This window comes from Prionailurus viverrinus, chromosome B1 (assembly GCF_022837055.1).
Source record: "Prionailurus viverrinus isolate Anna chromosome B1, UM_Priviv_1.0, whole genome shotgun sequence".
In the NCBI taxonomy this organism is placed as follows: Eukaryota; Metazoa; Chordata; class Mammalia; order Carnivora; family Felidae; genus Prionailurus; species Prionailurus viverrinus.
In genome coordinates, this window is record NC_062564.1 from 160,241,822 (window position 1) to 160,530,179 (window position 288,358).

Here is a 288,358-nt window from a genome sequence, read left to right on the forward strand (position 1 = left end):
GACTGACCCTTTAACCTGTGGAATCTGATGCTATCTCCAGGTAGATAGTGTCAGAATTAAGGAAACCAGGAGGGTGTCTGAGAATTTCTTGGTGTTCGGTGGGAGGCTTCCCTCCCCCTTCCCACCCCTCCCCCCATACACACACACACTGGAATTGGGTCCAGGAACCCAAAACAGAACACCTGTCAACAAAAGCTGAAATCCCTTTTCCCTCTATTGTTCTAATATCAATGAAGTGTGTGTGTGTGCATTTCTCAATAATTTTTAAATACTTTGTGCAGAGGTGGACTCTAGATTCTAAATAGATCATCCCTCTGAGTAACATCCAGAAAGTGATTACCTTTTGGTAATTCTGGCTAATAACTCTCTTTGATGGAGTACCTGTTCCATGCACACACATTATGTAATGTGAGTTTTACAACACCCCTCTGTGCATTATTCTCCCAGTTGAAAAATGAAGAAACTGAGCCTCTGGTTGTTAAATAAATCGCCCAAGGTTACCACTGTGGATTAAATGTTTGTGTCCTCCCAAAATTCATATGTTGAAGCCCTTTACCCCCAGTGTGATAATAGTAGGAGGTGAGGTCTTTAGAAGGGAATTAGTATGAGGGTGGAGCCCTCATGAAGGGAATTGGTACCTTTACCAGAAGAGATAGGAGAGAGATGATCTCTCTTAGCCACATGAGGCTGTGAGGACACAGCAAGAAGGCAGCCCCCTACAGAACAAGAAGAGAGCTCTCACTAGGAACTAAATCAGTCTAATACCTTGATCTTGGATCGCCCAGCCTCTAGAATTATAAGATATAAATGTCTATTGTTTAAGCTACGTAGTCTTTAATAGCATTTTAAGCCGACTTAGATAGTTACACACCTAGTAAATACTGGAGCAAGGACTTGTACAAAGTCAGCACTCTTTCTACTACACCAGACTGCGTCTCAGCAGAATCCTAGCTCAACCCAACTCCGCTGGGCATGACAACCACAGTGACATCTTTATACTTGTATGACTCGTCGAGTTAACAAAGCACTTTCATATCTAGCACTTAATTTAGAGTGTGCTGTAAAAAGTAGGGTCTAGAATCTTTAGACCTCAAGTCCTAGATCCTAATACCCAGTGCACAGACCCATCATTGTATGTTATTTCTTTTTTTTTTATTTTTTTAAATGTTTATTTACTTTGAAGAGAGAGAGACACACAGTGAGAGTGGGGGTGGGGCAGAGAGAGAGGGAGACACAGAATCCGAAGCAGGCTGCAGGCTCTGAGCTGTCAGCACAGAGCCCTACGTAGGACTTGAACTCACGAACCGTGAGATCATGACCTGAGCTGAAGTCAGACACTTAATGGACTGAGCCACCCAGGTGTCCTGCATGTTATCTCTAACAGAAACAAACTGGTCAAACAGACTTTAATAATATACAGTTTTGGAGCACCTGGGTGGTTCAGTCAGTTGAGCATCGAACTTCAGCTCAGGTCATGATCTCACAGTTCATGGGTTTAAGCCCCACGTTCGGCTCTGTGCTGGCAGCTCAGAGCCTGGAGCCTGCTTCAGATTCTGTGTCTCCCTCTCTCTGCCCCTCCCCTGCTCACGCTCTGTCTCTCTCTTTCTCTCTCTCAAAAATAAATAAACATTTAAAAAATTTTTAAATAATATGCAGTGTTCCTGAGGATGCAAGGACATTGGCATTCTCTTACACCTGGCTGAATATGCCATGTGGTATAAACTTTCTGGAAAATAACTTAAGTAATAAACGTTTTTAAAAATGACATTGTTTGGGGCGCCTGTGTGGCTCAGTTGGTTAAGCATCCATCTTCAGCTCAGGTTATGATCTCCCAGTTCGTGAGTTCGAGCCCCACATCGGGCTCTGTGTTGACAGCTTGGAGCCTGGAGCTTGTTTCATATTCTGTTTCCCCCTCTGTCTGCCCCCCCACACACCTGCTCTCTCTCTCTCTCTCTCTCTCTCTCTCTCAAAAATAAATAAACACTAAAAAATTTTTTTTGAAAATGACAGTCTTTGATCCAATAACTCTAATCCTAGTACTATGTCTTAAAAAAAGGATGAGAAATGCACAGAAAGAGTAATAAAAAGGATATTCATCACAAGGTAATAAATAATAGTAAAAACTTTCAAATAGCCTGAAAGTCAAAAAAATCATTAATTGACCAAATAGATTATAATATATATAATATAGATTATAATATAAATTATATATTTATAACAGAGTACCATATATCCACTACATATCATGTCATCAAAGAACCTGCTAATGTATGTGGAATGCTCCTGATACAGTCTAAGTGAAAAAGCAAGTCAAAAAACAGTAACATATATGGTTCCCAATTTTGTTTGTAAAACCTATCTACACATAAGTGTGACCAAACATAATTGCATTTCCTGTTAACCATGGTTGCCTCTGGATGAAAGTTGCAGGTAACCTTTAGTTTCCTTTACATTTTTCTAAATCATCTATACTGAACATGTATCTTTTCTAATCAGAGAAAAGGAAAATAGAATGTCATTTTTTTATTTATAGTATCTGTACAGTGAAGCCTCCCCACTAATCATTTCTTTGCCAAGAGACCCCCAAACCCACATTCATACCCATACTCTGCCTCAGGTCCCAGGGGGACCTCAGGCCCATCTGTACTGTCAGTATCCCTCCCATCGTTCTTGCATCCACACAGGAGGCTTGCTCCTAGCATCCCTCCAGCACAGTTCCTTGTTTCTATACAGACAGTCCCTAGTAATTTTCTTCCTTAAAAAGTGAATTTTCAGTTGAGAATTTGGAAGCTTGGCAAATGCCAGGTCACAGATCCTATGATAACTAGCCTCAGGTGTGATGTTTTCCACAGCCTGACTTGGAGCAAGCAGAGAGACCATCACCTCACTTCTAAATAGCCTCTAACCAAGCAAACTAAACATTTCTTTTTTTTTTTTTAATTTTTTTTCAACGTTTTTTTTATTTATTTTTGGGACAGAGAGAGACAGAGCATGAACAGGGGAAGGGCAGAGAGAGAGGGAGACACAGAATCAGAAACAGGCTCCAGGCTCCGAGCCATCAGCCCAGAGCCTGACGCGGGGCTCGAACTCACAGACCGCGAGATCGTGACCTGGCTGAAGTCGGACGCTTAACCGACTGCACCACCCAGGCGCCCCTAAACATTTCAATTGAAAAGGTTACTTGAGGTTTTGTTTTGTTTCTTTTATTGAGCACGCGCACACATGCACGCACATGCACACATATACACACAGACAGATGTACCTGCCATTTCTTTTTTGGGGGAAGGAATGCAGGGAAAAATAATTAGGAGGCAATGTGATCAAGAATTTTACTTCTCCTGTCTCATTTCTTATTCTACCACCTCGTACTCTCTGACCAGCCAATCTAAAATGGGTTTCCACACTGACATGCTGTCCACACCTTGGGACTTGTACACTTTACCATCTCCTCAAGTTGACCTGTTAACTCCTACACATCCACAGGATCTCAGTTTGAACACCCATGCTCCCACAAGCCTTTTCAGACCCTCCAAGACTGGGTCAAGCAACCTGTATCACTCTGACTGCTTTGCATTAAAATTGCCTCTTTCGCTTGTCAGTACCTCCACCTGGACTAGAAGCATGTGTAAGGTAGGGACTGCGTCTTACCCACCTCTATATCTCTGGCATATAGTGTGGTGTCTGGCACAAAGTAGACACTCAGTAAATATTGGCTGACTAAATAAAGGTTCGTGTCCCCCATAACCCCCTAAAGTCCCTGGCAGTTCTTGCTCCACACAGAGAGAGTAGCCACTGATAGGACCACACAGTGCCTCCTACTGTGTCCACAAATGATGTCTTTTAGTTGCTCATGGAGATCTGGCTCCAGGCGTGGAAGCTTTGGAAACTGCCGGTTATGACTCTCAGGATCAGAACAACTTGCACGACTGGATTGAATGATCCTATATCTACCTCTGTCGGTTAGAATACTTAAAAAGGCATTTATTGGGGCACCTGGGTGGCGCAGTCGGTTAAGCGTCCGACTTCAGCCAGGTCACGATCTCGCGGTCCGAGAGTTCCAGCCCCGCGTCAGGCTCTGGGCTGATGGCTCAGAGCCTGGAGCCTGTTTCCGATTCTGTGTCTCCCTCTCTCTCTGCCCCTCCCCCGTTCATGCTCTGTCTCTCTCTGTCCCAAAAATAAAATAAACGTTGAAAAAAAAATTTAAAAAAAAGGCATTTATTACCTTTACAGCAAAGCTCATCCCACTACTGTTCTAGTAGTAGTGGACTAGCAGGGTAGTGGCCCTGTTAGAGATTTACCCTGACATGTTCAAGCATCATGCTGTAGTTCTTGCTGACTGTGTTGCAACTGAATGCTGATAGTTGGGCATTTTTAACAAGAACTGATTCAGTGGGTGTGAGTTTGCAAATGTGCTACTTTAATGGCTATTCATATTAGCTCTGTGTAAAAAGGTCCCAGGTTATGTCTCCATCTAGTCTGCTGTTTATTTAGTGTTCAGTGTTAGAATGAGTAATAAGCCCCTTAGCTTTGTGACAGATTGTTCTTTAAACACCAGACCCATCAGCATGCTGCCCTTGAGTTCCTGCTAAGCAGAGAAGATTCCAAGGGAGTAACTCCTCGGCCCCCTGGGAGTTTGTGAAATGTGAAATTGGAGGTCGATGACAGCATAAACAATCTGAAAATAGCTCTTGTGAAAAATATGCTCTGCAGTGTAGAACCCATTTTTGCTAGAGCTGGTTGAGACCTTCCATGGGTCCCAGATCCCTCCCACTGAGACTAGCAGGAGGTAGGAAGAAATGTGGATTTAGCTCTCGCAGCTGACTTGGAGACACCAAATTTGGATACAAGTAATTTTTTGTTTTTTTTTTAAATCCCAGGATGTTTTTCTATGCCTCTGAGAGGACAGAAATAGATAAGATACTCTTACTTTTGTTTTATTGATGGAGAAAGCAAAGCATAGCAAAACTGTTGGCTTGACCCATGTGGAAGGTGCTACTTGATAAGTCAGTAACAGCACTTAGGATTCTGGAGCCTACAGTATGTCCCAACTACTTGCTTATGTGCCTGACACAGTGCCTGGCACATAACACATAGTCATACAATAAATGTTGAATGAATGAATGAATGAATGAATGAATGAATGAATGAAATCAACTAAACCAATGTCCTTCAAACTTGAGTAATATAAGGACTTCTTTTGGAGAAATAATAGTCTCTTGACCCAAGATGTTATCTACAAAACCTCAATTTAAATAATAGAGTCTTGGGGCACCTGGGTGGCTCAGTCAGTTAAGCATCAGACTTCGGCTCAGGTCATGATCTCACAGTCTGTGAATTTGAGCCCTGCATCAGGCTCTGTGCTGACAGCTCAGAGCCTGGAGCCTGCTTTGGGTTCTGTGTCTCCCTCGCTCTCTGCCCCTCCCCCACTCAATGCTCTGTCTCTCTCTCTCTCTCTCAAAAATAAACATTAAAAACATTTTAAATAAATAAATAATAGTCTTAAGAAACTTCATTCTTATTCTTTAAAATATATATCATAGCAAATTATCATGCAAAATATAATTTCAATCCTCATATATGATAAAAATACTTTATTATTATTGAAAGAAAAACACAACCTTTTAAAGTTCTCATAGAATTCATAGATCTCAGTTAATACCAGCCAAATTCATTTGCAGAGAAACTGTACTGGATTGTAAGCCCTTGAAGGAGGGCCAGTCTGAATGTTGTCCTGTATGATAACCTTAGCACCTTCACCCGGTAGTTTTTCTCCCACTACTTGAGAGTGATGATGGTGACATGACCATGGCCAACCTCTGCCATAAACAGAAAAGGCCAGCTTGCAATGCCAGCCTGTGGGTGCCAAGCACAACAGCAGAGCTCTGGAGAGTGATGGCTGAACACACTGCAGCTGAGCAGAGCTCACGTCCAGCTGGAAGTTCAGAGAAGGTGTGCTAGGGCGGGTGGAATGTGGACTGGGCATGGGAACATGAAAAAGACTTGGTGACAGAGAGAAGGAGGAGGGCTTTAGCCATGAAGAAAGAGGAGTCTTTTCCTTTCCTGCTGATTTGCTGCCTCCTCGTAAATTGGATTTGCCAACAAAGGCCCTAAGGACATCAGAAGTCCTGCCCAAACCTCAAACGATTACATGGGTTTTGAGTAATGCCCAATCAGACAGGACATAATAGAAAGGTAATTAAAATTCTCTAGAAACTGTTATTCCTCGATGAAAAAAATCATCTGAGAGAGATGGAATAAAATTACTCTTTTCTACCACTTTGTCTTCGTTTCCCCACTTCTGAGTATAAAAACGACTTTAGCCGCCCAGATCCTATTCTTCTCAAAACCTGAAGTTTGCCTTCTAAGCTCTGAAACTTCTTTATGTTTTCTTATGTGTCTTAATGTACAGCCCACATCCCTGCACAAGGGGGTCCCTAAAGTCAACTAGTGTGTCTTTTTGGTGTGTGCTTCCATATCCTACTGCCAATTCATATACAGGCATTCCATAAACGTTTCCGAAAAGAATACTGCTTGGCCAAATATGTACCCAGAGTTATCCCAGTGCGCTGTCTCTTTTCCCACATCAAAATTTACTCCTACCAAAGCAGCTAAACAATTCAGCCACATTAAGACCTAACTAATACCACTTAGTAGGCTGCCCTGCGCAGTGGCATTTTAAGTCTCATATAAGTAGCATTTTTTTCACAAACAGAATTGCAAGATAGTTCAAGGCTAAATAGGAGTGTTCTTTGTTTCTAACAAATACGTATATCTTCTTTTTTAAGGTTTATTTTTAAGGGAAAGAGAGAGAGAGCACAAGCGTGGGATGGGCAGAGAGCAAGGGTGAGACATAGAATGCAAAGCAGGCTCCAGTTTGATGTGGGGCTCAAACTCACAAACCACAAGATCATGACTTGAGCCAAAGTCAGACATTTAACCAACTTAGCCACCTAGGCACCCCAAATGAGTATATCTTCTTAAGGCTGACTTTGAAGCCAACTCTTACCAAAAAGATGAGGTGAAATTTTGGCATACTTAGAGAAGGACAATAAAGTTGGTCCTGTGAAAACAGATATGAGCTGCAAAGAACAGCCTTAAAAAAAAAAAAATCTACACTCTACAGCCTAGCAGTACTTATTAAGATGAGATTTAACCAAAGACTATAAAATCTTAAATGGTAGATAATAAGGTCAAGCCAAGTTACTATTTTCAGCTCGGAACAGATGACAAGACAGGAGGACATAAATGGAAATTAAAAGAAAAGGGATTCAGAACAGATCAGAAGGTCACCAAAAATAATCAATGGCTGAAATGACTTTCTGGACTCATTCACTTGTACAGAAAATATTGGGTCATTGAAAAAGTAATGAGATGATATTCTTGGGAAATGGAATAGTTAAAATGAATGAGTCCAGATAGGCCCAGAGACTTTAATCATTCTGAAAAGAAACACTTGCTGGGACACTCTCTCCTAAACCAAGTTGAAATTCCATTCTAGGGAGACAAGTAGGTGTAAGGTAGGAAGACTTCACTTTTCACATTCCATGAGTATTCGCCGCTCCTTGAAAATTATAATGGTATTTAATATCAAGGGGCCTTTTATGAGTGGTGCCTCCTGCAGGATCTTAACAAGAAAAATGAGCAAGACAGCCACTGAAGACATGGGGCCTTGGCGTTCATTCTCAACCAGGCTCCTGTCCAAAGTTGAAATCTCTGTGTATACACAAATCATACATTTGCCAATGCATAATTCCAGGGCCGGGACAACACAGAGGCGGTCTACTCTGCTATTGGGCAGCTCTAATTATTAGAGAGCCAACACTGTTTCTTGCAGAGTCTGGCCTTCCTAGAGTTTACCCATTGGACAGATCCTTTGGATCTACAGCACATGTGACTACTTCTGCTTCAAAGGGTAACCAGCAAATATTTAAAGGCAGCGCAAGCTAGGCTTTCTCTTTTCCAAGATAAATATCCCCATCTCCTTCAGATGATGTTTTCCAGACTCTTTGCCTTCCTGACCACCATCTTTAGAAAGACTATAAATGTTCAATCAATCATGCACACTCACATGAACACACACACATACACACAACACACAGATCTTAGAGTGGAGTGCCCCAAATTGAACATGTGTCCCCAGGTGAAACTGAGCAGTGTGTCAACTACTTTCATTGATCTAGAGACACTCTGTTAACATAGCCAAATTATATTAGTAGTAGCTACTATTCATTGTAGCCTTCCATATGCCAGATACTGGGCTAGCCACTTAGCATCCTTTATTTTTAATCAGAACCACAATGTTACTATTCCCATTTTATAGATGAAAAGAAACTAAAATTCAGGAAGCAAATAACTTGCTCAAGTTCATAGAACTAGGAAATGGCTAAGCAAGATTTAAATTCAGTCCTGTTTGACTGCAAAACTGTCATTCTTCCCATAATGCTATACTGCCCAATACTTTCTAAATGACTACCTCTCAGTTCTTGCATTAAAGCTTATGATCAACCACAGACCTCTTACACTTTCATATATGTTATAGATTTGCACCCATCAGGGAGTAAGTTACCTTGCAAGGCAGTGGCATTCATCACAAGGCACATGAGGAGAAAGGAGCTGGACCCAGGTTGGGAGGGGTACAGGGCTATGTGGGTAGAGCTGTGGCACCAATACAGGCTATCAATTGTCCAAGTCCTAATCCAAGCAGACACATAGCCAATGCAGCCCATTTGCAGGGGTCTCACAGAGACCTGTGGGAAGATAGGAGCAGGGACACAGTTTCAGAGATATAAAATATTGACCATGAGAATGTCAACCTAGCCCAAGGTCCTACAAAGAATTCTGCCTCCACCAGGTCCTCAGAGAACAGTGTTTAAAGCCATGAGGAAAATAAAATAGGCCTTTGCCCACCTGGCTCAGGCCCCATAATCTAGAAAGGGGTGAAAAAGAGGAAAACTCTAAGTACCCAAGAGATCTAGACAAAAGAGAGCTAGGCCCAAGCTTGTAGAGCCTGGTGTCCTGTGCAGTAAAAGATTGGGCTACTCAAATTCTAAACATTTCAAAGAAAGGACTTGCCCTTAACCAGCTACTAAGAGGTAACCTGTAAGCCCTTGGATTATCCTATGTGTGAAAAGAATCTTTGTATACCTGGGGCCGGGGCCATGACAGATAGCTAATGTTAACAATGTGATATATGGTAAATACCCCTTTTTGTTTGCCTGGAGCCCTGGGCCCTATTCTGGGGATGCTGGAGACTGAGTAGCTAAGGTCAGTTACCTGAGCACTCCATGCCTACATGACTGACCCCTCAAACCCTGGACACCAAGGCTCAAGTTAGCAATACTTCATGTGTGTTGTCATGCATCATTGCTGGGGGAATTGAGTGGTTGCCATGCCACACCACTGGATAAGGACAGCTGGAAGCTTGTGCCTAGTTTCTCCTGGACTCCACCCTATACACCTTTTTCCTTTGTTGGTTTTAATCTGTATCCTGGGGCATCTGGGTGGCTCAGTCAGTTGGGCAGCCAACTTCAATTGAGGTCATTATAGCACAGTTCGTGAGTTCAAGCCCCACATAGGGCTCTCTGCTGTCATCATGGATCCCGCTTCAGATCCTCTGTCCCCCTCTCTCTCTGCCCCTCCCCTATGTGTGCACACTCTCTCAAAAGTAAATAATCATTAAAAAAAAATCTGTCTCCTTACATTGTAATAAACTGTACCTGTGAGTATAACAGCTTTTCTTTTTTTTTTAAATTTTTTTTCAACATTTTTTATTTTATTTTTGGGACAGAGAGAGACAGAGCATGAACGGGGGAGGGGCAGAGAGAGAGGGAGACACAGAATCGGAAACAGGCTCCAGGCTCCAAGCCATCAGCCCAGAGCCTGACGCGGGACTCGAACTCACGGACCGCGAGATCGTGACCTGGCTGAAGTCGGACGCTCAACCGACTGCGCCACCCAGGCGCCCCTATAACAGCTTTTCTTAATTCTGTGAGTCCTGCAAGCAAATTGTCAAACCTGACAGTAGTCTTGGGGACCCCATACATACCTCCCAATGGCAGAATATGTAGAGGGGTGGTTAAGGGGCTCAGAACTCAGAGGTAGAGCCCAACACAAAGGCTAATTCGTAACCTCCCTCTTTGTTGCCATACACAACTTTTATATAACAGACCCACTGACCTCTCAGTGGTACTAGGGGACAGCAGGATCCCTGCAAAAAATGGGATTGTCTTTTGGAATAACTGGGATGGATCTAGGACAGGGGTAAAAAGTCACACAGATGTCCTCATCTGGTATCCATTCAAATGACTATGTTTGTTTTTGTCTTTTTTTAATAAATGTATTGGCAGAATCTATGACTCTAATTGTGAAAGTAATACATATTCATTGTCAAAAATCTGGAAAATATAACAAAATATATTAAAAAGAAAACAGTTCATTGGAATCCCACCACCCAGAGGTAAGCACGATTAATACTGTGGTATAGCTCTTTCCAGTCAATTTCTTTTCATGAATATGCAGCAGTATCCCTGATGAGACAGAATTTAAAATTTTTTGTTAGCAAGAAAATCTGCAAGTTAAAAGTTGCCAGCCACTTCTATGTCTAACAAGTCATCTTGGGACACGTTTTTGTTCTGGAAACAATCACATGAGCAGTTTCTTTTAGTTTTGCAAATGTAAGGCAGAGACACCCATCATAAGGCAACAATGTTTTTTTGTCATGGAATATGTTTCTTGACAAAGGCTGCCCATCTCACCCCACTGGTACTAAAGCCAAATTGTCGCAGGCTTTCAGTGTGGATTTCTCTCTTGTCCAGCAAGAGAATGGACACAGCATTAAATACAAGAGAGGCTAATGTCTGGGAGGAGACCATATTCTTTTCCTTCCAAGTGGAAATTCATGCACTTCCAAGTGGAAATTCCAGTCATTAAATTATCTGATTAGTAGCTGTCTCCCTCATTCAACAAAAGATTCTATGACAGCAACAGCCATACCTACTTTCTCAGAATGATAGCTAGTGCTGTACTTGGTCTGGAGTGATATTCAATGAATATTTGCTGAATGAATGAATGTATGCCTAAATGAATGAATATAGTACCCCACGGCACAGCAATAAAACCACTGACCTTCTGTGTTGATAGTAGCATGCCTGGATTCATCAACTTTCTTTGATTATAGTGCTCAAGTCAATTACAATTTATGACCTACCCACATACTATCTTAGCCCCAAAATATTGCTAGAGGGTGTCCAATACAGCTGAGATCCAGCCATACTGTGATTGACTTCCTCTCCTCTCTCCAGACATCCTCTATACAGCCTCCAGTTGACCTTCCAAAGGCAGCTCTAATTACACAACTCCCTGATTAAAAACTTTTTTGGGTCCACAGTTTCCTCAGGATGAAGTCCAAGCTCTTAATCATGACATTCAAGGCCCTTCACATTTTGGCCCTCACCTGCCTTTTCCTATCTTCTGCTGCCTCTACCACCACCCCAACGCCCCCACTTCACCTAGTGTAATACCACAGGTCTTCCTATATATGATGTGTTCCTCTATCTCTGAGCCTTAGCTCTCTGTCCCCAGAATGCAAACCCCTCTACTCTGACAAACACCTACTTATCATTCAAGGTCCAGGTCAAAGTCACCTCCCATTTCAAGTTCTCCCTATCTCCTTCCCACCCCCATCAAAGGCAAAACTAATGATTCCATTCTTAAATTATTGTAGCATTTTGTACATAATTCTACTTTAGCGTTTTTAACCTGTTATATTTAGATGTTTGCATTCTCTGAAGGATTTTCAGCTCCTGGAAGGCAGGGACCATTATCTCATTCACCTCTATTTCCCCCCCCAAACACACAATAGGCAATAAATGTTCCTGCTGCTATGTCTTTTGGTATTACCCATTCCACGAGTCTTGTGGCACTTTCAGAAAACAGACTTTTGGAGCCATTGCTGACCAACTCGCTGAGATCCAGTGGTAGTGGGATGTGGAGATTCTCGGGAACAGAAGTGGTAAATTCCACATGGGGGCCATGAGTCTGCTTCCTCCATCACCACTGCCAGTCACTAATCTCCGCAACTTCTGTCAGTCCAGTGGGGGTGCCTGCTCAATCCTGCTAGTCCCTTCTGCTGCCCGTCTTTTCTTTCTTTGCTTTTCTGCCCTCTACCTCTTCATGAATTAGCTATAATTCTGGGCTGGCTCAAGGTGAAGAGTCTACTGAAAGAATATAGAAGAACCTTCAGTGGATGCCTGGGTGGCTCAGTAGGTTAAGCGTCAGACTCTTGGTTTTAGCTCAGGTCATGATCTCACCTTGATTTCGAGCCCCATATCAGGCTCTGTGCTGACAGCATGGAGTCTACTTGGGATTCTTTCTCTCCACCTCTCTCTGCCCCTCCCCTGATTGTTTTCTTTCTCTGTCTCTCCAAATAATTAAACTTAAAAAAATTTTTTTAAACAAAAGAAAAACCTTCAGAAGCCAAAGGCAGAAAAGACTGCTAGGTTATCAAAAAATTGAAATGGAGACATTGTGGGACTCTAACCCTCATCTCTTTCTTCCTGCTTCTACTCAGCTGGCTGCCTCAGTTTGCTCATCCTTCACATGTCCCCTACCCCCATTTATGTGACTTTTCAGCTCAGCTCTCCATATTCTAACTAGATGATTCCTTTCAGTGTTCTGGTCCCAAAAATCTCAAAAGAAGGCTCTGATCATCACATAGCCACTCCTATTTTTGTAGCTTTGGGTCAGGTGTCCTGTCCCAGTCCAACAAGCCAGGGCTAAGACAGAGATTCAGATCATGTGGCCAGGTTCCCTGAACAGGAGGTGCAAGGAGATGGTTTGGTTAGATTAACTGCATCTTTAGTTAAGCACTAGGTAAGGACATTTTTCAATCTCAGACAAGCTGTGAAAGAGAAGTACCAGCTGTGTGGAGGTGAAGCATTGTTATTCAAAGCATTGCTATACAGGAGACATCCTTTCCCACTATCCTCAGTGTAATAGCACAGAGATGGCTTTCTAAGCATATTTCCAAACAGCCGCTGTCAGTCTGGCAAAATGAAGAAATGGATCTGTAGCTCAAAAGATAAATTTTGGCTGGAGATGAAAATGTGGTCGTCATCAGGATTACTGAGCAATAAATGGTGGTAGTGGAGAAAGTGGTGGTGAGTTTTGTGTCTGTGCACATAAACGGGTTCTCACATAGGTAGAGGAAAGTGAGAAGGGACCAAAGACATAATGCTGGGACCAGGGACATTGAAAGAGTTGGCAAAGGAAGAAAATTCCTGAAGAATAGAAAGGAACAGCCAGGGCAGTGGAAGTCTTAAAACCAAGATCTAGCCAAGGTGGGATAGAGTTTGGAGGAAGGGAGAGGATGCCAAATCTAGGGAGATCAAATAAGATAAGGATGAGCTTCTGAAAGAAGCTGAAAGATACCCTGAAAGATAGAGGTGGGCCGCAGAGAGGAACTTAGCGTCATAGAGATTTTTTTTTCCTCCAAGGTAAGGTTTACTTGAAGATGTTTAAAAGCTGATGGGAAAGAGCCAATCGATTCTGAAAGGTTGAGAAACAAACGAGGAGGAGGAGGATGGGTAGAATGACATTTCTGAGGGTATGGGATTCAGAGCACTCCCTGAAGGATTCCACACAGTCAGGAAGAGGGAATGCCTCCTCCACCAGCAGTTGCGGGTTCCAAGGTCAAGTCTAGGACAGCACGGGACTAGCCCGCCACCTTCCCAGCCGGGATCCTGCGCACCGCGTGACTATGGTGTCCTCTAGTGGCCATTGTTGGCATCGCATGGGTACACGGAGCCTCTGTTGGCGGAAGAACTTGAAAGAGAAGCAGCGACCCAGCACCGAGAGCGTCGGCAGGGGTGGAGGGGTGGTCGAAGACTCGGTGGTCTGTAAGGATAAAGCTCACGACCCAAAAGGATTGGGGGAGGAAACCATATAGATGGGGACATTTATCAGCCTTCCTTATGTTTCTCCTAGATGGGGGGGGGGGGGGGGGGGGGGGGGGGGGGGGGGGAATAACTATCTGGGCTAATTAGCCAGAGCAACGGTTGTGCCCGGAGCCACTAAAATACCCAAGTCTAAGTAAGCCGCGTGCTGTGGATTCGGACTTGTTGTGACCTGCCAGGCGCAGACCATCTGTAGATGGTGCAGCACAAGACAACGGGGGAGTCAGAGAGGCGCTGCTACCTACGCCTCGAAGCCAAGCACCGGGAATGGGGGGAGGGGAAAAGTGGGGCTCTCGCGGGGAGAGAACGCATCGGCTGCACAATGCTGCCATCTACCGGGCAGGTCCAGGAATGCTCTGGCCCAGGTGGTGGCCCGGCACTTAAATGCATAGCTGCTCTATAGTAGCACCAGGATCTGTTATCAGGATCTGTTATCTGTTTTCAGGCTTAGCGACTGACACTCACCTGGGTCACACAGCAACTCAAAAAAATATGCAGGTGTTTTATGTTTTGCGGTCACCCGTCTTGTATTTTCCATCTTAAAACAACAAAGAAATACCCTACACCTAAAACTAATATAACACTGTATGTTAACCAACTGGAATTAAATTTAAAAAAATAATAAAACAACAAAGAAGCTGCTAGAAACAGAAACACTGGTCTGGCAAAATAAAATCTCCAATGAAGTGTATACAACAAAGAGCAGATCAGTCTCTGGGGTCTGGAATGGTGTGGGTGGCAGTCTTAGGGTCCAAGGTCATTCTCATCCTTATAGATCCATGGAGTGCATGGAAAGAGTATTTGGGTCTTAAGTCTGTTAGCTTTTGTGAGCTCAGTTTCTTCATCACTGACATGGCAATAGTGATGGCCTCAAAGGAATGCCCTGAGGAAAGCTACATGTTATCGCTAATGTGATCAAGTGCAAACTCTTGTTCCCCATCAGAGGTGACTGAGCAAAATGTCACACATCCAGAAGCTGTTGGTGTTGAGGGAAGAATTTAAGATTCTCCATTCCATTTTTCCAGATACTGTTGTTGTTGTTGTTGTTGTTGTTGTTGTTTAATTTTATTTTTTAGAGAGAACGCACCAGCAAGGGAGAAGGGCAGAGGGGGAGGTGGGGAGGGAAAGAGAGAATCTCAAGCAGGCTCCACACGGAACACAGGGCTCAATCCCATGATTGTGGGATCATGAGCTGAACCGAAATCAGCAGTCAGACACTCAACCGAGCTACCCCTTCCCAGATACTGTTTTTAATAAAATCTGTCTTTCCTAAATGGTTCTCCCATACCACCACTAGGGATGTTGTAAGAAAGAAATTAAATCATTTTAATAAAAAGCTTACCTCTCCCTGAAGAGAGAATGACAAGGGCATTTGTTTTGGGGGGTGGTCAACTTGACATGTGTGTCAGTCTTATTTTGGGTAGCAAAACAGACCAAATGCTAGACATTTTTGCAGCAAGGATGATTTTCCCCATATTACTTAAGAGAAAACTGAAGTTCATAGAGGTTAATTTTCCAAAGTCAACGAGCAAGTAAGTGATGGGAATAAAACTCACAATTGGGGGAGAGAAAATCAGTAAACTTTAGGTAAAGCCAGTCTTGAGCATAGAAGCATACCAGCACATCCATAATGTCATTTCAGATGCAATATGAGAACTTCTCTGCCTGATAACAAGCACTTTTCTCTACCTGCTTATAAAGAAAATGTTACCAATTAGAGAATAATTCTTCAGGTTTAAGACATTTTTGTTCCCCTTTTTTGAAAAGCAAATTCTCCTGAGAACGCTAATAACTTTAAGCTTTAGTCACTTATACCTGCATAAGGAAAAGTTTATTGTATTCTTCCCCCAGAGAGAAGCTTTTGATGAAGAAAGAGATGGAAGAAAAGCATGTGGAGGGTCTGAATACTCACAGGAATTTTTTTTTTTAAAAAGGAACACAAAAAGGGAGGCAGTCAGCCCAAAATTGCCTATTTCACTGTTTTACCCAGAATTTCAGCTTTGATGATAGGATGTGTTTTTGGTGCCAAAACATCATATACTGAAAACAACGAAGTTGGAAGACTCACATTTCCTCATTTCAACACTTAGTGCAAAGCTACAGTAATCATGGTATAAGTGTGGCACTGGCATAAGGATTGACATAGAGATAAATAGAATAAAACTGAGAATAAGAAATAGACCTTAACATTTATGGTCAATTGACTTTTGACCAGATTTCCAAGAAATTTAATGGGGGGAAATAGCCTTTTCAACAAATGGTGCTGGGAAAACTGAATATCCAAATATAAAGAATAAAGTTGGACCTTTTAGTCACACTAAATGCAAAAATTAACCCAATATGGCTTATACACTTAAACATCACAGCAAAAATTATAAAACTCATAAAAGAAAACATAGGAGTAAACCAGACTTCTTAAATATGACATCAAAGCACAAGCAACAAAAGTAAAAACAGATAAACTGGACTTAATTTTAAGACTTGTACTTCAAGGGCCACTCCCACAAAAGTGTAAAGACCCCCTGCAGAATAGGAAAAATAAAATTTGCAAATCAAATATCCAAAAAGTGTGTCTATAATACATAAAGAATGCGTATAAGTCAATGATATAAAAGACAACCCAATTTGAAAATGGGCAAAGAATTTACCCAGACATTTCTCCAAAAAAAATATACAAATGGCCAAGAAGAACATTAAAAGACCTTCAGCATCATTAACCTTCAGGGAATTGCTAATCAAAACCACAATAAGACACCACTTCACACCTAACCAGATGCCTGTGAAATAGCCTCTAGGATCCTAGCCCGCAGGCAATCAAGTTTTCCCACTGAGGCCCCAGACAAGGTGGAGCACAGACAAGTCAGTCTTGTGTGCACTGTCCAAATCTCTGACCCATGTGATCCATGTGCACAAAATGGCTATTGTTTTACACCAAGTTTGGGGTAGTGTGTTATGCTGTCATAGATAACCAGAAAATGGTTTAACTCTGTTGCTCAGACTCTCTTGCTCTGTGAACCTGACCAACATAGGACCAAGAAACAAGAAGAACACAGGGGTCTTCCTATGAAAATCACTAGAGATAGTTAATTGGGCATCTGCTATATGCTAGAGTGGTGTTAGGTACTTTCCAGGCTTTATCTTTAATCTTCCTGGCAACCCACCCAAGTTGTTGTAGGAGCCCCATTTTACAGGTAAGGAAGCTTGGATCAGGCAAATTTGAATGACTTGCCCAGGGTCACATAGACAGTAAACAGCCAGGATTGACATCCACACTAATCCGACTATATTCCACCACATCCAAAACCTACGTGCTGCCCCCCCACAGTGTAGCACCCACCCTCCCACCATCCCAAACTGTCCACTGTGAATGCAAGACTATTCCTAAAACTACAAGCAAGGTATTGAGGTATGTAAAGAATGGTGACATTTTTAGTTCCATTGTCAAAACTACATGAAACATGCAGAACACCAAGTGGCAGAGGTGTTCAAGGTGTTTGTTTTCCTTAATTCATCTTATCAAAAGAATTTTAAGTATTAAAAAGGAAATGAGGGGAACTGAAAAATAGGTATCTCATTTTTCTGGCCTCCCCTCCCTGGAATCAAGACTGGTCAAGGGATAGGGAGAGCCTTTTCTCATTTTGGACCAGACTTAGGGGTATAGACCTGGCTAGGTCATTTCTTACCGTGAACAAAAGAGATGACCAAATTGTGGTAGATGATCCAGTGGTCCATAACTCTTTGGGGAAAGGCCAGAATCTAGAATAACCCTGAGATGTTAGAATAGAGTTAGCCCCTAGGTATTTCCATATTAACATACCACATGCCATACCCCCAAGCAGTTCTATAAGTATTCAGTATGTAAATCATTTGTTTAATGTCTGTATTAGGGTTCTCCAGGGAAATAGAACTGTCAAGATAGATAGATACATAGGTATCTCCATAGCCAGAGAGAGAGAGTTATTATAAGGAATTGGCTCATTGCATATGGATGCTGAAAAATCCCAAAATCTGCAGCTGGCAAGCTGGAGACCCAGGAAAGCTAATGACGTAAGTTCCAGTACACATCTGAAGGCAGGTAAAGGCCAATGTCCACTTTAAGAGGTCAAGTCACTGAACTCCTCTCTTTTCTTTTTTAAGTTTATTTATTTTTGAGAGGGAGAGGGGGCAGAGAGAGAGGGAGAAGAGAAATCCCAAGCAGGATCTTAGGATCCATGAGATCATGAGCTGAGGTGAAATGAAAAGTTGGACACTTAACTGAGCCACCCAGGCAACCCTGAACTCCTGTCTTAGGCAGCCTCTTTGTTCCCTTCAGGCCTTCGGTGGATTGGATGAGGCCACCCACATTGGGAAGGGCAATCTGCTTTACTCAGTCTTCCAATTCAAATGCTGATCTCACCCAAAAGTACCCTCACAGACACACCCAGAATAATGTTAAACTAAATATCTGGACACCCCAGTGGTCCAATCAAGTTGACAAATAAAATGAACCATCAAAATGTCCAGTGCCCCTATCAGACTGTAAGTTCTTCGAGATCATGACTCGGTTCCGGTTCTCAGACACAGTGTCAGAACCTGGTATAATAGTCTGTCATCAATAAATGTTTGTTGAATGAATGAAGCATGACCCTAGGAACCTTCTTCACTGACATTAAGCTGCTGACTCCCCTAGGAGCACTAGATTATGACCACGCTTACCTGAGTACGAAATAACACTCATGCTGTGAACTACTTGTTAAATGTCAAGGTCCAAAGCAGATGACCTGCCCAGTCACCACCATAACAGTGCTATCAAATGAAGAAGCAGAAGCTGAAAATAGAGTAAAGGCATTTAGGGATGCAGGTGACTCTAGAGTAATCCAATAGAAATGTAACATGAACCACGTGGGTATTTTTAATGTTCTAGTAGCAACAATTTTAAAAATTAAGAAGCAGTGGATCAAATTAATTTTAATAATATAAATTATGGTTTTTAAATATAATTATTTTACCCAACATATGCAAAATATCATTTCAGCATATAATCCATATAAAAATTATGAGTGTAGTGGTTTACCTTCTTTCATACTAAGCTTTTGACACTCACACTTACTGCTCATCTCAGTGGGGACTAGCCACATTTCCAGGGCTCAGCAGCCACAGGTGGCTCAAGCCAGCGCAGTCTAGAGGCAGCAGCGAGATGTCTGACCACTTTCAAGTAAGGATGAGTAGCATCCTCTGAAGCCCTGCTTATTCAGTGAGCCTGGCGTGAGTCTCCATGGGATTAAATGTCCACGTCCCCATGTCTTCTCTGATTTGAGAAAAATTGGAACAAGGATCACTATGTACCTAGAGTCTATGGAGCCAGATGGGGCCAGGACTCAGGACCCACTGTTCACAATTGGTAAAACCGGGGAAAGTCGCTCAATGTCTCTGGGTGCCAATATGCTGGCAAATGAAAGGTAGTGCAGCTGGAAGAGTCCAGTCTGAGGACTGTGGAACCCTGCACAAAGATGTTCAGGACTCCAGCCTGAAATCCCTGAATGTGGAACTAGTTTGGGCTCCTACTATTGGCTTCTTCTGCAGAATGGCTGAGGCTTGACCTTAAAAAAGAAGGAAATTTGGGACACTTGGGTGGCTCAGTCAGTTAAGCATCTGACTTTAGCTTAGGTCATAATCTCGTGGTTCCTGAGTTCGAGCCCCACATCAAGCTCTGTGCTATCAGCACAGAGCCTGCTTCAGATCCTCTGCTCCCTCTCTCTCTGCCCCTCACCCATGTTTTCTCCCTCTCTCTCTCTCTCTCTCTCTCTCTCAAAAATAAACATTAAAAAAAAGAAGGAAATTTTACAATATGTGACAATATGGATGGACCTTAAGGATATTATGCTAAGTGACATAAGCCAGATACAGAAAGACAAGTACTGCATGATTCCATTTATATGAAGTCCCCAAAATTGTCAGAGTCATAAAATCCAAGACTGGAATGGTGGTTGCCAGGAGCTAAAGGGGTGGGGGGGGGGGAGGCGGGGAATGGATCATTATTAATCAACAGGCATAAAGTTTCAGTTAATGAATAAGTTTAACTTTTCATCAAAATAAGTTTTTTTTTCTTAAATGGCTGAATCTTGAAAGGGAGTTCCCACTTCCTTAGGATTTCATGGGGCCCCTGAAGGAAGCTTGCCCACAAGAGGCCATTGTCAAGTGAATTTCAGAGTTGCAGACCCTGGAGGGAGCTGCTGGTCTTTTCCAGTCCAGATGCGGGAGATTTCACAAAGAGCCAATCAACTGCCAGAACACAGAATCAGAGGCATGCTCTACAATGTGGCCAAGCAATATACATGCTCTCGCTCTGTCTGCCATTTTTGCATCATCCCAGAAGCTCAGAGACATGTGGACTGGAACACTTAAGGATGCTGACATCTCCAGGGAATGATGCCAGGATCAGTCATATTAGGAAGACCATCCCAGACTCATCTGGGGCCCTCACAGCTGCTTCCAATCTTCTGCCTGTGGTCTGGTTTCCCACTGCCTGCACACCTTCAAATTTCTGTAAGAGCAGCTTCTAAATGTCATAGCCATTTAGGAATCTAAATGGTCTCCTATTCTCTAATTTATACATTGGTTTCCTAGAGCCCTTGACATTAACCTCCTCCCCAATGTTGCCAAATTCATATCCCCATTCATGATCTGTCAGGCTTTTTATCTCTTAGAAAGGTAACAGAGGAACAAGGAACAGGCCCAAATGGCTTTTTTGGCTGTCCATAGCATTCTTGGAAATCTGTTAGCGAGGCATCTAATCCCTTCTCCCCTATTGTTAGTACCAGCTGGCGGGCCACAGGCTGACAGTGCACTTGCCAGCATCTGGGTCGTTCTATACTGCAGAATAAAGCCTGGCTGTTTTCTTAATCTCTACCAAAGTAAATGAGGAGTCATGAGCAACTGGTAAATTATATGAATGAGATAAAACAATGTTTACGATACTTCCTGTTTAAATGGAGCCATACAGGAGGGCCGCTGAAGTATGTACCATTTCTAGGTCCCCTACTAGGTAGCCACAAGCTCTCAGGACTGCTGGGGAGGGTGGGATCTGAGGAAGCAGGTACAAGAGAAGCAGACAGATGGGGAATGGAAAGAAAGTGGAGAAAAGGTTTAAAAAAAAAAAAAAAGGATGGTTCTGGTGGCAGGGAGGAGACATGTTTGTTGAATGCCTATGTGGAAGACTTGAAGATAACCAGCTGTCAGGAACATGCTTGCTGCTTCACTGCAGGAATATGGCCAGCAGACAGCCTCCAGATGTCAGGGCAGGGCCTGCCTCTGCTGGAGGAGCTCCCTCACATGAGAGTGTGCCCTCCCAGGTCAGCCACATCTGGTGGCTGAGTGAGGCAGGGATATGAAAGGCCTGCCATCATTGCCCCTTGTAGGGCACCTTATATGGGCAGTACTCCCTGCAGCGCTCATGGGTTGGCTGAGGCTTTGTGGGGCTTGCGTTGCCTCTCAGCTTCTGCCTGGTCCTGCTTCTTCCTCTTGTCATGCACAGGAGCTGACCCCTCATAAATGCCATCAAATGCCATCAAATGCCATCTTGCGCATCAAATGCCATCTCAGCATCTGCTTCCAAAAACCCAAACTGCAATGGTCTGGATTTGATTATACTGGATATTTTACATACGTTGGCCCTCTTTATGTGCACTATTGTATAGTGTGTGTGTGTGTGTGTGTGTGTGTGTGTGGTGTGTACAGTATATTGTATATAGTATATATATAGTATAGTGTACATATAGCATACTATATATACGATATTATATATGGTATGTATTGTATATTGTATATGTTTCAGTGCCCTTTTACAACTGAGGAAACCAAAGTTCTGAGAGGTTTAGTAACCCACCCTTGGCTCATGCAGTGGCAGAAGGGCGTTTCAGAAGACCTTCCAAGGGGCACCTGGGTGGTGCTGTGGGTTAAGCTTCGGACTCTTTATCTTAGCTCAGGTCGTGATCTCAGTTTGTGAGTCCGAGCCCCACATCAGGCTCTGTGCTGATGGTGCAGAGCCTGCTTGGGGTTCTGTCTTTCCTTCTTTCTGCCCCTCCCCTGCCTGTGTGCTCCCTGTCTCCCCCTCTCTCTCCCTCTCAAAATAAATAAACTTAAAAAAAAAAAAAAAGACCCACCAAGTACCAAGTATATTGCTGATGACCTGAAGTGTACCAGAAGGTCAGGGAAAGAGTGGGCCCTTTTAAGGAAAGAACAGAGATGGGTGAAAAATTGCAGTCACGTTTCAGTGACTTTTGGAATCTACCCGGCACCCAAAATATTCCTCCCACCTGGCCAAGTGCTAACTACAATCCCTTTCTTTCCAAAATTGGAGAGGAAAATTAACATAGAAATCCTGAGAAGAGAATTGTATCCACTTAATATATTCACACGGTTAAGTCAGCAAGCCCCCCCCCCGCCACCCCCTCTGCCACCCCCTCTCTCTGCTCCTTTCTATCATCCCCTGCTTTGCTTCCCGTTCCTATGTTGTCCTAGACCCTGCCATCATGAGAGAAGCGATCTGATAAACTCACTCCTTCAGAGTGACATGCAAATGACAATGTGTGTACATTTTGCAAGATAATTCGGGAAGCTGCTAATGTTTAACCTGAGCAATGGGGTGCCAGATTGGAAAGATATTTTAAGGCAGGAGGATCATGACATTTGCTGTCACTTTGTAGATTTGTGTTTGGAAGTCCAATACTCCCAAAGCTGTTTATCTCTTCCTGGCTATGTTGCCCATAATTGAGATAAGGTAGACAATGGTCCTCTAGCAATTATCTACTGGTTAAAAAACAAACAAACAAAAACTGTTTTTTACACAGACACAGTTAACATAGATATTTTCTAAAAGCTGAAGTAGAATTCTTCGTTAAGCAACATCATTAAATACCAGTCACTAAATATAACAACAATTAAGGGAAGTCTTTTCAATAAAAATAAATAAAATCACTTGAAATCCAATCTTACTAGTCCTTTCAATAAATGCTTAATCTAAGCAGAGCTACCCTCAGCCTGGACTGTCACTCTGACTCTTTCACCCTCTGACACTGCTCTATCACACATCTGAGTTTCTTCAGCCCTCATGTTGGCAAGTCTCTGGATCCTCTATCCTGTGAGAGGGTCCAAAATGTGCCACCCCAAAATATGCCACTTTGGCACAGGATTATTTTGAGCTAAAGGCAGTTGAGAGCCAAAAGATGTAAGAATAGTTTTCTGCCCTCCCTCTACCTGCTTAAAAGGAGGGAAAAAATTTCTCCTTGTGATCTTATCTACCACCCCCTTCCTTCGCCCCCTCCCAACCCCAACCAGGAAGAAAAGAGCATTCTCTTTATTTTTTATGGAAGTGTAGTTGACATACGATGTTTAAGAAGGGTATTCTTATCGCACTGAGACAAGTTTGCATCAACATATCTTACTAAAATAATTTTTATGTTCCATCAGTTCCTCCATATATTTCCTAGCCACTTCCCCACAATTCGTCATGCCTTGAAACCTGTTGGGGAAGGTCATTGAAAAGATGTGACTGCCAGGTGACCCATGAGCTGGACCCAAGCACTTGGAAGCTCCTCATCCTCTCCCCTATCCCTGGAATGTAGGTTCTGCTTGCATTTCCCACTCCCAGAGGCTGCTCCAAGGACACAACCTTGGGATAGTGATGTGTTGAGAACACCTGCTTTAGAATACATGACTAAACCACTTACAGTCTCTTTATAACTTTTAAGATTTGGTGGGCGGGTGTGGGGATCTATCCATCTTACTGCCACCCAAGAGCAGCCTTTGCTTGTTAAAACCTACCACCTACCAAGCTGGAGTGGTCTGTTGCTTTCTTCCATCTCTATGGGGGCCAGTTTCAGATTACACCTTGGGAGAGAAGCTGCCAAGAGGGTTGTCTAACCACTTCTTTGAGTTTCATTTCTTTTCTGTGAACTTCTGTGCTCATAAAATTTGGTAAAATGTTGTGCTCTTTTCTCTTGTCAATCTGTCTCTTGTTAGTTTAATTCACAGACCCTCAGATAAAGAACTTAAGAGGGTAGGGAAACTTTCCCCTCCCCCCCTCCCAATATCAGCTATAGGCATCTTTTTACTCAAGCCAGAGAGCCCTTTTGAGTACTATTGAGCTTCCCTCTCTCTGGGCTCAAGACTTATTCTACCTAACAATGCAGGCTCTCCTTGTTCTCTATTTTAAGGGAAAACACTTTCTGAATCATCTGTCTACTGAAAGGTAAAGTTCACCATCTCCTGGGCTTTCTCTAGAAGAGGAAAGCTTGAGACATAAGGATAAAGTGCCACCTGGAAGTCAGGAGGTTTGGGTTCTTTCCTAACTCTGTTTTATGGTCTTTGCAATATCCAGTCTGGGGACAGCTTCCTTACAGAGGAAAGGGAAGGGAAAGGAAGGGAAGCAGAAGAATTGACTCTGACTTCAGTCCTCTGCTCACTCTCAGAGTCACCTTGACCCAGCCCCTCATCTGTCTAAGTTTCAATTTCCCTATCTATAAACTGAGAGGAAGAGAAGTTCACTAGATCAGTGTTTCTCCAGGTGTGGTGCTCCTCCACCACTACAACCCACACCCCACCCCAGCAGCCCAGCAACATTTGGGAATTTAGTAGAAATGCAAATATATGAGCCTCATCAAGACCTACTGAATCAAAATCTCTGGGATGCAGCCCAGAAATCTTTTAGTAAACTTTCAGGTGATTCTTACTCAAATTTGAGAACCACTGGCAGAAATGATCCTTACAGGCCTCTTCCAGATTAGAAACCTTTAAACTCTTTTCACCCCAACTTTAAGATATCTCTCTCTCTCCCTCCCTCTTTCTCATAAAAACAAAACAAACAAACAACAACAACAACAACAACAAAAACCTGCTCCAAACATCTCTCTACAGACTACTAACTCCAAAGGACTTAAAATAAAATTTGCATTCAGTGATTTCCATAGCAACCTTAACAAAACCACTAAGATGCTTTTGTTCTTTAATATACCTGCTACTTCTTTTAAAGGGACTGTGTTTCTTTTTCAGTTATAAATCCAATCTTAAGTAAGGATAGCTCTTAAAAATATTTCAGTAGTACCTAATTACAGTCCCAACCAGCAGAACAAAGAATGTCATTTAAATCATACCACTTAATTGATCCTATATGCCAACTCTTCTAAAGGCCAACTCTCAAGATGGAACACAATCTAAGCTCCTAAATCCACATGAAAGAATCTGTCTCCGTAATAGTATTCCACACACCATTATTGATTTCACATTCTATCCATTGACCCAGAAATAGCTACCAACTCTAATTGGTGAGCCACCCTGTCCCACTCTCAGACCATGAATTTCTGGTGCAGGTAATTCCACACCCAGTTCCTGGGTTGGCCAGTGAAAGCCCTGGGCATATGACCTATGTGACTCAAATGTAAGAACATGAGCCCTCAAAGCCAATGAGATGTTGACTAAATCTTCTGGGATATACACATGTGGTATTTCTCACTGGACAATAACCTGAAGTGATGACACCTAGAATTCCACATGGTTTAATCCCATGACAGGAAACCTGTCTGAGATGGAGCCCCAGAACAAGTAGAACTGAGAGGCCAGGAGAGTGAAGGTGGAGCCAGATATCATTTCTGAGACTGTATCCAACAATGGCTTAAACGAGCACCCCTCTGGACCTTTTGGTACAAGATACATTAAGTTTGCACTATCCACTTTGGGTTGGCTTTTCTATTCCCTGACACTAAAAACATTTTAATGGGCACAGAGTATAAATTAATACATCTTTTGGTAGGCAACTTGTCAGCATCTATAAAAAATTTTTTCATGTGCGTAACTCTTGTCCTAGAAATTCTACTTGCAGAAATAAAGTCTTCAGAAATGCTCTCACAATTTTGGAAATACACACACACACACACACACACACACACACACATTCATGAAGTTCATTGAAGTATTATTTTCGAGCAAAGAGTTGGAAGCAGCCTAGTGTCATTTGATAGAGGAATGGGCCAATAAATCATGTTGCACCTGTATCATGGGATACTGTGATGCCATTAGAATGAATGAGGTAGATCAATATAGTGACAGGAAAAGAAAGTCAGATTTCTATTGATAAGTAAAAATAAACAGTTTCAAGTGATTTTTTATACTATATTGGAGGTGGTAGGGATGAATACATGAAATTAAAAAGGTCTGCAAGGATCAAATGATTACTTCTGTGGAGTGGGATGAGCGGACATTTATTTTAAAGCATTTTATATTGTAAAATGTTTAGCTCAAATGTAAACTACTTTGGTAAATAATAAAACAAAAAAAGAGTAAAAGAAAAGCACTAAAAAGCAATGCATTTAGTTATATTTTGTTTCAGCAAACAATCAGTGCCTACTGTATGCTAGGCTCTATGCCGGGCCCTGGATATCCAAAGATGAGCCTCAATGTAAAGGTAACACCAAGGAGTATATCTGCGCCATAAAGTAACTGTGCCTCACCTACTTTTTTGGAGATTTGGTCATAATGCATCACAGAGTAAATCCATCTCTTAAAAGTAAAGCCATGGGTGGGTACCTGGGTGGCTCAGTGGGTTAAGCATCTGCCTTCTGCTCAGGTTACTCTTCTTCTCACGGTTACTGGGTTCAGGCCCTGCGTTGGGATCTGTGCTGACAGCTAAGGGCCTGGAGCCTGCTTCGGATTCTGTGTCTCCCTCTCTCTCTGCTACTTCCCTGCTCACGCTCTGTCTCTCTTTCAAAAATAAATAAAGATTAAGTAAAAAAAAATTTTTTTTAAGTAAAGCCATGGGTTTTGGTGCATGTAAAGTTATTCCCACCAAGTTACCATTCAGTGCTATCAAGAAATGTGTTGGTTGCATTTTACATCTAACTAGTTTTTCAAGGGCTTCCCCCCCCCCCAAAAAAAAAACCCAGAGCTCATGGCAATGATGATGAGATTGCTGGGAAAACCAATAGTTGTCATAGACTTGACCCCCAGCCGCCCCATAAACAATATTCGCTTTCACTCTGTGAAATAGGCAAATGAGTTTTTGAGACAAAGAACATCTCAAAAACCAAAATCCATAGGGCTTCCTATGTGCGGGGCTCATGCACCCCTGAAAACTTACCTGAGACCATCAACTCATGTCTCAGAGGCCACCAAACACCCGCTGTGAAGGGACAGTATGCAGTGGTTTCCAGAGAGCACTGGATTCATTCAGTGGAGAGGCTTTAGTACCCCGTTCTAGGCCCACTCAGGCAACTCAGTTTCAATGAAGTAATGAACTATTTACACTCTCCTAACTATCTGATCGTGTGTTTACTCACTCTTGCCACTATGCTGTTAACTACATAAGAGTAGGACCATGCCTCTCCTTATAGCCCCATCTCTAGCACAGGGTCTGACACATAACAGAGGCTCAATGGATATTGTTGAATTAATAACCCATTCTTTAAACAAACCATGTTTAAAGATTTTTAATGTGAGGTACAGTATTTTCACCTCCCTTCTCTGAGTGGTACTACAAGAAGACTAAGAATTACAGATTAAGGAAGAAGCAAATGAGATGGTGTATATGGAACCATCTGTAAACTTTAGAGTGCTATGTGAATCTTGGTGATTAGTGCTCAGGAAACTGGTTAGCTTCTTAAAAATGGCTCTATCATCTTCCCAACTTAATAGCTGATTTTGAAAATAAAGATTGGAGAGAAGTAGACACTTCAATACGTGCATTAAAGTATGTTTTTGTTTATGTTTTTTATTTTTATTTTTTTAATTAGAGTTTAATTTATATTTTTTTAAGTTTATTTATTTAATTTGAGAGAGAGAGAGACAACACGTGCATGAGCGAGGGACAGAGAGAGAGAATCCCAAGCAGGCCCTCCACTGCCAGCGTGGAGCCCGATGTGTGGCTCAAACCCACTAACTGTGAGGTCATGACTTGAGCTGAAGTCAGACGCTTAACAGACTGAGCCACCCAGGCACCCCTGCTTTTATGTTTTTTTAGAAACCTGCCTCGTTTTGTGCATTTATGATGTTGATGAAGAGTAAAGCACAACCCCAATCATAGAGTCAAAAACTTTTAGAGCTAGAAGGGACGTAGGTCAAGTATTGCACATCTGTCGACATCTGTCACCTGATAGATGCAAAGTCTAAGTCCACAGAGGCAAAGTGACTTGGCTAGAGTCACCCAGCTAATTCTTCAAAGAGCCAGGACAAGATCCTTTATCTTCTGACTTCCATTCTTCCTCTACATCATGCTGGGTCTGAAATTCTGACTGTGCTGGTCATTGTTAGACAATGGCTGGCATCTGGCTTTTCACTGTAAAATCAATATCCCAAAGCAAAAGTTAAATCAACATTATACTCAGTGTCAATGATAACAAATTAAGCTGCTTTAAGCTTAACAAAAACACCTCTTTTCTGCATACAACTTTTTCTTCCCCTTCTCTTCCCCCCACCAAACTCACACTTGTCCTGGATACCCCAATGCAAGTGGCAATTCAGAAAGCTTCAGCAGCGAAATGCCAGTCAGAGCAAAGCCCTATTCTCAGCCACAGAAATAAAGCAGTTGAAAATGCTGTACATTCAAGTCACAAAAGATATGATTTCTGCCTGAGATTGTCCGATAACAGAAATGAATGATGGTTCTTTGCCTGAAAATACATATTGATTGTTGGCTGTGAGTTTCACCATGTTTAATGCGGGAGTCACCATCCTTCAAATGTGTGGGAATTGAAGTTGCTGTTGCCTATTCCTTGCAGGATGATTTGTAGCAAGAGACAAGACAAAGCAGGAGAAATGTCTACATCCAGGTCAGGCTGGACCTTCTCCAGCCAATTTTCCATCCTGGATTATTTGATCTTCACTTCTAAGGTCCCAGTTTATTGCATGCAAAGAGCAGATTGATTGCCTGCATTTGACTAAGATGGAGGTGCCCTGCTATTCTTTAAAATCTTTTGCAGAACTGAGTTCTTAAAAATCACCCCATATTCCCAGGCCCAGCCACCATTTAACAACTTAAATCTCTGATGGCATGATCTACCCTACTTTCTCCTGGCCTGTGAATGGGACCAAATAGAAACCAGCACAGATACCAGGTAACATCATCTCTCCCTAAGCCAGACTAAACTTCATCCTTGCCGCTCAAATGCAGCAGTAGATGTTTGTATCTATCACTTTCTGATGCTTAAAAAGCATTAGGCTCTTCTGACTAACTTGGCTACCAAAAATGCTCAGAAGGTAGTTGGCTGGTCATTGTTGGTCAACAGAGGGAGAGAACAGTCTGTCTGAGCATTAGCTTCATGCTACATAAAACCCCAAGACACTGGAGGCCAGTGAGCTGGAAATATGGGATAGAATTCAAGGGCTCCTAAAAGTTTCCCCTAACCCAGGACCCTTCCCCAGCAGCCTATACCTAAAATCTCACCATTGCAAATCTGTTTCATGAGAGTTCTATTGAATTAGGGTCTCTAAGTGGCCCTCATAAAAATTCAAGCACCACTAAGAGGATTGTGTATTATCTCCACCTTAGCAGAGATGTCTTCTCAGATGACAGGCACCAAGCAAAAGGCTTTATGAGAATATGAAACACCCAGATGGGGAAAGACATTGGGGACAGCAAGAGAGTCAGAGAAAGGAATTCCAGAAAGACACCCCCGAGTTCCAATTTAACCCAGGATCAGCTCGAGGAAAACACCAGTCCAGTTTATAAGAGAAATTAGTCCCAGTGAAAGGTTCTGAAGATAGAAGTAGCAAAATTCCAGAGGACATTTGGGAACCTGCTCAGTGAGTCCCAGAAGAAGTTTTTCTTGCCTTTCCAGCCCTATAGCTCACATCATTGCTTTCTCCCAGGTGCCTAATGAAGGAAACAGGACCAGCGGGCAGGCACAAGGAGGATTTGAAGAGAAACATACCTTTCAATATAATTGAGTGTCATTAAAAAGGTTTGTAATGCTTTATATAGTCGGCAAGACAAATTAGTTGACTTAACCTTCTTTTTAGAAGTATAGAATACTGCAGTTAGAGCAGCACAAAAAAAAATCCCCCTAGGTACACCAATATTTTATCATTGTTGTCGGCTCTTGCTCTCTAATGAATGACTTAATCATGTTTCTCCTTCCTCTCCGTTAGAACAGAGTCGTTACCCCTACTCAATTGAGACAGGCTGCACATGTAGTCATGGCCTCTTTATCATCTCCTTCCAGGAAAGTCTTTGCTGACTGAAGTTCTCCTACTCTGTATGGATCCTAATATTGCCCAGAGCTGCCATATTCACTAACTTTCTTTTATGGCTTGTTTTAAGTGACTGCTATAGAGGTGGTACGGAACATATTCGCACTCCCATCCCCCCTACTTCATGTGTATCTGTTTCACCCAGATCTCTAATATTAACTAAAACAATGTACTTCTTGCATTTTAGGATAGCCAAACTCATCTGAGATTATCCAATGTAACTATCACAGAACTCACTGGCCTCTGAGGAAACCTGCCCAGGGATAACTCCTCTGAACTCTCTCCTCTCAATCTTTGGATGTGCTTACCTCATTATCTGCCATCCTCCTTCAAACTCATTTCAGGATAAACGCTATACCACCTCCCTTCTGAGGTCTTGTCCTCAACTTTCAATTGGTCTTGTCCATTTTGCCTCCTACTGTATCTTCAAATAGTAACTTTCTACCTCTACCCTCGTCATAATACTTTCTTCCACCTTCTCACTCTCAGACTCTAAATGTGCACCTGGCTCCCCCAATTAAAAGCACATCTTGGGATGTCTGGGTGGCTCAGTTGGTTAAGCATCTGACTTTGCTCAGGTCATGATCTCACAGTTCATGAGTTCAAGCCCCACATCGGGCTCTCTGCTGTCAGCACAGAGCCCCCTTCAGATCCTCTGTTTCCCTCTCTGCCCTTCCCCCCGCCTTGGGCTCGCTTTCTCTTGGAAAAAAAAAAAAATCTCAATTCTCTCTCCACGTAGAAAGTGAAAGACTGGCTCCATGACTAAAATTTATGTCCCTTAAGCCATATTTCTAAAATGTCAGTCACACCGTGGATACTCAAATGTGGTTATTTTTTCACCCAGTTGTGATGGATTTGTTCCTCAGCCTTCCAGCTAAGTCAGAGTGGTGTGGCCTCGTGGAAAGAACATAGACAGATTTTCAGAGTCAGGCAGATCGCCCACCTACCATCATATCTAAATAATGGTGTGGGGTGTTGACAGTTTGGTGGGATTGTGCATAAAGAATCAATGTTTGGAGGTGAGGGACACCTGGGTGGCTCAGTTGGTTAAGTGTCTGACTCTTGATTTCGGCTCAGGTCATGATCTCACAGTTTGTGAGTTCAAGCCCCAAGTCAGGCTCTGTGCTAACAGCTGGGAGCCTGCTTTGGATTCTCTCTCTCCCTCTCTCTTCTTCAAAAATAATAAATAAACATTTTTTAAAAACCTTTTAAAAAGCCCTTCCCTGTTCATGTTCTCCCTCCCTCTCTCTCTCTCTCTCAAAAATAAATAAACATTTTTAAAACCTTTAAAAAAAAGAATCAATGTGGGGTTTTTCCCTCTCCCACCTTCAAAGGTGGGGCCCACGATCTCAGTGACCATTGCATCGATCTCCAGTCTCAAGAGACACACCTGGCAAATAGAAGCCACTTATCACATGTTTGTTGAGCTAACATGCAATGGAGATGAAAACATAACAGATATCAGACACCATGGACATACGGGAGGAAACAAATACAAGATTTTCAGAATTGCCAAGAAATCCCTGGAAATCCAAGAGCAACTGTCCAGAAATGGGCAAGAGGAAAAAGGGCAAGGCAGGGAGTGCCATGATCACCACAGAACAAAAAGTAAGAAACTAAAGATTCCCAGAACAAGGGACTCTGACATTTGGTTCTCTAGTACTCCTTTAAAAAGGAGATTTCTATTAAGAACTTTTTGAATGACTCTACAATATTGATATGGGCATTTTTAGTCATAAAATGTTTTTTATGTCAATCAGCAAGAATTTTAAACTTATTTGGATCGGGTATAGGGAGAAGAGATGGAAGAAATTGGAGGGAGGATTAACTATCTGAATGAACATCTAGGAAACATATTCAGGCATGCACATTCAGAAACTAAAAGGCATCTTAGGTCCAGATTGAAGAAGGATGTAAGTTTCCCTAGGGAAGGTTTCTTCCAACCCTTTTGATGTTTATTTATTTTTGAAAGAGAGAGAAACAAACTGTGAACAGGGGAGGAGCTGAGAGAGAGAGACATAAAATCTGAAGCAGGCTCCAGGCTTTGAGCTGTCAGCACAGAATCCAATGCGGGGCTCGAACTCACGAACTGCAAGATCATGACCTGAGCCAAAGGTCAACACTCAACCAACTGAGCCACCCAGGCACCCCTCTTCCAACCCTTTTGAAAAGACATCCTTGAGCTAGTCTCTGCCCCTGTTTTAGCTTTGGATGTTTCAAAATTGTGTAGCATTTTATACTTCATAATTTTAACCATTTATTTGTTTTGGTGAAAGAGTATATAGAGGGTTGCAGAAGAGAATCCGTATATTATTAGGCACTCGAATCTCCACACAATCATTAAGCAGAAGATGGTTGATCAACAATTCTCCATGTGGAAGAGAATTCTCTGTCACAGAAAGAAAGGAAGGTTTTAGTATCTCAAGGCCTCTGAGATTGCACCTAAAACATTGGTCACACATTCCAACAGCCAGAAGGCTGTTACCAGAAAGAATTCATAGCAGAGACAAAGCTAATGATGACACTAGAGTGCCATTATCAAGAGAAGCCGATGGCTAGCAAGTTTTCACCTGCTTCAAAAGAACATGACATATTTTCTGATGTGCTTGCTCTCCTTGGAGGAATAAAAGATAATAAATGTGAAATACTATCTTTACCATAATTTAAAAACAATAGATTCTGAAGATAGGAATATGAATTTTTAATATTTTCTTCTTTGTTTTTTCTCTTGTGACTCAAATAAAACCAGATACTGTATTTTGTGGTCAGTCTCAATACAGTTTGCACACAAAAGAATCCAAAAGAAGATGCTGAAAAGTAAATCTTTATAGAATTCTCCTGAAGAAAAAAGAAAGGGTATTAGATGGCATGATGCTAGGGAAAGCCTCTTAAGGTCTTTTTTTTTTTTTCTATTTCTCCTTAGCAGCTCCATGCAAAACTCCATCCTTCCTCCTCTCCCTTCCACACTGATCACTTGCCCAGAGATCTGTTCTGTTCTTCCAATAGCTCAGCGCTCTTTCCTCTACAAGTCAGACTTGTCTCTCTTCCTTCCAGCTCTGTGGACTCACAGTTTCTCAACTAGCACAGCAAACACTAGATCCTAGCCTCCTTAGCAAAGGGGCATGGGAAAAACTGTGATTACTTACATATTAATACTTTTTAATGTCACTGGTTCCATCAAACCTGTAATTTCTACATTTTTAAATGAATGTGTATAACTTTGTAATCAGAAAAAAAAAAAGCCACATTTCCCTTTGTCAATAAAACATAGAGTGTCTTTAAAATGTATTTTAAGGGGCACCTGGGTGGCTCAGCCATTAAAGCGGCCAACTTTGGCTCAGGTCATGATCTCACAGTTCACAGGTTCAAACCCCAACTCGGGCTCTGTGCTGATAGCTCAGAGCATGGAACCTACTTCGGATTCTGTGTCTCCCTCTCTCTCTCTCTCTCTTCCCCTCCCCTGCTTGTGCTCTGTCTCTCTCTCAAAGGTGAACAAATGTTTAAAATTTTTTTTTAATGTATCTGAAAACAGTGGTGCTTGGATTTTAGAATTTTATAATTTTTATTAAATCCTGGAGATTAACACAGAGCTAATAACTTTATATTTTGCCCCCCAAGAGGATTATTTTTTAAATCTGCTACCGCATCATTTCATGAAAGAGAGAGCATTTTAATAACTTTAAAAGTAGAGTAGACATAGATTCTCCTGGCTGGCTAATAGTTCGGACCAATTCTTTTTTTGTTTTTTTAATTTTTATTTATTTACTTTGAGAAAGAGAGAGAGCATGAGCAGGGGAGGGGCAGAGAGAGAGAGGGAGAGAGAGAGTCCCAAGCAGGCTCTGTGCTCTCAGTGTGGAGCTTGATGTGGGGCTTGAACCCACAAACCATGAGATCATGACCTGAGCTGAAATCAAGACTTAGAGACTTAACCAACTAAGGCACCCAGGTGGCCCGTGACCAATTCTTTATGTATTAGGTGAGAGTAGAAAGAACTTGACTTCTGTTGGTAAAAATTAGATACCCTTTTATGTTCAGAACAAGATACAATTACATACACTTAATCATCAACATAATTTGAACTTACTTGCAATTGGTTTTCATTTCACTGATTTTTTCATTATTCCTAACTACAAAGCACTATGCGCACATGCCCAGCCCCTCAAACTCACTGGGAATAGAAGCAGCTTACGTAGCTTTTTCAATGGGCTTTTATACTGTTTTGCTTTGTCTTTCTTGTTAACGTAACATTCCCTTTTCTGACTTTAACGTAATGTCTCTTATTTAGGATGTAAATCTAGATGTAGGCAAACCAGATACATTTTAGGAGACATTAAAGGGCTTAAAATTTATATGATAAAATAAATCACTTGTTCTCAGTAAGCAGGACTAAGTAACGCATTGTTGGATTTCAGAATTTCAGCTGATTGCAGCTGCCAACTTCAGGCCGCTGTCGGCTGGCTGGCTAGGGTTGGTTGGGGCTGACTGAACTTCACGCATGCTGGAATCATAAAAACATTCAGACAGAATTGGCCACCCCATCAGAGAGTGCTTTTTTTTTGTTTTTGCTTCCACATGAGGCCCTTTATACTTCATTAGGATTAGGAACAATATGCATTTTAATGCTTTTGCAAATTATGGCAGGTTGAAACCCGAGCTAAAAAGAACCATATTTCTTGTACTCCAGTATCCTGTATAGCTGCCTCCCTAGGAGGTAGCTCAGCTGACCTGCTTCTTAATCCAGCCCTACAAAATTCACTTGAATAATAGGTTTGACTTTTTAAGTAAAGTTTAAAAACCACAAAAGAATAAGCACGCACATCAGGGTACACCAGAGAGTTAGAATGGGTACTTGTAAAATGAAGAGTATTTTTATTTTGTTTTTAAGATTTTAAAAGTATATTCATTTTTGAGAGAGAGAGAGAGAGAGAGAGAGAGAGAGCGCATGAGTAGGGAGGGGCAAAGAGAGAGGGAAACAGAGGATGGGAAGCAGGTTCCGGGCCGTAGAGAGCCGGATGCAGGGCTGGAACTCAGGAACCCTGAGATCATGACCTGAGCAGAAGTTGGACGTTCAACCCAGGCTCCCTTGAAGAATATTTTTAGGGGCGCCTGGGTGGCTCAGTCGGTTGAGCATTCTACTTCGGCTCAGGTCATGATCTCATGGTTCATGAGTTCGAGCCCTACGTCGGGCTCTGGGCTGATGGCTCAGAGCCTGGAGCCTGCTTCGGATTCTGTGTCTCCCTCTCTCTCTGCCCCGTCCCTGCTCATTCTCTGTCTCTCTCTCTCCCTCAAGAATAAATAAAACATTAAAAAAAAATTAAAAAAAAAAAAAGAATATTTTTAAAGTCTCACATGGTTATTGACTACTGCCCTATTTCCCTGATGAGCACCTCATCCGGCCCAAACAGTAACAATCACTTTACCTTTGAAGTAATTAGCTTTGACTACTGCCAGATGTGGGAAGGAAAGGGGAAATGAAAAGAAGACAACCCCCAGTGATGGCTAACAGTGTACCCTCTCTTTTTCCCAGATGAGTGAAGAGAGATGAGTCTATTCTGCCTATGTCCACCTTTTCCCCCTATAATTGGCCAATGTCCCCTGTGGAAAATATATTCAATGGCAGCAATCTCTTCCCTTTCCCCTTACAAATCTGCACCCATTTTTTGTGCTGATACAGACAATTCACTTGATTTCCAGAGAGGACCCCACCCAGAGTGAGAGAATCAAGCCGAGATTCCTCTCCAACATCCTGGGGAGCAGCCCAGCTCCATCGCCCCACTGGCAGTGTACCCACATGGATGGGAGATCAGGGCCGGCAGGACTTGGCACTTGGTGGAGCTGCCCTCTGAAGCTCATCCAATAATCCCCCCCACTGGATGCAGGAGGTATGGAGATAATGATTATTTCCTGAATATCGTGCTGTTTAAACAGCCCTGCTGCGGTGTTTGGAGAGATTCAGGATGTTTTTGCATCCCAGGTGCTGTTGGAGCTGCCGAGCTAAGCTAAACACAATGCACAGGCATTGAGAACAGGTGGTGGCTGGCCAGATTGCTGGCAGTCAGGGTGGTGGTGGCTGTTTTTCTTGTTCCAGAAGTTGGCAGAGGAATGCATGCTTCGGTACAATCAGTAGCTTTCCATCCTCAGAAAAAGAATGTTTTCCCTGACCCCAGAGCGTGAAGACACACGTCTGCACTGCTGAAAAGCCCTTTCTGAGATGGAACAAAGTCTGAAACTGCAGACTGCCATTCAGAATCATCCTGGCTTTATCCCTGATTTTAGCTGAAGCTTTTTGGCTTGTAAAATGAGTGACCCACTCAAGCTGGCTGAAGAGGGTATGTGTGTGTGTGTAGAGGTGGTATTGTAAGGACATGAGGGAAGAAATAGCTCTGGGGCTCAAAGGAGCTAGAAATCCACCAGGAATCAGATGTCTCAGGGACTGTGTAGCCCCTCCCATCTCTAGGTCCATCACAGACCCCTCCCTCGCCAACTGTTTTCCTGTTTGCCATGGCTTCCATGGCCCCTAGCCTCGGCCAACTTCTTGGAAAGTCCTTCCCTGACCCCCATTTGCTGCTGTCTCTCCCAATTCTCTATCAGATAACTGTTTTATCATTCCATTGCCTTTGTCACTGCAACAGATAGAATATTGGTCTCCAAAATGCATATGTTGAAATCTGATCCCCCAATGTGATGTTATTTGGAGGTGAGGGCTTTGGGAGGTAATTAGGTCATGATTAGGTCAAAATTAGGTGGAACCTTCATGAATGGGATTAGTGCCCTTAAGAAGAGGCCAAAGGGCTACCTAGCCCTCTTTCTGCCATGTGAGAATATAACAAAAAGCTGGCTGTCTGCAAACCAGGAAGCAGGACCTCCCCAGAACCCGATCCTGCTGGTGCCCTGATCTTGGACTTCCAGCCTCTAGAACTGTGAGGAATAAATTTCTGTTGTTTATCAAGCACCCAGCTTATGGTACTTTGTTATAGAAGCCTGAACTAATACAACTGCCACCCAAAATTTTTTATTTGCTATTCTTTTCCCCACTTTAACACACCCTCAGTGAGAGCAGGACTTTGACTTGTACATCACCACCATCCTAAAATAGCAGGAGGCAGGTAGCACTCATGAAATGCATGATCTTTCACACCCCCTGCTATGGAATTTCTGTGATTTTTGGTTCAGATTCCCAAGAGAGAACATCTGATTGGTTCTCTAGCCAGCAAATGGACTTGTGCCTTTAGTTCGGGCATCTGTCCTCGGTCATAGGGGAGGGGTCATAGACTGCCCTCTACAAGGGACTGAAAAATGCTTGGTCTCTAAGGGATCTATGGGTGAAGAAGACACTGAAACTTGTCTCAGAGGGGACTTGCCACCTTGTAGAATTACCTCCCACTACACATGTATGTACACAAGTGTGTGTACAATCCATTTGCTACCCTATGCATGTGGGTCAGTCTTCAAGAAGATGCCTAACTCTGATTAGACATTCAAACTTGATGTTAGGTCACCCTGTATCCCCTGCTTCCAGATCTTGCCTGAAGCTATTCCCTCCCTGCCAGAAAGCTTCACCCCCAACTAGCCCAATCTCCATGATCAGTCTACAGATGTTATAACCTTAAGTCAGAAATCAACTCAGATTTTAGCCCTCTCTCAGATTCTGCCATTCTCAGTTAGCCACTCCTTTCCCCAAACTCAGGATCTGCCTTGTTGTGACCTCTATTAGGGACTCACTCCAGGCTTCTTTCAAAGACAAAGGTAAGAATCAGATAGTAAAATGTAAATTTACAGAAGTAAAGCGTGACATCCATGCCGGGTACAAGAGACTGCTAGGAGTGTGTTCATGCAGAGGACACAGGTTCCTGAAGAAGGTTGTTGGACGGTACTGTGGAATGTACAAAATGACATAGAGAAAAGTCGTAAGGCTGATAAGGTTACACTTTGCCTATCTAACAACAAAGACAAGCCCAGTCTTTACCCAATGCAAGCTATCTCTAGATTTACCCCTGAGACCAATGGGCATCAACTTTGGCTGTGTATTAAGGTCACCTGGGGTGCTTTTGAAAAATATCCATGTCCAGACCCTCACTCTAGAGGTGGTGACTTAATTGCTCTGAGGTGGGGCATGGTCACTGAGAACCATTTGAAACAAAACATGTATCATAAGAGAAAGACAAGGGCTTTGGTTCCAAAGTGGACTGAGTATGAATCCCAATCCCATCCTTTACCATCTTCACACATCTTCTGCAAGTCACTTAAAATGTCTTGAGTCTCCCTTTCCATACATACAAGTAAAATGCGGCTAGTAATTCTTACCTCATATGATTATTGTAAGGATGGAGAAAACATGTTTAAAATTCCTAGAACATAATGGGCCCTCAATGGAATGGTGGGTATAATGTCCCACCATTATTAATGTCCCCCCACCCCCAACAACCTGCTGCACAGTGATATTTAACACTATATGGTTTAAATATATAAGGCAGTGCTGCCTACGCAACAAAATATTACTGCTTTAAAGAGGGTTGCTTTGCTTCTACATAGACCCCCTCAGCCGTCATGTGGGAAAGTTGCTTGGCAGCCGGATATACTCTTCTCTGAGAGGTAACATCATCCAGACTCTGACTCTTCATTGAGGCGCTATGCCCTTAATAAGTAACATTTGTGTCAGCAACTCCAGACCAGGAGGCAGCTATTCTGTCACAAAGCAACTGACACAGAAGTCAGTAACTGCTCTTGAATAAGAATGCTGTGCCTACAGAAAGCAGTGGGTAGCAAAGACACTATGGGAATATCACATGAATGTGAGCCAAGCATCTTTCACATTGTTCAGCCACATTTACATATGAGAGAAAAGCCATCACCATACACAAAAAACAAGGAGAAATACATTTCCTGTTTTTTATTAGCAAAATAATAGTATCCAGTTCCCAAATTCCATTAAAGAAATTCTTCCTGGCTTTTTCCTGTACTTGTCCCCCTTCCCACCCAAAACTGGAACTAAATGTATAATGCAATGGTATGAAGTCTGGCTTGACCAAGTTTGTAGGTAAGATAAACATGTCGTTATAGTCTGAACCATTGGAGAAGAGAATATGGCACATTGTAATCAGGATAGTTATTTGTTGACTAAATTTCGATTGTGGAAATGTTGATGAGCCTAGCTTCCCTACTTTAAAATATAAGGGGGAGGCACCTGGGTGGCTCAGCTGGTTAAGTGTCCAACTTCGGCTCAGGTCACGATCTCACGGTTGGTGGGTTCAAGCCCCACATCGGGCTCTGTGCTGACAGCTCAGAGCCTGAAGCCTGCTTCGGATTCTGTGTCTCCTCCTCTCTCTGCCCCTCCCCTGCTCCTGCTCTCTCTCTGTCTCTCAATAAATTAATTAATTTAAAAAGTTAAAAACAAATTAAAAATAAATAAAATATAAAATGTGGTAGGAAATTCCAACATGGAAATTTACAGATTAAATTAAGACAAATGATTGCAAGACAAACAAAAAATACCTATGATAACAAAAGTATCCTGATCAGGAGGATCCTGAATTAACCTATTGATTTTTCTCAGCTGTGAACATTAGCCAGTGCTTTGTTGTTTTCCTTCATCTAGTAGTGGGTCAACAAACTATGGCCCATGGGTCAAACCCAGCACACCACCTGTTTTTTAAAATAAAGTTTTATTGGTACACAGCCACATTCACTTGTTTACATATCTATGTAACATCTATGGCTGTTTTCATGCTACAGTAACAGAGTTGTACAGTTTTGAGATTGGATAGCCTAAAAAGTTTTAAGTATTTCCTATGTGACCCTTTGCCAGAAAAGTTTGCCAAACCCTGCTCTGTTAAAACACAGAATAAGATCATCTCCCCACCAAAAATACTTAGGCTAACCATGATAGCTTCAGTAAAAATATATTAAAATACATGCTTGAAGATTTACACTTTATAAAGAGTACACGGAATAGCAATAATGTGTTTATTATTTGTTACATACCATTTGGGAAAAATTACTAAGTAAAATTACCTTATACCACTAAATATCTATTTTTATATAGATAAGAGTTATGCCAACAGTAAAGATTTCATTTCAGTCTTTATTAATAATTACTAGATGCTTAGTTATTTTCACCTATCAGGGAAACTTGAACAAGAAATACAGTTCATATTATTTCTGTCTTAGTTTTTCCACAGATTAAACGTAAAAGGAAATGGAGCTGGTGTGTTTAATTCAACTCAGCACTTTCTAACAAGGATGAAATAGTGTCAATTATATGCACTGCAGTTGTTTTAAAGCAAACTGAAACATAAAATATACTCAATTTAATTAAAGCATAAAAATAAAATGAGGTATCAATAGTAAAAGAGTGAGAACAGCAGTATTGGTATGGTAATCTTATTTATGCATCTAGATTTACTGCATCCAGAATTGTGTGGGTTTTAAACAGTCATTAATGGGAATCTGGGTAAAATAGAGCAACAAAGGAGGAAAAAAACAATTTAAATAAATGATATTTTTCTTCTTTGCATTTAGCCATCGTCTAAAGAAAGGGCTATTAAAATTTTAAATCAGTTTTTAATCAAACTTTAGTGGTATAATATTTAATTGAAAACACCACCAGATGTTCTTTACCAAAACATCTTTCATAATGGCTAAATCAAGGTCTAAGGAGTTATTTAATGAGATAATTGTTGGTCTGTGAATACAGCAGCAGTTTCTTATTTACTTATAACACTAAAACACATGAGTTTGGAGGCTAGCCGAGGTGCTTTGACTGCTCTCTGCTTCTCATATCTTTCCCTGTGTGGTCCAAAGATGGGTGCTTGAAACACCAAACCTCGAAGTCCAAGCCAACAGATGAGCCCCACGTATCAGAGGCCTGGGAGATTGGCACCCTCTTTGAAACCCAGGAAAAATTCCACTGATAAGATATAGGGCATAGGTAACCAACTGCAAGGTTCACAGGCACCCAAAAGCAAGGAAGGGAAGTCACAGAGCTTGGCTTCAGTGAAGAGTTCATTCCAGAAAACAGTATTTGCCAATTTTGGTAGGCGGAATTCTTAACTGACCACCCAAGATTTCCCCCTCTAATCTCCAGGGCCTTAAATATGATGAGATATCAAGCCCATGATTATGTTACATTACATGGCAAAAGAGATTTTGCAGGTAGAATTAAATTATTACTGCTCAACTGACTAGCAGTTAATCAAAAGGGAGATTATTCAGGTGAGCCTAGTCTAATCACATGAACCGTCTAAAGGCAGACAGTCCTCTTTGGCTGGTGGCAGAAAAGGAAGTCAGAGAGATTTGAAGTTCTAGAAAGATTCGGTAATTCTATTGCTGCTCTGAAGATGGAGGGGGCCACATACAAGTACCAGAGAGCTGTCCAGACAATAGCCAGCAAAAAAAGAAGGACTTCAGCCCTACAACTACAGAAACTAAATTTTGCCAACAATGAAAATGGTCTTGGAAGTGGAGTCTTCCCCCAGACCCTCAAGATAAGAACCCAATCCATCCCACACTCTCATTTCAGCCCAGTCAATCCTGCAAGGTGCTAAACCTGTGTTAATTTGTTAAGCAGCAATAGAAAATTAACACCACCACCCTCTCTGTTATTAAGCCCAGAATGACAGGACATTTCCAAAGCATCTATCGGTTTTTCTTATTCAGACTCTGATCAAATTCCTAAGATCCCCTTGACACTCACCATGAAATTAATAATAGATCCTCTGTCTAAAAGAAAAGATGGAACTGAGAATCTTTAAAATATCATGCAAGTTACACCAAGATCTGCAAGCACCTTTCCCAAAAAGACAAATACTGTAGAAGGTGAAATGTGTAATGCTTTTCTTTTTAAGCTTATTTTCTTTTTATTTATTTATTTTGAGAGGGGGGGAAGAGAGAGCATGAGCAGGAGAGGGGCAGAGAGAGAGGGAAAGAGAGAATCCCAAACAGACTCCATGCTAACAGCAAGGAGCCCAACGTGGGACTTGAGCTCACAAATAGTGAGATCATGACTTGAACCAACACCAAGAGTGGGGCGCTTAACCAACTGAGTCACCCAGGTGCCCCAAAAACCTGTAATGCTTCTGAGGTTCCTGGGAGACACCTGTCTCCAGAAAAGTCGTGTGGGTTTGCCATTCAATGTTACTACCATAGGTTAAGAGAGAGGCAGACTTAACTGTGAACCTACTTTAAATGGGGTGATTAAATTCAGGTTGGATATTAACATTTCAGCTACATGGGAGATAATAAAAAGGGTCCCACCTCAAGCCCTTTGAATCAGCTCCTGTTTGTGAGCAGAACGTTCTGTGTCCACTTTGCCCTTGAAAGTGAAGCACTAGAACTGCTTAGCCTTTTGAAAAAATACATCTCACCAGCAGGGGGCTGAAACCAGAGTGGGGAATATTAAAATGTCATTTACTATTCTTTGAGATAGAGAGTGAAAGAGCAATGGAACACCCTTTGATGCCTTGGAACCTCTGCCTTATTGCTTATCTTAAAAGAATGTGGAATGAAAATCCCCAAACCTTGGCAGGTCCTAAAGCAGCAACCATGTAACTGAAGAACTCCACAGATGCAGGGGATGCTATTCTTTTCAAAACTAAGCACTGTTCTCCCATAGACCGTCCCATCAGCAGATGGCTCAGAGATCCAGCTTGTAAGTCTTGCCAGTTTGGCTAGACAGACCAGCACTATATAAACCAGTTTCCATTTTGTCCCACTCACCATTTTAACTTCATCAGTGTTCACATTGGGTTGTTTAAAACAGGTGGGGGAGGGGGTTGTAAAACGACTGAAAGATTTTCAGACTTAAGGCAAACACTAGATATCTCTAATACCCTAAGTGTGGCCCGCAAAGTCATTTAGCCCCTCAGGGACACCAAAAGATCTACCCACCCACCCCCTCACACCCTGAGTCCCACCAAAAAATATGAGAGGAATCAGAGGAGTAAAGAAAAAGGAAAATAAAGCTGTGTTTATGCAGTTCCCCCCAACCTAGTGAGAGGGGAAGGTCTGACAATGATCTATTTTAGTCTATTCATCAACTTTGATAAACTCACTGGTTTAGTAATCCTGTGAAAACACTGAGGAATACACAGAAAATAATTGAAAAATAATTTATTGAGGGTTAAGTAAGTCCTAAGCACTGTTCCAAGTGCTCTATGTGTATTAGCTCATTTAATGTCCCTACAACCTTGTGATTTTCACCCTTGTGTTACAGATGAGAAACTGAGGCACAGAGAGGTTAAGTTACTTTACTTAAATTCATAGAGCTAGTAAGTGCTGGAAATTGGAATAGGAGAAGAAAGCGATCCCAAAAAAATTATATATTTTGTGCTGAGATGTCTTTTTTTAAAGTTTATTTATTTTTTGAGAGAGAGAGACAGAAAGAGCATACAAGTGGGAAAGGGGCAAAGAGAGAAGGAGAGAGAGAATCCCAAGCAGGTTCCAAGCTGCCAGTGCAGAGCCTGAAGTGGGGCTTGAACCCACCAACCATGATATCATGACCTGAGCCAAAGTCAAGAGCCAGACACTTAACCAACTGAGCCACCCAGGTGCCCTGAGCTGAGATGTCTTAGATGACAGAGGACTAACCAGTGGGAGATGTACAGAAAAATCATTCATTCATTCATTCATGCATGCATGCATGCACGCATCTTTTGGGCTGAGAGCTAAAGATACAGCAATAGTAAATCAGTTTTTAAAGCCACTTATTAACCTTGAGATTGCACAGTCCTGTGGTTAGATCCAGGGCAGTAGAACTAAAATGGAAAATGTGCCCAGGAGGGACCCCACCGCCAGACCTGAGGGTTAGAGAAGGCTCTTCCCACAGAAAGCGATGTATTAACTGAGACCTGAAGTATGAGTGCCTTAGCCCTTTGAGAAGGGGTTTTGCTTCCCCCTCCCCTCTCCAGCGCTAAATGCTTTAAAAACAGACCCAAAAAGAAGAGAGGAAGAGACTATGGCAGCCAAATTCCAAAAGAACCCAGTCATTTCCTCCTATCCAGAAAGCCCCTAGGGAGAAAGAAAGGGCTTGGCAAAGGCAGAACAGGACAGGGTGGATGGACCGGGAAAGGCTGGAGGCCTGGATGTGATGCCCTTACTGAAAGGAAGCTCTTGAGGGCAAATCCAGCTACATATGCCGTGGGGGAGCATCTATAGCTGGATTGGGCATGTGCAGGAAGAATACAACTCGGTTGAGTGAAAGTAGTCCTGACACGCAGCTACCCCAGGAAGGCCCGGCAAGAAGGAGCTGAGCCTCCTGCAGCTCATGACACAGAGGTCTACACCCGCAGGTGGGAGTCAAACAGACCTGGCTCCAGACCGCGGGAGTCCGGGCTTGGCTAGGGTTCAAAAGCACCACCATCAGAAGGGTACTGGGCAAAGGAGGAGGAGTTCAGTCCCAGAGGGAGAGAGTATAGCATCTTGGGAATGTGATAAATGCTCAGCTTCTCTAGAGAATTCCAGAAAGAAGTAACACGTGAGAAGTCTAGAGAGGATGGCACATTCAGGGAACTGGAAGTCTTGTGGTTTGGCAGATCAGCGAGGTCAAAGGGCAAGGGTCAAGCAATGTGCTGGAGGATGCGTTTTAAAATATTAAAAATGTTGTGAGAAGTCTGGCATTTTTATTATCACCTGGGTGGGGGGGGGGGTTAATCAACAGCATTTATTTAGATATAAACCTTCGATTGACCAGAGCTGCCTCAGGAGGCCCAGATTAAAAATGTTATATATTCTAATTGGTTTGATGCAGTTATATCAAAGAATAGCTTTAATTGGGTTCCCAGTGAGCTTGCAAATGCTTGTGGTATAGAATTACATTAAGAACATAACCCAAAAAGATTTATTGGGCTGTCTTCTGAGAGGCACATGAAGCTGGAAGGTGTCGCTTTCCCACATTAAGCCAATTTCTCGGACTTACAAACATCCATCACCACAATGCCATGGCTAAAAAGGTGGAAGGTTTCCCAGACAGGCATCATTGTCACATTGTCATTGTCAAAGCCCCTTCTAATATTACCACTGTGTAGTAACAGGATACCTCAGTTGGGTCTACTTCCCATCCTGGGGGCTGTTCAAGCCTCCAGGAGACTCCCCAGCTATGAGCTAGACTGTCCCATGAATGCCTGAGACCTGGGATCACACACACAACATGGGAGATTTCACCCAAGGCCAAGGAGACACTAGTTCCTTTCTCTTGGAGTTGTATTCCCCTCTCCCCTCTCTTAAATATCTCATCCTCAAATCATTTCTGCTGCAGTAAGAAAATCGCTGGGGGAACTCCCCTGCCCCTGAAGGCCTTGACTGTCAAGCCAACCACCAGGACATCTCATGGGCTTCCAGAACCCAAGATTAAGTGACATGAGAACAAAAATTTCACCTCTCAACCTTGGAGAAAACCTAAAAATGTTACTTCTCAATAAGGCATAGACCCAAAAGAATTCCACTCAACAAGAATCACAAGAAGAGGGACTCAAATTTTTCCAGTTTTCCCACTGTTCTGGCACATCAACACTTCTCTTAAAAAGCAAGCATTTTTATAAAACATGAATGCTATGAGAAGGCAGTAATGAGGGAGGTGCCCTGGCTTTAGGGATTTGGATCTGAAACTTGATAGCTATAGATGGTGACAATACTGGAATTAGCTTGTTATCCACCCAAGAGGCTGACACATCAGCCAGCTAGCTGCATTGTAGGAGTAGATAAAGTAACTATCATGTCATTTGGTTATCAGCTTTTAAAAAAGTGAAAAGAATGTTGTTATCCTACTCCCTTAACAAGCTTTTAAAAAAAGAATAAAGCAGCATCAGTGAAAGAAAATCTGTTAAACTCCACATCTTAACATCCTAGCTGATGATCTGTTCAGAAGGGAAGGGATCAAGCACTCAGGATAAATATCCCCACAAACTTTCAGGCACCCATAGGGCCCCCTCCTAAGCACAAAGTTTTCCTCGAAGTTAAGTTTCTGACTGGACCACTTATTCCCTGAAAACATTTTATTCATCCTGATTTGATATTCTCCCAGGCCTCTTACAACAATGAGGAGACATTCTTTATTTTTTTTTTATTTTTCTACTTTGCCAAGGTGAATTATGGAATCAGGCAACTGGAAGATTAATATGGGGGCACTGCATCATTTACCGCCAAATGATCATATCATTTCCCCCATAACAAAAAAGGATGGAGTCTAATTATGGAATAACCCAAGGAGATTTCTTTCTACTTGTTGTCACAAGAAGCAATGCTTCTCTAATTTATTTTATAGGGGGATGCAAATGTAAAAGTCTGTGTTAATTCAAAGTTAAAGTGTAAAATAATGGATTTTAAGCCAGAAAATGAAGCTCCTAGGGATTTAACAGCTTCAGTGATATATCTGGTATAGTGAGGATTAGAGCATAAACCTACATTTTCTTTGCAACTGTGTGTATTTGGAACTTAGCTTATTACGAGGTGACCTTCTGAAAGGCTGTCATAACAGCATAATATGAGAGAGACCATCTTCCTTGATGATCTCTAAAAGTCCTTCAGGTGTCTCTGTGCCCCTGATGACTTACCGTCAGGGTTAATGGCATGCTCCGACATCACCTAGCTTTAAATGACCTCTAGAGAGTCCTTCAAGTTCTGTGTCTCTAATATTGAATTTTATAGGCTTTTAATGCCTTTTCAATTATATCATTAGCTATTTCCCTGCATAGCTGTAGCTCTTTTAAGAGATCAGATATAGAATGCTGATAAGAAAGTGGTTTCTGTACTTTATTAAACTATGAGATTTTATCATTGAGGGACTTCACATATACAGAGAGAACCAACATCAAGGGCTGGCTCTAAGTCAAATTTCTTGCAATGTCTCTATGACAATGTGATATGATCACTAGGGAGGCTTCCCCCCCACTTCCCTTTCTAGAACGGTCCATGAAGAATAGACCTGGTTTTGGGGCACCTGGGTGGCTCAGTCAGTTGGGCATCGACTTCAGTTCAGGTCATGATCTCACAGTCCGTGAGTTTGAGACCCATGTCAGGCTCTGTGCTGACAGCTCAGAGCCTGAAGCCTGTTTCGGATTCTGTGTCTCCCTCTCTCTATGCTCCTCCCCTGCTCATGCTGTGTCTCTCTCTGTCTCAAAAATAAATAAAAACATTAAAAAAAATTTTTTTAAGGTGAAAAATTAAAAAGAAAAAGAGTAGACCTGGTTTTATAAAGAATCAGCACATCCAGGGGTGGCTCAGTTGGTTAAGTATCCAACTCTTGGTTTCAGCTCAGCTCATGATCTCATGGTTCGTGAGTTTGAGCCCTGCATCTGCTTGAGAATCTCTTCCTCTCTTTCTGCTCCTCCTGTGCTCTCTCTCTCTCAAAATAAATAAATAAACTTTAAAAATTCTACTCTTAAAAAAAATCAGCATGTCCAAAATCAAGATCATTATCTTCCATCAATACAAACCTGCCTCAGCACCAGCTTCCACCAAGTTTTCCATGCAAGAAATTTTGAGGGTCCTCTTGACTTCCTGTCATGGTCACTTTCCAAAACCTGAATGTTCTACATCTTAAAGACCACTCATCCACCCCGTCCCCTCTATCTAGGGTGACCACATGTCCCCGTTGTCCAGGTCGATCTGATTTAGGTCAGTTGTTGCAGCATAATTATGAACAGTGCTCCCTTTTGCTCACAAAAGTGTCCAAGATGGACAACAAATGATACAGTCCATTCCCTTCCTTCCCATCACCACGCCTCACTTCAAGCCCTCATTGATTCCTGCCCGTATGGTGGTTGTCGTGGGCAGTAGTCATTACCCAACTGTCTTCTCTCTCTCATTTACTTCTCTCTCTCATTTACTTTTTCAAAGTGTTAACTGAATGCAAATTCTGTGTCAGACACAATGTTGGCACCAGGTTGGGCTTCGATGTAAGGCTGTGCAGTGTGGACACAAGAGGCGAGCAAGGCTGGAATTCAGCCTTCCCTTCACCTGCTAGGCTATGTATTTTGGTGCAGGCTAGGTCCTCCTCCCAGAAGGAAGAGGTGACTTCCTCTTGGCACAAAGGCACAGTCTGCTTGCCAAGTCATGCACCCTCTGTACTGTATCTGCCCAGTAGGGGAGCTTTTTTTTCTAATTTATTTAAGGACATTACAAAGGCTAAAGGTAGCCCCTACTTTGTGGAAATTTCACTCCTTCTTCAAGTCTGTCCCTATTGGAATTCATTCCTCTCTTCTGTATTAACCTTCCTACACTGCAAACCTGATCTTGCCTCTCCCTTGCCTCCTTCAACAACTCACTGCCATCTATAAGCTCCAGTTCAAAGTCTTGGGCATGATGTGCAAAACCCTCAGTCATCTCATATCTGCCCTCTTTCCAGAGCCTTTTCTCCCCATTTTCCTGCATTTCTCTCCATGCACACCTTGTTTCAGCTATGCTGGACTTCTTTCAGTTGTTGGAATGTGACAAAATGATTTCCACTGGCTTCATCCTTCTCATGTGCTGTTTATCTGGGCTGGGATAATCATCCACACCCCATCCCACCATCTGACAATCTACTTACTGATGGTGATGAAGGGGGAGAGAGAGAGGAGGAGAAAATTAAATGATGTTAAAGATGATGAAGAACTATTGTAACGGACTGTTAAATAGAACAATTTTTCCTGTGCCTGGAAATGGAGCTAGGATCCACAAACTAAAACTACAGATGCTATGTGTCCCCACATTTGAGAAAAGAGCCACCAAGAACTGGTGCAGAATGTTCCTCAGTGCTAAATGGCCATAATCGACCCAACCTGGCTCACGAACCCCTGCTCTCTATAAGCATGTTCGGAATGAATGAGAGCCTAGTGGAGGATGTAGGAGGGTTCCCCTCCCTTCCCATGCCTGCCCCCTACCACCCAAAGAAGCCAAGTGAGGGGGTAAAGACAACATGTCTGTGGTGTTTTCAATAAAGGGAAACAAACATTCCATTTTCCAGTTAGATATCTGCTGAGGAGGCAGGGCCCAGGGGGACACAGCAGGGCAGGCTACGTGGAACCATGAGTTTCCCACAGATGTCATTGAAGTTTGCTGGACTGAGAAGTCTTGGAGATGCCCTACCAAGCAGGGTGCTTGCCAGATACATGAACCCAGTGGCAAAGGGATTTGGAATGTGCTATGGGTTGGGGTGGGGGAATGCTGAACTGAAGGAGAATAGAAGAGAAGGAGTTGGAGGGCAAATCTCTCATGGCCCTTTATCCAAAGGCCACCAAGAATGCACCTGTAGTCAAATAAGTAATAAGTTGGCTTTATTCCTCATTGTAGCAAGACAGAATGGACTCCATATGGAACTGGGTGATGTCTCAGTAAGAAGGTGTTAAAAAGAACCTATTACAGGTTTTGGACTTGGGTAATTTTGGGGAAGGTCTAAGGAAGCAGGAGTTCACTCTGGATGGAACAATTCTATGATTATCTCAATAAATCTTATCTGTAGGAAGGGCAGACACGAGTAATAGAAATAATTGTTAAAGTAGCAATCTTTTTTCTTCTTTTTCAAGTTTTTATTTAGTTAAAGTAACAGTCTTGTTTAGTGAGGCAGGGGGTGCTTACTCTTTTGTGGGTGTCACCTTGTGAGAAGTAGGGAGAGGATCTTGCCCTTATAGCCCTCAGAGGAAACCAACCCTCCCAGCACCTTGATTTTGGACTTCCAGACTCCAGAACTGTAAGAAAATACATTTCTGTTGTGTAAGCCGCCTCATCTGTCCTATTTTATTTATTTATATTTATTGCAGCCCTAACAAACTAATAACTTGTAACAAGTAAAGAGATTGAATTAATAACAAAACACTGTCCATGAAGAAAAGCCTGCTCCCAGATGACTTCACTGGTGAAATCTAAACATTTAAAGAAAAATTAAAATAAATTCTTCAGAAACTCTTGGAAAAAAAACAAAAACAAAAACGGAGGATGCGAGAATACTTCCTAACTCATTCTGAGGCCACTATCACCCTGATACCAAAACCAAAGACAACAAAGAAAACTACAGTCTAATAGTGAATATAAGTGCCAAAATCTGCAACAAAATACTAGCAAACCAAATCCAGAAACATATAAAAAAGGATTATACATCATGACTAATGGGGATTTATCCCAGGAATGCAAGTTTGGTTTAACATTCAAAAAATCAATTAATGTAATATGCCATATCAAGAGAAGAAAATACATCTTGATTGATCATCTCAACAGATGCAAAAAAAAAAAAAAGGCATTTGACAAAATTCAAAATTCTAATTCTTGATGATAAAAGCACTCAACAAAATGGGAATGGAAAAGAATTTCCTCAACCTGATAAGACCATCTGTGAAAAACTCCCAGGTAACATTGTACTTAATGGTGAAAGACTGAAAGCTTTCCCTCTAAGGTTAAGGTCAGGAGCAAGACAAGGATGCTCATTCTCACCACTTTGACTCCACATTATACTGGAGGTTCTAACCAGAGCAATTGGGCAAGAAAAAAAATCATAAAGGGCATCAAGATTAAACAGGAAGAAGTATAAAATTCTCTCTATTTGCAAATGATATAATCCTTTCTCCATACCTAGGCTTTTCATCTCACTAGAACTGAAGCTGAATAGGTGACAGTATCTTCTTTCTTGGAAGCAAGAAGTTGTCAAATTTCTTTGTAAAGGCTCTATTTTCCTGCCTTTTCTCCTTCCTCTGAATAACCACATCTGTTCCTATTTTCAGGTACTCCACATAGGCACTATCACACAACCCAGGTGCCCTCTTCAGTGACAAGAATGCTGTTCACTCTTCTGCTTGCTGGACAGTGAGGGTTCCCATATGCTTGCATCCTTACTGCTGGCTCCAATGCAGGATTTCAAAACACCACAGCATACAGTGGCTGTGAATACCCCTGTGCCCTCCCACCCACCCACAAACTTGTAGAGCCTGAAGGCTTCATCTGGCTGCATAGCCTACCTGGGAGCTAACTTAATAAGCACCTTTATTGTCTGTCTTCCCTTTCTGCCCACTCCCAACACCTCCACCCCCAAACCCCATGCAACTGGTGTTCCTCATGTGGCCTCTCAGGTAAACTATATGCACTGGAATCCTTGTTCTCAGGGTCCGCTTCTAGGCAACCTAAATCTATGATAGATAGTTATAGTGGGTCATCATCAACTTAGTGGACCTTTACCAGTGAGTTCGTAATGTTGCAACATAACAGGAAATATCAGAGCTCACTCCACATTTGTTTCAATTTGGGACTTACACTGGGTCATGTAAACTATATCTCTTATAGTGGGACAAAGGCAAGAATATTTAGGAAAACTCTGCTCCAAAGACTTTTCATCCTTTTATAAACAACGGTCATGTCAGGGTGCCTGAGTGGCTCAGTCGGTTAAGCATCCAGCTTTGGCTCAGGTCATGATCTCGCTGTCCATGAGTTCAAGTCCCAAGTTGGGCCCTGTGCTGACAGCTCAGAGCCTAAAGCCTGCTTCGGATTCTGTGTCTCCCTCTCTCTTTGCTACTCCCCTGCTTACGCTGTCTCTCTCTCTCTCTCTCTCTCTCTCCCTCTCAAAAAAAAAAAGAAAAGAAAAAAAAAGAAAAAAAAAATGGTCATGTCAACATATGACCTTAAAAAAAAAAAAAGTGCCACTTCTCCAGAATATTTCTAAGGAGAGGCCAAAAAGCAGTGCTAGGTTTTCTGGATTGAAAGGTGCTTGTTTCTTTTATCCCCCAAGTAAATTTTATGATTATTTAATTTCCAAAAAAGTTTACAATAATGCTAGTAAGGCTGGTGAGAATGACAGCCATATATTGCTGGTGGCATCATGAATCACACACTTTGAGTTAGCAATCCTACAAATCCTTGAATTTATGCTAAGAAAAAAGAGAACTAAAAGGACATGCAGAATCATGCACATTGCAATGTTGTATGTTCAATAAAAATGTAAAGAATTTAAATGGATAGGAGGGATTTGAAGGGCATACTCTTGGAAAAAGAGGCTTTAAGGTTAAGTTTGCAGAGCATTTTACAGAAAGGCTGAGGAGGAAATGTCAGGTGTTTAATATCAAAAACTTCATGGGTTTACCATTTCTTCAGGTGCCTCAGTGGCACACCCAGCTGTGTCCTGTTGTCTGGAGAAGTTTGATGGAGCTCCAACACAATTTAGTAGGAACCTACGACAATGAAACGGTGAAACAGCTCTCTCCTGGATTCAGTACTCACACTTGAAACTTGATTTGGCATAGAAAAGCACTGGAGGAGGAGTCAATTAATGAGGTTCCCAAAAGAGGAGTGGTTGGCAATGATTTGTCCTCTTAGCCTGGCACCCAAGGCCACACCGGGCCTGTGGCCAACAGGGACACAAATCCCCATGTGGGGTTTTTTGTTTGTTTGTTTGTTTGTTTTAATGTTTATTTATTTTGAGTCGGTGTGGGGGAGGAGCAGAGAGAGAGAGAGAGAGATAGAAAGAGAGGGAGAGAGAGAATCCCAGGCAGGCTCCATGCTCAATGCAGGGCTGGTTCCCAAGGACCAGCAGATCATGACCTGAGCCAAAACCCAGCCAGATGTACAACCTCCTGACCCATCCAGGCGCCCCCTCACCCTGTGGCGTTTTGTTCTTTAAAAAGCTTTCCAAACTTCAGAGTAATTTAGGACTCAGGTCTCCCAGGCCCACGGAGAATTTAATAGATTAAACACAGGGTAATCACAAAGTTGTTGTCGTTAAGAAGTATAACTGTCTGGGCGAGGAACCAGAAGCTGAGGGAGCCGCCGTCCTTGCCGGCGACCTCGAGGGACTGGGGAGCGGTGCACTGGGCTAAGGGGCGGGAACCACTGGAGACCCAGCCTCCCGGGCCCGCGCGGATGCCCTGCCCCACCCCGCCGGCAGGGGCGCGCTGGAGCCCGGCGGTCCCGGGAGGCGCGGCGCGGGCGGGGCGGCCGCGCTCTCGCCGCCCTGGGGTGTGGCTCTCGCGGCCCGGCCGGGCGGGGCGCGGGGTTTAAAACGTCAGCCTGCGGGATCAGGCTTACTCGCGCTCCCGCCGCCTCCGCGCCCAGCCATGGAGTGGCCGCCGCTGCGCGCCCTGCTCCTCAGCGCGGCCGGGCTGCTGCTCCTGCTCCTGCCCCTCTCCTCTTCCTCCTCTTCGGACGTCTGCGGCCCCTGCGAGCCGGCCGCCTGCCCGCCCCTGCCCCCGCGGGGCTGCCCTCTGGGCGAGACCCGCGACGCCTGTGGCTGCTGCCCGGTGTGCGCCCGCGGCGAGGGCGAGCCGTGCGGGGGCGGCGGCGCCGGCAGGGGGCACTGCGCGCCGGGCATGGAGTGCGTGAAGAGCCGCAAGAGGCGGAAGGGTAAAGCCGGGGCAGCAGCCGGCGGCCCGGGGGTGAGCGGCGTGTGCGTGTGCAAGAGCCGCTACCCGGTGTGCGGTAGCGACGGCATCACCTACTCCAGCGGGTGCCAGCTGCGCGCCGCCAGCCTGAGGGCCGAGAGCCGCGGGGAGAAGGCTATCACCCAGGTCAGCAAGGGCACCTGCGAGCAAGGTGGGCACGAGCGCTTTCCCTTCCAACCCTGCCCCATCGGCCGCGCGCCCCCTCGCGGGTCAGACCCGGCGGGGCGTACTCGGCCGTTGTGCCCCGGGATACTTCCCTGGGCATCCGGGAGACGGATCCGAGGGGAGGATTTGGGCGCCTCTGAGAGGCTAGGAGGCATAGGCAACGCCCCCTCTTCTCTCTCTCTCTCTCTCTCTCTCTCTCTCTCTCTCTCTCTCTCGGGGTTTTATTTTGGAAGCTTGTTGCGTGCGCCAAGAAGTGAGGTTTTGCGGGGCGAGTGTATATATAGAAAAGTTTTTCTGGCACCACAAGACTCCCGCGACCCAGCTCATACTGACAGCTGGCAAGTCGATAAGCAAAAGCTGCCCCCATTCTTTTGGAAACCCAGAGATGTCATTTTCTCGTCCTTCTTTCTTGGCTTGTGTGGATATAGAAGTGAAATCAAGAGTGAAGGGGGAAGAGTTTGACGCTGAAATACAAAGTAAAGGACTGTCAGAGAAGTTATTTGTCCCACGTTTAACTGGCTAGATTGTAAGAATTTTAAAAATTGGATTTCATGGTCTCTTAATGTTAGAGAAAGTAATTCACTTACTGGAAATTAAAGATTCTCAAACAATAATCTAACTAGCTAATTATTTGTGGGCAAAAAGTGCAAAGTCTTTGAAGAATGTTTTTATGATGTAGTTTATACTGTGAACCTTATGACCATTTTGTTTTTCTTTCTTGTCCCTTTTTTGTGTGTAATTCGTCCCCAGGATGCACTGTTCGGCAGGAATGCCTTTGAGGTTATGTTTGATCATTTATTTTATTCCAGACAGATCCAAACTTGCCATAAATGAAAGGGGAAAATAAATAAGAGCCCGGACTTGTAAGGGGAAAAAAACCTCGGAGATTTTTAACTCTGTCTGAAATAACATTTTCCATAGGGAAATGTTAGAGAGATCCAACCTTGGCAGTCCCTCTCCTAGCCCCAGCCAACACAGCAAAAGGGAGGGAGGCAGTTCTCCTGAAATGACAGAAGCAGTTGCTTCTTTAAGCACAGCTCAGACTTTCTCCACACTTTCCAAATAGTTCTTTTTTTAGAGTTTTTCCCAGAAGCCCATACTCTAATAGGTCGTATGTCACTCATTTCAGAGTTCACTATTGAAAGCTTTAAATCATGTAACTTACTGTGGACTATTTATATTACCATCATCACCTTGAACTTGGAAAATCACAACCCAAAATAATTCATATACTTTTCCAACAGAAACAGTCATTTGTTTTTATGGATCTCATTTATCAGTCATATCTTGAAAAGAGAAATGTGCATCGTTTAAAAACTCCTTCCAAATACTGAGATTTTCTTATAAACATTCTAAGGGGAATTTTTCCCCACAGTCTTTCCAGATCATTGGGACTTGCTTATCACAGCCAAAGGTTAGCTTGGGGATTGTTTAAGCATTGTTGTCAGTTCTAGCCCGTAGCTAGTTTTATCCCTTTTTCTCTCTTGCTATTTGTGTCTCTAAACGCACAGTGGGATTATAAAATCTTGAGAGTGATAGTTGTAGAGAACTAATCCTATCACCTCATTACCATGTACACCCCGTTCCCCAGTGTCTTTCCAGACTGCAAATCCCTTGAAGATGTGGACCTGGTTTTTCTTTTTGTTTAGGAAGATGTTAAGTGAAATAGCGTCCAAAACTGGAAACCTTGACAAAATTAGCCTTTTCTTCCCAGTCTGAATCTAGAGATGGGGGTGTGGTGCCTGGGACCATTTGTAGGAGAATGTCAGAGAAAGCAGAAAAGAATGTGAGGTCTACCAGTGTGCTTGTCTACAGCAGAGACAAATGGGACTAAAACCGTATCTCCTAATATATTTCTCCTGATGTGGATGTGTTTTGACAGCTACAGAGGCAAATCTGACAGAGTGCCATTTATTTCTGTGCCATTTAGTACTGGGGCTTTGCAAAGAATAGGAAATGTGTTTTCTAGGTTCCTCCAGCCATTTCTACCCTGAGAGGAATTTCAAGTTATGCTTCCTCAAGTGTTGAGAGGAAGGGGACATTCCTGCTGATCTCACTAACCAACATTTATTGAGCAGATAGCTGGTGTCAGCACTGTGCTAGATGTTCTACAGCTGGGGATGCACAGAACAGATCTGGTCCCGCTAATTAATGTATCCACACAGGTTGCAGTCTCCCCTCCCTGTGTGCCTTCCTTGGGGGGCTGGAGACACTCCCAATCATCCTCTTCTTTTCTGAGATTACCACTTACCCACTGTCTGGGGAAAAGATCTTACTTAGTCTGCTTTTTTTCTGTACCTGTGATAAGAGGCAAAGCCACCTTTTTGAAAGTATGTCTGAAAGATAATCTCAAAGGTTGGAACTACCATCATGCATTTAGTGTCATTATTGAAGTCCCTGAAGTCATGAGTAACTGGAAGAGGGGATGTGACAATGCAGTTTAATAAAGGGTTAATATAGGAGCACCTGGGTGGCTCAGTTGGCTAAGCGTCCGACTCTTGATTTCAGCTCAGGTCATGATCTTGAGGTTCGTGAGTTCGAGCCCCATGACAGGCTCTGCACTGACAGTGTGGAACCTGCTTGGGATTCTCTCTCCCTCTCTCTCTGTCTCTTTCTCTGCCTCTCCCCGACTTGTGCATGTGCTCTCTCTCTTTCTCTCCCTCTCTCAAAATAAATAAACTTAAAAAAAAATAAAAAGTTAATATAGAGGTGCTGAGATATATGTATTAAAATCTCATGGTTGGAAGAGAACATGGTGCTCCTTTATTCCAATTCTTGATTAACACCTTTTGTTCCTGGTCCCTTAAATCTGAGCTTCTTGGCAATTCCGTTTCAACCACATTGGTCCCTTTGGGTCCCCTCTCCTCTTCTTCTCCCTCACAGTTTTTAATTGTGGAATCAGAATTCATTGTTTTTTTTGTTATATTTTTTGAGAGAGAGGGCGCAAGTGAGCAAGAGGCAGAGAGAGAGAGAGAGAGAGAGAGAGAGAGAGAGAAGCGGACTCACCCAATGTGGGACACGAACTCATGAACCATCAGATCATGACCTGAGCTGAAGTCAGATGCTTAATGACTGAGCCACCCAGGTGCCCCAGAATTCTTTAAGAGTCTCTGTGTTTAGCATTTCTAGAACTAAATTCAAACCACTTATCAGGACGAATGAGGCTCTTTACCATAACTGTATTCTTTTGGCCTCTTCCCTCCAACCCAGTCATGGTCCAGCCGCAGTTAGTGTTGCTATTTGCTGTTGTTCACAGTCACCCCCTTGCCCTCACTTGTCTTTCCGCCCTTTGAACATTAGGCCTTCAAGATCAGGGCCTGTCCCTTTCTCCAGGAAGCTCCTTGACTCCCCTGGCTCCACCTACCCTCTACCCCCTTAATGATGTCTTTCAGTTCTCTGTAGGCTTCCAGTCCTTTTTCAACAATATTTATTGCACACATGCTGTGTGTATATAAGCAAGAGGCATTCTAGCAGAATAGTTAAGACACTGAGCTCTAGAACCAAACTCGCTGGGTGTGAATTGTAACTGTCACTTACTGATCCTTAAGCAAATTATTTGACCTCTTTGGGCCTGGGTTTCCTCACCCTTAATATAAGGATTATAATCATACCTATCTCAGAGTTGTTGTTAAGGTTCAGTGTTGTGAAATAGATGAATATATGGGAAGGGAAAAAAGGCGGAGGGGAACAAACCAAAGAGACTCTTTTTTTTTTTTTTTAATTTTTTTTTTTTTAATGTTTATTCATTTTTGAGAGATAGAGAGCACAAGCAGGGGAAGGGCAGAGAGAAAGAGGGAGATACAGAATCCAAAGCAGGCTTCAGGCTCTGTCTGAGCTGTCAGCAGAGCCCAATATGGGGCTCAAACTCATGAGCCATGAGATCATGACCCGAGCCGAAGTTGGACACTTAACCAACTGAGCTACCCAGGTGCCCCCCCACCCCACCCCCACCAAAGGGCTCTTTGGATGTCTGTTTTCCTCATAGGAGCATCCTAAAAGAGGGACGCTGTCTTATAATTATTTATAAACACAGTAGCTGGCTATTGGACGCTTTATAAATATTTGTTGATTAAACAAAGAAATCCACGTAAGAAAGGGCCTTCCTGTTTGGAAATGCAGGCTGTGGACTCTCCTGCTTGTCTGTTCTCTTTTCTTCTTGTATATTCTGCCTTTCTGAAGTCTAGGCCCAGGAATACATCTGACGTTTGACTCCTCTTCCTCTCTTACCCTGAACTCTTGACGTTAGTTTTATTTGATGGACTTTAAACATTTGTTCTTTGAGAAGCTCATTTTAGGCTCATTTTATTTTGATAACCTATCATTCAAATGTCCATGTTCTGTTACTGTCCTTCAATGAGTTATGAACTTGTGATATTGTGATTTATAATAATAAATATATATGTGATCTTCCTGCCCGTTTCTGCAGCAAAGCTCCTAAAACCCTTGGAATTTCCGAGGTATGGAGAGTGGTGGGGTGTCTTTTGTATGTTAATGAGTTACTTTGGGACTGTGGTTGGGGGCTGGTTGCCAGTTGAACCAACCACATGACTAAAGGGTTGGAACTTTCAGGCCTACTCTTCACCCCCTGGAAGGGAAGAGGGGCTGGAGATCACCAATGATTGTCATCGAATCATTAAGGCATGCTTATGTAACAAAGCCTCCACAAATACCCAAAAGGATGGGTTCAGAGAACTTCCGTGCTGGTGTACATGTGGAAATGCTGGAAGAATGGCCCTCCTGGAGAGGGCATGGGAACTCTATACCCCCGTCCCCATACCTTGCCCTATATATCTCTCCTGTCTGGCTGTTCCTGAGTTACATCCTTTTATAATAAACTGGTAATTTTGTAAGTAAAGTGTTTCTCTGAATTCTGTGAGCATTCTAGCAATCCATTGAACCAAGGAGAGGGAGTCGTTGGAACCCAGTTTATGGCCAGTCAGAAGCACAGGTGACCAACTGGACTTGGGATAGGCATCTGAAGTGGGAGTGCAGTCTTGTGGGACCGAGCTGTGTGATCTAACACTATCTCTAGGTAGATAGTGTCAGAAAAGAGTTGAACAGTAGGATGCACAGCTGCTATCAAAGAATTGCTTGGTGGCATGAAAAAGACATTGCCACTGGTACCAGAATTGTAGAACTTTACTGAAAGTTGGAATAGGGATTTGAAACTTAAATGAGATTACTAATGGTCTGGTTTATCTCCAGGGATGGGGGAAACGGAAGTCCATGCAATGCTTTGTAAACAGTTATACCATAAAGATGGCCACAGAGCCCAGATGAGGGGGATCCTTAACCCAAACTTGTAGAAAAAGGGCCAGGAATGACTTCCTGGAAGAGTAAGGTCCTGAGATGGGGATGTAAAGGAATTGGCTGGAGAAGAGCTAGCATGGGGGTTGGAACGGACTTAGAATGGAGAGAAGAGCATTAGCAGCAGAAGGAATAGCACATGGTTCCATAGGGCTGCCTCACAGAACAGGAGAGCAGAGGTGACTGCTGAACACTTGACCCCAAGGATGGAGAAGTTTAGATGCATTGAAGTTTAGAGGTGATCACCAGAGCTGAGGGACCTATTCGGTGATAACATTGGATTTATGCTTTTTAAAAATCTGTGTTGGCCACCCTTAGAATGGGATTGGAAGAGGGGCAAGACTGCAGTCAGAGACTGCCATTAGGAGGCTGTTACAATAATCCCAGCAAAAGCTGCCTAGACTTCTTCACAAGACCTTACGTTTCTCAGATCTTAGAAGCATTGTCAAATCCGGGCTCTTAACCTGCCATGGCAAGCTGTGTGTTGCTTGGCAGAGACAAGCCCATTGTACTGCGCTTTTTTCTTATAAATGACTCCTTACAAAGTACCCACACATCCTCTGCTCATTAGCTAGCCCTGCTCCCAAATTATAACCCACTTGCTCATTTCAGGAAGCTCTTCCTCTCTCGCCCACAATTCCCATTCCTCCGTCTGCTTTCAGATCAGAAACAGAAAATGTCACCTCCCAAAAAGTCCACCCCAGACCAACAGAAATGCTTTAAAATTTTTTCTGGCCTCATTTGCCCTTCTTAAGCACAGAAACTTCTAGAAAGTTAAGTGAATCACTGGTTCATTTTTAGTTTACCTAGTTTTAATCATTGCATTTTAGTAAGGATTTGAAAACCTGAAGAAGCTTTAGAAAAGAAAATAGGCAGCCTTGCCAAAGGGGTCTTAAAGGACTTAAGATTCTTTTGGAGGAAAATAATCCAAAGAACAAGTTAATGTTTCTTCATGGTTGGGAATTAGTTATTAAGTGGAAGGTGCCTGACCTACTGTTCTACAGTTCCTCAGGAGATGGAATTAAAAGGCCTGGAATTAAGTAGCCATGAGGCACATTTAGAATACACAGTAGGAAGAACTTGCTGGTAAAAACTGTTGAATACCATAACATGCTCACATGGGAGTCTGGAGAATTCAGTTTCAAAGATTCTCTTTGGGGAGCTGAGAGATCACCTCAGTGAGGAGAGGAAACATGTAGAAGAGGTTGTTATAACTTTATAAATCTTTTATACCCTGGGCCTGTGAGATGGAATGATTGAGCTGATCAGGCATTTGACACCGCTAAATAGGATTTCCATCCTTCCCCACGAGCCTGCTCTCCGGTTTACTGCAGACTTGCCTTCTACAAGAGACTGCCTTATAAGGCTCTCTTTGGGTAGTTTAGCGACAAAACTCTCCTGGATGGAGTCCAAGGCTGGCCAGCCTTCCTTCACTCTAAATTCCTGCCCACAGTGGATAAGATTATAGTGCTTCCTTTACCTCAAGCTACCCCACAAATGATCTCACCTCATCTGTGTTTTTAATTGTAAGACAACATCTTGTTTTTGGCAGCTTTACTAAAAAGGAACCCTGAACTATCGTCAAAAGAACTTTTAAGCTAGGGACCATATGAATGTAACCTTTTTTTGTAATTTAGATCCAGGGCAGCACTGTTAGATTTGAGATGGAAGAAGACGTGTGTGTAAATGAATGTTAGCTTATATTAGGCAATTTTAAAGATTTCGCAGGGAGACCTTTACTCTTTAGGAGGGTGGGTGGGAGGGACTAGAAATAGCTAAGGAAAGCTTTCCCAAGGCTGTTCTGGGTGGGTTTTTCAGGTCCGTTAAGACCAGCACCCCACTACCCCCACAAAGCCTACACAAGAAAGTGAAGAGGTCTGTAGAAGAAAGCCAGGGTTGATAACATGTGGGGGAGGGGGAAAATGTTTATTTATTTATTTTTACTTAAAATTGATGAGTTAAATAATTGAACTCTTTTTCTCAAGTTGGATTAGTGGCAAAATGATCTGGTGCCTTAGAAAAAGCTAATTTGTTGAATCGACTTTACCGTTCTACAAAAGAAAGCTAGGTGAGGTTATTAGAAACAGCTGGAGGGGTGCCTGGACAGCTCAGTCTGTTAAGCATCCTTCAGCTCAGGCCTTGATCTCAGGGTGGTGAGTTCAACCCCCACATTGGGCTCAGCACTGGGCTTGAAGCCCCCAAAATCAAAAAAGAAAAAGCTGGATTGAGCAATAGCCCCACCTCTCTCAATGCCTCCACCAAGCAGTGGGTTACCAGAGAGAGGAACCAACCAGAAATGGACTGCGTCCAAAAGCACGTTGAGGTTGCAGAGCATTTTTGTGTCTGAAAAGAAAGGTTCAGACCAGGGCGCCTGGGTGGCACAGTCCATTAAGCATCTGTCTTCAGTTCAGGTCATGATCTCATTGTTTGTGAGCTTGAGCACTGCTTCTCTGTTTCTCTCTCTGCCCCTTGCTTACTTATGCCCTCTCTCGGAAAAAAAAAAAAAAAAAGAGGAAGGAAGGAAAGTAGGTAGGTAGGTTCAGACCAGATAAAACAAACCTAGTAACCCAGTGTAGACAGTGCCCCATTCCTGTGGTATGATGTTACTTACTTACACCAAGAGGGCCAAGGACAAGCCAACATGTTCAAAATAGAGTTTACTATGAAAAAGCAACACCTTCAAAACTTCAGGGTAATGCATTTAATAAATGAAGGCACAGTTTGGTGTACTCCTTCACAGGATTATTGTGAATGTCAGAGTATAAAACAGATATGAAATCACTATAAAGTGTGCAGCACCAAATGTAAAGAGTCCTTATTAACTAGACTGTAAATTCTTTGGGAGCAAGAACTCTACATAGTGCATTGTAGAATACCTTAATACATTTATCTTACAGTTTCTTTTTGATGAATTGATCGGGGATATATGATACATCCCTGTATAAATAGCTCTAAAAGAGCTCTTTCTTTTAGCATAAAATAGAAATTCTTTATGATAACAAAGTTAATGTCTTAGTTTACTTGGCTTTTTGTGGTTCACCTTATAATAAATGTCCTATTACATGCAGCGCAGAATGATATTTCTTAAAAGAATGTATCGAAGGGGCGCTGCGTACAGATAGCTCAGTCTAGTGGCAGTCCTTCCAGGGCCAGATTGGAAAGTCTCTTCAATTGCAGCCAAGAGGCTTTTGAAGGGCTGGTGTGCTGGGAGCAGCTAGCATGAATATTTTCCCAAGCAGGACCTCTGGGAGCATAACGTTTGTTTCTATGGTGTTTGATCATCTGCCAGGCTTTCTGGTAAGTCCGAGTAAGGTGAGGAAGGTGAAAAGACAGTTAAGATAACTGTCTACACACTCCAGTGTTCCCCTTCACCTGAAATTTTAGTTCTGAGTGCTGACTGAGCCCTGCACACACCCACCCTGGCACCACTCTGGCATCAGTTTTCTCAGCTGGGATAATAATATTTACTGCACATCTGAGCTGGGATTCGTTGTGGGATTACTCCACTTACAGACTGAAGCATATATTTTGTCAGGTGATCACGTGCAAGAGAAGGAAAATCCTTGTGGGGGTTTGAGAACTCCGGCATAATCCATTTTGACTTTTTGAGAGGAAAAAAGAGAGCACTTAAATATTCTAACAGGCAGAAATGCAGCTGACTTCAATCACCCTGTTCTTTCATGTTGTTTTTCTTGAAACAGGGACGTCTCCAGCTTTTTTGGAGGCTTGTCTCCCCACCCCACCCCACCCCCCCAGCAAGAAAGGCTCAAAGACATTTCATTTACATCATGGCAGATTAGCTGGCCAGTGGTCAAGTGGTTGAATTGGGAAAGCTTTAGATCTGACATCTGTTCTCTCTTCTGGCCTGACCCCAAGCAAGGGAGAAAAAATTTATCAAGAAATAGATCTCCGGGAACATTCAGAAGGTTTTGAAAGAGACCACACAGAAATGAGGCTTTAGGAATTTGTCTGGGTAGCCTGAGCCTGCAGGGATGCAAAGCCTGCTCCTTCTCCACGGGCGCTTTCAGAACTTTCTGCTCCGGGAACAGAAATCCAAAAGTGGATTTCAGCAGCAGCTGCAGCAATTACGGGGCAACCCTGGCTTCCGAAGGAATTTCCCCCCCCAGGAAGCCGTAGAGCATGTGACTGAGCTTGAAATGCTTAGGCAGCAGCGCCGCTCTGAGTTACAGGAGGTGAGGTGAGGCGAGGCGATCCATGCAGAGAGGCTGCTTATTAGAGATGCCCAGCCCAGCTGGAGAGGGCAGGCTGGGGCGGAGAGCAAGAAGCTGCCAAGTTTTGATGGGCCAGAGCTTCGGAGCCAGAGGCCCCACTGTGCACAGGTGTGCCTCAGATCAGCGCTGCGGAGCAGGCGGGAGAGGCTGATGCAGCTCAGCTCTTTGTGCCCCACCAAGGCTTTGGTTCACTAGAAGAGAACTGTTGGGGCAGGGGCAGGCCTTTTGGACCTGGTTGTGATATGGGAAAGTGAGCAGCCCCTCCCTCACTCCTGCCTCCTTGGAGGCGTCTTTCTTTTCTCTCTCTCCCTCTCTCCCTCTTCCTCTCCCTCTTCTCTCTCTCTCCTCCCCCTCCCCCCCTCTCTTCCCCCACCTCCCTCCCTGGCCTATCATTGCATGCTGCCCCTTTCTCCTGCCTGAGCACAAAGAAATGAGGTTTTCTCTCCAGTCCCAGCCCTTTGTTAGTTACAGAGCTTGGCCAGCAACTTGATACACGGTGAACACTGCTCAGTGTGCCTCCCCAATTCCATCCCCAGACTTAGGAACCACATGTGGCATTCTCCCATAGATAGCAAATAAGCCAAACGTTGGCATGCTACCTCTGAAAGGTCGGTGTTATCCAGGAGACGGTTGTCCCTTCTTTTCTTGATGCTGCTTTGGGTTGAAGTTTTTTCAGGTACTTTAGGATCCTCACTTATTCCAAACCCAGTAGAGCCCCTCTCCGGCCCAGTCCAGGAGGAAGGGGAGACAGCCATAACCCCATAACCATGGGCTTGATAGGTCTCCAAGGCCGATCCCAGGCCTGACCCTACCAGTTGTCTTCAACTCTTATGATTTCTGGTCACCCAGCAGCCAAAATTTGATACAAGTGAGGAAATACAGCAGAATGGTTAAGGATGTGAACTTGGGAATCAGACCACATGAGTCAAATCCCCCTTTGCCACTTAACTACTTGTGTGACCCAAACCTCCTTGATTCATAGTTTTCTTACTTGCAAAACTGGTGTAATAATAATGTCTGCCACTTAGGGTTGTTGGGAGCTTAAGTGAGGTAATACACGAAAAGCTTCGGTACCTGGCACATAGAAAAGTCTCATTAAATGCTGTTTCATTTCAGTTTTTGTTGTTCCTAGCATTATAAGCCCTGGTACGAGTTAGTTTATAAGCACCTTGACTGTGATGCATTATGTCTTACTTGACCAATCCAAATGTAATACCGCCCTGTGTATCTCCAAGTTAGATCTGAAACCTGTGTTTAGAACTCTGCAAGCAAAATGTCAGGGTAATGTTCTTAGAACCAAATCCCTGGAAACTTTCATCTAGCTCTTGTTATTGTTCTTCGAGGATTCCAGGGCAGAGAGCCGTGCTCCATCTCTGAGACCCCAGAGTCAAATGCAAGTAACCACCCAGGGTGCTGGCCAGAGGGTTCACTTTGCTTTACAACATGGAGTATTTCCATCTTTCATGTCACACCCTTTTTTTTTTTTTCCTAAGAGCACCTTTCAAGTATAGAGGACATTTTAGATTCAAAGGACACTTAAGTAATGATTGGTCTGTTTCTTCCCTGCATACATCGAAAATGTTTTTGTGTTTTATTGTTTGGTTCATATAAAAAGCAAAAAACCCGGAGATAATTGGCTACAAAAAAGAATATGAACCAAAATCACTGAGATTGGCATAGGGAGAGTATGATTAATATTTATTAGGTACATATTGGGTATTATCCTTGACTTTGGAGACTTGTGGAATTTGTGTCTCTTCTTTGCTTGCAATTCATGTGTCTCTTCTTTGGCTTTTACATGTACCTCAGCAGGAACTAGTTTAAAAAAAATCAAAACACTTAACTATAAACGGGAATACTTAGACTCAGGAAGGTACCCACTTAGGTTGGTTCTTTGCATCTACCTGAAAAGTGATGCCATCCACCTCCCAGCATAGGGTGGAGAGCAGAAGATGAGGGTATGGAGAGGAAATTTAAGATGCTGGATAACTTTTCAGATCTACCAGCTTCAGCAATTGTGAGTAAAGTTGACAAAACACTGGGACCACCAACTCTCCATGTACATCGTGTGCTCGATCCCATTCTAAAGCGGTGATTCTTGACCTTGGCAGGACATCAGAATCTCCTGGGGAGTTTTATAAAATTCTGATGCCTGACTTCTACTCCAAGATTCTTATCTAATTGGTTTGCGTGTAACCTGGGCAGCAGGCCTTTTAAAAGCTCCCAGATGATTTAATGTCCAGGCCAGGTTCAGAAGCATTGTTCTAAAAAGACTTCAAGTGACTGGGTGTGCACCATTTCATTAGGATAATTATAATAATGATGAGCCAATTTTTCCTGCACTTATCCAGCATGTAATGTTTCACAGCAGGACAACTTTTCAGAATATCTAGTTCACTGTGGGAAATGGAAGCCCTAGAAAGCATGAACACTCAGGATAACGCAAGCAGCATGGTGGTTTGGCTGCTGCTTATCTCCTTGGCCATTTCAGTGCTGTTATCTGAGTCAGACAGAATGGAAATATTTCTACAACTGTCAGTATTTGTTGGTATTAATAAAAATTGGAGTACCACAGTACTTTAAGAAAAATAGTAATCTAAAGCCACATGACTCAATCTTTTAATTCTGTCACTAGGGGTGCCCGTGTGGCCCAGTTGGTTAAGCGTCAGACTCTTGATTTCAGCTCAGGTCATGATCTCACAGTTTGTGAGTTCAAGCCCTACATCGGGCTCCATGCTGACAGTTCAGGACCTCCTTGGGCTTCTCTCTCCCTCTTTTCCTGCCCCTCCCTCTCCTCCTCTCTCTCAAAATAAAAAAAAAAAAGAAAGAAAGAAAAAATTGTCACTGGAACATAAGTTCCACGAGCCTGGTGCTTTTTATCTGTTTGTTCACTGTTGAATCTCTAGTGTCTAAACAGTCCTTGGGATAAGATAGTAGGTATTCAGTACATACTTCTTGTGTAAATGAAAGAATAAAAGTAGATTATAATGTGCCCTGTGGGGAAGGAGAACCTTTACACTGGGGGAAGCCCATCCCTCTCTCACCCCCCTCAGAATCTCTAACAGGGAGAGGTGGCTGTCCAGCTTCTAGGTCCCCCAACCTAGAGGAGAATCTTTTGTCACTTGGCTGAACTCTTCCTCGTTGTCATCTTCCAAAATTGCCCCTTATACTTATGTCCTACTATTACAAAAACTGAGACTGAAAACAAATGTTCAGTTCAATTTTTCTTTTTTTTTTAATTTTTTTTTCAACGTTTATTCATTTTTGCGACAGAGAGAGACAGAGCATGAATGGGGGAGGGGCAGAGAGAGAGGGAGACACAGAATCGGAAACAGGCTCCAGGCTCTGAGCCATCAGCCCAGAGCCTGACGCGGGGCTCGAACTCCCAGACCGCGAGATCGCGAACTGGCTGAAGTCGGACGCTTAACCGACTGCGCCACCCAGGCGCCCCAATTTTTCAATTTTATCATCTCCCCCAATCATCTCCCAGGCATTATTAGGGAATACTGTTCTACCACTGGCTGTGTGACCTTGGGAAATTTACTTAACCTCTCTGATCATCAGTATTCTCATCTGTAAAATGAAGATATTACCTGCCTCACAAATTGGTTATGAGAGTTACATGAGTTAATGTTTAGCACAGTGTTTGGCCCACAGTTGGCCCTTAATAAAGCTTACTTCTCATCTGCTTTCCCCTTCCGTTAAATAGCAATAGAGGAAGTCACAAATTCAGTTCATTCTCATTATTAATGGTAGTTCTTACAAAGTCCTACAAATGCTGAATTAGTGTACTAAGTACTGAACCATTGCTCTTAGGGGCAACACAGTTAAGTTCCTGATCACATTTTTGTTAACCAATCAGTACATAGCTTTGCTTTATGTTTCTGCTTATAGACACCTCAATATATATTGATTTGTTCACATTGAACTCACGGCCAACAACCTATAACTCCTGCCTGAATGAAGCTTATCTAACACACATTTTTCTCTGTAAGACACATAACCCTTTTTTGCTTAGAACACTAGACAGCACTTTAACACTATACCTGGGGACCATTTTAAATGTTTATTTTTGAGACAGGGAGTGGTAGACAGAGAGAGAGACAGAATCCCAAGCAGGCTCCATGCCGTCAGCAGAGAGCCCAGTGCGGGGCTCTAACTCACAAACCATGAGATCATGACCTGAGCTGAAACCAAGAGTCAGATACTCAACCAACTGATCAACTCAGGCACTATTTTAAACAGCGAGGTCACCAACATAAAACACAAAAATATATTAAAAAAAAAAAAAAGTCTGTGAAGGGGATACTTTTTTACAGTATGAAAGTAGAAACAAAGCAGTTTGGGACCTCAGATTTTGTTTTGTTTTGTTTTTCGCCAGTCTGCACATACAAGAATGATTTGGGGGTTACAAATTTTAGTGAGTAGGTGGCTTCACAAATACGGAATCCATGAATAATAAGGATCAACTGTTGGAAATAGATCAGTGACAAGCATTAGGGAACTGTCAGGTTTCTGAAGGCAGAGCACACTATGGGTCACTCTTCCTTGGTGTGTCCCAAGGCATATAACCATTCTGGGCACAGAGCAGGTACTTAGTAGATAATTGGACTCTGCATCCAAGTTAACAAATACATATGCTATCCCTGTTGTCAACTGTACCCATGACAGGCTTCTGTTTTTGCCCTTCGTGCATCTGCAAGCAGGATTCCCATTCTACAGGTGTTAGTAAGAAGTATAGATTTTACTATGTTTTTATAGGGACAGCAGGAAAGTCCCTCCCATTCCTCTCTCCAGCCCTCCCCCCAGCTAGAGCCTCCTGCATGACCTTTCCCTCACACAGAGCCAGGCTTGCAGGCACGATTCTTCACTTTACCCCAAACCAGCCCTCTCCTCCCTCTCTAGATGTACACTCAGCAATTAGGCTGTGTCCTGGCTCATCTGGGTTCACCCATCACTTAACTCAGGAAGCAAAGGTTACCTGGATCATCACTGTCATTAGAAGTAGAATATTGTAATGATTCCCTATGAGTCATGTCAAGTACCTTTTTGTAAATGCTGTGTGCTAAGTGCCATAATAAGGAAATTTGCAGTGATGAGAAAGATAATGCCCCTTTCCAAAGGAGCCTACAAAGCTGTGGTCTGTCTGGTGGTGTGTGAAGTGTAGCAAGGCAGAAGAGGCAGTTAGACTAAATTAAAATAAAAGGTCAATAAAAATGCATAGGAGCAAAGAACATACACCTACCCCTCATTTCTCTTTCTCTCTTTTTTTTTTTTTTTTAATAATTAGAAGTGCATATTTTCAATGCAATTTCTACTGGAATGGAAAAAATGCACAAAGGTACATTCACATTTGTAGCCTACAAATACATTATAATTTAATTACAGACTTCATGAGCTTATAAATAATGTAACTATGGCTAGATGTGGAGTATATAAATGACTTAGTTATGACTTTGCCCAAAGTGACATTCTGGAGTGGGAGACAAATGAATTTTATGTTTGTTTGCTCAGAATTGAGTTAAGGATAGAATATTGATCCAAAAGAATCTGAAAGATTATTTTACCTTGGTAAAATACTGAGAAATACCAAATTAGTAAATTCTGTTCTACCTAGTTCCCTGGCAAATGTATAAAAGCAAAATTTTAAATAGATGCAAATGACCCATTGAGACCACGAGGATACTGTTTTGCTGTTAGTGATCCATTGTCAGATGTCTAGCTTTTTGGACAAACTACAGTAGGTTTTAAATTCTAGACTTTACTTATCCTTGTTAATTAATTTCAGCTGTTGTGAAGTTTATGTGTGTTCTGGGAATGTGAGCTAATTTAATTTTGTTTTCAATTAAGATCTTTTTTGTTACTCAAGAAAAACAAACATCATGGAAACTTGTAGAACTCATTGAAATAAAGACCATCATTATTAATCTTTTTATTGTACCCATTCCATATTTTACTGTACTTCACTCTAGTGTTTTTCTAGACATATATAATTATTTAAATAGTGTTATCCATGTTTTTTTACATCTTGTTTTTCATTTATAACTATCCTCCATGTGTTTAAAGTATGTTATAAATGTCATTTATAATGCTATATGATCATTAGAATGAATCATAATTCATTTCAGTTTTCCTCTGTCAAAAATAACCTTTAAATTCTCATGTTTGGACATAAAGGTCTTGTTTCTTCATTACATTTTTAGAGTAGACATCACATTGGAATTATGATTCAAAGGTATGAACATTTAAAAAAATTTTGAGGGGTTTTTACACAATTTATAAGAATTTTTGAGGGGTGGCTCAGTTGGTTGAGTGTCCGACTTCAGCTCAGGTCATGGTTTCACTGTTTATGAGTTCGAGCCCGGTGTCAGGCTCTGTGCTGATAGCTCAGAGCCTGGAACCTGCTTCTGATTCTGTGTCTCCCTCTCCCACTCATGCCCTGTGTCTCTTTCTCTCAAAAAAAAAATAAATGTTAAAAAAATTTTTTAAATAAAAAATTTTCAGTGTATATTGACATTGATGATTACATTTTAAAAATTAGCCTCTTCTAAATTGGACACATTTTCTCCAAAAAACAAGAGGCCAAAAGCAAAGCATTTCAATATGCAGTCAAAATTACTTCTGAATTATCTTCAGACTTGGATTTTACTGTGACTGTCTCTCTCCAATGGCATAGAGACCATTGAGAGTAGTACCCTCACCCCAGTCCCTATTTATGAAATGCGTAGTGACTGGCCAACACCCAGGAGCCCTGCCATTCATCTAGTTTGCATCCAAGCTTGCCAGGCATTGGGAATAGATAGAGAACAACTAGATCTCCTCCATCAGGAGTTTGCTGTAATGCCTTTCTTTTGTTAAAGTCCAGTTTGGTCAATCATACATTTCAAAATAATAGTGGCTGGAGAGAATATGCCTTTGTGCATCATTGAGCTGGGATTCGTTAAAATCATGTGTATCTCTGCTAGAGTAGCTTGAAAATGCCTATTGTAGCCACCTGCATGAGATACAAACAATAAACACTTAGTGAAATTTGGAGGTTTTGTCTTTAGTGTTTTTTCATAGAAGAAAAATAATAGCCTTTACAACTCTATTTGACTACAATCAAACACAGTTGATTCTCAGTGTCTCATTAAATAGGAGTTCTGTGCATAATACTGAGCCTGTGGCTTGACCACCTGTTTCATCAGGTTGTGTGAGATGTACTGTTACTCTCCACCTCTTGGGAACAGCCTGTGGCCTGTTCCACTTATTAAAACTGGAAAAGAGGGGCACCTAGGTGGCTTTGTCAAGCATCTGACTTCAGGTTGGGTCATGATCTCACTGTGAGTTTGAGCCCTGCGTGGTCATCACAGAGCCTGCTTGGGATTCTCTCCCTCTCTCTCTGCTCCTCCCCTACTCGAGCATGCACTCACTCGCTCTCAAAATAAATAAATAAACTTAAAAAAAATGGAAAAGAATCTGCTTTCAACATTTTACTGCACATATCCTTGCAGTTTTCCTTAGGTCCTTAGAGATTGCCAAGGCCTTGTTTCCTTTTCCTCAGATCCTTAATCTCCCTCACTTCAGTGAGGGACAATAGTCCTCTGTAAGGCAGTTATTCCTGCTAATCCAGTAGTATCTCAAGAGTGCTGAGGATATACTTATAAAGTGGAGTGGCTGCACATCATTGTTCCAGCAGAATTTTTTCCATATTTTACCAGGAGTTAGGAATAGTAACAATACCCTAAGTCAACATAGAATAGCACAATTTATAAGAATTTTTACATATACACTTTGTATATAATCTTTTTATAAACACTTTTTAAAGTTTATTTATTTTGAGAGAGTGCGTATGCAAGTGGAGGAGGGGCAGAGAGAGGGGGGGAGATTGAGAATCCCAAGCAGGCTCTGCACTGTCCACGCAGAGCCCAATGCAGGTTGGTCCCATGACCGATCGTGAGATCATGACCTGAGCTGAGATCAAGAGTTGGATGCTTAACCAAATGAGCCACCCAGACGTGGCTCACATGTAGTTTCTAAAAATAAAACCTGTATCACTAAAAAGCAGAACTTTGTGAAGAACAAATTAAGTTTTCAGTCAATTTGAATAAAATTGAGTCCTGGGAGACTTTTTTTTTTTTTTTTTTTTGGCATGTGGGTGTGTGCGCGCGCGCTTGCGTGTGTGTGTGTGTGTGTGTGTGTGTGTGTGTGTGTGTGTTTCATCTCTATGGAATGAGAATGTGACCCACTGAAAAGTCCTTGAAACCAACAGCGTGTATCATAACAGCTGGAAAGCCAAACCTTAAAACACTGCCAAAGAGGGGCGCCTGGGTGGCGCAGTCGGTTAAGCGTCCGACTTCAGCCAGGTCACGATCTCGCAGTCCGTGAGTTCGAGCCCCGCGTCGGGCTCTGGGCTGATGGCTCAGAGCCTGGAGCCTGTTTCCGATTCTGTGTCTCCCTCTCTCTCTGCCCCTCCCCTGTTCATGCTCTGTCTCTCTCTGTCCCAAAAAATAAATAAACGTTGAAAAAAAAATTTTTTTTTAAAAACACTGCCAAAGAAAGCAGGAAACAGTAAGTTTCTCATGGAAGTATGACATGTATCTCAGATTCAAGAAGTTCTTAGACAAAGAGGTGAAGGAATATTCCTCAGCAGTTTTCTTAGTCCTGTAATTTAGTTTGTATGTACTTTATATTATTTTTTTTTAGTTTGTAAATACTTTTAGGTTATGTAAGTCTGTGCCTGATTAGAAGGTGCCATTCTGTATGAGTTCCTTCAGCATAGAAAGGGATGCTGGGTGGTTCAGTGGGTTAAGTGTCTGACTTCGGCTCAGGTCATGATCTCACGGCTCATGGGTTCGAGCCCCACGTCAGGCTCTGTGCTGACACCTGGGAGCCTGGAGCCTGCTTCAGATTTGTGTCTCCCTCTCTCACTGCCCCTGCCCTGTTTACTCTTTCTCTCTCAAAAATAAACAAAACAGTAAGAAAAAGAAAAGAAAAAGAAACGGATGGCTGGATTTAGGGAAGAGGAAGAGAAGATTGATCACCAAAAAGGACAACAGCTAGTCTATCAGTAAGGAATGTGTCCAGCTGCAGGTAACAGACCTGTCTACAAGGCTCACCCAAAATGGGGTTTCTTTGCTTGGAGTCCAGATGTAGACCACTTCTGGTGTGGGTTCAACTGCTCAGCAGTGCCACTGAAGGACCCAGGTTCTTTCTGCTCCATTATCCTTTACCTTGTGTTTGCTTTTGTCTTCATGTTTAATAGTTTCAAGAAGGCTACTGTGCCTCTGGCCATTGAGTCTTAATTCAGGGTGGTTAGAAGGAGCAGGGAGAGGAGCGGTGCCAGTTGTATGTCCCATTTTATCAGGTGAGCCAAAGTTTCCCAGAAGCTCTCCTCTCAGCAAATGTCTGCCCAAGCTCATTGGCCATAAATAGGTCACTTGGCTACCCCTAGCAGCGCAAAAGACTGCGAAGAGAGAGGGTAGAGTGGGGCAGAGTCCACCTCCAGTGTCTGCCAGAGCTAGGCAGCAGTTTCTCTTTCCAGAAACCGTTGTGAAGGCAAATTTAAAGAATGACTGGAAGTTTAGTGTTTTGGAGTTCACGGACCCCATCAGACTTCATTGAACAGTGATCAGTCATTTTTGAAAACCAGATGATAAAATAGATCATGTCTGGAAAAAAAAAAAAAAAGAGACCAGCTTTGTAGCAAAATAGGTCATTCCCAAAATTCCATGGGAAGAAGTTCTATTGCAAAGGTACTGGGGCACCAGGGTGGCTCAGTTGGTTAAGCATCCGACTTTGGCTCAGGTCATGATCTCGCAGTTCGTGGGTTCAATCTCTGCATCGGGCTCTGTGCTGACAGCTCAGAGCCTGGAGCCTGCTTTAGATTCTGTGTCTCCCTCCCTCTCTGCTCCTCCCCTGCTCTCCCTCTGTCTCTTTCTCTCTTAAAAGTAAATAAAACATTAAAAAAAAAAAGAGTACTGAAGATCTTCACAAGACCATTCTGAAAGAAATGACATTTCACTCTTTGATGGTTTCCTTTACAGAGGGGGGGGGGCTAAGAGATTTGAGGATCCCTCCCTAATTTGCTTTTATTATGTAGAAAGGGATAAATAAATTGAAGGTAAACAAGAAAAGTCATTTTTTAGTGTCAATATGTTAGAAAACAAGCATACTTGGATTTTCATAAATTGTCTAAAGATAACCTTCAGTTCATCTTCAGGCTAGGTGTGGTGAATTCCTAATTGTTGTGATTTTATGCTTATTTATTTATATTTTTAAATGTTTTATTTTTTTATTTTTTATTAGAGAGCATGTGCTAGGGGCAGGGGGGCGGGGAGTGGGGAGAGGGAGGGAGGGAGAATTTAAGCAGGCTCCATGCCCAACACAGGGTTTGATCCCACAACACTGGGATCACGACCTGAGCTGAAATCAAGAGTTGGATACTCAACTACCCAGGCACCCCTATTTTTATGCTTATTTAAATCATATTGCAGAGGTGTTTGTTTAGGAGAGCAAAGGGTTCAAATCCCTGCTAAATGCATGATTTGGGCAAGTGACTTGACAAAACCAAGGTTCAGAAAAGCTGTCTGTAAACTGTGAATGGTACTGCCTACCCAGCAGGGTTGGTGATTTGAGGCTTCAAACACAGTGCCTGGTGCACAGTAGGGGCTCACAATCTGGTTGTTGCCTTCATCGTTAGTAGTAGTGCTGATGCTTCTGGAACAGCCCCAAACTGTAATGCCATGGTACTTTTACCCTTGTTCTTCCCTCTTTTTCTGTCTTTTTCTGTAAGGGTACCTAGAGATGTGGTGATTGAAGATGGAGGCAGAAACTGAGTGCTAGGAGTGGTTTTAGGGATTGCAGGGAGAAAACTAGGGTTATTCTTGTCCAAACTAGTCCAGAACATCATTGTTTTTATATATGTATAATTTATACCCTGCCTTCTTCCAACATAGGATGTGAGTAGTTTGTGTGCCCACGCTCTTCAGGTGTAACGATAGTGTTGTAAAAAAAAACAAAAAACAAAAAACAAAAAAACACTAAGCTTAGAAGACAGTCCAGACTATACATTGTGTGGTTACAATCATATTACTTAGTCTCTCGGGCTGCTCCATTTCCTCACCCGTAAAGTGGCGCTAGCAGGGCCTGTATTAAAGGGTTAATGTTGTGAGAAAAAGTGAGGTCATGGGTTTGAAAGCCCTTTGTAATGGTAAAGCTTGATATGAACACAACCTCTTATTCCTTTTGGTTTCACCAATTGTTATAGCAACAACTCTCAAATATGCCCACTTAGTTAACCATTTTGTGTACATCTGTGTCAGATGTTTACTTTTTAATAGATTGCCCCACGTACACCTGGACCACCTCCTTCCCTTCAAATCACTACCCACAAATAGTGCCCAGGGACTATTAAGGTTACAATGTTAGCCTGAACCAAGCATAATTAGTAAGGATATCTGCCACAACAAATTCATACATAAAAAAATACATATAAAGTACTCTAAAATCAGCATCAATTTGAGATAGTCTGTTCCTCTCCTGCCCCTCATTAGTCAAGTAATCAAGAGCTGGCAGTGTTCTTTCCAGAAGCTCATGTTGCATATTGACCTGGAAAGGTATTAGTCCAGGTAACGATGGCAACTTTTATGTTAACCATCAATCACTTTAATGAGTACAAGAATGCATCCTATCACCCTGCCAGAAGGTGCAGGAATTCAGAGTGATTCATTCACTGGTTAAATAATGTGAGTGTTTTCTGTGTGTTGGGTGCTGTGCTGGTGCTGTGGGCATAGAATAGACTCCAGTCTCCCGGAGTTATAGTTTAGTAATGGGGCTGTGGTGGCAGACTTTGTTGGTACCCCGAATTCAGTCTCCTCATAAAAATAGAACCCCTTCAGAACCTCATACAAGAATGGTTTCCAGAGGTTGGGAAAGGGTAGAATGGTGAATTGTTTAATGAGTAGTGTTAGTTTCGAAGAGGAAGAAAGTTATGGAGACGCACAACAATGTGAATATACTTGACAATACTGAACTATATACTTAAAAATAGTTAAGATGGTAAATTTTATGTGTGTTTTACCACAATTTTTTAGTATTGAAGGCACTAGAGGGGCATCTGGGTGGCTCAGTCAGTCGGGTGGCCAACTCTTGATTTTGGCTCAGGTCATGATCTCACTGTTCGTGGCTTCAAGCCCTGTGTCAGACTCTGTGCTGACAGTGCAGAGCCTGCTTGGGATTCTCTCCCTCTCCTCTCTGCCCCTCCCCCACTCACTAATGTGCTCTCTCTTAAATAAATAAATTAAAAAAATAAAATAAAGGCACTAGATACCAAAACCCAAACCCCATGGACATTTACCACACAAAAGGTGACAAGCTATCCCCTAAAAAGAATCCCAAAATACAAGTGTGTTAAACCACCTATGCTTCAAGGTCTGTATGATGTCAACAGCTTTGTGGTAGAAAGCAAAGGGAAGTAACAAGGTGATGACAGATCTGATTACTGGCAAATCCCAACATACCCAGGGGGTACTCACTGGAAAGTGGTGTACTAAGTCCATTAGTGGGTGAGTGTAAGAGACCATGGAAGGGTCTAGGAGCTGGAGTAGAGTTCTCAAAACTGGCCAGCCAAGGCTCCCTTCCAAGACAGCGTTCTGCACTAAGGAGGAACTTCTAGAAGAAGGATCAAAACTGGACGGGAAAGAGACAACAGAAATGAAGGAAAGAGGCCAGGTAGAAGTGGGGAGGGATTTATCTCCTTGTGATTGCAAGGCAACTCAACGACAACCAGAGACAAAGAAAAGGGTCCTGTCTTCTCCTGCATTCCACATCATTATTATGAGAGAAAACTTTTCTAGGGAGTGCTCCAGTAGATTTATCTGTAGGTCTCATCAGCCAGAATTGGGTCATACACCCATGTCTGAACCCGTAACTGTCAAGGGGAATGCGACACTGTGATTGGCTGACACCCAGTCAGTACTCTCCGTCCTTATTTTTTGGTTAATTTATTTTAATGGCACATAAAATGGATGGTAGGGTATATTTATATTTTAATGTATAGCATACCTTAAAATCTAAAAGGAGCTTCCATTTTGGTGGGGGGCACCTGGGTGACTTTGTTAAGTGTCTGACTCTTGATTTCGGCTTGGGTCATAATGGAGATGAAGCCCCTTTCTGGACTCTGTGCTAACAGTGCAGAGCCTGCTTGGGATTCTCTCCCTCTCCCTCTATCTCTGCCCCCTCCCCCACTCACATTCTTTCTCTCAAAATAAATAAATTTTAAAACAATAAAGGGAATTTGCATTTTTAAATAGTTTACTTTTTAGGCAATCCCTGTGCCCAGTGTGGAGCTCAAAGATCGAGACCCCAAAAGGACCCCAAGGACCCCAAGATCGAGAGTTGCATGCTTTACCAACTGACCTAGTCAAATGCCCCAAATTTGCATTTTATGTAGTACTTTTTATACAAAGTAGTAGACAAAGTTGAGGGTCAGACAATTTACTCTGCTTCATACCATGTTCAAAACAAACTCAAGATGGATTAATTGCAAAAAAATAACACTAATAGAGTTATTCTGATAGCTCAGAAACCATACAGGAAAAGATTGACTGACTTGGCTACATAAAAATTCTGGCTTCTATTTTATTCATTCATTGTTTTTACTGAGAACATACTATGTGCCAGGTACTGTTCTTGGTACTGAAGATATGGCGGTGTCCTAAACAGCCACTGTCACTGCTCACAAAGAGCTTATATTACATGCTATATGGCAACTGATACCATAAATAAATGGCCGTAAAAATAAAACAAACAAACAAAAAAAAGATGACCTGGAGAGATTATTTGCAAAATATATGATGATAAGAGCTCATGTAAGTTAATAAACAAGTACTCCAGTAGACAAATAAGCAAAAGTTATAGGTAGTGAATTAAAAGGAGAAGCAACTGCAAATGGCCAATAAACATGTGAAGAGTTGCTTGGCCTGAAAGTAGTTCTGAAAATGCAGTTAGAACGGCCACAGCATACAGTGTTTCCCCTTCAGCTTGGCCTAATTTCTGTGAATTCCTAACTCCCACTGCTGGGAAATGTGTGAGGAAATGAGCACACGTCCAAGAATTTCTAACCTTTTTGAAAGTAATCTAGGAGCGTCTATTAAAATGAAACATTCTCATACCCTTTGACCCAGAAAGCACATTTCCTGGAACTTATCCTACAGACATAAAAGCACTAATGCATAAGGACATGTATAAGAATATTTATTGCATCCTAGTTTGTTTTTTATGTAGAAAAAAATGGAAACATCCTGAATATTCTTGAAAAAGTTTACCCATGTTATGGAACATTTTGCAGCTGTTGAATGAATTTGGTTTATGTGTATTGTATTGACCTAACAAGAGCACTATAGGTTATATTGTTTAATAACAAAAGGCAATTTATTGGGTAATAGATATGGAATTTTTAAAAAATGAAAAATATATGGTTGTATAAACTGTTAATACATGTTATTGGACATTCAGCATTTTTGGGAGATTAAAGTAGTTTACTCCCTCTTTATACATTATACTTTTATAATGTTTGAATTGTTACAATGAACATGTACTTTCTTGTTTTCTAACATCATATGCTAAATCAGTTTAACTTACTCCATGATGTTTGGAGGGTGGAGCTGTAAACAGTGGTGGAAGTTGCAAGAAGGCTGATTTTAGTTCATCGGAAGAAGAACTTTGCCACAACAGTGATTCAGCAGTGGATTTGGGAACCTTAAGTTGAGGGTCTCTGGAAATATTCAGGCAGAAAACCATAAGCTATTGGAGAGAAGACTTTTATATCAGGTTTTGGGAGTTGGACTAGATGACTCTAAGATTCCTTCCAACCCTGATAGGTTTTATAATAGTTTAATAATATTACACAATAAGACTTGTAATCTTTTGTTATTAAAGGTTTTTTTAATTGACATTATAAAATTAGTTTTAGGTGTGCAACATGACTTGTTGTTTGTATATATTGTGAAACAATTCTCACAATAAGTCTGCTTAACCACCATCACCACACCTAGTCACAATGTTTTTTTCTTGTGATAAGAAATTTTTTCTTTAATTTTTTTAAGCTTATGTATTTATTTTGAGAGAAAGAGTATGTGTGAGCAGGGGAGGGGCAGAGAGAGAGGGAGAAAGAGAGAATCCTAAGCAGGATCCGTGCTGTCAGCGCAGACCCTGTTATGGGGCTCGAACCCACAAACCATGAGATCATGACCTGAGCTGAAACCAAGAGTCGATGCTTAACCACCTGAACCACCTAGGTGCTGCTTGTGATGAGAACTGTTAATAAGACCTACTCCCTTAGCAGTTTTCCAGTATACAACACAGTATTATTAACTGTAGTCACTATGCTGTACATTACATCCCTATGATTTATTTATTTTCTAACTGGAAGTTTGTACCTTTTGACCTTCTTCACCCATTGGACCCACTACCCACCCCCAGCTCTGGCAATCAGCAGTCTGTTCGCTGTTTCATTGTCTTGTGTGTTTTACATTCACATATAAAATATTTGCCTTTCTTTGACTTATTTCACTTTGCATAATGTCCTCAAGGTCCATCTATGTTGTCACAAATGGCAAGATTTCCTTCTTTTTTATTTCTGAGTAATATTCCATTGCTCTTTATAAACCACATATTCTTTCTTTATTCTACCTATTCTTTATCCATTCATCCATCAGTGGGCAGTAAGGTTGCTTCCATGTCTTGACTATTGTATATAATGCTGCAGTAAACATGGGGATGCATTTATCTTTTCGAGTTAGCATTTTAGTTTCCTTCAGATAAATACCCAGAAGTGGAATTGCTGCATCATATGGTAGTTCCAGTTTTAATTTTTTGAGGAAATTCCATACTGTTTTCCATAGTGGCTGCACCAATTTAAATTCAAATAGTGCACAAGAGTTCCCTTTTCTCATTATCTTTGCCAACACTTATTTCTTGTCTTTTTGATAATAGCCATTCTGACTTATCGGATGTGAGATCTCATTGTAATTTTGATTTGCATTTCCCTGATGATTAATAATGTTAAGTACCTTTTCATGTACCTTTTGGACAGCTGTGTGTCATTTTTGCACAAATGTCTATTCAGATCCTCTGCCCATTTTTAGTTGTTTCTTTGCTGTTGTAAGAGTTCTTTATATATTTTGAATACTAACCTCTTATCAGATATATGATTTGCAAATATTTTCTCCCATTTGGTACATTGCCTTTTCATTTTGTTGATGATTTCTGTACAAAAGCTTTTTAGTTTGATGTAGTGTCATTTGTTTATTTTTGCTTTCATTGCCTTTGCTTTTGGTATTGAATCCAAAAAATTATTGCCAAGACCAATGTCAAGGAGCTTATCAACTATGTTTTCTTCTAGGAATTTTGTGGTTTCAGGTCTTACATTTGAGTCCTTAATCCATTTGAAGTTGAATTTTCTGGGTACTGTAAAATAGTGGTCTGATTTTCCCAGCACCATTTATTGGAGAGATTGTCCTTTCTCCATTGTGTATTCTTGGTACCTTTGTCATAAATATGCATGGATTTATTTCTAGGCCCCGCATTCTGTTCCATTGATCTGTGTGTGTTTTTATGCCAATACCATAGTGGGTTTTTGTTTAATATTTGTTCATTTTGAGAGGGAGAGCACACATGAGCAGGGAGGGGCAGGGAGAGAGGGAGGGAAAGAATCTCAAGCAAGCTCTGCAGTGTCAGCATAGAGCCTGACCCAGGGCTCAGTGTCACAAACCATGAGATCATGACCTGAGCCAAAATCGAGAGTCGGACACTTAACCTACTGAGCCAGGCACCCCCAAGGTGTTTTAATCACTATAGCTTTGTAATATAGTTTGAAATCAAGGAGCATGTTACTTCTAGCTTTGTTCTTTCTCAAGATTGCTTTGGCTATTTGGGGTCTTTTGTGTTTCCATACAAATTTTAGGGGTTTTATTTCTGTGAAAAATGCCATTGCACTGGGGATTGCATTGAATCTATAGATTGCTTTGGGTAGTATGGACATTTAAAAGTTTTTAATTCTCCCAATCCATGAGCATGGAATATATTTCCATTTCTTTGTGTCTTCTTCAGTTTCTTTCATCAGTGTCTTACAGTTTTTCTTATACAGGTCTTTTACCTACTTGTTAAAAATTTATTCCTGGGTATCTTATTCTTTTTGGTGCAGTTGTAAATGGGATTGTTTTCTTAATTTCTCTAATGGTTCTTAGTGTATAGAAACATATCTTTATATATTGGTTTTGTGTCCTGCAGATTTACTGAATATGTTGATTGGTTCTACCATTTTTTGACTGAGTCATTAGGGTTTTCTATATATAATATCATGTCATCTGTAAATAATGATAGTTTTACTCCTTCCTTTCTAATTTGGGTGCCTTTTATTTCTTTTTCTTGCCTAATTGTTCTGGCTATAACTTCCAATACTATGTTGAGTAAAAGTCGTGAGACTGGATGGTCTTGTCTTGTTCCTGGTCTTCAAGGAAAAACTTGTAGCTTTTCACTGTTGAGCACATTCTCAGTTGCAGGCTTGTCATACATAGGCCTTATTATGTTGAAGTACATTGTATAGCCACTTTGTTGAGAATTTTTATCCTATATTGATATTACTATGTACTTTTATATATTTTTTAGATACCAACAAAATATCTTCTATAAATTCTGTGCCATGGGGCACCTCAGGGACTCAGTTGGTTAAGCGTCTGACTCTTGATTTCTGCTCAGGTCATGGTTTGTGGATTCAAGCCCTGCATGAGGCTCTGCGCTGACAATGTGGAGTTGGCTTGGGATTCTGTCTGTCTGTCTCGCCCCCCCTCCCCCTCCCCCTCCAGTGCACTTGCACTCTCTCTCTCAAAGTAAATAAATAAACTTAAAAAAAAAAAATGTACCATTACAGCATTGGTATTCCACATGTAACATAACAAAAGTCACTCAAATTGTGAGGTGTTTTTCTCCCTTCTTTTAGTTACAAAAAAAATTAATAGATTTAAAGTATAGACTCATATCTAGAATGATTACCAAGTGATATTTCCGTTTACCATTAACCATCCCCTGCCTCTTCCCTATATCATCCCAGTCTAGAAGATTTCAAACAGGACTGTGCCAAAGACACCAGTATTAGAAGAGTTCCCTCAGATCACAGTTTGCCACCCACACTGGTCTAGAAGGGAAAATTTCAGAGTATCCTTTGCAAATCCTCAGGTTTACTGTCAGAAAGGTCTTTTTTATTGTGACTGATATCCTTTGGGCTGGAGCTTACACTTGTTTTATCCACTTCAGATATTAGAAACAAAGAATCAGAAATGATTCTAGGCCTTGGGGCACCTGGGTGGTTCAGTTGATTGACTCTTGGTTTCTGCTCAGGTCATGATCTCACAGTCATGGGATTGGGTCCTGCGTCAGGCTCTGCACTGAGCATGGAGCCTGCTTAGGATTCTCTCCCTTTCTCCCTCTGTCCCTCCACCCTCAAAAAAAAAAAAGTGTGTGTGTGTGTATTTATGAATGCGTATATACAGATATATAAATACATATGTATATATATAGATATGTAGATATATATACACACACACATACACGTGTGTATATATGTGTGTGTGTATATACATGATATCATGACATATACATATATATACATGTATGGGGTGTGTGTGTGTGTGTGTGTGTGTGTGTGTGTGTGAGTATGATTCTGGGCCTCAGTAGGACCTCCTAGAGGATTGCTTCAACCTTCCCATCTTAGAGATGATAAAGAGCCAAGGACCAAGTAGAATGTATAACCTGCCTCTGGTGAGAACTGGTACCAAAACCCCCTTATCCTCCTTGCCAGATGAGTGCACTCTCTGTTGTGCTAGTCATACCTTTCTCTCAGACACACACCAGCATCACCTAATTGGTTCTACAACAGTGCCTTTTACCTATTGATACAAGGTCTTTTAGATACATACTATTTACATAACTTTTGACATATAAACTAACGGCACCTGGGTGGCTCAGTTGGTTAGATGTCCAACTCTTGGTTTCAGGTCATGTCATGATATCACAGTTTGTGAGTCCGAGTCCCACATCGGGCTCTGCACTGAAAGTGTGGAGCCTGCTTAGGATTCTCTGTCTTTCCCTCTCTCTGCCCCTCCCTTGCTCTTTCTCTGCCCCTCCCACGCTCGCTCTCTCTCAAAATAAAGGTTTTTTTTTTTTTTTTAATGTTTATTTATTTATTTAAAAGACTGAGCACTAGCTGGGGAGGGGCAGAGAGAGAGGGAGACACAGAATCTGAAGCAGGCTCCAGGCTCTGAGCTGTCAGCTCAAAGCCACATGGGGGCCTTCAACTCACCAACACTGAGGTCATGATCTGAGCTGAAGCCGGGTGCTTAATGGACTGAGCCGCCCTGGAACCCCCCCTATCTCTCTCTCAAAATAAATAAATAAACAAACTAGCTAACTAACTTTAGAAGAAAGAAAAAAAAGAACTATAAACTAATTTATGGACATTGGTATTTGCCATCCTGCACCAAAGTAGGAGTGTTTCAGAGCAAGGGTAAAACTCTGACCACTCATTTTGGGCTGAGCACCTGGAAGTAGGGTTCTAGGTTCAAGCTCCATACTGAGGCTTTATTTTGAAGTCAAAGCCTCACAGCATTAGGAACCAAGAGGATTTTTTTTTTCATATCTGTTTATATCTGAAGTCCTCCTGCCATCAGGAAGCTCAAGTTCTTTGCTCAGCTTCTGCTCATGTTTGGGGTAAGTGAAAATCCCTGAGTGGTAGTAGATGCTTCCAGCACCAAATGGTTTCTGCACAAGGTCCAAGCATTCCTCCTGGCCTGATATGAGGGTCACACCAAGAAGGATGTGACTAATAAAGAATGTGACTTCAGAGACTCTGCATGTCCAGACAACTTCTGATAAACATTTAGACAGAGGGTTTAAGAATGTTTTCCTTTCTGGAGGGAAACTATGCAGTTTATGGTGTGAGTGGGGGTGGGTAGAAGGGAATAAATCTAAACATCAGCTTCCTCTTTTCATAATTCTTAAGCCATTTTTAATACCCTGACAGGCTTTCCTACTTAGAACCAATAGCTGAGTGCCGGCCAAAAGAGAAGAGGGATGGGATCTATGAAGAGGGGGCAGTTCCAAAGTGATTATCAAGCAAGATTAAAAATAAACTGGATATTGAGGCCGGTTTCCCTGGTTCCCACCCTGAGTCCGGGAATGCTCCAAAAGGTATCCACTCAAGGCACACTTTAAGTTCCCTAGTTGGGATCCTCACTTCCTATGCTGACAAAAGGGGGAAGCTCTGTAGGGGAAATGGGTGTTGACTTCTGGGGGAGGAAAGGTGAAGTGGACCACATGGCACCTCTCAGCATCTTCAGCCCACCCAGGGAATTCTGGGGATGCTGGTCCAGGGCAGGGAGGAGAGACTGAAGAAGAGAGAGCCAACGTAGTTGTCTCGCTGGCAGGGGAAAGGAAAACAGCACAGTTCTTGGGATGCAAAGCACTTCCGTTGGTAGTGCTGATCCAGCTAATGTCTTTGAGCACTTTCTCCTCATCACCTCTTTGGTTTGTCTCCTCACATTTCCTGGATAGTGTGTGTTGGGGGAAGAGGGTGTGGGTATGAATGGCATGGGGGGTGGGGGGAGGCGGGGTGCCTGGGTAGCTCAGTCAGTTAAACAGCCAACTCTTGATTTCAGTGAGGGTCATGATCTCATGGTTCATGAATTTGAGCCCCTAGTTGGGCTCCATGCTGACAATATGTGGAGCATGCTTGGGTTTCTCTCTCTGCCCCTCCCCTGTGCGTGCATGCGCACTCTCTCTTTCTCTCTTCCTCTCTCAAAAAATAAATAAGAATGGCATTTTCTCTGCTTGATTCTAAATAAAAAGTAAGAAAAATAATGTCATTCAGCAAACGCCCTCTAAATGGGGAGGGGGGACATTCAATATTGGAAGAAAAGGCATTGATGTTAACTTTAGTAAAACCCTTCATGTATCTGAAATCAAGATTCTTTTGAATATGTCAGCTTCAGTTATTTTAGCCATTATCCCTACAGCCAGGAGCACTCAGGACCAGTGTAGGTAGAATGCAGTTCTCAGTTCCTCTCCTTTGAATTTTAAGTGGGTGAAGAAATTATTTCATTTTGAAATCCTAAGTATTGCCATACTCAGTTTCAGACATTTCTTGCTTTTCTGAGAGTGAGTACTTTCTTTAAAAAACCTATTCTTCAGGGGCACCTGGGTGGCTCAGTCAGTTGAGCATCCAACTTTGGTTCAGGTCATGATCTCACCATTAGTGAGTTCAATCCCCATGTCAGGTTCTGCGTTGACAACTCAGGGCCTGGAGCCTGCTTCAGATTCCATGTCTGCTTCACTCTCTGCCCCTTCCCCACTTGTGCTCGCTCGTTCTCTCTCTCTCTCAAAACTAAATAAACATTAAAAAAAAAAAAGCTGGTCTTCGGAAGGTACATTCACTTGTTTGTTGATTTGTTCATTTATGTAGTCCGTTCATTCATTCATGCAAGTGTCTACCAAAACCTACGATAGGCTCTGTTGGGAGGGAAAGGGCCATGTCAATACTCAGAAAACTAGGAGTCATGGTTAGGATGAATGTTGCAGAGTTAAGCCTACCCTGAAATCTTGGCCCTGCTACTGATAAGCTCTATGACTCTGTACAAGTCATTGAACCTCTCAGAGCCTCTGATTTCTCATCAGTAAAATTGGGCTAAAAAGCATAACCCCTCATTGGATTTTTACAAGAACTACCGGAAAGAAGAAGAGACTGCGCTATGCCTGGCATGTAATCTCAGTAAATGGTGGTGGGGCAGGATTAATGGTAGCGGGAAGGCTGGTGGCAATTTTTATTATTATTGATGAGACCAACAGCACAAGAGTGATAGAGGAAAGCACTGTTAGATGCCAGTGGGGGAGAGACTGCCGGACAAGAGGTGCCTGCCTGGGAAGGTTCTGGGTAGAACTTGGCCTGCCAGCTTGCTTTCCCTGGAGTTCTATTATATTTTTCAATCACATCTTCATGGAGAAATTGGGAAATTCTTTTCCCTTTGCATTTCACTTTCTATCACGTTCCTGAAGACTGAATCTTTAGTACAGTATTAAGCTGAAGACCACAGCCCAGCCTTTGCATTGACCTTGGAGTGCCAGGGTAATTATTTTGTCAATTATTTGACTTTTTAGAGTGTGCTTACCTTGAACCTCTGCAAGGGAGAACCGTGTTAATGTGTAACACAGAGATAAGCAAGGAGCTGCTCGCTCGCGCTCTCTCTCTCTCTCTCTCTCTCTCTCTTTCATGGCTGCTCAGCTGGAAAACTGAAATAGTTCTATTTGCATCTCATCAAACAGTGTTGCAGTGGGGGAGGGGGGAAGAGAGGGAGCAAAAGGGCTTTTACTAATGAACTACACCGGGATATGAATTTTAGCAACACAGAATGCAGTGAATCACTTGCAATTTGTGTTTTAAGAAAAAAGGAAATTACAAGACCGTATATACCTTGCTTGAGGAAGTGATGGTATTCAGCAAGAAGACAGCAAAGAGGAATTACTCTGAGTTGAGCTGAGGAGCTGTGTGTTTCCTTGTAGACGGAAGGGATGAAGGTTTCCCACTCATATGACAGCAGGGTCATTTTCCCCACCCTACATAGAAGACATTAATCATCAAGGCTGGAGAACATGTGGGACAAGAAGAAATGAGCAACTGCAGCAGGAAGCATGGAGTTGAGCCAGGGAACTTAGCAACCCTGCAGCCAGGAGTCAGATCTGCCCAGGTGGCACCTCCCAGGCTGGCAGGGATGGGTGTTGGAGCTGGTCCTCCTGAGCCCTAACAGTTCTGTTGGGAACTTTCCATTATTAGAGGAACCTCCTAGTCATCATCCGAGTGCATTTCTGAAATGCCTGACTGTGTTCACAGCTTGGTAAGCTCAGGATTAGCCAGCCTTCCACATACCCCTGTACCGGTATTACAGGCAGAGATCAAGGGAATGTGGCAGAGCCTTTTTTTTTAAGCCTCAAACTCACAGATAAATGGGAAGTGCATGTTTATATGCACATAAATATATTTATATCCACCTGACCCATCAAGGGTAAGAGTGTTTTGTGGGAAGAGAGGGAAAGAAATTGATAATCACAAATGAAGCTCCAGAATTTAGATCTAGAGGAACTGTTGAAGATGGAGAAAAGGAGATTAAAGCCAACACTGGATCTTTTACCACTTTTCCATCCACCGCAACAAGTAGTTTGTGCATTTGTTCATTGATTTGTTGAGGCAGACTTTTGGGTCATGTATAAGGCCATATGGATAATGGTTGGGAACCTGGGTTCTAGAACCAAATTACCTAGTTTGGAATCCCAGTACACCTACTTATAAGCCTTGTGACTTAGGGCAAACTATTCAACCTTTCTTTGCCTCAGTTTTCTCTTCTGTAAAATGGGAGACAGCCCCCACCTCACAGGGTTGCTGAGAGGTTTAAAGTAGTTACCTGTCTGTCCACAGTGAGCAGTCAATGAATAAGTCTTGCTGGTGTTTTATTATGGCCATTGGTGGGGAGGTGTGTGGTAGGAGTGAGTTGAGGAGGGGAAAGTCATGTGGAATAGGATGATAATATGGTACATATAAGGAAGTATAAAAGAACTATTTAGTCCAGCCTCCTTTTAACATGGAAAACAATTCCTATTACATTTTAAAATAATTATTTTGAAGTTGCAAATAACAGTGATCATTGAGTGCTCACTGTGTGCCAGACAGCACAGCAGGTCCTGTGCATAATAATCACAATAATCCTAAAAGACCTAGGTACTGTTACAGCCCCATCTTATAGATGAGAAGCCTGAGGCTCAAAATGTTAAATATCTTATGCAACGTAACCTAGGTCTGTCTGAATCCAGAGGTGAACTAGAGAGCGGTTCCTTTCTCTTTGCATTCCATTTTCTATTACCTTCCTGAAGATTAAAGCTTCAGAACAGCAATCCACTGAAAGCTACACTCCAGTGTTTGTGTTGGGTTTGGAGTGCCAGGGTCACTGTTCTGTCACTTATTTGGCTTTGTTTATGTGATTACCTGGAAGAATTTCTGCAAAGGGAAGACTGGTTTATTGTGTTCTACGTTCCCACTGAAGCAAATGGTTAATATCCATGAGTACATGCCTTATTCTGGTTTCTTCCCATATTAAATGCAGAGCACCAGATTTTGAAAAGTACTTCTATTAATCTTCAATAAATCATTTCCCAGCATTAATAAGGTTAGCTGTTTAAAAGAAATGATACCATTAAGTAATTTAAAAAATTCCTTTGGAATCAATCCATCATTTGATTAGATTTGGTTGAAATTGTGAATAAAATGAAGACTTTATCCCTGATAACTCTCAGCCAATCACTCATATCCACATGACTACATTTAAAGCATGTTTATTGTTGGACATCTTTAACTGCTGACACTTTATTTTACCTTGACCTTAAATATGTAACATGACTTTGATCTTAGTGTTTCCTTCTGGGGTAACTAAAATCAAGACTTCTCATCTCCTGACATGGCGTTCCTTCAGATGTTAGAAGATGTTTAACCAGGGACTTCCCCACTCTAGTCTTCTCCTCTTTAAACTAGCCACCCACATCACCTTCTGTATTGGTTTTCAGACCCCACACCATTCTTTGATGGGTCTGTTCTACTCTTAACCTCTTAAATGGGACCCAGGAATGTAGGACTGTAAGGATTAGTGTAGAACACACTGGAATCACAGGCTTACATGAATGCACACCAAGAGGGCTGGCCTCTAGCCTCTTAGCCTCATTGATGTCATGGTGGGCTCCATGGTTAAATAAGGGAGAGTGGCAAGGGGAGCCAAGGAAAGAGCTTCCCCAAACTGTTTCAGGGTGGTCCATAGTAGTCTTGGTACCATTACTGTTGTTTGTATTTCAGGTGAGAATTCCTCACTATATTGCCTCTAACAAAGAGATCCTTGGCATTCGAGATTTTTGTAGACTATTTCTAAATTCTGAGGCACAAGTTCTAACAATGGAAAAATGTTTTTTCTTTTAACGATAGGGGACATTTGTAGCTATGTTTATCAGAGGTCTGTGTAAATAGATCTTGTCAAATAGATAAAGAAAGGGAGATATTTAAAGATGTAGATATTAAGATACTAAAATGTAGTATATATAGTATCAGTTTGGGGGTGACTGACAGGCTCAGCCAGTAGAGCATGTGGCTTTTAGTGTTTGTTTTTATTTATATTTATTTTTTAAATGTTTATTTTTGAAGAAGAGAGAGAAAATACAAGCAGGGAAGGGGCAGAGAGAGAGGGAGACAAAGAATCCCAAGCAGGCTCCAAGCTCTGAGCTGTCAGTGCAGAGCCTGACGTGGGGCTTGAACCGTGAGATCATGACCTGAGCTGAGGTCAGACACTTAACTGACTGAGCCACCCAGGCACCCCTAGAGCATGTGACTCTTGATCTTGGGGTCATGAGTTCAAGCCCCACACTGGGCATAGAGCTCACTTAAAAAGAAGGAGAAGGAGAAGGAGAAAAGAGATACTCAGTTGGCTCCTTTGTGACCTAACTACTACACTGCTTTGCTTTATGCCCACCCTTTTTCTCAGATTGAAAATTATTGAGCTTTATTTTTCTACTTGCCAAATTCTCTTTAGCTTTTTAGCCATGTTGAACTCTTCTTTCCTTAAAGGCATTTATTGTCGGGTTGGGTTTTTGTTTGTTTGTTTTTGCTTCACTGAAGCTTAGTGTGCTTTTTACGGTTTTATAGTTACCTTACAGAAATCTCATTAGAAAAGCACTTTAATATATTACTTGGCAACCAGACATCTGACAGTGTTCTAGTTCATTAGTTAGGAAACCTCCCCAAGCTTGTAGGAATGGACATTCCTCCGTGAACAGGAAAGCTTTGATCACTCCTGCAGGGCCTCGGATTTATTTTAATGCATTTTGGGAGTAGGGGAAGAGGTACTCTAACTCTGGCAAAATAGAAATCACAGTGATTAAGAAAACAATGAAACGTCATTGAAAAAGAAATGTACTTAAGTGAATATTATTCTGTGGTATCTCCTGAGTCTATTGAAGACAGAGTTTGTTTTAGGAAAATGGTTCTCTTGTCATGGGCAAGAAGAAGCTAGTTAAGCAGCCTCCCTCATGATCCTAATGAGGGTAGACTTTTCAAAGCTATATTCATCTTACCATGAATAAATGGATTCAAGTCTTATTTGTGGGTTTTTAATTTTCAACTTTGAATTTGCAAACTCTCAAATTCCTTCAAAGCTATGGTGTGCAGAGAAGGCTCTGAGTAATAGGATTGCTTATTCTTAAAGTCAGATGCCCTTTAGCAAAGCACTAGGCTTTGAAATGTGATCAGTCAGGGGTCCAGTAGGCACGGATTGCCCCACATGACGCTGCTTCTTGTTGAGTTCCAACTAGGTTTAATATCTCTCACAAAACACAACTCTACCCTGAGGGCTTCTAGTACACTCAAAGTAGATAATGCTATATTGTTTTAACACAGATTATACCAAATGAAGTAAAGAATTTAAGTTCCTGAAGCATGACAGTACTTGGGTGCTGGCAATTTTTTTTTTTGGGGGGGGAGCTGTATCTTTTTTCTTTTAATTGAAAGGCTTGAGAGAAGGAAGCTGTCTGGAAAGGTGTTTTTTAAAAAGAAGGCTCAGCCTGCTTCAGATTCTGTGTCTCCCTCTCTCTCCCTCCTCTGCTCGTACTCTCTAAAAAAGAAGTAAACATTAAATTTTTTTTAATAAATAAAAAATAAAAAGAGGCCTCAGTTATTAGAATATTATGAATAGGCCAGAAAACAAAGGGGTATTATGACAGAACTTCAAGAGATAAAAGAGAAAGAATGAAGAGTTGTGGCAAGAGTGACATAAGCCCCTGAGATAAGTCTGCAGAGCATTCCACATAGTGAGAGATAAGTGAGTGAAGCCTGAGGTACTTTCATACCTGCCTGAATGAGAAGCAGAACCCAGGTGCCAGTTACAACTCCCTTTTACCTTGTAACACCTTCGGAGGCAGGCAGGAGGACGAAAGGGAGAGTCAAACAATAAAATGGTTTTGTTCTGGGTTAGAGATGAAATTTCCAAAGAGGAGAGCAGGTGAGGCAATTTAGAGACCTGTGTACTCAAACCAGAATAGTGGCTGTGTGAGCTCTGGCCTCAGGCAACTTACTCCCCTCTGTGCAACAGCGGTCACCGTGGCTCCCAGTCCATTCCACAGGACTGTACCGAGGGTCAACTACGATAACACACTTTAGAAAGTTCTCCACAGATGGTGGGGCAAGTTGGAGGTAGTGGTGATGACTGTGGTGTTCTATCTGGGCTTAGAGCCTGGCCAGTTACTGCATAGTCATGGAAATTTACAGGGCTACCTAGTCTGTAGCCCGTCCTAGTCTGATTCTCATGACCCGGAGACCCTGGTAATCTTGGGCACTCCTGGAACATTCTTACAACCACCTCCCTTCCCCCAGCCAGCATTCCTAATCTACCAAGAACAGCTATTCAAGACAAGCCCTCCTAATAAACAGGCCCTAAGTTTTGAAAGCCCTTGTGGACCAGCCTTCCTGATTACCCTGATATCTGTCATGCTAAGTATGCCGCAATGCCAGTCTGGTTCCCTTGTGGCTGACCTCTTAGAATACTAACCAAGACCAATCCCCTCTGCTGTGTTGAGCAGTGGGTCTGTGGGCTGGGGGCCTAAGGGCCCCCCACCCACTCAGTGGCCAGACAGGGAAAACAAAGTGAGGCTGTCTTACCCTGTATGCTGGAACTCTCCCCGGTGTTAGCGATCTGAGGTTGCTTAGTCTAAGCCTGAGTGGTCAGTGCCAGACATTTACAGTGTCCAGAAACAAACATTAGTCAGCACAGAGGAAGGAGATGCTAGAAGAGTCCCAAATGGGCCTCCTACCACCTGACCCCCTTCTCCCTGCACACGCAGAACTCTCCTGATGTGATGAGACGTGTGTGTGTGCTCAGTGACAGCATGGAATGCAGTGTTTGACTAAAAGAGGCTTTCCAAAGGCCGTAGCAGCGGGAGGAGCGTTCTTTGTAAATTCCAGTGGTGTTCCACAGCCCTGAATACTTGTCTTTCATAGGACCTAGAGTCGTGCATTGATGAGCATCACTCTTGGCTATAACATCCTCGTGCTGCAGCCTGAACTGATGCACAAACTTCCTTCCACCTGACTTTGCCACCACCATATGCACCTGAGCCTGAGGGACTTTGCTAACCTGGTGAGCCAGGTGTGTTCAGAGCAGAAGAAATAGGATGTCCTATAAGGTGAACACATGCCGGGAGAGCCCATCTGCAGATAAATTGGCCTCTTTGATTAGCAGTTGTATTTCAATAAATTATTTAATACATTGAAATGTGTGTGTTCTACCATTTGTTCTTGGTCCACAAGATTGATCACATTTGTTTTTCAGGATTAACCAATCTTAATCAAATAGAAAAATGCACTGAGGCTCCCCCCCAGTGTTCATTGCTTCTCAACCCTCCCCCCAGATCAGCTGGGCTGAGTTGTCTCAGGCATCCATAAGAGAAAACAAAGGTGTTCTTATTTAAGCTTTTGGTTTTAACGTTTGCATGTTTTGATTTGAGAACAGTTATGGTCTCAGAGAGGTTTAGGCCTGCAGTAAGAGATTGAGAACTTTCCATCATTATAAATGTGTCCTGGGGCACCCACCTCGTTTAACTAGAGCATAATGCAGAGGAGTGATTTGGGACTGACTTCATCTTCCCACAAACTAATCTTTTTAAATGGTTTGCACTTTTTTCTGTCCCCAAAGGGATTTGTTAAATGTGATTTTTCAGCAGGAAATGTGCTTTTTTGATGTTAGCCATAATGGAAATGCATAGATAAACAGAATCTGGGTTAATATAGTAAGACAATCAGACATTTTGGGGTGGGGGGATGGGGAGGAGGGCAGGATAGAGGAAACAAAGATAAAGCCTCTGTCAAATGTGAAAGGAGTATTTCTTTGGTTTTCATTTTCATTTAAACTAGGCTCTTTATAAACTTAATTTCTTGTTAAGATGTTATAACAGGAGTCTAATCAACATTTTCAGGGGAAAAATGTCTCGCTCTGGGAGGACTTCTGAAAGAAAGAGAGACTCACCTAAGATTCCTGTAGGAAATGTAAAGAGAGCTCTAGTGCTGAAGGTCTCCTGATGGAGAAACTTCTCTTATGGGGTCACTTGGTTCTTGTCCCGGATACACCAAAGAATTGGAGACCCGAGACCAGAATGGGGAGATAGAGTTTATCAAGTAGATAAGTATAGTATATTTTCTAGAATGAAAGCAGGCCACTGCCAGAGCAAAGTGGTAGTGAGGGGCAAACACCCCCCCTTTTTTTTTTTAAGAGAGCATGAATGAGGGGCGGGGAAGGGAGAGAGAGAAAGAGGTACTGAGACTCTCAAGCAGGCTCTACACTCAGCACAGGAGCCCAACGTGGGGTTCAATCCCACAACCCTGGGATCATGACCTGAGCTGAAGTCAAGCGTGCTCAATCGACTGAGCCCCCCAGGCACCCCTCTAATGAACTTTTGTTGTGACCTTAAAGGTACTTAATGGCAAGTTGCACCCTTTGTGTGCATGCAACACATGCATTTGGCAGTCCCCTTGTGTCTTCTGAGGCAGCTCTATGGCGAGGCCTTTGCTATTCTGTTAGCCTGTAGAGGTGGCTCTCAAGGTGTAGCTGTTAACCCTTAGGGGTGGCACCGAGGGTGTGGCCAGCACCTGCTTTAACTTCATCCCTCAGGCCTAACTAACTGCTTAACACTTCCATTTGTCTTTTATTGGAGGAGCCAGCCATGCACAAGTAGAGAGAGAGAAGTCTCAGCAGTTCAAAGTTTCCGCTATCCTGACCTGTGGTTCCAGCCCAGTTTCTCTCTCCTTCTTTCCTATATGTATTCTTCTCTTCTGCTCCCTCCAGCCTGAAATGGCCCAAGAGATGCAAATGGGTATTTGGGTTTCCACACCAATTTGAGTTTCTTTCCTGGCAAGTCAGTGTGTCTGGATGGTAATGTTCTGTCTTGAAACAGTACAACGGGAGGGTGTAACGGTCTCCTTCCTCCCAACTCCTGGGAGCACACCTAGAGGTGGGCCCCGTGGGGGATCCAGCCCATCATTCAGTCACCCACCCTTGACCCTCCCCAGTGTCTGGGCAAGGGGCTCAGAACGTTTCTCTAGTCTCGGCCCAAGAGGCTTCCTTCCATGGCTTTTTTCTCGTGCCCTTCAGAAGGGTTCTGCACTCAAGAGTGGCACTTGAAAAGCTTCACAGAATTAGTTTTTAATGTAAAAAGAAGTAGCAAGGTGAGGAGTGAATGAAGAGAAAGCACACCATGGCTGTCAGTCAACTCTTAGAGCATTATCAGATATCTAAGAGATTATCAGATTTGTCCCTTTCTCCTTGTCCTTGAAGGACGTGAAGTTTCCTTTCACTTCCCTTCACGCCTTCCACTAATCCCATTCCCAGTTTACTGCATGGCGATGATGATTTTGTATTTACTCTGTGAAAATGCAACCCTACTTGTGCCATTTCCTCTCTTTTGATATTTTCTTCTTCCTATGGAAAATGATGTGAAAGAACCTATCTGTTCTTCATGTTGTACCCCAATCATGTATTAATGAATAGGAAGTATTTCAGTCTTTATTTTTCTCTGCCATTACTGATGTATTACCAAGCTGGTTCTTCTTATCTGTGCATTAGCTTCTTGTTATCTGGCTTCTGGTTTTCCCTGTCCTCTTGGGTATATTATGTCTACAGCTCTTTGGCATAGAGAGAATGAGATAGTGAACTGGTGACATCAGTCCTTTGACTGGACTTTAGCTTTTCAAATGCTCAGATATTTTTTTAAGCCCACTTATTTTGAAACCACAACACATCTCCAGATCAGTAATTCCCAAACCTGTTGGAATTGTAATGTTCTATCCCTTTTGGTTTGTATGACCTCCTACCTCCTTCTCTACCCTGCCAGTCCTCCAAGAAGAAGAGAGCAACATGTGTGTCTTTTAATGTAAAAACAAGCAAAAATATTTTAAAGTTTTATTTATTTATTTTGAGAAAGAGAGAGCCAGGGCAGGCGAGTGTTAGAGAGAAAGGGAGAGAAAGAATCCCAAGCAGACTCCATGCTCTGCACCAAGCCTGATGTGGGTTTGATCTCATGACCAGGAGATCAAGACCTGAGCCAAAATCAAGAGTCGTATGCTTAACTGACTGAGCCACTCAGGTGCCCCAAGCAAAACTTTTTTTAAATTTTGAGGTTTTAAGACAAAATGACATACACTAGAGAAGTTCTAGAATATTGCAGAAAAGGAAGCACTGCCATGAACCTTGGAATAAGGTCATTTTAATCTCATGATCCCTTTTTTTAAATTTTTATTTTGGTAGAAAACATGAAATCTACTCTGTTAACAAATTTTTAAGTGTATTTTAAGCGTATAGTACAATAGTAGTAACTCTAAGCACATTGTTTCACGGCGAATCTTTAGAACTTTCGTGTTGCATGACTGAAACTCTATACTCCGCATTTTCCCTTCCCTCTCGCCCCTGGCAACTGCCATTCTTTCTGCTTCTGTGAGTATGACTCCTCACGTATGCAAAATCATGCAGTATTTGTACTGTGACTGGCTGATTTCACTTAGTATAATGTCCTCAAGGTTCGTCCGTGTTGTAGTATGTAGCAGGTTAATTTCACTCACTATTAAAGTGTAAATACAAGACTCTTAAGGCGGGGGGGGGGGGGGGGGGGAGGGGAAGTCCCTTATATCTTCTATGGGCTGTTTAAGGTTACAAATGCTCACAGTTAAGGCTTATGTTTTAGAGATCCTGAGGTGATAGAAGTTCTGATTCTTTATTATGTAGTGATGAAGTAAGATAAAAGATTCTAAGATAGCAGGCACAAATAACATGTTAAAAATAGTCCTTGGGGATACAGGAGTACTGATGCATAGGGGCACTTGTACCCCAATGTTTATAGCAGCACTCTCAACAATAGCCAAATTATGGAAAGAGCCTAAATGTCCATCAACTGATGAATGGATAAAGAAATTGTGGTTTATATACACAATGGAGTACTACATGGCAATGAGAAAGAATGAAATATGACCCATGTAGCAACATGGATGGAGAGTGTGATGCTAAGTGAAATAAGCCATAAAGAGAAAGACAGATACCATATGGTTTCACTCTTATGTGGATCCTGAGAAACTTAACAGAAACCCATGGGGGAGGGGAAGGAAAAAAAAAAGAGGTTAGAGTGGAAGGGAGCCAAAGCATAAGAGACCTTAAAAACTGAGAACAAACTGAGGGTTGATGGGGGGTGGGAGGGAGGGGAGAGTGGGTGATGGGTATTGAGGAGGGCACCTTTTGGGATGAGCACTGGGTGTTGTATGGAAACCAATTTGACAATAAACTTCATATATTGAAAAAAAAAATAGTCCTTGGAGGGGCACTTGGGTGGCTCAGTCGGTTCAGTGTCCAACTCTTGGTTTTGGCACAGGTCATGATCTCACAGTTCATGAGTTTGAGCCCCACATCAGGCTCTGCATTGACCATGCATAGGCTGCTTGGGATTCTCCCTTTCTCCCTCTGCCCCTCCTGCTCGCTATAGATAGATAGATAGATAGATAGATAGATAGATAGATAGATAGATAAATTTATCTACCTCAAGCCCCATCCACATCAGGCTTTGTGCTAATGGTATGGAGTCTATTTAGGATTCTGTCTCTCCTCTCTTCCCGTTCCCCACTTGTGCGCCCTCTCCCTTCCACCCTCCCTCCCTCTCTCTCAAAAAGAAAAAAAATAGTCCTTGGAAATAGATATCATAATCACTGTGGTCATATCTTTGGGATTGAGCAGTAGTGGCCCCAAATCAATAAATGTCCATCCATGAGGACTCTGTAGGTGGGATTTTTTTCCCCTAGCCCATGGTGAGAGGACTTTATGACAAAAACAAAACAAACACATTCTCCAAAAAGGATTATGATTAATTAAGGAACAACTCTAGTTGATGATAAAGTTCAAAGATATTGTATTAGTTTCTAATTGCTACATAATAAATCGGTCCAAAACTTAGCAGCCTAAAACAACAATGAATATTTATTATCTCACACATTTTCTGTGGGTCACAGATTTGGGACTGGCTTTATCCAGGTAGTTCTGGCTTGGGATCTCTCATGAGGTTGTAGTCAAGAGGTCAGGTGAGCACTGCAGTCATCTGAAGATTAGGGTTGGAAGGATGTGTTTCCACATTGGCTCATTCTCATGACTGTAGTTACGAGGACTTGGTTCCTTATCACATGGACCTCTCCACTGCACCGCTTGAGCATCCTAACAACATGTCAGCTGGCTTCTCCCAAGAAAAAGCATGATGGAAGCTGCTATGCCTTTAATGACCTAGTCTTAGGAGTCACACTTTGTCACTTCTACTGCATTGTATTTACTACAAGTCCAGCCCATAGTCAAGGGGAGCAGAATTAGGCTCTGCCTAGAAAGGGAGGGAGGATTTGATACGGAGATGGGAAGACCCATGCAGTAGGAAGGATAAATAGGGCCTGGACTGGATATTCTAGTGATGCTGTAAGACAGAGAGACAGAATTGGACACAAACTCACATCTGTGGTTGACGTGGGGTGGGTGTGGGGCGGAAAGAACCAGGGGAACAACCGACTAGCCAGACTAAAGAAGTGATACAGGTAAGGGCAGTGGCTTTGACCAGGGAACAAAGGTGGATGATCTGGGCCAGCCCAGGAGCTCGGCACTCCTGGAAGGAAGAAGTACTTAATTCCAATCAGGCTTTTGTTTGCTGTTGCTGAAACTGAACAGTGCAGTGCCTTCAGGCCCTCTGCTGCTCTAAAGATGTTTCTTCAGCTTGGCAAGGAGCTGGCTCAGAACCCAGACTCCACAGTTCTGTGAACTAAGACAAGGGCTTTGCCTCTGGAATTGCCCCTTTGTACATGTCCGTCTGTTGGCATTATCAGCGCTTAAGAGTGAGCTCTTTTCTGTTTTCACTGGGAGTTAGATTCTGGGGTGGTCTCTGTGTTTTTTCCAAAGCCCCTTTCCAAAACTTAACTTTTGTTTACTTAAAATAAAAGTTGCCTAAATTGCCTTCCTAACCTCCATTGACCGAGTTTATTTGTCTTGAGGGATGAATCAGTTTCGAACTCCTGTCTTTGGCTCCAGCTCTCTTGGCAGAGGACACAGGAAGATAGCTTTTGTTTATGTGTGCACTCAGGGAGGATTTTTTTTCTTTGTTTTTCTGTCTCAGTCATAGCTCGGGGGTGAGCCAGCACCTGGGACCTTGACGATCCTCTATGCGTGAGCTGCGGCCACATGGGGAGTTCTACCCAGTAGTACCATTTGTGATGTTCCCAAATTCCAGAGCAGCCTGCGGTTTTCCAAACTCACGGCTCAGGGGAATTGGGGGGGTTACTTTCCTGAAGCCAGCTTATCTTATTTTTCCATGTTCTACTCATGCAAATTAGAAGTATTCCCACAACCAAACTGTGCTGCCCATCTGCCTAAGAAATGTAGCTGTGGATGCTTAATGGCTTTGCTCACCACCTTTCTGATCTCTCAGCTTCACACTGTTTAATGGTGGCCAGCTGATGGAGAACAGATCCTGGTTTTTCTCAGTGAATAATAAAGTGCAAGAAGCTATAGTTCTAGTTTTGTTGCTGCCAGCTTCCAGTAATGAGTTTAGGCAAATGTCTAACACCACCACCCCCAACCTTACCTGTAAAATGAGGATCTGGACAGGGGCGTCTGGGTGGCTCAGTCTGTTAGGCGTACGACTTCGGTTCAGGTCATGATCTCGGAGTTCGTGGGTTCGAGCCCTGTGTTGAGCTCTGTGCTGACAGCTCAGAGCCTGGAGCCAGCTTCGGATTCTGTGTCTCCCTCCCTCCCCCCCCCCCCCCCCCCCCCCCCCCCCCCCCCCGTGCCCCTCCTCTGCTCTTGCTCTGTCTCTCAAAAATAAACGTTTAAATAAATAAGGATCTAGACAAGATGGATCTGGGCTCTTATAAGTCTACAGTCCACTGCCTATATGATAATTTAAGAGGATGAAAGTATTAATAGAAAAGGATTTATTTATTATAAGAGATGAATGTTAGTACTCCTATCCCACTAGAAAGGGAAGGGCGTGTCTCTCAACTGGAATTTTTCCTCTTCGTGTGGAATCACCAATTCTTCCATGTTTGGAAACAGATTTTTAAGTTGACCTTTTCACTTCAAACCTGATATAAATATCTTAAACATCCTTGGATAACTGGGGCTTATGCTTTGCTGGTTGTTTTTTTTTTTTTTAATCCGTCTTTTCCAATGGAACAATATTGGTCAACCTGGAATTGCACTTTTGCACTTTGAAGTATTTATCCCATTTCCACTCTAGTTTCTCATCAAAAGTCTTACCAGTGACCCCTGATTTTTAAATCTTGTAAATTGACTAATAAGGCAGCATTTTGCTATGGAGTCAGCCTTTATCTTCTGACTTCTGGGTTTTATCTAAGCTTTTAAATGAGGTTGCTACTTTTTTATAGATTTTTAACATATGATCTATGTTAGTGTAAGGGTAAAAATACAGAATCAGCAATTTGGGCCATTTGATTGCTCTGTTAGGTAGCTCAGTCAGGAACAAAAGAAAGGCATACCTAAACATTGACCTGTTTGTACCTATGAACAGTTAAGGACCAACTTCTAAGTAGTCCACGCTTAACAAAATCTCTGCATTTTAACCTTTCTCAAATGCTAAAGCATGCCCTGTACAAACTCTGGAATAGGAGTAGTTATACCTGACTAGCCACCCCCCCCAAATATTTTTAATATTCAACAGCACAAAGAAAGCCGTTTTCCCTAAACTCATGCTATTTAAACCTTCACATGAAAATACTACACCTGGTGTGTAATTTGGCAGAGGCATTGTTTCACTCAACTACTCAGCAGTGTATTGATCATCTACTCAGTGCTAGACAGTGAGGCACAGAAAAGAAATAGAGTAAATTGGCAGGTCCTTACCAGCACTGAGCCCACAATCTGATGGGCTATGCAAACATAATTAAAATGCCTTATGAAAATGATAGGATAAGGGTAAATATAGAGAGCCATGTAAGAACCAGAAATGAGGCCTCATTCTAAATCGGGGTGAGGGGTGAAGAGGAGTTGAGGGAGATGAGAAAGGAAGGGTCAAGGAAAATTTGTTAAATAGAAAGATAGCTGAGTGGTGCCTGAGTGGGAGTCAGTTAAGCATCTGACTCTCAATTTTTGACTCAGGCCATGATCTCATGGTTCATGGGATCAAGCTCTGTGCTGTCAGCACAGAGCCTGCTTGGGATTCATTCTCTCTCTCTCTCTTTCTCTTTCTTAAACATAAAAAAATTATTTAAAAAAAATCTGAGACCCAAAGGATATCTAGGAGTTAACCAAGCAAACGTAGGGAAGAGTGGGAAATGAGGGGCTGGGGGAGGGAAGATTGTTCCAGAAAAAGGAATGACGTGCAAAGATTAGCAGACAGCAGGACATTTGAGGAACACAAGAAGTTCTTTATGGCTGGAGCTCAGAGTTCCAGAGGGATATGGCAAGAAATGAGGCTGGGAAGATACTCAGGGCCAGATCTGATTTATTCTGGATTTTATAGTTTAGTAAATGTATTCATTTAGGGCCCTTATCCCCCTTCTGGCAGTTAAAAAGTTTTTCTCAAGATGAAGATGTAAATCTAAAACATATCCCAGAGACACAACATTTTCACTAAGACAGGGATTGCTTATCTCTGCTCAGGAATGTTTACTAAGTGTTAACATTGACTTTTAAAGTTGTCATAGGATTTCTGCATATATAAGGTACTTTCTAAGAATATGGCATCTTCTTAATGATTTGTAAGACAAAACATGAAGTATATTTTCTTTTTTTTTTTTTTTTTTTTTTTTTTTAAATTTTTTTTTTCAACGTTTATTTATTTTTGGGACAGAGAGAGACAGAGCATGAGCGGGGGAGGGGCAGAGAGAGAGGGAGACACAGAATCGGAAACAGGCTCCAGGCTCCGAGCCATCAGCCCAGAGCCCGACGCGGGGCTCGAACTCACGGACCGCGAGATTGTGACCTGGCTGAAGTCGGACGCTTAACCGACTGCGCCACCCAGGCGCCCCATATTTTCTAATACTGATTGTCACATTAAACATTTATTGAAACCATTAAAATACAGTCAAAATGGCTAGAGTTTCCAGACTCTCTTACTCCAAGATATGGGTAGGACTCCAATCATATAGTCACGGTAGGGTTAATATCTGCCCAGCATTCAGCATAAGGAGGATAATTGTCACCTATCTGGGGTTGTAAGTCCACTACCCAGAACCAGTCAGATAACACCTCTGAAGCATTTCAGGCCAGAGTGTGAATGGTGAGCCATTGCCTCTCTTTAGGATTCTAGCAATTGTGTGACCTTTTCTCCAAAATATATTAATGTTTGTATTCTATTGTTTGCCTTTTCGTCATGATAACTTGTAGACATAACTAATCTCCTTGGTTGACATTGAAAACCTCTGCAATCTAGTCTGGCCTTTACCTCTCAAGGTTTCTTTTCCTTCTCTCCAAACATTTGACACCCACCATGCACACACAACAAAAGAAAGCAAGATGGAACATGTTGGTCATGGTGGATTATGGAAAAAGCCTAGGGAAACCACTGGGTTTGGACTCAGAAAAACTGGATTCACATCCTGGCCACACTACTCTCAATCTGGGCAACTTTGCACAAACCACTTAACTTTACTGAATCTCAACTTTTGTATCTGTGAAATGACTCACTTAGCTCACAAGATTGTTGGGAAAATCAAAATGAAGTTAATAGATAGAAAAGCACTTTGTGTGGTATAAAGCCCGATACCATTATCAATTATTATTTTTCCTCCGAGTGACGTTTCATTTCTTTGAGCATGCTAATCCCTTTGCCTGCCATCTCCTCACCCACCCCACCCACCACCTTTAACTTTTGAAAGCCCCTTGCCTCTTCCATGAATTCAGTTCTGACCTATTCAGTTACAATACCTTTTACATTTACATCTAGATCATAGGACCAGTTACACCAGTCCTATGCTATAAATTACAATACAAGCATATTGTAATTGCTTATCTACTTGCCTACTTGTCTACACTTTCTGTATTGTAAACCCCTATCAGGCAGGAGTTCAACCCAACCCATCTTTCTATCCCTCACGTCACCAGCACAAAATTTAGTGCATGGAGGGCCTGAATTAATTAATCCACTCCATGTTTTTACCTGCTTAGTGCCATGCAGTGCTGAAATTTGATTTAGTTAATATCATTGTGGATTGTTCTCACCTTTCATGCCATTTTCCATAGGGATTTTCCCTTATTGAATAAATTCAACTAAGCAATAGAAGTTAGTGTTCTAATTACAGGGATGGATATTGAAGTTGATGATTAGATGACATTTTCTTTTGATATTACCTAATTATTAGAAATTAAACCTCTTGCCAGCCTAATCTTAACTTCTGATGATCAGTGTATTCCAGAAAGATCTGTTCTTTTAAACATCTTCTGAGTGTGTTAGATGACATTGGGAAAGCTATGTAGTACTGACACTACAAAATATTTGTGGACTTGTTATTATTTGTGTGTAGGTTAAAATGCTGCTTGCTCATTAAAAAAAAAAAAGAAAAAAAATTGGAACTGAGTGGATTTAATCTCTCTCCAATCCAGGGATCATGGCCCTCAGTTTTCACAGGCCAAGCTCACATGGGTGGATATGTGGGTGGAAATATCGAGACAAGTTGCATGTTCAGCCAGCATCATACTTCTCCTAGGGGTCTTGTTCTTATTTATTTGAGTCTACTTTGAGTTTTCTTCTCTTCAAGCATCGGTTTCACTGACTGACAGGCTCAAAAACCATAATCTTTTCCCATGGACTCGATGAGCCTGGATTACTTTTCTGTCCCCTCCCCGTTGTTCCCAAGCAGAACAAGCATGAACCCCCTTGTGAACAGGCATCATCTTTGAAGACTCCAGCTTCCTGAAGAGGTCACACATTTTGCTGGAGACATTTCCCAAGAATGGATCCAAAAGGCAAGGACTGAGGGGGCATAAACTACAACTTTTACGTCAATTTCAGGAAGATCGAGGACATTTTCTTCCCCAAGTTTATAAAGAATGAGTTTTCCTACTTTTATGTATGGTTGCTCTGAAGAGGTGCCAGATCTGCGATCCCAGCTGCTCAGTGAGGAAATTATTTTCCTTCACTTAAACAAAAGAGTAAGATCTCCGTGGCTGGAGCTGATGGTGGCTCTAGAAGGAACACCTGGGGAGGAAAAGGATGGTTCTGGGGGTGAGGCTTTCCCCCCAGTGCTCATCTCCCCTTAGGATACTTTGCATGTGGTTGTTCCCAGTCTCCTCACTTTAAAAACTCACCCTACTATTGAAACCATGAAAACTCCCCTTGTTTTTTCCTGCATCATAAAAAGAATGAACTTAGGGAAAATAAAACATGAAAAACAAAACAAAACACGGCACTACTAATTACAGAAAAATAATCCCTACCTAAAAGTGCTAAAGTAAAGATGTCTGATCCTATAACAACTGGTAAGAGCAGCAAAGAGCATTCTCATGTCCCGTGAATCTCTTCTTCTGGAGCAATTATTCCTCTGTGCACTGGCATAGCTTTGCTTTTACCTGCTTCCTGTATGTCTTAGCTCATAGCCACCCAGATGGGCTCCAGATTGTCCTCCACCCAATAAGCGCAAGCATGATTTGCTTCACTAATGAAAAATACAATATCCTTATTCAAAGTTCTCCGGCTCCTACCAGATAGGTCCTCCTACCACAAGATAAGCAAGATACACCCATTTCTCTGATTTTCAGAGTAGTGTTGTTTGGCACTTCTGAGCCTCATTGAACAATCTAGCTCATCCAGATAGTCCACTGCAATCCACATCTAGCACCTTCTATGATGTGAATTTCCTGTCCACACTCAGAATGTCTTGTCCTTGTGCTGGAACACCCAGTCTGTTCACAGTGATTTATAAAGCAAGTACACAGTGGCACACCTAACAAGTACCCAGGACACATCAGAATTAGCCCACAGGGTAGGAGGGGGGTTTCTGTTCTAGTTTAAGCCTTAGGGACAGCACTAGAAAATGTAGAACTTGGGAGAAGAAAGGCTAAATCCTATGAGGAAGCTGGGAGGAAATCTGAGAACACTCAGCAAAGCAGATATAAACAAAGGCTGAGGCTTGGGATAAATAGCTGAGAGCTTTCAAGTCTCTGGACATCACAGAGGAGTACAGAAAATAACCAGAGGGCACAGTGAAAGGGAATAACACTGAGAAAGAACAGGGGGAGCTCTTTTTGTGGGCGGCTGATTAACGTCTGGGGTTGTCGGCCAAGGAGGCAACTGTAACCATGAGTTCTAAGTGAGAAGCAGGCTGGGGCCCGAAGGGCAAAAACCTCACCAAGTAAAAATGCCAGACGCAGGCCCAGCACGCCCTGTGCTCTGTTCCTCAGCAGCCTGAAGGGGCCATTTTCTCACAGGTCCCTGTACCCTGTTCCTGGCCCCTGCAAACCAAGGTGAATGTGTCTTAACAGAGGCAGTCTGCCCCGAAATGAGCAAAGGGAAAAGGCCCTGATTTACTGGGATTTTTTAAGTAGGACGCACAGACTTGGGGCACAGAGTCCCCCTGCCTGCGCATTGCCGGGGAAGGGTAGGAATTAATTAGGAGGCAGCAGAGGTGCAGGGCAGGGCTGAGGACCAACTGCTTTATTTTAGGAAAATGACAGAGAACTGCTAAGACTCAGGACAACTCACAGCTTAAAGCTTCAGACACTGCGCATCACCCCACCCCCACCCATATGGCTGGAGCAATAGTAATAGCAACAATACAGTGTCACTACTATCCGGTTTCTGTGCCCTTCACCAGAGCCGGCTCCCCAGAGATTTCCCTCTTCTCCTTGAACACTTGCAACTCCCTGGGGTCCTTGGCCTCTCCTTGAAGAGGCTTGGAAGCATTTCATCCTCAAATCTGTCCTCCCCGCCTCCTCTCCTACTTCCCGCCTTCCTGTCTCCCTTATCATCTGAGTGTCTCACGCTCTGAAGCTGTGTTGTAATGGAGTGGTTCTGCCCAGAGTTTTTTTTTAAATACCAGTGCCAGACCCCACGCCCAGACCAACGAGCAACTCTGGGAGTGAGGCCCAGGCGTGGGCATGAACTGTTCCCAGGGGCATGCAGTGTGCAGCCAGGGTTGGCAACCACCGGGTAAGATGCTGCAAGATGGAATCCTTCTTAGAAGCCGGTTTCCGGGCAGCTGGAGCTCACCCCATTGGCTCTGTGTGTCTGGCTGCTGCTTATTTGTGTAGACGCCCCTCTGTGAGATCTTTTCCAACCTGTGTCACCTCTGGAGACTGACCAAGTCTACACTTTCTGATAACCTCTAGTCTGAAAGACTGACCCTGTGCTGGCCTGACCATTCCCACAGGCTGCTTCTGGAGTTTTCAGCCTGGCCTGAGGGATTTGCTGGGGTTTTTACAGTGTAAACCTCTGAGGGCTTCTCTAATGTCTGGGTTCAAGAGCATCTGTGTCTTTGGGACAGACCAGACTGTAGCCCTTGTTAACAAACAGGGTCTGTTGACAGAGACGAAGCTTTGAGGGTGGGTGACCTCCAGGCTCTGAAAGATTTTCCCTTACAACTTGGTTCAGGAAACATTTCCTGATGCCTGACCATGCCAGGCACTGAGTACATATGAAGAGAAAGGGGAGTGGGCAGGGACTCAAAGATGAAACATCTTGGGGGAACTGTCTAGGTTTCTAGGAATCCCAGAATCAAGGGGCAAGAAGTGCCCTTCTGTGGAAACTTCCCCACCCAATTCTGTGCTTATGGAATAGGAACAAGTAACCAAAATTTTTCTATGTTGGATTTAAGATGAGTCATAGTCCAGACAGGACAGGCCCATGAAATGTAGAAAAAATATATATATATATTTCCAAGGGTACGTTAAGATACACCCACATGGGGGCACCTGGGAGTGTCTGACTTCTGCTCAGGTCACGATCTCGCGGTCCGGGAGTTTGAGCCCCGCATCGGGCTCTGGGCTGATGGCTCAGAGCCTGGAGCCTGCTTCCGGTTCTGTGTCTCCCTCTCTCTCTGCCCCTCCCCCGTTCATGCTCTGTCTCTCTCTGTCTCAAAAATAAATAAACGTTAAAAAAAAATTAAAAAAAAAAAAGATACACCCACATGACTAGGGAGTTTCCCTTCATAATGGCATCCCATATAAAGTCAGTTCTTCCATATACTCAAGCCAAATAAAAATCTAGCCTGCTAATTTAATTTGTATGGACATCAGTCATTCTGGTAGTGTGGTGGGAGTTTAGGTATTTCAACTTCCATGCGAGCCCTGCTGAATAAATGAACTCCTCCCTTGGCATTGTTGCTGACACAGACCCAGGTGAGCTCATCTACCACGTGGCTGCCACAGGGATCACTCCACCTTACACATCTGAACCTTTCATGGATTTACTTTGCCTAACGCAGGGTTCATTCAAAGGTGACCCCAGACCATGTGTGCCAGAATCACCTGTGGGTGGCAGTCACTCCTTGGGGTCAGACTCTTGGTCTGTACCCCACTTCTCGTGCTAGACCCAAGTTAGGGGAAAAGAACAAGAAAATATTGTCAAAATAAGAGATTGGTTTGTAAGCAACAGATTGTAAGAAGAAGCTTTCTGCTTATGTTCCATGGTCAGACTTAACGGTAAAAATTTTGAGATGCCGCAAGATTCACAGTCATGAGATGTGAATACTATGATATCTACTACAGTTTTTAAAAAAAGTAGACGAGGATGGGTCAGTCGGTCAAGCATCTGACTTTTGGCTTCAGCTCAGGTCATGATCTCATGGTTTGTGGGTTTGAGCCCTGAGTCGGGCTCTGTGCTGACAGCTCAGAGCCTGCTCCGGATTCTCTGTCTCTGCCCCTCCCCCACTTGTGCCCATACTCTCTCTCTCTCTCAAAATAAATAAACTTAAAAAACTTATTTTTAATAGAAAAAATAGACTAATACACTCTAGGAAGATTCTCAGCGTCAAATATGGGAGTCAAAATGGGGTGTCTCATTAAAGCCCAGAGGTAACTAGGAGTCAGGATATGTAACTCACAGGACTGGAGTACACCATCACCAGGGTTCTGTCATTGGACAGTCTGCTTTCGGACGACTGCCCCTACAAATGAATGGCTCACGGCTGGCTAAGCAGCACCTTAGCTGTCTCCTGCTCTGCCTTGGCCAGGGTGGGAATGGTCAGGTGGTCAGTGAGCTGAGATCCCTCAGAGAAGCTGCCCCTGGGCCGGAGAGCCAAAGCTGCCTTCCTTCTATACGAGGGGCCCCCACTAACCTTCCCAGGGCTAAAATGTAAGCTAGACAATATTTGCCTTGGCACCACTGGTCCCCGCAGTCTGTATCTGTTCCTCTCTTTCCTATAGGGTTCAGACCTCAGTGCCCAGATGGTACCTCACATTCAGCAAATTTAAACACAAATCCATTTTTTGCACCTTCTCCAGTCCAGTGCCTTCCTCAGGCATCCTGCTCCTGTTCATGATGTAGCAGCCTCCTCTTACCCAGCCCCACAACTTTGGACTCAGCGCCCACTTCCCACATCCAGGCGGTTACTGGATGGCATTTGTTTTCCTGAATACTCTCTCCAGTCTGCCACTGTCCTATCTGTTCTCATTGCTACAGCCTTGACTTAGCCCCCTACTCCTGCTGCAAAGGCCTTCAGAATCATGTCCTGAAATGCTACCTGCATCATGCCTGCCCAGCATTCAGGAGGCACATTCGGCCATAAAGCCCCACCTCCTGCACCTTCCACTGTGCCCCACCCCTGATCTCCAATCCTCTCCTTTTATGCAATGCTCTCAGGGAGCCAGACTGGTGTGCTCACTGTTCTGCCCACAGGCAACTGTTTTCCTGCCTCCACACCTCTGCTCGGGCAAGTCCCTAAAGGTGAACACTTCCTTGTCAGAAGGCCTATTTCTGAACTTCAGGGCCTACTCAGACGCCATCTCCTTTCCCTAACCACCCCAAGTCCAAGTAGTGTGTTGTCTCCATTCTCTGAATAAACAATTTTTATCAACTCCAGTCATAAGGAATTTACTTTGAAACAAAAGCAAGAGTTAGTACTGTTTACCCCATGCCCCAGGTACCGTGCTGATTACTGTATCTTGATTGCTCTCTCTGATACTCTCATGATTTCTATATTATTACCCCATTTCACAGATGAACAAACTGAGAGAAGTTAAGTAACTTGTGCAGTGTCACATTACTCAGAAGTGGTAGAACTGCCCCCCAGGGTCTGTGCTCCAAACTCACTGTATAAGTCTGTTACCTCTCCAGCATTTTGTTCTTAGTCTAAACTGTTAACCTTCCCCCATTGTATCCCAATAGATCATGTTTGGAGGAAAGGAAGCAATTCTTCTACACTTTTGCCCCCGGCAGTGTTTGACAGGGCCCCATCAGCATAAACTATTGGGTCTTCATTCAGACTAAAGAGTAAATGACTAACAGTAGCTACCATAACCAGATGACTTTGCCTTAAACTAAAACCCTGAAATTAAACCTGTTTCATGCTGTTTGCAATTTAGTCCTTTTTCCTCCTGCCCTTGCTGTCCTCCTCTGATGCCTTTGAGATTGTGTGCTAGATTCCCATATCAAGCTTCAGCTGCTACATCATGCCACCTCTGGAAGTTCCCAAAATGACTTGCCTTGGCAGATGACTCTGCTCTTTAATTAGCCATAAAGCTACTGCTTCCCCTTATTTAATATCAGGAAGTTTTCACGTGTTTCATCCCCTTCCCCTTCTTGGCCATAGGGCCTTCCTACTATTCTTTTCCCAGTTTGTACTTTTGTTTGGTGCTTTTCCCTTTGAGTGTTATCATAATCCCATCTGGGGAATTTTGCCAAGGTGTCTGAACTCTATCTCCATATGTGGTATCACAGTTCTTTCTTAAACCCTCCTTTTTTGGTATAAGTGCACATACTGTGTATGAACTATTCCAAGACTCAGCATCCTTAAGAGTCCAGATGAGTGTGGTTTGCAAATCTACCATAATTTAGAGAAGTCTTTATACTCAGCTGTCTTAGCCATGTTGATAAGTACTCAGTGAGAGCTATAATCATATAGCCCAACATGATACAGAGACCCTGTTTTTCATATGAGGATGATTGCAGATCCTTTCCCTCACAGCAGACCTACTCTCCTTGTTTGGATTTGCGTGACTAATATACACAAATTAATTTGCATCCCCTGATCATATACAAACAGGTTAATGAGTGGGCAGTAGCCAAGAAACATGGCTTAGGGCAAGAGAAAGTCAAGTAGAGGATTAAAGAAAATCTTGATAAATAATCTGCTAGCTGGTAAATAATAGGTGGTTCTGGCATCAGTTTGGTTAGGTTGTATTGGCAGTGTATACACTGGTATGTTTTCAAGACCATGGCCATCTACTCAATTCCGTATGACTGATCACATTATGTTCTGAATTTACTGCTGCCCTTTACCCACTGCATATAATCCGAGCTGTCCCTCCTTCCAGTGAACACAAAGAACACCTGATTCTGGAGTTTCTGGCTCAGTTCTGACTCCATCAGGGCACTGGCATCTTCAATTAGCCCTGCTGGGGAAAGCATTAGAGAACAATGATGCACCAAGCTGTGAGGCACTGTGAACCCAACAAGATTTCAGAGAAAAAATAAGTGGGAACTATACCCATACAAAAATGCCAAAGGGAGGTGGGTCACACTTTAGCCTTGGAGCTTCAAATAAAGGATAGGGAGGGCATCCCAAGTAGGCTAGCGCATCATCACAAATATAATTTCTGGAAGTGGTAATGAGCATGTAATGGTGGATGAACATGATTGCTAAGAGCAGAGATTGAGTTTGGGTAGAAGTAAGAAAGAACATATTTGTAGGGTGAAAACAAAAGAGATGAGGGAAATGAAGAAAGCAATGAAGCAAAAAACAAAAACAAAAACAAAATGTGTGGTTGAATGTGATATCAACAAAAGAAGACAGAAACTGACTTTGGGGGGAATTTAACTTTTGACTGTTTTCCAGACTCAGTGGAATATATTCAGCTTCAACACATGACTTCTCCTAACATCTTCTATGTAGCTCTTTCAGATTAAAAAACTGGCTAACTAAGTAATATCTGATACCTTTATAAGCTCTATTTTATTCATCACTGGGAGAATGAACCTTGTTATGAGTCACATACATTGCATTAAGGTAGGGGAGGAGAACACTGAACTGGTTCACAGGGCATGAGAGCTCCAGAGCCAAGTGTTCTGTCCCCAAGATTGCTTTGTTTTGTGTGTGTGTGTGTCTTTTTAATAGGAACATGGTAAGGACATCTCAGGTCGTGTTGGAGGAGTGTTTTGTGCTCTGTAAGAGACTAGGAAATTGTTCACAGACTTTTTACATTATCCTCATGCTTTTTATAGGATAAGAAATTTTAACTCTCTTCTCTCTACTGCATCTTCATGTAAAATCAGCTCAAATGCGTTGTTGATCAAATTAAAAATTCTGTTTCAGGATCTTCTCCTTAGGACATTTGTGTGTTTGGTAAGAACTGCCATTCTTAGCCTCCTCTGACTCAAATGAAATATTCCAAATTTAAATCCATCCATCCACCATTCTTCCTTTTTTGTATTTTTCATGATTTCTCAGAACTCAGCTCTTTCTAGGCTATAATTGAGTATTCCTAAAATAATCTGATAATTTGTGGGTAATTTGTCTAGAAATTAAAAGAAGCTGAGGAGGAGGATGTAAATCTAGGTGGAAATTGTGTGGGAGACTTCTGACTCCTTCTAGGTACTTTTAAGGTGATACTGATTCATTAAACTGAATTTTAGTTCTTTTCCAAACTCAGTACTTTCTTCTTCCTGGTTATAATTTCATTTAGGATCTGTCTTTCTTCATTTTCTCTCTCTTCTTCTCCTCCTCCACTTCCTCCCTCTTTCCCTTCAAGGAGTGATTAAAGAGAAGAGACCACATAAGGTTACTAGGCAAGAGTCGGGCTCTGTGCTCACAGCTCAGAGCCTGGAGCCTGCTTTGGATTCTGTGTCTCCCTTTCTCTCTGCCTCTCTCCCACTCAACGCTGTATCTCCCTCTCTCTCAAAAATAAATAAACATTTAAAAAAAGAGAGCTTGGATGATAATCGAGATGTGAGAGGTAAGAACGGAAAATGGAGTAGCCTGGTTTGGGCCCAGTCATCTGAGACAGATATGTGTCTCTGAGGTAAGAAAGCCTTGGGGTGGACTCCTCATGCCAGCCACTGGGCAGCCCTTTCGGCAGCTTGGCTGCTGCCTGGGGTTGGCCAGGGCGGGGAAGGGGAGGAGACAGGTGGGGGCATTCAATAATTCTAGGTACAGGATGTTTGCTAGACAGATGTTTGAGCAGCCTGAAGTGCTTACTGGAACAAAGGCAAGGATAAATAAATAATTGAGCCTATCCTGGTGTTGGTCCCTATACATTTAAATATTCTGCAACTTGCTTTAAATGGAATCCAAACACTGAGCATGATTTACACAGTAACGTTGTTACCCTTGGCCCAGCCTTGAGAACTGATTTTGAGCAGAAAGCTCAAAAGCCTGAAAACAAGCTCAGAGTGAACTAAAACTTCCTTTACCCTGAAAAACAAATAAATTCTGGATCTTCTTTGGACTCTTGGAAAAAAAGGCAGAGTGGAAAGAGAAGCTATTTGGTAGAGTCATTTCACTGAGCTTTCTCCTGAGGTAGAACAGAACCTTCAGGAATTGAATTGCATGATAGACCTGCAATTCAAGAGGATTGTTGGCAGTGAAATTGCTTATCGGTAGAATATATGGAATGATGGTTCTTTAGTTCGGAGGAGGGGAGTAAAGTGTTGTTGGATCTGCCATCGTATTAGCCCAAAATGTTTTCACCATCCCTTCGCTTCCGTACAAAACCTGTCCACTTGGTGTCCCTATGGGTCACCATTAAGTCTCTTTCTTACTGTTTTTCACAATGTATCATCATCACTCATTTTTCTATAATGCTGCTGTATTCTGCCTTCATCACGAGTTTGTCCACTCTCTCTTCATACTCTGAGGGAATTTCCAGACCAGTGAGTGGCAAAGAACCAGGAGTTTAGTAAGTAGGTGACCCAGTGGGTATCAGCACCAAACAGAGTAAACAGGAAGAATCTGAAACCATGGATTCTTCCAACTTGGGAAGTCAGATTGAAGCCAGCTTGCCTCCACCTACTCCAGGAGGTTGGTTGATATCTTGAGTATTAGTCTAATTGTTCATTGATCTGACGTTGCTTTGCAAGACACTACATATCAAACTCTAAAGGCCATTCTATAGGTCACCACTTTCCAGGTTAAATATTGTTTATTAAAGTTTTCATTGTGTTATTGAATCTGTCATTTGTTCAAGGACATATGAAATAGCCAAGGGTTTTTGTAAATGTGTTGCAGCAAACTGGTCCTAATGGCCCCTCTGCTCCTCTGCTCCATCAACTCAGCCAGATTCAGTGAGTAATACAGAATTTGTGGATTCTATACATACAGGATATGTAGGATTCTTGAGATAGCCTGGTAGCAGAATTGATGAGATCATTTATGTTCTTCGAACCGTCCGAATATTGACTCAGCCCATTCACCTCATTCCTAATATGTATTTTAGGGTTGGGAGAGAGAAAGAGGAACCCACAGCATGATTTGTCCTAATCTTGAACTGTGTAGCAATGGCTCTGATTCAAAGTATTCCTGGCTTCAGATATTTGGAAAGAATTCTTGCTCTTCCTGAAGTGGAATTCCTTATTCTTCTTGGAATAAGGAGAAGATTGGAGATGGATAGGTATAATCGATCTGCCCTCTATTCAGTATTATAGTTTGAACACTTTTCTAAATTATACCATAGTCATTGGTGCACGGATAGACACATAGACCAAAGGAACAGAATAAAGAATCCAGAAGTAGTCCACACATATACAATGAATGAATTTATCATTACGATTCACTAAGAAAAGGATGGCCCTTTCTTTTTTTTTTTTTTAACATTTATTTATTTTTGAGACAGAGAGAGACAGAGCATGAGCAGGGGAGGGGCAGAGAGAGAGGGAGACACAGAATCCGAAACAGGCTCCAGGCTCTGAGCTGTCAGCCCAGAGCCCGACGCGGGGCTCAAACTCACGGACCGCGAGATCACAACCTGAGCCGAAGTCGGACGCCCAACCGACTGAGCCAGCCAGGCGCCCCAAGATGGGCTTTTCAAGAAATAATGCCAAAGCAGTTGATGTCCTTGCAGGGTAAGGGGGTGTGAACTTTGACCTCTATGTTATAACATCCACAAAAAATAATTCAGGATAGACCACAGACCTAAATGTGAAAGGTAAAACCATAAAGCTTGTAGAAGAAAATGGGAAAACAGGAGAGATCTTTGTGACTTTGGGCTGGGAAAAAATTTCTTTTTAACATGGCACATAAAGTACTAATCATAAAAGAAAATGTAATAAATTGGACTATATGAAAACTAAGAGTATCTTAGTTTTAAAATTATGCCATAGGAAGACTTCAGAGCATGTCTTCAAGGTCTGTGACAGAAAATCAGGCTGGAATTCTTCCACGGGCATTCCAGAGTGTGCCCCCCCTGACAAAGACGGAGGACCCTGCTACTCATTGTGACTCTAAGGAGATGGATGCAAGTTAAGATAAGTGGTTTGTTGCAAGGCTGAGGCTCTGAGACCTCACAATAAAAAACGTCTTCTGTTCCTTGTGTGGTTTTAATACATGAGAGGCAGCTTTGTTCCCAAGCCCCTCCACAATGCTGAACACTGGAGTATTTTTTCAGAACAATCTCTTGGGATCCCCTGAGCTTTGAGGTCATCCTGACAAGTCTGTGTGTGGGAAGGAGGACAGAGCCACATGGAAGTCCTCAGAGAGGTGAGCGAAAGTAGTTCACATTCCAGCCAGATCCGGTTCTCTGGTCTCCAAGCCCCTGGAGGAAGCCTGAGATGGGGTCAGGCCCAGCCCAGCCCTTTGCGGGGTCCCGTGTTGGTTCAGTCAGACTAGGAAGCATTGGAGACAGAGCCAGAAACATACATAAACACACACTGCCATGCTCCCCACATCCATATTTGCAACAGAAAAGCCAAGACCCCAGGCCACGATAGATGCTTCCTCTTCAGACCTAAGATTTAGAGGAGAGGAAGCACAAAATATATTTAGAGCTTTCAAAACTTTGATTGTTTTGCACATTCTTACAAAGGGGAAAAAATAAAAATACCCCAAGGGATTAGAAAAAAATCAGCATCTAATACTTGAGATGAGTGGGAAAAATCTTCTGTGCTGGAGTCATTTCCTTTCTGTTTCAAGAAATTATTAGCGTGCTGGAAATAGCCTGTTGCAAAAGGGGAGACTCCGTGTCCTTTGAATGCTGATTATGCCAGAAAATTTTCCAGGCCTAGAGGGGAAGTTGTCCCTTTCCCAGGACACTGATGCAAGATGACCCTATAGTTAGACATTTTATTTGGCTGGAGGACCCAAGGAAGTGGAGAACTGAAATTCAGAGGGGACGATTAACTCATTCATTCAAGAACCGGCAGTGAGCATTGAGGACAGGCCGGCTTTGGTTCTTGAGAAGTGTGCTGTCATACCTGGGAGGGGGCCGAGGTGGCAGGGAGGGCAGGCTCCCAGCTCTGCCTCTCTGTTCTGTGGACTGACCCTAATCTCTCTGAAGGTCCCTGTGCCCACAGCCTGGCATTCTTAATTAGCAGAAGTGAAATATTAATTAAGTACAACCCACTAAGAAGCAGGTGTGCGAGCCTCTTCTACAGTAGATGCTGGGGAGCTGCCCCCCACTCCCCAAGGAGCAGTAAGCGAGCCCAGCTCTCTCTGTTGGTTTCAAAAGTGTTGCATTTCAGAGCTGGACCAGCAGGTGGGGTTACTTGCATCAGGTCCAGGTGATGTGTAAAGGATTGGAGTCCTGAGACTTTCCTGTGGCATCTTACTTAGGTATTGCTTGGCTGATTGGAGCAGGTATCAGCACTTCTTCCATAAAGGCCCAGATTGTCAATGTTTTAGGCCATACAACCCTGGCCACAATTGCCAGACTCTAGGCATGACTGTGTTCCAATAAATCTTAATTTATAGACACTGACATGTGAAGCTCTTTTAATTTTCACAAATTTTTCCCCCCACCAACCATTTAAAAACACAAAGACCTCTTAGGACCTGTGCAAAATCAAGTGGCAAGCCAGGCTTGGCCCATGGGCCATAGTTTTTGCTGGCCCAAGGATGTCTTTAGGAACAAAAAGGATGTATACCATTGTTGGTGGTCCTGTGTAATTACCGGAGGGGATAGATCTGATACAGAAGCCCTAGAGATGTGTTTCAGAATTGGCGGAGGTGGGGAAGGGGAGATATCACTTAGGCTCTCCCTGTGTGGTCGGTCTCATACCTGTTGAGGCTTTTAGGCAGTGCCTTGACAGGTCCCCCCACTTGCCAATGCCCCCTTGCCCAGGAGCTAGACACTTAGAACTCTGGGAAAGAGCTATCTCCTTGGGTGTCCTGGTCACACACAAGAGACCTGTCACTGCTGCTGTTTTATCCACTGCAACCCCCAACTGAGAAGAAAGACCTTTCTACCTTCTCCCTGGATACCCAGGCCGCTTCTGTTCAGAAGTACCTTTGCAGTCTCCAGGGCACACAGCATTCTACATTTTTGTCTTAGATGAAAGTCATCCATTCCTGCCTGATCACTTTGATTTGTCAATCTTAGACCCTAAGCTTCTTAAAACAGGGACTGCCATCTTTTCTGGGTGCTCAGCACCTTTTCAAATATCTTCTTAGATTTTTATCTTTCATTACCTAAGGAGTGGTTGGGTATTGCCCTCTCCACCAAAAAAATATAGAAATTCTGATAAACAAAAAGGAAAAACATTAAACATTTTGGAACTGAACTTCATTATTTTGGAATATCCCAGATAATGCAAAACAACTGGTAAATTTATTTTTTTTATCTTTTAGTATAAAGTGTTTATTTTTTTTAAATATACAAAATCTATTGTCAAATTGGTTTCCATACAACACCCAGTGCTCATCCCAAAAGATGCCCTCTTCAATGCCCATCACCTACCCTCCCCACCCTCCCACCCCCCATCAACCCTCAGTTCTCAGTTTTTAAGAGTCTCTTATGCTTTGGCTCTCTCCCACTCTAACCTCTTTTTTTTTTTCCTTCCCCTCCCCCACGGGTTTCTGTTAAGTTTCTCAGGATCCACATAAGAGTGAAACCATATGGTATCTGTCTTTCTCTGTATGGCTTATTTCACTTAGCATCACACTCTCCAGTTCCATCCACGTTGCTACAAAGGGCCATTTTCATTCTTTCTCATTGGCACGTAGTACTCCATTGTGTATATAAACCACAATTTCTTTATCCATTCATCAACAACTGGTAAATTTAAACCATTAAACATGATTTGAGGGAGTAGAAAATTTTGTAAATAATAAATTTACAATCATTCATCCTAATGATTTTTGTTATTTAGATGTATGCATTTCCAGAGCAGAGCTTAAAATCATGCTGGTCGCAGGGGGAAACCAGTCTGATCTTTGAAATTTGTCTAGATAATGCACAGAAGGGACAGCCTCATAAACATAATCAAGGACTTACTGGCTAGCATGCTGACTGATGTTAAAGACTGTTTAAAAAGACGGGTTTCGCTTTGTGTCCTCTCTTGTAGGTCCTTCCATTGTGACACCTCCCAAGGACATCTGGAATATCACTGGCGCCCAGGTGTACTTGAGCTGTGAGGTCATCGGAATCCCAACCCCTGTCCTCATCTGGAACAAGGTCAGTGACACAGATTTCAGGAAGACATCCTCGACTGACAGTCTCCCCTCTCACTGTGCAATGATGGCAGTAATCTAAAACCTTTGGCCTCTTCTATTCCCTGCAGCTCCTCAAATGTGGTGAAGCCTTGTGGCCGTCTTGCAGACACCTCGCCTGGCTCTGTTGAACAATTTTACTGACCTCAAAAATAGTCTCTGCTTTTGTGATCATTGACTGAGAAGGGAGCCTTAGGAACTAGAAGACTATAATGCTGAACACACTAACCCACCCTCTGAGTGTGTGCATGTGTGAGTGTGAGCATGAGTGTGTGTGTTCCCATCGGAGACAGTATAGCATAGTGAGTAAGGATGTGAGTCTCTTAACCAGGTTGTTGGAGTTCTAAGCCTGGGCTTTCTTAGCCTGAGCAGTATTAACATTTTGAACCAGATGATTCTTTGTTGTGGGGACTGCCCTGTGCATCATCCCTGACCCCCTATCTACCAAATGCCAATAGCACCCTCCCCGAAGTTGTGGGAAATGTCTCCTGGGGGAAAAATCGCCTAGAATGAGAATGAGTGCTTTAAACCTCAGTTTCCTCCTGTCTGGTGAAGGCAGCATATAATTTCTGTAAAGGTTGCATAGAGTAATGCAGGTAAAATTACTTGGCTTGTTATCAGATACATAGCTAGAATTCAGTTGATGGTAGCTACTGTTCCTGGAAATATATCTCTTCAAGTGGCATTATCTTGTGTAACTGTCTTCACATTTGAAGGACAGCATATTCTCAGCAAGTCTGTAGAAGGCAAAAGAAAATACTCATTTGCCAGATCAAATAATACTTCACAGTTATACTGTACATTATTTTTCGTTATGTCCCTTTTTGTGCATTTTGCCTCGGTTAAGCCTCACGACAGCACTATGGAGTAAATATCATCAAACTTGTGCCAACAAAAAGGAAATCTAGTTTAAGTAAAAAGGTATAACCAGATACTCCTTTTTGGCTGGTTTACTTCACCAGCAAGCTCTAAGGTGGTCTCTCTTGATTATTTTGTTTGCTGGTATCTGACCAGAGAATCAACTTCTAGAATTCCAGGCGGATTGTGGCTCCTGTGGTCAGAACTCTTTATGTTGCAAGTTGTAGAAACTCACTTCAAACTACTTTGGGCAAGAAAAAGGGAGGGTGAGGAGTGGTGATTCCAGCCTCTGGGACAGCTAGATCCAGGTACGCAAGTGGTCAGGACTCTTCGCTCTCAGTGTATTGGTCTCATTTTTTTTCTTTTACCTCAAGAAGCTTCCTCCACACCTTAGGCCGCATTGTCACTGGCAGCTCCAAGCTCATGTTATTATCACAGCTTGAAGACTCCAGACGAAAGAAAGGGCTCCTCCTCTCCCTGCTGCATTGTAAATCCCATTGAAGGACTCAGGTCGGGTCACCTGCTGCCCTCTGGCTCCCCCAGGTGGCCAGAGGGGTGCATCACCCCCCCTCCCCCCAACAAGGGAACCATCCCGTTGGGAGGGAAGGGTGATTCCAAAAAGTGCGTGGGAGTGGGGGTGGGCAGAGACACCACCAGCTACATTACAACTAACTTTTACAGCTGAAACTTCTGTTGAAGAGAATAATAAAATTATACCTCCATAAATTTCTTTTTGGAAGGGGAGCAAGGAGCAAGCAGTGAAGAGCAAAAATGCAGCCAGTGAATGTGCGCCTCCTGACAAAGCTGCTGCTGCTCCTCGTTGCTTATTTGGAGGCTTTGTTCAGAGGGTGGAGAAGCGGAGGAACAACTTTTCCAAAGAGTATCCATAAAAAGCTCTGTTGCAGTTCTCTAGGGATTATACAACAAGAAGCCAGGGTGACCCGAGTGTCTGGAGTCTATGTCCTTATTGACAAATCTTGGCAGAGAATGATTTCCTCAGTCCTTGCTCTGCCCCACCCCAACTAACATACATACATACCAGGGGAATAAATCTGCCTTGGAATCTTTTCCTTTAAGCTTTTGGGATAATATGGAGCAGAGCCCACGGGCTTCCCTGAGGATTTGTGGCTGGAGGTGGGGGGCAGAGGAGACTTGCCAGAAACGAGCAAAAACCCAGCTGCCAGGCTCTGCTGAATTTTCTGTACCTTCTTAATGTAATTTGCCACATGCATGACCTAAAGCAATGTTTTTTTAGGCCGTGACCCATCAGTGAGTGTTCAGTTCAATGTTAGGGATCACAACCGGCAGATTCTTTTTTAACTTTTTTCTCTCAGCGTGGTTGCTTGCTTGCTTGCTCTCTTTCTTTTTTCTTTTCTTTTCTTTTCTTTTCTTTTCTTTTCTTTTCTTAATGTGTATTTATTTTTTTGGAGAGAGAGAGAGCACAAGAAAGGGATGGGCAGAGAGAGAGGAAGACACAGAATCTGAAGCAGGCTCCAGACTCTGAGATGTCAGCACAGAGCCCAATACACGGCTCGAACTCACGAACTGTGAGATCATGACCTGAGCCAAAGTCAGACACTCGGCCAAGACACCCAGGTGCCCCAGATTCTTTAAAAATAAAAAGAAGAACAGAAAATATCTTAAGGCACATCGATCACATTTAGTAGGGGTATCATTTCATACAACTTTTCTTTTGTATATTCCAGATCCCAACGCAGAATATACTTCTATGGGCCATGTCACCGACCCAAAAAATTAAATAGGCCGTTTTTTCCCCACTCTCCCTGTAACCAGACTGTTAAGAATACAAGCAAAAAAGGTCACGTTCAAATTCAATTTAAGCATAGAAGTGATTTTTTATTATAAACGAATATTAGAATCTCAGTTGTTAAGCTGAAGTTCAAAGAAGGTAGCATGTCTTTCTTGCTCAAGAATTCTCAGCAAGAGCAGAGCTGACAGAACAAGCCTGCTGCTCTCCAGACACTCAAGTAGTACCTCTTGTGGCTGCCACAGCCCAGTGAACAGTCTGTACTTTTCTGCCCTGTAGTTATCATATGATATTAACAAGCCCCATACTTTTTCACAAACCTCCAGCCTACAAACATTCCAGGAGCAATATTTTGAAATGGGGAAATGAACTGAAATAGCCATATTTCAGGCTGAAATAGCCTTAACCCAGGTAAGTCAGAGAGATGGTGCTTACAGAGAAGATAAATCATCTAGAATTCCTTCCAAACACTGGGAGTTTCTGAGACTGAGGCTCTCTATTCATTTCTTTTCCTGCCTTGAGATTTCTCCAGATTTGGGCTTGCAAAACCTAGAATATTTTTTTTTAATTAAAAATAGTAAGGGGGCGCCTAGGTGGCTCAGTCAGTTAATTGACTTCGGCTCAGGTCATGCATGGTCTCACAGTTCATTCTCTGCTGTCAGTGTGGAGCTCGCTTTGGATCCTCTGTCTCCCTCTCTTTGCCTCTCCTCTGCCTCGCACATGTTCTCTCTCTCTCTCTCAATAATAAACATTAAAAAAAATTTTTTAAATAATAAGTGATAATGGTAATAAGGAGAAGCTCTCCAAAGATGTAAAAAGAGAGTTCAAAATCTCCCTTTCTCCTTCCACTCCCTAAAATAACCAGTGTGAACTGCCCTGGTTTTATCTTTCTATACTCTCACTTGTGCCCATACATACACCCACATATCCTCAGTATATGGAATGAGGTAGGAATATAGTGAGCATATTACTCTGAAATTTGCTTTTCTCAATAAATACTTTGTGGGCATCCCTCTAGGTCTGCTTCTCAGCAACTACAAGATATTCCAAGTATGGATCTCCGTAATTACTAAATCATTCCCGTATTGTTTCTGTGGTTTCCAATTTTTGACCACGTTAAATAATTCAACTTTAAACATGAGTCTATATATATCCTATATGTAAGTCCTTCCCCCCGCCCCAATAGGATAGAGTCCCCCCAAAAGATACATGCCTAAGTATGTCAAAAGATTTAATGCTAGTGTTAATAGACAATGTCAGATTACTTTCTAAATAGATTGTAGTAGTTCACACTCCCCCAGTAGGGATGGGTGCCATTTTCCTGCATCCTTACCAGCACTGAATATTGCCCTACTTTTTTTTATTATTATTTTCTATTTTAGAGAGAAAGAGTGCAAGAGGGGGAGAGGGGGAGAGAATCCCAAGCAGGCTCCATGCTTGGTACGCAGCCCAACATGGGGCTCAATCCCACGACCGTGGGACATGATCTGAGCTGAAATCAAGAGTTGGACGCTCACCCAACCGAGCCACCCGGGCACCCACTTTTTAATTTTTGTTAATGATGGGTAAAAGAATTCCTTTCCTTATTGCTTTGATTTCCTTGACTACATTGAGAATATTTTTTTTTTCCACACTGTAGTTTTTTGGGCTTTGTTTTTTGTTTTGAGAGAGAGTGCAAGCTGGGGAAAGGGAGAGAGAGAGAGAGAGAGAGAGAGAGAGAATCCCAAACAGGCTCCATGCTCAGTGTGGAGCTGGACACTCCCTGGGATCATGACCTGAGCCAAAATCAAGAATTGGACACTGAACCAACTGAACCACCCAGATGTCCCTTTCACATTGTAGTATTTAAATATTTTTGTGGTTCTACAACTTTTTTAAATATTTGTTTTATTTTCATTACCGTATAGTTAACAGTGTTCTATTAGTTTCAGGTGCACAATATAGTGATTCAGCAATTCCACACATCACCCAGTGTTCCTCACAAATGCACTCCTTAATCCCCATCACCTATTTCAACCATCTCCTCCTCCACCTCCCCTCTGGTAACTGTTCCCTGTAGTTAAGAGTCTGTTTGTTAATTTGTCTTTTTTTCCCCCTTTGGTTTCTTAAATTCCACATATGAGTGAAACTGTATGGTGTTTGTCTTTCTCTGACTTATTTCACTTAGCATTATACTCTTTAGCTTTGTTGTTGCAAATGGCAAGATTGCATTCTTTGTATGGCTGAATAATAATACTCCATTGTGTATATATACCCCATCATCTTTAACCATTTAATAATGGACACTTGGGCTGCTTCTATAATTTGGCTGTTGCACATATTGCTGCTGTAAACATAAAGGTGCGTGTATCCTTTTGAATTAGCATTCTGTATTTTTTGGGTTAATAATCAGTGCAATTACTGGATCATAGGGTAGTTCTATTTTTAACTTTTTGAGGAATTTCCATACTGTTTTCCATAGTGGCTGCACCAGTTTGTGTTCCCACCAACAGTGCATGTGTATTCCTTTTTCTCCACATCCTCATCAACACTTATTGTTTCTTGCTGTTTTGATTTTAGCCATTCTGACAGGTGTAAAATGGTATCATTGTGGTTTTGATTTGCATTTCCCTTATGAGTGATGTTGAGCACATTTTCATGTGTCTGTTGTCCATCTGGATGTCTTTTTTAGAGAAATGTCTGGTCATGTCTTCTGCCCAGTTTTAATTGCATTGTTTTTTGGTCTTTATATATTTTATATATAAGGTCTTTACATACTTTGAAGAGAATATTTTCATGTTTGTGTTTTATATGAATTGCCTGTTCAAATATCCTTTACCCATTTTTTATTTTTGAGAGAGTGAGTGTGAGCGGGGGAGGGGCAGGGGAGTGGGGGATAGAGGATCCAAAGCATGCTCTATGCTGTTAGCACAGAGCCTGATGTGCGAGTCAGACTCACAAACCGTGAGATCATGACCTGAGCCGAAGTCCATCACTTAATCAACTGAGCCACCCAGGCGCCCCCCCCCCCCGCCCCCCCACCGACTCCTTTACCCATTTTTCTGTTGGGTTGTTATTATTAGTCTGTGGCTTTTTGTACATGAGAGATAATGACCAACTTTCTCACATATTACAAATATTTTTTTCCTAGACATTTTGTCTTCAATGGGTTACAGTGGCTGGAGATCTGAAAGTTTCAACAGACATGTATTTATTTCATCATAAACCTCTTCAGAAACTTCACCAAAAAGGCACAGCAAATATGTTCCGTACTGCATAAATGTCCTTTAATGGTTCCCTGAAATTCAGTGAAGCTTCAAAATGTATTAACCTGTAAGAATCAGACTAATCCACCCTACTTCCAAAGTCATTGGCACTTTTTTATTAATTACTTATCTGCAATAGGATTCAGGAAGATGTTGTTACAGCTAAAATCCAAGCAGAGAGCGCTGAAAGGACTTCCTGGGTCTTCCTGATTCTCTCCTAGCTGACCCTTTATGGTGAGCAGTGACTGCTAGCCAGTTTTTTCTGCCTAGATTTCTAAGGGTCAAACTCTGAAGCACTTCCAGCCTATTGCACATCTGTAGAATTGTTTTAGAAGCCACTTTTTTCAGCCTGCATACTTTTTCCCCCCCCAAATTAGAGAACACATTTATCAGTGAACTCCCCTTACATAAGGGAGCAGGGGAGTATGCCATATAAAAAATTCACTATGTAGTAATTCTTGACATTTCTACAGGTTTTCTATGTGGTGTGTACCTTTTTACAATATATTAAAATATGAGTTCCGTTAAACATTCATTTTCTAATCCAATACTTAAGAACAATTTCTCTGTACATAGTGAACCAGGTTTCCTCACAGAACGCTCTCCCTAAGAGTGACATACTTTGAGGACCAACAGGTTAATTGTGGAGATTCAGTAATTCAGGCAGTAGTGTTTTTTTGCTCTGGTCACACACAAAGCTCTTAAAGAATCCTAAAATTCAGTAAAGACCAGAGATCTATTACTTTGGCCATTAAATCAAATTGATACTTACACCATTATTAAAGCCATTTTTAAATATTTCAAAATCTGCACAAAAACAAAAAAATCTGCACTAGCATGAACTGTTTTGCCAGCTACTTGAGAAACGGAAGGAAAAAAGATGCCTGTTCATCTGTTTTGTCTTTCTAGCGCTTATATGCGAAAAACACTAAGATACCTGGTTTTCTGTAAGAGTCGCAATATGGGGAAATCCAAGGGGGGTAAAAGCAAACAAGCAAAATCCAGGCATTCCGAATCAGTAATGCTAGATACTTTTTAGAGCAGGAGTTGGCCTAGGTCCCTCGTGGTTTTCAGAGCCCTGGCCCTGGTGTCACACCACAGAAAAAGAGTAGGTTTGAAATCGAGACCAGGGTGACAGCACGTGGTAAGCGTGGGATCACGCAGGAGAACAGCGGCACTAATGTGGAGGGTTCGTACTGTAAGGTGGTCTTTTTTGGCTTAGAATTTGCTTAATTATAAAAGAAAAAAATGAAAGCTACCTGTGAAATTGTAGATCCTTTTTTCTAATTAGAGGTAGTAACATCAAGCTAGCTCTTAAAGGTGGCCTGGGATGGAATAAACAAACATTACTTCATGTATCTGTGTGATTTTTTAAACCCATCATTATCATACACCTTAAAATATTTGTATTCTGTGACTCAAGCAATTCCACTTCTCCAAATTTATGCTAAATCTATATGCACAGAAGGGTTATAAGTAAATTTTACTTTTCCATATATTTTTATGTATTTTCCAGAGTTTATATAATGAACACAGTTCAGGAGGGGGAAAATTAGGACAGTGTTCATTATTGCCCTCAAACCAAGGTGCGTGTCTTCTTAACCCATCCCTGTTCTCACCATGACACACACGGGGGTAGGCAGCTTTTGTCAGGTCTTTAGTAAACCATTTGATGAACCCTTGGCCCTCAGAACAAAAGGAATGATATTGGCTTTGGACTCGACTGATTTTCCATTTCTGTAGTGGTTGCAGGACCTGGGCTCTTGTATAAGGTCCCAAGAATCAGACCTAGCACTTGGTGACACAGTTTGTCAAACATGGTGTGGCAAGCAAGAAAAAACTCAGCAAAGAAAAACAGAATTTACGAGGGCATGAGTGAATGATGGTAGCCAGTGGCAGGAAAGTATGACGGTGTGTATTCCCCCAAGCATGCAGAAAAATAATTTAAAATACAAAGGGGCACCAGATGGCTCAAATGGCCATCTTGGCTCAGGTCATGATCTCACTGTTCCCAAATTCTAGCCCTACATCGGGCTCTGGTCTTGACAGCTGAGTCTGGAGCCTGCTTCAGATTCTATGTCTCCCTCTCTCTCTGCCCCTCCCCTGCTCACGCTCTGTCTGTCCCCAAAAATAAACATTAAAAAATAAAATATAGGGGCGCCTGGGTGGCTCAGTCGGTTGGGCGTCCAACTTCAGCTCAGGTCATGATCTCGCGGTCCGTGAGTTCGAGCCCCGTGTCGGGCTCTGTGCTGACAGCTCAGAGCCTGGAGCCTGTTTCAGATTCTGTGTCTCCCTCTCTCTCTCTCTGACCTTCCCCCATTCATGCTCTGTCTCTGTGTCTCAAAAATGAATAAATGTTAAAAAAAATTAAAAAAAATAAAATATATAAACTTAGAGGGAAACTTACAGGAGGAAATAAAAGAAGATCTATAAGCATTAAGGAAAGGGTAATATGGAAATTGCTGGTTTTAATCCAGTTAGAAAGTCTGATGTTCCAAGCTGATAAATCAATGCAGAAAGCCCAACAGTATTTCCTTTTGTTTTTGCAGGTAAAAAGGGGTAACTATGGAGTTCAAAGGACAGAACTCTTGCCTGGTGACCGGGACAACCTGGCTATTCAGACGAGGGGTGGCCCAGAAAAGCATGAAGTCACTGGCTGGGTGCTGGTGAGTACAAAGAACTGGCAAGGATTTCATTCTTAGGATTAGACACTGCAAACCTGGTAAAGGTGCCAGATGTCCTGCCTGGGCTGAAAGAATTTGCCCTGCCACCGTCTTTGCAATGGCCCTACTAGGAGCCTGCTATTCCTCTTTCAGAGGTAACTAGAAAAAAAAAAAAAAAAGAGTTGAGGTTGTTTGAATGTTTTGGAAATAACCAACAAATAAATGAGAACTAATTTTTTCTCTTAAGAATTCAAAGCAGGGGCGCCTGACTGGCTGAGTCAGTAGAGTATGTGACTCTTGATCTCCGGGTTGTGAGTTCAAGCCCCACGGTGGGCTAGAGCTGACTTTAAAAAAAAAAGAAGAAAGAAAGAAATTCAAAGCAAAATCCTCACAGGAAACTAAATGGCCCGAGCATTAGTTAATCAATTATTAACTTTACTTGACGTGTGATACTGCTAGATAGAACTTATATACTCTGTCAAGGTCTTTCTCAAACTAGTATGTGTACCTGTTGGACAGCTCTTTACCTCTGTAGGGTGATCAGAAGTTGTCCATGGTGTGCCCTCAGAGCGTGAATCCTCCTAGCAGAACACAAAGAGCAGCTGGGTCCCCCAGCACAGTATTGGTGCTATTTCTAGCAGTCTCTTTACTATTCATCTTAAGAAAGAATGAGCTGAAGCCACTGGGAAAAGAGAGGACTGCCACAGAGGAACTAAACATCCTTTCTCCTTCACAGGTATCTCCTCTCAGTAAGGAAGATGCTGGAGAATATGAGTGCCATGCATCCAATTCCCAAGGACAGGCTTCAGCATCGGCAAAAATTACAGTGGTTGATGCCTTACATGAAATACCAGTGAGAAAAGGTAAGTAACAAATCTTACAACCATTTAAAAAGAACTCATGCTTTTGTTTAAAAAGAAGAGAACCAAGGCCCTTTAAAAAGGGCTAATGCTTTTGTTTAATAACAGAACCAAGAATGAAAACATCAGACATAGCTCTTACTGAAATTTGTATGTTCGTTATCCACAAAAGCATGCTACCAAAATGTAGAGCACGTGGCTGTAAAACAACATCTGGATGCCTATGGAACACTACTGTTAGGACTTAGGTGCTTCACCTTATCTTACATGTAAGAGTTAAAACTCAAATTTGAAGGGAGTCACTTCTATTTCCCATAACTTTCTATCCACGTGGCATTTTTTCCTTGGTGTTGTGACTATTACGTTAAACTTCCATTTAAAAGTAAACGATTGTGGGCAATTCTGGTTCTTCACTTTGAGATTTTATAAGAAAAAGCCAGAAGAGGAAGTATACTGATGACAAGTACCCAGTTCTAGCTGCCTCTATCCACTTCACCATCAATATCCTGGTGGCGTCAGAGTGGTGCTACTTTACATTTCTATAGTTCTAGTGGACTGATGTCCAAACTGGCTTTCTCTTAAACCAAAAATAACAAATTTATCAGCATCTGTCCCACCGTGCAGATCACTCACCTGTGGTATGGAAGGAGGAAGTATCAAGCGAGCATGTGTTTGGCCAGAATTCTCTTTGGCCAAGATGTGTAAAGCGAGGTGATAGCTCTGCCACTAATCCTCCACTGAAATTTTGAATGAAAGCCTCTCTAGCTCTCGACTTGCTCATTTGTGAAACGAACTCTTCCACTTCTGTAATAAGGCCCATCTCTTATGCATAGACCGGTACAACAAAAATCACAGCCCGAATTCCAAAGAGCACGCCAGCATATCATTTATAGTTACTTATATATCCTTTATCCTCACATATATGGAAAACACTAAAGTACCTGAAAATTAGTTACAGATATGGATGTGGTTGACTTTCTAATTTTCATCTTTTTCTTTTTTCGAATAGGTGAAGGTGCTGACCTATAAACCTGCAGAATATATTAGTCTGCATCACTAACAGCAGTCCTGGATACTTGCTGTAATAACCAGTGCTTGCCTAATAACCAGTTTCTTTTCATCCAACCCACTAACGCTTAGTTATATTCACTGGTTTTACATAGAGGAAAATCCAAAATAAAGGTAACACATCAAGACTATCTACAAAAATTTATTGTCTATTTACAGAAGAAAAGCATGCATGTAATTAAAATCAATAAAATGCTTTCTCTCACAATGCAGTACATTGGGTTTTTTTGTTTTAAGCCATATTGTAAAAACAAGTATTTTACAAGCATCTTGAGGCTTCTTTAAAACAGCTAGACGCTCATCATTCGAGGCGCAATACTCATAGACATAAGTTCCTGAAACAGCAGTTTGCACGCATAAGGCATTCGCACCAAAGAAATCTGGGGGAGAGAAAACAAGGTAATTAGCAAAACTATATTTGAAGTGACCCCATTTACCTACCCCAGAAAAAATTGTAAGGACTTGGTAGTGTAGATGATAAATAAGGGAGTAGGCTGGTAGCATTCCTCCTGCTGCCTTGGCTTTTTCATGGTTTTCTCCTGAGCAGCTTTCGTATTTCAGCCTTTCTGTCAGACATATTTATATTCGCCCTTCTCAAAAGGTTTTTTTTTTAAAAAACTCCTTAATTTAAAATGTTTAAAATTCCTTGTACAAGTCATTTCCAAAAGATGATATACTGGTTTTTCTCTTTTTCTCACTTAAAACTTATGGAAGTATTAATCAAAATTGTGAAAATGTCAATCTGTTCCACCACACTGAACCTGCCTGGATGATTAGACCAACATGGTTATATCCTAGACAAAGTATCAACTGCCCGTAAGGTCTACACACCTGAGTTTTATTGCGACAGCCCCGACATTCATATGTATGGGTCCTCGTGTTAGCAATTGCCATTATTCCACAAAGATTGCAAACATGAACCTGATAGGGATCTGATGCCTCAAACAATCTTTCCCTTAAAAACTGGGCTGCTCCATGGGCAATCTGACAATCTCGTTCCATTTCTCCAAAACGCAGGCCACCATCACTGTTAAGGAACAAACAACAGATTATTTTGTACTTATTTTCTATTACTAACACCACCTTCGACTCGATGTGGGTTCGAGTCCCACATCAGGCTCTGGGCTGACAGCGTGGACACTGAAGCCTGCTTAGGATTCTGTGTCTCTCTCTCTCAAAAGTAAGCATTAAAAAAAATTTTTTTTTAGATCAATCAACTGCAAAGCACGGACTTCTGATTAAAATTAACAAACCTTTTTAAAAATTATTCAATCAGGAAAATTTGAACATTGGACACTGAATATTGAGGTAGAGGTGACCCTTGAACAACACCTGAGTATGGGGCACTGGTTCCCCCCCATAGTCAAAAATCATAGTCAAATAGAACTTTTGATTCTCCAAAAACTTTACTAATAACCTACTGCGGACTGGAAGACTTACGAATAACAATTAGCACATATTTTACATATGTATTCTTATAATAAACCTAGAAGAAAAAAATGTTAAAGTATTTATAGTACTGCATCAAAATCCGTGCATAAGTAGGCCTGTACAGTTTAAACCTGTGTTGTTCAAGAGTCAACTAAATACTGCGATTAGGTTAGTGTTCTAATCTTTTCAAGTAGAAGTTGTCTGGGTGTGGCCTGTGGACCCAGTGAGGGTGAAAACTATTTTTATAATACAGCATATTTACTTCTTTCACTGTGTTGACATTTGCACTGAGATGGCTGCAAAAGAAACAGAGTAAAACTGCTGAACACAAGTCCAGGCAGTGGAACCAAACGTACTAGCAGTAGTCATACTCTCCACTGTGAAGGGAGGAGGGAAAAGCCAGTTTTACTTAAGAATGTCATTAATGAAACTAAAGAGTTTTACTAAACCTTGACTCTTGAGAGTACACATTTTTAATATTCTATGACCTAATGGTAAGTTCTAAAGCACTTCTATACTGAGGATGCTTGAAGAAAAATACTTGCCCGATTCTGAACTAATCACTTTTCCCAAGGGAGTATATCTTGAAAAAAGAGCTGACAGCAATTATATTAATTCAACACTGAGAACACCAACTATTTGGCAGACATTTTTAGGAAAATGAACAAAGTAATATGCCTTTCCCTTAAAGGAAAATAATTTTAAATATCTGTTGAAAATGATTAAGCTTTTGATCTTTCAGTCAAAAATTAGAATTTTAGAAAACCTCTATTCAACATTATGGCTTTAATAGTGTCCCAATAAAAGACTTCTGATAACACTGGTGAAGCCACTACAAATGTGAACTATTTTTGGATAAATATGTCAACATGAGCCAGTATTTTCCAAACAGCCAATTATGGTGCTACAAAATTACACATGTGTGAAAGATACACTCAAAGTGCAAGACAAGCCAGTGGATTTTAATATAATGAATACAAAAGATTCACTGAGTTGGCTTCTACATTACAACTAGCCTTTAAGAAACTACAACTTTTCATTTTGGTGTAGCATCAAAACATAATATCCAAAGTCACCTGAAAATGTTATTAAAATATTCCTCCCTTTTCCAACCACGTATCTATGGGAAGTAGGATTTTCCTTGTATACTTAAATATAAAAAATAAAATACTGCAGTGGACTGAATGCAGAAGCAGACAGAAGAATCCTGCTGTCTTCTAGCAAATCAGCTCATTAAAAAGATTTGCAGAAAGGTAAACCAATGTCACTCATTACTAAATTTATTTGGAAAATATATTTTCCATTAAAAACGTTATTTGTTGGGGGCACCTGGGCGGCTCAATTGGTTCAGCATCTGACCCTTGATATCCGCTCAGGTCACGATCTCGCGGTCCGTGAGTTCGAGCCCCGCATCAGGCTCTGGGCTGATGGCTCAGAGCCTGGAGCCTGTTTCCGATTCTGTGTCTCCCTCTCTCTCTGCCCCTCCCCCGTTCATGCTCTCTCTCTGTCCCAAAAATAAATAAACGTTGGGAAAAAAAAAAAAAAAAGAAACCTGCTTAGGATTCTCTCTGCCTCTCTCTGCCCTTCCCCTACATGCACATGTGCAAATGTGAATGGCTCTTTCTCTCAAATACTTAAAAAATTAAAAAATTTTTAAATGTTATCTGTTAATATGTAGTGGGCTTATTAGTGTTATTTTTTAATAAATATTCTAGGTCTTAGTTTTAACTTCTAACATGATTAACATCAATAAATACAACTTAAAAGTTCTTTGAGGTCCTGGAACCAAGAAATTTGAGAACCACTCTTTTGTAAATCTATGCTAAACTACATTTACAGAAAAAATTGGTAAAATGAAATACATTGGTATTCATTGGTATCTGGACTTTGCTTAAAAATAATCAGGAGTTGGTAGGAATGGGGAGATGAACGTAACAAGTCCCACTGTTAATTATGGAAGTGGAGAGACAGGCACATGGGGGTTTCATTATACCATTGTGTCTAATTTTTAAGTGACAGTTTTCATTTAAAAAGGCTAATTAATACTCAAGCCCTGCATCTGGCTCTGCGTTGACAGTGCGGGCTCTGCCCTGACAGTGCGGAGCCTGCTTGAGATTCTCCCTCTCTCTGCCCCTCCCCAACTTGCACTGTCTCTCTCAAAATAATTTTTTTAAAAATAATAACGATGGGAGAGCCTGGGTGGCTCAGTTGGTTAAGCATCTGACTCTTGATTTTGGATCAGGTCACGATCTCACCATTCACCAGTTCAAGCCCCTCATACAAGGCCTGCTTGGGGTTCACAGTGTCTCTCTCTGTCCCAACCCCCCTCTCTGTGTCTCTCCCCCCAACCCCACTCTTAAAAATAAACATTTTTTTTTAATAAATAATAACAATGATGGTGATGCAGCTCTCTTACCGAGATCTACCCTCCATGGGCTGTCTATTAAGGATCTGAATAGGTCCCCTGGCACGAGAATGAATCTTATCATCCACCATATGCTTCAAACGCTGGTAATATGTAGGACCAATAAAAATTTGTGATGTGATTTTTCGACCAGTGAACCCATTGTACAGGACCTAAAACAAATTTTGGAGTACAGACTTAAAATACTAAATATACATGCACATACTGTATGATTTCATTTATACAAAAATCAAAAGACAAAACTAATAAAAAGTCAAGAGAATGTTTACCTTGGGGTTGGGTGGGAAGGTAGTAGAAACTGGAAGGAGACATGAGGGGGTATCTAGGACTAAAAGGGTACTGGTAATTTTCTTTTCGAGATCTGGGTGCCAGTCACACAAGGTGTGTTCACTTTGTGTAAAATAAATTCATCAAGCTGCACATTAATGATTTGTGTATATAAAGTATGTGTCATACTTCAATAAAAGGGTTGATCTTTTTTAAGAATGAAAGTACACACATACAAAACAGAACAGACATAACTACTAAAGAGCAAACGTACCTCATTTCCTCTGAGATGGTAGCCATAATCAGATAATAGATTAGAAATCTTCTGCACATTAACAGCATCATTAAATGGAGTGGCATCACCAATTTCACCTTTGTTAGCTGATACCTTTAAAAAAAAAAAAAAGTATTTAAAAGGCTGCATCCTGGGGCGCCTGGGTGGCGCAGTCAGTTAAGCGTCTGACTTCAGCCAGGTCACGATCTCGCGGTCCGTGACTTCGAGCCCCGCGTCGGGCTCTGGGCTGATGGCTCAGAGCCTGGAGCCTGTTTCTGATTCTGTGTCTCCCTCTCTCTCTGCCCCTCCCCCATTCATGCTCTGTCTCTCTCTGTCCCCAAAAAAAAATAAACGTTGAAAAAAAAAAAATTAAAAAAAAAAAAAAAGGGCTGCATCCTTTAGTCTCCTCTTAGAAGGAGACTTTCATTAATAAAAATATATTCAATTTAAATCCTTTCTATACAGGTAAGATTTTGAACTTAAAAATCTATGTTATATAAAGCTGTAATACTATAAGTTTCATTTTATTAATATCTTACATGAAATAGTATTTATAACAAACAAATCTACCAAAAAGATTAAACTAATTCCATTATAAGCCTTCAAAAAGGAAGCTATCAGGGGTGCCTGGGTGGCTCAGTCAGTTGAGCGTCCGACTTCGGCTCAGGTCATGATATCACAGCTTGTGAGTTCGAGCCCCGCGTAGGGCTCTGTGCTGACAGCTCACAGCCTGGAGCCTGCTTCTGCTTCTGTGTCTCCCTCTCTCTCTGCCCCTAGCCCACTCACATTCGGTCTCTGTCTCTCTCAAAAATAAACAAACATTAAAAAAAAAAAGGGAAGCTATCCCTGAGACCAGACACAAAAAGAATGAGACTCCCACCTATGGCTCCAAGAAAATGACATTTTAATGCCCTAAAACCAAGTCACGCATGTTAGGGCTAGGGTTAGCCATTCCACCTTAACAAGATACTTAAAATTAGAAAACTTTATAGCTAGTAATATAGCTATAAAATTATTAAGTGCATACTGAACTAACCACCAATGAATTAACTCTTCATCTATAGAAAAGAACCAGTCTAAAGGATAACCATGTATGTATGTAGAGGTTGGATGTAGTAAATTTTACAAAAATTCTGACATAACCAAAACTTCACAAATTTTTGCCAGGGGGGAAAAATCATAACCAATTTAAAAGCAGGAAAATAAGTATCATACTAGCTTTTTCCAACAAAGAACCCCAAACTCAAATATGACAGAAATCACATATCATCATTTTGGAAGAAACATTAGTTAGGAGTATATATTTTTAAAGAAAATCTCTTACCTTCCCTTGAAGACATTCAATCAAGTGACCAATAGTCATACGAGAGGGGATGGCATGGGGATTTATGATGATATCAGGGGTGATACCTTCACAGGTGAAAGGCATATCCTATAAAGGGATTTTTAAAAGGAGACAAACTTAACTCTCTTAACTACAAAACTAGAACTGGCCCCCACCCTTGAAGTTTTCTACGTCTACAATTGTGCTCAACATGGTATCTTCATATACTTATTCAACACTAAAAAGTCAAGCCTTTATCACCTTTGTACTTTTAAATTAAAGCAAGTTTTAATAAAATGTTAAACAGAACTTTGGGTGGGGGTGAGGGAGATAAAAGACACCCACCTCTTGTCTATACTGAATACCACAAGTACCCTTTTGACCATGTCGACTAGCAAATTTGTCTCCAATCTGTGGAATTCTAACAGAGCGGACCTGAATTCATACAAAAAGAGGTTAGTTCAAACTGGTTTACTTTTTATAAACAGCTCTTCACAAACATACAAATATGACAAAGCTATACTCACCCTTATTTTACAAAACTTATATCCTTCCTGATTGAGAGTTACCATAACCTGATCCACAATTCCCGTCTCACTAGTTCTAAGAAATGTGCTACAATCTCTCTTGGTATAGCGTCGATTAGTGCCCTCCAATTCATCTTCATTTTCAGGCAAGGTGACTGTTTTGCCTATAATAACATCATCTCCTGACACGCGGACTCCAGGAGCTATCAAACCATCATCATCCAGCTTGTCATAAATGGCATGCCTCATACCTATGAAGAAACAGACAAGGAATTTTCTGAAATGGTACTATATAGAAAAGTATTTACAATGTCACATAATCCCTCTAAAAGATTAAAAACCAAATACATAAATCATTTCCAAGTCAGAGGGAAGTTCACAGGAATCTTTAACACCATGAATTTTTTTAAAAAAAGTACTGGACTGAGCACTGGAAAATCAGACTATTTGCTGGGTGACTTTGGATAAGGGTGTTGCCATGTTCTGATCTCTTTTTTACATGAAAAGGAATATCAAGGAGAAAAGACTATGCCTCTAACACACATCCTCCCACAGAAACTTTTAATTTCATCTTGTGGAAATCTTAACTTCGATGGACATCAATTCATTACTACACAGAACCACCCACAGGAATGGAATAGATGATTTAAAAAATATAACACATTTTACTTCACACAATACCATTAGAAGTCAAAACTGTGGCAGAGATGCCCCATTTCCCTGGGACATCCCATCCATTCCACTGCATACACAGTTTTTAAGTATCTGTGAAAATAACTAGAAAATAAGTTTGAGTTTTCTAGAAGAAACAAAAAAAAGTACTAGGTGTCCTCTCATTTGTCTGTTAAATGTACACAAATATTGTGATTACACAAATGTAGTCACACTACAATGTGGAGAGGAGAGGGAGTTCCCATGCAAACACATAAACTGACGGACAGTTCACAGTACAAGTTAAGAATGGGGCTATAGCATATTATATGAAATTATATGACCTCTCTAATCTCCTAAATACCCTCTTCATTGCAGGATCTACCAGGATGGAAGAACTATAACAAGCCAGCTCTTACATGCAAAGACTTTTAGCAAACACACATATTTTCTTATATAAGAGTTCTAAGAATAACATGAAAACATATTCTCATGTGGTGGGAGGTTGGAGGGAGGGAGAAGAAAAATTATTCAGGAAAGCAATGGCAAAGTTAACTAACTTTATATTCCATAATTTAGAGGCGCCTGGGTGGCTCAGTCAGTTAAGTGTCCAACTTTGGCTCAGGTCATCATCTCACAGTTTGTGAGTTCAAGCCCCACACTGGGCTTTGTGCTGACAGCTCAGACCCTGAAGCCTGCTTCAGATTCTGTGTCTCCCTCTCTCTGTTCCTTCCCCCACTCCCACTGTCTCTCCCTCTCTCAAAAATAAAAAAACATTAAAAAAACAAAATTTTAAAAATAAATAAATAAAATTCCGTAATTTAAACATCAGTATCACTTACCTTGGCATGTTTCACGGGTTGGCTTCTCAAAAACTTCTTCTTGATCAAATCCTTTTTTAGATTCCTGTTCTTTATATGATCGATAGAAAACAGACCTAAAACACATGGTTATAAAGGTAATTTCTACTTTCCTTTTATAAAAGGACTTAGAACATACCAATAATTTTTACTTAATTGTTATTTGGGAGACAATTTAAACCATGAATCTAGGACAAGAGTTAACTGTATTAAGGGTCAAAGTTAAGTCCTAACTGCTGTTACATGGGCCACACATGTAGCATTTGACCCATAATCTTAACATGGCTGGATTATATGTGAGAAAGGTCACTAAATCCAACCTCCTATCTGAAATAAGAATCCCTTCCATAATGTCCCTCAGAGATGGTCACACAGGATCTGCTCCAATATTTCTAGTCAGAAGTTTATGATATTCGGCTATCACGTCTACCGTCTACCCTCTGATCCTAGTGCTATCCTCTAAAACTAAACAGAAAAAAATCCATCTTCTAAATTCCCAGTTTTCAACCAATCTTCATATGCCATGCATTTGAGATTATTTGCCAATAAAATAACTGAAGCATGATAAAAAAAAAGATTGAAAAAAAACACACTATAATTTTAATAGTTATTTATGGATCCTAAGATTACAGGTTTATTTTTATTTCTTTAGATGTTTCTGTATTATCTAAATGCAAAGATGTCTTTGCTTACCAAAAAAGAGTGTGGGAGGTGGGGGCCTCAACATATTAAGTCACTCATGACCATCAACCAGGCCTCCTGTTTTCTGGAGTCAGGCAATGATTTCACACTATACTCTACATAGGCATCCACACAACAGTATGTGTCTGCCAAATATCCACAAAGCATCGTGAATTGAGGCAAAAGATTAAATACCTTAACAGAAAAATTTCTCTGCTGTCAAGTCAGATCAAAATCTCTTCTAGCCTGATCTTCAAAACCACCAAAAAGTTTGGATACATAAGCCAAACTTGTTTTTAAAAAACTTTTTTTGATTAAAATATTAATGTTTTGACAACTGTTGTAAATAGCTGACCTGAAAAAGCCTCTGTCTACAGCTGAACGATTCATGATAACAGAGTCTTCTTGATTATATCCAGTGTAAGATGCAATGGCCACAATGGAGTTGATACCTGTAGTGCATGTAAAAGCATACATTTAAGTATCATATAGGAAACAAAGAAAAATTGTTCCTTTTATTTTTTTTTGAAAAGTTAAAAATTCCTTAATTTTTTATTCCTGGTACCACTACCACAATTTATAGGGCAATACACCAGACGTAAAGAAAAAAAGAAAACAACAACAACAAAAAAGACAAAGCTACAACGGATAAAAGATCTCAGAAATGTACATCCAGGGATGCCTGGCTGGCTCAATCAGTAGAGCATGCGACTCTTGATCTCAGGGTCATGAGTTCGAGCCCCACAATGGGTGTAGAGATTAAAAATAAAATCTTTAAAAATAGAGGGAGTCAGGGTGGGAATGTACATCTAATTGACACTACCCTGCATTAAGCAATAGCTACACTTTTTGCAAACTGTGGCTAGGACAGTCCTAAATAAGAAAAGTTTCCCATTTAAGCTGTAGTAACTTTTCTCACTCTGGATCATTGATCCTTCTGTGGCAGATTTTTACAGTTCCTCTAATGCATTTGGGATAAATATCTCAAAGTAACCTGTAGCTTTCCTGGTAACTCCTTGCTCTCTCCTGCTACGAACTGTAGCCCTTTTCTTCTGAGTTTTTTTTTTTTTTTTTATAACTATCTGCTACCACATCATTTACTTCCACCACTAGATCCATAATCACCACCACAGGGACTGCCCAAGCTTATTCCACTGAAACTGCCCCGTTTCGTGGGTCCATAATTTTACTTCTGTGGCCCACTGCTATTTCCAAAACCTTTATAGTTCCCACCACCACATTTACCACCTCTGAAATTTCCTCTTTCATCGTAACCATCAACACCAGCACCACCACAACATCCACCTCCTTGGTTTCCATATCCTGGTCCACCAACACCAGAACCTCCTCCACGACTATAACCAGGACCACCGTCGTAGTTGTCACCCTCACCTCTTTTATAACTAACTCTGCTGCCATCATCTCCACCACCAGAACCTCTTCTTCCACCAAAGTTTCCACCATGGCCAAAGTCACCACTAGCTCCAAAGTTTCCCCCACCACCTAAAAAGTTGCCAGATCCACCTCCACGACAACCTCTCTGCAATCTAGCAGACTGTATTTCTAGTTTAGAAAGGGCCTTTACCACTTCACAATTATGCCCATTAGTAGTGTAGTATTTCTGAACAACAATTTTATCAACTGTATCATGATCATCAAAAATTACAAAAGCAAATCCTTTTTTCCACTCCGCCCGTCTTCCATAACTTCTGTGGTTTCAATCTTGCCAATCTTACTTTTCAAAGTATTCTCTCATGTTATTCTTCTGTATTTTCTTTAATACACCAAGCTTTACAGAATCCTCTGTAAAAACAGCTCTCTTTGATTCCACTACACACCCATCAACCTTGTGTGGTCAAGCACACATTGCTGCATCCACCTCTTCAACAAATAAGTCACAAAACCAAAACCCCTGGAACGTTTTGTTTCAGAGTCCCTCAAAACCATATAATCTGTAAATGTGCCCCATTTTTTCAAAATGTTCTCTTAAACAATCATATGTAGTATCAAAGCTCAACCCACCAATAAACAGTTTTCTCAACTGCTCTGGTTCCTGTGGATCATGCCCTTCCTCCCCCTGGTAGCGATGGCTAGAGTGGGGCTGGAGGCGATCAGGCAGGGGTTTTACCACCATTTTGAAACCAGACTTGCCTCTGCCAACTCAAGTTTGATATGGGACCGAAGGAAGCGATGAGGCTAGTCACTGACCCTTTCTTTTAAAGCAATTTTATGTAACCATATTTGCCACAAATGTTTTTCACTGCAGTACCTGTCAAAGTCTACTTCCCCTGGGATAGCAATAAATGAGGCAACTACTCTGAAGGCTTAATGAATAAAATAAGCAAAACCTGGGGCATCTGGGTGGCTCAGTCAGGCATCGGACTCTTGATTTCGGCTCAAATAATGCTCTCACAGTTCATGGCTTCAAGCCCCACATTGGGCTCCATGCTGACAGCACTCCTTAGAATCCTCTCTGTGCCCCTCCCCTGCTCATGCTCTTTCAAAATAAACAAACTTTAAAAAAGGGGTAGTCATGGGCGCCTGGGTGTCTCATTCAGTTAAGCGTCTGTCTTCGGCTCAGGTCATGATCTCACGGTTTGTGGGTTCGAGCCCCGCATCAGGCTCTGTGCTGATAGCTCAGAGCCTGGAGCCTGCTTCAGATTCTGTGTCTCCCTCTCTCTCTCTGCTCCTCCCCTGCTTGCACTCTCTCTCAAAAATAAATAAACATTAAAAAATTAAAAAAAAAAAAAAAAAGAGGTAGTCATTCTCAATGTACCCATCTTATAATTGGTGATTACACATACAAGTCACCTCATATTTATAAAGTGCATCCCTGGGAAGCCTGAGTAGCTCAGTCGGTTAAGCGTGAAACTTCAGCTAAGGTCATGATCTCTCCATTCGTGGGTTCAAGCCCTGTGTCAGGCTCTGTGCTGACAGCCCAGAGCCTAGAGCCTGCTTCAGATTCTATGTCTCCCTCTCTCTGCCCCTCCTCCACTTACACTCTCTCTCAAAAATAAACATTAAATTTATTTAATTTACAAAGTGCTTCCCTAAACCAAGTTTCACAATTTTCACAGCAACCCTGTGCCATAAATGAGGTACTACTATTCTCATCATTATCAGAAAGAACTATTTAAATGACTTATCCATGCTCCCAAAGTTAGTAAACAACAGACTCAAGTCCCAGCTCCTTGTCTCCTGATTTGCAGTTTGAACCTAGTACCATTCTGCTTTTCCTATACTAACAAAAACGTGGGGCCACCTTCCACACTACAATCTTATTCTTAGTTGCTGCTGCCCAAACTACTTTTGATGAGACTGTAAAGAAAATAACAAGTACTTAAAAAGACAAAAGTTTAAAACACCCTATGAACTAGTAGGACTGAAATCTAAGAAATGACTGCTGAATGTGGGTGGAGTTTCAATGAATATAATGCACATATATGTGAACCAGATTTTCCAAAAATTAAAATACATTCAACTCTAAAGCTATAGTTAACATATCTTGATTTAAATATTTCAAATGTGGAGTAAAAGACTATGACTACAGAATACAAAGCAACTAAATCTGGATAACTGAATGTTCTGGTTATCTGAATTCTGAATCAAATGTTTATATTTGCTTCCCTAAAGCTAAATTCAACTTTCAAAACGCAACCCACCCCTCATGAGAAGGCACACCATTCATTTACTCCTTTATGCATACAGCCAGGGGTGCGGTTTTAACAAGGAGGATGCAGCGTAAGAGGTGGCAGTGCTACTGGTCTGGGTCTGGGACACTGAAGACACACTCCTCTCCTCCAAGTCTCTCATTCCCAGTAATTCTCAACCGAAGGCACACACAGATTTAGAGAGAGAGATGCATGCAAAGGGCAGGCCCTCCTCCCTAATAACAACATTTGCCCCTTAAAAGCTCTGGCTTCTATGCCACAGAAAGCTTTCTGCTGGCTATCTTTTTTTTTTTTTTTTTTTTAATTTTTTTTTCAACGTTTATTTATTTTTGGGACAGAGAGAGACAGAGCATGAACGGGGGAGGAGCAGAGAGAGAGGGAGACACAGAATCAGAAACAGGCTCCAGGCTCCGAGCCATCAGCCCAGAGCCCCACGCGGGGCTCGAACTCACGAACCGCGAGATCGTGACCTGGCTGAAGTCGGACGCTTAACCGACTGCGCCACCCAGGCGCCCCGCTGCTGGCTATCTTAAACACGCCTCGCCCAAGGTAGCAGATTCCGGAGTTTTGTTTTTAACTTGAATCCATTCCTAACGCTTTGAAAAGTAAATTCAAAAGCTTAGATTTCAAACGTTTTTTGAAATATCAGATCGGGCACCACTGGGTCCACTTATATACATCACAGCCACAGCTGAAGCTACGGGCTAACCCCAGTGTACAGGCAAACCTTTAACTTACTTACCAATCCTGCCTAATGCTGTAGGAATCTGAGGTTGCAAGGCCTGTTTAAAACATAAAGCCCTGGGGCACCTGGGTGGCTCAGTTGGTTAAGCATCTGACATCGGCTAAGGTCATGATCTTGCATTTTGTGAGTTCGAGCCCCGCGTTGGGCTCTGTGCTAACAGCTCAGAGCCTGGAGCCTGCTTCGGATTCTGTGTCTCCCTCTCTCTCTCTGCCCCTCCCCTGCGCATGCTCTGTCTTGTCTCTCTCTCTCAAAAATAATAAACATTTAAAAATATATAAATAAAAATAAAAAAATAAATTTGGAGCAGAAAAAGCTAAAATGTTCTGCTTGGGACGAAAGGAGTATGAAATTCTCCAAGGAAAGGGCAGTGTCAAGGAAGTTGACAGTGGATAAAACCCCATTAGCAGGCAAGGTCTTCAGAAAAGTCAAATAATCCTCCTGAAATCTACATGATTCCCCTATGAAATCTTTAGTAGCACCCACATGGTCACCATCCTTTTGTGTGGATTCTTTGGGAGAACTGGAAGAATTCAAAGTCTCAAACATAATCAAGAAGCATAATATAAGGAAAATACATAAAGATGCAGGTTCCTGAAGGCAGAGGAGGGTTTGAAAACTGGATAATTTGCAGAAATCTCAGGATCTTGGGAGATGTGATATGATCCTACTACAGAGGAAGCCAGTAGTAGGACATATATGACATCTGTGAAACATGAAATAGGCAAGACTTCCTCAGCATGTCCTCACATTTTGGTGAGCACCACCTATGCCCCTTTCTTTTTCCAGGTGATATAGTCTATGATTCTCAACTGTCTTGGTCCTTGTGAGACTTCTCTGTAACAATCCCCGGATCACCCACATACACTGTATCAACTATAGCCCAAGAGGCAGCTCCCTCCATCCTACAGCCTTTATCTATATGGGCAAGTTTGAGAGATCAGGCGAAATTTAGCTTTTAGAATAGATGTGATTAAGGCATGAAGCAATAACAGAATTGAAAGGCATGTAGTCCCGGGGCACCTGGGTGGCTCAGTCGGTTAGCCATCTGACTTCAGCTTAGGTCATGCTCTCGTGTTTCATGAGCTCAAGCCCTGCATCAGGCTCTGTGTTGACAGCTCAGATCCTGGAGCCTGCTTTGGACTCTGTGTTTCTCTCTCTGCCTCTCCCCCGCTCATACTCTGTCTCTCTCAAAAATAAACATTAAAAGAAAACAAAAAAAAAATGAAAGGCTTGTAGTCCCATGCCTTCACCACTTCATACCAATACCAAAAGAACATTTCAACTCCAATCCTTTACCTATTTTTCTTCTCTAGCCATAAAGAAATCATCATGTAAATGTTGAAGAAAGCACAACACTACAATCATACCCCAAAGATACGAGCATACTTGCAGACAACCTAACGGATTGTTTTCCTAGACAAGAGTAACCCCTTGTGGAAGACTTTGAAAATAAATCTTTCTTACCTGTAAGAATTTGCTATCAAAATGCTAAACCCCTAGTACAGTTAATAATTTAAGGCCACTACTTGCAAAGCAAACTCCACTAAATAACGTTACCCACAGTTAAAGCCAAAACCCTGTTACTAATAAGGTAAGAAAACAATTATGCCAAAGAATTATGCTGTCTCCTTTAATATTCAACACTCTTCTGCCCTTTAGACTTCTCTGCACCATTTTGCCAGCTGTCCAGTCTCCTTAGGACGTTCCTCTTGCAGTGGCACCTGGTAGCTCAACTCTTGATTTCAGCTCAGGTCATCATCTCACAGTTTATAGGATCGAGCCCCATGTCAGGCTCCATGCTCACAGACCAGAGCCTACTTGGGATTCTCTCTCTCCCTCTCTCTCTGCCCCTACCCTGTTCACATTCTCTCAAAATAAATTAATAAACTTCAAAACAAAAAATCTCCTGCTAACTCCTGATTCTCCTTAGCAGCAGCTACATCTCAAATCTCTTCTGATTCTTTTCCTGGTGCCTAAAGCTGTCTCTGACTTTATTTTCACTCTGAATTTCCCTTTAGCAATTTCATCATAATTACCACTAATACATAAAAAACTTCACAGCTCCAGATCTGAGTTTCTTTCAAATCATATTTGCGACTCACTATTGGAAAATCTTTTCTTACACATTATAGCAGCAACTCAAAATCAACATGCTGAAAACTGAACTTCCTATCTTACCTCTAAAACATCTTCCTTCTAATAATGGGCTTCCAATCTTATTAATAGTACTCCTCTCTTCTTTATCACCCAAGCCACGAACACCAACAATATGTCCAATAATATTTCCAAGTCCCATCAAGGGTATTCCATTAGGCATTCATCTCCTACTCTTCTTCATTTCTTAAGGACCTTACCAATTCTCAGACCACTGCAAAAACCTCTAAATTATCTTCTTCCAATACCATATCTAATTGTAATCTGTATCAACTGCCAGAATGACATTCCTAAATTTTTTTTTTTCCTTTTAAGTAAGCTCCATGCCCACGGTGGAGCCAATGCGGGGTCTGAACTCACAACCCTGAGATCAAGACCTGAGCTGAGATCAAGAATCAGATCCTTAACTGAGCCACCCAGGCACACCACCCCCAACCCTCAAAATAAATCCCAAATTGTATTACCTCCTTGTTCCAAAAGGCTGGATGGGTCTTCATTCTCAAAATTCAACCTGCTCTCTACACTATGAGACCAAAGTTCACTCCCATACATTTACACTTCAGTTATACTAAAGTGCCATGACTACTAACTGTTCTGTATCTAATACATTCATGTATCTAAGCCCTTCCTCAACCCACCTCTCAAATACCCTTTTGTCAAACCATACGCTAGTCTAAAATGCCACCTCCCCCATGAAACTGGCTCCAGATTTCCAACAGGTATCAATCATTTCCTTCACTCTGTGCTTTCAAAGGATTCTGTACCTCATCGTAACACTTTCCACATATCTATCTTTTATTACTTGTGTTCAAGTTTCCCACCACATTATAAATTTTGAGATAAAAGAGGTTGTGTCATAAGTTATTTTATTCACCCTCCCAAGCACTCAAAGTACTTAAGCATGACAGGGATCTTAAAAGGTAAAGAATAGTGGCGCCTAGGTGGCTCAGTAGGTTACACATCCTACTTCGGCTCAGGTCATGATCTCATACGACTCGTAAGTTCCAGCCCACGTCAGGCTCTGTGCTGACCTCTCGGAGCCTGGAGCTTGCTTCAGATTCTGTGACTGACCCCCAGCCTCTGCCCCTGACCCTCCCCCTCATGCACTTTCTCTCATTCTCTCTCAAAAATAAACATTAAAAAAATTTTTTTTGAGAAAAAAAATTTTAATAAAACTGAAAAACAAAACTGAACATACCTGCTGGCAGCTCTCTAAATCGTAGATATTCCATGGACCGTGTAGTCACAAGTGGTTTTTGAGGATAATACAGAACATGGGCCAGTGTATCCATACGAACATGGAAGTTGGTGATATAAACTCCCATAGCCTGCTTACCCATAGCAGACTGGTATGTGTTTCTAGGGGACTAAAGGTAGAAATGAAAAGCAGAATCAATGAAAATTTAATGCTTCTAAAGCAACAGATTCTACAGGGTACTACACAAATCAGAAATATGGCTGGTAAAGGTCATGTTTTTTTCTGAAAGAGAAGTCATAACCATTTGGAATAATTATAGCTAACAGTGAAACAAACAAAAAAAAAAGCATATTAAATGCTGATTCCATGAGTTCACAGCCTTTTCATCAACACACTTTTCTTTACGAAAAACTACAGATTAATCTCTAAGTTGTATTCTTCTTCCCCCAATACCTCAAAAAACCAGAAGTTAAAAAAACTGCTACCAACCTGGTTATGATCAGGAAAGGGAATAATAGATGCACAGACACCAAGAATCATCGATGGATGAATCTCGCAGTGTGTATATGTAGAACAATAAGCTACTTCTTTCTCCTGTAAATCATCTGGAGTCATTGCAAGCATCACTGTTTCTTCTTCCAGAGTATCAATATATTCTACTACCCCACTGGCCACAAGATCCTGCCAACTAAAAAAGAGGAATTCACTTTGGAGTGCCTGGTTGGCTCAGTCGGTTGAGTGTCCAACTCAATTTCACCTCAGGTCATGATCCCAGAGTCATGGGATCAAACCCTGCATCTGGCTCTGTGCTAAGTGTGGAGCCTGCTTAGGATTCATTCTCTCTCTCCCTTTGCCCCTCTACCCTGCTCGCACTCTCTCTAAAAAAATAAAAATAAAATAAACTTTAAAAGAAAAAGAAGTATTCACTTTATTTCCTTATCTACTGAAGTATTTTAACTAAGCTTCCTGCTTAATAAAGAGTATTCCTATATCAGGGCACCTAGGTGGTGGCTCAGTTACTTAAGCATCCGACTTTGGCTCAAATCATGATCTCACAGTTTGAGTTGGAGCCCCACAGTGGGCTCTCTACTACCAGCACAGAGCCAGCTTCAGATCCTCTGTTCCTCGCACCCCCCGCCCCCCGCCCCCGCTACTGCCCTGCTCTAAAATATAAACAAACAAACAAAAAAAGGGTATTCTTTTATCTACATGTACGGATACAGAAAGAGTTCCAAAATAGGTATATTACTGTTAATAGTGAAAAAAAGCAAGTTACTATAAACAACACACACAAAGTATGATCCTATATCACTATTAGTTTGTCTTGGTTTGTTCTAATACATGGGTGTATGGGTATGGGTTACTTTTTAAGAGGAGAGTATGGATTAGGGGCTTTTATGTATTTTTATTATGCACATTGTTTGACTTTTTTTTACAATAAAAAATATACATTCAAATATTTTTAAAAATAAATTTTAAAGCAGATTCATCTTTTTATTAAATTTATTTGCTGTCATATTATTCATATTACATGCCATACAATTTCTATTATGTAAGTTATTTCTTATCAGACTTCAACATGTCACAAAGACTTTAATGCTTTAACAAAAGGCTACAAGTTCTTTACTTGATAATAAAAATTAAGAAAAACAAACGTGACTGTACAAAGTGCCTTTCTGGGGCAACGAAATATTCTGGAATTAGTGGTGATAGTTGCACAATCAGGAATATACTAAAAACTACTGAACTATATGGCATACGAATTATATCTCAATTTTTTCCTCATGCATGTTCTTACCTGTAGTTGTTATATTCTCTCTCTTTCAATTGATCAATATGTCTCTTCTTTAGAAGTAGTTTTTGTTTTTCTACAATCAGAAGTGGCCTACAAATACGTCCTGCATCGGTATAGATCCGAATCTCCCGCTCTCGAATATCTCTGATCATAGAAACCTATATGTAAAAAGACAAAACAGTCTCATGAACTTTTTCTCTGTATCATTAAGACTTAGCTAAAAATATAATAAAGTTCCTAGTAAATTTCTGGAGCAAACAATTATCAAATAAAATGGACAAATCTTGCAGCAGCTGGGTGGCTCAGTCGGTTAAGCATCCAACTCCTAATTTTGGCTCAAGTCATGATCTCATGATTCCTGAGTTCCAGCCCCACATCGGGCTCTGCGCTGTTCAGCACTAAGCCTGCTTGGGATCCTCTCTCCCCCTCTCTCTACTCCTTACCTGCTTGCATGCATGTGCATGCTCTCTCAAAATAAATAAACCTTTTAAAAAAATGGACAAATCTTAGTTTATCATTGTTCGATATACTAAAAACCTAAGTATAATTTAAAATTTTATAAAGAATAATTATTTAACCTTGGTAATTATAAAGCTGAATATCTGGCAATACTGTCATGCAAGATAAAGCAAAATGAAGAAAATATATTTGTGTCATCACAAACACTAGAGATAGCAATTTATTTTGTCTCTGATAATTACATAGACTTCACTCTGCAACCTTTCAGTAACCAGCCATTATCATTTTGCATCTATCATACTTTCTCGGAAACAAGCCCACCTTCTGACACTGACCTAATCAGACAAATGGTTTATAATTTACCTGTCCAGTACAGCAGACATTAGCTACATGTCATTACTAAGCACTTGAAATATGGCCATTCTGAACTGAGAGACGCTGCAGTGTACAATGTGTATAAATTACACAGTGGATTTCAAAGAGTACCACATAAACAAAACAGAAACAGACCCATAAACACAGAAAACAAACTAGTGGTTACCAGACAGGAAGGAGTTGGGAGGATGGGCAAAAAGGGTAAAGGGGAGTAGTAGGAAGTACAAGCTTCCAGTTATAGAATGAACAGATAATAAGTGGTACAGTGCAGAGAACATAGTCAATAGCATTATAATAACATGTATTGCTATTATACATGACAGATGGTAGCTACATTTCTGGTGAGCACAGCATAATGTATATAGAACTGTCAAATCAATATGTTATACACCTGAAACTAATGCAATACTGTACATCAACTACCCTTCAATAAAAAAAAGTACCACATAAAAATAAAGGATACAAAATTTCTCATAACTACTAATTAGATGTTGAAATTATAGTACTTTGGATAGAACAGGTCAAATAAAATATATTATTAAAATTATTTTCATTTTCTAATTTTTTAACATGGCTACTATATCCATTGGTAGCTCACATGATATTTCTACTGGGCAGCACTAGAAAATATATTCCCAGAAAACATACTTTATTTTTTTTAATGTCTATTTATTTTTGAGAGACAGTGTGCAGTGGGGGAGGGACAGAAAGAGGGGGACAAAGGATCCAAGGCAGGCTCTATGCTGACAGCAGCATGTCCAATGTAGGGCTCGAACTCATGAACCATGAGACCATGACCTGGGCAGAAGTTGGATGCTTAACCGACTGAGCCACCCAGGCGCCCCTATTCCCAGAAATTATAAAAGATATTTTAGGCAGGGCACTTTCTGGCTCAGTCAGTAGAACATGCAACTCTCGATTTTGACTCAGGTCATGATCTCAAGCCTCTCATTGGGCTCCACACTGCTTAAGATTCTCTCACTCCCTGTCTCCGCCCCTCCCCACCTGCCCTTCTCCAAAAAACAAAAATTGGGGGGAAATTCTCAATAAAGAACATAGTTATGTGGTACCTGGGTGGCTCAGTCAGTTAAGCATACGACTCTTGATTTCAGCTTGGGTCATGGTTTCACAGTCCGTGGGTTTGAGCCCCACGTCAGGCTCTGTGCTGACAGGGTGGGACCTGTTTGGGATTCTCTCTCCCTCTCTCTCTGCCCCTCCACCACTCACATTGTCTGTCTCTCTCTCTCAAAATAAACTTTAAAAAAGCATCACCTAGACTTCTGACAATGTACTCTATAATTCAAGAGAAAGCAGTTAAAGAAATGCCAATGTAAAGAAAATTGTCACTAGTCTTATGCCTTGTTTAGAAATCCTGTAGAATCATCTACTCTTAATTAAAGGCTCACTTCAGACACAATGATGTCCATCTGTCGCCGCAACTTCCTCAGGGTGTTCATAAGTTGTTCAGGATCTTTATGTATTCCAACCCAGCAGCCATTAACAAAAATCTTGGTTGCACTAAAATGTGAAACCAAAAGCATTTTGCAGTTAGTAACTCTATACTAAGCAATAACCAAAGATTAACAATAGTTTCAAAGAAGAAATCATGTCTATACACACTCAGCAATAGCTGCAGGAGATATTTCTTCTAAATTTTCCATACTCCATTCTTCTAAAAATTCAAGAATTGGAGAAGGCTGAGATCCAACTGAAATATAAGCCATCAGGGCTAAATTCTTCACAAGTCCTACAGCATGGCCCTACGAATAAACAAAGTATTATTCATATGGATTTAACATACCTATCAAAATTCCTTTCCATAAACACTTTTCCTTCAATTTGATTTCAGGATTTACTCTAAGAACAAAATCATAAATAAAACATTAATTCTAAAACCGCACAACAAATTACTTACTTCTAAAAGTAATTACATACCCTACATAATTATCAGTAGACTTTTTGTCCTGAACACAAATTCTAATGTATTACCTCTGGGGTCTCAGCAGGACACACCATTCCCCATAATGTATTATGCAATTGTCTTGGTTTTGCTAGCTTGCCATCTCTACCAATAGGAGAATTTAAACGACGCAGGTGAGAAAGAGTAGATGCAAATGTCAGGCGGTTTAACACCTAGAAAACAATATCAAATCTTTGTAGTTTGGGCATTTCTGTTACTCATGCTACCGCATTTTTAGCAAATACTAGAATGAGGCAAAGTCACATTTTAACCTATAATCAACTGACTCTCGAACTCTCCCTATCCCTCCTTTCTCCATCCCTTCCCTAGATAATATCATTCATCCCATAACTTAAGTGCCCCTCATAGCAGGGATGGCATATATGTGATATACAGTTCTAACATATCCACATAAATGTTTTATATATGATCACCTCCAACCACTAGGATATTAGTCCCACAAGAGTTACTGTCCCTAACCCCCCCACTGTTCACAGGTCAACACTGTACTGTACTTTGTACTTTAGTTAACTTCTAATATGGAGCTTTTAAGATATAAAAATTTCACTAACATGGACCATCTTATGTCTTAGCAGGTACACTAACTTATTAACTACCTTGCTGCAAGCCAAAACTTTAATCTCTTAAGTAATGCTAACAGCTAATTTAAGGAAAATTTCATTTTCATAATTCAATACCCCCCAGTGCTTTTACATCTAAGAAAAAAAAAAAAGTAAAATAATTTACATTTAATGAATGAAGGGATCTATTAGTCTCACAACATTTTCCTATCAAACCTGTAGTTACAGTCGATGTCCTTACCTGAGATACTCCAGCTCTGGCTTGATGAGCTTTCTTTTGGTCACCCCAGTTTCCAGTAGCTAACGAATATTTTAGGCCATCAGATATAATCCTTGTTTTAATTGCCAACTCCAAGTTAAAATCCTTTCCTCGATCAATAAACTTCTGTGCATAGATCCGCACCTCTTTAAGCAAATTCTTAAACATACTGCCAAATAAAATGGTATTTTAAATATGTAAAGGTCAACAACATGCATTCTCAATATGGACAATTTTGCCCACAGGGGGTGAAAAGTAGTTCGGGTAGGGGGAGGGAAGCGTTACTACTTTTTATGTAAAAAGCACTAATGTACTCACAGTACATAAACACACATGAGGTGAGCAACTAGAGAAAAATGTCAGAGACTCCTTAGTAGGGTGAAACAGTAGGCTGACAAAACACTATTCTACAACACACTAAATAATAGAACATGAAGAAAGAAATAGTGCTAGTATTATCTTTTTTGTATTGTTTACAGATTTTGCTTTTAAAAATAACTTTTCTGAATATAAAAGTGTTATATGTTCATTACAGGAAGTATAGAAAATACAAAAACATAGGAAGAATAAAATAAAAATCATATTATATCAATACTGTGAGACAACGGCTGCTAATATTTTGACAGATTTCCCTCCAGCTTTTGGGTTTTTATAAAATGCAAAAGCAGGACTAATAAAAATTCCAGTATCATCAGTACTTAGCAAATGACTTATAAAGCTACCAGAGAAATAAAGAAAATGTATACAAGTAATAACCTGCCCTTACAAACCTGAAATTCACAGACACGAAGTAGAACAAAATCTGGGCAAGTGGCAAACAGAATGTAGCCAACTTCATATATACCCAATATAGATGCCAAGACAGTTTAGGACTTCCACTAGTGCAATGACAAATCTAAAGTGAAATCTCTCTATTTGTAACTGTTATCATTCTCATTCCTTACCCTCTGAATAAGAATGCAAGTAGTGGTCCAGCAAGATCCAATCTTTTGTTTCCATAGTGATCCCTGTCATCTAATTCTCTTCTACCCAAAGCTGCTAAAAGCAACCGATGAACCATGTACCTTTAAAAAAAAGAAGTGAAAAAGAAAACATATGGCTTTTGGCTTTTTAAAAAATTTAAAAACACCATTCTGGCATTTTTTTAATGTTCTTTCAGCCACCTAGGCACCCCTTTGATATTTTTAACTTCAAGAAAAACTATCTTGGCAAAAAACTTAAAACGGTATTTAACGTACCCCAAGAAATAAGCTTTTTTGGTCTCACAAAAATCACTGACACCGACATGAGGGAGCATTTCTTTTTGTAAGACTTCTTTTGCATATTTAATTCTTTTCTCTTTGGTGACACCAGGCTTTGCCCCTCTTGAGCCAATGAAATTCAGTGCAACATTCTGTTCTTGGATGACAAAAGCTTCATCGAGAGAAGGTTTCACCTATCAGACAATTCAAGTAAGAGTCATTTTCACCTTAAGTCAACTATAACTTTACTTTGTAACATGTTAAATATCCCTATGTACTAACAGAATATGCAAATATTTTTTGAAAAACCAAGGAATCACAAAATCTTGTAAGTTGAATACACTTTTAAGATCTCGAGATCTCTTGACAAAATCTCATTAACACAAGCAACTCTACTTCCTTAAAAAATATAAATAATTCCATTATAAAAAGAGTACTGTGTTTTTGGTTTTTACATTTTAACAAATGGCAAAACAAAAATTCCTTCTAAACACCTTATACCAAATTAGAGAACTTTTAATAGTCAAAATTAAAATTTACTAAATTACAAATGCATAAAAGTGCCAGGCTATTTTCAGCCTTGGTTTAAGAGGTTATTAACCTATAAATAAAACCACTCAGTTTTTTTTTTTTGTAAAGGAGAATATTTTATAAAGACCTACATTTCATACCTGCGATTAAGTAAACCGTGGCCTCTGAGCAGCCATGTGATCAGTTTGCTCATCTACAAAGTGGCTAGATAAAATAATCTCTAGGTTTCACTCTAGTTCTAACATTCTAAAATTCCAATTTTACACAATAATGAGCATGAGGAATGAAGGGTAACACTGAGTAACTCTGGCCACTGTAAATACCCTTTAATCCTATCACATATACTGAAATGCCTTTCCTGCCTTTGACTTCCTATGTCTATTTAACACTGATCCTCAAGTTTAAACATCCAAATTCCAATCATGGAACCAAAGATCAGAAAAAGGTAACATAAAGCAGTCAGCGTATGGTAAATGAAAGTGATCTTTTTAAATTGTCATTCTTGTTCTGAAATTGTTAAGGTTAATCTGGATTTGGGGTGCCTGGGTGGCTGAGTCGGTTAAGTGACCGACTTCAGCTGGGGTCATGATCTCACAGTTCCTGGGTTCGAGCCCCGAATCAGGCTCTGTGCTGACAGCTCGGAGCCTGGAGCCTGCTTTGGATTCTGTCTGTCTGTCTGTCTGTCTCTCTCTCTCTCTCTCTGCCCCTCCCCCAACTCATGCTCTGTCTCTCTTTCCTTCAAAAATAAACACTAAAAAAAAAAAAGGTCAATCTGGATTTGGAAAAGGAGTAACAATCATTTTCAGAATAAAGAATTAAAGCACTTTTGCACAGTAAATGCTAGACTCACAGACTGTAAAAATTGGCCTAAGCTTCAAAAGAGCTAAAGGAACAAAGAGTAATTTTCAAAAAAAAAACAAATTATATATATATATCTCAATCAGCTGTTTCACTTTACTAAGAAAATTCTAGTTTGAATACAGTCTGAATCACTTGGGATGCCTTTTGCATAAAATCATGTATTTTTCTTTTATACTTTATACTAATATGACTACTGATAAAAGCTTAAAGTAAAATCTAGCCAGAATCCATTTTTCTCATGAAACTGCATCGATGTTCTAAAAACTAATATGTACTCACTCCACCATCTCACTATGTGACCAACACTTATGTAGCCTCCATTTAACCTTTTTTCTCTATAGTCTTAAAGACTCCAGACAATTCAGGACAACTTTAAGTATATCAACTACTACTGAAACAAGAATCATTCAATGAAAAACAATGACAAGGAAATGGTTCTTTATCTAGACTCAAAGAATCTTCCAACAAATTTAGTAACTTTACAGTAGAGGAACCTAAGACACCACTGTAGAGTTTACAAATAACAGGACAAAATTCCATCACAAAACTCCTGATGCAATCCCCTGGGAAGCACACAATATTACTTCTATTATTTTTCCTGCCAAAAAGCATAAATTGAATCTAATCATGAGGAAATACCAGAAAAGCCCAAATGGAGGGAAATTCTACAAGATAACTGGCCTATTCTCCTCCCCCAAAATTTCAATATTATGGAACACTGAAGAAAAAGACAAGGAAAGATTTAAAGAGAGTTAAAGACACTTAAAAATGACATGCAATGCACCATCCTGGGCTGGATTCTGAACCAGGGGGGAAAAAGGCATTAAGGACATTATCAGGACAAGTGGCAAAAACCTGAATAAGATCTATGGCTTAACAGTACTGTACCTAAGTTAAAGGTTCTGATTTTGGTAAATGTATTATGAATATGTAATTAATGTCCTGGTTCTTAGGAAATACACACTGAAGTATTTCGGAGTAAAGGGAAATGATGCCCAAAACTTACTCTCAAATGGTCCAGAAAAAAAATAATGTGTTTATATAGATAGAGAATGCTAAAACAAATGTAGCAAAGGTCACAATGTAGCAAAGGTAAACTAGTGAATCTGGATGAAGAATATATAAGAGTTGTAATTTTTCTACAAATCTGAAATTATTTCAAAATAAAAAGTTTTAAAAAAGAAGTTGTATCAACTATTCACTTTCCTTCTTTAAATTGCACCAAGCTGGTATGCTTTTTGATGTTCCTTACTATGGTTTCCTCTTGCTGCTGTCAGTGAACTTTTGGCTGCCTCTAGTTGGCTGCCTCTAGTTCTTATGATTATTTTACACAGAATTGTCAAGAAAGACAGGCTGAAGGCTTTTGCTAAATAGTAAATGGCATGGGATTTCTGACAGCTAAATTACTCTTCAGAGCAGCTTTCTACTGTTTTAAGATTAGCAACAGTCAGTAACTTCAAACCTCTTAGAAAACACTACAAAGACATTTTGCTTTCACATTACCATTTCCATCATCTCTGGATCTTCAAAATCATAAATAATATGCTCTAAAATATCTCTGTCAGACACAAAACCTAATGCTCTGAACACAATAATGATGGGAACTTCCTGCTTGATGTACGGTAGCGTTGCCACAATGCGCTGACCAATAGCACTCTTTTTTGCACCCTGAAAAAATAAAAATCATTAGAGTATCATACAAAGAGATCACAGCCATATAAAAACACCATGAGAACCACTCATATACATGTTCATTGTATATATTTCAAAAGACGCATACATCTCATACTCTAAGGAACATCCCATGGATGCTTTCCAAGACCACTGGAACAGGTTTACTAATTTTATGAACAGGTTGATCATTTAGAACTGAGAGAACTTCCATCCTCTACTATCTGCCTGGCAAAATTCTCTCAGAATTACCCAATACTGTATTTGGAAATTACATCAGGATACAAAAGAATATGAACACTGATCCCACACCCTCTCCCCCCATAGAAAACAAAAGCAAAAACAAAAACAAACTAAAAAAAAACACACAAAATTCTCTGAAAGAAAGATATGAGGGCTAAAGGGAAAAAAAAAAACACAGAGAGACAAACATGGGGGAAAAACACAGCAGAGAATGAAAAATTCAGAGCTGATCTGTATCTCACTTGAATATTTCAAAATTAACAAATAGCTTCTTTCACACAAGTTTCTTTTTTCCAATTTCTCTTTAATTCTACACACATACAAAAAATTACTAACCTACAATGACATACCATCAACTGACCTCTCCATTTTATATTTTTTTCTTCAATATTAAGCTCTCTCTTCTCTTCGCCTCATAACCCTACATTATCATGGTCCTTCTAATAACAATTTCTGTCATCTCTCTCCTCCTACTTTAGGCCTCCTTCCTTAACTCCCATCTTATGGCTGTTCAGTAACAATTCACAAACGATTTCCAGGAGCATCTGGGTGGCTCAGTCAGTTAAGCATCCGACTCTTGGTTTTGGCTCAGGTCATGGTCTCTCGGTTCATGGATTTGAGCCAAGAGTTGGGCTCACTGCTGACAGCACGGAGCCCACTTGGGATTCTTGCTCTCCCTCTCTCTCTCTGCCCCTCCCCCTTCCCTCCCTGCCTCCCTCTCTCTCAATAAACTTTAAAATAAATGATATCCAAATCTTCATCTTGCCCTTTTTCCTGTACCCTCAGCCCTCATATCTCCAAATGCCATTTGGTTCTACTTACATATCTGTGAGATGATAAATGTTGCTATTGGAGGAACGTGCTACACAGCAATAAGTAAATAATACAATACCTACCACATAACACTGACAATATAGTCCAGAAAAGCTCTAAGAATGCAGCCTGATAAACCGTAAGTCTAAACAGGGGGTGCCTGGGTTGCTCAGTTGGTTAAGCATCTGACTCTTGATCTCGACTCAGGTCATGATCTCACAGTTCATGAGATCAAGTCCTGTATCAGGCTCTGTGCTGACAGCATGGAAGCTGCTTGGTATTTTCTCTCTCTCTCTCTCTCTCTCTCTCTCTTCATGCTCTCTCTCAAAATAAACAAACTTAAAAAAAATTGTAAGACTAGACAAAAAGAAGTAAACCCAAACAATATCATATTCCAGTCCATACCTGTCCTCCTCTCGCCAGCATGCTAACCCAAATAGTACTGGTGGGTCGGGAAGAATTCTCCAGACATGATCTACACTCTCCTGTGTAGGCATATTTAGAATCCTTTTTGGCAAACACATAGACTGTGTTTGTTGCCATTTTTTCTTGAGCAATCAGAACCTTTGTGGACAAAAAAGTTACACCATAAAACCCACAGATCCTTGAAGTAGAAAGAAGAATAAAAAATCTGCATCTTAAACTTCCAGGTTATTCTGTATACAAGCTTACTTTTTAATTTCAACTTTCATAATTTAAATCTTTATTATGATTTTATAATTTTCTTTAAATAATGCTTACTATACCTTTTCTGACCCATTAATAATGAAATATCCACCTGGATCCAAGGGGCATTCATTTAACTCACAAAGATCACGATCTGTTAAGCCATTCAACAGGCAGTAAGTTGAACGCAACATAATTGGAATTTTTCCTATAAAAGTTTTCTGATGCTGAGTTTGAAGTTGTTCTTCACCTTCTTTAATGACAGTTTTGGTTATGTCAACATAAAGGGGAGCAGAATACCTTTAAAAACAAAAGTAGATCACAAGTAACAGTAAGATGTTTACTAAATCTCTCAACTGGTTAAAATTACATTTTCTGAATGGTATTTCAATATCAGCTACTGGAAAAATTCTTACGTGAGATTTCTTAATCTGGCCTCGTTTGGCATCATTGGTGAAGGAGCACCATCTCTTTCCCAATGGGTAGGCTTGGAGAGGTAAATTTGTTCAAACTTCAGCAAATATCTTGGCTAAAATGAAACCAAAAAACATGAAGAAGGGTAATTTTTGTCCATTAAAGTTTTAATGATTCCAATTTAATCAACACTAACATTTTGAGTAGAAACAGCTCTAGGAACTGCTGAAATTAACCCACTTTACTGATATGAGGACTCTCCAAAGCCAACATCCACATTCCATAGATGTCAAGTTTTATACTTAATTGCTTTCTTAAGGCAAAAGACAAAGCGACTTAAAATATCCCAAGTAAATAAAGACTATGCACATATCTCGTGTGCTCTGTGTTTACATCAAACAGTTGAAGGATTTCTGTTAATGATCTATGTAGTTTCATGTGCACTCTCCCTGGTTAAGGTCAGAAGTACAAAGTTACCAAAAAACAAAAAACAAAAAACAAAAAGATACTCAGACAATTAGGACCACGCTAATGTAATCGAAAGCACACACACACACACACACACACACACACACACACAAGCCTAACTTCAATTAAATATACAAAAAATTCTAATTATTCTTTATTTATTTTGAGAGAGCATGAGCAGGGGAGAGGCAGAGAAACAGGGAGAGAGAGAATCCCAAGCAGGCTCCGCAATGTTGGAGCAGAGCCCAAGGCGGAGCTCAAACCCACAAACCGTGAGGTCATGACCTGAGAAAAAATCAAGAGTTAGATGCTTAACCGACTGAGCCATCCAGGTGTCCCCCTACTTACTCTATAAAAAGGACTGACAACTTCCAGGCACCTCGGTGGCTTAGTTGGTTAAGGGTCTGACTTCAGCTCAAGTCATGATTTCATGGTTCATGAGTTCGAGCCCTACATCAGGCTCTACGCTGACAGTGTGCAGCCTGCTTCACATTCTCTCTTCCTCTCTCTCTGCCCCTCCCCTGCTTGCACACACTCTCTCTCTCATAAATAAATAAGCAAATATTTTTTTAAAAAAGCGGGGGGGGGGGTACTGATAACTTCCAACCTGTGGGAAAAAAAAAAAAAAAACTTTCCAATTAATATCTATTTGCTTCCCCAATAAAACAAGATCCATAAGAACTTTCCAGAGATACACCAATAGTGTGGATTTCTCTCCAAACCAAATCTCAGAAAGGTAGACAGTGGGACTAAGCAGACCATTAACGGTAAATTATTAACACCCAAGATTCCCAAACTGGAGTAAAGGGCAAAGAGAACTGGTGGTGATCATGAACCAGAGAGAACCCTCCCCTCTGCTCCTTATTTCTACCATTATCCTAATCTAGAACATTATTATCTTAAACCTACGCTATTCAAAGATTTCTACCTATCTTCAGCCTCTTCCCACTACCACTAAACACCATTTCCAAAGTAACCTTTCTAAAATAATGCTTTATGCAAATACTGTGACAATCTTTCAATAATTTCCAATGACATCCAAAGTCTGACAATCTCGTTCTATTTTATCTTCTACTAACACCTATCAAAAACAGATCAAGCCACTAAAACAAAATAGATCAAAAAAGATACTCAGACAAATCATATACTGATTGCTGTGGTCATTCTATCCCAAAGCCAAATAACACCAAGTTTATTTTCTTGCTGAAGCCCCTAAGTATCTTTTTTCTCTACTAAGACAAGTCCTACCCTGCCGTCACAGTCAGCTTAATTTCAGCTTAATTTCAACTTAATTTCCACTGAGTTCTGATACCCTTCAGAAATCTCCTCCTCCAGGGGTGCCTAGGTGGTGCAGTTGGTTAAGCAGCTGACTTCAGCTCAGGTTATGATCTCACGGTCTGTGAGTTTGAGCCCCACATTGGGCTCTGTGCTGACAGCTCAGAGCCTGGAGCCTACTTCAGATTCTGTGTCTCCCTCTCTCCCTGCTCCTCCCCTGCTTGTGCTCTATCTCTCTCTGTCTCTCAAAAATAAATAAATGTTAAAAAAAAAAAAAAAAAAAAGAAATCTCCTCCTCCAATAGACCTCAATGGTACTGGCACTCTGAATCTGTTATGTTTATTGTTATCTCTCGTTTTGCAAATGCCAAGAAGAGAAAATGCCTTATTAAAAAAAAAAAAAAAGTATACCCATTTTTCCAGTACAGTGCCAAAAGAGTCAATTATTTTTGTTCTTAACAGCAAGTCTATGTATGCAGTGTCTCCAGTTAGAATGAGAAGAACAGATCAACCCTCAGAAGCTTAACTACAGAGGGGTTCCTGGGTGGCTCAGTCAGTTGAACGTCTGACTTCAACACAGCTCATGATCTCACAGTCCATGAGTTCAAGCCCTGCATCAGGCTCTGTTCAGACAGCTCGGAGACTGAATCCTGCTTCAGATCCTGTGTCTCCCTCTCTCTCTGCCCCTCTCCTGCTAGTGCTTTGTCTCACTCTCTCAAAAATAAAATAAAAAACATAAAAAAAAAAAAAAGAAGCTTAGTTAGCTACAGAAAAGAAAGACTGAACTGGTTAGATATAAAAGAAGGACTGAACTGGGGCTCTCCCTGACTCACTTTGTTTTTCAGTTTCCCCATTGCTCTCAAAGCCCACAATGCTACCTCTCTTCTCAAAAACTAGGGACAGCCATTATTTTGGACTACATACTTCTTCACAGTCACTCATGTAAAACCAGATTATAAAATCAGACTCTTCCTATGATTTTAACAATGCTAAAAACACACATATGTGTAAACAAAGACTCTAGGAAACTTAGAAAAACTAAAACAGCTGGTATGTTTGGGTCATTTCCCTTTATAATCTCTTATATAATTATAATAATGTGTTTCTTACAAAAAAAATAAAGAGGGGTGCCAGGTGGCACAGCTGATTAAGCGTCTGCCTCTTGATTTTGGCTCAGGTCATGATCTCACGGTTCCTGAAATCGAGAACTGAGTCAGGCTCAGGGCTGACAGCCGGAGCATGCTTGGAATTCTCTCTACCCCTCTCTCTCTCTGCCCCTCCCCCACTCGTGTGCTCTCACACTCTCTCAAAATAAATAAAGTTTAAAAAATAATAATAAAAAGGGGAAAAGTCCTTCAAATACATTTTATGATTCCTTACTGTAAAAGAAAAAAGGGGGGCTTAACTATTTGTGGCTTGTTTCTCTTGGTAATTCATTATATTTCTAAGTTCCCTCTCCCCAGTTATTAAATCTCTACTATCTGAATAAAGATTAGTTTTGGACTACTTGCAAAATGCATCTTTCCATTAGGAAGAATAAATCAAGAGCTTCTTAAAAATGCTGTAAGTACCCTGCTAAAAACACCTACCATTTTTTTTAAACCTTTAGGCCAGCTGACAGAAGGACTGAAATTTCAAATCAATACTTTTCTTTTACATATGTTACTTTATTAGAATAACCATCTTACCGGTTCTTCAACTTCTCCACTAGCATGCTGAGCTTCAGCTTGTAGGTCTATAGGTGGGGCATCTTCCACAATTCTTTGAACAGACATCTGAATAAACTCATCAAAAGAATCCAGCTGCTGTCTGACCAAGCCTTTCTCATCAAAATAGGAACTGGGAAAATATTTGGGTTTAAAACCAGTTATAACTCAGTGACGTTTTCTAGCATACTTCCTCATTTTCATTATAATTAAATCCAACAAATAATCATTAAATACCAACCACCTTATGTCCATCATTATACCAGATACTATGAGGTATCCAAAATAGGGATGAGACTAGGAACACTTTCTTTGTAGAACTTATTAAGTTTAGGAAAACAAGACTTATGGGTAAAATAATTAAACCATAATATAAGAACTATAAGGAGACCCTAATTATAAATGTCTTTAAAGGGCACCTGGGTGACTTAATATTAAGTGTCTGACCCTTGATTTCAGCCCAGGTCATGATCTCACAGTTGTGAGATCAAGCCCTATGTCCAGCTCCACACTGGACATGCAGCCTGCTTAAGATTCTCTCCCTCTCCCTGTGCACACTCACAGAGTATCTACCTAGTTATTTTTTCTTAGCAAGATGCCTCTTGGTGTTTTAATACTCAAATATCACAGAAGATACCAATATCTCAAAACAAAGTTTTTATAGCCATGTTTAATTGTAAAAATATACACTTATATCCCCAAATCTCAATACATTTTTAATAAAACAAGGTTCAGGGCACCTGGGTGGTTCAGTTGGTTAAGCGTCTGACTTTGGCTCAGGTCATGATCTCACAGTTCATGAGTTCAAGCCCCGCATCAGACTCTATGCTGACAGCTCAGAGCCTGGAGCCTGCTTCAGATTCTGTGCCTCCCTCTCTCTCTGCCCCTCCTCCACTCACATCCTGACTCTGTCTCTCTCTCTCTCTCTCTCTCTCTCTCTCAAAAATAAATATTAAAAGAAAAAAAAAAGTTACTTTTCTTGGGGTGCCTGGGTGGCTCAGTTGGTTAAGCATCTGACTTCAGCTCAGGTCATGTTGTGAGTTGGAGCCCTGCATCAGGCTTTCTGCTATCAGCAAAGAGGCTACTTCAGATCCTCTGATTCATTCTCTCTCTCCTGTCTCTCTCTCCAAAATAAACAAACACTAGGGGCATCTGGGTAGCTCAGTCTGTTAAATGTCTGACTCTTGGTTTTGGCTCAGGTCATGATCTCATGGTTCATAGTTCAAAGCCCCACACTGGCTCTGCACTGGCAGTGCAGAGCCTGCTTGGGATTCTCTCCCTCTCTTTCTGCCTCTCACTCACTCTCTTTCAAAATAAATAAATAAACTTCAATAAATAAACAAAAGAATAAACATTAAAAAATGAAAAGTTACTTTTCTTACCTATTGTTAAGGCTTCTGAGTTTTATTACATCTTAATTGCATTTAGAATTCGATGGAAATTTGGGTTAAAATACAACCTAACATAACTCTTTATCCATTTAAAATAATAAGAAAACTAAGGAATCAAATTAACACCAGAAATGGAAAAAATAGGCATCTCATGCCTCCTGATGGACTGCAAAGAGAACATCACTGCTGCCAAATGTCATCATCTGAATCTAATTATAAGGAAACAGCAGACAAACCCAAACTGAGGGGCATTCTAAAAAGTAACTGGCATTCCAAAATGCCAAAGTTAAAAAAAAAAAAAAAAGAGAGAGAGAGAAAGACTTATGGACAGTTCTAAATTATAAGAGACAAAAAAACAAGTCATGAAAGCTAAACATAATATGTAATCCTAGGTTGGATCCAGGATCAGAAAAAAATTTATTTTGCTATAAACAACATTAGTGAGACAACCAGCAAAATTTGGATAAGATTTGTAGATTAAATTATTGTATTACTATCAATTTCCTGATTTTCAGAACTTATAAGTATGTAAAAGAATATGTTTAGGTCTGCAACAGACTCTCAAATGTCTCAGGGAAAAAATATGTAGAGAGAGGGAAAAAAACACAAAGCAACTGTATAAAGTTAACATCTAGGGAATCTAAGCGAAATGTATACATAAATTCTTCATGTAACTTTTTAAGTCTTAAAATACTTTAAAGGTTCAAGTTAGGGGCGCCTGGGTGGCGCAGTCGGTTAAGCGTCCGACTTCAGCCAGGTCACGATCTCACGGTCCGTGAGTTCGAGTCCCGCGTCGGGCTCTGGGCTGATGGCTCGGAGCCTGGAGCCTGTTTCCGATCTTGTCTCCCTCTCTCTCTGCCCCTCCCCTGTTCATGCTCTGTCTCTCTCTGTCCCAAAAATAAATAAACGTTGAAAAAAAAAAAAATTTAAAAAAAAAAATAAATAAAGGTTCAAGTTAAATACATAAATAGAGAAACCAGCTCTCATGGAGCATATACATATAAAACATCTAATTTTCAAGAACAGAATAAGCAGGAAATCCTTTTATAGTTTATTGTGCCTCTTAAGGCTTAGTTTAGTCTAAAGAGTTACCTGATTACAATCCAGCATGCTTCTTGCCACAAATCTGGGGTGATTTCATCATCATCCTCATCATATTGCATATCTGCAAAAACCAAAAATATTGTATGCATGTGCATATCTCACTCCTATGGTTTGAAGTAGCAGAAACACATTTACTCTCTGCTAAATAAAAAACAATCCTTTTACCCTTCTTCAAAAATCTCAATTAATCGAGTTATTACTAACGTATAATATACATAGGTATACATCTACGTATACAAAGGTCTATGTCACATAGGTATTCTCCCAATATACAGAGGCTACAATTACAAAGGTTCAGTGTAAATTGTGTGAATTTGTTTAATATTCCATCTTCTCCAGAAAGTCCATGTAATTCTCATGAACAGCTAACTGTAATAATAACTAGGAGCAAGCATGTAGTCCTCTAGTCAATAAGCTCCTCAGAGGGGCACCTGGGTGACTCAGTCGGTTAAGGCGTCTGACTCTTGATTTCCACTCAGGGCATGATCTCGTGGTCATGAGATCATCCCCAAGTTGGGCTCAGTGCTGACAGCACAGAGCCTGCTTGGGATTCTCCTTCCCTCTCTCTCTGCCCACCCCCCACCCCTGCTCACATGCACTTGGGTACTCTCTCAAAATAAATAAACATTAAAAAAAAATAAGCTCCTCAGAGACTGGAGGGACAGATTAGGGTAGGGGAGTAAAGCCAGAGAAGTGTTCCAATAGCTGGGCAATACCTTAAGGTACAATGGTCTATTACAACAGCATTTCATACATGTAAAGGTGTGACCGACTGTATTTTCTGAAGATGGCCACAACTGTATCTTCCATTTCACATGCTCTTTTATAATGTCATCTTGATATGCCTATCATCAAGATACAAGGTCTATGTTTACTCCCCTTAAATCTGAGGGATTTTTGACAGTGCCAAAACTAAGATAATGCAACTAAAACCACACTACAGAGGCGCCTGGGTGGCGCAGTCGGTTAAGCGTCCGACTTCAGCCAGGTCACGATCTCGCGGTCCGTGAGTTCGAGCCCCGCGTCAGGCTCTGGGCTGATGGCTCGGAGCCTGGAGCCTGTTTCCGATTCTGTGTCTCCCTCTCTCTCTGCCCCTCCCCCGTTCATGCTCTGTCTCTCTCTGTCCCAAAAATAAATAAACGTTGAAAAAAAAAAAATTTAAAACCACACTACATGACTTTAAAAGCTATGTAAGGGGGCTCCTGGGTGGCGCAGTCGGTTAAGCGTCCAACTTCAGCCAGGTCACGATCTCGCAGTCCGTGAGTTCGAGCCCCGCGTCAGGCTCTGGGCTGATGGCTCAGAGCCTGGAGCCTGTTTCCGATTCTGTGTCTCCCTCTCTCTCTGCCCCACCCCCGTTCATGCTCTGTCTCTCTCTGTCCCAAAAATAAATAAACGTTGAAAAAAAAAATTTTTTTAAAAGCTATGTAAGAAAAGGCAACACAGCTCCACCCTGTTTGCTGAAACACATGCTTCTGGAGCTTTGAGTGTCCGTTAATTAAGCTCTACTACTCTAAGGCTTGTTTAATGTGAGGAAGCCCAAACCATACAGAGAGAACACTTATAGATGGTTAGGTCAGCAATCCTGGTCCTTGAGTCCTTCTAGAAACGTGAATAAACACTCTAGATCATACAGCCCACAACTGTCAACACTCAGCCTTTAAGTCTTTGCACTGAACCACTGACATCATGGAGCAAACATGTCATTCCTACTATGCTCTGTCCAAATTCCTGACCCACTGAATCCATGAACACACTAATTAGTTTTCAAGCAGCCAAATTTTAGGTTATGCAGCAATAGTAATATGAACAATAGGACATTTGAAAAATCAGAGTGCACTGGTCCTCTGATATTAAGCTCATCTTCTCATGTAAGAAGGTAAATGGGGGTGCCTGGATGGCTCAGTCAGTTGAGCGTCCAACTTCAGCTCAGGTCATGATCTTGCAGTTTGAGTTTGAGGCCTGTGTCAGGTTCTGTGCTGACAGCTCAGAGCCTGGAGCCTGCTTTGGATGGATTCTGTGTGTCGTTCTCTCTGCCCCTCCCCAACTCACACTCTGTCTCTCTCTCCTTCAAAAACAAATAAAACATTAAAAAAAAATTTTTTTTAATTAGTATGTGAGGGACGCCTGGGTGGCTCAGTCTGGTTAAGTGTGACTCTTGATTTCAGTTCAGGTCATGATCTCATGGTACTCAGATCAACCCCTCCACCCCCCCCCCCCCCCCTCACTGGGCATACAGCCTGCTTAGGCTCTTTCTCTCTCACTCTCCCTCCCTCTGCCCCTCCACCACCCACTCTCAAAAAAAAAAAAAAATGCTGTATTTTTATATTCTGACATATATGCAGTCTGCAAAACTTAAGAATTTTCTATTTTAAAATTAACACACATGGGGCACCTGGGTGGCTCAGTTGGTTCAGTGTCTGATTTCAGCTCAGGTCATGATCTCACAGTCCATGAGTTCAAGCCCTGCATCAGGCTCTGTGCTGACAGCTCAGAGCCTGGAGCCTGCTTCGGATTCTGTGTATCCTTCTCTCTCTGCCCCTCCCCTGCTCATGCTCTGTCTCTGTCTCAAAAATAAATACATTAAAAAAATTTTTAATTAAAAAATACAATTAACACATATATTCAAAATAAATTATGTAATAAACGCTTCTTCAATGGACTGGACTGACCCCTACACATGGTGGGAGGGGTAAGACAAAGGTATCTAAAATAGCTCAGAGATACCCAGCTTTGATGAAAGATTAGAGGCTAACATCACAGCCACAGAGAAGCAAATAAAAAGGTGGGAAAGGGGGAGAAATAAGGAGGTCAGCTTTAGGTATACTTGTAGATCATTTATCCCTTTAAATACTTGTAGTAAACAACTGGATATAAATATAAAGCTCAAATAAGAGTTCTAAATTACAAATAGGTGATAATTATTAATAAGTGATAATAATAAGGTGATAATTGTATTAATATTACAAACATGTGATAATTATTCCGGTAGAATATGGAAAGCTTATGTAGAGAAGACTGAAGGGGGGAAATTAAGGAATACCCCTATTAGAGTCATGTGAAAAGAAATGAATCCATGAATGAGACTCATTTACTCATTCACCTGCTCATCAAATATTTACTGAATGTATTTACTGTATCCCAGAGATATAGTAAATCTTCAGCTGTATCCTCAGATTATCACCTACTGTGGGGGATACAAACAAGATGAACTCAATTAACAGGAAGAACAAAGTGATATGGACAGTCCTAACCAAGACCTAAGGAGGTTAGGGTAGACTTCCCAAAAGCTGAGCTGAGCAGCAATCTCACATAAGAATAAACAGGAGTAAACCAGGCAAAAGCAAAGGGGTGAGACGGGAGGCGTAGAGATAGTAATATTTCAAACAGAAAACAATTTTTGTGAAAGACTCCAAAATGAAAGATATTCAAGGAATGAAAGAAGGCCAATGTAGCTGAAGGATGGAGTGTGAAGTTGGAGTGGTAAAAGAGACTGTTTTTTACCAATAGAACCATTCTACCATTTTAAAAAAGGTGTGGCTAGATCAGATTTCATTTCTGAAAGATCACTATGGCCACAGTATGGAGAGTGAATTGGAAAGGCAAGAAAACTGGAGCACCAAAACCATTTGAGAATCTGGAGAAGTAATCTAGGCAAGAGATGGTGGTGGCCTGAACTAGAAATTGTGGCAGAGTGAACAGAGAAATGGCCAGATTTGACATATTTAGGAGGCAGAACTCTCAGGGCTTGGTGGCTCATTAGATAATAGAGACAGAAGAGAGGAATCCAGAATGATGCCCAGGCTTCTGGCTTCAACAACAGAAGAGGGTAATACCACTCACGGAAATGGGGAACACAGGACAAAGCAGATTAGGAAGACAGATAAAGAAAATAGATGTTTGGGCAGTGACAAATTTAAGGAGCCTGGGGCACATTCAAGTGAATTTGTCCACTGGCATTAGATATCCAAAACATATGGACTGGAAATATAAATTCAAAGTCATCCACAAATAAATGGTAACTGAAGCCATGGAAAATAGATGAAATCCTCCAGAGAGAATATGAATAGTATAAGAGAATGAGAAGGAAAGTCAGACAGGTAGGAAGAATAGAGAGTTATGTGGCAGAAGGAAGGAGTGAGTTTCCAGGAGGATGTCAACAATGTTAAATACCACAACAGAGTTTAAGGTTTAAAATGTTTTTATTTTTATTTTATTTTTTAACGTTTATTTATTTTTGAGACAGAGAGAGACGGGGCAGAGAGAGAGGGAGACACAGAATCTGAAACGGGCTCCAGGCTCTGAGCTGTCAGCACAGAGCCCGACGGGGGGCTCGAACTCACCGACCGTGAGATCATGACCTGAGCCGACATCGGACGCTTAACCGACTGAGCCACCCAGGCGCCCCCTTTATTTTTATTTTTGAGAGAGACAGAAATCCTAGGCAGGCTTCACGCTCAGCATAGAGCCCGATGCAAGGCTCAATTCCACAACCGTGGGATCATGACCTGAGCCAAAATCAAGAGTTGGACACTCCAACTGAAACACCGAGGCACCCTGGGTTTGGATAATGTTTAAAAAATAAATCCCTCTGATTTATCACTTGAGAAGTCACTGACATTCTAACTAAGAGTTGTTTTAATGTAGTGGCTTGAGCACCATTAGATTATAACAGGTTGAGAATTTGAAAAATGGGAATTGGAAACTTTTTTTTTTAAGATGACTAGCTGTGAATGAAAGGAGAAAGGTAAAATATTAGAAGTAAACAAAGAGTTTAAGGACAAACAGAAAAACAAACGTTTTCTTGAGATCAAGAGATCTAGTATTTCATATAGAAAAAGAAGCCAGGTGAAAAGGAGTGTCTAAAAACTGATGAAGGCATTATCTAATAAAGACATCAAAGGGCACAAGCAGAAATGGGATGTAGACTCAATGCTGGAGCAGACTTGATAAATGAAATACCTTTAACTCTCTTTCCACAAGATTATTATACATTGCTAATGAGAATATAAACTAGTACAATCACTATAGTGGTTACTTGGCACCAGCTAACAAAATGTTAAACACGTGTATTATTCAAGCTGACAATTCTGTATCTAGGAATTTCTCCGAACGACATACTTGCATTGGACAAAATGACGAGTGCAAGATAATTCACAACAGCACTACTTGAACCAGAAAAAGACCGATATGACCCAAATAACCATCAATAAAACACTACTTACGGTATACCCACACAAACCAGGAAGGTGTGAAAAAATCTGAGGGTGCTCATGAGAATATCCCATATATACAAAACATATATATAAAATACATGTATTTATTGAAATATATATATCTCAAAAAATGCAGAAAAGTATGAGTGTTACCTTTTGTTTGTAAAAGGGTAGACAACAGAATCCCATTTATATTTGCTTTAGTGTGCATAAAGCTCTCTGAAGAGAGAATCTAAGAACAGAGATTACCTACTGTGGAAGGGACTCACATTAGATAGTGGACAAGAGTTAAGACCTTACCCTTTAATAATTTTATATGTTCTACCTTGTGAGTGATGAGAATACATTATGCACTCAAAATGTCAAACTAAAAAAACTTCAAATTTTTTTCTGAGCTAGAAAAAATCTAATTTCTAATCTAAGAAATCTAATAAAGATATTTATAAATTTGTAGACTCAAGATCTGAGACAGAGAAGTTTAAACAGTAGAGTTTATCCTCTTCTTTTTCTCCATGAAGTGGCTGCGGAAATAAAGAGAAACATGAGAGGTGGCCACAGGACTGGGAGTCAGAAAAAAAGTGAAGTCTGAAATAGAAGCTGTGAATAATGGAAGACTGAACTTTAAAAATACATAATGAGGGGCACCTGGGTGGCTGGCTCAGTTAGTCGTAGGACTCCGAGCAGGTCATGGTCTCCCAGTCCGTGGATTCCAGCACCACGTGGGGCTCTGTGCTGACAACTCAGAGCCTGGAACCAGCTTGGGATTCTGTGTCTCCCTCTCTCTGCCCCTCCCGCGCTTGTGCTCTCTCTCCCTCTCAAATATAAACAAACATTAAAATCATAACAATACTAAAAATACATAATGAAAATACACTAGATTTGACTAAGAATTCTACATGTGAAAAGAAAAAATACATACTGATCCCACTCAGTAAAATACATAACACCTGAAAACTACCATCCTGTGGGAAGAAGAAATTTTTAGATCTTTTAGGACAATATACTTAGTTATTTGACAGTATGAAGGAATTCCAAAAGAGACCAACCCCTCCTCACCTCCCCGACCCTTCATACACGCTTATATTCTTTGACCCTGCTGTATTTCCTGACCTAGCACAATACTTGGCACAGGCTGACACTCAAAAATTCAACTATTCAATAAATCCACTGTGGCCCTGGGGGAAATCAAAAACGGAGTCCTTTGCTTCAAAGTACAAACAACGGAATTTGTCTTAACTGTTCTGCGCGCCATTTCAATATGGAAAAGCGGCGTATCAGACTTACCCAGGAGCAGAAAGCGGAGAAAACAAGACTCACCTGACCAGGGACATTAATGCTACGTTCCCTGCACCCTCTTTCATAATCCCAGCTTTGTACCCGGCCTGGGGAATTTTGGGGGGCATGACCGGGAATACTTAAGCGGCGATTGGGAAGAGGCCGCAAATTCTCAATTAATTCAGCTCCCCACTTTTCCCTCCTTAGATGGGTCGCCTCGGAGTGTTCCGAGTAGATACCTACCCTCGTCCGCGTCATACATATTGGCAAAGGGTTTCCAAGTTCCTAACTCTAGAAATCCGAAAAAAACGAGCTGCGGCCGCCGGCGCCCGAGCGTGAGGCGAAGTAATTTCCGTCTCCGGCGTTCCCAGAATGCTCTCCTTTTCAGGCCAGAAGCCACCCACAAAGAAGCCAACGTAAGATCTGCGCCTGCGCAAGTGGTAGGCCGAGCCTAGGTAAGGATTAGAATTGCGCACGCGCAAACCGTGGGCCATCGCCTCCTCTGGCTGATTGCGAGAAAGGCTCTCACAGTCGGCGCATGCCAATTAAAGTTTATTTTTCTATATCCTTGCACGATGACACCTGGAAAAAAGAAACAAAAAGATGTATTGATAAAAGGCTTTAATTGGGACCATAAGTATGCGGCATTCGATTTTTCTTTGCAGTTTTAAGGACCAAAAAACAAGTTTTTAAAAACGTGATTCATTAAAAGGTTGCGCCAGCGGTGGCGCATAGAATAAGCCCGATAGTAAAACCCTCGCTAGCCTCCTGCCCACCCAGCTCAGTTTAGGTCGCCGGTGCTTTTGCCGCAGCTTTGAATGGGTTTCCAGGCCTCAGATCCTTCATCTCGAGAACCCACAGGAATAGAAACGAAAGGAAGAGACGAAATATGTCGGACAAACAACAGCCCTCAGGTAGTCCAGGGTTTACGTCTCGAATTTAACACGCACCTCGGACCTCAGTGCGCCTGCGCGCGCGTGACTCCACCCTCGCCCTTACCCGTGGCGGTGTTCCCCATGCTGCCTGCTCGCCTGGCTTGCAGGCGGCTGTGGCCCGTCTTACGGGGATCTGCTCCCACGGTAGCGCGCCATGGCACTCAGGAGCAGCTTCTCGAGAGATGTGTGGCTGCCTCTTCCTCCCAGCACCCATCAAACCTGGGACGTAGGCTTTCTCGTGGCTCAACGGCAACTAGGGATTACGAAGGAAGAACTGACATGGAGGAGCATTTTTTGTTCCCCGAGTACGTCTCGGAGCCCGAGCCCGCACCGACCCTCGAAGAGCAGCTGCGAGAGCTGCAACAGCGGCAAGAGGAGGAGGAGCTACAGAAACAGCAGCGGCGGGAAGAGCGGCGGCGGCAAAAGCTACGGGACAGGAGTCGACAACACCCGGTCGTGGGACGCCCGGACCCGACGGTGCCACCCAGCGGCCTGAACTGCTCGGGCTGCGGAGCGGAGCTGCACTGCCAGGATCCCGGCGTGCCCGGCTACCTCCCCAGCGAGAAGTTCCTCAGCGCAGCGGCGCAGACCGACGGCGGGCTGGCGCGGACCGTGTGCCAGCGTTGCTGGCTCCTAGTGCACCACCGGCGCGCTCTGCGCGTACAGATGAACCGCGAGCAGTATTTAGAGCTGGTGAGCGCAGCGCTGCGACGGCCGGGGCCCGCCCTGGTGCTTTACATGGTGGACCTTCTGGATCTGCCTGACCCCCTGCTGCCGGAGCTGCCCGCGCTGGTGGGCCCCAAGCAACTGATCGTGCTGGGGAACAAGGTGGACCTGCTGCCCCAGGACGCGCCCGGCTACCTGCAGCGGCTCCGGGAGCGACTGTGGGACGACTGTACCCGCGCAGGGCTCCTTCAGCTGTCTAGCCACCGAGGGCTACAGCACGCTGGGGAGGACGGGCCGCGAGACGAGAAGGAGAATTCGAAGCCTTCTGCCAGGGTCCGTACGGTGCTCAAGGACGTGAGGCTAATTAGCGCCAAGACTGGCTACGGAATCGAAGAATTGATCTCAGTGCTTCAGCGTTCCTGGCGTTACCGCGGCGACGTCTACCTGGTTGGCGCCACCAACGCTGGGAAGTCCACTCTCTTCAACACGCTCCTAGAATCTGATTACTGCATCGCCAAGGGCGCTGAAGCTATCGACAGAGCCACCATCTCTTCTTGGCCTGGTGAGCCTTAGGAGGCCCGTCCCCTTCCTTTTGTGAGATGCTGAGAGTCTTATCGCGGCCACCTAGTATATCCTTCCTTAATGTCCACCAAGGGCTGTCTGGAGTCTTCCCTTTAAAAATTCTCTCCCTACTTTGGTCACACCTCTCTTTTGTGTCAGCCTAGTGCTTGGAAAATTATATGTTAGAGTAATTTTCTCATGGAGCACTTCTATGTTCCAGTCACTGGGCTAGGCACTGTAGATGAACCGGAGAACAAAGCAAGAGTTCCTGCTCTCTTGGAAGTTTCTCCGGTAGCTTTACTTATTTGTATGTTTCTCTGGAAAGTGCTTCGTTTACTTTTTTTCTCCTTTTACTTTCTAAAGCTCACTCCACCCTCTCAGTCTTATTCTCCATATCTTAAGTTTATTCATAAGATCAGTATACTATACACATTTAACATTTGAATAATTCACTAATGCTATATGATGTGACTCTGAGAGAAAAAGTCAACTTTGTGGTTTCGGTTTTTGTTTGTCTTTTTAATTTTATTTTTAAGTAATCTTTACATTCAGTGTGGGACTCGAACTCACAACCCTGAGATCAAGAGTCGCAGGCTCCACTGACTGAGCCAGCCAGGCACCCCTCAAGTTTGTGGTTTTAAGAAACTTCTGTAGGGGTGCCTGGGTGGCTCAGTCGGTTAAGCATCCGACTTCGGCTCAGGTCATGATCTCACGGTCGATGAGTTCGAGCCTCGCGTCGGGCTCTGTGCTGACAGCTCAGAGCCTGGAGCCTGCTTCCCATTCTGTGTCTCCCTCTCTCTCTGACCCTCCCCCCGTTCATGCTCTGTCTCTGTCTCAAAAATAAATAAACATTAAAAAAAATTAAAAAGGAAAAAAGAAACTTCTGTAATTGCAAAACAGGTCCTTTTGTGACCCTGTTTGTATTTAACAGTTGGCAAAACTGCCTCATTGTTCCTTTGAAACCAGTGTTTAGCTTTGATGGGCCATATTTCTCTGTCCAGGACTTTAGTTAAATTATACACAGAAGTGCTCTTATATTTGATGATAGTACAGTGAAAATGAAAAGAAGGGAAAAAAAAGCAGGTCTGCAGATTTGAGATTCAAATCCAGGTTGAGCCTTTGAACCAATCTCTGAGCCTATTTCCTCATCTGTAAAAGTAAGAATTATTTTGTAGAGGGTTGTCACAAAGGTTCCGTGAAGTAAATCACTGTACCCAAGACAAGGTAGCTCCTCAAAAATGTAGGTTTTTCTCCCCTTATTCTCTCTTCTTTTATAATGTTTATAACAACATATTTATTCTTTGGTATTTCAGGTACTACATTAAACCTTCTGAAGTTTCCTATTTGCAACCCAACACCTTACAGGATGTTTGAAAGGCAAAAAAGGCTTAAAAAAGATGCAACTAAAGCTGAAGAAGATCTTAGTCAGCAAGAGCAACATCAACTTAATCTTTTGAAAAAGCACGGTTATGTAGTAGGTAAGCATCTTCTTTAGAAAACTCTTGCCGGGGGCGCCTGGGTGGCTCGGTCGGTTAAGCGTCCAACTTCGGCTCAGGTCATGATCTCGCGGTCTGTGAGTTCGAGCCCCGTGTCGGGCTCTGTGCTGACAGCTCAGAGCCTGGAGCCTGTTTCAGATTCTGTGTCTCCCTCTCTCTGACCATCCCCGTTCATGCTCTGTCTCTCTCTGTCTCAAAAATAAATAAACGTTAAAAAAAAAATTTTAAAAAAAAAGAAAAAAAAAAGAAAACTCTTGTCGGGGCTATGCTAAAAATTTTTGTGGAGCAACATGGAATACCACTGTCTGGGGCTAGCCAGTTTTTGTGGCTACTGGGAAGAGACTACTTTCCCAGTTCTGGAACAAAGAGGCCCCTTTAGAGGCAAAGCTACTATTTGGAAACCCAGAGTTCACTGTGCTGATACTTGGAGAAATCCAGGGAAGGAAACTTGCAGTAACTGCCCACCAACCACTGTCAGCAGTAGAAGTATTTTCATTAAGAAACAGCACCCTCTCCTTGCAGACCACCAGCACAGGTTGTTGACTGCATGCAGCAGCTTTAAATTAGATTGTCCCTCCTTGGGGCTCCTGGGTGGCTCAATCGGTTAAGGGACCAATTTCGGCTCAGGTCATGATCTCACAGTTTGTGAGTTCGAGCCCCACTTCAGGCTGTGTGCTGACAGCTCAGAGCCTAGAGCCTGGAGCCTGCTTCAGATTCTGTGTCTCCCTCTCTGTCTGCCCCTCCCCCTCTCATGCTCTGTCTCTCTCAAAAATAAACAAAAAAATAGATTGTCCTTCCTTTACTAAAAATATTTTGATTTGGGGCTCCTGGGTGGCTCAATCGGTTGAGCGTCCGACTTCAACTCAGGTCATGATCTCACAGTCCGTAAGTTCGAGCCCCGCATCAGGCTCTGTGCTGACAGCTCAGAGCCTGGAGCCTGTTTCAGATTCTGTGTCTCCCTCTCTCTCTGACCCTCTCCTGTTCATGCTCTGTCTCTGTCTCAAAAATAAAACGTTAAGGGGCGCCAGGGTGGCGCAGTCGGTTAAGCGTCCGACTTCAGCCAGGTCACGATCTCGCAGGGTCCGTGAGTTCGAGCCCCGCGTCGGGCTCTGGGCTGATGGCTCAGAGCCTGGAGCCTGTTTCCGATTCTGTGTCTCCCTCTCTCTCTGCCCCTCCCCCGTTCATGCTCTGTCTCTCTCTGTCCCAAAAATAAATAAACGTTGAAAAAAAACAAATTAAAAAAAATAAATAAATAAAACGTTAAAAAAATTTTTTTTTCTTTTAAATATGTTGATTTGCAGCACTTTCCACCCATCCCCCCACCTGGTGTACACAGCTAGCCACATACTTGACCATTGCAAGAGTCTGACTCCCACTGCCTTTGAAAAGAGGGCAAGGGTATCATTGTAGTCTTGCTTCTGTACACCGTATTTAGTCTAAGTAACTTGTTTGAGGCAAGTAAGAACAATAAGAATTATCTGTCTGGAGTCAAAACCTTCAAAGGAGTGACTAATAGTTTAACTATAACTTGTTCTAGGAAGAGTTGGAAGAACATTCCTATATTCAGAAGAACAGAAGGATGAAGCTGCCTTTCAGTTTGATGCTGATTCCCTTGCCTTTGACATGGGAAATGAACCTGTTATGGTTGCAGATAAATCCACCAAACGAATAGAATTGACCCCACAAGATGTGAAAGATGCCCACTGGTTTCATGACACCCCTGGAATTACAAAAGAAAATTGTGTATGTATTTGTTGTCTTTTAGAAATACTTTCAATTGCACAAGTATTGTCTTAATTGTCAGAACACAGGAAAGGATGTATTCTTTCACTTCAGACTCACTTCTCGTTCCTTCCTAGAAGCAGTTCAGGGTGATCTATCTGCCATCAAGATGTGTATTCCATTTGGTAGGCTTCACTGCCAACATATTTGTGTTATTGTTGTTGTTACCTTAGTTATTAGGGAGACATTTATAAAATCCTAGATCTTGAGGTTGGAAGAAAGCGTAAATATCACTGCAGTCTAGCCACCTATTCTATGCTTGAATTCCCTCTAAAACTGTCCATCCAGCTCACACTAAAGTAAGGAGTGACTCACCACCAGCTGAAGCAGTGTCCCCTCATCTCCCAAGGTAACCCCATTTGGCCTTGACCTACTCTTTGGGTTGAGCTGAACAGTCTCCCTGTAACTTGTACCTATTGTTCTTCAAATGGACCTGTATGGACTAAAAGCCTGTTACCCTTGCTAGACTTTGAACTACTTTAATGTGTAATGTCCTGTCTCTTCCTCACTCTACTGTTCACCTTCATTAGTTCATCCAACAAAACATTGAACATTTACTGCACTGACGTAATCCAGATAATTTGTCTGTTTCTTGCAGCTCTTCTCCCTGAGAGAATAGGCTTATCGTCTCTCTTGCCCTTATTACATCTTTTTTTTAATGTTTTATTTTTGAGAGCATGCAGGTGGGGGAGGGGCAGAGAGAACGACAGAGGACCTTAAGCAGGCTCTGCACTGACAGCCTAATGTGGGTGAGTGAGCCTAATGTGGGGCTTGAACTCATGAACTGCAAGATCATGACCTGAGCTGAAGTCGGACACTCAACCAGACACTCAACTGACTGAACCACCCAGGTGCCTGCCCTTAATACATCTTTTTAATCCAATTGCAGGATTTCCTGGGCAACTTTGTTTTATCTCATTAAAGTTAGCCTATATTCCACACACTCATTAAATCTCACAACTTTTTATTCATTTGCAGTTTTGATAATCATCCAAGTCCTGGATTGACTGGTATGCATCCAGGATATAGCCTAACAGATCTATTAATCAGTTTCCTTTGAATCTGGTCACTGACCCAAGTTCCTGAATCGCCTAATTATGTCTATATGCCTGTGAAACAACGTTGGTGTCTTAGCTTCTTTTCCTTCTTTGCCTTTTGTGGATCACTTAACAGTTTTGTTATCAGAATGATACTCTTATTTCGTGTCCCATGTCACAGAATCATATAGATTTTTTAACATTTTTGCACTCCCATAGTAATTGCTTGTCACCTGTCTCTTCACAATCTAGAACTTCAGAGCAACTGGATTGCTTACTGGTAATGTTCCAGCACTTTCACTTCACCAATGTATTCTTCAGGGATAGCAGTTATTTCCATCATATATACCCTCTTGTCAAATAGAAAAGCAAGAATTTGCTGAATATTCTAGCCAGCAGAATGAGACCCTCAAATTTTTAGAACTAAAAGGTCTCTGGTAGTCTGCTTCTGTGTCAGTTTATTGATACATTTATTAGATGCCTTAAACTAGTGTTTCCCAAACTGATTCAAGGTATTCTGTTTTGAAATAAAAGTATTAAAGGCTCTGCTAAAAAGTGTTAAAAGGTTTCTTTACTGCAGGTGGCTTTTAATGTGCTTTTTTCAAACAGAAATGCTGAGGAAAAGTACTTGCAGCCCCTTGTTATGTATTTTCTTGTGAGGCTCTCTAGGTTTCACATATTCTTTATTTCCTTATTTTTCTTAAACAAGTTCACAAAAGTTTTTTATCCATTTTTTTTTTTACCTTCTCTAATATTTCTCGTCAAAAAAATTTTTTTAAGTAATCGCTGCCCCCAACATGGGGCTCAAACTCACAACCCTGAGATCAAGAGTCACAGACTCCATTGACTGAGTCAGCCAGATGCCCCATAATATTGCTCTTTTTTAATCAGATTTTGATTCTTTAAATCTTACCAAAATCTTGTTCTTCTTGGCTTTCCTTTTCCATTTTCTCTAGTCTCTTTAGGAACTCTTCATCCTTAGAAGCCAGAGGATTCATTTTAAAAAGAAGAAGCAGCAGCCAGAGGATTCATAACTTTTTCTCATTTTTTGCTGAGCATTTGGGGGAAATAAAATGACTAGAACGCAGAAAAAGGTTCTTCAGAACTCTTTACCTGCTCCTAGAATGAGGTGACCATTTTGCATTTAATGCATGCATACTTGCCACTGGGATATAAGTAGTATTTTGCCTTACCTTTAGCTAACCCCCTGCCCCCCAGAAGCCTTGATGGAGAGCATATATATGCCATCTTGGAACTGATTCATCAGTTGTTTTCAGTTCACATCAGTTTTGACATTTGAGGGATGCTGCTCACATAGAAAGTCTCATACTCCCATAAAGTTGTTTTGCCATTACTCAATATTAAGTTGTGAAGCAAGAGTAGAGTCATCCATAAATTGATTTAGACAGAATGAATATAGCAATTTTATATGCAGCAAATTCTGACATGTTTTGGTTTATTGTGAAGTCCGAAATATTTTTTTACCTAAGAGGTAAATCAAAATATATCATATCTTCAATAAAAGTAATGCTTGGGGCATGTGGGTACATCAGTTGGATGAGCCTCCAGCTTTGGCTCAGGTCATGATCTCCCAATTCAGGAATTCAAGCCCCACATTGGACTCGCTGCCATCAGCACAGAACCTGCTTCGGATCCTCTGCCCCGCTTCTTTGCCCCTCTCCTGTCTGCACTCTCAAAAATAAATAAACGTTTTTTTAAAAAGTAATAATTCTCTAAAAAATCTACCCTTTGCTTTACAGGTTTTAAACCTTCTAACAGAAAAAGAAGTAAATATTGTTTTGCCAACACATTCCATTGTTCCAAGAACTTTTGTGCTTAAACCAGGAATGGTTCTATTTTTGGGTGCCATAGGCCGCATTGATTTTCTGCAGGTAAGAAAAGTCTGCACCATTAAAAAATGACCTACTGGGGCACCTGGGTGGCTCAGTCAGTTGAGCATCCAGCTTCAGCTCAGGTTGTGATCTCGAGATTTGTGGGTTCAGGCCCCACATGGGTCTTTTTGTGCTGACAGTGCGGAGCCTGCTTTGGATTCTCTCCCTCCCTCTTTCTGTCCCTCTTTCTCTGCCTCTCACCTGCTCGCACTTTCTATCTCAAAAATAAACATTAAAAAAAATTTTACAAAAAAATGACCAGTTTAAGGATACAAATATGTGAACAAGACTGGCAAATGTTGATAACTAGATCATGACTGTTGAGGAGGTTGGTATGCTTTTTGTTTGTTTGAAAATGTCCATAATGAAAACTTGGGAAAAAGAAATGGGGAGGAAAAACAACTAGTAGGTCTCAAACTAGATCTTCATTAGGATATTAAATGCCCCAGACAACTTGGCATGGAGAAAAGTTACTGTACCTATCCTGTGGTATTGTTTCACATGGAAATCATAGGTCCAACCTTAGGTGTAGGGTTAATGTGCATTAAATAAATCCCACATTTCTTTTTTTGTTTTGCTTTAAAGATTTTCTTTTTAAAAAAATAAAGATTTTCTTTTTAAGTAATATTAATACCAAATGTGGGGCTCAAACTCACAATGCCCTGATCAAGAGTCACATGTTTCACCAACTGAGCCAGCCCTGCACCCATCACACTCCTTTATATCCCATGAAATGTATACATTTATGTATGTACTTTTTTGTTTGGTATTCATTTACTTAGCATTATTCTGGGGATTATAGAGTATTTATAGAACTGTTCCGTATTTTCCCAAAGTGAGGAAAAAGGGAAATGAAATGTGGATGTATCCAACAACACTAAATGCAACTTGCAAGTTATTGCTATAGCATATTTCTTGGGTTTTGTGTTTCATTAAAACCCATAGAACATTAATATTTTAAACCTAGCTTTACACTGGGACAATTAGAACATTTACTTATATTTACTTATGTTTCCTTATAGATTACTTATACTTTATTTACATATCCATTTACTTATAAAAGGAGCTTGATTTTTTTTTTTTTGTTGATTGTACATTGTAATGTGCTGGTTTTGCAAGTTTTTCATTCTGTAAAATAACTTCTTTTCTTCCTTTCTTAAGGGAAATCAGTCAGCTTGGTTTACAGTTGTGGCCTCCAGCCTCCTTCCTGTGCACATTACTTCCTTGGACAAGGCAGATACTATGTATAAGAAACATGCCGGTCATACACTACTCAAGGTGAGGCAACACACTTTGAAGATTGCATGGTTAGGTTAACCTCCACTGTGACAGTCCCACAGCCCTGCTAACAAAGCCTTTCTTGGACATAACCATCTTTGTTATACAATCAGCTAGCTGTCTCCTCATCTCTTCTGGTTGAGGATTTTGACTAGCAAGTAAAATGGGTTGTAGAAGAAAAGGATGTTGTTTGGACTGATCCTAGAATAGCTACAGACTTGTGTTTTCTCTAAACTACACTGACCAATACAATAGCCACAAGTGCCATTTAAATTTAAATTAATTAATTAAAAGTAAATAAACTTTAAAATTTAGTTCTTCAGTTGCACTAGCCACTTTTCAACTGCCCAGCAGTCACATCATCACAGAAAGTTTATTGGATAATGCTGAGGGAAGAGAAGTTACAGATGTTCTCACAACTGGGGGGGTGCTACTTGCATCTAGTGGGTGGAGGCCAAGGATAATGCTGGACATCCTGCAATGCACACAACAGATGCTCAAAACAAAATTCTCTGATCCAAAATGTCAGTAGTTGCATGGTTGAGAAGTCCTGGTCTGGGTGGAAAAGCTCTCCTCCCAGGTTCTTAATCCCAGTTACTTAGAGATTATGCTGCCTCTTTACTCCTGCCCTACCAGCTCCTTCCTTCCACCTGTAAGTATGTTACAGTTTCTCTCACCTTTTTTTTTCATCTTATTTTTAAAGTTTATTTGTTTTGAGAGACACAGCACAAGCCAGAGAGGCTCAGAGAGAGGGGGAGAGAGAATACCAAGCAGGCTCTGAACTGTCAGTACAGAGCCCAGTGTGGGGCCCAGTCCCACAAACCATGAGATCATGACCTGAGCCAAAATCAAGAGTCGGACACTCAACCAGCTGAGCCACCCAGGCGCATCCAGTTTCTCTCATCTTTTAAAAAAAAAAAAAAAGAAAGAAAGAAAGAAAGAAAACAAAACTTGGGGTGCCTGGCTGGCTCAGTCAGTTAAGCGTCTGACTTCAGCTCAGGTCATGATCTCACAGTTTATGAGTTTAAGCCACACATCAGGCTCTCTGCTGTCAGCACAGAGCCTACTTCGGATCCTACGTCTCCCTGTCTCTTCCCCTCCCCTACTCATGCACTGCACACACACGCTGTCTCAAAAATAAACATTAAAAAGAATTACAAAAACAAAAACAAGAAATTCCGTATCCCTCAGTGTCCTACTTATTTATTCCTTCTTTTTACTGTCAAGCTTGCTCCTGCTCCTCATGTCCATCCTCTGCAGTCCCCATTTGTCCCTTCCTGTATCATTGAAATTGTTCTTACAAAGTTCACCAAGTACTGAGTGGGAACTGTTTTCAGCTCTTTAATAATAAGACCTGACACAGACATTGGTAATGTATAATGTATAATATTTAGATTATTGGAGCCAGACTGGGTTTAAATGCTCGCTCTGTTCCACCACTTGACAAAGCTGTGTAACACTGTGTTGTACCTACATCACAAGGTTGTGGCGAGAACTAAGTTCCAGGGCACTGTTGTAACTGCTACGTGAGTGTTTGTGATGATGATGAAACACATCTACACAAATACCAGGTGCATCCAGCAAAGGTGGTTTAGTATTGATTAGTGCTTATGCAACTAAATGTAAGCCAGAACCCACAATATACACTGCTTTCCAAAGAGGATAAAAATAAACCTGACTTGAGAAGTAAATGTTTCTTTCTATCTGTATTTCCTAAGAAAGCCAGACTGAAATTAAAACTCCATTGACAGGGGCACCTGGGTGGTGTCAGTTAAGCGTCTGACTTAGGCTCAGGTCATGATCTCAGGGGTGGTGAGTTTGAGCCCTGTGTCAGGCTCCGTCCTGACAGCTCAGAATCTGGAGCCTACTTTGGATTGTGTCTCCCTCTCTCTCTGCCCCTCCCCTACTCACACTCTCTTTCTCTCTCTCAAAAATAAACAAACAGGGGCGCCTGGGTGACTCAGTCAGTTAAGTGGCCGACTTCGGCTCAGGTCATGATCTCGCGGTCCGTGAGTTCGAGCCCCGCGTCGGGCTCTGTGCTGACAGCTCAGAGCCTGGAGCCTGCTTCAGATTCTGTGTCCCCCTCTCTCTGACCCTCCCCCGTTCATGCTCTGTCTCTGTCTCAAAAATAAATAAACGTTAAAAAAATAATAATAAACATTAAAAATTTTTTAAAAAACCAAAAAACTCCATTGACATAACTGCCCTAAAGTTAATATTCCAGAGACCTGTAGGATGGGTGAATATATAAAGGCAATCAGCAATATAGATCTGTTGGTGTTTCTGCATTTAAAAGACTTTAGTTCTCCGGTTAAATTTGCTTCCTTTTTAGGTAAAACAATAATACATGAGTTCAAATACAGCTTGAGATTTCCAGGGAAGGAAACTTCGTAGTTTGTATAACATGGCTCTCCTGAAAATGAATTGTCGTTCTCTGCCCCTGTGCATCTGTATAGTTTTCAGAGTGGACATCACTGATGCTTTCCAAAGCAACTATCCCAGTCTTCTCTCCCAGTAAGGGAAACGTTCTGGGGGTGCTCTGAGACTCATTCTTGCCTCTTACTTACCTCCCAAATCCAAGTCAGCCCTCCCTTCTCATTATCACTGAATACAGCCTCGCAGTTCAAGCTATAATCTTTCATTAGGCTGTTTTTGAGATCCTGAAGTATTTTCTTAGCTTCCAGCTTTTATTGCCCTCCTCCCACCCCCACCCCAAATATACCTCTACAGCCACTAAAGCAGTGGCTTCTCATGCAGGATTGACTTTTGCCCCCAGGGGACATTTACAATTCTACAATTCTGCAGCCTCACAGCCTTCCCCTCTAGCCCCCATCAAAGCATTATTCAGCCCAAAATGTCAGTAGTGCCAAGGTTAACAAACCCTGCACTACAGAGATCTTTCCAAAATACAAAGCAGATCACAGTATTCTTTTTTATTCTTATCTCTGTTCTTTTTCCTACTTATAATTCCTTGGTAGTTCCACATTACTGAGAAGTCTAAACCAACAGCTTCATCACTGACACACACATATACACCAGACTTAACATACCCTAGACAGTTCAACTACAATTCCCTGAATTCATCATCCTTTGTCTTGTTTGTGTACATGATGCTAACCCGGAATACTTTTCCACTGAGTAACTTCAACTTTATCTCAAGATACTCCTCAGATATTGCTGCTTCGTCAAGGTTTTCCTTGACTAAAACATTCATTACTTCTTCCTCCTCAATTGTAGTACTTGATAGATGCTTCCCATGACATTTCTTACCTTGTAATTTGTTTACATGTTATTTCCACCTTCTGATCTCCTTGGGCACAGGGACCATATTGTAACATCTATCTTTGTGTCCCTGGTGTTAAACAGAGAAAGATTTATTAATAAATAAGTTATTATCCAGTTACTTCCCATTCATGGACACATCTATGAACAGAAGCTAAACCTTACCCATTGCACATGTACCCTTCACTTGTAATGAGGCAGGGATTAATCTTTGAGGCCAGCCAGGCCTATGAGACCTAAGGTATTTTGAAGGATGTTACTTTAAGTGCCCAGTGTTACTCTGTGAAGCTTTATGGAGGGCTATAAAAACAGTGTAAACTAGTAAAATAAGATTCTGCTATTAGGAGGTTACCACTGGACACATACTCACATGCAGCTCTTACGTCCTGGGATCTGTAGGCTTTATCTCGTCACAGGGTTCCCATGCTTTTCATTTGAACTAGAAGTGATTTGGGGTTTTCAATAGCTGAGATTATTATTGATCCCTCTACATAACTAGTGTATCAGTGCTTTACTTAATATTAGAGTTATGGGCAGTTTAATTTGAGCTTCCAAACATCTTCATTTTATTTCAATGGCAGGTTCCAATGGGTGGAGAAGAAAGAATGGCAGGATTTCCTCCTCTTGTTGGTGAAGACATTACATTAAATGAAGGACTTGGGGAATCTGAAGCAGTGGCTGACATCAAGTTTTCTTCTGCAGGTAATTGTACACCAAGCACTTTTTAAAAGGTGAATAGGGGCACCTCGGTGGCTCAGTCAGTTAAGCACCCAACTCTTGATTCCGGCTCAGGTCATGATCTCACAGTTTGTAAGATCCATCCCCACATGGAACTCTGCACTGATAGCACAGAGCCTGCTGGGGATTGTCTCTCTCTCTCTCTCTCTCTCTCTCTCTCTCTCTCTCTCTCTGCCTTGCTCATGCTCTCTGTCTCAAAATAAATAAATACACTTAAAAGGTGAATTAAGTGGCCTTACTGGTATTTTTATAGAAATGTGCATTTATCTGACATAAACTGAGGATTTTAAGAAATATACTAATTTAGAGGCACCAGTGGCTCCGTCGGTTATACATCCAACTTCGACTCAGGTCATGATCTCACGGCTCCTGGGTTCAGGCCCCGCATCGGGCTCTCTACTGACAGCTCAGAGCCTGGAGCCTGCTTCGGATTCTGTGTCTCCCTTTCTCTCTGCCCCTCCTCCACTCACGCTGTGTCTCTCTCTTAAACAAACATTAAAAAAAAAAGAAGAAAAGAAATATACTAATTTATTCATTAAATGCAGCCTACTCTGAAAATAAATTTGTACCTTTTCATAAATGCATTGTATGCTTTCTTAAAAAATAAAGTGAAAGAGACCAGTAGCCTCCTTTGGTGCTCCATTTTGAGCTTGGGGTTGACATTTTTAATAAGATGGTTGCTAACACCATTTTGTGTTCTATCACATGCCTGCATAGGTTGGGTTGCAGTAACACCTCAGTTTAAGGACAGACTGCATCTCCGAGGCTATACACCTCAAGGAACAGTTCTGACGGTCCGGCCCCCTCTCTTGCCATATATCGTTAACATCAAAGGTGAGCGCATCAAGAGAAGTGTGGCCTATAAAACCAAGAAGCCTCCTTCCCTTGTGTACAATCTGCAGAAGAAGAAAAACAGATAGAAATATGAAGTTGACCCTGTTCACACTGAAAATATTAACTATACTGGACATAACTACATATGTTAAATTGTATTAAACATAACTATAATAAAGCTTTCTTTGCTCCCTTTAAGCCACCAAGGACTGTGCCTGTTTGTACTGTATTGAGTTTGTAAATACAAGTTGTTTTTTTTGTAGGGTGTGTATATGTATGTATTTGTCATCCAAATATACCTCAAAAGGAGTTCAGCTACATTCAAGTTTCTCTCACTATTTATTAAGACCACATGTCAGGGCGCCTGGCTGACTCAGTCAGAGGAGCATGCAACTCTTGATCTCAGGGTCATAAGTTAGCACCCCACATGGGTGTAGAGATTACTAAAAAAATTAACTTAAAAAAAAAAAAAGACCAGATGTCATTTCTAACTTGGAGTCTAGTTGAGAGAGCAACAAAGCAGTTGGCATATGAAAAAATGGCAAAAAGAGGATTTCTCCAAAATAAATGGGCTCAAATAAGACAGGAATGAATGGGTGTCTCTGATCCACATAGTCATCCAGGTATGCAGCTGGTGGAAGGCTCCATGACTTCATTCCTAGGTCTAAGATGGTTGCTCAGGTTGTCATCCCTTCCCAGCAAGTGGAAAGAGGAAAAGTGAGTGAAGAGCACAATTTCCCTATTTCGAGGAAAGGGGAAAGGTTAGAAGTTGCACACATTTCATACTGTCTATTGATCAAGTTATATGGTCATTACCTACCCACATGAAAGCTGGGAGATGTAGGAGGAGATGGAGACTATTTTGGATTATTATTAAGGGAGAATAAACACTGGAGAAACAAACATTCACCTTTACATAATCCTATCTGAGAATCTTACTTTTAAGATTCAGATTACATCCTTCTGGCACTCAAAGTCTCTTCTGTGATTATCAGAGCACTTTTAACCATTTTATCAACATCTGCCTATATACATTGTATAACATTACATCAGTCAGAAATCTACCTTTTATTATTCCTAGTTCGATAAGTAGTGCTATAGCCGTGTACAGTGAACAATTGGCAAGTCAAGTACCAGATCCCAATGTTAAGAGAAATGCTAATGGGAAAGGCTGACCTGAAATGCAGTCCGATCCATGAACTTCCTGTAGGCTAAGGTTTAGCATAAAATTAGTAGACATACCCATGTTCTCTGTCAACAAGCATCCCCTAACCCCCATCTCACTAAAACCGCTTACAATAAATGGTTAGCATTTTAACATTCAACTTGTAAAAACCATAGATCTCACTTTCATCACGTTTCAAAGTAACTACTATTGGCATCTTGGGGAACAGAGTTCTTTAATGTGTAAGACTGCATTTCAGAATGCCAGCGTCCCTCATCCCCAGATAAATAAATGCCAGTAACCTCTCCCCCTGACCCGTTAGTCAGAGACAAACGAAAGTACCCCTCACGTTTCCAAGCCCACCCTCTAGAGGGCGGTAGCTTCCCAGTTGAGAAAATCAATTTCTCATTTTTGTTTTGGAGAAATGAAATATCATTAATTTTACAAGCTAAAAATTTGGCATTGTGTAGAAATAGAGAACCTAGGAACTGATGCTGTCATTACTCTGATAACTTCTGAATATGTATTTTAGAAAGCAAAACATTCCTCCTTGTTGTCTCTAGGTTTTTGGCCTCTTGATTAACAGAGATTCAGTTTTTAAATGTTCATAATTTATACTCTCAGATCTCCTTTACCTCTAAAATCCTATGCTTTTGCTGCATAAAGCTTGACTGAAGCAGATGTTCAGTGTACCTTGCTAGAAGTTTCAAACAGCAAAAATAACTAAGCAAGTTTAGTTTCCCTGGTTATATTAGTTAACCTCTTCAGGTCTTCATTTTCTCACCCATAGAACGAGAGGAAAACATTGGATTTTTCTCAGTCCCTTCATAATTCTCAGCAAAAACAGGCAGGAAAGCCAGGAAAGAGTGGTTCCAATACCACAAACAGGATGCCACATGCCTAGACAGTTGAGGACTTCTGCTAGGATCTGTGTTAATTCACTCCATATTCTGCCACCTAATGCAGCCCAGGATCATTGCTGGTATATTCAACTGCTCCGCTGTAGATTTTACTTAAAGTTCTGTCACTGTTGCTTTCTGAGCTTTAGTCAGTTTACTGATACTTGTTAATCCAGTAATCTGAGTATGGAGACTTCGATTGAATCATTAATCATTTACACTATGGCAACATGCAGGAATAAGTAAAGAGGAGAATTAATGGCAAAATGTCAGGACAGCCTGCTCACTTTTCCACAGAACAGTGATTGTTTTGAGTGGCTAGAAAAGAATTGAGCAAGTTCATGCTAGATCATTTACAAGCTCTGCAGCTTTGTGGTGTTTAACATGTCACCTCTTTTGTATTCATGACACCTAAAAGAAGTAAAAGATGTGCCATCAAAAAGTTTTTGACTTCTGGGGCACCTGGGTGGTTCAGTTGAGAGCCCGACTTCAGCTCAGGTCATGATCCCACAGTTCGTGGGTTCAAGCCCCGCATGGGGCTCTGTGCTGACAGCTCAGAGCCTGGAGCCTGCTTCACATTCTGTGTCTCCCTCTCTCTCTGCCCCTCCCCTGCTCATGTTCTCTCTCTCAAAAACAATAAACATTAAAAAAAAAAAGTTTTTGACTTCTTTGTAACATTAAACTCAAAGTTTTTTTTTTTTAAGTTATACCTTATCTCTCCTTTTCCCCTCCTTGAAACAGCATTTTCTTCAAAGTTACTGAAACATAGTTTAACACATTTCATATTTTTAATCACCATAAATGGCAATTAGAACTTTACTGTGTAGTTCCCCAGAGTCTAAATTTGTTTATGTTACTTGCAACACTCACTTCCCATGACAACCAAGGAGAAGTGGAGCACAGATGCAATCGTGTACACTTGTGTTTCTTGAGCATACAGACACTTCTTACAAAATGGAGATCAAGGCCAGTTTCCTGCAGATGACTAACTTGGAACTCCAGCTGTGCCAGCCGTGGCAGAGCTGTGATTGCTTCACTGAGTAGGCACCCAGTGCTCAAGCTGAGGCGAGCTGTTTCGTAGACAGCCTCTGATCATTTATCCTGGCTTCCCTCCCACTTGGCTCTGTCTGGTGGAGCAATAGAATCATTTCCATTCTTTCTCAGACTGTTCCATTTTTTCTTGGCTGCTTTCCTCCACCCAGGGGGATTGTTTTCTCAACTGTCAAAGAGTAATGCTTAAACATTAAAAACAAGACCTCACACTCATGTGAATCGAATAGATAGCACCTCCGCCTGCTCTTAATGTCTCTGTGTCATGTCATCTGCCCCATTCATATCCTGTAGTGGGAGGGGGCAGCTCAAAATTAATATTTTAACATCATATGGGAATGATGCCTCATTTTTTCCTTCATGTCAAAGAGGATTGTTATTCTTTCATTTAGTATTAAGACTTTCATGATCTGAATATTCCTAAGTCTGTCTAAAGCATCCTTAAAATACCCATGTCTTAGATCCCCAGGTTCCTGTTTTTCATAAGCTTCCATTTCCCTCCCAAATAATTCTCAGAATTTATCTTCTAGGTAATCAACCTGGAGGAAGAATTTCTTTGGTCTTAATATTCTCATTGGTAAATGCAACAGCTATGATGCTTAATTGCAAACATTATCAGTACCTCTAGCCAGTAGCTTTGGTAAATCTGCCAAAAATGGGCCACAGAAATAAAAGAACCACATATGCTAGAGAATATATCATCAGGTGATTTGGGAAGTGAAAGATTGCCAAGATCCCTTCTAATTTTTCAGTAAGTCCCTGGAAAATAGCAGGCATAACTGAATGAATTAGGAGAATGAGGGGATTTTCTTGTTTGATTGGTTGGTTTTTGCCTCCCCTGGAATATAACAACAGAGAAGACTTCAATTTGCTTAATAGCATTTGCATTCTTCTAGGGTTTCCTCCTTTTACTGCATAAGGGCACCACCTCATAGCAGTTGTATTCCAAACTATTCATAGTGGTCATATGAGAGCCCATATTATCTTTTTATTCCTTTACATTATAATAATAATAGTAGCTCTCCCTTATATAGCACATACAATAAGCCAGGCACTAGAGCACCTGAGTGGCTCAGTCAATTGAGTGTGTGACTCTTTTTTTTTTTTAATTTTTTTTTTTCAACGTTTATTTATTTTTGGGACAGAGAGAGACAGAGCATGAACGGGGGAGGGGCAGAGAGAGAGGGAGACACAGAATCGGAAACAGGCTCCAGGCTCTGAGCCATCAGCCCAGAGCCCAACGCGGGGCTCGAACTCACCGACCGTGAGATCGTGACCTGGCTGAAGTTGGACGCTTAACCGACTGCGCCACCCAGGCGCCCCGAGTGTGTGACTCTTGATTTCAGCTCAGGTCATGATCCCAGGGCCATGGGTTTGAGCCCCGTATCAGGTTCCATGCTAAGTGTGGAGCCTGCCTAAGATTGATATTCTCTCTCTCTCTCTCTCTCTCTCCCTCTCTCTCTCTCTCTCTCTATCCCCCTCTGCCCTCCCCTGCTCATACTAAGACAAAAAAAATAAAAAATAATAAGTCAGGCACTGTTTTAAGTGCTTTAGATACATTTGTTGAATCCTTCCAACAACCCCATGTAGGAGGTACTATTCTTACCCACATTTACAGATGAGGAAACTAAGGCATAAGTAACTTCTCAGGGTCACACAACTAATGAATGATGGAGCTGTGATTCAAACAAATCCAAGCAGTCTATGTCCAGCACCCCTGTGGGTGTGTTTAATTTTACAGTAAAACTTACTTTTTTCCCGTTCATTGTAGTTGTATGGATTTCAATATACATATAGGTTTGTGTAACAACCACCATAATCAGGAAACAGAGCAGTCCCATCTGATAGCACCCAGGTTTCTAACCACTACACAATACTTCCTCTTTATATGGGAACCCATCACAAGTCTAAAGGAGAGAATTTTCAACCTCAGGTGGGAAACATGTTATCTCAGAAAAGAAAGGTAACCCACTTTGAAGACCTCCAAAGGTAATAACAATTTCCGTGGAAACTCTGTAACTGCCACGTAATTCTTTTGAACATCCTTTGAATCCAGCTATACACAGTTCTGTGAGGAAAAACTATTTCTCAGGGCTAGGGTAGTGAGTGAGTGAGTGAGTGAGTGAGAGAGAGTGAGAGTGAGAGAGAGATTGAGAGAGAGAGAGAGAGAGAGAGAGAGAGAGAGAGATGTGCTATACTCTTGCTGTCTTACTTCAGCAATGCTGAACAACCTCAAGTGTCCCAGTGTGATTTCCATGCTCCATGCTCTCTTACCATCTCAGATAGCTTTAAATCAACTGTGCTTTCATGGCTGGCTGGGAATCTTTTCACATTGCTAGTGAGCTTTGCCAAGTACCACGGACAGATCACAGCATGAATGGAGATCCTGACCTACAGTTCTGATTAAGAAAATAGTACATTAAATACACAGGAAATCTGGAATGCAAACATTCAAAGAATTATACCACTAAACTATCACAGAAAAGAAACTGATTTTTACTTCTGACTCTACTAGGAACATAGAATTAGAAGAACTGGTGTTCTGTATTCACAAATCAGCTTCAAAAACCAAATTTATTTGGTCCTGAACTTGTTTAAATGGACTTGCCTTTTCTACTTGTATAGCACTCATCCTATTTCCTGTTCATTTTTACATCTTACTTTCACTATATTGGGATCCTGGTTGCCCAACTAAAAACTTTCTATTCTCTTGTTTTTCTCAGCACTTAACATCTGGCCTAAAAAACCTTTTTTCTTGTCTTTGACTTTAAATTCCATGGTTAAATACTTAACAGGAAGGACAATTAGAGAAATGGGGACTACTTGTCTCTAAAATGCCAGGTAAAAGATGTCTTTTAGTGGAACACTAGCTGAAGAAAAATCTCTTTTTCACTGGACAAATAAAGCTATTATATAAAGCTAATTATGAGAAATGTGAACATTTTCAGCATGGGAACTTGGATGAGACTGTTTAACAAAGGAAAACAATGCCTAATAGACCCATCTACCCATTCACTCTCCCATTAGGCATGGGTTAAGTCACTTCCAGGTACAATGAACATTTGTTCATTGGAAGTGCTTTTTTATTAACTAGATTGAGGGCATTATTAGGTTTGTATCCATATCTATTGCTGGGTAACAAACTAAGTGACAACCCAAAATTCAGTGACTTACACAAGCATTTATTTGCTCCCATTCCTTAGTTTGGCAGTGTCATCTAGGCTCAGCTCAGTGGTTTTTCTGCTCCATACGAACCTGTGCTTGCAGAACTCACTCTACATCTGCAGCTTCAGCTGAGATGATTGTAACAGCTGGGAAATCTGGGCCTTTTTCCAGTGGTCACTCTCTCTACCTAGCGTCTCATCCTCAAGTAGGCTGGTTCAAGCTTGTTCACAAAGTGACCATGTTTAGAAAGCACAAAAGAAGCTGCAAGGCCTCCAGAGGCTGAAGCTCATAAGTTACACAATGTCACTCTGCTGCAATTCTATTGGTGAAAGCAAGTCACAATGGCAGCACAGAGTCAAGCTGATCAGAAGGGCTACAAAGAATCTGTGGCCTGGGACGCCTGGGTGGCTCAGTCGGTTAAGTATCCAAATCTTTGATTTTGACTCAGGTACTCATCTCACAGTCTTGGGATGGAGCCCCCCAGCCAAGCTGTGCACTGACAGCATGGAGCCTGCTTGGGATTCTCTCTCTCCCTCTCTCTGCTCCTCCCCCACTCACAGTCTCTCTCAAAATAAAGCTTAAAAAAAAAAAAAAGACTGTGGCCATTTTTTTTTAATGTTTACTTATTTTTGAGAGAGAGAGAGAGAAAAAGAGCAGGGGGGGTGGGGAGGAGCAGAGAGAGAGGGAGACACAGAATCTGAAGCAGGCTCCAGGCTCTGAGCTGTCAGCACAGAGCCCGATGTGGGGTTCGAACCCACCAGCTGTGAGATCATGACCTGAGCCGAAGTCGGACAATTAACCAACTGAGCCACCCAGGCGCCTCAATTTTTATTCACCACAAATATTCATCATGTTGACCACCTTGAGGAAAATGCAGTGTGACATGCTATCTAACGACCTGATGAAGAGAATCCACTGTAAATCTGCAAAATAAGAAATTTCATACTAATTTAAATTTACTTCAGGAGTCAGATACATATAGCAGCTATGTGACTGAGGAAAGGAGAGAGGAAAAGGCTATGGAATGTAGATTTCATCATAAATCTTTTAGCAATAGTGTTTTTAACTGTGCATGTGTTACTTTCATAAATTTAAAGTGAAAAAAAAAATCCATTCAGATTCAAATCTAGCCTATCTCCACCCCCATGGAGCACTTACCATACCAGAAAGCTATCTCAGGAAGTCAGCTATTTACAAAGTCTCTGTGGTGGGAAAGGCAATGAGAATACAGAAGTGAAGGACCTTTAGATCTCAAAACAGTATCCTGCTGCTCCCCAGGAAGGAAAAAAGAGGTTTCAGGCAGAATCCAAGCTGAGGGTCCTGAGACCCTAGCTTCTTTTCCTGGCTCCACAACCAGGGTGAGGGGTGGAGTGACATGGGGTTGGAACCTCTTTTTTACCCCTGGCCACCTACCAGCATTTCTCCATCTCTGCTTCTCCCCTTTACAGTCCTGGGGGAACACACTGGGCCCTGGCTTAGACTGGAGCAGGGAATGGGAAGCACAAGGAATCATATAGGTGGTCCCACTTGCTCCTAAAACAGTCTTTGAATCAATGTTTTACTAGAAATGTATACTAGGGTATCTAGAAATTTGATAAAAGTATTAGTTTAATTTCTATCCCACTAGAGCCCCCCACCCTACCCAGGAACTCTTGAGGTAGAGTAATTGCCAGGGCAGAATTTGGGCTTTTTTAGCTCCCTGGCTTCAATCCCATCAAACCGTAAAACCTGTCAACTTGAAAACTCTAACCAGATGTGCAAAAAACAAACAAAAAAGGCACCTCTCTTCTAAATATCCAGTGTTCTCCAAGGGGAAAAGGAGGCAGACCCCACTACACGTCTCAGCCTTGGAGGGTGGTGGAAGGAAGTACAATGGGATTACGTTCAACAAAAAGCAGCACAGGTTAAAAATGGTTGCCACCCAAAAGAAACAGTTTGAGCTATCCCACCAGTTAATGTGAAAATGATCATCAAAGTGAAAAAATTAGGTAAGAGGGGTGCTTATGTGGCTCAGTTGTTAAGCATCCGACTTTGGCTCGGGTCGTGATCTCTGGGTTCATGGGTCAAGCCCCACATCAGGCTCTGTGCTGACAGCTGGGAGCCTGGAGCTGCTTTGGATTCTATGTGCGTGTGTGTCTCTGCCCATCCCCTGCTCACGTTTGTTCTCTCTCTCTCAAAAATAAACATTAAAAAAAAAATTAGGTAAGAAGTTATACCATTAAAGATTCTTTAAGAGAGAGGAGAGAGAATTCCAAGCTGGCCCCACACCATCAGCCCAATGCAGGGCTCAAACTCACAAACTGTGAGATCATGACCTGGGCAGAATCCAAGAGTCTGATGCTCAACAACTGAGCCACCCAGGCGCCCCAAGATTCTTAAAGCTGTATTGTGTATTTACAGAATTGTAAACAGTCTGAAGAGGACACTTAATTGATATTTACTCAAAGTGATCAAATTTTCTGGCAGGATTGGGGATCTGCAAAGATCTCAAGACAGATCATCTACAGCTTTTCAGGCTCTGCTACGGAGCACATTTCCCATGTGTGTGAGCACAGCCCAGGGGATCTCAAGGGTCCTTTCCTCTGGAGTTCATGGACTTGAAACAAAGGCCCTGAAATAGCACCCCCTGTCTTAAGCTGCATGGGGTGGACTGACCTGGGCCTGCTTGCCAGTAAGCCAACTGCTGATCACAGACAGTACTCCAGCCAGTGTTTGTGCAGAATTCAGCAGTCTTTGCGTGCATTTACGTATGTGCGTGCTCACACTGAAAAACACCAAAAAGGCAGAAGACGAGGAGAGAAATGCCTATTACTATTACTGCTATCAGTATTATTTCTGTGACTGTTCAACAAGAAATGAGACGTGGGAGGACAGCAGAAAGAGAAGCTTTTTTTTTTTTTTTTTAATTTAAAAAACTAAGTGAAAACATAGAAACCCATGTCAGGGACATCTGTCACTCACTCTCCTTCCTCCCTGTTGTGTAGGGTGGATAGCCTATGACTGTCTCCACCACTCCCAATCAATTCTGGGAGACTAGGAGACATGCACCTCCTGCCAAGTCTTCAAATTGTGGTTTTAATCAATGGATCAGATGGGACAAAGAATCAGGGCCTATAATACAGCAGGCTCACAGAGCCCAAGAACCAAGGGCATTTTCAAATAAATCCAGCTCTTTCCACGTTAAATTATGACATTCTTATACTTTCAAATAGCTATGCACATAATGAATACAGTGGCTTATCTAAAAATGCCAGCTTAAATATAAAAACATAGCAAAAATGCCAGCTTCTGCTCTCAGAACTAGGCTTAAGTAGGATCAGGGCAAAATGGTTTTATCCTGATTTCGAAAAGGTGAAATTAATCTGACTACTGCTGGTAAGCTTCTCATATGGTCTTTAGTGAATATAAACTGGTTAGAAGTTATGATAGAGGAAAGCCTATTTAAAGAGTGTCCTTTTGGGGCACCTGGGTGGCTCTGTCAGTTGAGCATCCGACTCTTGATCTCAGCTCTGGTCTTGATCTCAGGGCTCTGAGTCCAGGCCTCACACTGGGCTCCACACTGGGCATGAAGCATACTTCAAAATAAAGTGCCCTTTTTATCATGTTAATAGAACATTATAATTGAGGACATTCAGATTAGATGGAAATCCTTTTGATCCCCATTCCTAATTTCTCCTTTTATAACATCCATTTTCCCCACATAATATTCTTCATTTAATAAAGGCAATGTGGCACAGACCTGCCACTTCCTACTGTGACATCAAGCAATTCACTTGTCTGTAGGATGCAATGTGGGAATTAACCACCTACTTCTCAGTGATGATGAGGGGATTCAGTTAATGTGATGTGCTTAGAATACTGCTTGGTACTTACAAGTACTTCTACTCCTAGATGCTAATGCAGGATCTCCAGCCTGCGCAGTTTCCCAACGGCATGAGTGTCTCCAAGGTTGTCTCACATGGATCATGGGTCATATCTACTTTTACACAAAATCAGCCATTTTATTTCTAACAACAGCTTCCTTTAATGGAATTTCATATTTCTGTGCACAGGGCACAACAGCAACTCATCAGAAAAATCTTTGTTTCAAGCCAGTAAGATTCTCCCCACACTGGTGTAGTAGACATGACCTAGCTAGTTAGATCTATGCTCAAATAGGGACCTCTTTAAATTATTGTAATACCTTACTATATCATTATGTGGATAATTCATTCATCCCAGTCATGTTAGCTGAGTGTGAGGTACTATTACTTACCCACATCTATGCTGAACATTAAATATTGGACATGTTATTCATCATTCTGTTATTTTAAGCAACACGAAAATAAACATTCCAAATATATACATCCTCTGTGTAAAAAAAAAACAAACAAAAAACCTTTAACATAAAAAGTGCAAGACTTGATTGGTATTAGAAAACGTGAAAGAAGTTCTATCTTAAGAACACAAGCATAGGGGCACCTGGGTGGCTCAGTTGGTTAAGCATACCACCAGCTCAGGGCATGATCTTGCGGTGAGTTCAAGTCCCAAGTCAGGCTCTGTGCTGACAGCTCAGAGCCTGGAGCCTGCTTCAGATTCTGTGTCTCCCGCTCTCTGCCCCTCCCCCCAACTAACTCACTGTCTCTCAAAAATGAATAAATGTTAAAGAAAATTTTTTTAAAGAACACAAGCATAAACCAATGTAATTTTTAAGACTGTAAGAAATTATGAGTTCTCTGAACCTCACTTTATATGGTTTCCACTCTCAGAATACCTCCATATTGTAAACCAATTTTGGCAATAAGGAGGCCAGAGAATAGGCATTAAAGTGATAAAAACCTGACACATCCACCCTTTGGAACATTATGCAATAGTTAATGAGGAAGATGCTTAACTACTGACAAAGATCTCCAAATTCTGCAAATTGCAAAATCAACAATTCAATTTATGTCAAAGCATAGAAACAAAATATTTTAATATGTATACAGATAGAGGTAAAAAGTTAACAGTAAACCATTGACAGTTCACTCTAGAAAGAGTAAGCGTTTATAAGAAGAGAGCTATTCAAGATGGATTCACTTATTTGAATTTTGAGAATTTACATACGTATTGTGGTTTTTAAAGAAATTTTATCTTTCTGTGCTTCAGAATTTATTTTCAATGTTTGAGAGAGAGAGAGAGAGAGAGAGAGAGAGCGAGCGCACAAGCAGGGGAGAGGAGAGGGAGAGAGAATCCCAAGCAGGCTGTGCTGTCAGCACAAAGCCCAACGTGGGGCTTGATCCCATGAACCGTGAGATCATGACCTGAGCTGAAATTAAGAGTCAGACATTTAACTGACTGAACCACCCAGGCGCCCCTGCATTATGTGATTTTTTTTTTTTATTTGTTTCTTTTGAGAGAGCCATAGAGAGTGCAAGCAGGGAAGGGGCAGAAAAAGAAGGGGACAGAGGATCTGAAGTGGGCTCTGTGCTGACAGCAGAGAGTGCAATGCAGGGCTTGAACTCACGAACTGTGAGATCACGACATAAGCTGAAGTTAGGTGCTTAACCAACTGAGCCACCCAGGGTCCCATGCATTATGTGATTTTAAAAAAGCAATTAGGGCACACACATGAAGAAATAAAAGGTGTATGTAGCATTTCAAAAATCAGTGTAGAATTAGGACATGATTCTCTGAAATTGCCCCTTCTGGTGACAGAATCTTGACCACAGGTAAATTTCCACCTGCAGTTTATCCCTTAAGACATCCCAGCAAGCTTTCATAATTTTACAATACTGTTAGGACTTATGCAGAGAGAAATCTGGTATGTTTCAAAGTATTTGGTCATAAATAAGAATCCTCAAGGTATTAACAGAATGTAACTTAGCCTTATTAAAGGAGTCAGAAAGGGCAACCCCCCCACTGGCTGAATTGAGGTAAAATGCATGAAACAAGAACTGGAGTCTAAGGGAAGAAAAAGCCCCTCTTGACAGACCCTGTACCAGCAAACAGGAGGTATAATTGATTCAAGCAAAAATAATTATACGCTAGGGGCACCTGGGTGGTTCAGTTCTCAGCTGGTTAAGCGTTCCACTCTTGATATTGGCTCAGGTTATGATCTCATGGTTTGTGAGGTGGAGCCTGTTTGGGATTCTCTTTCCCTCCCTCTCTGCCCCTCCACCGCTCATGCTCTCTCTCAAAAATAAACTGTAAAAAAATATTAATTATATGCTAAAATCATTGGGTTTGTTGAAAGTTCAGATAGTTTCAATATATCCTCCCACAGAATATTATAAAGGGAAAAAATAACTTTACAATGGAGAAATCTGGTGGACAACACCTTAACTAAGAGTGAACACCAATAATGGGTTAAACGACATGATGTGTGCCTTCTGGTACAATGCACCAGTATTTAGTATTCCTTCCAAAATGCATAACCTGAATTGAGGCATGAGGAAACAACTAGAATAATGTAAATTAACATTTTTAAAAAGCTGGCATGAACTTTTCAAACTCTTACTGTTGTGAAGAACAGGCTAGAGGACTGTTCCAAATTAAGAGGAAACTGAAGAAATGAGACAACAAATGCAATGGGTGATAGGAACAGGGGGGTTGTTAAAGGTTACTAGTTAAGACATTTGGCACAATTTGAATATAGATTGTAATATAAATACTATACCAATCTTAAAAGTTTTAAATTTGATAACTATATAATGTGGTTGTGCAAGAGAATGCCCTATCCCTAGGAGACACAAAATGAATTTTCAGAGATAAAGGGGGTATGCCACTTAATTTCTGGTGGTTCAGCAAATCATACATACATAATATACAGAAAGCAAATGTGAGTGAATCCACATGAAAGGTACACAAAATTTCAAGGTAACATTTTTGGCAACTTCTCTGTAAGTTTGAACCTTTCTTAAAATCAAGTTTCTTGACAAAAACTCTTTCTCAAGATTTGCTATTTCCTGCTACTTGGATTGACTCTCTTTGCATCCAGAAAAATACCTTTGCCTATAAATGAAGAGATTTCTGCATTATCAGAATTTTAAAATTACAGTAAAACTACTATCGTATATCAATTAGCTGAAATCAAGGAAAAACACTCACCACACACAATTCTCGGCCTGGGCAACCATTTATCCTACTAAGGACCAGGACCTATTTTAGCCGCTTAAATAAAGCAATGAATATAAAAGCATTTGGAAAAAAAATAAAAGCATTCTGACTCTTAAGATATTACAATATAGTTTAATACAAAAGCCCACGTACTACTTTAACATTAAAAGCTCAGTTTTGCGGGGCGCCTGGGTGGCGCAGTCGGTTAAGCGTCCGACTTCAGCCAGGTCACGATCTCGCAGGTCTGTGAGTTCGAGCCCCGCGTCAGGCTCTGGGCTGATGGCTCAGAGCCTGGAGCCTGTTTCCGATTCTGTGTCTCACTCTCTCTCTGCCCCTTGCCCGTTCATGCTCTGTCTCTCTCTGTCCCAAAAATAAATAAACGTTGAAAAAAAAAATTTTTTTTAAAAAAAGCTCAGTTTTGCAAGACAAGCAGGTGACCTGTACAACTTAATCATGCCCAAATAGAGGAAGGACTTTATATATTTAAGGATACTTACTTGGCTTTTCATGTAGCTAAAAGAGGCCCTAATAAAAGCACCAGCGTAAACGCTTCATAAGCATTTAACACTCAAAGCCACTCTTTGGATAGTAATTCCATATATCCCCTTTTATAGATGAAGAAATAAGGTCAGTAAAGTTAAAATGGTTTGCCCATTAATAGTGCTTAGGAAGAGAGGCCCATTGTGAACCCAGCTCTATCTCAAAGGCTGACAGAGTACTTGATACAGTGAGCATCAAAATCCTTTGAAAAGGCAATTTCTTAACACTGAAACTTTCCCTTATTACCAAACACTAGCACATTGTTCTTAGCACCTTCACCAATCTGCCTTTATGGAGCTGAGGAGAGTGCTGTGAAGTACCCTGGCTGGAAGCTCATACTTCTACACTGTAACTACCTACAAATGAGTCAAGCCCTGAGAACTTGGGGAGAAAAAAAGATGGCCAACTGGTTAAGTGTAAATGTAGCACATATGTAGACATCCTAACAACGGTAAGCCTCTGGAAAAGAGGTAGAAAGGGACTGGAGAAAGACACCTGTAACCACTCTTTCACTCATTAAAGATAACAAACCAAGTCAGACATCAATAGCATTTATATTCAAAGATAAATTCCCCACATATCCTTGGGTCAGGCAAACTTTCATGCTCCTTGTTCTTGATTCTACCATGCCAATAAAATAAATCTTGCAAATTCATTTTGCTTTTTTGCTGATAGGAGTCTTGCAAAAGAAGTCAGAAGGTGAATCTCTCATCAGTATGAAACGTCCCATTCTTTAGGACTCAATACATTCCGGGTCACTTGCCGTATCAGGACAGAATGCAATCCAATTGTTTTGATGTTCTGCACAGTTTTCTCCATCACCCTCTCCCCCTTTTTTTCCACCTCAACAAAAACACATTAAAAGCACATGTTTTTCCATTAACAAAAAAAGCAGACTCTTATTAAGAACATGGCTTATCACTTTCCCTTGAGTTTCATTTTCTTCTCAGAGCTCCGCTAAACACAGTAAAATTCTTAAAATGGTACCCTGGCTGTCCACACTCAGTGTAATTCAACTTATTTTCCCTTCAATGCATCTTTTTAATTATGAGTCAAAATATACTAACACCAGGCCTGCTACTACTGAGAAAGGATATTTATGTTAAAACTGTTAAGGGTTGGGAAGTAATTACTATGTAAAACCTACTATGAATTGTCTTTAGGTTGTTACTTCCTGATGACCATCTCTGAGAAAGCACCATTTAGGAAAGATATGCTTTGGACTACTACCCACTGGATTGTTACCCCAAACAGACTGCCATGACCTTTCTACCTACCACGGGCTATCAGACGTAATAGTTTTGGAATTAATATACTTGCAATTACAGCAAAACAAATTTGGTTCTTCAATACTTGATGTACCAATAATAAACAAAGGCATAAGATGCTTTTTAAAACTTTATTTCAACATAACTATGCTTACAGAAATACACTCATATTGGTTAATAGAATGCAATTTAAGTTTAACTTATCCTACACAATTTGGACCAAAAACTTGGTACATGGTTTAAGCATTTAAAAAAAAAAAAAAAAAAGATTTGCAATCTGGTTTATTTTTCATCTATCATAAATGTATATAAAAGATCCTCCCATCAAATGCTGCTAAAGCAGGCAGCAAGAACCTTGAGAAATTAACCTTTGGTTTGTCTCGGAAAAATAACACGTATTGCACTGTAAAAGTTTATAAAATTGGTGCAACAAAACATTGTTGTAATGTTTCAATGCCAGTTTAAAACGATCAATTAACTAGTGGATGTTGAAAAGGGTGGGGAGAGCCTATGCACACACGTGAAAATGTAAAAGCTATCTGATTTAGTTAATATTGCATGTAGATTGTAAGTCTACACAAACCAAGATTCAGATAATTTCTTCAATCTGAATTAACACTATCAGCTCAGTTCATCTGCTGAGGTCAACAAGGAAACTGCACACTAGCTGTTTTTCTGATTTATGCAAAAAAGAAAATTAAGTTTCTTCCCCAGCTTTTCAGTCCAGAACTGATATTATACTACAGGCAAGGTATTCCTTCCATTGTCAACATTCATGGGGTGACATGTGATGAGGTCTACTTGGGTTTAAATTTACCTGCATTAGCACTTATATTCAAAATAGTCCCCAAAGTTAAAGACCACATGACCTTAGAAGCAACTCTAAAAAATAAAATGGCCCTTCTTGGAAGACTAGAGCAAAACATCCAACCATAGTTATAAGAAACCTTATCAGAAATGTAGCCCCTTATGAATTACATCTCAATTTAAAAAAGTAGCCCCAAAGAAGCAGCTCTGAAAAGAGGAAAAAATATAACTTAAGATATCTTGAAGACCAATGTGAATATAGGTTCAAAAGATAGATAAAAGAGATACATTTTCATAAGACTACCTAGGATTAGGCTTATAATGTATTCTAGCATTTCAAGTTTATCTCTATAGTTACTAAACATCAATTTACAAATAACATGTTCACTTTTTATTCCTTTAACAAAAGGGAAAATTCTAGTTTCAATTCTATCCAGTGGAGGGGAAACTGAGAAAACAAAGATTCAAACAGTTCCATGCAAATATCACATTTTTCAAATGGAAGAACTCCCAACTAGACCAGAAGTTCATATTACTAATATATTTTTCATTGAAACAATTTTTAACAAGTACAAATACATGGCATTAAAGTTCAGAACCTAATATAGGCCTGACAATCAAGTCCTTGTTTTCTGGAAGAAAGGCCTCAAGTCCCACTCAATTTCCAGTAACAATGTTTTCACAGATCAATTTAATAATAAGGGGTTTTAATTTCCTTCATATTTTTGTTTTTACCATTCTAGTCTTAAAAACTAGGTAAGAAAATTTGTCCAATTCCCTAGAAGTCTAATTGTTTTCTTTTGTAGCATGAAAGAATCCACAAAACTTTCCCCAAACTGATTCCCAATCTCCAATCTGTACTTAACATGAGTCTTTTCATATATAATGTAAAAGGTAACTTACATAAAATGTACCCATGAACATTAAAACTAGTTGTTAGAAAGATTTAACTAGCTTTATAATTTAAGTTTTAAAACATAAATATTTGCAGCTTGATCTTCTGTTGACAATGATTGTCGGAGCCATGAATTCACCTAGAATTCAACATCATTTACAAATTCCCATTCATGCACACAAAACACACACCATTAACACACAACTTACTCCTCATGTCTTGAGAGAATCTTCTCTTCTTTAAATCTTTGGCCTCCCAGTCAATTCCGAGTTCAAATGTCTTTTAACTCAAACTTCACTCTCAGATTTTTAACAAGTTTTCCACCCACACTTCATCAATGCTTTTCCTAATCTTTCATGTTGCATTGCCAAACTCTGAAACCTGCCTCAAAGAGATCATCAGATAAAAGAAAATAAATGACATAGAAAGTGGTTATTTCAGAACAGAACATGGGAGGATCAGCACTGTTCAAGATTCCCTATTGGGATCACACTTTTACTGTAATGAATAATTGCTATCAGCAAGAAAAATCCAATGTTGGATTCTTTCATATTCTTTGGCAACTGGCCAAAGAACCTACCAAAAAAGTTTGGGAGTACACTCTTTCTTCATACAAAGTGCCCCCATGGGAACACCAGGATAGCTGCAATTCATTTGAGGCCTCACCTGTAGAAAGAGGCTGTCAGAGACAGCCAGGACACCCACTAGTTTGTGGAGATCCCTGAGAAAGTGTGATTTTTAAAATCTGGACTGTACTTAAGTTTCACCTGCCTTTTGCACTGTATTCATAGGAAGTAAGTAGCAGCTGGTCTCCCAGCACTCATACTACTTCTCTCCACCTAGGTTTCCTGTGTAATTGCTATGGCTTTGGACTCTCACAACTGATATTCTGTATAACTTGAAAGAGTAATTATGTCTCCTAATTCCAGGTTTGCAGTTTCCAAATATCACTTTCAGTTCTTTATTCAGCCAAGTAGCCATATGGACACCAACCATCTATGTAAAAAGGTTTTCCTCAAAGATATGACTTAACACTGAACATTTAGGAAGTAGCTATACTAAAACAAGCCAAAAATTTTCACTTATGGTTGGTTTCTGAGATAAAAATCTGTTCAATATAGAGCCTAGTGGTTTGTTTCTTGTACAGGTCAAAATGAGAGCTGTGAATTCACTACATCCATTTAAAATAAATAACTTATGTGAAATACAGATTCTGGCATAGATATAAGATGTGAAATTCAAAATCAATGGATTGAACCTGCATGTTTCATTTGCTCACAAATTTGCACACATATTCTGCAAAAAAGACAATTGCAGCAAAGGAAAAGGAAAACTGCCCTTTTGCAAACAAGACTAAAAGCATCCCTCCAAAGAGGACAAAATAAACATGCATATATATGTATAAAGTGTTACTGTTCAACACAAATGCTATTTCTAGAAAAAAATTGAACTGCATAGGTTAAAAAAAAACAACAATGTGCAACATCTTAAGCCATTAAAGCACCAAAAAAAAAAAAAAACCAAACCAAAAACAAAAACAAAAAACCCAAAAAACCACACACACCAAAATCATTGTTTTTATGACAATTAACACACACAAATAAGAAATATTGATCAAAATTCAGGAAGTAAATACCTGGACTGATACAATGTCCACTGTTGGGAGAATTTTTCTTCAATTTAACTGTCTCTTCTCATCTCTAAAAAAATTTTAAAGTGCTAACTTTATATAAAGCAGGCAAATTTTTCAAGTAATTTGCTATTTACGTATGCCAATTTTTATAGCGCTAAACCAGGAACTAAGAAAACACTAAAGTGAAACAAGAAGACAGACATGGCGAGAAAAGTGACAAATTACAGCCAGACAAAGCAACGGAATGCTACAATACCACCTTGGCCTTCTCATTTCAATTAAATGTATAAACTAACAGATTTAGGAGTCTGCTGGTTTAGTACACTAACTTCCTTGGATATGCTAAAATTTACCCATCAATAGGTGTACAGAGTCCTAAGGAAAAGAGTGCCACTTAAAAATCAACATTGGACACTAATTAAAGCAATTTAAAAAATAAAACGTTGTCTATAACTATAAATGAATATTAAATGTAATAGATCTTATAAACTAAGAACTGAAGCCTTATCCTACGTTTAATTACTCCTGCCCTTTAGCTGCTTTTTCAAGGAAGTATACATTAACCAAATGGCGATTGAGGTGCTTGCTATAATCTTTTTCCTTTCGAAAAGAACGATCACAGAAGATACAAACAAAATCTCCCTCAGCCACTTTGCCTGCCAAGGTCTCCTTAGCATTTTTCCTGCTGGTTTCTTGTGGAACTGGCCGGGCCCCATTCAATCCAGAATCATCACTACCCTCTGACATGTTGTCACTTAGATCACTTCCATCATGACTATGGATGCCTTCGTCTTCATCCATTTCCTGAGACTCATTTACTGCCGTGGTGACAGGAGGTGATGTCGCAGTAGTTTTGGACACTGCTTCATGGTTTTCTATTGCTAGGGGAAGCAGCAGTGGTGACATTTGTTCTTCAACTGCTGAGTCTTTGCCAGGGGGATTCTCTGTTTTGTTCTCATCAGTGTCCATTTCCATTTCACAAAGCATTGCGCCAGCCTGACACTTACCATCTAAAGTTTCACCCTCTGGCATATTCAAGTTTTGTTCAGAGGATGAAATATTAGCAGATTCATTGATAATAGCAGCAACACCAGCTAGACTTTTATCTGCCTCTTTTACTTCTTTTTGAAGAGGGGCTTCTTTATTTCCTTCGTCTTCGGTGAATAATTTTTGGTCTTTTGACTCCTCTTCTGTTAAGTTTTCCTTTGGCAGTGGTGTTGATGGTGGTAAGAGATCTCTCGCACCCACACTTTCCTTTAGAAGCTGGCTATCTTTAACAGGCACTAAGCCAACTTCAATAAGGACTTGCTCCTTCTGTGCCATTTCACTCTGTGTGTGGGACTTTTCCTTTTTATTATCTTTTCGAGGAGACTTTTTGGGAATTGGTTCCATGTGAAGAGGAGGCTCTGTGGGAGGAGGCTCCGTCTGAACTACCTCCATCTGAGCAGACCCCACAGAAGGAGGGGACTCTGTCGGAGCAGGCTCTGTGGCAGGAGGCAGCTCTCTCTGACCCATATCCGTCTGAGCAGGCTCTGGGACAGGAGATGGCTCCGTCTGCCCAGGCCCCCTTGGAGAAGGCTCCGTCTGAGCAGGCCCCCTGGGAGAAGGCTCTGTCTGTGCAGGCCCCCTGGGAGAAGGCTCCGTCTGAGCAGGCCCCCTGGGAGAAGGCTCCATCTGCACAGGCCCCCTGGGAGAAGGCTCCGTCTGAGCAGACCCCCTGGGAGAAGGCTCTGTCTGTGCAGGCCCCCTGGGAGAAGGCTCCGTCTGCGCAGGCCCCCTGGGAGAAGGCTCCGTCTGAGCAGGCCCTTTCTGAGCAACCTCCTTCTGAGCAGGCTTGCTGCTTTTTTTACTTGACTTATTTTTCAGAGTTTTCTTCTTTGTACTTTTTTTCATGCAGGTATTTTGCTTTTTATTCTCCTCTACTTTGTTGTCACCTTTTGGCACTTCCTGATTATTTTTGGATTTGCTTTCTGCCTTCTTTTTCTTTTTTGTCACAGGTTCCTCCTCGTTAACAGGATCTTGTAAGGGATGGGCTTCAGCTTCCATCTTCCTTTTGCCTTTCTTGGTTTTACAGGTTGCTTCTGAATTATTTCCTGTGTGCACATCCATTTCTTTAGTTTCCATTGCTGATTTGCGAGTTCTGGTAGTCACTTGGATTGAAGCATTACTACAAGACTTTTTCTCTTTTGAAACATTATCTTTTTTCTCCACTTTTACAGACTTTTCATTCTTCTTTCCAGCCACATCCCCCTTTATTTTTGTCTGTTCTATTTCTGTTTTTTCATTGGTAATGTTGTTATCAGGCAAGTCAGCCTCTCGCTTTTTGGTTTTCTTTAGTTTCACTTTTGAGACATCCATTGTTTTATTAGGACAAGTAGGATGCTTAGATTTGAAATGATACTGCAGATTACACTTCTTAGAAGCTGCATAGTCGCATACAGGACAATTGAACTGCCGTGGATTCACATGTAGCTCTACATGTTTTTTGAAGTTACTTCTATCTGCTGTTTTGTAGTCACAATGTGGACAGTTAAGAGGTTTAGGCCCATTATGAACCTGTCTTGCATGGCGGGTTACTTCATGTTGATTAGAGGCCACATAACTGCACTGATCACATTTAAATGGCTTCTCACCTAAAGGTAAACAAGAGATGTTAGAGAGGACAGAGATTAAGAAATGAATTCAAGTTTTTATTAAAATATAGGGAATTGGATATATGTTTAAAAAACACACACAAAAACTATTCATTGAAAAGACTGTATCATGCACTTTACATTTACCATATTTATTTGTAGATCTTTTCTCTACCCCTTGACATTAATTCTCACACCAAATGCAGGAACAATGATCTCATTTAAGCATCATCTTCTAAAAAGTTCATGAAGCTAAAGCTCTCAAACACTATATGAGAACAGCAATTCATCAAGAAGTACACAACAATTATTGGCAAAGTTAGTTGGGTTCTGGATGTGAATTTTGGGACAAGGGCACTCAAAGAGAAAAGATAATTTTAAATGTTTTATGTTCAGTTAAAACAAATGTATAATGGAGCAGAATGTAAAATTCCCATCCATTCTGAAGATAAATCTTGAGACTTCAAAAGAAAGATCTTACACTCCAGGCTATATTCCCAGATCTTCCATGTAGAAGTTGTAAAACAAAAGTTTTGGCCTCAGGGAGCAAAAGGCCTTTTCTTTAAATTTAACTCTTTTGTCCATCCCTGCAAAAGTAAAGTTTCACTCAGCAAATTCTTCCAGCCAGAAGTGTTATTTTAAAGCAAAAATATAGTAAAGCCAGAAACCTTTTCTTAATTTTTCCCTACCTTCTTCTAACAAACGAGCAAAGAAACTACATAAATGAGAAAGGGCATACAAATAGATATGGTATGTAAAATAATTGAAGAAAGTCATGATCACAGATCACAGGTACATACAAAACCAAAACCACCCCCACCCCCAAATTAAAGGTGTAAGATTAACACATTCTACCTGAATACATACCCATCTAGATCACACTCTAGTAAATATTACCAAATGGTATCCATACCCCACTGGTCCAATGGAATGCATAGTAGAAAAATGGAAATTGACATTTATGAAAATTCATCTCTCAAACATTATCAAATTCATAGCAAATCTAATTTTTTCATAAAGCAAATTTCTCAGACATTAAGTAAAACCATGGTAAGCTTTACATGATTAAAAAAATGTCTGATGATAAAAATAATCACAAAAACAAAAACTTATCCAGGTATATCAGATTGGCTATATAGCTAATTGGACAACTCATTTTCCACATTAGTCCACTAAGAGATTCATAAATAGAGGTTTCTACAACATGCTGCATTACTTAGCCCTTTCTTGTCCTCTCCATAAATGACCTCAGTGGAGATAAACATTTGCTTAACATATATAGACACAGAATAGGGAAAGACAGGTGACATAATGGTTAAGGATTTCTTCTAGAAGGGCACCTGGGTCATTCAGTTGGTTAAGAGTCCACTTTTGACTTCTTCTCAGGTCATGATCTCACAGTTCATGGGATGATGCCCCACACTGGGCACCGCATTGACAGTGTGGAGCCTGCTTGGGATTCTCTTTCTCCCTCTCTCTCTGCCCCTTCCCCACTCATACTCTCTCAAAATAAATATATAAACTATTAAAAAAAAAGAACTTTTTCTAGAATGAGACTATCTGGGAGATCAAATAAATATGGGCTCTTTTCCAACTCACTGAGATATTAAGCAATGTACTGAAAACTGTAAGGTTCAATGTCCTTATCTGTAAAATACTTTAAGTGCTGTGAGCTATAAATAATTTAATCTATATAAAGCACTTAGTCTGGAGCAAAGAGTCAAGCAGTCCAAATACATTACCTATAAATCATCACTTTCAGAACTGGTAATTTAGTATGGATAAACAAAAGGCAAGATTCATGTGTTTATCCTGCCTTTCCATTTTTTTAAGTTTATTTATTTATTTTGAGAGAGAAAGAGAGGGAGAGTGAGAGAGTGAAAAAAAGAAAAAGAGAGAGAGAGAGAGAGAAAGAGAGAGAGAGAGAGAGAGAGAGAGAGAGAGAGAGAGAGAGAGAATATCCCAAGCAGGCCCTGCGCTGTGAGTGCAGAGCCCAACTTGAGGTTCAATCTCACGACCAGGAGATTGACCTGAGCCAAAATCAAGAGTCAGACGCTTAACTGAGTCACCCAGACACCTCTATCTTCTTTTCCATTTAAACCCTACTTCTAATAGCTGATGAATGAAGTTTATCTTTTTATGAAAACATTTGTGCTAATAGAAATATCGCCATTGTAAAACTCCTAACTAATAAGGGTATTTACATAGCAAGCATCAAAGTGCTAGCCTCTACATATGAAATGGTCAGAGAAAGGGAGTTCATAAAAATCTGTTTAAATTTTGATGGCAAAGTTTACTTGCTCCATTCCTTCCCCTCAGTTTTATTTTCTTGACATTAAATCTTGCTTGTATTAGAAGATTTAGTCATCAAAACTTTATAGTTTATTAGTACCTAGGTAAATAAAAATTTTTGCCTTGTATCAATGATTTTAACTTAATTCCTTTCCAATTCTAATAATATTTATCTGTTTTTCATCTTTATATATGTATCAGATGCCTATTTTATTCTTCCCAAATTAACTTAAAGGTATACAGCAAATTCAAAAGGGGAAAGTTTTTTTATATGCTTTACACATTTTTATCAAGAATCTGGAAAGAATAGCAAGGGACCTTTATACTTTATAACCTTTATTTATTTTTGGTTATAATAAGAGTAAGAGCAGGAAAGGAACAGAGAGAGAGGGAGACACAGAATCTGAAGCAGGCTCCAGGCTCTGAGCTGTCAGCACAGAGCCCAATGTAGGGCTTGAACCCACAAACCACTAGTTCATGACCTGAGCCGAAGTCAGATGCTTAACCTCACCCAGGCACCCCACAAGGGACTTTTAATTAGAGAGTACTGAGGTACACAATTGATTACTACCCAGCAATAAAAACAAAGTTCTGATAAAGCAGCATGGGATGAATGTCAAAAACATTTTATAGAAAAATATTACAGTAATCTTTTTGATAGAAGTCAGAGTATCAGTTGGGGGTAGATAGACTATGAGGGAGTACTGACTGGAAAGGGTAAGGGGAAAACTTTTCTGAGGGTGTAGAAATGTTTCAGTTCTTCCTCCAGGTGGCAGTCAAACAGGAGAAACCATGTGAAGTCACTGACCTGTACACTTCAGATACATGTATGCATTTTCACATGTGTAAATTGAACCTCAATATAATACTGTTTAAAAATTTATTCTATACACCTGAAATTAACATAACATTATATATCAACTATATTTCAATAAAAAATGTTTACTGACAACAAAACCCCGAACTGCATAGTAAGTTGAATTTGACATGACATGTTAAAATGAGAAAAAAGACAAATATCATATGATTTCACTCATATGTGGAATTTAAGAAATACAACAGAAGAACACAGGGGAAGGGAAGGAAAAATAAGATAAAAAGCAGAGAGGGAGGCAAACCCTAAGACTCTTAAATACAGAGAACAAACTGAGGATTGCTGGTGGGGAGGTGGGTGGGGGATGATGGGCTAGATAGGTGATGGGCATCAAGGAGGGCACTTGGGATAAGCACTGGGTGTTGTATGTAAGTGATGAATCACTGAGTTCTACTTCTGAAACCAATACTACACTGTATGTTAACTAACTTGAATTTAAATAAATATTTTTTTTAATGAGGGGAAAAATAAAATAGCAAACAGGGAAAAAGCTTATTCTAGAATTCATGAAGACTGTCAAACCACAATATCTTTCAAATAAGTCCAGCTATTAAAATAGTGCCTCCATAATAATTATCAAATACTTGGTGAAAGGAAAATAAATTTATTGCTGAATAAAATATTTTTCCACCTTAAAAAGAGTAATACATGGAAGTGGAACTTGGTAAATTGTTAATCTCCTTTAACAAACATCTATTATACTCATTATGGAAAAATATTCAAGATGAACTCCTATGCTAGCAAGACGGGGTACTAGCCAAATATTGTAACAGCATATACAAAACAAACTAGATGTATTTCATCCAGAATGAAGTATCTCATCCAGGATGAAATGGTACCATTTCTGAGAATAAGAAAGGGAGAACATATAATGTCAGTGTAATTAAGACTAGCCAAGTGAAGGACACTTTAATACCATTGGGGAGAAACACCAATAAAATGGAGAATAACACCAGATAAGGTTAGATTAATTTAGTATAACAGTTTTTCACCTAATCAACATTTTGATCCTTTCTTACTTTGCCCTAAAAAGACAAACCCTATAGATGAAGCTAAAATGTACCAACTCCATAGAGCCTAATCTCTTCCAAAAATAAGAGACTGAGCACAGTTTTCTTCCCTAAAATACACTCACATGAACAAGGAACAAACATGCCCATGGGGACCTTAAAGTTCAGACTCCAGGCCACAGATGAGGCACCCAAGATATTCACTCCATGCAATCCATTAAAAAGAAAAAACTACCAACCCAATTTGATCTAACATAGCCTTACTTTACTTACAAGCGCTACTGGCAACTTCTATTAAAAGCATTAAAATATAGGATCTGCTGGAAATAACTGCACACTCATACACAAAACAAACTATTTCCTATTTGAGTCTCAAACCATTGGCATCCAATAAAAGACAATATCTGCTCTCTCTATACACTGTGGTTTCAATTTCATTATGCTATAGCTTCTTGAGCCATTTTCTGAGCCATAATTTCTAACACTGCTGATAACTGAAAACGGAGGGTAGGCAGTTTAAGGCGAAATCTTAGCTCTTCTTCTGATTTAAAGGAATGACAACCTTAGATAAAGCATTTATCTTACACCTGTGTCCTAAACCATAAACTGGGATTAAGTATTTTAGGAGTACTAAGATTAATTTTTCAGTGCCTGGCATGCATATAATAAATAATAGCTACTACTGGGATGCCTGGCTACCTCAGCCAGCAGAGCATGCGGCTCTCGAACTCGGGGTTGTGAGTTTGAGCCCCACATTGGATGTAAAGATTACTTAGAAAAATAAAATCTTAAAAAATAATAATAGTAGTGGGACACCTGGGTGGATTTATCAGGTAAGCACATGACTTGATTTCAGCTCAGGTCGTGATCTCACAAGTTCATGGGATCTAGCCCTCATGGGGCTATGTGCCAACCACAAGGCATTCTCTCTCCCTCTCTCTCTTAAACATTAAAAAAAATAGTAGCTACGACTCATTAAGAGACTTTTAAAATACTTGCTGTACTATAACAGCGACTAAGGAGTTATCATCTTTTTTAACATAGTGAAGAGATTCAAAAGACAACAGCTAACAAACACAAAAATTACTCACACAAAAGTTACTGACTAGTGTAAAACACCAGACACTGAGACAGTGACACAAGTATTATTGACTCAATGAAAAAGATACAAGTTTGTCATCATTCTAATCCAGTGACCCAGCAACACTAATAATGGGTCAACCAGATAGGACTTCAAATGAGACACATTAAGTAGAATTCAAGCATTCAGATTTAATTTCCAGTGTACAATTAATACAAGGCACAGGGTCAAAGGAAAAACTATATGACACCATGAGAAAGCAAATAAGACAAATCCAGAAAGGGGGTCATTCTACAGGAAAAATGGCCATATTCCCTCAAAGCGTTAGTTTAGTTTCCCCATTGGTAAAACAGGGACAGTAATAGAACTTATACATGATAGTACAGTTATAAAGACTAAAATGAGGGGTGCTAGGTGGCTCAGTGTCTGACTCGATTTCTCTCTCACCGTTTATGAGATCAAGCCTTGCATCGATCTTGGGATTCTCTCTCCCTCTCTCTGCCCCTCCCCTACTTGCTGTCTCTCTCAAAATAAATGTTTTTTTAAAAAAGACTAAAATGAGTTAACTCATACAAAATTCTTAAATGTTTTATTTAAAGGCTAGATCACACCTATCAAAAGAACATGATGCCTACCCTCAACAAAGCCTGAGAGAGCATCCAAACCTACCCTTAGAAAATGAAACCAGGGCGTACCCCAAAGCAATAAAATCAGGTTTCTGGTTAAGTGACTCAACTAATAGCTTAGGAGATTTAAAAGGAACATTCAAAGTATATTAACATGACAAACCTGTAGGATGAAGAAAAGCTAGCACGTATATTATGTGACCCCTTTGCAGCTGCTCAAGTCAGAATCTGTAATCAAGTGTTACTCACTGACTTAAAATAGTGATATCCAAGAGAAATAAAATGCAAGCAATATATGTAATTTTAAATTTTATAGTAGTCACATTACAAAAGTAAAAAACAGATAAAATTAACCCAATATAACCAATGTCATGTCAACATGTAATCAGTATTTAAAATTTTTTAAAGTTTTATTTATTTAAGTAATCTCTAAACCCAACATGGGGCTCAAACTCAAGACTCCAAGATCAAGAGTCACACGCTCTTCTAACTGAGCCAGACAGGCACCCCAAAATAGATATTTTACATGCTTTTATTCAGTTTGAATTCATCTATGTATTGTATACATTTCAATTCAAACTAGCTACATTTCACAAGCTCAACAACCACATAAGGCTGGTGGCTATCCAGACAGCACAAATTCAAGGCAATTAATTATTAAAGGGAGATGGGCCTATGTATACTTTTGTTAACAGGAAGATTTTAGCATAGTTTCCCCACAGGGGTATATATTCTAAATTTGGAAGTAGGGTATTCTGATCAGATGTGGTAGTTCACCAAGGATCAACTGTAGCCAAAATGAATTAACCATTCAAGACTACCTAAGCTAACATTTACTTTTTAATTTTGCCATCTACCTATCTTGATAATGGAGACCAATTCTGGTTGGTGATCATGATTATCTCAGTCACCAGAGTGGACAAATCTACTGCATTTATAGTCCTGCATTTTATCTATTACAGATTAATAAACTGAGAACCTGGATTATCTATTTTAGTCCTGCATTTTATCTATTATAAATTAATTAATTGAGATCGTGGATTATCCATTATTCTTTAAAGTTTGGCTTTTGTAAATCAGCCCACAGAAGCCCTATCAGCTCTCAAAAGAGGACAAACCCACAGTTCAGGACTGAAGTTAAGAAGGAATCCTTGTAACCTGAAAACCACACACTGTGAAATTTGGTGTTCTATTGTGTTGGGGTGGGAGAGGGTTAGAAGGTAGGGGTTGTATCATAGCCTTAGTCTATGCTAGTAGTTCAAGTTTTATTAGTCATATTAAGTTGAAGATCTGGTGAATATTAAGGACCCTCTGCCCAGAAAAGGTGCATGCGTGCATTTACATCCAGTTTCAAGAGTTCCACCTATGGATTCCTTATTAAGAATCTACATTTAAATACAGCTCCAGGGGCGCCTGGGTGGCGCAGTCGGTTAAGCGTCCGACTTCAGCCAGGTCATGATCTCGCGGTCCGTGAGTTCGAGCCCCGCATCGGACTCTGGGCTGATGGCTCAGAGCCTGGAGCCTGTTTCCGATTCTGTGTCTCCCTCTCTCTCTGCCCCTCCCCCGTTCATGCTCTGTCTCTCTCTGTCCCAAAAATAAATAAACGTTGAAAAAAAAAATTTTTTTTTTAAATAAAAAAAAAAATAAATACAGCTCCACATGAATACAACACCAATTTTTCACTCTAATTCTAATTATTAAAAAGAAATCATAAACTGCTTTTAAAAATAAATCAATCATAAATAATGACCCAGTTCCAGGTCTAGAACTTCCTTATCATGACAAATTGTTTACTAAAAATCATAGAAGAGTTCCCATTTCTCACCAACCTGAATGAGTACGCATATGTCTAGTTAGATGAGTCTTCTGAGAACTTGAGTAAGGACAAAGTTCACATTTATATGGGCGTTCTCCTGCAAGAATATAATAATTAGGGTTAAATACGGTAAATAAGGCAAATACAATTCTAACAATATAGACAATATACATACAGTACTGAGCTTTTTTTTTTTTTAAGTTTATTTATTGAGGGGGGGTGGGGATGAATCCTAAGCAGGCTCTGCACTGGGCTCCATAATCCCAATGCATGCTTCGATCATGACACTTAATACCTTGTATTTATAAGTCTCTTTATTTTCTTTCTTAAACCAGCTCCGTGAAAAAAGATAATGAAAGTAACCTTTGTTGAGCACTTACTATGTACCAGGCATATTCTAAACACTTTTTCTCTCTGCAACAACCTTATGATGTAGGTACTCCCTGTTACACACATAAGAAACTGAAGGGCGCCTGAGTGGCTCAGTAAGTGTCCGACTTCAGACATCTCACAGTTCCTGAGTTTGAGCCCCACATCAGTCTCTCTGCTGTCAGCACAGAGCCCACTTCAGATCCTTTGATCCCTTCTCTGCCCCTCCCCTGTTCACACTCTCTCTCAAAATAAATAAACTAAAAAAAACAAAAAACAAAAAAAACCTTTAAAAAAGTGTTGAGCGTATTCCTGTAAAGATACATAAATGACAAGTATATGAAAAGATGCACACTATCTTTACCAATGACAGAAATGCAAATCAAAACCACAATGAGATGGAAGATTTCATACCCACAAGGATGGCTATAATCAAAATGACAAATGTTATCAAGTATTGGTTAGGATATGGAAAAATTGGAATACTCATACACTGCTGGTGAGATTGTAAAATAGTGCAGCCACTTTGGAAAACAGTTTGGCAGCTCCTCAAAACCATATGGCCTAGCAACTCCACTACCAGGTATACACAGATGACCCTTGAACAACATGGGCTTGAATTGTGCAGGTCCGCTTATATGTGCTTTTTTTCCCCCAATAAATACAGTACAGTAGTGTAAATTTATTTTCTCCTCCTCATGGATTTTCTTAACATGTTTTCTCTAGCTTACTTTATTATAATACAGTATGTAACACATACACAAAATACGTGTTAATCGACTGTTTATGTTATTGGCAAGGAGTCTGGTCAACAGTAGGCTACTAGTGGTTAAGTTTTGGGGGAGTCAAAAGGTATATGCAGATTTTTGACTACGTCGGGGTTGGTGCCCCTTATCCCTGCATTGTTCAAGGGTTAACTGTACATACCCAAGAGAAATAAAAACTTATGTCCACAAAAACTTGCAAATGAATGCTCATAGAATTATTCACAAAAGCAAAAAAACAGAAACAATCCAAATATTCTTTTTTTTTTTTAATTTTTTTTAATGTTTATTTTTGAGACAGAGAGACACTGCATGGGTGGGGGAGGGGCAGAGAGAGAGGGAGACACAGAATCCGATACAGGCTCCAGTCTCTGAGCTGTCAGCACAGAGCCCGATGTGATACCACAAGCCATGATATCATGACCTGAGCCTAAGTTGTACACTTAACTGACTGAGCCACCCAGGTGCCCCAACAATCCAAATATTCTAACTGATGAATGGATAAACTAAATGTTGTATATCCCTCCAAGAGAATATTATTTGGCAATAAAAGGAAAACAAGTACTGTGTATACAACATGGATGGACCTTGAAAACATTATGCTAAGTGAAAGGACCATATACTAACTGTATGATTCTATTTATGTGAACCATCCAGAATGGGCCAATCCATAGTTAGCTGTATGGTAATGTAAAATGTATCTCCATCAAGCTATTACCAAAAAAAGTTAATGGAAGAAAAATTAAATACCATTATAGATTAACATAAAGGATCAATTAAGAATAATTTATTTTAAATTCCTTATAACAATAGATTGCTTCTATCTGCTCAATTCTACAAAATACACATAACTACTCTAGAAAACTTAGTGATTTTTCAGTCACAAATAAAGGTTAAAATGTCATCTTTTAAAGTAAAATTTGTGAACTGGTTAAATATCAAACACACAAAATTAAAAATCTTCTGATTGAAGACCCAAATAAAAATAATCCTCAGCCCACCACCATGATAATTAACCATAAAAAGAGAATCAAACTTTGATTCTTAGTTGTATCTAACCTTGGGCACATTACTTCAGTTACCTCTCAGTAAACATGGACTATTATAACTTATCTTGTATTCCTCAATAGACTGTTCTGAAGATTAGCATAAGTACCTAATACTGGGCACTCAATAAAGAACAGAAGAAACCTATTAAGTGAATCTGAAAACTAGACTACTTAAGTGAGAAGTGATTCTATCGTTTTTTAACTCTTCAGCACTAAATGAATTTATTTTTCCATAAATACATACAAATCTTCAGAACCATGCATTTAACACCAGATACTCAGACTTTATATAATCAAAATATTATCCTCCAATGTATACACTACCAAACTGTTTTAAAATGCTTTTAAAAAAATCACAAATAAGGTGACATTAAGGAGAAAAGAATCTTTTCAAAAAGCATTGAGACCACACAAGTTTAACACTAAAATGTGAAATGAGAGATACATACAACCAATGTTAGCCTTCTGTGAAAATAATCAACCTTAAATTAATGTGGAAAAAAAGGTGTGGGTGGTACACTTCAGTATACAAAATATACCCTTAAAAAAGGAGCAGCTAGGCCACTCGGTTGGTTAAGCCTCCGATTCTTGACTTCAGCTTAGGTCATGACCTCTGCCAGCACAGAGCCTGCTTGGGATTCTCTCTGCCACTGACACACACACATGCACGCACTCGCTCTCAAAATAAATAAACATTAAAAAAAAAATTAGTCACCTAGACTGCAATTAGATTAAAATAAAACACTATACAAAAAAATTAAGAAATGGCAAAGAGTTGTTTAAAAAAAACACTTTACATGGGGGCACATGGGTGGTTCAGTAGGGTTAAGCGTCCAACTTGGGCTCAGGTCATGATCTCATGGTTTCTGAGTTCAAGCCCGGCATAGGGCTCTGTGCTGACAGCAAAGAGCCTGGAGCCTGCTTCAGATTTTGTATCTCCTCCAGTCTCTTCCCCTCCCCTGCTCATGCTCTGTCTCTCTCTGTCTCTCAACAATAAATAAATGTTAAAAAAAAATTTTTTTTTAAAACACTTTACAAAAAAATTGGAAATACACACAAAATACTGAATACTGAAACACTTTTCCAGTTTTCTCCATTTTCTTTTTGGTTCTAAAAATATTCTTAAATTAACAAATTTAAATTTAAATTTATTGTTGAAAACATTTTTAGTTTTTTTAAATTTTTTTCAACGTTTTTTATTATTTTTTTTTAATTTTTTTTTTATTTTTGGGACAGAGAGACAGAGCATGAACGGGAGAGGAACAGAGAGAGAGGGGGAGACAGAATCGGAAACAGGCTCCAGGCTCTGAGCCATCAGCCCAGAGCCTGACGCGGGGCTCGAACTCCCGGACCGCGAGATCGTGACCTGGCTGAAGTCGGACGCTTAACCGACTGCGCCACCCAGGCACCCCATACATTTTTAGCTTTTTAGGAAATATATGAATTAGCAAAATACAACTGACCAAAAAAAATCCCAGTGTATCAAGACAAAAGCACTGGGGTGCTGATATGGCGATCAGGAGTACACATATTTGTAAAAGTTCATCATCAGTTATACCTCAATTAAAACAGTTCATCAAAGTATACAGATTAAAGTCATGCCATGGTTACTACCTGAAAGCTCTACAGATCACAGCCAATCTAAATTAAGCCCTAAGGTTCTCAAAATATTATTAAATGAATATCAAGTACTTATGGCTGAAGTATATATGCTAGCTGGAATTTAAGACATTGTAGATGAGGCCAGTCTGTTTAATTCAAACTATTAAGTACTTAATGGGGTAGAAGTTCCAAGTAACTTTCATTTCCTATGCCACGTTATTTTATAATGTTTGAACTTTTTCAATTCTGAAATTAAAATGGTTTCAAAGTATGGAGATAGTCAAAGGTTACAACAAATTCCAAAAGATCTACAAATTCTCTTATTTGACTAGATTTTAAAGCTTTAAATTCAGTAGCTATCTCCTGGGGCTTAGAAATCTTGCTGCAGACATCCTTCTTGTAATAGAATTTCACCTGCAAGTTTTAAGTCTACCACTTCAGTAAAGCACTATCGATTCCTTCTCCCTACTGTGTGCCCTGCTCTACCTGTGGGATTCAGTCCTGCAGAGTGATAACTCTTGCAAAAGGGACCTGATGCAAACAGCATCCCACCAACCCCTTTTCATTTGTGATCCAGAGTACCATATTAGATTATCCCATCCATTTTGTTCAGACCACTAATCAGTCCTCAAAGGTACCAATTCTTAGCAAAAAATGTAACATGAGAAAATTAAGTCCCAATAATTTACAAACATTTTCTTAAAAAATGAGACTTCAGAGAGCCTGGGTGCCTCAGTCAGTTCGGCAACCTACTCTTGATTTCAGCTTAGGTTATGATCCCAGGGTCATGGGACATAGCTCACGTTGGGCTCAGCATGGAATCTGCCTAAGATTCTTCTCTTTCTTTCTGCCTCTCTCCCCCCCTCCCCCCCCCACTCACACATCCTCTCTCTCTAAAATATTTTTTTAAAAAAGAGAGAGAGACACACCCCTTAGGGCGCCTAGCTGGCTCACTTGGGGAGGCATGCAATTCTTGATTTCAGGATCCACACTGGGCCTACAACTTACTTTAAAAAAAAAAAAGAGAGAGAGAGAGAGAGAGAGAGAGAGAGAGAGAGAGAAAGACCCTTTACACAGATTTAGAAATCAATTCAAAAGTGAATGATTAAGGGGTGTTGGGGAGAAATGGGGAGCAACCACTAATAGGGTTTCTTTTTGGGGTGAAGATGTCCTAAAAACTGTGGTGATAGTTACACAGCTTTTGTGAATATACTAAAACCAATGAATTGTAACTTTAAACAGATAATTCCATTGTAGTGAACTATATCTCAATAAAGCTGATATTAAAAAAAAAAACTGCCAACTGTGATAAAATACTGATAACTGTTGAATACAGATAATAATGGGTATAAGTTCATATTCTCTTCGGGATATTTGAAAATTTTCGTATTTTTAAGATTGTTCCATTTTTTTTTGATAGAGTACACTTACAAACTAGAAAGGTCCTCTTACCTGTATGAGTTCAAACATGCTGAACAGTATTATTTTTTGTCTGAAAAATAGCTGCATTTTCCACATGTGTGTTTGCTTTCTTCTAATGAATTCAAGTGTGGTAATCCCACCAATCTTTCAAAAACTAACTTCTCACATTCCTATGTTTTGGGGACAAGTTAAGTTGTTCTATGTAGGAACTGAATACCACAAAACAAATTTTTTAAAAAAGCTGAAGGCTAGGGCACCTGGGTGGCTCAGTCGGTTAAGCGTCCTACTTCAACCTAGGTCATGATTTCGCAGTTTGTGGGTTTGAGCCCTGTGTTGGGCTCCACGTTGGGCTCTATGCTAACAGCTCAGAACCTGGAGCCTGCTTTGGATTCTGTGTCTCCCTCTCTCTCTGCCTCTCCCTAGCTCATGCTGTCTCTGTCTCTCTCAAAAATAAATATTAAAAAAATAAATAAAAAGCTTGTTTCTGTTAAACGGATCTATGCAAGGGTTAATCATTGAGTTTTCCTTTTTGTCTAAGTGCTCAATTCCTTCGGGAAACTATACTGCATCTTAGATGTATTCACTATCAACTAAACACATCTTCTAAAAAAATAGTAGTCTAATTTAGCTAAATGATCAATCCCAAGTTGTTAGAATACGAATTTTAGCAATAACACTGATAATAGTTATCTTGCCCATTCTTTCAAATAAGTGTTTCTTCACTTGTCTTCCAGTCCCATATAGTTACCCCCATGGAGAGAGTAACTGAAGCACAAAAAGGTTAAATGACTTATCCAAGGTCAAAAAGACAGCAAATAACTGAACCAGGACTTGAAAACAGACCCCCCTTCTGCAGTACTACTTTTAACTATTTACTGAATTGACTATCAGAAGTGAGTTGAACTTATGGACTACAAAGGTACTCTTACCTGTATGAGTTCGAACATGTTGAACATAATTATTTTTTCTGTCTGAAAAATAGTTGCATTTTCCACATGTGTATACTTTCCTTGGAAAATGGTTTCTCAAGTGTTTCCTCCAGTGATATTCGCTTACTGTGGTGTATGTGCAAATGATGCACTTGTAAACTCGCTCATTATCCCCAGCTCTGGTGTGGTGTTTCAGGTGAGCAGTATAGTGATCATATCGATTGGTATTGTAGCCACAGCGGTCACAGCGAATGGGGCCCTTGGAGAAATCTCCCTCTTCTGTGGTAGAAGACCCAGATTCTCTGGCTTTTGCTTGCTTCTCTGCACTTTCTTCCACAAAAAATTTCTTGGCACTATGAACTCTGATGTGATGCACAAACTGTTCTTCAGATTCTGCTTCATACTGGCATGGTTTACAGCGAAAGGGTTTGCTCTTCAAGTTCTTGCATTTGTCCTCTGCTCCTGATGTTTCAGGAGGAAGATCTTTATTTGAGCTATAAATTTCTGGGGCAGCTGATACCTCAAACACAGGCTGTGGTTCTACAACACTCAGTTCCAAACTTTCCAGTTCCATGTTTTCCAGTCCACTGGGTTCACCTTTTATTTCAGCAGACTCCTCAAGTCCTTCTCCATCACTATCTGAAAAATTGTTATCTCCAACAGGCATCAATTCTGCCATCTGTCTTTCTTCACCAACCAGGTAATCACAGCAGCTGCCATTTACTTCCCCAGTTAAGGCCACATTTGCCAACATGATAAGCTGAGGCGCAGCCAGTTCAGCTTTGGAGAGGTCATGCAAGTCATACATGTCGTTAGGCAAAGCCATGCCAATGTTGCCACTGCTGGTGAACAGCCCTCCTCCTCCAGAAGACTGCCCCATTACCTGGGTGGCCATGACTGTATTCTGAATTCAAAATAAAACAAAAACCACAAAGTACCAGTTTAAACACAACATCCAAGACATCATTCATGTCTTAAAAAAATTTTCTCAAATATAACCTTTAAATTCAATGAGGTTCATTAATTGCTAAAATTAAGGCTTTAAAATATTTTTGTAATTCCAAATTTTATTGCAGTCATCAAAAAAATTTCTCTTATCCCTGCAAAAAATTCTATCAATTGTTTGACATAACTCATCCATCAACTTGGCCTACCCAGTGGCATGCCTTCCCTCAAGTGCTTTTCATTTTTCTGGTGAAAAAAAATAACTTCATCTTTAACATTAACTAAAATTATATTTAAATTTAATACATGAATAGTTAATTGCTGTCCTCCCAATTTCCCCTTCAACGGTTTACTTGTCTAAATCAGAAAAGGGAGAAATCAAAAAGCCATACTATGCATTTATAAAGTACAAACGTGTCTGGAAAGTAGAAGCCTATAGTAATTGGTCAACTGAATTGACTTTCAGATGAACTTAACTAACTCCAGAAGAATAAACTACTGTAAAAAAGTAACACTTAGTTTATTTTTAATGACTAGATCTGTTTAAAAGGGAAAAACAACAAAAAACAAAAACAAAAACAACTACAGACCTTTTCTCCTATGAAAAAAGGAAGCTCCCTGTATTCAAAACTTCACAAATGAAAATAAAGAAACTTAAGGCCCCGCTAATAATCGTACAACTCAACCGGACAATCAGCGACTTTCTCGCATTGTGCTTGACTTGGCCTACTTGCTTAGTGGAAGCCATTACAAGATCACCTTCTTGAAAACATGTTGGGCTTTTAAAATCGCCTTAACCACATTACTTTCCAATCTAAAACGTGGTATTCTCAAATTGAGTGCTGCCTTGCAAATTAAAAAAAAGTAAAGTGACAAGCACTCAAAAAATAAAACCAAACCCCAATACAAAAAGTAATCCGTTTCATCCAGGTGCATAAACACAAACCAACGTACCAAAAGTTGGAATCAAATGCCATCACAGAAAGCAAACTGAGGGCAAAAGCTGCCCCAGGGCTTAACAGCCTAGGCTACTTGGCAATTTACCCAAAATCGAGTTTTCTAATACCCCCCTGAACCCTAACTACCACCCCTAAAGGAATTTTAACGTTCGTCAGGAAGGCCGTCTAAGCACAGCCCGAAAACCCAACGTGTTGCACGAATTCCTATGTGTGGCTGCCACCAGCGCCTGCCTCGGCGGCGGCATTCCTGACTGAAATAGGCATTCGGCCATTTTCTCAAAATACCAAACACAAAGCAGCTCTTTGCAAACTCGGGCGCTCTCGCTTCCTCTCGGCTGGGCCCGCTCACTGCACACATTTACACACCAACTCGCGGGAGTTGCCCCAACACTCGTCCTGAAGCTTTTCCTGAGCTCCCCAACACTAAGAAAGGCAAGGTGGTCAAACTCGGGGCGCCGCTGGGCCAGACCAAATCTTCCCCATTCGGGATTGTCCCCTCCCCGGCCTGCGGGCCCCGAGTCTTGGGTAGAGGGAAGAAAGTTACCGCGTTGCCGGCGTCCCGGCTCCTCTCACGGCCCCTGGACTCGCCCTCCGCCGAGGGCCCGGGAGGCTCCGCGGGCGCCCTCCGGAGGCGTCGGGCCCCAAGCGCCGGAGGGGGGCCCCACGCGCGCTGGCCGCCTCCCCCGCGCCCCGGAAGTTTGCGAACTCACTCCGCCACAGCGCCCCGCGGGACGCGCGCCCCAACCCCGCCAGCTCGCGCGCCTAGGTGGCCGGGTGCGGAGGGCCGCGGCGGCGGGGCGGCCCGAGAGCAGAAATCGCTGTCCAGCCCCATTGGCGGAACCGCCCGGGCCGCGGGGCTGACTCAACCCGCCCGGCCGCACTCAACGGCGCCTTCCGGCGAAAGGGAGAGGCCAGAGAGGGAGGGGGACGGGAGGGCCGCGGGCCGACGAGGGGCTGCGGCGGGACCTGGGAGCAGGAGGACGGGGAGGAAGTTTCAGGACCAGGGCCTCAAGCAGCTCCGCTCCTTGGCCTCAGGACTCGACTCGAGGGGCGCCCGGGCCCGCGCGGAGGCGGCGGCCTGGCCTCGATTGGGGAGGGGGTTCTGGCTCCGCGCCGCTCCCCATGGACGCCCCCGGCCCAGCCCCGAGGCCGCGCCGGTGTAACCCGATCCCCCTCGGCCGCCCGCCCCCGCCCGGCGCGGCGGCCGCCGCCGGAGCCACAGTATCTGCAAATCAGCCCTGGACAGCGCCTCGCTCCGCGTCCTTCCGCGCCCTCCCCCTGCCGCTGCCGCCGCTGCCGCCGCCGCCGCCCGGCCGGCCCTCCCCCACTGCGACTGAGCCCCCAGCCCTCCGCCGCGCTTACCGGCCGTCCTAGGGGAGGAGGGGCCGGCGACCCGGAGTCGCCGCTCCTTCTCCGACTACTTTTCTTTGTTGCTGGAGTTTCGGGGGGAGGGGAGTGGGAGGATGGAAAAGTTGGGCGCTGGGGACGTCGAGGCCCGCAAGGCCCAAGAGAGGGACTACAGAGAGTGCTCAAGCCGCCGGCTCTCGCCACGCCGTCCCAGGCGCCGCCGCCGCCGCCGCCGCCGGGGTCTGTGGCCCGGGGCCTCGGCGGCGCTTGCTCTTCTGCTGCACCGCGAGCTCGCGGGAGCCGCACATTCCAGCACAGGAGGCTGCGCCGCGCACCCAGCCCGCGCCGCCGCCGCCGCCGCCCGCGAGACACGCCCCCTCCACCGCCCGCGCGCGCCCGCGGGACACGCCCACCCCGCCGCCCGCGCGCGTGGCCGCCCGGCGCGCCCCGCCCCTTGGCGAAGGGGGTTGCCCTGGGCCGTGGCTGGGCTGTGGGCGCGCCTAGGGGGAGCCGCACCTAATCCTCCCGACCCCTCACTCTAGTCCTTAGGTCAAAAAAGAGGCGAGCCCCGCTCCCTTTCTTGATTTCTTTTGTAAACAAACAACAGAGAAGTAGCCCCCCAGCCTTGCCGCGCCTGGATGAGAATAGAGCTGTTAAAAGAAAAAATCTGCCGGCTTTGACCGTTCTCTTTAGAACTATTGTCACCCGCCTTTCAAGTCTAAAGGGCTCGGAAATACCCTTTAGAATCTCTTGAAATCTCCACCCATAGCCACCCTTTAACTAATTAAGCTTCGTTATACTCACTCGGTAAAAGTGCATCCCAAATTTAAACTATAAGCGAGGAAAAGCAATTCGTTCGTGAGTTGTGAAAAAACAAATGTCTCGGGAAGATCACGGACTCAGAACTGAGGGGACAAGTCCATAGACGTGGCACGAAGCAGGTCATTCCTGAGCCTTCAAAACACGATTTTAGTGGAGCAATTATCCTCAGATTACAGAGGGTAAAGCCCAGGACAAGGAGGCTGCCTGGCGACCATGTGTCGGAGAGTAACCTGGCTTCCATGTTTATAAAGTGGGGTAACCATGCATAATACCTGGAGCATGATAATATGCTTTAAAAAAAAGAGAGAATGTAGTCTCATGTACCCCTTGCCTTCTGTTTACACCAGAAACGCCTTCTTAGTCTGCCTTTGATACCTTGGATCATGCCCATCCTCAGAAATTTAATGGCTTCCTTACACCTCTCCGTGTAGCATTCAAGGCCCTGACTAACCTGATCTGGACATGTTGGACTACCATTACTATTAAAAAAGAAGTAGCAGCAAATGCTATGGGGGTTCAAAGTAGGGAGATGGTCCCTAGCGAAGAGGATCTAGAAACTTCTCAAAGTAGATGATGATCCAATCTGGCCTTACATTATTGGGAGAATTTCAATAGGTGGAAAGTAGGGGAAGGAACATTCTACACAGTGCAAACAGCCAGCTCAAAAACCCATCAATTGAGCCTTGCCTAACTCCTGTTCCAGCTCCCCTTCTTTTTCAAGTTCCTTCACTTGCTTCTCTTATGACACAACTTCCATACTCCTCACTTTCCTGGTCTACACCTCAGTAGGACCCTTGTCTCCCTATACTAGCACAGTATTTTTTTATTTTTAAGTTTTGTATTTATTTAAGCAATCTTCACACCCAACCTGGGGCTTGAACTCACAACCCAGAGATCAGGAGTCTCATGCTCCTAGGACTAAGCTCACCAGGTGCCCCAGGACAGTACATTATTAATTAGTGCAGCTTTAGATGCAAGATGGAATAAAGGCCTTAGGGGCTTAACCACTAAAGGTTTGGTTACTTCATATCAAATGCAAGCACTTCCTGTGATTCAAACTTGGGAAGTATTCATTCTCATTGAACCAAAGAGAGGAAAGAAATGCAGAAAGGAAAGAAGAGAGAGGAAGGGAGGGAGGGAAAGAAAAGAGGGAAGGAAGAAGGGAGGGAGGGAGGAAAGGAAAAGAAGAAAGAAGTTTTAGGTCTGCTACAAACTTATCTCTACTTTTTTTTTTAATTTCTTTTTTTCTTTTTAACTAAAATCTGGTTTGAGCTGCACGGCTTTTTTAGATGCTATAACCCAGGGAACAATTCTGGCCTCTATCAAAGCCCTCAAAGGCATAAACTGTTTTCTTTCCCTTTTTTTTAAGTCCAAAAAGGCAAAAATGAGACATCTCTTTTTAAATTTACTCGATAAATGTCCTTCATTTCCTCAGTCTGACTGCTTGCTGGAGATGTTTTATTAATTGCGAAGTTATTCCCACATATTGTGATGCAAAAAGAAGAATGGCAAATTGGCAGCTGCATTCATTTAAAATTAGCAGAGGCCCTTGTTCAAGAGATGGCATATTCAGAGTGACCCAAATTATCATGACATGAAGGCCACAGGTCAAATTCAAGGCCAAGTTACAAATCAATAGAAAATTTCCTTTGGGAGAGCTGGTGCTATGAACTTGAATTCTTAATTGTTTCTCAAGAGGCTGTATTTTACTTTGCTGCATCCAAAATTTAAGATCTTCTGCAAGATAAAGACTTTGACACATGAATGAGTTCTGGTTTTCTTATTTTGAGAATATGGGGTCTTTCCTACGTATTTAATTCGTCAATTTTTTACTAAACTAAAATGTTATCATATGTTTTTAATAACATTTCCTCTGGAGATTTATTTCAAAATTTTGGTAAAATGTGTTTGTGCTTCTACGTGCTTTTTATTCCCAACTGTGTTTCATTTTTTTCTCTAGAAAAGAGCTTAGTTTGACTGAACCCACATTAATGTTACACTGAAATTCAAATACCTGTTTTACATATTACATGACTCAAATTTGTGAATAAAAATTGGGATACAACATCTCCATTCTGATGTTAAAAGATTTCACTTCCACTCTTCCTGTCACCAGCCAAAGGGAAGACATTTGTGTGTCAAGGACCAATGTTTCAGGCCTTTCCCGCCACTCTCTTTGCATTTTTAGTGGTACCTGTCACTGCTCACCCCTCCAGGAATCTCCTCCCCAACTGATCCTTCAGGAATTGAACTCTGGTTCTGAAGTTTGTGCTCTGTGAGTAAGCACAATTTCTATTCCTCATTTAGTTCACAGTGAACTTAAAAGACAACTTAAAAAATAGTGCTTTGCTTTCTCTATAACCTTATTCTGAAACTTTTAGTGAAGGTAAAAAAAAGTTGGGATGGAAAGTGCACTGGATACTCTGGTTTCTCTTCAAATCATACAAATCTTTTACCTTTTACTGAAGATTTTCGTGGAAAGGAACAACTTTGAGTCTTAAGCCAATTTTTTGAGTCCTTGTTTCAGCAAGTTTACAAAGGAAAAAAAAAAGAAAAAGAACAGAAAGAGAAAGGAAGGAAAGAAGGAAGGAAAAGGGGGGAAGAAAGAAAGAGAGAGGGAAAAGAAAGAAAGAAGGAGGGGGGAGGAAGAAAGAACAGCAAGTATAGGGCAGGTAGGCTAGAGAATTGTTTCTCCTTCCCTCTGTTGCTTTGAGAAATCACTTCTCTTGAATTTTGCCTGTAAAATGAAGAGGTTGGACTAGTGATGTCTAAAATTGTCAGCAGCTTGGAAATCTAGGATACTTTTTATTCTGTTTGAAATTTCAAATGATGTGTAGTTTTTCCTAGTACAATTATATACATATATTTTTAATTTTTTAAAGTGTATTTATTTTGGGGAGAGAGAGAGCACGTGCAGTACAGGAATAGGGAGAGACAGAGAGAGGGAGAGACAGAATCCCAAGCAGCCTCCAAGCTGTCAACACAGAGCCCAGTTCAGGGCTCAAATTCACAAACTGTGAGATCATAACCTAAGCCAAGATCAAGAGTCAGGCACTTAACCGACTGCACCATCCAGGTGCCCACAATTATATATTTTTAAGTTCAATATACGTGACATCCCTAGTTTCTTCTCTATGGCTCTCTTTTGCCCCTGTGGAGACATACCAGTAGCCTTGAAACATAACTGGCCTCAAGACACGTGTTGTCTGTGGAACCCCTGGCTGGCTCAGTCAGTAGAGCATTCAACTCTTGATCTCAGGGTTGTAAGTTTGAGCCCCACATTGGGTGTGGAGATTACTTAAAAATAAAATCTTAAAAGGGGCGCCTGAGTGGCTCAGTGGGTTAGGCATCCAACTCTTGATTTCCGCTCAGGTCATGATCTCATGGTTTGTGAGATAGAGTCCCATGTCATTGGAATTCTCTCTCTCCCTCTCCCTCTGCCCCTCTCCCCTGCTCACACATGCACTCTCTCACTCTTATTCAAAATAAAGTTAAAAAACATTAAAAAAATAAATAAAATCTTGAAAAAAAAAAAAAAAGATTGGCATTGTCTGAAGACAGGGATTTAAGGCCTGGTCCAGTTCTACTAAATGCAGGATCATCTATCCTTGCTTCCATTTGGACCCTGACCTATTTTTCTGGTTCTGACAATTGAGCACAGGGTCTTATCCACTATAGTATCTGCAGCTTGAGACACAGAGATGTCCCCTAAGTGCTAAGAGAAGGAAGGGAGGTGAACAAGGAAACTCCAGAATGAGCTGGGTTCCATCCTACCCTCTCCTGGAACCCCAACCACACTTTGAACAACTCTTCCTTGTTCCTCTTCCTTTCAGCCTCACTGGCCTCCTTGAACCCTGGCTACTCTCCCCCTTTTGGTTCCCTGTTCTGTTTGCTGTTCCTCTTCTGAAAGACTGTCCAGTACCCTCTATCCATGCTGCTCATTCCCACCTCTCCTTGATTCAGATGCCACGATTTCAGAATTACAACCTCCTCCATTTTGCATCTAATCATGTTGTCCTTTCTTTTTAAATTTTATTTATTTTGAGAGAGAGAGAGAGAGAGAGAGAGATCCATGGAGGGGCAGGGAGAGAGAGGGAAAGAGAGAGAATCCCAAATTCAGGGCTCAAACACACCCTGAGATCATGACCTTAGCCAAATCAAGAATTGGGTGCTTACCTGACTGAGCCACCCAGGCATCCCTGTTGTCCTTCTTATTAGCAGTTATCACTAACTAACATGCTATGTATTTTATTTATCTTATTTATTTTCTTTCCTCACTAGAAGGACAATGACAATGAAATTGGTATTTTCTGTGCCTATAACATGGTAAGAGTTTGTGAAATGAATGGTTAGGGGATAGTACCTTGGTTTTTGCAGTTTCTCAAAGTGGAGACATCTTGTACTCATATCAGTACCCTCAGTTCAGTACCTATTACAGACTTCCCTCATGCTACATGCTAGCCTGCCTCTTTGAATCTCCCCTAAAATAGCCCCTTTTCAATAACTATTTGTTGAATGAATAAAACAATGCTCCTGGACCCCTGGTTCCTGTGGTCTACCTTCCTGTTGGAAATCTCCCTTCTGCCCTTCTGCATATTGTATTCCTAGCATAGCCTTAGTTTCACACACCAATCTCTAGTTGGATTTTCCTTGGTGCCCCTAACAGTCTGTTGAGCCTCTGGTGCCCCTCTATTTGCCAGTGTTTAAATGTAAGCCACACCCCTCCATGGAGAGCTGCATCTGTATTGCCCTGCCCCTCCCCTGCATTCTCTTTACTTTGGCCTTTTTTTTTTTTATGTTTATTTATTTTTGAGGGAGAGAGAGAGAGAAAGAGAGCGAGCATAAGTGGGGGAGGAGCAGAGGGAGAGGGGGACAGAGGATCCGAAGCAGGCTCTGTGCTGACAGCAGAGAGCCCAATGCAAGGCTGGAACTCATGAACCGTGAGATCATGACCTAAGCTGAAGTCAGATGCTTAGCCAACTGAGCCACCCAGGTGCCCATTTACTTTGGCTTTTGTCATTGTCCTTCCTCCCAGAATTCTCCCCCCATATAATATGCAGACCACAAAATCTCACAATTGAAAAAGATCTTAGGCGTCCAAGCGCTTATTTTATAGATGAAAGATAGACTTGCAAAGCATTTGGCTTATGCAGGTTTGCACTCAAGTTAGGGTATGGCTGGAACTAGGATTCAGGGGCTCAGATTTCCAGCCAGACAGATGCTCTTTCCACATTTCTCAAAATCTCCAGTCTTCCCTCTATTTTTCCCTGGCCCCAGTGGCCCCCTTCCCAAAAACATCTTACTCCTCTGGACCTGATAAGCCACTTTGTTCAATGGTTGCACAGACAAGGTATACCTAAGGTAAGAAGTCTTTTCAGATCTATAGTTCCCTAACTTTTTTTTTTTAATGTTTATTTTGTTTTTGAGAGAGAGGGGGGAGGAGGGGCAGAGAGAGAGAGAGGAAGACACAGAATCTGAAGCAGGCTCCAGGCTCTGAGGTGGCAGCACAGAGCTTGACATGGGGCTCGAACCCACAAACCATGAGATCATGACCTGAGCTGAAGTCAGACGCTTAACAGACTAAGCCACCCAAGCATCCCTATATGTCCCTAACTTTTAAGCCTATCTTCATATATGTATTTTTTAAAGATGTATTTGTTTATTTAAGCAATCTCTATACCCAACGTGGGGCTCCAACTCACAACTCTGAGATCAAGAGTCACATGCTATATACTGACTGAACCAGCCAGGCACCCAAGCCTATTTTCATATTAAGATTAATTACTTTTTGGCTAGGGAAAGCCTTATTGTCCTCTATTGCATTTAAAATACTAAAGACCCAGCATCAACATTTTAACCTACAAAACTCAACATCAATTTAGGGGAAATGGGACTTAACTTAAAAGACAACTTCTGTCAGTCTTTTCCTTCCTTCCATAGAGAAGCAAAAAGCTCCCAGTCTGTGCTCCCAAAGTATACTCATACATATTTTCTTTCTCGTGTTTTTCTCACCTGACTGAGAGAGCCTGGAGATAAGAAACTGTTTGTGTGTTCTCAATATGATAATATTCCTTCCATAGTCAAGAAAATCAAACATCTGACAAAGTATATCAACCCACCCAAAGTTAAAACCAGACACTGGTTTTGTCAATAAATGTTTCGTAGATGAGTAAAACCTCACCTTTTCCTTATTTGTCTTCAAATAATCATTTAACTTACTAGAATGGCTAAAAATTAAAGAGGTGGCAATATGAAGTATTGAAAAGAATGCTCAGGGGCGCCTGGGTGTCTCAGTCGGTTGAGCGTCCAACTTCAGCTCAGGTCACGATCTCACGGTCGGTGAGTTCGAGCCCCGCGTGGGGCTCTGGGCTGATGGCTCAGAGCCTGGAGCCTGCTTCGGATTCTGTGTCTCCCTCTCTCTCTGCCCCTCCCCCGCTCATGCTCTGTCTCTCTCTGTCTCAAAAATAAATAAACGTTTAAAAAAAAAAAAAAAGAATGCTCAGCAGGGCACTTGGGTGGCTCAGTTGGTTAAGCACCCAACTTCAGCTCAGGTCATGGTCTCAGGGTTCATGTGTTTGAACCCCACATTGGGCTGTCTGCGGTCAGCACGGGGCCTGCTTTGGATCCTCTGTTCCCCCTCTTTCTCTTCCCCTCCTCTGTTTGTTCTGTCTCTTAGAAATAAAATTTTGAAACTTTATTAAAAAAAAAAAAAGAACACTAAGCAACTGGAACTCTCATATATTACTGATGGAAATGTTGGAATTGGTCTGTGTAGTTTCTTACAGAGACACACAGCATTTAATTCAGGCATCCTGTTGTTCTTATTAAAAAGAACCACAGGTCCAAAATGGTGTCACTTAAGCCAAGTTTCCACCTCCTCCATAAATGTAGTCTTAACTGATCAGTTAGGAATTTTCTGATCAGCATCAATGAGGTAATTTGTCACATGGGCCCTCTTCATCCCCCACCACTCCCCCCCTCAAAAGATGAGGTAATCTGCATGATAATATCCCTGCCCTTCCCATTAAGGAAAGGTGACTTTGTCTGAAACCATCTTTTCTCCCCTTTGCTAATAACTTCCTTGCCCCTCCCCCCCCTTATAAAACATTCCATTTTGTACAACTCCTCAGAGTTCCGCTCTACCTGCTAGAGGGGAGGCTGCCCAATTCATGAACTGATTAATAAAGTCAATTGGATTTTCAAATTTACTTGGTTCAATTTTTGTTTTTTAACAGTCTTAACTCAAGGGAATTGAAAATATTTGCCATGCAAAGACCCTGTAGGAAAGTGTCCAAAAACTAGGAACAACCCAAAAAAGTCCAATTGGTTAGTGGATAAACAAATTTTAATACACCCATACAATGGAATAATAGTGTCAGGGAACTAAAACTTTCCCTGTACTCTCTTACTTTAAGTGATCAGGGCCCTGTGAATTAGACTGCCAAAGACAGATTAGCAAAAGATAAAATTCAATCATCCTTTTCATTAAGGTATGTAAAAGGGTACACAGTAAAATATAACACAAAGGGGCTGTGAGAATCTGGGGCTTATATACCATCCTAATAGGGGCAGGGGAGGAGGAGAAGGACACTTATGGGAAAAGTAATGACTTCTTAATAAGGGCAGGTGGGGGAAGAAAGGGCACTTAAGGGAAAACCAAATGAGTTTTTAGAAAGATAAATGGGCCTCAGAAGAGACGAGAGATATGATTGTTTTGTGACAATGTGTGATACGGTATGGAGACCTCTCATCTTCTGGGATAAGTGATAAGAGTCTATGTTCCTAGTTGATCCCAGGGAAGGGGTTATGACAATTGAAGTTTTTTAAAACTACTCTTGAGAGGCTCTGCTTTTAGGAAGGTGAGAGGTTTCAGGAACTCAAATGCCTTCTAAAAATTTTTATGCCACAGTGAGAGGCATATTCTGGACCCATCCAATAGCAATAAAAAGGAACTAGCTATGAGGCAGCTGCATAGATGAATGTCAAGAGCATTATGCTAAGTGAAAGAAGCCAGATACAAAAGGCCACTTACCTTATGGTTCCATTGCCATTCTGGGAAAGGCGAGTCAATAGAGACACAAATCAGATCAGCGTTTGCCAGGGGCCAGTGGTTAGGGAAGGGGATTGACTATAAACAGGTATAAGGGAATTTTGGAGGTAATGTCAGTGATCTATATCTTGGCTACGGTGATGGCTACACTACAGTATAAACCTCCCAAAATTCACAGAAATGAACAACTTTTAAAAGGGAAAATTTTACATAATTTTAATAAGCCTGACTTTTAACAAATATGGCTGTAGAGGGGTTCCTGGGTGACTCAGTTGGTTGAACCTCTGACTTCAGCTCAGGTCATGATCTCATGGCTGTGAGTTTGAGCCCTGCATTGGGCTCGCAGCTGTCAGCGTAGAGCTTGCTTCAGACCTTCTGTCCCCACTCTCTCCTTGCCCCTTCCCCACTTGTGCTCTCTCTCTCTCTCAAAAATAAATAAATCTTTAAAAAATAATAGTAGTAGGGGCTCCTGAGTGGATCAGTCAGTGAAGCGTCCTACTTCAGCTCAGGTCACGATCTCATGGTTTGTGAGTTCGAAACCCGCGTCAGGCTCTGTACTGACAGCTCAGAGCCTGGAGCCTGCTTTGGATTCTGTGTCTCCCTCGCTCTGCCCCTCCCCCACCCACACTCTGTCTCTGTCTCTCTCTCAAAATTAAATAAACATTACAAAATTAAAAAAAATAAGAATAGTAAAAATAAAAACATAGCCGTAGAGAATAGACATGAGTTTTTCTTTGTCTGGATGTTTGAGTTATTTTGGAAAGTGTTTGAAATTCTTTCACAATATGTTACATCTGAGAATGATGATTTTTCTCCTAATAGAGTCTCACCAATTTATACTAAAAAGTCACTTCTTGGGGTGCCTGGGTGGCTCCATCAGTTAAGCATCCAACTCTTGATTTCAGCTCAGGTCATCATCTCATGGTGATGGGACAGAGCTCTGCATTGGCCTCTGCACTGAGAGTGGATCCTACTTAAGATTCTCTCTTTCCCTCTGCCCCTCTCCCTGGCTCATGCATGCATGCTCTCTCTGTCAAATGAAAAAAAAAGTCACTTCTTATCCCTAAAGTTATTTTATTTCACAGGTATTTACCAAGCACCTCCCTCTGTTTAGGGCACATGGATGGGGTTGCAGGGTGGGAGGCAGGTAAAGAAATATAAACTAGGTTTTGACCTTCACCAGCTTACAGTTTAGCTGGGGAAATAAAACCCTGCTTTAGTAAAAGAACAGACAGTAAGAGCTTTTCAAGTTTGGAAGAGAAATTGCTTCCAGCTAGGCAAAGCTTCAACAATGCAGTAGAGTGTGTCTTATAGGAAACTAAGCAGTCCGTGGACTGCCTCTAGTCCAAAGTCTAGAGATTGGTTACCTTAAGGTCATTCTTAATGTATCATTCCAGGAGGAGGAGAGTCTGGGTCTCTGCTGAAAGATGAAGAGGCAGGAGCAGAGTTGTGGGAAAGAAAGTGAGGTAAACCAGTGGTGCCTGGCTGGCTCAGTGAGTTAAGTGTCCAACTTCGGCTCAGGTCATGATCTCACGGTTCATGGGTTCAAGACCCATGTCGGGCTCTGTGCTGACAGCTTGGAGCCTAGAGCCTGCTTTGGATTCTGTGTCTCCCTCTCTTTCTGCCCTCCCTCACTCATGCTCTGTCTCTCTCTGTCTCTCAAAAATGAATAAATGTTAAAAAAAAAAAAATCAGGTAAACCAGAATAGTAAACCAGCTGGGGTTGGAGCAAAACACAACTGAAAGTGAAGTACATGACATCAATTTAGGACTGACACTCTTTCAAGTATGGGCTTGGCTTTCTACCAACAATGTCTTAAATAAGTAGTGATGAATTCACTCAGAAAAACAAACAAAAACAAAATCAGCACTACAATCTAATAATAATTGTGACCGTCACACAATCAAACCTTAGCAACATCAAGTATATTGATCTGGATGAAGATAAAATGTAAGTTCCTGTAGTGTACTCAGAAGAAAGAATGTGTTGCCATAAGAAACTAGTCTGCATATAATCTAGAAAGGAGGAAAATGAAGGGGGAAAAGTTGGCACTGTTTACCTAACACTGTCCAGGGAGGATTGAGACATTGAATGTGGCTGTTAGAAACATATATGCTAGGTTTAGGACAAAGGACAGTTTACTTGGATTTTCCGTGGCTTAGAATAGATGTCAAATCATTTAATCTCTCCTGACATTGAGTCCATATTCACAAAACAATACTAATAATATACACCCCATACTTTGACTCCAAAGTGTGTGTGTGTGTGTGTGTGTGTGTGTGTGCATGCGTGTGTATGGCAGCTAAGTTATTATTAACTGGCATTCTAATTTTTGCATTTTCTCCTACTATCCTCCTCTAACATTTCCTACTACATCTCCTCCTTTTCTAGCCCTCACTCACTGAGCTCCAGCCACCCATGGCAGGCATACTCCTTTCTCAGGGCCTTTGCAGATGTAATTAAATTGAGTATCTTGAAATGAGGAGATTATCCTAGATTACCTAGGTGTGTCCTAAAGTCATTGACATAAATCCTTATATAAGACACACAGAGGAGAACACAGACAGAGGGGAAAGTAATGTGAAGACTGAGGCAGAGATTGGAGTGATGTGGCCGCAAGCCAAAGAAGCTGGCGACCGACCGCGAGGCTAAAAGAGATCTGGACTGGATCTTTCCTTAGAGGCCTTTCTGAGCCAGCATGGCCCTGCTGACACCTTGATTTTGGACCTCTAGCCTCCAGAACTGTGAGAGAATAAGTTTCTCTTGTTTTAAACAGCTCAGTTTGTAGCCATTTGTTTTAGCAGCCCTGGGAAACTACTATGCTGCATGATTCCATCTATGTAACATCTCAAAGTAACAAAATTACAGACATGGAGAATAGATTAGATGTGGCCAAGTGTTAAGAATGGGATGTCGGGGGGCACCTGGGTGGCTCAGTCAGTTAAGCATCTGAATTCTGCTCAGGTCATGATCTCACGGTTCAGAGGTTCAAGCCCCATGTCGGGCTCTGTGCTGACAGCGCAAAGCCTAGAGCCTGCTTTGGATTCTGTGTCTCCCTGTGGCTCTCTGCCTCTCTCCCACTTGTGCTCTCTCGTTCAAAGATAAATAAGTAAATATTAAAAAAAAAAAAAAAAGAATGGGATATGGGATGGTGGCTTGCTGAGTACAAAGGGATACCACAAAGGAGATCTTTATGGAGATGGAACACTTCTGTCTGCATGTAAATCTGATGAACTCTGACTAAGATTTCTACAGACTAAGGTCTGTAGATTGTACCAATGTCAATTTCCTTGTTTTGATTTTTATAATTATCTAAGATGTTCTCATTAGAGGAGAGTAGAAGAAAGAGAACACAGGACCCCTCTGTACTATTTTTGGAACTTCCTGTGAATCTGTAATTATTTTTAAATGAATAAAGAATTAATTTCAATTCTTTCTTTCTAGTATTTTCGGTGGCAGCTACTAGAAAACTTTTAATTACATAGGTGGTTTGCATTATATTTCTATTTCATCAGTGCTGCTCTAGAATGTTATTTTCCCCTGTGGGGTTCTGTAAAGGAGCTGAACAGTCTCCTGCTCTGAAATCTTAGCCTCACCTTCTATAATTGCAGTAAAAACAATACAAGTCTGGGAAGTAAAGCCATAACAGGAGGGAAAGTACAAGCTGAGTCAGACAGACATGGGTGGAATCCTGGCTTTGCCATTTAGAGTCAGACCTCTAGCAAATCCTTTAAACTCTCTCAGCCTGCCTCACTTAGTCTGGACAATCAGAATAATAATGCCATTTTGGCAGGACTCATGTGAGGACAAAGTGAAATCTCAGAAGTGCCTGACACATATTGAGTGTTCAGTAAATGTCAGTTCATTGCCTTTCTGTTCCAAGTTTCTCGGGTCATATTAGATCTTCTTGTTTCCAGAAAAGGGAAGAAGAGGGAAGTGATAATTAAGGCCATCTTAGAGTCTGTGTGCCACACACAGGAAAGTGCATTATTGTTTAGACATGCTTTCAGATACTTGTTTTCATTCACTGTTCATGATAATCCTGTGATATAGATTATTGCTGTCAATCATTAACCTCCCAAAAGACCACCAGAAAAACTTGTTGGTCAAGCAAAGCTAAATTTATTAGAATACTACAGAGAGAGGGAACAGTACCCTGACAGAATCTTAGTAGTCAGAGGAGGATATTTCTAGGGTTTTAGGCCCAGGTTGGATGACTTAAACAGGTCTGGGAGGGCAGGAAACTGGTTGGGAATAAGCAGAATTTATAATATAATAGTTTAGGATTAGTGAGCATAGCAAGATGAGGGTATTAAAACAAGTATTAACGAGCAAGTTGTTAATTTTGATTAGTAACCTATTTTAATTGGTTCATAGTGGTGTCTTTTAAGAACAAGAATTTCACAGAGCAAATAGCTACGTTATTTTTGTCTGATCCCAGAATTGTTTAGCACAGGGACAAGAAAGTAAGTTAGTTTCAGTTCTCATGGCTAACAATTTCATAGTACATATACATTAAATGATGAATGATTCATGATACCTCAACAAGAAAAGATACTCGGCAACCTTTAAATATAATTATTAAAAGTACTCAAAAATATGTTTATATTGTATGCTGATGACATAATGTTAAATGAAGGAAACAGAAGACAAAATATTAACTTACATGGTTGTGACAGAGTAAAAATATGTGAGCATTTGGAAGAAAATGTGGTAAGAAAATAATGCAAGGGAGGGCGTCTGGGTGGCTCAGTCGGGTAAGCATCCAACTTTGGCTAAGGTCATGATCTTGTGGTTTGTGAGTTCGAGCTCCCTGTCAGGCTCTGTGCTGACAGCTTGGAGCCTGGAGCCTGCCTCTGATTCTGTTTCCCTATCTCTCTGCTCCTCCCCTGTTCACCCTCTCTCTCTCTCTCCCTCTCTCAAAAATAAATAAACATTAAAAAAAATTAGAAAATAATGCAAGGATGGTGGGGTGATGTGTGTGTCAATTAGGGTCCTGCCAGGAAACAGATTCCATTTCTAAGTATTTAAAACAGAGGGAATTTGAAGCAAGAGGTTGTTTGCAGAGGCAGTGGAAGAGCAGAGAAGCCAAATAGGGCCGCCAAAAGCTAGGGGTATGCCACAGGTGCCAGAACCTCTGCAGTGGCCCTGTTTAGCAGCAGGTGGATCTATGGAGGAGAGGAAGCAAAGGAAATCACTGTCCTTGCTAAGACACTTCCCAGGACAGAGGGGGGAATGCCTGACTTCTTCTTTTTTTTTTTTTTTAAGTTTATTTATTTATTTTGAGAGAGACAGAAACAGAGAATGAGTGAGGGGCAGAGAGCGAGGGAGAGAGAGAGAGAATCTGAAGCAGGCTCTGCCCTGCCAGCACAGAGCCCGATGTAGGGCTCGAGCTCACAAAACTGTGAGATCATGACCTGAGCAGAAACCAAGAGTCAGATGCTTAACTGACTGAGCCACCCAGGCATCCCGAAAATGCCTTACTTCTCACTACTCACCGCTCCAGTCTCTTGCCAATGTTCCCCACTAGCCCAAACCAGTCAGATACCAGCTTACAGGAAGCCCAGGACATATAGCTGGCAAAGACCAGCTCCCCTTTCAGGTGCAGAGGAACACAGAAGAGCAGAAATAGATCTAAGGCTACAATGAGAGGTTTTCATTTGCTTTCAAATATATGTACTTGCTGGTGTTATATTGCTTTTTTAATTCCAGTGGGGAGAAAATGTAAAGTAAATAAATAAATAATTTTCAGAACGAAAACTCTGGGGGCACCTGGGTAGCTCAGTAGGTTAAGTGTCCAACTCTTGGTTTTGGCTTAGGTCATAACCTCACAGTTCATGGGTTCAAGCCCCATGACAGGCTGTTTGCTGGAATTCTCTCTTTCCCTATGTTTTCCCCTCCCTGTTCAAAAGAGAAAGAAAGAAAGAAAGAAAGAAAGAAAGAACAGAAGGAAGGAAGGAAGGAAGGAAGGAAGGAAAGTAAACTCTAAGCAGTCTCTTACACTGTAAGTTGCTGTGTAAATGGGTATCACTTCGTAGGAGGGTAATTTGGCTACAACGCTCAACAATTTGGGAGGCCTGGTGGCTCATCTGACTCTTGATTTCAGCTCAGGTCGTGGTCTCACAGTTTTGTGAGTTTGAGCTCCATGTCAGATTCTGTGCTTGGATTCTCTCTCCCACTGTCTCTCTGCCCCTCCCCCACTCACACACAGTCTCTCTCTCTCTCTCTCTCTCTCTCTCTCACTCTCTCTCTCAAAAATAAATAAATAAAGATTTAAAAAAATTTCATTGGGGACACTTGGGTGGCTCAGTCAGTTGAGTGTCCGACTTCAGCTCAGGTCATGATCTCACAGTTTGTGGGTTTGAGCCCCACATCGGGCTCTGTGCTGACAGCTTGGAGCCTGCTTCAGATTCTGTGTTTCCCTCTGTCTCTCTGCCCCTCCCCACTTGGGCACACTGTCCCTCTCTCAAAAATAAATAAATAAATTTTTTTTAATTAAAAAAAATTTTAAAGTTCATTGTACTTACTCTTTGTCCCAGCAATTTCATTTCATTTTTTTTTTTTAAAGTTTTTATTTTGAGAGAGAGAGAAAGCATGAGTCAGATGCTTAACCAACAGAAAGCCACCCAGGCACCCCTGATATGATAATTTTTAAGCCAGGTCAGCCATGTCTACAAAGGTTTATGTCCAAAATTTGAAAACCAAATTGTAAGACAAACATCAGGTTTAATTAAATGTCTACATATACATTATGTCAGCTTAATAAACTTGGCATTTATTAAAATGTCTTATGTTTTAAAGCTTATAGGCTAGATTTCCTCACTTCATAAGAAATCCTGAGCATGCAGGAAAGTTATTGAGGAATTATAGCTACTAAATTACTTATGGCCAAGTATTTTTAAGAAAAAAAATATTATACTATTGCCCTTTTATATCACACACACACACACACACACACACACAATATTTGATGTTTGTGCATCTGAAGACAATTGTTGGATATAAAGTAGGGCCTGGAAATATAAAAGTGCTGAAGGTCTAGGCAGGCCTCTCAGAATTTCTTAGCAGTGGCATAGGTTGGTTACATATGCTGGAGGAAAAAGAAGAAAAGATAAAGTAAAGTTGGTCTGGGAAAGTTACTATATTGACCATATTGTTGTCTCATTCCAAGATAATCTCAGGGTGTCTGGGTGGCTCAGTTAGTGGGCTTCTGGCTCTTGATCTTGATCTTGGCTCAGGTCTTAATCTCAGGGTCATGAGTTCAGCACCTGAGTTGGGCTCCACACTGGGCATGAAGCCTACTTCAAAAAAAAAAAAAAAAAAAAAAAATATATATATATATATATATGCACACTATATAAGCCATATATATAGTGCTTGTATATATATATATATATATATATATATATATGGATTATATATATATAGTACTATATATGTATATATATAATTAACATATATATGTTAATCTCCAAAATTTGTAGCAAAATTAATTTCCTACTTTGTATGCATCCAAATTATTCCAGCTCTTTTCAAAAGAATACATTACTTTTATAATTTAGAAAGTAAGGGTTTTTAAACTAAAATAAAATGTTCATGGACCATCTCACAACACTATGTTTGGGGAGTATAAATTCTACAGCTTTTTTGGAGAATAAGATGGCACTGCCAAAATAAATACACACACACATAGACACAGCTTTTGACCCAATATAACCTTCCACAGTGCACAGAGATCTGCAAGAATGTTCAATCTAGTATTTTTAGTAAAGTTACTGGTTAAAATATTAGCCAGGATTATATCGTGGAACGGGCTTATGGGAGGGTACTTTCACTTTCTATAATATGCATTTCTACAGTATGCATCTTTCAATGTTATATTTAAATTATAGGGTTCAAATTTGCTTATGAATTGCTTCATTCACTCAAAAACTATTTTGTACTTACAATGTGCCACCAGGTTTGCCCCTTTGAATCTGCCCTCACTGGGAAAAGATTGGGTGAAAAAATAATTTAAAAAATTTTTTAAGCTTATTTTTTGAGAGACAGAGAGGGACAGAACATAAGCAGGGGAGGGGCAGAGAGAGAGAGTTACAGAGTCTGAAGCAGGCTCCAGGCTCTGAACTGGCAGCACAGAGCCTGATGTGGGGCTTGAACTTGTGAACTGCGAGATCATGACATGAGCTGAAGTCAGACGCTTAACCAACCAAGCCACCCAGGCACCCCAGGTGAAAAAATAATTTTAAAAGGGGCAAAATAGGGGCACCTGGGTGGCTCAGTCCATTAAGGGTCTGACTTTGGCTCAGGTCATGATCTCACCATTCATGAATTTGAGCCCCAACGTCAGGATCTGTCTGTGCTGACAGCTCAGAGCCTAGAGCCTGCTTCAGATTCTGTGTCTCCCTCCCTCTCTGCCCCTCCCCTGCTGTTGCTCTGTCTCTCTCTCAAAAATAAATACACATTAAAAAAAATTTTTTTTAAAGGAGACAAAATAGGGAGAAGATTAACTGCATGTTTTCTGAATACCAGAGAATCTAGTGGTACAGAAAGACTGGGAAGAAGATAAAATGGAGGGTCCTATCTGAAGAGTTCCTTGATCACATCATCTAAGGAAGGCCCACCTCACCAATGACTTTGGAAAAGAAACTGGTAACTAAAGCTAATTAATTCCTTTAACTGTCAGCCACCACCCTCCAAAACCCAGAGATTTCAAATTGACAGCAAATAGGATTACCTCACCCATCTTCCATAAAATTGTCTTAGTGGATACAAACTATTATCTTTGCTTTCTATATTCTGAAACTATTGAATTAATAACAATCCCCAGCTTAAATTAAAAAAAAAAACTTCAAGTTTATTTATTTTAAAAATTTTTTTAAAGTTTATTTATTTTGAGAGAGAGCAAGTGAGCAGGGGAGGGGCAGAGAGAGGGGGAGAGAGAGGATCCCAAGCAGGCTCTGCACTGTCAGCCCAGAGCCCAATGTGGGGTTTGAACTCACAAACCATGAGATTATGACCTGAGCCGAAATTGAGAGTCAGACACTTAACCAACTGAGCCACCCAGGCACCCCTTCAAGATTATTTTTAACATGCAATATAAATCATAAGTAGACAACTATTTGGTCACTCTTGGTGGTTTATACAAACAGCTGTTGGTGACATTGATTACTCAGAGTTCAGGAAAAGTGAAGAAAAAAATAGCATTCATTGATCAGGAAATACGGGACATACATGGACTCACTCTGGTTTCACAACATCCCCTCTATAAAAAGTATTGATAAAGTTATTTTGTGTATGGGGACCCACTAAATAGAGGCTGCTCCAGTGGCCTGGCCCAGGTCACAAATCTAAACCTAAGTAAACCTTGTGAAAGCATTTCAATCTAAAATGGAACCAGAGGATATGAAATGAATCTCATGAACATGCTTTCAGAAGAAAAGAATTTAAGAACGAAGAGACTGATTTCCATTAAATGCCTGATTTATGGAAGACTGAGACTTACCTCCTTTCCAATGGACATCTGCCAAGAGTCCCTCCTTATCCTCAACCACCTAACTTATTGCTTGGACTCTGGCTGGATATCCCCCTCTTTACACTCCCTACACATTGATAATCCTGTCCCAAACCCTCAACAGACTCTCCTGTAGCTTGCTATATCATGTGTTTCCTGAATTTCATTTCTTCTATTTCCAAATAAACTCAATTCCAGGTAGTTCAAACTTGCCCCAGTTTACCTCAGGTTGATAGTCTGCTCTTAGGAGAAATGCCTCACTGTCAAGGAAACCTAACATAAACCAATCACAATCCTCCAACTCAGCTAGCTTACCCTGCAAAATGGGACCTGCTAATCTTACAAGGAAACCACTAACCGCCTAGCCAATCATGCCCTGTTTCTGTGTTCCCTTTTCTAGCACTCTGTAGGACTCTCTCTTGCTCAAAATCTCTCAGGAAGAGTGCTCACAGCTTGTCAGGCACTGCACTTCCCCAGTCCATGTATTGTTTTACCTTGAACAAAGGACATCAAACTTGTTATGAAATTATATTGCTTTTGCATTTGACAGCATGGACTCCCAATTTTACAGAAGAACCAAAGAGGGGTTGAGTGTTTCTAGACAAGTGCCATGGAGTTCAGCAATATGGCTTCATCTATGACATGGCAGTCAATCCTAATACCACCCAGCTGAGTCTACCAGGCTAGGAACCAGAGGGTACTATGTAAGTATCATAGTGCCAGGAAGCCCTGGATTGGTTTCCTTTGCCAAATTGTTTCAAAGGTCTTGAATTTGACCTATGCCCCAACAGTTTTAAAGCAATGCATCTTGGGGCACCTGGGTGACTCAGTCGGTTGAGCGTCCGACTTCAGCTCAGGTCATGATCTCATGGCTCGTGAGTTCGAGCCCCATGTTGGGGGCTCTGTGCTGACAGCTCAGAGCCTGGAACCTGCTTCGGATTCTGTGTCTCCCTCTCTCTCTGCCCCTCCCCCGCTCATGCTCTGTCTCTCTCACTCTTTCTCTATCAAAAATAAATAAACATTCAAAAAAATTTTAAAAAAGCCATGTGTCTTGTAAAACTGCTTATTATCCATTTTTTCAAACACCAAAGAATAGCACAATGGACTCCATATACCCATCACTTAGTGAAGCACTGCTTTTTTTGTTTTTCCATTTAAAAACTTGCTGAGTCACATAAGAAGGTCCATGGAAAGAGACAAAATACATAACTGGTTGGCTGTCCTAGTTCTGCTATGAATAAACTGTGCAGCATTGAATACTTCATGGTGCCACTCTGGGACTCGGTTTTCTCATTAACTGAGATACAAAACTTGGATGGGATCTGGGGGACTTTCCAGACCTTATATCCTATGCTTTGATTCTAAAGTTCATTCATTCAATGTACACTCATTAAGCCACCATTACATTTTGTCTTAACTAATCTCTCTTTGCCCATTCCTACTCATCTACATTCCATTTTTCATCTAGTGGCCTAAAAAAGTCAACTTTTAAAAATGCACATCTGATCACCTTATCACATCATTCCTCCACTACAATCCCCTCAGCACCTTTACATTTCTTGTAGGGTGAAGTTCAAGCTGCTCAACAAGGCCTGTGAGGAGCTGCCAGATCTGGCTTAGGCCTGGACTGCTACCTCTTCTTTCACTCCATGGCACTGGCCATTTCCAGCTCAGTCTCCCTTCATGTGCCTCTGCAACTACCTAGAGGATTCCTCTGGGCCTCAGTACTCTACCTACCTCCATCCCAACACAGACACATTCTGCTTGGGTAACTTGTTTTCATTCTTCAGGAGTCTACCTAAGGATTACATCCTCCAGGAAGCCTGCACCTGAACTATACCAAGTCCTACTAAGTCTGTTATGCTCTGTTAGTATTTGGATGTAGTGGCCTTAAACACCATTTTAGTTAATTAGTTACTTGTGTACTTACTTAACTAATTTCCTTCACCAGACTGTACATTCCATAATGTCAGTTTTTACTGTTTGGTCACCATGGTAATACCAGCACCCAGCACAGGGCCTGGTACAGAACAGACATTCAAATATGTATTTGTAGACCAATGACATGTTCCCTGCTAGTCTTCAGGGATAAAAAGAAATTCAAAGTTTAGTGGGGAGGACAGACTGAGATGTGATAGACCGTGCATTACTAGAAGAGCTAGGATGAGGGAACAGATGAAAGGCAGTTCAGATCCATTAAAGAGAGACCCAATGTAATCTAGGCCAGGATAGGCTTACCAGAGGAGACAGCAACTTTGTGGAGGAAATCCATCCAACAAGCCTAGATACAAAGTCTCTATGAGGGCAGGGGTACAGTGAGAGAGGAGGACAGTCTCAGTAACTCTTTGAGAATGTTCAGATGCTGACACTCCTAGGTGATATTCCCCCAGACTCATTTGGCCTGCGGTCAGGTGCCATCCATGCTTTCTCACTTATAGAGTGGGTTGGAAGAAGAGCAACTGTTGGTCAGTAATAAATGGGGCTTGCTTAGTAAATGAGTAAGAACTGGGTAAGCTCCTTTTTTTTCCCAAAGAAGGGAGTGGGAATTACAATTAAGGAGGTAGACTTTTCCTTAATTTAAGCTGCAAATGGCAGCATAATTTTTTTTTTTTTTTTTTTTTAGAATAATCACTGATAATGTGCCAACAAGTATAAGGTCATTTTGAGCTGGACGTCCAAATAAAAAGGGCCATTCACATCCAGAGAGAAATTTTAGTCTAATCATTGGCTATCATTATTTTATGATAGTCTTATAATTTGCTTCTATTTTATTAGTTTCTATAAATATGAATTTAAATACTAATGTATTACATACTTCATAAATATTAGACTCTAAGTTTTTTGTGATTGACAACTAACCAGAAACAAAGTTGTGGAGGGGCACCTGGCTGGTTCAGTTTGCAGAACATGTGACTCTTGATCTCAGGGTTGTGATTTTAAGACCCATGTTGGGCCTAGAGCTTATTAAAAGAAGGAAAGAAAGAAAGAAAGAAAGAAAGAAAGAAAGAAAGAAAGAAGGAAAAAGAAAAGAAAGAAAGGGAGGGAGGAAGGAAGGAAGAAAGGAAGAAAGTTGCAGAAAATATCAAACATTTCAGAAATGTGCATCTGGAAGATGAAATCTTATATATTATTCATGCTCAAGAATAAGTAGTATAAATAGCTACGCACTTAGTTACATAGGCTTTTTTTCCAACCATATATAAATATACATACAAAACAAACACTTTTTTCTTAAGTAGGCTCCACAACACAGCTCCTGAACTCATGACCCTGAGATCAAGACCCAAGCCAAGATCAAGGGTCAGACGCTTAACCAACTGAGCTACCCAGGTGCTCCCCAAGATAAACATTTTTAACAAGGATTATTTTGTATTGTCCTGAAACTTTTTTCCTTTAATAATATATCTTGAACCTATTATTTTACGCAGATCTATCTAGTTCTTTTTAATAACTTCCCAGAATTCCATTAATTAAAATTTTTAAAGCATTCCAAGGACAAAATTAAATATTTGCATCCTGAAATTAAGTCTGCATTAGGTTGTGCAAATGAAATATACTCTCATCATTTTCACTGGATTGTGTACCCTAGAAAGACTATAGCAAAATTTGCTCAGATGTAAAACCCTCCAAATCTGGTTATATATAAAAAGATCAAAGTGAATTTGTTGGAGAAAATCTCCCAAAAGTAGGGACTAGTTGAATAGAAGGATAGAAAAAGTCAGTATGGAAGAAATAAAGAGGATGTTTCCCAAACCTGCTTATTTAGTGCATTTGTGATATGCAGTTTCAGGATACAATGAAAACTTTTTTCCCTCATTTACAGGAGGGTGGTCTTTAAATAGAGATAAGGGTTTGGTAGAATGGATAAAGAACATTGGTTTGCATATTCAGGTAATTTCAGACTGATGTCTAAAATTCCTCTGGGACCTGGTTTATTCTGGAGAGGGAATTCCTCCCCCCTTACCCCGCCCCCCCCCCACCTTAATCATAAATAGGTAAAAACCTACATGAAAAAAATCATGTTTTCTTTTCAGATAGACATATTTTGCTGAAATTTCTTTAGTGTTTTAAGTGTTTCTTTAAGTGTTTTAGGAGTTTGGGTTTTTATCTCTGTGCAAGCAGAAACAAAAGGGGGTTTAAAGCAGGAGAATGAGGAAGGCCTGATTATGTTTGCAAAAGGTCACTTTGGCTGGTGTAAGAGAATGGATTATAGGGATGTGTAGCAGCCTAAGTGAGGTTCTATAAATAATGTACAAAGGTCAAGTCATTCCTTGGCTCAAAAGCCTTCATCACAGAATAAAACAAAAAGCTTTTTGGTGCTCCGCCTTCTTTCCCATCTTCCCTCCTGGACCACCCCTCAAAGCCACTGGGAGCTTCATGAGGGCAGGGGTTTTGTTTTCTTCATTGCGTTAGGGCCAATGCTTAGCAGACCTTTACATACTAGTGCTGATAATATTGGTTATCAAATGAATGGTTCTCCTTTGGCTTTAGAATAAAATTTAAAGTTCTTAACTTGGTATCAAAGGTCTATTTAGGGCAGTCTTATCATTAATGTCCAGGGCTTTTGCTGTAGCCACAGTGACCTCGCTGTTAACTTTCTCACAGTCTTAGAATTCCCTGTGGTCCCTGCCTAGAAGGATCTTGACTTCCTCTTTTCTTAGCCAATTCCTTTTCAAACTTCAAGTCTCAGCTTCTATGTGATTTCTTCAAGAAAACATTTTCTTATGACCTTTATAGACTCTAACAACAAATAACCAGTTTTTCACCTTCTTAGTGTTTATCACAAATAATTTTTGTTTTTATTTATAGTGAAGAAAACTTCTTTAAAATTTTTTTAAACTTCTAGACCTTATTTTCTTAGAATTGTTTTAGATTGAGCAGACAGCACCCAGTGCCCATATACTTTCTCTCCTGTGAAAAAGAAAACTCTACGCCGAAATGGCATCACTTAGGCCAGGCCAAGTCACCAAATCAGGGCTTAAGCCCAAACCTAATTGCAGTTTCAACTTCCCCCCAGAAATAATATAGTCTTAACCTGTTAATCAGGAATTTTCTGATAAGTACCAATGAGGTCATCTGTCAAGGGGTGGGGGGTGCCTTTCCATGCCCCAAAGGAAGATGAAGTAATCCACTTAATAAGACCCCTGCTTTCTCCCTCCACCCTTAAAGGAAAGGTGACTTTGCTTGGAATAATCCTTCCTTTTCTTTTACTAATAACTTTCTTGCCCCACCCTCCTTCCTATAAAAACCTTCCATTTTGTACAACCTCCTCAGAGCTCCTCTCTACTTGCCAGATGGGATGCTGCCCAATTCATGAATCCCTTAATAAAGCCAATTAGATCCTCCAGTTTACCTGGTTAAATATTGTTTTTTAACACCCCCCAACACACACACAGTTTCCCCTATTATTAACATCTGTGTAGAGAACAAGATGGAGTCACATATGTCAAACAGTCAAGGACAGTGCAGCTAAGGCCAGATATTGCCAAAACCAGCACAGGCTGATGACACCCAGAATTTATGATTAGCAGAACCAGAAAAGGCCTTCAAAGGCCCAAGACTGATTAAACTCCTTTAAAAGGGAGGGCTTTTGGGGCGTCTGGATGGCTCAGTTTGTTAAGCATCTGACTCTTGGTTTCAGCTCAGGTCATGATTTCGTGGTTCATGAGCTCAAGCCCCGAGTTGGGCTCCACACCCCACAACATTCTCTCTCATGCTCTCTCTCTCTCAAAATAGATAAACTTATAAAAATAAATAAATGCAAGGGAGGACTTTTTAGCAAACCATCAGACTCTCCAGACACTGACCCTCTTCACATATGACCACATCAGAAGGGCAACTGCTATGGGATGCTTTGCTGGATTGATCTCTAAACATAACAGATACTACACTGCTTGAAAATAATAAGCAGCATGTGCCAAGAGCTGACCCAGACCAGACTGAGTCATCTCAACTGTGTGTTCACAGACTGATTTTGCATTTGGTTTGTTAACTTCCTGCCCCTTGTTGTATCCCGTTTGTTGTGAGACTTCATATTGTGCTTTGCTTTTTGTGATGTGTATGAAGCCAAGTTAAATGCATAGAGAAGTGTTGTTTGAATTTGGATCCTGAACCTGCTATACAATTATGTTAGTCATAAAACATGACTGAATAAGCTGTATTGCGGATGGACACACTCATGTGTGCGCCTTCACAGCATGCTTTTGACAATCTTCCATTAAAATGGCACATCTGTTACAGTTAATGAACCAATATGTGTTTCTTACTTTCAATACATTATTGTGAACTAAAGTCCATACTTTATTTTTTCTGAAATTCTACCTAATGTCCTTCTTCTTTTCCAACATCCTATGCAGAATATCACGTTACATTTAGTATCACGTCCTCTTAGGCTATGACAGTTTCTCAGGCTTTCCTTATTTTTTTTTATTATTTTTTTTAAAGATTATTTATTTGAGAGAGACAGAGACAGTACGAGCAGGGGGGAGGGCAAAAAGAGAGAGAGAGAGAGAGAGAGAGAGAGAGAGAATCCCAAGCAGGCTCCACAATGCCAGAGCAAAGCCTGACATGGGCCTTGAACTCACGAAACCGTGAGATCATGACCTGAGCTGAAACTGAGTCAGATGCTTAACTGACTGAGCCACCCAGGCACCGCAGACTTTCCTGATTTTTGATAACCTTGACAGTTTTGAGGAATCCTGTTGAGATATTATTGTTTTCAAGTAAGTTCAAGTATGTTATTAATATTGTTTGATGTTATTTTTTCAAGTAAACTTTCTATTTAAGTATAATTTCCCAGTAGTAATTTAATTCTCTGTGGTGCAATTATTATTGATTTTTCCCAGTACACTATAATCTCCATGAAGGTTAGGGTCATGTCCGATTTAGGCATAGCTATATCCCCAGTGATTAACACATAGTTGACCCTCAATGTAAATTGCTGGATGAATAAATTATTTGCTCATGAAGAAACAATTTGTGTAGAACTTATCACTGGAAATTCCCAGTCGTAGGAATTCTCCTTGGGGCTAAGTATGGCCTTCTTAGTGTATCAGTACAAATTATATTTGTCCCTGTAGTTGAATTCCAGATTCCTTCCTTCCATTAAGTTTTTCCACATTATTTTACTTTATAGTATGTCTCCCTTTTCTCAATATTTTTAGCATTCATTTTGCCATCTATATATGACCTTATTATTTGCTAATCCTTACTGAGCATTATAGAGCATATCCAAGGAGCTGGTACTACAGCAATGTATTAAGAAAGAAAGCGTCCTTTTTTTAATTTAATTTTTTTTTTAGAAAACTTACCTCCTTTTGACCTTTTGAGAGGCTTATAATCTATGTAAGGAGACTGGACATGTACATAAAGATAAATCACACTAAGAAAACATTGGGTAAATTGACAAATGAATGATACAAAACTGAAGTTGGGTCATCTAGGTGCCTCAGTTGGTAGAGTGTCTGACTTCAGCTCAGGTCATGATCTTATGGTTCACAAATTCGAGCCCTGCATCAGGCTCTATGCTGACAGCTCAGAGCCTGGAGCCTGCTTCAGATTCTATGTCTCCCTCTCTCTCTGCTCCTCCCCCACTCACGCTCTGTCTCTGTCAAAAATAAATAAAAATATTTTAAAAAGTTAAAAAAAAACCCTGAAGTATTTACTAGGTCTCTGGGAACAGAGAACTCAATGGGACTAACAGAGTATGCTTTGAGGAAATCTGGAAACAAGATTCCATCTTCCAAATTATAAGAACACTCGGTCCTGGTAATGGATATTCAGTTGTCAGCCCTAGAGCCTGGAAATCTCTATAGCACTTCTCCCAAACAAAAGATATTATGTGTCAATGGGGTATGATAGAAGGAATATGAGCTTTGGAGTTAATGTCCCAGCTCTGTCCATTATAAACTATGTGCTCAAGGAAAAAAGTATGTAAGGATTCTAACATTTGTTAAGAAAAGTTATCCAAAATTTGGAAATAAGGCAAAAAGAAGGATGTGTATCTTTTCAGTGTCATACTTGAATTCTGTCTTAACAGGCTTGCCCAAGGATGATTTAATTCTCTAGGGAAATGACCACTTTTGCAATGCTCTATACAAGTGATTAGGCCCAGGCTCTGTGAAGAGTTAACACGAAATTACAAGATAACTTGCAGTTTTTTGTCTGACAGAGAAGCAAATAATTTCTCTCCAGCAGAAAAGATACCTCCAAATGGCTACAATCTTATTGCCCTATAGGACATTAACTAGTTTTATCCCTCACCTAGCAAATTTATTTCAGCCTGTCTTTCCTGGCAGACTTCATAAATCTCTATTCTTCAAATGGTTTTTGGACCAGCTTTACAATCTGCCAGTTCCCTCACTAATAAACAAATCTTACACATACACACACACACACACACACACACACACACACACTTGTCTGGGAGACTTTTTTTATTTTTATTTTTTGAGAGAGAGAGAGAGAGAGAGAGAGAGAAAGAGAGTGAGTAAGAAGGGGCAGAGGGAGAGGGAGAGGGAGAATCTTAGGCCAGTCCCACACCCAGTGCAGAGCTGGAAGCAGGGCTCTATCCCACGACCATGAGATCATGACCTGAGCTGAAATCAAGAGTTGGACATTTAACCAACTGAGCCACCCAGGCACCTCATCTAGGAGCCATATTTTAATTTCAGGCAGGTTACTAATAAATATTTTCCTTACCCCTTAATTTCCTCTTTGTAGTTACTGTCATGTGACAAGACCTTTCCTTTGACTAGAGATTCACCCTGTCTCCACAGCTTGTTGGGGTTAGTTTTTCTGTTTATACCTTACTATCAAGTTTAGTTTTGAACATGTGAAATTTGAAATGTCCATGAAACATGCCAGTGGAGATGTCAAGAAATTTCTGAGCTTAGAGTTGAGGGAAGAGCCTGGGCTGACCATATACATTTGGAAGACATTAACATCATCAAGGAAGGTATTTAAAGTCATAAGGCTAAATGGGCAGGGGTGAAGGAGGAAGAAAAAGAATGAGAGAGGAAATGCACAGTTTACCTGATGCAACATCACAGTGGAACTCCAATATTTACAGACCCGGGGGGAGGAAGAAGTAGGAAAGGACACTGAGAGGGAATGAGGACACCAGATTAAAAACAGTATAGTGTCAGGGAAACCAGAGGGCTGATCTGGGTGAAATGCTGCTTGAGAAGCTGGAAACTGTGTCAGTAGGAACTCGAGTGCATATATTAGATATGGTAACATGGAAGACAGCAGTGACTTGAGAAGGTGGAGTAATGAGACAGGCCTAGCTGGATTCCAATGGGCAAATGGAAGTTGAAGATGTGGAGACAGCACAGGTGGAAAACTTACATTGCAGATATACCTGAGACTTCTTGCAGAGATCCAGACTTTATAACCATTTATTACATTTCTAGCAGGATCCTGATGATTTCACCAATGTGAAATCCAACAAGATTGGATGCCTACTACACACCACACTGTGTTATGGTAGAATTATTGAGAGGAATATCTGAGGAAGCTTTCACTCAAGTGGAATGTGGGTTTTAGAGCCCGACTGCCTGGGCTCAAATCCCAGCCCTTTCACGAATTAGTTCAATGAATTTCAGCAGTTACCACAATATGAGTCTCAATTTCTTTTCTTTTCTTTTCTTTTTTTTAATGTTTATTTATTTTTAAGAGAGAGAGAGAAAGAGAGACAGAGAGAGAGAGAGAGAGAGAGAGAGAGTGTGTGTGTGTGTGAGCAGGGGAGGGACAGAGTGAGAGGGAGACAGAGGATATGAAGCAGGCTCTGTGCTGACAGCAGAGAGCCTGATGTGGGTCTCAAACTCAGGAACCATGAGATCATGACTTGGGCCGAAGTTGTACACTTAACTGACTGAGCCACCCAGGTGCCCTTCAGTTTCTTCATCTGTAGAATGGGGAGTACCTACATCATAAGGCTATTGTAGAGATACAAAGTGTTTAGAATATGCCTGGCACATAGTAAGTATTCAATAAAGGTTACTTTCTTGATCTTTTTCAAGGAGCTAGTTTAAGTAAGAAAATAAAGAGGCTTATAAATACAAGGTATTCAGTGTCATGATCAAAGCATGCATTGGGGTTATGAAAGCCCCGAGGAGTTGCTTGGCCTAATAAGGGCCCAGGAAAGATTCTTGTTGAGGTGAGATATAAACCATCTGGACTATATCGTTTTTTCTCATGATGACCCTATAAGGAGGATATATTGCATTTTACAAAGAAATTGTAGCTTAGAAAGCATCAGAAAACAGATGATGGAAGTTTTTTATGGAACCCAGTTTCCTTAAATTTTTTTTTTTTTTTTTTTTTTTTTTATTCTGCAAAACTGTGAAGGCCTAGAAGTCTGTAGCTTGGAGATCATACGTATCCTGAACAAAAACCATATCTCCGATCCTGTGCTTGATGAAATTTCTCAACTTGCATTTAAACTGCTATGAGGGAGGGAGGGAGACAGGGAGACATAAAGACTTGGCTAGGGTTTTGATGCTCTGTTATATGGCTTCTTTCCCCAGTGGTGACTTGTGTGTTGTTAATATTGACTCTGGGACTAAAATTTAGTGCTTGGGGTGCCTAGGTGGCTCGGTGTGACTTTGGCTCAGGTCATGATCTCACAGTTTGTGAGTCTGAGCCCCAAATTCGGCTGTCTGCTCTCACCACAGAACCCTTTTGGACCTGATCCTCTGTCTCCCTCTCTCTCTGCTCCTACCCTGCTCACAGTCTCTCTCTCTCTCTCTCTCTCAAAAATAAACATTCAAAAAATAAATAAAATTTAGTGCTTACTTAACAAGAAAGGAGTGATAGTAAACCAATGTGACCAAATCCCTTTTGTTTAAAACTATCCATGTTTCTCCATGGTCAAGACCTCAACAAGTCTTGATTTAAGGTAGTTTCTTTCTATTCATATTCTTTTCATTCTTTTTTTTTCTTAAGTTCATTTATTTATTTTGAGAGAGAGAGAGAGAGAGAGAGAGAGAACGTGCACATGCATGAGCAGGGGAGGGGCAATGAGAGAGAGAGAGAGAGAGAGAGAGAGAAAATCCCAAGCAGACCCCTCACTGTCAGTGTGGAGCCCAATGTGGGGCTCGAACCCATGAACCATGAGTTCATAACCTGAGTAGGACACTTAACTAAGAGTCAGATGCTTAACCAACTGAGCCACCCAGGCACCCCTTATATTTTTTTCATTCTTATTTTTTATTATTAAACCTTATTTATTTATTTTGAGAGAGCAAGAGAACATGAGTAAGGGAGGATCAGAGAGAAAACGGAGAGAGAGAGTCCCAAGCAGGCTCCATACTGATAGTGCAGAGATCATGACCTGAGCCAAAATCAAGAGTCAGACACTTAACGGACTGAGCTACTCAGGCGCCCCTTCTTTTCATTCTTAAATGTCCCTTTATGAAAAGTCTTTATTAACCCATTTAATCCCTGCTTTGAGACCTGGGTTCACTGGGTTTTAAGAATTCTGTGATCTAAAATCTTGCTACACAGAGTATAGTCTAGGGACCAGCAACATTGTCATTACCCGAGAGCTTGTTAAAAATGCAGAATCCCAGAGCTACTGAATCAGAAATTGCATTCTAACAAGCTGTCCATGCACATTAAAATTTAAGAAACACTGTTATAAAATAGGTAAAAGGAATTTGGGAAAACTTCAGGAAACCAAGAGATTTTTGCACAGAAGTAGGACAGAATAAAACTAAATCTAATGTGAAAATGTTTCCTAAAATCAGATTGTTTTCAAAATCAGATTTACAAGTTCAAAATAAAATTTGTGACATTTAGTATGTGCATTCAGGTGAATTGCTACAAAGTGTAAGCTCCTTTGTAAGTATTCAACTTTTTTCAGAAGCTGGAATTTTATATCGATAAGTAGAACTTATCTAATGACAATGGAAACGACAAATTTCTTATTTTGAACACAGCCCTGAGCAGGGGTGTGCGTCTGGGTGACTTAGTCGGTTAAGCATCCTGCTCTTGATTTTGGCTCAGGTCATGGTCTCACAGTTTGTGGGTTCGAGCTCCGCGTCTTTATCTGTGCTGACAGTGCAGGGCCTGCTTGGGCTTCTCTGTCTCCCTCTCTCACTGCCCCTCTCTCTCTCAAAAATAAATTAATAACATTTAAAAACTAAACAAATAAACACAGTCCTAGGACAAGGTTATCTCTAAGAACATGTGTCAAACAGAAGAGGTGAACTGACTTCTCTTGCCATGTTTTTTTCCCTGCCAGAATTGAGTGTAGACACTTAAAAATTTTTTCCTTTTCTATTTCTAAAGAATTAATTTTACACTGCTTGTAGAAACCTAGCATTTTCTATGACAATTTGTTCTTGTTCTATTCCACACAGTAAAAATTTGATAATTTTTATTATGAGACACCATCTGTTTCCTTTCTGTGAACTTCTTGGCTTCATGGAATCTTTTGTAACCACTTCTACCTGTAATTCTATTTGCCAGGTTTATGGGTACATTTTAATATCACTAATGGGAAACAATTTGTGTATTTTATTTTTTTATTTTTTGAGAGACAGAGCAGGCGCTTGCGGGTGTGAGCAGGGGAGGGGCAGAAGGAGAGGGAAAGAGAATCTTAAGCAGGCTCTACAACCAGTGCAGAGCCCAAGGTGGGGCTCAGTCCCACAATAGACCATGAGATCATGACCCCAGCTGAAATCAAGAGTCAGACCCTTAACCCACTGAGCCACCAGTCCCCCAATTTGTCATTGCTAAATAATATTAGGACTAGGCTCAGAGAGTCACAGAGAAGTTCATGGTTATGAGGTAACTAATATTAATTCAGCAGATTTGAAATGCAATTGCTTATGGAAGATATTGGGAGCCCAAAGTACAACTTCATCCAGTATGGCTGGCATCCTTAGTTTACCTCACAGGAAAATGGCCAATGGTGGAAATCTGGAGAGAAAGGAACTGAAAAAGGAGCCTCTGGTGCCTGACTAATCCTCGAAGTGTGATGGTCTGGGAATCAAGACACCTATTAAACTGTTTTAAAAGTTCATAATGGAGGCATGATCTTGGGGTTGTAAATTCGTTTGGTGTAGAAATTACTTAAAATATTTTTTTTAATATAAAAAATATTTTTTTTATTTAAAATAATTTTTTTTTCAACGTTTATTTATTTTTGGGACAGAGAGAGACAGAGCATGAACGGGGGAGGGGCAGAGAGAGAGGGAGACACAGAACCGGAAACAGGCTCCAGGCTCTGAGCCATCAGCCCAGAGCCTGACGCAGGGCTGGAACTCACGGACCGCGAGATCGTGACCTGGCTGAAGTCGGACGCTTAACCGACTGCGCCACCCAGGCGCCCCTAAAAAACATTTTTTAAGTTCATAATGAAGTACTTTCAATAGTCTTAAAATTTGTTATTTCCCCCAAATCAGGATGCATTGAAGGTGAGCATTTTATTCTAACTTAATTAAACCAATATGTTGAATTAGGCTATTTTATATAACCCAGCCCCTATGAAGAACTTGTTTTGGTGCCAATTATTGAGCATACTGCACCAAACAAGCCAGGAATTTTGATTCCTATTTTTCAATTCCCTCAAACTTCCTTGTAGTAGAAAGAACATGATTTTAGATTCAAGAGATCTAAGTTTTGACCCCAAGAGAACCTCATTTTTCTCATCTGTTAAGTGGGACTGATAGTACTTTTACATGTGGTAAGATTAAAACAGATCTGTACAACCTGTGGCCCTTGATCACTACTCAATAGATGTTAGTTCTGTCTCTGGCACTGCCTAAAATATCTTAATCCTTCAACAAAGACTGCTGAGCATAGATGGCAAAATGGTTTATGGAAGACAGCCCCTTAGGGCATTGCCCTCCCCCTAGCTAGGATCTCCTCTTTTCCCTACCCGGCCTCAAATTCTTCAGCTGCAGCCTTGCACTATTAGGAATCACTGTGACCACAGCAGAGGCAACTTGGGGATCTCTTGGAGCTCTGAGATGGAGTTGCCACCCCACACTGTGATGGTAGACACACACTGTGGGAAGGAAAACCATAGATACCAGTTGAGCAAACCCTGGGAAGTTTCCTTGGCTCTCAAGCCTTTAGCAGTGCCTGCAGCCTCTGCCACTACTGATGCCACTGTTACTGAGGCAATAGTCTCCATTGTTTCAGGCAGCCTCCCAGGGTAATTGACAGCGACAGGGGTTAGGAGAGGTAGAAAGGCCAAAGAACAGACATCAAAGGCAATTATCGCAAAACCCAGCTTGCTGTGAATGGGGGCAGTCACTCAGAATCTCATTTTGGAACGAAACTCCCCAGACAGATTAAAAATTTTGATTGTCACCAAAGTAAAAATGAGACCCAGGAGCTTTCTACGAAAAAGATGTTTTGACCCAAAGCAGACCAGCATCTGCTTCCTGAGGTTGGGTGTTTCCTGGTTTGCAAATACATTCCTCCTTCCCAGTACCTCAAAATCTGTTTGATTGCATTTCCTAAGTAGTCACATCTGTTTTCCATTCCACAGCACAGTCATACATTCCTTCCTGCCAGCTTGCAGTGAATAATCATGCAGCACCTACTATGTGCAAAGCATTGCTTCGGGTAGCATGAAAATCTGGCCCTAGAGGTGGGCAGGGGAGCACATTAATACAAACCAGAGATCTTACAATAATTATCACCCTGTTGATTATTTTTGTCAGTATTGGCTCCAGGCCATCAGGAAAAATTCCTCTCCAGTTGGCCATAAAATCTGATAGAGCCAATGCTTTTGATGGTCCCAGAGAATTAAGCTTCCCATATTTTTCTTGTTCTTAATATTGGGAAATAGATCCCAAATTCAAATGGTCTCTCTCTGTTTTTTTTGTTGTTTTTTTTTTTTTTTAAGTAGGCTGCATGTGCAATGTGGGGCTTGAACTCATAACCCTGAGATCAAGAGTCCCATGCTCTACTCTCTGACCAAGCCAGGCACCCTTCTCTTTTTTTCAAGTATTTTTTACACTTATATCTTAGTGTGTATACTTCTCAACTTTTATTATTATTATTATTTATGTATTTTTTTGGTAATATACCTACATAGCCCTAAAATTGAGATCCCTATACCTTATTATTTTACAATTCCCATTTTTTATTTAATAATATAAAGATGTTTACATATCAATAAATACCCAACATTTTTTTTAAGTTTTTTTGTTTTGTTTTGTTTTTTTAGTAAGTTCCACACCCAACATGGGGCCCAACTCACAACCCTGAGATCAAGAGTCATATGCTCCTCTGACTGAGCCAGCCAGGTGCCCCCCCCACCCCCATTTGTCTTTTCCTTCTTACTACACATTAACAGCTAAAATTAAACATTCCTGGGCACCTGGGAGGCTCACTTGGTTAAATGTCTGACTTCAGTTCAGGTCATGATCTCACCGTCTGTGAGTTTGAATCCCGCATTGGGCTCTGTGCTGACAGCTCAGAGCCTGGAGCCTGCTTCAGATTCTGTGTCTCCTTCCCACTCATGCTCTCTCTCTCAAAAAAAAATAAAATAAAATAAAAAATAAAAAAAAAATTAAATTTTAAATTAAACATTTTATTATTATTACTTATCCATCCTCTATTTATTTCTGTTGACTGTCACGTTCTCACACCAAAATGTGACCTCCAGACTGCAGAGAACTTGTCTGCTGTGTTCCCTATCTGAAACAATGTCAGGTACATATAGGAGGAACTTCATAGATATTTGATAAACAAATGATTAAATGAATAACGAAAACATTTTACTTTAAATTTTAAGATGTAACTACTATTTTATTAAATTTTTATTATTTTACTTTTCTGGACTTCTAATTTACTCCTCTTAAAAATAATCATGGCAATCACTAAATCGTACACCTGAAACTAATATTACACTGTATGATAACTATCTGGAATTAATTAATTAATTAAAAAATTTTTAATGTTTATTTTTGAGAAAGAGAGGGAGACAGAATGTGAGAGGGGGAGGGACAGAGAGAGAGGGAGACTCAGAATCTGAAGCAGGCTCCAGGCTCCAAGCTGTCAGCACAGAGCCTCACACGGGGCTCAGACTCACAGACCGTGAGATCGTGACCTGAGCTGAAGTCGGATGCTTAACCAATTGAGTCACCCAGGCGCCCCAATTTATTTTTACAGATTTTTATTTTTAAGTAATCTCTACACTCAACATGGGGCTTGAACTCACAACTCTGAGATCAAGAGTTGCATGCTCCATTGACTGAGGCAGCCAGGCATCTCTGACTGGAATTTAAATAAAAACTTAAAAAAAAAAAAATCATTGAACATTCACTCTTAAAAGCATAAAAAACTTTAAGTAGTAATATAAAATTTGGGGAAATTTCTCTTTTAATATTTGGGGAAAATGGCTTAAAGAAAGGCCTGGACTAATTCTAAATATAATTTTGGAAAAATAGGGAATTTGATTTTAAATAACCTGTTTGAAAAAGTTAACCAGAATAACCTGAAATCTGATATATTCTTTACAAGAAGTCATAATAAATCTTTCCATGATTGAAATTCAAGGAACATTGAATCCCCGAAATGACCAGAAGAATTGCTGACAGAAGCATGGACAGATGAAAAATTTAAAATATCATAATTATATACTCCATTATATATTCACTCACTCCTACTGAGCTTGTCTGAAAACATGCACTTCTTTATGCCTGGCTCACAATTCTTCTTTGAGCATGGATACTTATCAAGCATGGAACTTGCAGGCTGCAAGGGGCTAAAGTTGTTGCTTCTTAAGAATGTGTTTATAGATCTCTCTGAATGAGAAACAGAGAATAGTATTCTTCTTTTGTTCCTCTCATGGAACAAATGAAGCTCAGAGTAACATGCAAAAATCAGAGGGAAAATGAGACTCAACTATGATAATAAAAACTCTGGATTCTTCTGTTTGTTGATCATGATTAAAGATATCTGTGCATGGCTTTGCCAAACAAAACAAAAACAAGAAAAAAGCCCTGTAGAGATAAGAAATTTCCCCTTCATATTAACAATGTTTATTATGAGCATTCTCAAGGTGCTATGGGAAATTCAAAGATGTCTATGACAGGACTGCAATCCTGGGCCTCACTGTCTTTATAATCTTAGAGAAGATAAATCCAAAAGCCAGGCCCAGTATAAAATGAAAATGTGGGTTCCCTTCTTAAAAATTTTTTAGGAGTTTCAAGAAAGTGACAACAGAGCATTAAATCAAACACAGAGCCATTCTAATTGCAGGGCCCTGCATATATTACACACCTATGAAGCTGTCCCTTAAGAAAACAACAAACCATTAAGACCAAAGAGAATGAAATAAACACTAGAGAATACACCAGGTGCTGAGTAAATAAAAAAAAAAAAGGAAGAAGCCATTAGGTATTCTTGCTACAAGAAAGGGGCTAACAGATTATACACAAAAATGTCAATACCACCTCCAAGGGCTGTGGCTGTAGGGCTGAGGAGGGTAGGGAATTGTTACAGGGAGATTTTCTTATTTGGTCTCTGTACTTCTGTATTGTTTGGATCTTTTACAATGAGTTTGTATTTATGTATTTGTAATTTAAATAACTGATTTACCAAAACACCTAAGCTATAGCTTATGGTTTCTTTTTTTTTTTTTTTTAATTTTTTTCAACGTTTTTTATTTATTTTTGGGACAGAGAGAGACAGAGCATGAACGGGGGAGGGGCAGAGAGAGAGGGAGACACAGAATCGGAAACAGGCTCCAGGCTCTGAGCCATCAGCCCAGAGCCCGACGCGGGGCTCGAACTCACGGACCGCGAGATCGTGACCTGGCTGAAGTCGGACGCTTAACCGACTGCGCCACCCAGGCGCCCCAAGCTTATGGTTTCTTAATGCTTATCTCAGGAGTCAGGAGGGAGACAAATCTCACTATTCTCTATTCCTGCACTAAGCCAAAACTTAGTGGCTTCAAACAATAATAAACACTCACTAGTTCAGATAATTTCAGAAATGTGTGAGCACCTTAGCTGGGCACTTCTGGCTCAGTGTCTTTCATGAAGTTGTGGTCAAGATGCACCTGGGGCTTCAGTCTCATCCAAAGGATTGGTGGGGCTAAAGGATCTGCTTGGAAGATGGCCCACTCACATGACTGGCACACTTGGCACTGGCTTTTGGCAGAGGCCTTGGTTCCTCAACATGTGGACCTCTCTGTAGGACTCAGATGTCCTTATGACATGGAAATTGACTTCCCCCAAAGCAAGTGACCCAAGACAGCAAGTCAAAAGTTGAAATGTCTTTTATGACCTAGAACAGGAGTCGGCAAGCTACAAGTGGCCAACAAAGCCAGCTGCCACTTGTTTTTATAAATAGTTTTATTAGAACACAGATATACTCATTTATTTACTTATTGGTTGCTTTAATGCTACAGTGAGAGTTGAGTAGTTACAGTAGAAACCATATAGCCTGCAAAGCTTTAAATATTGACTATCTGGGGGCGCCTGGGTGGCTTGGTTGGTTAAGCGTCCGACTTCAGCTCAGGTCATGATCTCACGGTCTGTGAGTTCGAGCCCCGCATCGGGCTCTGTGCTGATGGCTCAGAGACTGGAGCCTGTTTCAGATACTGTGTCTCCCTCTCTCTCTGCCCCTCCCCAGTTCATGCTCTGTCTCTCTCTGTCTCAAAAATAAATAAACGTTTAAAAAAAAAATAAAAATAAAAACAAATATTGACTATCTGGCCTTTTGCAGAAGTTTGCTAACCCCTGGTGTAGGCTTGTTAAGTCACACACCATTATTTTCATGGTATTCTATTGATTACAGAGATAAACCCTGATACAGTGTGGGAGGGGGCTACCCAGAGTATGTATACCAGGAGGTGGGCATCACTGGGGACCACCCTGGAGGGTAGCCTCCCTCCAAGGGACTCTCTGAGATCCCTATCATTGCCCTTACCACCTCAAGATGGTAACTGTCTGTGGGTCAGCCTCTCCCACTATAATACTAAAGCACCTGGAGGCCTGGGCTGTGCACTGTTCTACCTTTGCAGTCCAGTGTTAGCACAGCAGCAGCTTTCAGCACAATAGTTGCAAGAGCTCAATAATGTTTGGGTTCTGCCTGCATGTAAACTGGGAGTGGCAGGAAAGCTTGACTTCACTGGGCAAGGGACTTTTTTTTTTTAATGTTTATTTATTTTTGTGAGGGAGAGACCAAGCAGGGGAGGGGCAGAGAGAAGGGGAGACAGAAGTTCTGAAGCAGGCTCTGTGCTGACAGCAGAGAGCCCAATGTTGTGCTCAAACTCACGAACCCGTGAGGTCATGACCTGAGCCAAAATCAAGAGTCAGAGGCTTAACGAACTAAGCCACCCAGGTGTTTCTTTCTTTTTTCTTTTCTTTCTTTCTTTCTTTCTTTCTTTCTTTCTTTCTTTCTTTCTCTAAATGTTTATTTATGGGCAAGGGGCTTTTGAATAAATCTTGAAGGATGGGTTTGATTTGATTAAGTAGAGAAAACAAGGCAAAAGAAGGGAAGACAGATAAATAGAAGATTGAAAAATAATAGCAGTACAGCTGTTGATTATTTGTCTGCTGAATTATCATAATCTGCTCTTCTTAAAAGTCTGTGTATTAGTCAGGATCTTTTTGGCTGCAAATGGCAGAAGCCCAGCTGGAGGAGATACAGTGGTACAAATAGGTCTCAGGGCTGTCCTGGAGCCAGACTATAATGTCAGAAGAATCCCTTTCTCCATATTTTCCATGTACCTCTGTGTATGGGCTATGTGGCCTCTGGTTTGGTATTGTAATGGAAGAGGCTGACCCAAGAAAGGACTCTTTCTCTAAGGCTGAATAGAGAAATTCTAGGAAATGATTCTGAATTGAGTCACAGCCCACCATCACAGTGGTGGTTGAGAGTTTGCAAAGGATGGGGTACTTGAATTGGAGGTGCCAACAGAACACCTGACTTGAGTCAGAGGAGTTGTATTTCCCTAAAAGAACCAGATTGCTATCACTAATGCAAGAGAAGAATATTGGGTGGACAATGGTAATGTCTATTTTAACAGTAGCTTCCATGTCTTTCTTGACCTTAATGCCCAGAAAGAAAATGAATTTTATCATTAGGACCTGCTACATGTATACAGTACTTTGGGTTCCCTGAGAGGCAGATTCTGGATGGAGAACTGCATACAACTCATTTATTGGGGAGTACTCTGGGATCAGCACCTGTGAAAGAACAAGGGTTGTAGGATTGGACAGAGGGATAAGTTGAGTTGTGATGCTCTTGCAACCTAAGTAAGTGAAGCTTCGTTTGCTTCTATAGAGAGTTCTGAAGTTGGCTCATCAGTGATGTCCCAAGTTGTGGCAAGAATAGGGTGACCAACCATCCTACTTTGTCTAGGACTGAGTGGTCTCCCAGGATGCAGGACTTTCAGTTTTAAAGTTAGGAAAGTTCCAAGCAAACCAGGATAAGTTGGTACCTCTAGGAGAGCCAGACCTTTGTACCCACTTTCCAAATCAACCAGCCATTGGAAGTGGGCTTTCCCTGGGGAGGGATATTAACCCTAGATGACTTACTTCCCTCAGACCAAGGGCAATTTCTAGGGAGAGACTCATTTTGAGCATTCAGTCAGCAGTAGGCAACATTCCTGGCAGCTGGGGAGTGTGTGTCTTAATCCTGTAGGGGGTGATCAGGGTAGTATACCACAGTACCTACTACAATACATAAAAATAAATAAATGTTTCAGGAAAAAATACCTACTTTTGCTATGTATAATGTACTCTGATATTTTCTATTCTGTTCCATCTGAAAAAATATACTGACCCTCTGAACAGACACTTTACAAAAGACATTCAAATAGCCAATAAACAGTTGAAAAGGTGCTTAACTTCATTAGTCATCAGAGAAATGTAAATTTAAACCACAACACAATACCACTGTACTCCCAGTCAAATGGCTAAACTGAGAAAAACAATGCCAATTGTTAGCACGGATATGGAGTAACTGGAACTTTCATACAGCATTTATGGAAGTATAAATTGGCACAAGGTAAAAAAAAGGACTATTTAGCATTGTCTACTAAAGCTAACCATACATATATATTTTGACTTAGTAATTGCACTCCAAGGCATATACTCAAAAGAAATGCACATATGGCCATGAAAAATCTCTAAGAATGGTCATAGCAGCTAGGGCAGATTGTGTATTCCAAAATGGCTGCAACAGTCTCCCATCTCATATGCTTTCCTATAATGTAACCTAGAGACTCTTCCCTAGGCTGAGGTAGGTTCTGTGTTTCTGCCCTTTGAAACTAAGCAAGCTTGTGACTCACTTGTAACAAGTAAAATGGTATAGAAATAATGCTGTGTTAAGTCAAATGCAAAATCAAGTCAATGGAGAGTAGTAGAATATACCACCCCAAAATATGCCATTTGGGCATTAGGATCCTTTTGAGCCGAATTCAATTGAGAAAAAATAGATATAAGGAAAGCTCTCTGCCTTCCCTCTATGTGCTTAAATGCAGGACATAGTTTGTGAAGGCGTCTCCCCTCTTCTTTCTACCAGGAAGGACAGAAGTTAATCACCAGAGACAACTGTAGAACTTATCAGCCCAGAGATGACAATAGAGGTATCTACATAACAAACCATGCTAGGGGGGCCTGGGTGACTTAGTCACCCAGCTGAGCATCTGACTATTGATTTTGGATCAGGTCATGATATCATGGTTCATGAGATTGAGCCCTGAGTCAGGCTTTGCGCTGATAGCATGGAACCTGCTTGGGATTCTCTCTCTGTTTCTGTCTCTGTCTCTCTCTCACTCTGCCCCTCCCCACATTGCCTGTGCTTTCTCTCTCTCTCAAAAAAAAAAAAAAAATCAAATAAATAAATAAATAAATAAATAAAAACCTTGCTAGCTGCGCCTGGGTGACTCAGTCGGTTAATCGTCTGACTGCGGCTCAGGTCATCTCACGGTTTGTGAGTTGGAGCCCTGCGTTGGGCTCTGTGCTGGCAGCTCAGAGCCGGGAGCCTGCTTCTGAGTCTCCCTCTCTCTCTGCCCTCCCCCACTGTGCTCTGTCTCCCTCTGTCTCTCAAAAATAAATAAACATTAAAAAAAAATTTTAAAAGAAACTTGCTAACCCAAGCCTTACCTCCCATTAGTTCTCCCATATATTTCCCTTCCCACAATTTGTCATCCTAAAAATTTGAAGTCCCTTTCATCTGCTTTGTCATTTCTCTAAAACTTTATTATTCTTTTGTTAAGAATAACACCTTTTGTTAAGAATAACCACCCTTTGTGTTACTCATCACTGAGTGTTCCCGTGTGTGTGTGTGTGTGTGTGTGTGTAATGCACATATTAATAAACTGTTTTTCTCACGTTAAGCTGGTTTTCTGTCAATCTAATTTACAAGGCCCCAGCCAATCAACTAAGATGGGTGGGGGAAGAACCATTTAACGTCTCCTATCAGAAAAATCCATGCAGTTTCTACCTTGCTCCTGGGGACCCTCATGCCTGGAACTGAGCTACCCTGTAAGAAATCCAACTGTCCTGAGGCTACCATGCTATAAGGAAGCCCATCAACCAGAAGAATCCACATATAGGTGACCTAATTGACCTACTTAGTCCTAAGAGTCTTCCCAGCCCAGGCGCCAGACACGTGCCAGTGCTCCTGTCAATTCACCTCCAACCACTGAGTCTTTTCACCCAGAGCCCCATACCTCCCTGGAGCAGAGATAAGCCATCCCCACAGTGCCCCTTCCAAATCCCTGACTCACAGAATCTGTGAGCATGATAAATGCCCTTTTTTTTTTTTAATGTTTATTTATTTTTGAGACAGAGAGAGACAGAGGATGAGAAGGGGAGGGCCAGAGAGAGAGACACAGAATCTGAAGCAAGCTCCAGGCTCTGAGCTGTCAGCACAAAGCACGACGCGGGGCTCGAGCTCACGAACTGTGAGATCATGACCTGAGCTGAAGTCGGACGCTCAACCAACTGAGCCACCCAGGTGCCCTGATAAATGGCCATTTTTTTATACTACTATCTTAATGGCCCAAACTTGAAAACAACCCAAATGTCTATTAAGAGTAGAATGGATAAATTGCAGTATATTCATATAGAATATTCTAGGGCAATGAGAACTATTGATACACACAACAACACTGATGAATTTCATAAATATAATGTTGAGCAAAAGAAGTCAAATACAAAAGAATTACATACCATATGATTTTATCTGTATGAAACTTCAAAAAGGCAAAACTTGGGCCAACTGGCTGGCTCAGTCAGTAGAGCATGTGACTCTTGATCTTGGAGTTGTGAATTCAAGTCCCATGTTGGACGTGGAGATTACTTAAAAATAAAAATTTATTTTTTAAGGCAAAACTATAGCTAGTGTAGAAATCAGGCTAGTGGTTAGTTTTGGAGGGAAGTAGTGGCTAGGAAGGCAGAAGAGGAGTGTTTCTAAGATGTTAGCGATATTCTATTTCTTCAGGTCAGGCTGGCTACATGGTGTGCCTATTTTATAAAATTTTATAAATTTTATAAAAATGTATTGGGCTCTATACTTTTGATGTGTGCACTTTTATGCTTATAGGTTATACTTCAATAAAAATTTTAAAAGATTCTGGCCATAGCCTACAAATTGATTTCCCAACCCACAAACAGAGTACAACTCACAGTTCTACGTAAATGGTGCCCTTTGGAAGCTGTATGGGATAGTGGCCGATGGTGATCTTTCCTCAGACAGCCAAATGGGTATCTCAGGTTCATAAATAAACATCCCCAACACAAAGCCTCCTGCCTATCAGAGCCAACTGCTGGCTGTTCCTGACTACAAAGGCTGTGGGGAATATTATCCTTTCCCTTCAGATGAGGATTGAATTGGAGTGCGACCCTAAAGAAGACAGAAATATCTTGGCGTTTTAAGAACATGGACTTGGGAATTTGATAGATAGTCTTTGAATGGCATGCTGTAAGTTAATTTAACCTTAAATATATTTCATTTTTCGGGGGTGCCCGGGTGGCTCAGTCAGTTAAGCATCCAACTCTTGATTTCGACTCAGGTCATGATCTCTCAGTGCGTGGGATTGAGCCCTTCATCAGGTTCTGCACTGACATTGTGGAGCCTGCTTGGGATTCTCTCTTTGCCCCTCCTGTGTACATGCATGCTCTCTTTCTCTATCTCAAAAATAAATGAACTTTAAAAATACATACATTTTTCTTTTCTTTTCTTTTTTAGCAAGCTCTAGGCCCAACACGGTGTTTGAATTCATGACCCTGAGATCAAGAGTCGCATGCTCTAATGGCTGAGCTAACGAGTCTCCACCTTAAAAATATTTCTTTGGCACTCTGTGCTAGCATTTTACATTTACAGTCTCATCTATTATCAGAACAAGCCTATGAAGTAACTTAGTTGCTAGGATTCTCTCCATTTTGAAAGATGAGGCAATTTAGGACTGGAGAGTTAAATAACCTGTTGGAGTTCCCACAGTTAAGTTAATTTAGATGGGTTAGAAATGTCTAAGGATGGAGCCTGACATATTACTATATTTTCTGAGTTGCCTGAATATATGGGCAAAAAATTGAAGGACTGTGAAGTATGAAACTAGTCAACCAAGAGTGGAAGAAACGGCTTACCGAAGATGCTGAAGATTCTTGGTCAAGGGCAACATCAGGTTAGAAACACATGAATCTGGGGTTTGAGTTTCATTTCCCTTTGATTCATCTTTGACTAAGTTGAGTCATTTCACTGTTTCTTTTTGTACTGTTTTTATGTTTTGTTCCCTTCTACAAATCACTGCTTTTAGAGAAATGATTAAGATCTTTGTGTCTTTGGATCTTTGCATGATTAGCTTCTTTGTATCATTCACATCACTGCTCAGTTCCACCTCCTCAAAAGGCCTTTCCTAACCTTGTCTAAAAGATCCTCCTGGCCACTGTCTCACTCGTTTTATTATTCTTTAGTTTTTTTTTTTCTAGGCAATTATCAATGCTTGTAACCATATTATTTACTTGTTTATTGCCTGTCTCCTCCTATAAAACTTTTTTAATGTTTACTTATTTTTGAGAGAGAGAGGCATACCTTGAGCAGGGGAGGGGTAGAGAGAGAGGAAGACACAGAATCCGAAGCAGGCTCCGGGCTCTGAGCTGTCAGCACAGAGCCCGATGCAGGGCTCAAACCCATGGACTGTGAGACCATGACCTGAGCCGAAGTCGGACACTTAACCGACAGAGCTACCCAGGCGCCCCTATCTCCTCCATTATAGTGTGAGCTTCACAAGGGCAAAAATTGTTTGCTTTGTTTACTCAACATCCCCAATGCCTAGAATAGAGCCTAGAAGGAGTGTACTGGATGCACACTGGGTAAGGAAAAATGGAAAGTAGGAAGGAGGGAAGGGAGGAAGGAAGGAAGGAAGGAAGGAAGGGAGGATGAGAAGGAAGGAGAGAAGAAGACTGGTATAAAGACATTTGAGGACTTTGAGATGACATTTTGTGTTTAAGACTACATTGGCAATACTAGCTGCTGTAAGAGATAAATCCCTTAAAATCTCACTGGTTTAATACAAAAAAGCTTATTTCTTACCCATAAAATAGTCTAATGAAGATGTTCTTGGTTGCATGGTTCTTCTCTAAGTAGTGATTCAGGGATTCACGCTCCTTCCATATTAAAAATGTGGCTTCCAAGATTGTCTTGGGAGTCATCTCCATTCCTGTCAGCTGGGAGGGTTCAAGGGCATGGAGGGTGATGCATGGGAGTTTTAACGGGCCAGGCCTGGAAGTGCTCCATATAACTTTTGACCACATTCCACTTGGTGTACTTAACTGTAAGGGAGGCTGGGAAAGACAGTCTAGCTGCATGCCTCGTATGAGAAGGAAACAGGTCTGATGAACAGCTAGCCTATCTTGCTGCTGTGGTTAAATAACTTGGTCCCTGTTAAATATCTGGAAATAAAGAGTTTAGAGTAAAATAATTCACTACTGTATATTTGCATTTATAAAATCTGCAAACCATTTGTTTCAGAGAATTTCCAAAGTCTCCATCTATGGTAAAACCATTCCCTATTCTTGAGAGGTTTTATATTCCTCAGGGAGAGGAAAGAGAGGAGAAACTTGAACTTGACTTTTGTAAAAACTCCGTTTGTATCTAAATTGCTTTACAAGATTGTGAAATGTTTAAATGTAAGCTATAGTTTTGACTTGATTACAAAATCTGGCACATTTGCCCCCAAAGGTGTGGATTTTCTAACAGTGTACCTGTCAATACTGAAAAATACATTTCCTAAGGCTTGAAATCTTACCACCTAGAAAGGAACGGATATTTTTTTAATTTCCAAATTCTAATTTAGGCCCAGGTGAAGTCTGGTGTTTCCACTGATTGCCTTCCACTGATTGTACTAATAATGTTTCTTTTTTAACTTAATGCTTGCAAGACTATAAGCTCTGAAAGAATGAGTTTCAAGCCATTGGTCAGAGGGGTAGAAAGGAGATAATAGGAAAGAAATAAACATCCACACTTTTTGTCAAGACTGTGCTAGGCACTGTGCCCATGCACTTGACTTCCATTAATCCTCACACTGACCCTACAAAGAAGGTAGTGGGATCCCATATTTATTGGTGAGGACCCTTTGTGTCTGGGAGGCTAACTAACTCACTTGTGTTCCCAACACAGCAAGGGACACAGCTTGGATGTGAGCTGAGGTGGGTCTGGCTCCAAAGTCCATACTCTTGACTTGACCAGACTTGGAAAGAGAATGAAAATGAAGAACTTAAGAAATGAGCTAGAGATCAACACTGATGAGCCCTTGAATCTGATTCCTTAGTCTTCTCTTTGCTGGAAATGATTGACTCCTTTATATCTCTGTTAGCCACTACACTGTAGAAAGACTGAAGTCACCTCTACAGTTAGAGCCTCAGATCCCACTACCAGATCTCTGATGTTTGTAATCACTATTAAAATCACCTTGCAAGGAGTTTTTCCAAAGTAGCTGTCTGTAGGAGCAATCAAGTTCCATTCCTGATTTTGACTGGGAAGTTTTGGCCACCCTGATCACGCCTCCATGGGAAAAATGAAACTGACAGATTAAGGGAGCAATTCCAAGAATAATTTTGGCATTCGATTTAAGACTGGAAAATAATTTTCCTTCTTATTTGGGCAAGGAAAATGCCTCAGGGACAGTAAAAGCCTACAGGAGAGGTTTAGCTGAAAGCCCTTTTTCCTCTTCCCCTTTGCCAGGCTCATGTCTGTTAAACAGCTGAACTATTTGCTACCTTCCTGAGTTTGTACTCAGTTGTTTAAAGCAGGCCTGGAAATATGCACATCAGTAAAGTAAAAAATTAAGCCAAATAGCAAGACTTCAGATTGGGACAAACAACAGTCTTTGCAAGTACAAGAATTAAGCTAAAATTCCAGCCTTATCTAGGAGGTAAGTTTTTTGAATCCTAATTATTATATTTTGCAATATTGAATATATGTATCATTTTTGGAAAAGCCACTCCTTTAGAATCTTCTTGGATTGATACTATTTTCAAGTTTCCTTTCTCAATTATTGCATATAAAGGAACAATTGTGCTAAGACTCATTCCCTGTAAACTGGTACAATCTTCTTGGAATCTTGATGAAGCATACATTGGCAACATTTGTCAAAATTGCAGCACAAAATTACATACTTTTTGACTCAGAAATACCACATCCAGGAATTTATATTATATATATACTTGCACATGTACTGATATATGAACATGGTTATTCTGCACCATAGTTTATATAAAGGCAAAAGGATGGAAACAACTGAAATGTCAAGAGGACTAGCTGAGTAAATCACAGTACACATAAACAATGCAATAATATGCAGCCATCAGGATGAAAAAGGAAGCTAATATTTAATGTACTAATATGTAATCTCTAGGATATATAGTAAAACCTTGGCTTCTGAGCATAATTCATTCTGGAAACATGCTTGTAATCCAGAGCACTTGTATATCAAAGTGGATTTCAAGAACCTTTGGCTCAATTGTGATCATGTGACATTCAGTATCATATACTACTCGTATTGCAAGACATCACTCATTTATCAAGTCAAAAATTATTAGTAATGTGTGCTCGTCTTGTGGAACACTTACAGAACAAGTTACTCATAATCCAAGGTTTTATTGTATTGGTTTTTTTTTTGGGGGGGGGGGTTGGGGTTTTTTTGTTTTTAAGGTTTATTTATTTATTTTGAGAGAGAGAGAGAGCAGGAGGGGCAGAGAGAGAAGGAGAGAGAGAGAGACAATCCCAAGCAGGCTCCACACTATCAGTGCAGAGCTGGACAAGGGGCTCAAACTCATGAACTGTGAAATGACCTGAGCTGAAATCAAGAGTAAGCTGCTCAACCCACTGAGCCACCCAGGCACCCCTCTAGGATATATTGTAAATGAAAAAAGCCAAATGTATAACGGTGGTGCAAGTATAGGCAAAAGTTAATTTGTATAGGGTGTACATATGTTTTTCTTTATATGCAGAAACTAGCTCTGGAAGGACACAGAGAAACTTGTAACTTTGGTTATTTGAGAGAACTGGGTAGCTGGTGAAAAAAAGACTTCCTTGTATGCTTTTTGCACCTTTCAAGTTTTGAACTATATCAACAACATGAAAGGATGATGTTTTAATTGAAAAGGCTGAGAATTAAAACACATCACAAAATAAGAATAATAGTTTCTTTAATAATATTTCTTTTTCCTTTAAAAGATAATAAATAACAGAAATTGTGGAGTTATATGTTGCACCATAAGATCTGGACAGTTGAAAGCTCTCTTTACAATAACTTTGTTTGTTTTTAGTTTAATTTTATTTTTTATCAAAAAATTTTTTTAATGTTTATTTATTTTTGAGAGAGAGAGAGGGAGAAACAGAGTATGAGTAGGGGAGGGGCAGAGAGCAAGGGAGACACAGAATCTAAAGCAGGCTCCAGGCTCTGAGCTGTCAGTACAGAGCCCAACGTGGGGCTCAAACCCATGAAAAGCAAGATCATGACCTGAGCTGAAGTTGGACACTTAACCACCTGAGCCATCCAGATGTCCTGTTGTGGTTTTTTTTTTAAGTTTATTTATTTATTTTGAGAGAGAGAGAAAATGAGAGTGAGCCAGTGGGGGGGGGGGGCAGAAAGAAAGGAAGAGAGAGAGAATCCCAAGCACTGATAGTGCAGAGCCTAAGATGGGGCTTGAACTCACAAACCATGAGATCAAAACCAAGAGTTGGACACTTACCAACTGAGCCACCCAGGTACCCCTACAATAATTTTGAATCAAAGAAAAATCCAACAGAATATCCAAGACTAAACTGCAAACTATATAGAAGACAAATATTATGAAATTTCTAGATATTTTCATGGTTTCAAAGTGTCTCTTCATATATTGTTTATTAGTTGTAAGAAGCACATGAGCATACAGTGAAGAAACTGGGCAACACCTTGACTGGATGATTGAAATTAATATCGTCATAGAGGCAGAAAGATATCTTGTGATACCCTGAAAAGGTCACAAATCACTTATGGCAATGTAAAACCAGGTTGTAATCAGAAGTAAACCCAAACTGAAGAACTGATCTATATTCTTTTTTTTTTTAAGTTTATTTACTTAAATAAGTAAATATTTAAGAGGGAGAGACAGAATCCCAAGCAGTTTCTATGCCAACCAGCACAGAGCCCCACACAGGGCTCAAACTCAAGAACTGTGAGATCATGATCTGAGACCAAGTGTCCATCGCTCAATGACTAAGCCACACATGAGGCCCATCTGACCTGTATTCTTTTAAAAATGTCAGTGCTGTGAAACACGGGTTATTTCACATTAAAAGAGACTAAACAGACATGACAACTAAATTCAACTAAATGTCTTCCTGGACTGGGTCTTGCACTAACAGGAAAAACAATATTATAAAGAACATTATTGGAACAATTCACAAAATGAGACTATGGATTATAGATTAGATTAAAGTAATGTACCAATAGTTTTGTATGAAATGTTGTCCTTCAGGGGTGCCTGGCTGGCTTAGTAGGTAGAGCATGCAACTCTTGATCTTGGGGTTGTAAGTTCAAGCCCCATGTTGGGTGTAGAGATTACATTAAAAAAAGAAAAATCTTAAAAAAATGAAATGCTGGGGCGCCTGGGTGGCGCAGTCGGTTAAGCGTCCGACTTCGGCCAGGTCACGATCTCGCGGTCCGTGAGTTCGAGCCCCGCGTCGGGCTCTGGGCTGATGGCTCAGAGCCTGGAGCCTGTTTCCGATTCTGTGTCTCCCTCTCTCTCTGCCCCTCCCCCATTCATTCTCTGTCTCTCTCTGTCCCAAAAATAAATAAACGTTGAAAAAAAAAAATGAAATGTTGTTCTTCAGAAGTACATGTAATTGTAGTAAGAGGTGTAGTAAAGGAGAGTCATATATGCAATTTACTCTCAAATGGTTGATAAAAAATTATGCATAATTATGCATGCATCGATATACATCTATAGAGACAGTGAATTATAAAGCAAAAGTGGCAAAATGTCAAAAATTGATAGATTTTTTGTGAATGTACTGATTGCAACTTAATTGTTCACTTTAAAATGGATAATTTTAGGGTTCCTGGGTGGCTCAGTTAGTTAAGGGTCTGACTCTTGATTTTGTTTCAGGTCATGATCTCATGGTTCATGGGTTCAAGCCCCACACTGAGCTGTATGCTGAGAGCATGGAGCCTGCTTGGGATTCTCTCTCTCTCTCTCTCTCTCTCTCTCTCTCTGTCCCCCCAAACATAAATAAACTTTAATAAATAAATAAGTGAAATAGTTAATTTTATATTATGTGAATTTCACCTCTATGAAAAAAGATTGATGGATTTCAGCAAAGGGTATTAGGGTATCCAGGATTTCTGTGTACTAATCTTGCAATATTTCTATAAATTTGAAATTATAAAAAATAAAGAAGAAGAAGAGGGGTGCCTGGGTGGCTCAGTCAGTTAAGTAGTTAAGCATCTGACTTTGTCTCGGGTCATGATCTCACAGCTTATGAATTCAAGCCCTGTATTGGGCTCTCTGCTGTCAGCACAGACCCTGCTTCGGATCCTCTGTCTGCCTCTCCCTGCCCCTCCCCTGCTTGCACTGTCTCTCTGCCTCTCTCAAAATAAATAAATAAACTTAAAGAAAAAAGTTACAGAATCTCTATGTGTCACTTAGTTTCCAGGAAAATGGACACCCTAATAGGTGGTTCAACAGAGAAGATTTAATTTTGAAATTAAAGCACTTTAGACAGATCTTAAAGGACAAAAAGAAGGAAAGGGACACTGAGGTAACTTCAAGGTAATGCCTGCAGGTAAGAGCTGCCATGCTCTGACAGAGGTCCCACCGAGCTGAGACTCAGGCCTTTGAGGGGGTACAGTGGGGCTGGTTCAGGGAGCATGGGAAAAGAATCTGGAGGCTAAAACCAGCTGCTGTTGCTACCACCATAGTAAAAAGGCATTGATGGCTGAAGTTTGAGTTTCCTTCTCCTGCCTTCAAACCCCCCCTCTAGTATCTCCTACTGGTAGAACCTAAAAGCAGCCAGCTGACACAGAAGGAATACAGCTTGTAGAGTTCCATCCCCACCTCACAAAGTCCAGCATGGAGGATTCAAAACCACTAGCATGTAAGACTCAAAGTACTTGGAAAAGCAATTCTTTCTGGATTTGGATTTGACAGATAATAGCTTAACAATAGACATGCTCTACATATCAGAATTCTGAGATGCATATATAAAGCCCACCTTGAAAGAAAAGTCACAGTTTTAAATACAAAGACTAATATAGATTGATTCATGTTATTTAATAATAATGTATATTTATTTAATGTAACTTATTTAATAGTAGTAGTATTAGTATTAGCATTTGTAACTTCTATAAACTGACCTCAAACACTAATCTAACAAATACTGAACCACAGCTCCTATGGAAAATATAGAGTTAGCTTCCTGTGGCCCTCTGGTCACAATATTTTTGTCAAATAATCAATGCATAACTTTGTTTATGGGTGTTTTGCTTAAAAACAGCTTGTTTATTATATATTGTTAATAGATTAACATTGAAGTCATGCCCAACAGCACTATAACTCATGTCTAAATAAAGCTAATCTAACACATGTAATTTTTCCTTAAGGTACATCACAACATTCTTGCACTTAGGAACATTAGGCAGCACCTCAGCACTTAATGTAAGGGTATAAACAGTGAAATCACAAGTAAATAGATAAACAGCCACACAAAAATGTGGAATAAGAAGGCAGAGTGTCACCTTATTCAACCTCAGATGGGAACAAGAACAACAACCAACTCATTTTTTTGCCATTCTACACATGTCTGAGAATGACTTCAAAAGCACCTGAAGACTGACTGTATGTAAGTGTGGTAGGCAATATTGACATAGCTCTAGCGATCCCTAATACCTGTATTCACACCCTTGTGAATTCTCTTCCCCTGGAGCATGGACCAGACCTAATGATTTCCTTCTAATAAATAAAATTCAGCAGTAGTGATGGATTGAAACTTCTGTAAGTAGATTACTGTAGGGAAGGAAGAAAATCCTTTGCCTTTTATCCTTCTAAGTCCTCAGCTAGGGCCTTTGTAACAAAAGACATATTAAAAGAGAAAAACAAAATGACATTATTAACATGCATATCTCATATATACATGGGAGAGACTTGGAAAGAGTAACTCAAAGAGGTGGCTTAGAACTCTGACTTATATATATCTTCAACAAAGAACAATAAATCTGTAGAGAAATGACAGGGCAAAGGAAAGTAATTTTATACTTCCAAGGGTGGCAAACTGTGGGAAAGTAAATATATGGGAAACTAATGGCAAATAAAAGCCAGTTAGGGAGTGCCTGGCTGGCTCAGTCCAAAGAGCATGTGACTCGATCTTGGGGTTGTGAATTCAAGCCCCACTTGGATGTAGATGTTACTTAAAAATAAAATCTTAAAAAAAAAAAAAGAAAAGGCTATTTAGTAAAATTTGTTATGTTGATTCCTCTAGTGTCACCTCCAGGATGCTATGGGTCTAAAATTGTCTCTGGTAATTAACTTTTGTCCTCTCTGGTAGAAAGGGAGGAGGGATACCTTTTAATATTTATGTCCTACTTTTGGGCAAATGGGGGAGGGCAGGGAGATTTTCTTGTATCTGCTTCTCAATTGTATTCAGCTCAAAATAATTCTTATTTTTGTTTTTTTTAAGTTTATTTATTCATTCTGAAAAAGAGAGTGCATACATGCAAGTGGTGGAGGGGCAGAGAGAGAGGGAGAGAGAGAATCCCAAGCAGGATCTACACTGTCAGTGCAGAGCCTGATGTGGGCCTTGATCTCACAAACTGTGAGATCATGACCTGAGCCAAAATCAAGAATTGGACGCTTAACTCACTGAGCCACCCAGGTGCCCCTCAAAATTATTTTTATAACAAAGAGACCTATTTTGGGGTGACATATCCTGGGTGACATATTCCTTCATTACAAAATACTGCTACTGTCATCTTACTGGTCCTTTTTATCCCCGGCTGTTCTCTCATGCCTGCTCTGTTGGTGAAGGCCAGCTGTCAAGGAATTAACAACCAACCTCAGACCAATAGCCAAAGGGGAACTGAGCCACTGAGTGAGCTTGGAAGTCGTTCTATCCCAGTTGAATCTAGGGATGACTGTGTTATTGGCCAATACCTTAAATGCAGCCTCACCATAGATCCTAAAGCAGAGGGCCCAGTAAAGCTGGGATTTTTGACCCACAGAAACTATAAGATAATACATGTATGCTGTTTTACAGACACACGGGAAGACGCTCAACATCACTAATCTTCAGGGAAATGCAAATCAAAACCACAATGACATATCACCTTACACCTGTCAGAATGGCTATTATCAAAAAGACAAATAACAAGTGTTGGAGAGGGTATGGAGAAAAGAGAACTCTTGTACACTGTTGGTGGGAATTTAAATTTTTTTAATGTTTATTTTTGAGGGGGAGAGAGAGAGAGAGAGAGAGAGAGGCAGAGTGTGAGTGGGGGAGGGGCAAAGAGAGGGAGACACAGAATCTGAAGCAGGCTTCAGGGTCCAAGCTTTCAGCACAGAGCCTGACGCAGGGCTCGAACCCATGAACCATGAGAATATGACCTGAGCCGAAGTTGGACAATTAACCTAATGAGCCACCCAGGTGCCCCACTGTTGGTGGGAATTTAAGTTGGTGCAACCATTATGGAAAACAGTATGGAGTTTCTTCAAAAAATTAAATATAGGACCAGCAATTCCACTTCTGGGTATTTATCCCAAGGAAACTAAAATACTAACTTGAAAAGGTATATGCACCCCTATGTTCACTGTAGCATTATATACAATAGCCAAGACACAGAAACAACTTTAGTGTTCACTGAAGGATGAATGGACAAAGAATATGCAGTATGTAGGGATGCCTGGCTGGCTCAATTGGTAGAACATGAGATTCTCAATCCTGGGGCTGTGAGTTCAAGCCCCACATTAGGCATGCAGCCTACTTTAAAAGAAAGAATATGTGGTATATATAAAAACAATGGATATTACTCAGCCATAAAAAACAATGAAATCTTGCCATTTGTGACAACATAGGTGGACCTAGAGGGTATCATGCTAAGTGAAATGAGTCAGAGAAAGGCAAATACTATATGATTTCATTTATATGTGGAGTCTAAAAAACAAAACACATGAACAAACAAAAAGCAGAAACAGACCCATACATACAGAGAAGAAACATGATTGTCAGAGGGAAAGAGGGTATGGGAGGATGGGCAAAAAGGAATGAGGGGAGTAGTAGGTATAGGCTTACAATTATGGAATGAATAAGTCACAGGGATGAAAGGTACAGCAACAATGCATACAGTCAATGAAATTGTAAGTGTTGTATGGTCACAGATGGAAGCTACACTTGTGGTGAACACAGCATGACATACAGAGTGTCATATCACTATGTTGTACACCTGAGATGAATGTACCAGTGTGTGTCAACTATAATTTGATTTTTAAAAAAAAATTTTTTTTAACGTTTTATTTATTTTTGAGACAGGGAGAGACAGAGCATGAACAGGGGAGGGTCAGAGAGAGGGAGACACAGAATCTGAAACAGGCTCCAGGCTCTGAGCTCTCAGCACAGGGCCCGACACGGGGCTCGAACTCACGGACCGTGAGATCATGACCTGAGCCAAAGTCGGCCGCTTAACTGACTGAGCCACCCAGGCGCCCCTAATTTGATTTTTTTTAAGTATGTTGTTTTACATCACCAAATTTTAGGGTAATTTATTAACAATAATTAGTAATAGGCAACTAATACAATAAGAAAAATTAAACAAATTAAGCACTGAGTATAAAAACATTTTTAAAACCAGAATAAACATAAGGAAAGCAAAGATTGGGTGCCTGGGTGGCTCAGTCGGTTAAGCATCCGACTTCAGCTCAGGTCATGATCTCACGGTTTGGGAGTGCGAGTCTCACATCCAGCTCTGTGCTGACAGCTCGGAGACTGGAGCCTGCTTCATATTTTGTGTCTCCCTCTCTTTCTGCCCCTCCCCCTTGAGTGCTCTCTCTCTCTCTCTCTCTTTCAAAAATAAATAAACATTTAAAAAAAATTTTTTAAAAAAGGAAAGCAAAGATCAAATCCAAAAATCAACAAATTAGAGATTTAAAAAATTGTAGAATTGAAAAATAAATCCAAGAACCAACTCTTTGAAATGCAGTAAACTACTAACTTACCCAAGAAATAAAAAAGAAGAGGGGCACCTGGGTGGCTTAGCCAGTTAAGCATCTAACTCTTGATTTTGGTTCAGGTCTTGATCTCATAGTGAGATTGAGTCCCATGTCAGGCTCTGCACTGACAGTGGGGAGCCTGCTTGGGATTCTTTCTCTCCCTCTCTCTCTGCCCCTTCTCTACTTGCACACACATTCACTCACTCTCTCTCTCAAAATAAATAAGCATTAATAAAAATAATAAAAAAGAAGAAAACATGAATATACAAAATAAAAATGAAGATGGGAAAATAAGCACAGATACAGAAAATTTTTATTTTGTTTTTTGTTTATTTTTGAGAGAGAGAGAGAGCAGGGGAGGGGCAGACTGTGGATCTGAAGCGGGCTCTGCAATGACAGCAGGGAGTCTGATGCCACGCTTCAACTTACAAACCATGAGATCATGACCTGAGCTGAAGTCAGACAGCTGACTGAGCCACCCAGGTGGCCCTAGAAAAAGATTGTAAAGTACTTGGTTGAGAGGTAGGTCTACTCTCTGTTGGTACTGTGTCTCTTCAGCTTGAGCAATAGCTTCAATAAAGCTTTGCCTGCCTTTACTGGGCAAAGGAAAGAAGAAAGAAAGAAAAAAGTACTTGACTGGAAAGAAAGAAAGAAAGAAAGAAAGAAAGAAAGAAAGAAAGAAAAGGAAGAAAAGGAAGGAGGAAAGAGAGAGAGAGAAGGAGGGAGGAAGGAAGAAAGAAGAAAGGAAAGTACTTGATTCAACTTTATAAATTATTAAAATTACTAAAAGAAAATGTTTATTTCATACATGAGTCCCTTCCTTTTCCCTATGGGGAAGTCAAATGATATAAATATAGGCTTTGTGGCTTTATCCTATTCTCTGTAATTGAGGGTGAAATTGGGTGAAAATCTTACAAAGCAGTATTTTTCAATCTGCATGTCACAACCTATCAATGGCTATGAAATCTGTGTCATGAATCTTGACCAGAATTTTAAAATAACATAGAATATAAAAATCAGAGTGGAATACATGTTATTAATAAAATATAATAAGGATAAGTGTTGTTTTCATAAAACTTGTACTTCAGATACGTGTGTGTGAATGTGTACACATTAGTTGTGGTATAAAAGTGTATTTTTTACTCTTTGTCCAAGTCAAAAGCATTTGAGATTCACTAGTGCAGGTCTCGGGGTATGTGGAAAGTAATTACATACACAAAGATAACTCCCTAGAGTATCTTTAATTGGGAGCTCCAACACAGAAACAGGATGGTACAACTTTTATCCATTAAAATGTATGCCACAATCTTATAGGTTTCAAACTGACTCATTTTTTCCAGGGGTTAACTTTGCTTTCTCTACCTGCTGTATAGTATCATTGGCGATTTCCATCTGTTCCAATGATCTTGTATTTCATGGCAACTGTTAGACTTCTTCAGTTTTATCCATTTTAAAATTATGGGTGCATGTTTTTTATATCGAGAATTTGTTCATTTCTTGCTACATGGTGGATTCCTGAATTTTATGTTATTTTTCCTTTAGTTTTAAGTTATATGTATGTTTTCCATATGGAATCTATCTGCCAAACATATGGAAAAACAAAATAAAAACACTGAAGATCAAGCCATTTCACCAGCCCTTTGGGTTGCCCTTACCTCCTAACTTAACTCCTTCTTCCTGCTCTTCTCTGCTTTCCTCCTAAATATTGCATTGAGAAGGCATATTGGCATTCCTCTCTCTCAGCCTTCACTCTGGGGGAAGGGCTGCCATGGTATAAATAGACCAATGGAAAAGCCTATGTATCAGGGAACTGAACACTGGCTAACAGCCAACAAAGACCTGAGCTCTGACAACGGCCACACAAGTGAGCTTGGAAGTAGATCCTCCCCTAGTTGAGCCTTGAGACGACTGAGGATCTGTCCTGGCTGACAACATAATTGCTTCCTTGTGAGAGACCCTGAGCCGAAACGAAGGACCCAGCAAAGATGTATCTGGATTCTTGACCCACAGAAACTGTGAGATAATGTTTGCTGTCTTAAGTTGGTATGATTTGGGGTAATTTGTCACACAACAAAGGGGCAAGTCACCCATTGTTTGAGCTTTGGTTGGAGATGTGGCTCAGCCTCTATCAGAGGTGTTGAAAGGAGCCAGGTATGGTTTGTCCTCAGTTCCTGATGAATTTGGGCACATGTGAGCACATGACCCAGGCTCACCCTATCCAGGAAGGGCCTAGGATTTAGCGACCAAAATCCCTAAAGAAGTAGGGATGGCTGAGGAATGATTCTTTACAATGCTCTCCCCTCACCCCCAGCTACACCAAGTGTTCCACAGCAGAGGTACCAATGCCAACTTCCTAGCAAGACTGTTACTTCAGAGGACTCTGGCCCTCAATTTCCCTTATCTTTAAAATGGAGATAACAACAGTTCCTTTAATGTAGGTTTGCTGTGAAGATTACATGAATCCAAATGAAGTGCTTAGGTCAGCATACTGGCATACAGTAAGTGCTATCTTATTTTATTTTATTTAAAAAAATTTTTTTAATGTTTAATTAGTTTTGAAGGAGAGAGAGACGGAGAGTGAGCGGGGGAGGGGCAGAGAGAGGGAGACACAGAATCCTAAGCAGGCTCCAGGCTCCGAGCTGTCAGCACAGAGCCAGATGTGAGACTTGCACTCACAAACCGTGAGATCATGACCTGAGCCAAAGTCAGACACTTAACTGACTGAGCCACCCAGGGGCCCCTGGTAAGTGCTATTTTAATGTTGACTTTTATTATTATTTTACACGTGAGGAAATTAAGGCCCAGAACAATAATTTGCCAGGATTGGAACTCATACTGAACAAGTGGAAGGGGATATAAGAAAATGGGAGCTCCTTACCCCTTTGCTTTTAGGAAACTTGCAGAAAGATGCTCTAAAACTGAGAGTTGCTGACACTGAAGACAGAGAATCAATGGGAGAGTTTTGAGTAACAATGTGGAGTCATGCTTTACCACTCCCAAGGCATTTGGTCTCCCCTGCATGGGAGAGAGTTCAGATTCCCAGTGTAGTTTGCTTCTTCAGGGTTGAGCTGCTAAGAAACCTTGAATTGAGTAGTGGGATCAGGGCAGCTCCACGTTTTCCCTGTGGGCTATCTCAAATAGTTAACACTTACCGTGTGACTGGCACTAGTCTACCACATGCTTTTTTTTTTTTTTTTTTTTTTTTTTTTGGCATTAACTTATCCCAGAAGCCTTATGGGGTAGTTACTATCTCCATTTTACAGATGAGGGAACTAAAGCACAGAGAAGTTAAGTAACTTACCCAAGGTCACACAGCTAGTGAATAGCAGAGCTTTGAATTTGGGCAGTTTAGCCCCAGATTATGCTCCTAACCACTGTGTTTCCCTGCCTCTCAGGTGAAGTGCTTCAGTCCTCCCAACCTCTAAGCAGTCTCATGCAAGCGCTCAGCAACTACCTCATGTGCTGGTCACTATGGTCGGCTGAGTGCTGGTGCCCAAAGATACCCAAATCCTAATGTCCAGAACCTGTGAATGTTACCTTGCATGGCAAAAAAGATTTTACAGATGTGATTCAACAGAGATTATCCTAGATTATTCAGGCAGGCACTAACTGTAATCACAAGTGCCCTTATGACAGGGAGCCAGAGGGGATTTGAGTAGAAAAGAGCAAGTAGGAGACCTGAGGGTGGAAGCAAGAGGTTGGAGTGATTCAAGGAAGGAGTCAGGAGTTAAGGATGAAGGCAGCCTCGAGAAATTAGAAAGGGCAAGAAAATGGATTCTGCCATACAGCACCAAAAAGAGCCACTCTGCCTACAGCTTGCCTTTAGCTCAGGAAAACTGATTTCAGACTTCTGACTTCAGGAACTGTAAGAAGGGGCACCATAATGGCTCAGTCAGTTAAGCATCCGACTTTGGCTCAGGTCATGATCTCATGGTTGGTGAGTTCAAGTCTGGCATCGGGGCTCGCTTCAGATCTTCTGTCTGTCTGTCTGTCTCTCTCTCAGCCCCTCCCCCACTCGAGGTCCTCTCTCTCTTCCTCCCACTCTCTCTCTCTCAAAAATAAACATAAAAAAAAAAAAAGAAGCACCATATTGCAGAGATGCTGAACCAAAAAAAAAAAAGTGTAAGAAAACAAATTTGTGCTTTTTTAAGCCACTAAATTTGTGGTCATTCGTTACAGCAGCAATAGGAAACCAATACAGTCACCAACTTCAAGGGTGCCTCATTTCTGGGGTCACGGCATTAGGGCAGGGATTACAGCCAATTCTACCCCCTTCGTCCCTGCCCCCCATCAGTCATCTGTCACACCATGTGCCAGCAGCTTCCATTCCTTCATTCACTTATTTACTGAGTGCCTCTTAGGGTCTAGGCACTACTAGAAGTCCTGGGCTTATAGTCAGCAGTAAACAAGACAAAAATGTTACCTCACAGCTTCCATTCCAATGGAAGAGAGAGACCAAACACACACAAATGAAGAAATAAATTCTCTGAAGACAATTTGTTTAGCTTAGGCCTCAGTCATCACTCACCTGGGAAACTTCACCTGCCTTTTCATGAAAGACATCCTTGTCCAGTTTCTTTGTGAGCCAGACCCTGTGTGAGGCTCCTTCACTCTTGGGCCCCCTCACCCTAACCAATGCATTTACCACACCAGAGTTCTTTCCTTTTTTAAAAATTTTTAAAAGTAATCTCCATGCCCAACATGGGGCTTGAACCCATCACCCTGAAACCAAGAGTTGCGCGCTCCACCTCCTGAGCTGGCCAGGTGCCCCCAGTGTTATTTCTTCAATGGCCCATCATCTCTGAGGGATCAAGACCAAATTCCTTAGCACAGCTCAAAAGATCCTTCTGGCTTTGGTTCCTGCTCCCCACTCAGCCTCATCCCACCCTTCCCTTGCTCTGCCTGACCTTGCCCTCCAGTTCGGCTGACCCGCTGGTGTTTTTTAACAAGGCCAGGACCCTTCTCTAGGCCTTTGTCGGCCTACTCACCTGCCTAGGATGCCCTTCCCCATTCCTCTTATGGAAAGCCTTACCAGGACCCCCAAGTCTGCGTTGGTTTTCCAAGGTTGGTCTCCTCCTTGGGGAATGGGACTGCCCACTTCATTTGTCTTGGAATTGTTAGTGTGCTGTACAAAACCTCCAGGCACACAAGAAGCCCTCATAAACATTTCCTGAATGAACGAGTGTAAGTGAAGAGGTTTCGCACATCTAACCCTAGGAGTGAAGAGAAAGAAGTCATTCATGAGAGCTAGGTGTGCCTTTCAGAGAATGTGAAATTTCAGACATGCTTCGTGGAAGGGCCAAGGCTTGGCAGGGCTTCTCCAGGCTGGCAAGCTGGAGCGGGTTTTGGGAGACCAAGCTGAGCTTAGAAGGTTGGGGAGGAGGCTGAGGGGAGGAAGCTTATTAGTCATGGCTGCAGGAAGGAAGTTTGAAGAAAACAGAAAGGTTTTTAAAATCACCTTGTTGAGGTGCATGGGCCTTCATTATTTAGGTGTCAGAAAACTATTACAGGGGGCAAGTTGTTGGGCTTCGATGTACTGATGTACTGGACCATTAGGAGGCCCTTCTCTAGAGACGTGTTACAAAGAGCCACTTCTTAATGCACATCTCTGCCTGGTAAACCACTCATCCCTGAAGGAAAGAACTGGAATGCTTCTTCCTTTATTTGGGCCAGGCTGCTTTCAGATGGCTCAGACTGCCCCCCTGGGAAGGGAGAGGAAAAAGGTAGGAGGAAGAAGTCAGAGCTAGGAGGCAGTCAAGCCCAGAGAAGACAAGTTGCTAGAGAAGCCCCAGAATCTTCAGTGGGCTGATTCTGTGATCCGAAGGCACTCTTAAAGCTGGAAGGGGAGTGGTATTGTCTTTGTGTCTAAAGCTTGTTTATTCCCCTGGGGCTGGTTCTTTGATTGCTGTGCTTTAGAATATTTGCATATCAATTAGACACAATGGGACAATAGTCACACAAACCCCCAGGTGGGCTGGTCTCTGGACCAAGTTGAAGGAAGGTTGACCTTCAACTCTTCTGGGAATCTCTACAGCAATTTAAGGGACTGAAGAGCTTATTCAGAAGATGGGCTGGGTGGGGCCCAAACTTGTATTCTTTTTTAACTGTTTTCAGGCTGAGAGGAGATAGGAGAGGATGACATTTCTCTCTGGTACCAGCTCCCCAGCTCCCCCTCACTCCAGCCCTGCGTGCTGCCACTTTTCTCCACATCCCCCCACGCACTGCCACTAAAAGGGCAGCACCCCACTCCAGTTGCCACCAGATGTAGAATTTTCCAAGGGGCTAGCATTTCTGGTTGTTCCTGATCTGTGAGTGAATCCTGATGCCAAATCTCTTCCCTGTGTCTGTGTCTTGATCCCTTCACCAGCCCCACATGGTGTCATTTCACTCAACATTTCTTTAAAGACTGGTGTTGTCCTCTCATACTGAAATGGTTGCTACTAGTGACACTGTGGAACTTCTGCAGAAAAATGGAACCCTTCAGTGATTGAGGAATAAAAAATGTTTAAATATAATTTCAAAAAAATTGAGGACCTTATATACATAGACATCATACCTCTTGTAGAAAAGATTGCTCATCACTAATCCATGCTTGGTTTACTGCCTTCCCAAAGTTTCACAGGAGATGCATACAGGTCCCTTAGTAGCCAAGACTGTGGGATCTGTGAACCTTGAGGCTGTGTCATTTATTCCGGAAGCTGACACACAGCTGACATTCAGTAAACACATTCGTATATTTAGGAGCGAAGCCACCAGTAGTCTCTGGGCTGACTTCTCCCTCATGCCCCACCCTTTCTGCATAAATCATCAACTCAGGTCTCACTCCTGCAAAACCAAACCAAACAAGTATCTCCATAACCCCTCCCCCACCTCACCCCACTCCCTCACTTGCCCCTGCCGGCTTCCTTAGCTCCCTTTGTAGGAAAAAAGAGCTCCACTTCTATTCACTCACTATCCCCCAATATTATGAAATCTGCCTTGAGTATCCATTACTCACAGAAACTGTACCCACTACATTCGTCAGTAGCCTCTTCATTGAGAAACCAGTCCGGCCCTGTTTAGTCTTTAGCGTGTGCTGTTGTTGATGGTTTTACCTGGACATGCTTCCATCATGGCTTCCCCAACGACATGCTATTCCAGTTCTCTAAGGACCTTTTCAGGCCACTTCTTCCCTCCTCCACTTCAGAGCCTTTTGTAATTTTTACTCATGACCTCATAAACACAGGAGTTGCCAAGGATTCTAATACTGATCTCCACCCCCCCCCCCCCCCCCCGACCCTTTCGCTCATCTAGACCATTGCTCCCAAATGTGCTCCACCTGGACCAGCAACATTGGCTTCATTGAGAGCTTGTGAGAAATGCAGAATCGCAGGTCCTACCTTGAGCTTCCTGCATCAGAATCCGCACTTTTACTGAGTGACTCATCTGCACCTTAAAGTTGAAGAAATTCTGGTCTATAGCAGTGTTGTCCAATAGAAATATAAAGTGGGCCCCATGTGTAATTAAAATGTCTAATAACTACACTTAAAAAGCTGACGAGATACAAGTGAAATTGTGATCATGTAGTTCATTTAACTCAATATATCCACAATGTTGTAACTTCAACATGTAACACGTATAAAAATTATGGAAATATTTTATGTTCCTTCTTTTGTAGTAAGTTTTTGAAATTCAGAGTATATTTTATACTTACAGCACACCTCAATTCACCCCACCACAATTTTTAAAAAATATTTATTTTTTTTGAGAGAGTGAGGAACAGAGTGCAAGCAAGGGAGGGGCAGAGAGAGAGGGAGACAAGGAATCCGAAGCAGTCTCCAGGCTCTGAGCTGTCAGCAGAGTTGGAAGAAGGGCTCAAACTCACGAACCAACTGTGAGATGATGACCTGAGCCAAAGTAGGATGTTTAACCAACTGAGCCACCCAGATGCCTCCACTCTACCACATTTTAAATCTTCTATAGCCACATGGCTGATGCCTACAGTATTAGTCAATGCAGCTGTAGAGTTTAGCATGAATATAAGAATTTAGGGTTTCAAGTGAAATAATCTGAGTGTGATCTAACTTCAGCACTTCTTAGCTTTGTGATCGTGTGCAAATTTCCCTCTCTGCATTTCCTTTCCTCATGTTAGCAGAGAATAATATTCACTAACAGAGTCTCAGTAAAGATTAGAGATAATGAATATAAATGTATGCAGCACATGATAAATGGTGACTATCTATACTTTTCTTTTTGGAGATTTATCTCATTACAGTAAAACCATGGTTTACGAACATAATTTGTTCTGGAAACATGCTTGTAAACCGAAGCATTTATATATCAAAATGAATTTCAAGAACCATTGCCTCATGTGATATTCGGCATCATGTACTGCTTGTCATATTGCAAGACATTGCTCATTTATCAAGTTAAACTTTATTAGAAATGTCTGCTTGTCTTATGGAACACTTGCAGAACAAGTTACAACCCAAGGTTTTGCTGTATATGCAAGGTTTGCCTCCTTGACAGACAACATGTTAATTATTATTATTTGCAAAAGGCTTTTTATAAGTGTAATGGTTATTAAAAGATTGTTTTAGTGCTTCTTCATATGATTCTTCATAGCTGATTCAAAATGTAAACGATTTATTTTTTTAAGTTTTTATTTAAATTCCAGGTAGTTAACGTATCAAAATGTAAACAATTTAAATCTATTTAAATCCTTGCTTTCTAACGTTATATAATGGCAGACTCTGGAGCCAGACTTCCTAGGTTCAAATCCTAGCTTTGTCACTTACCAGCTGTGCCTCAGTTTCCTCATCTAAAATAGGACTCCTAATAGTCTCTATCCTATGGAGTTGTTGCAAAGACTAAATACATAGAAATTCCTCACACCAGTACCTGACCCATAGAGGTGATGTGGGATTGTCGAGCCTACCAAAGAATTCTTGAGATGTTTTAGGTGCAGAATGGTAGTTTGGGGCACCTAGGTGGCTCAGTCAAACGTCCAACTTCAGCTCAGGTCATGATCTCACGGTCTGTGAGTTCGAGCCCCGCGTCAGGCTCTGTGCTGACAGCTCAGAGCCTGGAGCCTGCTTCGAATTCTGTGTCTCTCTCTCTCTCTGCCCCTCTCCCATTTGTGCACGCACGTGCACACACTCTCTCTCCGTCTCTCTATCTCTCAAAAATAAATAAACATCAAAAAAAAAAAAAAGGAATGATGGTTTTATTACAGCACAGGGACAGGACCTATGGACAGAAAGAGCTGTATTGTGATTGTGGGCAGTGACTGATAATATAGGGGTTTCTATCCTATGGAGGTGAAGGTGCTACAGGAAATTGAGTCTAGAGTTCCTGAAGGTCTATTAGTGTTTTTCTTGTAAATCATTAAGACAGTTTCAAACTATAGTGGAGTTTCATGCCCTACATGACTGTGATCTTTATTAATTGACCATTTGTTTTTCCCCTTCATTTGTTCTTAAGCAGTTACTAGTGCCTGGGGAATGTTATATATATATCCCACCTTAAGGGGGACGAGGTTGCAGGTGTCAGTTCATGTTTTGTCCTCAGCTTGCCTTTTGCTCTCTCATCAGGAGGCACTACAAATTATAACAATAATAAAGGGCCCATTAACAAAAACAATTATGAAGAGTTTGGGGGTATTGGAAATGCCTATGTTATGATGTTAAATAAAAGAAACAACACAAAATAGTTCTTATAGTATGATCACAACTATATTTAAAACAAAGAAGCTTAGGGATGCCGGGTGGCTCAGTTGGTTAATTGTCCAACTCTTAATCTTAGCTCAGGTCATGGTCTCACAGTTCGTGGGTTTGAACCCCGCATTGGGCTCTGTGCTGATGGGGAGAAGTCTGCTTTGGATTCTGTCTTTCCTCCTTTCTGTTCCTTTCCCACTTGTGCTCTCTCTCTCTCTCTCTCAAAATAGATAAGTAAACTTTAGAAAAAACAAAAACAGGGGTGCCTGGATAGCTCAGTCAGTTAGGTGTCCCACTTCACCTTAGGTCATGATCTCATGGTCCGTGGGTTCGAGCCCCACACTGGGCTCTGTGCTGACAGCTCAGAGACTGGAGCCTGCTTCAGATTCTGTGTCTCCATCTGTCTCCACCTCTCCCCTGCTCATGCTCTGTCTCTATCTCTCAAGAATAAATAAACATTAAAAAAATTTTTTAGAAAAACAAAAACAACAAAGTAGCTTAAAATTGTGGCTAGGGGTGAGACACTAAATGTTAATTGTGGTTGTGTTTGGTAGATAGAATTTTCAGTGATTTTTTTTCTTTCTGCTTTTTACAATATGCATTAATTTTATAACAAGGAAAACCAAATTAACTTTATTTCCTAAATTGTTTATTGGCTGAGAGAATGGGCTCTGGAATAAAACTCCCTGGATTCCCTTGAGGGCTTTATGTTAAGTGAAATAAGTCAGACAGAGAATGGACAAATACTGTATGATCTCACCGACATGTGGAATCTAAAAAAAGCCTAACTCATAGAAACAGAATAGAATGCTCATTTCTGTGGTTCTGATGTGGAGGAAATGGGAACATGTTGGTCAAAGAGTACAAATTTCTAGTTATAAGATGAACAAGTTGTGGGATCTAATATTCATCATGGTGACTACAGTTAACAGAACAGTACTGTGTTATATCCTGGAGAGTTGCTAAGAAACTGATGCAGCCACCCTGGAGAACAGTGTGGAGGTTCCTCAAAAAACTAAAAATAGAACTACCTTATGACTCAGCAATTGCACTACTAGGTATTTACCTAAAGGATTCAAAAATACAGATTCAAACGGGTACATGCACATGTTTATAACAGCATTATCAAAATAAATTATGGAAAGAGCCCAAATGTCCATCACTTAATGAATGGATTAAAAATGTGATATATATTAATGTTAACATTAATTATTAATAATATTAATAATATTAATATGCACATATATGCGTGTAATGGAATATTACTCAGTTATCAAAAAGAATGAAATCTTGCCATTTGCAATGATGTGGATGGAGCTAGAATGCATCATGCTAAGTGAAGTAAGTCAGTCAGAGAGAGAGACAAATACCCTGTTTTCACTCATATGTACAGTTTGGGAAACAAAACAGATGAACATATGGGAAAGAGGAAAAAAGAGAGGGAAACAAACCATAAGAGACTCTATGGTAGAGAACAAACAAAATTGATGGAGGGAGGTGGGTGGGGGATAGGCTGGGTGGGTGATGAGTATGGAGAGGAGGGCACTTGTGTTGGGCACTGGGTGTTATATGTAGGTGATATGGGTCATTAGGTTCTGTTCCTGACACCAATATTACACTATATCTTGACTGGCTGGAATTTGAATAAAAATTTGGAAGTAAAAAAAAGTTGTTGAGAGTAAATCTTAAATGTTCTCACCACACACAAAAAATTGTAATTATGTGAGGTGATGGATATGTTAGCTAACTTTATTGTGCTAATCATTTCTCAATATATATATTGAGAATATATATGTGTGTATCATATATATATATATATATGTATATATGACACATAATATACATGTATCAGATCATCACATTGTATGCCTTAAACTTATACAATGTTATGTGTCAGTTATATCTCAATAAAGCTGAAAAAATAAAATAAGAAATGGGGATAAAGGTCTGTTTCCTAGATGTCAGAGAAGCAAATTTTAATTACATAAAATATTAAAATAAAAAAATTCCCTAGGCTCCAATTCTGGGTATGGTTTTCACTACTGACAGCCTTGGATAACTTGCTTAACTCCTCTGTGCCTTGACTGATTTCCTCATCTATAAAATAGGAATAATAATTATACTTAACTCATAAGAATTGTAAGAATTAAGTTATACAATACCTATAAACTGTTTAGGAAAATGGCATATAATCACAATGCATTGTGAAGAAGAAGAAGGAGAAGGAGAAGGAGGAGGAGGAAGGGGGAAAGAGGAGGAGGAGGCAAAGGAGAAGAAAAGGAAGAAAAGAAGAAGAAGAAGAAGAAGAGAGGGAGGAGGGGGAGGGGGAGAAAATGATGATGACGGTTTGTGTTAATGATGTGTGACTACTCTGGGTTTGAATCCAGATGTTCCCACTTATTAGCTACTGAAGTATGAGAATGTTTCTTACATTCTAGATCAGCTTCCTCATCTTCCTCAGCTTCCTCATCTGTAAATGGGAATAACAACACAGGTAATAGTATCACATAAGATTGTTATGGGTATTAAAAAGAAAACCACAGGCCCAACTAGTCACTTTTGCCAGGCCAAGTCAGCAAAGTTAATCCCTAATTTAATTGCAGTTTCAACCTCCCCCAGAAATGTGGTCTCAACTGGTCAGTTGGGAATTTTCTTTCTTTTTTTAAAGTTTGTTCGTTCGTTCGTTTATTTGTTTATTTATTTATTTAGAGCAGGGGAGGGGTAGAGAGAGAAGGCGAGAGAGAATATCAGGCAGGATCAACACTATCAGCACAGAGCCTGGCTCATCACAACCTGTGAGATCATGACGTGAGCTGAAAACAAGAGTCAGACTGAGTGACTGAGGCACCCAGGCACCCCAGGAGTTTTTTGATCAGCACCAGTGAGGTAACCTGTCATATGGACCCTCTCCATCCCCCACCCCTTTCTGCAAAAGAAGATAAGGCATTCAGCATTATAAGACCCTTCGGCAAGGTGCCCTTGCCTGGAACAATCCTTTCTTTTCTTTTGCTACTAGCTCATTGCACCATTCCCTTCCTATACAAACCTTCCATTTTGTACAACTCTTCTTCCCTCTTCTTGCTAGATGGGATGTTATCGGATTATGACTCAATTAGTCAATTAGATCTTCAAGTTTACTCCATCGAATTTTTAAAAAAAGTTTATTTTATGTGTGTGAGAGAGAGCAAGGGAGGAACAGAGAGAGAGGGAGAAAGAGAGAATCCCAAGCACACTCCACACTGCCAGCACAGAGCCTGACATGGGGCTCAATCCCATGAATCATGAGATCACGGTCTGAGCCAAAATCAAGACTCGGTTGCCCAAGCAACTGAGCCACCCAGGTGTCCCTGAATTTTGTTTTTAACATGGGGAATAACGGGGCGCCTGGGTGGCTCAGTCAGTTAAGTGTCCGACTTCACCTCAGGTCATGATCTCCTGGTTTGTGAGTTACAGCCCCACGTCAGGCTCTGTGCTGACAGCTGGGAGCCTGGAGCCTGCTTCGGGTTCTGTGTCTCCTCTCTCTGCCTCTCCCCGACTTGTGCTCTGTCTCTCTCTGTCGATCAAAAACAAATAAATGTAAAAAAAAAAATTAACATGGGGAATAAATAAGATTATTCATGTATTGTTCTTGGCTCACAGTTAGCTCAATATTTTTTTTAAAAATTTTAAGTTTATTAATTTATTTTGAGAGAGACAGATACAGTGCGAGTGTGTGTGGGGGGGGGCGGGTAGAGCGAGGGGGAGACAGAGAATCTCAAGCAGGCTCCACACTGCCAGTGCAGACTCTGAGCAGGGCTCAAACCCACAAAACCATGAGATCATGACCTGAGCCAAAACCAAACGTTGGATGCTTAACCGACTGAGCCACCCAGGCACCCTTACAGTAAGCTCAATATTAATTTTAAAAATGTAAACAAATTGGAATAACCTCATAGGTTATTGTGAAGATAAAAGTAGGGCATGTTGAAAACTACTCTCTGAGGCACTAGTTATGTCAACTTACGTCCACTAGATGGCAGTAGACACCGCAATATAGCTTAGCTCAACTACCGCCCTAAGGGAGACCGAATCCAGGACAGTTTTCATGAAATTACTTACCAGGCCTCATCTTGTGTGATTATACTGGGATGTAGCGAGTGCATATAGTATTTGAAATGAGTGAACTACCTGCTTGGGCCTAGGAATCGTTTTGTTTGATGTAGATTGTGGGAAAAACGGTTATTTTTACCCCTACAGAGAGCCTGTTTTAGTTCCACATTCATCTCCCTCAGTCTCCATTTTTCACCTCTGGACATTCCTACATGCACCTATGCTCTGGCTTACACCCCTTGTTCCTCCAGGTGTGGTCCATGAACCAGCAGCTTCCGTTTCAACTGCACTTGTAGAAGTGCAGAACCCTGGGCCTCAACTTACCCCAGATTTACTGAAGAAGCAAACTGAACTCTTGGATTTTTCTAAAGAAGTCATGCTGGCCATTGTATAGGCTGGTCTCCCCAAATCAGAAACACCTCCTTCCCCATCTGCTGGGCAAACTGGCCTCTTATTTATTCTTTTTACTTAACCCATTAGTGAGGGAACCAGAAGGACAGTAAACCCAGTTCAAAGGAGGATAGAATATACAGTCTCTGGGAAAAAAGAACTTTGTAATAAGACTGCAAAATCAGATGCAATACTGCTTTCTATTGTCAGAGCAATAAAACAATAACCTTTGGAGTCACCTTTTCTACTTGACAAAAGCATTTGCCACTTATCTGCCATGAGTTAGTATCTAACTTTACAGACTCTAGGCCCTGTCAACAGTAAGTA

The 288,358-nt window shown here is 41.1% G+C and overlaps 5 protein-coding genes, 1 non-coding gene and 1 pseudogene across 9 annotated transcripts; 4 read left to right on the forward strand and 3 right to left on the reverse strand.

The window, feature by feature from the left end:
* The first annotated feature begins 53,110 nt into the window (after positions 1 to 53,110).
* On the forward strand, positions 53,111 to 126,786 carry IGFBP7 (insulin like growth factor binding protein 7). Its single transcript, XM_047854911.1, has 5 exons — positions 53,111 to 53,645; positions 115,972 to 116,081; positions 124,537 to 124,653; positions 125,387 to 125,513; positions 126,520 to 126,786. The coding sequence occupies exons 1-5, from the start codon at positions 53,171 to 53,173 to the stop codon at positions 126,537 to 126,539; spliced, it is 849 nt and encodes a 282-aa protein (XP_047710867.1). The 5' UTR covers positions 53,111 to 53,170; the 3' UTR covers positions 126,540 to 126,786.
* Positions 126,705 to 168,223, reverse strand: POLR2B (RNA polymerase II subunit B). 2 transcript variants are annotated; one of them, XM_047854908.1, is made up of 26 exons: positions 168,086 to 168,223; positions 167,330 to 167,668; positions 160,587 to 160,659; positions 158,086 to 158,236; positions 154,658 to 154,770; positions 154,322 to 154,541; positions 153,981 to 154,139; positions 152,352 to 152,516; positions 149,454 to 149,650; positions 149,160 to 149,279; positions 148,198 to 148,384; positions 147,405 to 147,548; positions 147,036 to 147,175; positions 146,822 to 146,933; positions 144,585 to 144,739; positions 143,276 to 143,474; positions 142,787 to 142,955; positions 135,374 to 135,470; positions 134,320 to 134,414; positions 132,827 to 133,077; positions 132,645 to 132,734; positions 132,300 to 132,407; positions 130,976 to 131,089; positions 130,426 to 130,586; positions 127,410 to 127,605; positions 126,705 to 126,958 (listed from the first exon to the last, which is right to left on the reverse strand). In XM_047854908.1, the coding sequence occupies exons 2-26, from the start codon at positions 167,346 to 167,348 to the stop codon at positions 126,869 to 126,871; spliced, it is 3,525 nt and encodes a 1,174-aa protein (XP_047710864.1). In that variant the 5' UTR covers positions 167,349 to 167,668; positions 168,086 to 168,223; the 3' UTR covers positions 126,705 to 126,868. The 2 variants fall into 2 exon arrangements, with proteins under 2 accessions (XP_047710864.1, XP_047710865.1); XM_047854909.1 differs by lacking the exon at positions 168,086 to 168,223 and adding an exon at positions 167,863 to 168,005.
* Positions 136,060 to 137,407, reverse strand: LOC125163350 (heterogeneous nuclear ribonucleoprotein A3-like; annotated as a pseudogene).
* On the forward strand, positions 168,103 to 181,789 carry NOA1 (nitric oxide associated 1). Its single transcript, XM_047854910.1, has 7 exons — positions 168,103 to 169,249; positions 170,562 to 170,726; positions 172,282 to 172,487; positions 175,324 to 175,455; positions 176,617 to 176,733; positions 180,597 to 180,717; positions 181,471 to 181,789. Exons 1-7 carry the CDS (start codon positions 168,103 to 168,105, stop codon positions 181,671 to 181,673), a joined length of 2,091 nt encoding a protein of 696 aa, XP_047710866.1. The 3' UTR covers positions 181,674 to 181,789.
* A 15,079-nt stretch (positions 181,790 to 196,868) lies between these two features.
* Positions 196,869 to 281,029, reverse strand: REST (RE1 silencing transcription factor). Of its 3 annotated transcripts, none has more exons than XM_047856687.1 (4): positions 280,952 to 281,029; positions 216,554 to 217,457; positions 210,432 to 210,515; positions 196,869 to 202,719 (listed from the first exon to the last, which is right to left on the reverse strand). In XM_047856687.1, the coding sequence occupies exons 2-4, from the start codon at positions 217,446 to 217,448 to the stop codon at positions 200,606 to 200,608; spliced, it is 3,093 nt and encodes a 1,030-aa protein (XP_047712643.1). In that variant the 5' UTR covers positions 217,449 to 217,457; positions 280,952 to 281,029; the 3' UTR covers positions 196,869 to 200,605. The 3 variants fall into 3 exon arrangements, with proteins under 3 accessions (XP_047712643.1, XP_047712644.1, XP_047712642.1); XM_047856688.1 differs by lacking the exon at positions 280,952 to 281,029 and adding an exon at positions 219,820 to 220,154; XM_047856686.1 differs by lacking the exon at positions 280,952 to 281,029 and adding an exon at positions 219,002 to 219,651.
* Positions 217,447 to 220,324, forward strand: LOC125164889 (basic proline-rich protein-like). The gene is made up of 3 exons (XM_047857618.1): positions 217,447 to 217,452; positions 218,757 to 219,367; positions 219,493 to 220,324. Exons 1-3 carry the CDS (start codon positions 217,447 to 217,449, stop codon positions 220,322 to 220,324), a joined length of 1,449 nt encoding a protein of 482 aa, XP_047713574.1.
* LOC125164973 (U5 spliceosomal RNA) lies at positions 223,045 to 223,160 on the forward strand. The gene has a single exon (XR_007151884.1). It is a non-coding gene; the product is annotated as a U5 spliceosomal RNA (small nuclear RNA).
* Positions 281,030 to 288,358: the final 7,329 nt, after the last annotated feature.

What these genes read in the sequence shown, in the direction of transcription:
- IGFBP7 (XM_047854911.1), top strand. Translation starts at nt 53,171, where the DNA reads ATGGAGTGGCCGCCGCTGCGCGCCCTGCTCCTCAGCGCGGCCGGGCTG. An exon ending in CAAGGGCACCTGCGAGCAAG is followed by an intron (nt 53,646 to 115,971) that starts GTGGGCACGAGC and finishes CCTCTCTTGTAG; the next exon opens with GTCCTTCCATTGTGACACCT. An exon ending in AAGTCACTGGCTGGGTGCTG is followed by an intron (nt 124,654 to 125,386) that starts GTGAGTACAAAG and finishes TCTCCTTCACAG; the next exon opens with GTATCTCCTCTCAGTAAGGA.
- POLR2B (XM_047854908.1), bottom strand. An exon ending in AAAAAAGCTTATTTCTTGGG is followed by an intron (nt 149,280 to 149,453) that starts GTACGTTAAATA and finishes TTTTTTTTAAAG; the next exon opens with GTACATGGTTCATCGGTTGC. An exon ending in GTATTCAGTATAGACAAGAG is followed by an intron (nt 132,408 to 132,644) that starts GTGGGTGTCTTT and finishes ATCCCTTTATAG; the next exon opens with GATATGCCTTTCACCTGTGA.
- NOA1 (XM_047854910.1), top strand. Translation starts at nt 168,103, where the DNA reads ATGCTGCCTGCTCGCCTGGCTTGCAGGCGGCTGTGGCCCGTCTTACGG. An exon ending in CACCATCTCTTCTTGGCCTG is followed by an intron (nt 169,250 to 170,561) that starts GTGAGCCTTAGG and finishes TTGGTATTTCAG; the next exon opens with GTACTACATTAAACCTTCTG. An exon ending in CCGGTCATACACTACTCAAG is followed by an intron (nt 176,734 to 180,596) that starts GTGAGGCAACAC and finishes TTTCAATGGCAG; the next exon opens with GTTCCAATGGGTGGAGAAGA.
- LOC125164889 (XM_047857618.1), top strand. An exon ending in CCTTCCGGCGAAAGGGAGAG is followed by an intron (nt 219,368 to 219,492) that starts GCCAGAGAGGGA and finishes CCTTGGCCTCAG; the next exon opens with GACTCGACTCGAGGGGCGCC.
- REST (XM_047856687.1), bottom strand. Translation starts at nt 217,448, where the DNA reads ATGGCCACCCAGGTAATGGGGCAGTCTTCTGGAGGAGGAGGGCTGTTC. An exon ending in ACATGTTCGAACTCATACAG is followed by an intron (nt 210,516 to 216,553) that starts GTAAGAGTACCT and finishes ATATTCTTGCAG; the next exon opens with GAGAACGCCCATATAAATGT. An exon ending in ACATATGCGTACTCATTCAG is followed by an intron (nt 202,720 to 210,431) that starts GTTGGTGAGAAA and finishes GTTTACCTTTAG; the next exon opens with GTGAGAAGCCATTTAAATGT.